The sequence below is a fragment of the Choloepus didactylus genome, chromosome 12 (genome assembly GCF_015220235.1).
Source record: "Choloepus didactylus isolate mChoDid1 chromosome 12, mChoDid1.pri, whole genome shotgun sequence".
NCBI classification, from domain to species: domain Eukaryota; kingdom Metazoa; phylum Chordata; class Mammalia; order Pilosa; family Megalonychidae; genus Choloepus; species Choloepus didactylus.
In genome coordinates, this window is record NC_051318.1 from 24,873,725 (window position 1) to 25,148,470 (window position 274,746).

At 39.5% G+C, this 274,746-nt stretch overlaps 3 protein-coding genes, 1 long non-coding RNA gene and 1 pseudogene across 16 annotated transcripts; 3 read left to right on the plus strand and 2 right to left on the minus strand.

Moving 5' to 3' along the window:
* The first annotated feature begins 47,097 nt into the window (after nt 1–47,097).
* On the plus strand, nt 47,098–49,523 carry LOC119506792 (annotated as a pseudogene).
* Nucleotides 49,524–58,237: 8,714 nt separating this feature from the next.
* ING1 (inhibitor of growth family member 1) lies at nt 58,238–66,528 on the minus strand. Its single transcript, XM_037800657.1, has 2 exons — nt 66,320–66,528; nt 58,238–61,100 (listed from the first exon to the last, which is right to left on the minus strand). Exons 1-2 carry the CDS (start codon nt 66,453–66,455, stop codon nt 60,397–60,399), a joined length of 840 nt encoding a protein of 279 aa, XP_037656585.1. The 5' UTR covers nt 66,456–66,528; the 3' UTR covers nt 58,238–60,396.
* Nucleotides 66,529–67,418: 890 nt separating this feature from the next.
* CARS2 (cysteinyl-tRNA synthetase 2, mitochondrial) lies at nt 67,419–183,678 on the plus strand. Of its 5 annotated transcripts, XM_037800652.1 has the most exons (17): nt 67,432–67,581; nt 67,886–72,282; nt 72,457–72,726; nt 73,119–73,169; nt 76,636–76,753; nt 85,284–85,355; nt 85,482–85,587; nt 89,945–90,028; nt 101,707–101,836; nt 125,593–125,726; nt 136,888–136,955; nt 148,408–148,474; nt 159,252–159,390; nt 173,007–173,130; nt 175,278–175,376; nt 181,927–182,133; nt 182,747–183,678. In XM_037800652.1, the coding sequence occupies exons 2-17, from the start codon at nt 72,131–72,133 to the stop codon at nt 182,816–182,818; spliced, it is 1,893 nt and encodes a 630-aa protein (XP_037656580.1). In that variant the 5' UTR covers nt 67,432–67,581; nt 67,886–72,130; the 3' UTR covers nt 182,819–183,678. The 5 variants fall into 5 exon arrangements, with proteins under 5 accessions (XP_037656579.1, XP_037656581.1, XP_037656582.1 ...); XM_037800651.1 differs by having other exon boundaries at nt 67,419–72,282; XM_037800653.1 differs by having other exon boundaries at nt 67,419–71,842; nt 182,747–183,674.
* Nucleotides 183,679–183,781: 103 nt separating this feature from the next.
* On the plus strand, nt 183,782–196,904 carry LOC119507494. 2 transcript variants are annotated; one of them, XR_005211252.1, is made up of 3 exons: nt 183,782–188,582; nt 192,863–192,907; nt 193,502–196,904. It is a non-coding gene; the product is annotated as an uncharacterized LOC119507494 (long non-coding RNA). The 2 variants fall into 2 exon arrangements; XR_005211253.1 differs by lacking the exon at nt 183,782–188,582 and adding an exon at nt 189,569–190,199.
* Nucleotides 185,275–230,571, minus strand: NAXD (NAD(P)HX dehydratase). 8 transcript variants are annotated; one of them, XM_037800673.1, is made up of 12 exons: nt 230,398–230,571; nt 225,758–226,129; nt 224,602–224,667; nt 222,201–222,351; nt 217,857–217,902; nt 217,061–217,149; nt 201,217–201,325; nt 192,379–192,429; nt 192,185–192,289; nt 191,199–191,319; nt 188,369–188,489; nt 185,275–187,025 (listed from the first exon to the last, which is right to left on the minus strand). In XM_037800673.1, exons 1-12 carry the CDS (start codon nt 230,465–230,467, stop codon nt 186,875–186,877), a joined length of 1,452 nt encoding a protein of 483 aa, XP_037656601.1. In that variant the 5' UTR covers nt 230,468–230,571; the 3' UTR covers nt 185,275–186,874. The 8 variants fall into 8 exon arrangements, with proteins under 8 accessions (XP_037656601.1, XP_037656600.1, XP_037656598.1 ...); XM_037800672.1 differs by having other exon boundaries at nt 230,222–230,524; XM_037800670.1 differs by lacking the exon at nt 230,398–230,571 and adding an exon at nt 228,726–229,687 and having other exon boundaries at nt 185,275–187,002.
* Nucleotides 230,572–274,746: the final 44,175 nt, after the last annotated feature.

Here is a 274,746-nt window from a genome sequence, read left to right on the forward strand (position 1 = left end):
AAATTTGATAACTAGCTTTTCCAAGTCTGCAAAGTAGGTTGTTGGAATTTTGATTGGGATTGCATTGAATCTGTAGATGAGTTTGGGTAGAATTGACATCTTAATGACATTTAGCCTTCCTATCCATGAACATGGAATATTTTTCCATCTTTTAAGGTCCCCTTCTATTTCTTTTAGTAGAGTTATGTAGTTTTCTTTGTATAGGTCTTTTACATCTTTGGTTAAGTTTATTCCTAGGTACTTGATTTTTTAGTTGCTATTGAAAATGGTATCTTTTTCTTGAGTGTCTCTTCAGTTTGTTCATTTCTAGCATATAGAAACATTACTGACTTATGTGCATTAATCTTGTATCCCGCTACTTTGCTAAATTTGTTTATTAGCTCTAGTAGGTGTATCGTTGATTTCTCAGGGTTTTCTAGATATAAGATCATATCATCTGCAAACAATGACAGTTTTACTTCTTCTTTTCCAATTTGGATGCCTTTTATTTCTTTGTCTTGCCGGATTGCCCTGGCTAGCACTTCCAGCACAATGTTGAATAACAGTGGTGACAGCGGGCATCCTTGTCTTGTTCCTGATCTTAGAGGGAAGGCTTTCAGTCTCTCACCATTGAGTACTATGCTGGCTGTGGGTTTTTCATATATGCTCTTTATCATGTTGAGGAAGTTTCCTTCAATTCCTACCTTTTGAAGTGTTTTTATCAGAAAAGGATGTTGGATTTTGTCAAATGCTTTTTCAGCATCTATTGAGATGATCAATTGATTTTTCCCTTTCGAGTTTTTAATGTGTTGTAATACATTGATTGTTTTTCTTATGTTGAACCATCCTTGCATGCCTGGAATGAACCCCACTTGGTCATGGTGTATGATTTTTTTAATGTGTCTTTGGATTCGATTTGCAAGTATTTTGTTGAGGATTTTTGCATCTATATTCATTAGGGAGATTGGCCGGTAGTTTTCCTTTTTTGTAGCATCTTTGCCTGGTTTTGGTATTAGATTGATGTTAGCTTCATAAAATGAGTTAGGTAGTGTTCCATTTTTTTCAATGTTTTGAAAGAGTTTGAGTAAGATTGGTGTCAGTTCTTTCTGGAAAGTTTGGTAGAATTCCCCTGTGAAGCCATCTGGCCCTGGGCATTTATTTGTGGGAAGATTTTGATGACTGATTGGATCTCTTTGCTTGTGATGGGTTGGTTGAGGTCTTCTATTTCTTCTCTGGTCAGTCTAGGTTGTTCATATGTTTCCAGGAAATTGTCCATTTCTTCTACATTATCCAGTTTGTTGCCATACAGTTGTTCATAATATCCTCTTATAATTTTTTTAATTTCTTCAGGATCTGCAGTTATGTCACCTTTTTCATTCATTATTTTGTTTATATGGGTCTTCTCTCTTTTTGATTTTGTCAGTCTAGCTAGGGGCTATTTCTGATTTTTATTTAAAATAATACTGTAAATCACAAAAAGCACTGTAATGTACATCTTTACATTTAAATCTTTCCAGACCTCTCTGATTATTTCTTAAGAAAAATTTCTGGAAGTCTGGTGGTTGGGACAAGCAGTAAACACATCTTAAAGGTGTGAAACATAATGTCAAATTGCCTTCTGTGTTGACTGTATCAATTTACAGCTCCCACCATCAGAGAAAGGGGTGCTCTCCAGAAGTTTCTCTGAGCTTGTTGAAATAGAATTCCACCCAAGGACTTGGCTAAGGATGAAGCCAGCTGACCCTGAGCTGCTTGAAATCCAAAGGCTGAAGGTGCCCATGGAGGGTCATTTGAACATCAATGAAAGGTCATAACTTCTCTCGCATAGTCTAAGATATCTCTTCCCTGACCTAGAAATCCATTGCATTTAAAGTTACTGCTTTGGGTGAAAACTTTGAAAGTAAGACCAGTAGGAGAGGATGCTAAGAATAGGCTATTCAGGGCGGTGGGGGTGGGAAGAGGAAGAGGGTCCTGGAGGGATTGGTGCTGCCCAGAGAGGGCAAGTTTGGGTGGGTGCCCCCAAGGTTCTGAACCTAGAACTTCCTGTATCAGTGCCCAGAACTGGTAAGGGGCTTGCCAGCTTCATAAAATTCCCTAAGGCCGGGTCCCACCCAGGCGCCAAGCATGAGAATTTAACACACTTAATTATCTGGGGAGAGGAGTCTAACTTGAAGTATAACAACAACTTGAGATGATAAACTTTATAACTTACAAACTGCATTCATTCACAATTTTTGTGTTTAGTTCTCACAATAACCCTACTAGATTAAGCATGGTAGGTGTTATTCATTCTCCTGCACGTGAGGGCAAGAGGATGTGTTTACAGTTGGCAACACTTTAAACTGGACATTTTGGTTGCGTTTTCTCTCCTACGAAATTATGTCACATGTCCTAAGTAGAGACCATGGCAAGCTGAATTTGCATTTATTTAAAATGTTTAATTTCAATTTAGTTCTCATAAGAAGAGGGCTATAGCAAGGAACAGGTTAAAATTCTATGGAATATGAAGAAAGAAAGGGAGGGAAGGTGAGATGGAGGGAAGGAATGAGGATGGGAGGGAAGGGGAAGAAGCAGGAAGGAAGGACAGAAGGTATAGAAGCTGGACGGCCATGAAAAATCCATGAGTTATCCAGGAAGAGAGAGAACTGGAGGCATGTTCATCTGGCAATGTAACTATCACCTCAGAAGGGCCAGTGAACAAGGTGACACTGACTGGGGACTAGGCCAGATACTGTTTCACGTCTCCTGGTCCCACACCCTTGTCTGATAAAAGTTACTCTTTATTCCACTCCCAACACTGGCATCTTTTCTCCAGTGAAATCTTCCTGGTTGTTCCTAAACACAGAGGCACACTCCTTTGTGCCACTGTGTCCAGTGAAGTTCTCTGTTTTTGATATTTTATACCACATGGCAATTAATATCATTAGTCTCTCTGATGTGAGCACACTGAGGGCAGGGAATATGCTTTTTCTCTGATACCCCAGTGTTTAGCACAGTGCACTTAACACACACTCAATAAAGACACTGAAGACATGAATGCTGAATTATGAAGAATGAATCGAGATAATCCAACAATAACAGAAAATAACAATACCAAAGATGGAATGTGAAATACCATTGGAGAGTAGCAAGGAACATGGCAATATTTTCATGCTGTGAATTTGTTCCTAATCCTTTGCAATCATCATTTATAGAGTTTGAAATTCACCTACACATAAACTTACCTAGTCCTACTGGATTGAATCCATAAGATTCAAACTGAAGTAAATCGGGGAAACTTCTAGTTAATTTGACTGAAACAGATACACAGTATTGATTAAAACAGGGAACCTAAGTGGAGACCAACTTCCCAAGGAATTCTCTAAACCACATGGTGGTGTCTAGTTGCAGCCTTAAGAATTTTCAGAAAGGAAATTGCTTTGATTGTACTTAGAATTTCAAACCAATTACTTGAATTTGTAATGACTGTTTTTGGCATTAGTTCAATCATTCGTTTAAATAATGTTTCCTGTGCATACACTAATGTGTGCCAGGTCCTAGGATAAAAAGATGAATCAGTCATGGTTCTTGGTCTCTAGGAACTCAACATTTAATGAATAAGAAGAGTTAAATTAAAATTTCTATTTCCAGCAATATGGAAGGCTAGATATTCTAAACAACCCTCCAGATTGAAATGATTAACATGTTAAAAATAGTTTTAAAATGCATTGCTGAAACAGCATGAGATAAAAAGGAAAATACAGAGGCCCAAAACAGTAAGAGCAGAAATCCTTGCGAGTGCAAAAAGTGGATTTCACCTTAGACCACACCCTGGAGGCCTTGGGCTTCTGCCTAGAGGACTGTGTGGCCTGAGGTGAAAAGTGGGGTGGGGGGATCTAGCTCAGGCCAGAGCTTCCCAACGTTTCTCCTGGCAGGGCTTACAAAAGCTGGGGAACATTGCTTTGAGGGTTCTGACCCAGAGTCTGCACCAGTTGGGAAGTCTAACAATAGTCCATTCTCATAAAGCTAGAACTTCACTTCAGTATAAAGGTAAATGAGAAATAAATCTGCCATGCAGGAAAGGACAGCAAGGAAACTTGTCTTTCTCAACCCTGTTACTGTGTGCAAGGGAGAAATACTTCTCCCTCAAGAATTTGAAAACAGAAGCCAGCTCTCATGTAGTTTTGTCATCTGAATTTATACTATTTATAATATGACTTGAAAAACTCCAAGCAGAAATTTTAATTTAACTTAACCTTAAGCAGTTGGTAGAAGAAAAAGCAAATTCCCTTTGGAAGAAATCACCTTCAACTCAGACCTACAAGTAAAATTCCAAAGATATTGGCAGCTCAGAGTATATATAAACAAACAAAATATATGAGGAAATTAGGTATTACAACTGAGAACAAAGAAATAGCAAAATAAAATTCTCAAAGACTTCAGATATTTGAACTATTAGGCATAGATCACAGCATATTTAATATGACTAAAAAATAGGACACTCAGCAATAAGATCAAAGAACAAACAAATTAAAAAAATAACTAGTTCTAAAAATGAAAAATATAACTGAAATTTTAGAAAAATCAATGGACTGAAGAAACAATAGATTAGATATTACTGAAAAGAGAATTAATGATCTGGAAGACAGCTGAAGAAGTGAGCTAGAATGGAATGTGGAGAGACAAAATATATTTGAAAGTGAGATAAAGAAAATGAAGAATAGAAGGAGAAGTATAATGTATATGTAATTGGAGTACCAAATGGTGATAAAGAAAATGTGGAAGAGGTAAAATTAGAAGGTAAGAGACAGGTATTTTCTAAAACTGTTAATAGCTACCAATTTTTGGATCAATGAAGCCCAGTGACTATTAGGAAAGATTAAAAAAAAAAAAAAAAAAAAAATTAAGCAGATCAGTGTGGAGTTACAGAATTTTGAAGAAAAAGAAATCTTAAATGCTACCAGAAAGAAAATATAGATTACCACAAAGGAAGGGAGATTAGACTTATTATTCACTTCTGTATAGTAATAATAGAAGCCAAAGTCTATGGAAGACCCTCTCAAGGTGTTAAGAGAAGAAAAACTGTCACTTTACAATTCTTTGCCCAGAGCAACTGGCCTATGAGAATGAGAGTGAAATGTAGATGTATTTAGACCATTCTGAAAGAGTAAATCATCATCAGATTTTCATTAAAGGAAATCCTAAAGAAGGTACTTAAGGCAAAAACAAACAAACAAAACAAAACAAACAAAAAACAAACAGCAACAAAAAAGAACTTCTGAGATGCAAGAAAGAATGTGAGAAAAAAAATACTAAAATGTAGGACAACAATGCATATAAATTGGTCTTTATATGTTAGGGAGGAAGGTAAAGATATTGACTAACTTCAGGCCTTGCTAGGTATGCAAGTTAAATGATAGGGTAAATAATAAAAGAAATTATAGAGTGTATAACTTCCAAACAATAAAAATTGAATAATAATTTTTTTAAAATTTTTGAAACAATAGGACTGTTGGGTATTACAGGTTTAGTTCTACACTCATTCTTCTATACCCACCTCTCTACTATCATAGTAGGAAGCCAGACTCCCTTGCTATCTGGCTTTCTGTTAAATGGAGGGTAGCAATGGGGACTGGAAAGTAGCAGAGAAAATCCATTTTTCCCCCAACTTCTGTGGCAGCTCCGGTGGCAAGTATCAGATGTAGGCTCCTGAAGTTTTGTTAAGAGAGCATAGCCTCAACTTAATTTTCTCTTTGGTTTCATCAGTCCTAGGGCCATTAACAATTTTCCTGCTATTAATCTTTGGGTAATCTTACATTCTTCTTTTTGCTCCTCTAGCCTTTCCAATGCTTTTATAATCATTTCACACCATATGAAATACATAGGGTAGTTTCTGCTTTTCTTATTGGACATTGATGAAAGAGAAAGAAAGAAAGAAAGAAAGAAAGAAAGAAAGAAAGAGAGAGAGAGAGAGAGGGAGGAAGGAAGGAAGGAAGGAAGGAAGAAAGAGGGAAAGAAAGGAAGAAAGAGGGAAAGAAAGAAAGGAGGAAAGAAAGAAGGAAAGAGGGAAAGAAAGAAGGAAAGAGGGAAAGAAAGGAGAGAAAGAAGGAAAGGAGAGAAAGAAAGAAAGAGAAAAAGAAAGAAAGAAAGAGAAAAAAAGAAAGAAAGAAAGAGAAAAAGAGAAAGAAAGAAAGAGAAACAGAGAAACAAAATAAATAGTTCATAATCACATGGTAGAAATAAATACAAATCAGAAATAGTAACAAATGTAAATGGATTAAATCCTCAACTTAAAACATGAAAATTATCAGACTGGATTTTTTAAAAAAGAAAGAAAATCTATATGTTATTAACTAGAAACATGCAAAACATGAAGGCACAAAAATATTAATAAGTAAAGGATGTTAAAGTCTATAATGGAAAAAAAGAAATAAAAAGAAAGTCTATTGGCTATAGTAATGTCAGACAAAATACACATTAAGGCAAAAAAAATACTGAAGATAAACAGACTCACTACATAATGACCAAAGGTTCAATTCAGTGTGGAAAATCTAACAATTCCATACTTGTGTGCACCTAATAACATACTCTTAGTATACAAAGCAGCGATTGAAAAGATAACAGAGAGAAAGAAAAAAGTGAGGAATTTTCACACCCCTCCCTCAGTAAATGACAAACCAAGTTAAAAACTTAGTAAAAATGTAATAGATTCAAACAGCTCAATCCAAATTTCAATCCAATGGACATCTGAGAAACTTGTACACTTTCTGCTTATTCTCTGTTCCCCACTCTCAGATCCATTTTCTGCCCTCCCTTGTCATGTGTGATGTTCTGGGGAGCTGATCCCACAGAAGGAATCAACCCGGCTTCCTTAATCTCTGGTTCCAAATTGAAATCAGCCAAGGGGCAGCACTCTGAAAGATCAGAAGGAGGGATATATAAGTCAGGATATTTTCCTCTGCTTCTCCTGCTTTAGAAATGCAGTTTTGGCAATGATGTGTTTCTCTTTAACTTCACTTCCTGACAAATGGATCCTACCCCACAGCTTCAGTTTTACCGGAACCTAGTAACATTATTTACTCCGCTGCCCACTTCAGGCCTAGAGTTGGAACTAGTTTCTTACAGTTGGTAGTGACTCAGTGCCTCCACATCCCTTATACATTAACTCTTGCCATGCCTGTTAATAATCATTCATTAAATTCTCTTCAGTTAAACCGTTAAAGTTGCTTTCCAGGACCCTGATGGATGCAGTATTTGATGACTGTAAAATATATTCTTTTAAAGTAGAGATAAAATATTTTTTCAAAATGTACACTCACTAGGCCAAAAGCTAATCGTAAAACTTTCCAAAGATTGAAATCTCTAACCATACATAAATATGTTTAAAAAATCAATACTAAAATGTAACAAACATCTCCCATATATTTAGACATTAAAATACACTTTTAAATACCTTATATATCAAAGAATAAATTTTAAAATATTTAGATGTGAGCAATAATGAAAAAATATATATGTAAACATGTGGAATGCGGATAAAGTATTGCACAGGGTTCTGCCAAAGAGCAGATCGCGAACAAATAGGAATAAGGCATGGAATCCCATTATCCTAGTTCTGCTAAGCTTTGTATAAAAGTTCCTAGCCAGAGTGATAAGATACTATTAAGAAATAAGAGCTAGTAGAATTGTAAAAGAAAAAACAAAATTGGTATTTATTTCCAGTTAATGTAAATGAAAATCTAGAGATAATTATTAAAATAATAAACATTTTGGGCACGTTTAATGGAGTTTAAGTAGATGCACAGAAGTCAATTGTGTTCCTATTAACCAGCAACAAAGAGAGAAAAAAATTTAAAGGACCACTGGCTTTAAATTGGACTAGATAATGCAGCTCAATCCTCCAACACACAAGAACTAGAAAAGCTGGATGAAAAATAAAACAACATCTCCTTGAAGGCATTAAGGAGGCAACAAGGCAGTAAAGAAAGATGGGCCCAATCCAGAAGAAGAAAGAATCCCAGAGAAGAGAGCTTGGTATTTGGGGCTGCTTTCCCTAGGCATTTTCCACCCCAGGAGAGTGGCGAAGAAGCTTAGCAGAGCTTCTGAATGTTTCTCAAAGCTAGTGATACAAAATTTGAGTTCAGAACCACCAAAGGAGTAGAAATCCCTGTAAGCCCCCAACATTTTTGATTGGGACTCTAAAGGCTAAACTCTAGGAGTAAAGATAAAGCAAAAGTATTCCAGCTCTCAGAAACTGAAGCCTATCTTTGAATCATATCAATACTTATAAGTGTGGTAATGGAATACAGAATTGCTGTTGCCCTAAGTCATCTTCCAAAAAAACAAGTTATTGCTGGAAGAAGATGACATCATCACAGGTCTCAAATTATTTCTATAGCTTTCAGCATGAAGTGAAAATAACCAAGCATAAGAGGAGGTAAGACATTAATATCAAGAATCAAGAGCAGATAAAAAAATTTTTTTTCTTGTAGTAATCAATATGTTCAAGTGCTGATTGTGGTGATAAATGTACAACTGTATGATGATACCATGAACAACTGATTGTACACTGTGGATAAATGTATGGTATGTGAATACAACTCTATAAAGTTGTAGGAAAATATACATATAGGAGTAAAAGTGTTGGAGAAAATGTGGTGAGATGGATGTACCTATCTACTGTTGATGAGAAGGTAGAATGGGGTAGCCTTTCTGAAGGTCAGTGTGGTTGTTCCACAAAAAGTTAAGTATGTGGGGACCAAAAGGTCCTGCAACCTCATTATGGGGTATGTCATTTGAAGATCTGAGAGCAGAGACATGAATGGACATTTGCAAATGTCATGATTTGCAAAGGATGCAGATGACCTAAGGGTACATTGACTGAAGAATGGAATGGTGTACTGTGGTGTATGCATACAGTGGAAAATTGAGCAACTACAAGAAGGGGTGAAGCTGTGAGACACACAACGAGGTGAATGGATCCTGTACCCAGTATTTGAGTGAAGTACACCAGAAATAAAGGCAAACACTTTAATGCCTTACCAATATGGACTAACTACATTGTGTAAACTCAGAATTGAATCTCAGAACATAGCCTAATGTGGACATAATTATTGTAATAGTCCCTAGATTGTAAGCTCTTACAGCAGTTAACTCTATCCCTGAATTGTACTGCCTCTCTCTAAACTTTGAGATGCTGATCCCTTAGCGTATAACCTGATTGGTCTCTGGAACAATGTGTATCTCTGAGACACCTGAAACTCAGAGCTAGAGCTCGGCAGATATGAATGTCAGTATTAGTGCATACAGCCACTGTTAAAAAAAAAAAGCTGAAAAAGAGCCCAGACTTCAATTAGTGATATGAATGAAGCAGGTCTGGTTAAGACCAGGGCAAGCCAGGCCAAAGGGTAAAGGTTGAAACTGATTGTGTTTTAAAACTTCAACTTCCATATGAGACCAAGGGAAGAGATATCTATTTGGTACAGGATCTAAATTTTCTAAACAGTACAACTCTACTATCGCTTTGTTCAAATACCACAATTGCATGGAACTTTGAATAGGAAGTGAGATACGGTAGGTTAGTATAGGTTGGAGTGAAATAGTGACACATCCCAGAGTAATTTGGGCAGATAATAAAAAATATATTTACAGCCTCCCCCTCCCCAGCCCCAAGGATCCGGGGGAAGGTGCGAAAGCATTGGACTTCCTCGCCTGGACTGGTGTTGATGTTGTCACAGACATTGGGACTGGCGGTTTGATGTGCTGGGCCCTCGATCATGGGACTTGCCCTTATGAAGCTTGTTACTGCAAAGGAGAGTGTGTAATTGTGCCTAAGAGTCTCCCCCTGAGTACCTCTTTGTTGCTCAGATGTGGCCCTCTCTGTCTCTAACTGAGCGACCTCGACAGGTGAACTCGCTGCCCTCCCCCCTACGTGGGACTCTACTCCCAGTGTTGTAAATCTCCCTGGCAACACAGAATATGACTCCCGGGGATGAATCTGGACCCGGCATCGTGGGACTGAGAGTATCTTCTTGACCAAAAGGGGGATGCAAAATGAGACAAAATGGTTGCAGTGGCTGAGAGATTTCGAATGGAGTCGAGAGGTCACTCTGGTGGACATTCTTATGCACTATATAGATAACACATCTTAGGTTTTAATGTATTGGAATAGCTAGAAGTAAATATCTGAAACTACCAAACTCCAACCCAGCAGTCTGGACTCCTGAAGGCAATTATGTAATAATATAGATTACAAAGGGTGACAGTGTGATTGTGAAGACCTTGTGGATCACACCCCCTTTATCTAGTGCATGGATGAGTAGAAAAATGGGGATAAAAACTAAAGGACAAATGGGGGGGGTGGGGGGATGATTTGGGTGTTCTTTTTTCACTTTTATTTTTTTTCATTGTTCTGGTTCTTTCTGATGTAAGGAAAATGTTCAGAGATAGATTGTGGTAATGAACGCATAACTATGTTGTCATACTGTGGACAGTGGATTGTATACCATGGATGATTGTATGGTGTGTGAATGTATCTCAATAAAACTGAATTAAATAATAAAAAAAAAAAGAATCAAGAGCAGAGTAATGTCATCAAGATGGCAGTATAAGACATCCTCGTGAACATAACCCTTAGAGATGGTTAAATAAAAGAGCAGATTCAACTCTCTTGGAACCCTGGAGGATGATTGAGACTGGAGAACTATACAACAAATGTTGACTCTTAAAAAAAAAAAAACACCTAAAAATGCTAGGAAAGCAACAGGACAAATTTACTGATCCAGACTTCTCCCCCACACTTAGATCTGTGCAGCACTTTGTATGACTCCTGGTGGCAGCTGACTGACCTGGGCTTTTTCTAGCATGGTCTTTGGCTACCAATCCACCTGTGGTGGCAGTTTAGTGGCCCACATGTGGGGCCTTAGGCCCCATACTCATAGCAGTGTTTTAGCAGTCTCCATGTATGAATTCAGAACAGGTCTTCTGAAGACAGATTTACCCACGGTGGCACTTTAGCAAACCATATACATTCCCAGCCTGGGTCCTTAGTATCTAAATGCTGGTGAACCTAAAGGAAAATATTGGGTATCTTTGTACATTGACCCTATGGAAGAGAGACTCGAGGCATGGTCCAGGCTCCCTAACCTGGAAGTTATAGAGGCAGAAAAGCTGCCTGGAATAGGGAGAGCAGAAATGCTGACTGGCATCTTGGACCCAGATCTGAAGTTGGAGTAAAAAGGCAGACCAGAGTACAGGAGAGGAGTTGAGCTGACCATGGCTGCCAGGGAGGAAAAGCCATATAAAAAGAAAGAGAATAGCCCAGGACTCCAGGAGGAGAAACTTTGGAAAGGAAATCCTCTCCTGTAGGGGAAACAATTGCATGTATTAGGGAACGCTTAAAAGTTATTGCACATATCTAGGGCAGATGCAGTCTCAGGGAGACATGAGAAAAGCCTAATGTTAACCATGGGCTGTTCTAAAAGTTCAGTATAAATTGGGCCAACCATTGAAGAAGAGCCCTAACATACAATCTATGCTAAAACCTTAGGTAAGAGGAAGAAACTGACTTGCAGACTTAGGATATCAAAATAATTAATTGCCCAGATAGCAACAAAATGTTATGTCATACAAAGAAACAGGAAGAGATGGCTCATTCAAGGGAACAAACTGAAACAACAAAGGAGAGATAAACTTTTGAATAAGTAATCAAACACACCCAGAGAAATCTCTAATAACGTCAATGAGCTAAAGGAAAACATAGATATAAAACTAAAGGTAATAAAGTAGATGAGGCATGAACAAAAGGAAAAATTAGAAATTTGAAAAAGGAATCAAACAGAACTTTTGGGGATGAAAAGCACAATAACTGAGATTAAACATACCTACAGGTGTTAAACAGTAGATCTGAACTCTTTATTTACTATGATTTAGAATACAATTGAATAAGAAATATTCATATTTTCATGTTATGGATAAGCAAAATACAAAGAGTTAATATGGGATTGTTTTAGTCTCCTAGGTGGCTAAAAGAAGATACAACGAGATGGGTTGGCTTTAAACAGTGGGAATTTATTAGCTTACAGTTTTATGCTGTGAAAATGTCCAAATCAAGGCATCATCAAGGTGATGCTTTCTTCCCAAAGACCAGCTGTGGCGGTCCTTGGCTCCTCTGTCACATGGCAAGGCACGTGGTGGTGTTTACTGGTCTCTTCTCATCTGGGTTTTATTGCTTTCAGCTTTCTGCTTCAAGGCTCCTCCCTCTCCACCTGAATTTCACTCTCTTATAAAGGACTTCAGTATTAGGATTAAGACCCATCCGGAATGAAGTGGGTTACAACTTGACTGAAGCAGCCTCATAAAAGATCCTGCTTACAATGGGTCTGTACTCACAGGAATGAGCATTAAGAACATGATTTTATGGGTACATACAAGTCCAAACTACCATAGTGACAAAACAACATAAAGTGAAGAAATGGGGGCATATAGAAACACAGACTGTGAATGCTATTGAAGTTAAGTTGGTATCTTTTCAAACTAGTAGGTTATAGACATAGGTTGTTTAATACAAAAACCAGGGTTACCACAAAGGAAGTGTGTAAAATATATACAGAAACAGAAATGAGAATGGGATCAATCTGTTGCAATTCAGTACAAAAAAGAAGGTTGCAATGAAGGAAAAGAGGGACAGGAAAGATATAAGGTGTATAAAAAAAACAAGAAAAAAATGGCTGAAGTAAGTCCTGCCTTATCGGTAATTACACTGAATGTAAAAGGATCAAACTCCCCAATCAGAATACACATTGGCAGAATGTATATTTAAAAAAGCACAATCCAACTAGAGTTTACAGTTAACTCATCTTAGACCCAGCAACACAAATAGGTTGAAAGTGAAATGATGGGAAAAGATAATCCATGTAAATAGTAAACAAAATGGAACTGGGGTAGCTATACCAATATCAGACAAAATAGACTTTAAATCAAAAGCTGTTATAAGAAACAAAGTAGGACACTATATATTAATTTTAAAAGGGTCAATACACCAAGAAGAAGTAACAGTCATAAATATTTATGCACCTAGCAACAATACCCTAAAATACATGAGGTAAACACTAGAAAAACTGAAGGGAAAAATAGACATTTCTACAGTAATAGTTGGAGACTCCAATACACCACCTTCATCAATGGATAGAACATCTAGACAGAAGATCAATAAGGAAACAGAGGACTTTAATAATATAAATGAACTAGACCCAAAAGACATATATAGAACACTGCACCCCAAACAGTAGGATGCGCATTTTTCTCAAGTGCACATGGGTTGTTCTCCAGGATAGACCAAATGTTAGGTCAGAAAACAAGTCTAAATAAATTTAAATGATTGGAATTATACAAAACATCTTTTCTGACAACAATGGAATGAAACTGGAAATCAACAGCAGGTGGAGAACTTGAAAAGCCACAAATATATGGAAGTTAAACAACCCATTTTTAAACAATTAATGGATCAAAGAAGAAATCACAAGGGAAATCAGGAAATATCTTGAGATCAATGAAAATGAGAATACAACATATCAAAACTTATGGGATGCAGAGAAGGCAATGCTAGGAGGGAAACGTATAGTCCTAAATGCTTACATTATAAAAGAAGAAAGAGATGAAACCAAAGACCTTATTACACACCCGGAGGAACTAGAAAAAGAACAGCAAACTAAACTCAAAGTGAGCAGAAGGAAGGAAATAAAGATTTGAGAAGAAATAAATGAAATAGACAATTAAAACAATAGAAAGAATTAAAATAAAAGTTCTGTGAAAAGATCAATAAAATTGACAAACCTTTATCTAGACTGACAAAGAAAAAGAGAGAGAAGACACAAACAATGAAAATCAGAAATGAAAGGGGGTCATTACTGCTGACCCCACAGAAATAAAAAGGATCATAAGAGGATATTATGGCAAACTGTATTCCAACAAATTAGACAACCTAGATGAAATGGACACATTTCTAGAAACATACAAACAATCTACACTGATAACTAGAAGAAACAGAAGATCTTAACAGACCAATTACAAGTGAACACTGAATCAGTAATAAAAAATTTCCCAATGAAGAAAATCACAGGACCAGATGGCTTCACAGATGAATTCAACCAAACATTCCAAGAAGAATTAATACCAATCTTGCTCAAACTCTTTCAAAAAATTGAAGATGAGGGAACACTACCTAACTCATTCTATGAAGCCAACATCACCATAATACCAAAGAGAGATAAAGATACTAAAAGAAAATTACAGACCAATATCCCTTGTGAATATAGATGCAAAAATCCTCAACAAAGTACCAGAAAACTAAATCCAACAGCATACTAAAGGAATTATACACCATGATCAAATGGGATTTATCCCTGGTATGTAAGGATGGCTCAACATAAGAAAATCAATTAATGTAATACACAACATTAACAGAACAAAGGGAAAAAACCACAGGATCATCTCAATTGATGCAGAAAAGACATTTGAAAAAATCTAGCCCCCTTTCTTGATAAAAAAAAAAAAACACCTAGAAAATTATGAATGAAAGGAAATTTCCTCAACATGATTAAGGACATATATGAAAACCCCACAACTAACATCATGCTCAATGGTGAAAAACTGAAAACTTTCCCTCTCAGTTCAGGAAAAAGACAAGGAGGCTCACTGTCACCATTGTTATTCCACATCGTGCTAAAAGTTCTAGCTAGAGCAGTTAGGCAACAAAAAGAAATAAAAGGCATCCAAATTGGAAAGGAAGAAGTAAAATTTTCATTACTTGAAGATGACGTGATCCTATGTGTAGAAAGTCCCAAAAAATCTACAACAAAGCTACAGGACCTAATAAACAAATTCAGCAAACTGGCAGGGTACAAGATCAACACATAAAAATCAGTAGTGTTTCTATACAGTAGTAATGGACAATCTGAGAGGGAATTAAGAAAAAAGTTTCATTTAAAATTGAAACTAAAATTAAATATGTAGGAATAAAGTTATCCAAGGATATAAAGGATGTATAGATGGAAAACTACAAAACATTGCTAAAAGAAATCAAAGAAAATCTAAATAAATGGAAGGACATTCCATGCTTATGGATTGGAAGATTAAATATTGTCAGGATGTAAATTCTACTCAAAATGATTAACAAATTCAATGCAATCCCAATCAAAATTCCAATAGCCACCTTTGTAGAAATGGAAAAGCCAATCATCACATTTATTTGGAAGGGTAAATGGCCCCAAATAGCTAAAGCCATTTTGAAAAGAAAGACAGAAAGAATTTGGAGGACTACACTTCCTGATTTTAAAACTTATTACAGAGAGCAGTTGAGAGAGAAAGCCACTGAAGCCAGAAGCTGGAAGCAACAAGTCCCAGGAGAGAAGGGAGAGACCAGCAGATGTTGCCATGTGCCTTGAGGATCACTGGTAGCTGGTCTTCAGGGAGAAAGCATTGCCTATTAATGCCTGGATTTGGACATTTTCATGGCTTCAGAACTGTAAGCTTTTACTCCTCCAGGGCAGTAGGTAGAAAGCCAGGAACTGTGTGGACTGGACACTGCAGAGCAATTTGACTTTGGGCATACTTCATACAGCACTCATGACTGTGTGAAACAGCTGAGATCAGCAAAATCTGGGAACTAGGAGGGCATGGCTTGGAAGAGGGACCCACTCACAAGTCCCAGGCACCATACGCCAATACTAGGGACGATACACCAATACCAAGGACTTGTGGGTCAGTGGCAGAGACAAACTGTGGCGAGACTGAACTGAAGGATTAGACTATTGCAACAGCTTTAAATATCCAGGAACATCTGGGAGATATGATTACTAACACCGCCCACCCTCCCCAACCACTCAGACACATGCCCCACATTCAGGGCGGGAAGCACCAATTACACACGCAAACTTGGTGCACCAATTGGACCCCACAAGACTCAGACCCCCACTCACCACAAAGACAAAGTTGGGGAGAACTGGCTTCAGGGGAATAGGTGGCTCGCAGACACCACCTGCTGGTTAGTTAGAAAAAGTGTACTCCACGAAGCTGTAGATCTGACAAATTGGAGATAAGTGTTTGAATCAGCCAACATATCCTAAAAGAACCCTGTCAAGTTAAGCAAATGCCAAGAGGCCAAAAACAACAAAAATTTTACAGCATATGAAAAAACCAGGTGATATGGATAACCCAAATCCAAACACCCAAATCAAAAGATCAGAAGAGACACAGTACTTGGAGCAATTAATAAAAGAACTAAAGACAAACAACAAGAGCATGGCACAGGATATAAAGGACATAAAGAAGACCCTAGAAGAGCATAAAGAAGAAATTGCAAGAGTAAATAAAAAAATAGACAAAAGAAGAAATTGCAAGAGTAAATTAAAAAAATAGACGATCTTATGGAAATAAATGAAACTGTTGACCAAATTAAAAAGATTCTGGATACTCATAGTACAAGACTAGACGAAGCTGAACAGTGAATCAGTGATCTCAAGGAGGACAGAATGGAAAAAATGAAAGAACAAAAGAAAGAAGGGGCACACAATTGAAAAAATCGAGAGAGACCTCAGGAATATAGATAATGTTAAAGCCCCAAAATAAGACTCATTGGTGTCTCAGAAGGGGAAGAGAAGGGTAAAGGTCTAGGAAGAGTATTCAAAGAAATTGTTGGGGAAAACTTCCCAAATCTTCTAAATACCACAAATACACAAATCATAAATGCCCAGCAAACTCCAAATAGAATAAATCCAAATAAACTCACTCTAAGACATTCTGATCAGATTTTCAAACACTGAAGAGAAGGAGCAAGTTCTGAAAGCAGCAAGAGAAAAGCAATTCACCACTTACAAAGGAAACATCATAAGACTAAGTAGTGACTACTCAACAGCCACCATGGAGGCAAGAAGGCAGTGGCATGACATATTTAAAATTCTGAGACAGAAAAATTTCCAACCAAGAATACTTTATCCAGCAAACCTCTCCTTCAAATTTGAGGGAGAGCTTAAATTTTTCACAGACAAACAAATGCTGGCAGAATTTGCTAACAGGAGACCTGCCCTATTTGAGATACAAAAGGGAGCCCTAATGACAGAAAAACAAAGAAAGGAGAGAGCAATATGGAGAAAGGTTCAGTACTAAAGAGAGATTCAGTATGGCTACATTAAAGGACATTAAGAGAGAGAGGGAAAAATATATCTAGAAACATAAACCAAAGGATAAGATGGCAGATTCAAGAAATGCCTTCACAGTAATATTGAAGGTAAATGGATTAAACTCCCCAATTAAAAGATATAGATTGGCAGAATGAGTCAAAAAAAAAAAAAATGAACCATCAATATGTTGCATACAAGAGACTCATCAATATGTTGCATACAAGGGAAACAAAGAAATTGAAAGTGAAAGGATGGAAAAAAAATATTTCATGCAAGCTACAGCCAAAAAGAAAGCAGGAGTAGCCATATTAATCTCAGATAAAATAGACTTTAAACACAAGGATGTTATGAGAGACAAAGAAGGCCACTACATACTAATAAAAGGGGCAATTCAACAAGAAGAAATAACAATCATAAATGTCTATGCAACCAATCAAGGTGCCACACAAAATACATGAGACAAACACTGGCAAAACTAAAGGAAGCAATTCATATTTTCACAATAATTGAGGGAGACATCAACACATCACTCTCTCCTATAAATAGATCAACCAGACAGAAGACCAATAAGGAAATTGAAAACCTAAACAATCTGATAAATGAATTGGATTTAACAGACATATATAGAACATTACACCCCAAATCACCAGGATACACATTCTTCTCTAGTGCTCATGGAACTTTCTCCAGAATAGACCATATGCTGGGACATAAAACAAGCCTCAATAAATTTTAAAAAATTGAAATTATTCAAAGCACATTTTCTGACCACAGTGGAATACAATTAGAAGTTAATAATCATCAGAGACTTAGAAAATTCACAAATACCTGGAAGTTAAAAAACATGCTCCTAAACAATCACCGGGTTTAAGAAGAAATAGCAAGAGAAATTGCTAAATATACAGAGATGAATGAAAATGAGAACACAATATATCAAAACCTATGGGATGCAGCAAAAGCGGTACTGAGGGAGAAATTTATAGCACTAAACACATACATCAAAAAGGAAGAAAGCTAAAATCAAAGAACTAATAGAGCAACTGAAGAAGCTAGAAAATGAACAGCAAACCAATCCTAAACCAAGTAGAAGAAAAGAAATAACAAGGATTAAAGCAAAAATAAATGACATAGAGAACAAAAAAACAATAGAGAAAATAAATAACACCAAGAGTTGGTTCTTTGAGAAGATCACCAAGACTGACAAGCCCCAGGCTAGACTGACAAAATCAAAAAGAGAGAAGACACAAATAAACAAAATAATGAATGAGAAAGGTGACATTGCTGAGGATCCTGAAGAAATTAAAAAAATTATAAGAGGATACTATGAACAACCGTATGCCAACAAACTGGATAATTTAAGGAAATAGACAATTTCCTGGAAACATATGAACAACCTAGACTGACCAGAGAAGAAATAGAAGACCTCAACCAATCCATCACAAGCAAAGAGATCCAATCAGTCATCAAAAAACTTCCCACAAATAAATACCCAGGGCCAGATGGCTTCACAGGAGAATTCTACCAAACTTTCCAAAAAAAAACTGACACCAATCTTACTTAAACTCTTTCAAAACATCGACAAAAATGGAACACTACCTAACGCATTTTATGAAGCTCAAATCAATCTAATACCAAAACCAGGCAAAGATGCTACAAAAAAGGAAAACTACGGGCCAATTTCCCTAGTGAATATAGATGCAAAAAGTCTCAACAAAATACTTGCAAATTGAATCCAAAGACATATTTTAAAAAAATCATACACCATGACCAAGTGGGGTTCATTCCAGGCATGCCAGGATGGTTCAACATAAGAAAATCAATCAATGTATTGCAACACATTAACAAATCAAAAGGGAAAAATCAAATGATCATCTCAATAGATGCTGAAAAAGCATTTGACAAAATCCAACATCGCTTTTTGATAAAAACACTTCAAAAGGTAGGAATTGAAGGAAACTTCCTCGATATGATAAAGAGCATGTATGAAAAACCCATAGCCAGCATAGTACTCAATGGTGAGAGACTGAAAGCCTTCCCTCTAAGATCAGGAACGAGACAAGGATGCCCACTGTCACCACTGTTATTCAATGTTCTGCCAGAAGTGCTAGCCAGGGCAATCTGGCCATACAAAGAAATAAAAGGCATCCAAATTGGAAAGGAAGAATAAAACTGTCATTATTTGCAGATGGTATGATCTTATATCTGGAAAACCCTGAGAAATCGACGATACACCTACTAGAGCTAATAAACTAATTTAGCAAAGTAGCAGAATACAAGATTAATGACATAAGTCAGTAATGTTTCTATATGCTAGAAATGAACAAAGTGAAGAGACACTCAAGAAAAAGATACCATTTTCAATAGCAACAAGAAAAAAAATCAAGTACCTAGGAATAAACTTAACCAAAAATGTAAAAGGCCTATACAAAGAAAACTACATGACTCTACTAAAAGAAATAGAAGGGGACCTTAAAAGATGGAAAACTAGTCCATGTTCATGGATGGGAAGGCTGAATGTCATTAAGATGTCAATTCTACCCAAACTCATCTACAGATTCAATGCCATCCCAATCAAAATTCCAACAACCTACTTTGCAGACTTGGAAAAACTAGTCATCAAATTTATTTGGAAAGGGAAGTTGCCTCGAATTGCTAAAAACACTCTAAAAAAGAAAAACAAAGTGGGAGGACTTACACTCCCTGACTCTGAAGCTTATTATAAAGCCAGAGTAGTCAAAACAGCATGGTACTGGCACAAAGATAGACATATTGATCAATGGAATCGAACTGAGAATTCGGAGATAGACCCTCAGATCTACGGCCAACTGATCTTTGATAAGGCCCCCAAAGCCACTGAACTGGGACATAACAGTCTTTTCAACAAATGGGGCTGGGAGAGTTGGATATTCATATCCAAAAGAATGAAAGAGGACTCCTACCTCACACCCTACACAAAAATTTACTCAAAGTGGATCAAAGATCTCAATATAAAAGACAGTACTATAAAACTCCTAGAAGATAATGTAGGGAAACATCTTCAAGACCTTGTATTAGGTGGCCACTTCCTAGACTTTATACCCAAAGCACAAGCCACAAAAGAAAAAATAGATACATGGGAACTCCTCAAGCTTATAAGTTTCTGTACCTCAAAGGAATTTGTCAAAAAGGTGAAGAGGCAGCCAACTCAATGGGAAAAAATTTTTGGAAACCATGTTTCTGACAAAAAACTGATATCTTGCATATATAAAGAAATCTTACAACTCAATGACAATAGTACAGACAGCCCAATTATTAAATGGGCAAAAGATATGAAAAGATAGTTCTTTGAAAAGGAAATGCAAATGGCCAAGAAACACATGAAAAAATGTTCAGCTTCACTAGCTATTAGAGAGATGGAAATTAAGACCACAATGAGATACCATCTCACACCAATTAGAATGGCTGCCATTAAACAAACAGGAACTGACAAATGCTGGAGAGGATGTGCAGAAATTGGAGCTCTTATTCATTGTTCAGACTGTATAATGGTTCAGCCACTGTGGAATTCAGTCTGGCAGTTCCTTAGAAAACTAGGTATAGAGTTACCCTTCGATCCACCAATTGCACTTTTCGCTATATACCCGGAAGATCTGAAAGCAGTGACACAAACAGATATCTGCACGCCAATGTTCATAACAGTAATGTTCACAATTGCCAAGAGGTGGAAACAACCCAAATGTCCTTCAACAGATGAGTGGATAAATAAAATGTGGTATATACACACAACGGAATACTATGCAGTGGTTAAGCAGGAACGATGTAGTGAAACATATGACAACATGGATGAACCTTGAAGACATAATGCTGAGTGAAATAAGCCACGCACAAAAAGAGAAATATTATATGCTACCACTAATGTGAACGTTGAAAAACGTAAAATAAATGGTTTATAATGTAGAATGTAGGGGAACTAGTGATAGAGAGCAATTAATGGAGGGGGAATGATAACCCAATAAGAACAGATAAGCTATTGTGGGTAAATTTAACATACTGGGAATGCCCCAAAATTACTACGGTTTGTTAATTTCTGATGGGTATGGTAGGAACAAGTTCACAGAAATGTTGCTATATTAGATTATTTTCTTGGGGTAGAGTAGGAACATGTTGGAAGTAAAGTAATTATTTTAGGTTAGTTGTCTTTTTCTTACTCCCATGTTATGTTATGGTTTGTTTGAAAAAAAATTTTTTTACTGTATATTTTTTTAATTTTTTTATATAGTTAATTTTTTAAAAATATTTGATAAAAAAATGAAAAAAATATGCAGAGCTCCCTTGAGGAGCTGGTGGAGAATTCAGGGGTGTTGGGCTTCCCCACCTCGATGGTTGCTGAAGTGCTTACAGACTTAGGGAACTGGTGGCTTGATGAGCTGAGCCCTCTACCACAGGACTTGCTTTTTGCAAGACTGTTGTTGCAAAGGAGAGGCTAGGCCTGCCTATCCTATAATTGTGCCTAAGAGCCTCCTCCCGAATGCCTCTTTGTTGCTCAGATGTGGCCCTCTCTCTCTAGCAAAGCCAACTTAGCAGATGAAATCACTGCCCTCCCCACTACGTAGGATCTGACACACAGGAGAGTGAATCTCCCTGGCAACGTGGAATATGACTCCCGGAGAGGAATCTAGACCTGGCATCGTGGGACAGAGAACATCTTCTTGACCAAAAGAGGGATGTGAAAGGAAATGAAATAAGTTTCAGTGGCTGAGAGGTTTCAAAAAGAGCTGAGAGGTCACTGTGGTGGGACTCCTCTTATGCACAATATAGACAACCCTTTCTAGGTTCTAATGAATTGGAATAGCTAGCAGTAAATACCTGAAACTATCAAACTACAACCCAGAACCCAGAATCTTGAAGATGAGTGTATAAAAATGTAGCTTATGAGGGGTGACAATGTGATTGGGAAAGCCATATGGACCACAGTCCCCTTTGTCCAGTGTATAGATGAACAAGTAGAAAAATGGGGGCAAAAAAAAAGAGGCACCCAGTGTTCCTTTTTACTTGAATTGTTCTTTTTCACTTTGATTTTTATTCTTATTATTTTTGTGTGTGTGGTAATGAAAATGTTCAAAAAATTAATTTTGCTGATGAACGCACAACTATTTAATGGTACTGTGAAAAACTGAATGTACACTCTGTATGACTGCATGTATTTATCTCAATAAAAATGAATTAAAAATAAAATAAAATAAAATAAAACTTATTACAAAGCTACAATGGTCAAACAGCCTGGTACTAGCACAAGAATAGAAATATAGACAATGGAATCAAATTGAGAGTTCAGAAATAGAGACTCACATCAATAGCCAATTGATTTTTGACAAGGGTGCCAAGTTCACTAATCTGGGAAAGACTGGTCTCTTCAACAAATGGTGCTGGAAAAACTGGATATCCATAAGCAAAAGAATGAAGGGGACTCCTATCTCACACCATATACAAAAATTAAATTAATCAAAGCCTAAATATAAGAACCAGGACTGTAAAATTCCTAGATGAAAACTCTGGGAAACATCCTCAGGACTTTGCATTAGGCAATGGTTTCTTAGACCTTACACCAAAAGCATAAACAACAAAATAAAAAGTTGATAAATTAGACCTCATCAAGCTAAAAACCTTTTGTGCATCAAAGGACTTCATCAAGAAAGTAAAAAGTCAACCTACAGAATGGGAGAAAGTATTTGGAAACCACATATCTGATAAGGATTTAATTTCCAGAATCTATAAAGGAATCCTACAATTCAACCACAAAAAAAGAGAAACAACTCAATAAAAAAAAAAAAAGGTCAAAGGACTTGAATAGACATTTCTTCAAAGAAGAGATACAAATGCCTGAAAAGCACATGAAAAGATGTTCAACATCACTAGACATTAGGGAAATGCAAATCAAAACCACAATGAGATAAATGAGATACCACTTCACACCCACCAGAATGGCTACTATTAAACAACAACAACAACAACAACAAAACCAGAAAACTACAAGTGTTAGAGAGGAAGCGGAGAAAGAGGAACATTCATTCACTGCTGGTGGAAGTGTAGGATGGTGCCGCCACTGCAGAAGACAGTTTGGTGGTTCCTCAGGAAGGTAAGTATAGAATTGCCATATGATCCAGTAATAGTGTTACTAGCTATATGCCCAGAAGAATGGAAAGCTGGGACTCAGACATTTACACATCGCTGTTCATAGTGGCATTATTCACAATTGTGTAAAGATGGAAGCAACCCAAGTGTCCATCAACAGAAGAATGGATAAGCCAAATGTGGTACATACATTCAATGGAATATTATGTAGCCGGGAAAAGTAATGAGGTTCTCATACATGGGATAACATGGATGAACCTTGCAGAAATCTTAAGAGAAATAAACCAGACACAGATAAATATTGTATGATCTCACTGATATGAAATAATTATAATAAGCAAATTCATAGTCAGAAACTAGAATACAGTTTACCAGGAGCTGAGGAAGCCTAGGGAATGGTGAGTTAAAGCTTAATTGATATAGAATTTCTGTTGTGGGTGATGGAAAAATGTGGTAATGGATGATGGTAGCACAACATTGTGAATGTTATTAACACCACCGAATTATTGCTGTTATAGGGGGAAATTTGAGGTTGCATATATATTACTAAAATAAAAATCATAATAATGGTGATATAAAGACATTTTCAGACAAGGAAAACTTAACAGACATCATTTCCAGCAGTCTTGTGCTAAAGTAAAATATTACCCAGATGGAAGTTTGAGTGGCAGGAATGAAAGAAGAGCAAGGAAAAGAGTAAATAAAATAATGACTAAGAAAGTTAAAATAAACCTATAGATATATCAAATCAGATAAAATAGATTTGAATGCCTTCTGTGGGTCTTGTAATGTGCCATTTTTTTGACCTGAGGGTGATACTTAGGGAATTACTTTGTGATAATTCAACAAACTGTATATTAATGTTTTATGCAGTTTTCTATGTGTATTTTATACTTATATTTTTTAAAATGCCATTTATGATGCCAACTCAAAACCTAATATCTTATATACAGGAGTTAGTATAGAAACATGTCTTTCCTTGCTCTTAGCCAAGAAGCCCTAAAAGTACTGATACCCTGGTTCCATGGGCACACCCAGCACCCCAAGCTTGTTTTTTTAATATCATTCTCCATAAAAGAAATCAGGGCTCCTTAGAGAAACGGCTTATTCTATATCTGGGGCAGGAAATGTAAAGAATAGCTTGGAGCTTCTTGTAGCTACAGAATGCAAGCATGTGCTCAAAACACTCACATATACATACCCATGATGGGGGTATGTCAAAGGGCACACAGGAGCCAGCTAAAGAGCTGCCAATGGTCAAAGTTGGAATAACTTGAGCAACAAAAAAAAGTAGTATCGGATTATAACCCAAAACATGAAATAAATATCCATGGGTCCATAATAATATAAGTAAATGATTGAATAAATGAATAAATAGGGGAGAAGAGACAAAGTTCCTGTCCAGAAGAATTCCAAATAAATTATGTAGATATACCACTCTAAAAAGGGAGCATAACTCCCCACTCCTTAAGTATGGGCTGCAAATAGTGACTTCGTTTCATAGGGTATGGAAAAGGGGAAAGAAAAAGTAACTTTACAGTAGAAAAACCTAATAAACACTACTTCAGCCAGGTGATCAAGGTCAACATCAACAGTTCAAATCACATTAATATCATGTGCGCTTGATGTGATATGATGCAAATAGCATCTTACCTCTGTGATATTCCTCCTAAATCATCCATAACCCCAGTATAATCATGAGAAAAATATCAAATTCCAGTGGGGCATCTGACAAAATACCTGACCAGAGCTCCACAATACTGTCAAGGTGGTCAAAATCAAGAAAACTTTGAGAAACTGTCACAGCCAAAAGAGCCTAGAGAGACATGATGACTAAATGCAGTGTGATGTTCTAGATGTGATCCTGGAAAAGAAGATGGACATTAGGGAAAAAGTGAGGAAATCTGAATAAAGTATTGTTAATGATTATTAGGGGTTGAATTGCATCCCCAAAAAGATAAATTGAAGTCCTAATGCTCAGTACCTCACAATGTGCCCTTACTTGGAAATAGGGTAGTTGAAGATGGAGATGGTTAAATTAAGATGAGGTCATACTGGAATATGGAGGACCCCTAATCCAATATGACTGGGGTCCCTATAAGAAGGGGAGATGAGACAAATAGACACTGAGAGAAGATGGCCATGTGACACCAGAGGCAGAGGTTGCCATGCTGCAAGCCAAGGTATGCCAAGGATTGCCAGGAAACTACCAGAAGCTTAAGGAAAAGGCAAGGAACAATTCTCCCCTACAGATCTCAGAAAGAGCATGGCCCTGCTGACACCTTGATTTCAGACTTCTTCCTGAACTGAGAGACAATAAATTTCTGTTGCTTTAAGCCACCTCATTTGTAGCACTTTGTTATGGCCCAGGAAACTTGGTTTGCATTAATATTGGTTACTTAAATGTAACAAATGTACTACACTAATGTAAGATGCTAATAATAGTGGAAACTGTGTAGGTGATCCCTGAAGATCAAGAAAGTGATTAAACTAGAGGAAGGGGTACCAACAGACCATTTGGGATTTAACAAAGGATTACAAATACTGTATTTTTATATAAATGTTTTTATTTTATTAAAAAATTTTTTTTTAGTTGCTAGGGTATTAGAATAGCCAGAAGAAAATAACTGAAATGGTAGAACTGAAACACATAACATTCTTTGAAATTTGCTCTGCAGCTACTAAACTCTACTTTGAAAGTTATCACCTTTCTGTATGTATCTTGTAACTCACAATAAGGAAATAACTGAAAGTGTGGATCTGTAACCCATAACATTCTTTGAAATTATCTATGTAACTACTTGTTAAATCGTACTTTGAAAGTTATCATCTTTCTGTATGTATGTTATATTCCACAATAAGAAATGTAAAACAAAAGTCAATGGAGAGCAAATAAATAAATAAACAAACAAAGGGAAGTAAATAGTTTCAGACCTGCAAGGATGCAAAATTTGAACCATCTAAACAAGCATCCTCTCTGAATTAATAGAATAAAGTCTAAATAAATTGTGATAGATCTTGTCTATTGAGAACAAGTTATAATCTACCCAAAATATAAAACAATAATGAACTTTCCAGCACCTAATAATACTGTTTAAATATATTTATATACAAACATAAAGTAAAAATTGAGGAGAAAATGATAAATTCACAGTAGTAAATTACATGTATATGCTTTTCTCAAAAATTGACAGATCAAATAGATAAGTAAAAATACAGAATGTCTAAATACTAGTTAAGCACACTACCCATGTATAAGACCACTGGAAGAATCTAAACACTTTCTGAAAAGCAGAAATAGACCACATTCCCTGACCACAGCATCATAAAATCATTAACTGATAAGCATTAAAATGATAACTGGGGAGGGTATATTACTCTATTAAAAAATTTTAAAACATGTTTCTAAGTAACCATTCAATCATAGAAGAAATGAAATAGTATAAAATATACAAGCTATCAGAAATCAATGACATCATAAATAATATAAGTGAAAACATGTGGGATGCAGACAAAGGAATATTTGGATGAAATTTAATCACCATAACTAATTTATTGGTAAACCAGAAAGATTGAAAATACATAAACTAATCTCTCACCTAAAGAAGCTGTGGAAAACAACAAAATAAACTCAAAGGAAAAAGAAATTTAAATTGATAAGAAAAATCAAGAAAATAATAACAGATTTGAATAAAACCAGATACTGTTTTCTTGAAAAGACCTATTAAGTAGACTAATATTTGACATGCTAATTTAACAAACAGGGGACAAAATAGAATAATGTTAAAAATGAGAAAGATGGCGTAACTCACAGTCATCAAGGAGACAAAAACACAAAAGAGTGATATTATATATACCAAAATCTAGATGAAATAGATCATTTTCTAGCAAAATATATGGAATATAAAAAACAATAAAATTAACTCAAGAAGGGGTAGAGATTCTGAATAGAAGTAATTAAAAATGTAACTAAAGACTTACTTCTAAAATTATTTCTGTGTGCCTAGCTATTTCTATCAAATTTTCAAGGAACAAATAATTTCTTTATTATATAAATGGTTCCAGAGTATAAGGTTATTATAACTGACATCCAACCAAGATGAGAACAGCTGGAAAAAAAAAAAAAAAAAAGCCCAATCTCACAGGCATAAAAATACAGTACTAAAATAGTATCAAATCAATACAGCAGTGCATTAAAAGAATAATCCATCATGATCAAGAAGAATTTATCTAAAAAAATACAAGGATCATTCCAAATTAGAAATTTTATTAAATTAAATTAAAGAAGAACCACATGTAGCTGCCTCTAATCCCACCCCCACTAAAAAAAAAGTATTTGGCAAAATTCAACACCAATTTCTGGATATACTCTGAAAATACCAGAAATCATAGGAGGAACCTTTCTATACCTGACAAAGAGTATTTAGTAGAAATCTCTGGCAATATCAGAATAGTGGTGAAAATACTCCAAGCAATTCCATTTGAATCAGAACAAGACTGTTACGTGCTATCATCACTCTTATTTAACATTGCACTGAAAGTCCTAGCCCACTCAGTAAGACAGGAGAAAGAAAGAAGGAAGGGAAAAGAAAGATTCTAAGTTTTGTAAAGAAGCAGGAGTTCCTACTATTGGCCATGGAAATGTTCCAGGCACTCGTAGTAACACAGAAATGAGAATAAACTAACAAATTTCTAAAACCAAAGAAAATTTCAGCAAGAGGGCCAGATCTAAGATCAATATACAGAAATTAATTTCTTTTCCTATATGCAAATAATAACCAATAGAACAAAGTAACAGAAAAAAGTATCCATTTATGGTAGCAACTAAAATCAAAATACCAATAAGCAATATGAAGAAAACTATAAAACTTCACAGGATATAAAAGATATCAGGAGTAAATGGAAATATACCATGTGCCTGAATGAGGTTAATATTGCAAATACATAGGTCTTCTTCAAGTTAATCTACCACAGTCAATGGAAAAGAATCATTTATTCTAGTAAATATTTTTTAAAATACTATAAAGTCATTCTAACAAAAATAGTTCAGTGTTTTTTGTAGGAATAAAAAAAAGGATCAGTTTAAACTAATTGAGACACTCATTTATCTATGAAAATTTAACATATGAGCTATCAGATGAGTTAGAAAATAATGGACTATTCAATATTGACTTGGGACAGTTGACCAACCACTTGGGGAAATATTTAGGGGGTTAATGTAAAACATTATTGTAAGTTTCAGGTGCTTTCACATACATTATCTTATTTGAACTTCATATTAACACTCTTAGGGATAGGAATTATTACCCATTTTACAAATAAAAAAACTGAAACTCAGAAAGATGAAGAAACCCCATCAAGGTCACACAGCTAGAAGTGTCAGAGACTGAAGCTCGGGTCTTTTTGGCTTCAAGGCCCATATTCTTTCTCATGGACCTCATGCCACCCCTCATGTTCTTCCATCATAGTCAAAGAATTCAGTAACTCCTTACCCTTAACACCAAAATAGATTCCAGATGAATTAAAGAGATACACAAGACAGAACTGTAAAGTATGACAGAACACATAGGGATATTTTATAATCTTAAGGTGGAAAAGACTTTCTTGAGCAAAATACAAACCCTAAAAAGAAAAAAGTTTGGAGTTGACAATCTCAAAATTTAACATTTCTTTATGATGACTTGCCATAAACAAATATAAGATAACAGTAACAGACTGGGGAAATATTTGTAATACAAGGCAATAAGAAAATGAACAATTTTTAGAATAAATACAAATGGCCAGTACATATCTGAAAAGTTGCACAAAGTCACTAGAAACAAGCAAAGTGCAAATTAAGAATATATTTATACACATCTATTTAAATTCATAGATTTATATATTATATATAATGAATTTTATGTGTTGTATATAATATATTTCATAATTATGTACAATTATATACAATTTTTTTCTCAAGATAGAAACAAGTTTTATTTGGTTAATATCCAGTGATAATGAAGGTAAGGGGAAGTAAGTTTTTCATATACTGTTGCACTGTTAGTGGAAGTTTAAAAGAACACAGCTATAGCTTCTTGGCCTAATGGCTAAGTTCAAGGGTAAAAGAACACCACTTTTTTTTTTTTTTTCCTTTTGGCAATTTGGCAGAAAGACAGTTTGAAAACCTATTTTGCTATTTTGCTCTGTATCTATCTAAAACCTTTTATTCCCATGTATCTATCATAGAGAAACACTCAAACTTGTGCATGAGACCAAGACAAACATATTCATTTCAGAATGTTTTACAATAAAGAAAAATTTGAAACAAACTAAATGCTGACCAACAGAAGAGTGTTTAAACAACTGATTGTATATCAATAGAGCATAACGGTTTGCTGTGATTAATAAGAAAATGTTAATTATATGTATATATTGACATGGAAATATCTCCGTAGGAAAACACTGAGCTAGTTGAAGTTCAGTACATAGAGTAGGATCCCCATTTATATAAAAAGGAAAGCAAAGCAAAACTGTTACCTTTACACAGGTATCTGTCTAGTTATCTATTGTTATGTGACAATTCCCCCAAAATGTATTGGCCTAAAACAATAATATTATTTTGCTCATGACCCTGCAGCTTGGTCGGGCTCAGTGGGGACAGTTCATCTCTGTCCCACGGCGCATCAGCTGGGAGGCTCGAAGGCTGCGCGCGCGCGTCACAGACTGATGGCGCTCAGAGGAACCGGTGAGCGATTGACTCTGGTATTCAGTTGCGACCTCAGCTCAAGACATGGCTAGAATATCTATGTGTGGCCTTTCCGTGTGGCTGCTTGTTTTCTTCAGAGCATGGGGGTTGAGTTCCAAGGGTGAGCATCCTTAGAGAGAAAGAGATCCGGTCAGAAGCTGCCTTTTGTAGCGGAGCCTTGGAAGTCTCCGGGTTTCGTTCCAGCTGCGTTCTGTTTGCTAAGGCAGTCATTAAGGCTCAGCCACATTCAAGGGGAAGGAATTAGACTCCACCTTTTGATGGAAGGTGTGTCTAATTTGTGCACATTTTAAAACCACCATAGTGGCATGTGTGTATAATTTCATAGAAAAAGATGTATAGATAGATACGAAGCAACTGTTCATTGCTGTTATCTTTGGGTGGGTAGTAGGATTGAGAGGTGGAAGCAGTGGTTGATTTGGTTAGTACACAAACCCACCGTGAACTAGTTTACGGGGGAAAAAGGATTTATTGATTCACATAACTGATAATTCCAAGGGTTCATGTGGTTTCAGGGACTTAAATGATGTCATCAGGACGTTATATATATTAAATATATTTTATGCTTCTAAGTAGACATTCTCCATGTGGTGGGAAAGACAGCCGCCAGAAGCCCCAGACCCAAATCCTGACAGCTTAGCAGCTCCAGTGGAAAGAGTAAATGTAGTTTTGCTGTTCCAGCAAAAAATTCCGGGAAGGATGCTTAGGGGTTGGTTTGGGGTGCTTGCTCATCTTTATACTCGTGACTGTGGCTGCAGGATGGGGAATTTTGACCAGTCAGGTCTCCATCACATGCTCATCTCTTTAGTGACTGCTTAGTATTCCCACTTTGATTTTCTTTGATTTGGCCCATGGAGAATTCTGTATTTAACCATTTCCCCATTTTCATCCAGTATTTTTATGTTTTGGGGGAGGTAGCTCAGTCCACCATAATTACCAGAAATTTTTCATGTCTTCTATACATTGAGCATATTGGTTCTTTTAATTTTATCTATTTGATTTTATTTTCCAGATCTTTATTTCTAGCATTGACCCTGCTTTTTCTGCCCTTAATGAATGTTAACCCTGTACCCTCAACTATAAAAAGATTCAAAGTTGCCCCATCACTGACTAGTGGAAAATAATTTCGTTTAGTGGTGAAACCAAAAAATATGATTTGTTAGCTAATTCCTATGCCAGATATTAAATAAGAGTTCGGCATGATAAAATTGCCACAAAAGATCCATATTATAAAGAGACAAAATAGGAATATGAGAAATTAAAATTAATAAATCTTTCCATGTTATTTGCATCCTCAAGGCATTAACCAGAGAAAGTATAGTAATCGTCCCATTGTGAGTTATTTTCTGGTATCATCAAATTTGCTCTTCTTTGGTCTATTTATTTTAACTATCTTATAATTTTAAAAATTTAGGTTGCAAACTCAGTGGTGGTGATTGTCACTCAGAAACCTCATCTAAGAGTTGCACCCTACCAATGTGCTGTCAGAGCTTAATAAATGATAAATATTTGCTTATTCTACATTGACTTTCTAGATCATTTTTAAAATAATAATGTGCAATAAACCCTACAAAGTGTTTCATAATTGTCTACATATATTTTATTCTCTTCCTTCCCTTTTACAGCTCAATCCAGTTTTCACTTTTGTAGACTAGGTTCTCAACTACTCGCTTTTTTTTATTCTCAACATTTGACTTGGCACTTACTGAAGATATTAACTTTCTTGGTTGAATCCAGTAATAAGGTTTCAAAATTTATGGAGTGAAATATGCTCCTGAGCAGCCTTTTACCTTGAATGACGAGCTGTGAAAAATGACGGGGAAGTTCATCTTTGTGTATCATTATCTGCAACTAACTAATATTTCATTGAAGCTCTTTGTGCCATAAAAGTATTTCACTGTTGGTCAACTTATGATTTTTCATATTAATGGAGCAGATCAATGATGCAGAGAATCAATATTTTTGAACTCATGTATATTGACCATGGAATAATTATAATTTTCCCTCCCATCTAATTTTTACTCACCTGAAAATATACAATTAATTCCCATTCCCTAAGCCCATACAATCAGTGGAAAAAGAATGAAGTCGGATCCAATCTGGTTGCCATGGGGGCGGAAGAACTATCCATTTTGAACATGGCATCCATGAGAAGTGTTTTAAAAATGGAAAAGTTTACTCTAAATATAGTACCTGAATGCCCAAGACAGACTCCCAGCAGTTCGGTGTCTAGCATGCCATCTGCCCCCTTGGCCATAGCTTGATGATGCCAGGTGGATCTGTCTGTCTTGACCCGGGCCAAATTCTCCAAGCAATTTGAAGTTTCAACTGAGAGGCAGAAAGGCTGGGAGTTAGTTTATGTAATCAAGTCACTACATCGGTGCTGCCAAGAGAAAGCCTTGTTGCTGAGGTCCTAGTTATGACATGGGTACCTGGATTCTATCAGATGTTTCCTATCTTTCCCATATTTGCTTAAGGCAGAGTCACAGTCAACTACTAATACTAGAAACCAGTGTAAGCTTACATAGAATAATATAGTAGTTTTAAATAGGTAATCATCAAGCTATTTCTCATGTGAAATAAAACAAATTTGGGAGACAGGAAACTACTTCTGAGCATCTTTATAAATGGATACATTGTTACTAAACCAGGAAAACAAGTATTTACATTTGTTCTTATAAAATGCCTTCAAGAAAATATTAAATTCATTGGGCAATCAAAATCCAACCAATTCAATTTCTTAAATATTAATCATTTAGCAATTTTACATTTATCCTAAAAATAATTCCTTCACACAAATTAATTTGAAATTCCCTTTTTGGTATTCATTGGTCAACTTGGCCAGGTGATGGTGCCCAGTTGTCTGGTCAACCAATCACTGGCCTAACCATTACTGCAAGGATATTTCATGACTGGTTAATAAAATATTGATTGCATTTGTGGCTGCTTACATCTTCGATCAACTAAGAGGGTATCTTCCACAATGAGAGAATCCAGTTGGTTGGATTTAATCCAAACAGTTGATGACTTTTACGGGAGAAAAGAGGGAACTTTCATTCCTCCTTCAGCCAGCCAGCCTCTCCTGAGGAGTTCATCAAAGACCTTCATCACAGTTGCCAGCTTGCTGCCTGCCCTTCAGAATTTGGACTCATGCAGCCTACCCTACAGAATTTGGACTTGTGCATCTCCACAGTTGCATGAGACACTTTTATAACATCTCATATTTACAGATACCTCCTGTTGGTTCTGTTTCGCTAGAGAACCCTGACTAATACAGGTATAAATTTAGAATGACCTTTAAGGTTAAAAAGGAAAATATCTCCTTTTAAAATGTCAGTTCTTTGATTCATTATTTACTCAACAAATATTTACTGACGGCCTATGATTTGCCCTGAAAGGGACTACACTAACTAATGTTCTCAGGAATGGGGCCAGGTCCACATGTCAAGCAGTATGTCCTGGTGGCAAGAGCACTGGGCTGGAGTAACAATACTTGAATGTGGTCTAATAGTTCCATCACCAACTTGCTGAATGCCTTTGAGCAAGTTATTTGATAATTCTGTGCCTCAGATTCCTCACCTACAAACATTGAAAGGATTGGACTAGATTTTCTACCTACTCTCAAGTTCAATCAAGAGATGAGTCAACAAGAAGTTTAACAGGCATTGATTGCTCCTGGAAAATGAAAACTCTATTTCTCTATTTAGTTCTGTTTTCTACAAAGAGAAACAGAATCATTTATGGCAAAGCAGCTGCAGACGACTTACTCCTAATATAGGATGAAATAGGAAGTGGCCACTTTATACTAAGACTGGACATGATTGTTTCTCTCCAGTTGTATGGAAACTCAATTCCATTTTTTAGAGTCCATCTGTTAAACTAGAATAATTGACAATGATCCAAAAATAATATTAATTGTATTTATGTGGTACTTTAGTATTTACAAAGTTCTTTTACACATTAGCTTAGCTGATCCTTATAACTGTGGGATATACATTATTACTGAACTTATTTTGCCTATGCGGAAACTCAGACTGAGAAAAGTACTTCCCCTAAAGGTTAGACTTCATGTAATAAATTAGTTTCTTGAATCAAATCTTCTGACTTCAAATCTCTTTTGATTCTAGCATAACATGCTGTCCCATGTAAATTGCTTAAAATCTTGTGGGTAAACTACATTGCCCTGAAATGTATTATAGGGTGCATCAGTTTGGATGTATTATGTCTCCCAAAACGCCATTGTCTTTGATACAGTCTTGTGTGGACAGGAAACGTATTGGTGTTGATTGGGTTGGAGACTTTTGATTGGATGTTTCCATGGAGATGTGACCCACCAAACTGTAGGTGATAACTTTCATTGGATAACTTCCATGGAGGTGTGGCCCCGCCCATTCAGCATGGGCCTTGACTAGTTTACTGGGGCACTATACAACTTCAGACAGAAGGAGCAAGCTTGCTACAGCCAAGAGGGATACTTGGAAGAATGTACAGGAGCTGAGAGAGGAACTGCAGTTTGTAGAGACATTTTGGAGATGGCCTTTGAAAGCAGACTTTTGCTCCGGAGAAGCTACGAGAGGACAAATGCCCCAAGAGCAACTGAGAGTGACATTTTGGAGAGAAGCTGTAGCCTAGAGAGGAATGTCCTGGGAGAAAGCCATTTTGAAACCAGAACCCTGGAGCAGTCGCCAGCTACATGCGTTCCCACCTAACAGAGGTTTTCCGGACACCATTGGCCATCCTCCAGTGAAGTTTCCTAATTGTTGATGACTTACCTTGGACACTTTATGGCCTTAAGTAACTTTGTAACCAAATAAACCCCCTTTATAAAAGCCAATCCATTTCTGGTATTTTGCATAACAGGCAGCATTACCAAACTAGAACATAGGGCAAAACAAGAAACTTGTTGTTTACCTAAGAGGAGAATCAGATGCATATGCTAGTCTTGGTAGAACAGGGATTTGTGGCTACTGTAGATGCATTTATTTAGGAAAAAAAAAAACAGAAATTAAGACTTCAGGCTCTGACTGCCCCAAGTTACTAACCAGCTCTACTGATGGGAGTTTCTTAAACCTTCTGCAGCTTTCTCAGTCACAAAATGGGGATAAATCCCTACCACATAATGCTGTTAGAAGGGCAGAGATAGATGATCAATATAAGAAACTGCACAGCTCCTGGCATATGATAAATGTTCAACTAATATTAGCAAACAATGCCAGGTTCTCATCATTAGGTGGGTATCCTGGTGTACAGCATGGTGGTAGGAGGATGCAGGTTTTGGAGCCAAATGCAGTGTGTGATCTTGTGCAACAGGCCCCTTTGTGTCTCTGAGTTTGAGCATCTTCACCAGGAATAATACTTCCACCTTGCAGGGTATTAAAAAGATTCAACCTGAAGTATACAAAGTACCTAGCACAGTGCCTGACACATATAGAAAATAAATGGTGGCTATAATTTTTATCTGCCAGTTATGCTGAATAATGTACAATTTTGACTGAATTTTCCTGCCGTGAGTTTCACTAAACATCTTTTTAATAGAAAAATACTGGTTTAATGAAGCATTGAAGTACAAAGTTGAGAATTATACTGTTACAAAATTTACAGTTTATATTTTATATTTTTACAAAAAATATTTTAAAAGTTTTTATTTTTTGAGTTTATATTTTTATTTTTAAAAAAGTTTATATTTTTGAGGCAAGGAAATAAGGGACCTCATGCTTTTCTTCATTCCAATTAAAACTATGTATTTGCCTTCATCCTTTTTTTTTTTTTTTGAGGAAGGTTGCATTATGTGGTACAGTTGTGTTTAGTTGGTGAGGAAAACCTGATAGATTAAATAAATATTCAGAAACAAAATCCCTAATTCAAAACCTCAGGCAAGACTTCCAGAAGATGGCAGTTAGGAGAGACAGGGCAAAAAAACACCTCCATGAAAAATACTAGATAAAAGCCAGAAAGTGATGCACCAGCTGGACAAGGTCTGCTAACTCCACAGGGACAGTGCACTTGGTGAAACCTGGAGTCTGCGTTCTGAAACGAGTGAGTAAGCCACTCAATATCCAGCAGCCACGCTGCAGTGTGGGAAAACCATGGGTTGGCATTTGGAGTTGGACTAGTTCTTTCTTAAAAACCCAAAAGCACATGCCACAATATCGGGTGTGGACAACAGAAGGCAGTGGCATGACATATTTAAAATTCTGAGAGAGAAAAATTGCCAACCAAGAATTCTTTATCCAGCAAAGCTCTCCTTCAAATCTGAGGGAGGGCTTAAATTTTTCATAGACAGACAAATGCTGAGAGATTTTGCTAACAAGAGACCTGCCCTACTTGAGATATTAAAGGGAGCCCTACCAATACAGAAACAAAGAAAGGTGAGAGAGAGATGGAGAAAGGTTCAGTACTGAAGAGATTCAATAAGAGAGAACTGCACAGTGAAGTGCAGCAGGAATGGCATCTCCACAGCCTGTGGGTAATGCCTCAGTATCTGGCATGGATGATAGCCTTTTGCACACCCATTGCTAATTGTCTTGGAGTGAGGAAGACAGAGGTTAGCCAAAAGGGGAAAAAATTCACACCCCTTACAGCCATCTTCCCAGCGGGCTGGGAACTCTCCTGCCCAGTGCCAGCGCCACAGCCCAGAGCCGCGCCAAAAAACCCAGTGCAACAGAAAGTGTTTCCAGCAACATGCGCACATGCCACAATATCAGGTGTGGACAATAGCCTTTCACGTACCCAAAGCTAATTGTCTTGGAGCTAGGAAGGTGGAGCTGTGGGAAAAGGGGGTATTTAACATGTCCCATACACCCATCCTTTCAGCAGGCTGGGAACGCCCCTACACAGCCCAGCAGCCCAGAACTTCCCTTGAGGGACAGAGCGCACTTGTGACATAGCACCGCCTTCCCTCAGCAGAGGCCCTAGGAGGGCATGGCTTCAAAGAAGGACCCACTCGGAAATCCCAGGGGCCATACTCCATAAAAGGACTTGTGGCTCAGCGGCAGAGACAATCTGTGGCGAGACTGAACTGAAGGTTTAGACTCTTGCAACAGCCTTAAATATCCAGGAACACCTGGGAGGTTGATCATTAAAGCCGCCCTACCTCCCTAACCACTCAGACACACACCCCACATTCAGGGTGGACAGCACCAACTACTCATGCAAACCTGATGCACCAATTGGACCCCCACAAGAATCAGACCCCCACACACCACAAAGACAAAGTTGGGGAGAACTGACTTGAGGACAATAGGTGGCTCACAGACATCACCTGCTGGTTAGTTAAAGTGTACACCACTAAGCTGTAGATTTGACAAATTACAGATAGGTCTTTGAATTAGCGTACATATCCTAAAAGAACCCTATTAAGTTAAGCAAATGCCAAGAGGCCAAAAACAACAGAAAAATTTAAAGCATATGAAAAAACCAGATGATATGGATAACCCAAACCCAAACCCAAACCCCCAGAGGAGACGCAGTACTTGGAGCAATTACTCAAAGAACTAAGACAACCAATGAGAGCATGTCACAGGACATAAAGGACATGAAGAGGACCCTACAAGAGCATAAAGAAGAAATTGCAAGAGTAAATAAAAATAGATGATCTTATGGAAATAAAAGAAACTGCTGACCAAATTAAAAAGCTTCTGTATACTCATGGTACAAGACTACAGGAAGCTGAACAATGAATCAGTGACCCAGAGGATGACAAAATGGAAAATGAAAGAACAAAAGAAAGAATGGGGGGAAAATAAAAAAAATTGAAATAGACCTCAGGGATATGATAGATAAAATAAAACATCCAAATACAACACTCGTTGCTGTCCCAGAAGGGGAAGAGAAGGGTAAAGGTCTAGAAAGAGTATTCAAAGAAATTGTTGGCGAAAACTTCCCAAACCTTATACACAACATAAATACACAAAGCATAAATGCCCAGTGAACTCCAAATAGAATAAATCCAAATAAACCTACTCCAAGACATATTCTGATCAGACTAAAGAGAAGGAGCAAGTTCTGAGAGCAACAAGAGAAAAGCAATTCACCACTTACAAAGGAAACAACATAAGATTAAGTAGTGACTACTCAATGGCCACCATGGAGGTGAGAAGGCAGTGGCATGACATTTAAAATTCTGAGAGAAAAATAGTCAACCAAGAATTCTTTATCCAGCAAAGGTCTCCTTCAAATTTGAAGGAGAGCTTAAATTTTTCATAGACAAACAAATGCTGAGAGATTTTGCTAACAAGAGACCTGCCCTACTTGAGATATTAAAGGGAGCCCTACCGACAGAGAAACAAAGAGACAAGAGAGAGAGATGGAGAAAGGCTCAGTACTAAGGAGATTCAGTATTGGTTCATTAAAGGACAATAGAGAGAGAGGGAAAAAATATATCTGAGAAACATAAACCAAAAGATAGGATGGCTGATTCAAGAAATGCCTTCACAGTAATAACACTGAATGTAAATGGATTAAACTCCCCAATTAAAAGATATAGATTGGCAGAATGGATCAAAAAATATAAACCATCAATTTGTTGCATACAAGGGCTCATCTTAGACACAGGGACACAAAGAAATTGAAAGTGAAAGGATGGAAAAAAATATTTCATGCAATTATAGCCAAAAGAAAGCAGGAGTAGCAACATTGATCTCAGATAAAATAGACTTTAAATGCAAGGAGGTTATGAGAGACAAAGAAGGCCATTACATACTACTAATAAAAGGGGCAATTCAACAAGAAGAAATAAAAATCGTAAATGTTTATGCACCCAATCAAGGTGCCACAAAATACATGAGACAAACACTGGCAAAACTAAAGGAAGCAATTCATATTTTCACAATAATTGAGGGAGACATCAACACATCACTCTCTCCTATAAATAGATCAACCAGACAGAAGACCAATAAGGAAATTGAAAACCTAAACAATCTGATAAATGAATTGGATTTCACAGACATATAGAGAACATTACATCCCAAATCACCAGGATACACATTCTTCTCTAGTGCTCATGGAACTCTCTCCAGAATAGACCATATGCTGGGACATAAAACAAGCCTCAATAAATTTTAAAAAATTGAAATTATTCAAAGCACATTCTCTGACCACAATGGAATACAATTAGAAGTCAATAACCATAAGAGACTTAGAAAATTCACAAATACCTGGAGGTTAAACAACACACACCTAAACAATCAGTGGGTTAACGAAGAAATAGAAAGAGAAATTGCTAAATATATAGAAACAAATGAAAGTGAGAACACAACATATCAAAACCTATGGGATGCAGCAAAAGCGGTACTGAGGGGGAGGTTTATAGAACTAAATGCATACATCGAAAAGGAAGAAAGAGCTAAAGTCAAAGAACTAATAGAACAACTGAAGAAGCTAGAAAATGAACAGGAAACTAATCCTAAACCAAGCAGAAGAAAAGAAATAACAAGGATTAAAGCAGAAAACAAAAAAACAATAGAATAAATAACACCAAGAGTTGGTTCTTTGAGAAGATCAACAAGATTGACAAGCCCCAAGCTAGACTGACAAAATCAAAAAGAGAGAAGACCCATATAAACAAAATAATGAATGAAAAAGGTGACATTGCTGAGGATCCTGAAGAAATTTAAAAAATTATAAGAGGATACTATGAACAACTGTATGGCAACAAACTGGATAATGCAGAGGAAATGGACAATTTCCTGGAAACATATGAACAACCTAGACTGACCAGAGAAGAAATAAAAGACCTCAAACAACCTATCACTAGCAAAGAGATCCAATCAGTCATCAAAAAACTTCCCACAAATAAATGCCCAGGACCAGATGGCTTCACAGGAGAATTCTACCAGACTTTCCAAAAAGAACTGATACCAATCTTACTTAAACTCTTTCAAACATTGAAGAAAATGATACACTACCTAATACATTTTATGAAGCTAACGTTAATCTAATACCAAAACCAGGCAAAGATGCCACAAAAAATGAAAACTACAAGCCAATCTCCCTAATGAATATAGATGCAAAAATTCTCAGCAAAATACGTGGAAATTGAATCGAAAGACACATTAAAAAAATCATACACCATGACCAAGTGGGCTTCATTCCAGGCATGCAAGGATGGTAAAACATAAGAAAATGAATCAATGTATTACAACACATTAACAAATCAAAAGAGAAAAATCAAATGATCATCCTAATAAATGCTGAAAAAGCATTTGACAAAATCCAACAACCCTTTTTGATAAAAACACTTCAAAAGGTAGGTATTGAAGGAAACTTCCTCAATATGATAAAGAGAATATATGAAAAACCCACAGCCAGCATAGTACTCAATGGTGAGAGACTGAAAGCCTTCCCTCTAAGATCAGGAATGAGACAAAGATGTCCGCTGTCTCCACTGTTATTCAACATTCTGCTAGAAGTGCTAGCCAGGGTAATCCAGCAAGACAAAGAAATAAAAGGCATCCATATTGGAAAGGAAGAAGTAAAACTGTCATTATTTGCAGATGATATGACCTTATATCTGGAAAACCCTGAGAAATTGACAATACAGCTACTGGAGGTAATAAAACAATTTAGCAAAGTAACGGGATACAACATTAATGCACAAAAGTCAGTAATGTTTCTGTATGCTAGAAATGAACAAAGTGAAGAGACACTCAAGAAAAAGATACCATTTTCAATAGCAGCTAAAAAAAACGAAGTACCTAGGAATAAACTTAACCAAAGATGTAAAAGACCTATACAAAGAAAACTACATAACTGTACTAAAAGATAGAAAGGGGCTTTAAAAGATGGAAAAATATTCCACGTTCATGGATAGGAAGGCTAAATGTCATTAAGATGTCAATTCTACCCAAACTCTTCTAAAGATTCAATGCAATCCCAATCAAAATTCCAACAACCCACTTTGCAAAATTGGAAAAGCTAGTTATCAAATTTATTTGGAGGAGAACCTAAGACGGTGGCTAGGTGAGACAGAGCAAAAAAACACCTCTGTGAAAAATACTAGATAAAAGCCAGAAAGTGACCCAGAACACCAGTTCCAGCGATGCACCAGCCAGACAAGGTCTGCTAAATACAGGGATCGTGCATTTGGTGAAAGCAGAAGTCTGCATTCTGAAATGATGGCTGGGAACACCCCTGCATGGCCCGGCAGCCCAGGGCTTCCCTGCAGGGCTGGCGCACACTTGTGACAATGCATAACCTTCCCTCAGCAGAGGTCCTGGAAGAGCACGGCTGAGAAGGGGGACCCATTCGGAAATCCCAGGGACCCTACGCCAACACCAAGGACTTGTGGGTCAGCGGCAGAGACAATCTGTGGCAAGACTGAAATGAAGGCTTAGACTCTTGCAACAGCCTTAAGTCTCTGGGAACACCTGGGAGGTTTGATATTTAAAGCTTCCCTGCCACCCCAACCACCCAGACACATGCCCCACATTCAGGGTGGACCGCACCAACAACACACCCAAACTTAGTGCACCAATTGAACCCCAAAGGAATCAGATCCCCACACACCACAAAGACAAAGTTGGGGAGAACTGACTTGAGGGGAATAGTGACTCTCGGAGGCCATCTGCTGGTTAGAGAAAGTGTACGCCACCAAGCTGTATATCTGACAAATTAGAGATTGGTATTTTTCATATCCTCAAAGAACCCACTCAAGTAAAGCAAATGCCAAGAGGCCAAAAACAACAGAAAATCTTAAAGCATATGATAAAACCAGATGATATGGAGAACCCAAATCCAACAACCCAAATCAAAAGATCAGAAGAGACACAGTATTTGGCGCAATTAATCAAAGAACTAAAGACAAACAATGACAGCATGGCACAGGATATAAAGGACATAAAGAAGACCCTAGAAGAGCATAAAGAAGAAATTGCAAGAGTAAATAAAAAAATAGAAGATCTTATGGAAATAAAAGAAACTGTTGGCGAAATTAAAAAGACTCTGGATGCTCATAGTACAAGACTAGAGGAAGCTGAACAACGACTCAGCATCCTTGAGGACCACAGAATGGAAAATGAAAGAACAAAAGAAAGAATGGGGAAAAAAATAAAAAAAATCAAAATGCATCTCAGGGATATGATAAACAAAATAAAACATCCAAATATAAGACTTGTTGCTGTCCCAGAAGGGGAAGAGAAAGGTAAAGGTCTAGAAAGAGTATTCAAAGAAATTGTTGGGGAAAACTTCCCAAACCTTCTACGCAATATAAATACACAAAGCATAAATGCCCAGCAAACTCCAAATAGAATAAATCCAAATAAACACACTCCAAGACACATTCTGATCAGACTGTCAAATACTGAAGAGAAGGAGCAAGTTCTGAAAGCAGCAAGAGAAAAGCAATTCACCACATACAAAGGAAACAACATAAGACTAAGTAGTGACCACTCAGCGGCCACCATGGAGGCAAGAAAGCAGTGGCATGACATATTTAAAATTCTGAGAGAGAAAAACTTCCAACCAAGAATACTTTATCCAGCAAAGCTCTCTTTCAAATTTGAGAGAGCGCTTAAATGTTTCACAGACAAACAAATGTTGAGAGATTTTGCTACTAAAAGACCTGCCCTACTTCAGATACTAAAGGGAGCCCTACCAACAGAGAAACAAGGAAAGGAAAGAGAGATAGAGAGAAATTTAGCAGACATATATAGAACATTACATTCCAAATCACCAGGACACACATTCTTCTCTAGTGATTACGGATCTTTCTCCAGAATAGACCATATGCTGGGACACAAAACAAGCCTCAATAAATTAAAAAAAAAAATTTGAATTTCTTCAAAGCACATTCTCTGACCACAATGGAATACAAATAGAAGTCAATAATCATCAGAGACTTAGAAACTCAGAAACAACGGAGGGTAAAAATGAGGGGGAGATAAAAACATCTCCGGATAATCAAAAGCTGAGGGACTTCATCACCAGTAGATCAGTCCTATAAGAAATGCTAAAGGGAATTGTGCAGGCTGAAAGGACACTAAACAATTGACTGAAACCACATGAAGAAATAAAGATTTCCAGTAAAGATCACCTGGTAAATATAAATACCAATAGTACAGTATTTTTGATTTGTAACTCCACTATTTACTTTGTACAGGATCTAAAATACATAAACTGTAATGAAAAATCAGTGGTTTTGGACTCAGTGTAAAATATGTAATTTTTGACAAGAACTACATAAAGGTGGGGGAATGGAGAAGTATAGGAACATAGTTTACAGGTCCTACTGAAGTTAAGTTGGTATCAAAGAAAAACAAGATTGTTATAGATTTAAAAGGTTAAATTTAAGCCCCATGGTAAACACAAAGAAAGTATCAGAGAATATGACCATAGAGATGAAAAGTAGAGTATGGGTTACGAGAAGTGGGGGAAGGGGCAATGGGGAGTTAGGAAATGAGTGTAGGGTTTCTGTTTGGGGTGAAGGGAAATTTCTAGTAATGGATAGTGGGAAGGTGATAGCATTGCAACATTCTAAATGTGATTAATCCCACTAATGGAATGCAAGGGAGGGGTTGGAATGGGAAGATTTAGGCTGTATGTATGTTTCCACAATTGAAAAAAAAAAAAAAGACAGTCTAAATAGATAATGACAATTAAATGCCAAGGATGATTGTGGATGGGATCTGAGGATGGAAGAGAGGAGGCTCAAAGGGACACAGTTGTGACATAAGAAAAAAAAAAGGAAATATAGAATGTAAGCTTTGTATCAATGTTGACTTTCTTGAACTTCTTAGCTGCGCTTAATGGGATTGCATAAAAGAATGTTCTTATTCATGGGAAATGTATATGTGAATTATTTTGTTTGTTGAAGGATGTGTGCAGCTTCTTCTCATATGTTCAGAAGACAGAGCAATAGATGATGAATGACAGGGAGGGAGTGAGGGAGGGAGGGAAAGAAAGAAATGGTGGTGTGACAGGATGTTAAAGTTGTTGGATCGGGGTATCGGGGGAGGGGGATCGGTGTATCCTGGAGTTTGTGTATGAGGTTTGTATTGTTTTTGCAACTGTTCCTGTAAGTTTGAATTTATTTAAAAACAAAATTAAAAAAAAAATTTATTTGGAAAGGGAAGATGCCTCAAATTGCTAAAAACACTCTGAAAAGAAAAAAAAAGTGGGAGGACTTACACTCCCTGACTTTGAAGCTTATTATAAAGCCACAGTAGTCAAAACAGCATGATACTGGCACAAAGATAGATATATTGATCGATGGAATTGAATTGAGAATTTGGAGATAGACCCCCAGATCTATGGCCAACTGATCTTTGCTAAGGCCCCCAAAGCCACTGAACTGAGACATAACAGTCTTTTCAACAAATGGGGCTGGGGGAGTTGGATATCCATATCCAAAAGAATGAAGGAGGACCCCTACCTCGCACCCTACACAAAAATTAACTCAAAGTGGATCAAAGACCTCAATATAAAAGACAGTACCATCAAACTCCTAGAAGATAATGTAGGGAAACATCTTTAAGACCTTGTATTAGGAGGTCACTTCCTAGACCTTACACCCAAAGCACAAGCCACAAAGGAAAAAATAGATACATGGGAACTCCTCAGGCTTAGAAGTTTCTGTACCTCAAAGGAATTTGTCAAAAAGGTGAAGAGGCAACCAACTCAATGGGAAAAATTTTTGGAAACAATATATCTGACAATAGACTGATACCTTGCATATATAAAGAAATTCTACAACTCAATGACAATAGTACAAACAGCCCAGTTATAAAACGGGCAAAAGATTTGAAAAGACTGTTCTTTGAAGAGGAAATACAAATGGCTAAGAAACACATGAAAAAAATGTTCAGCTTCACTAGCTATTAGAGACATGCAAATTAAGACCACAATGAGATACAATCTCACACCAATTAGAATGGCTGCCATTAAACAAACAGGAAACTACAAATGCTGGAGAGGATATGCAGAAATTGGAACTCTTATTCATTGTTGGTGGGACTGTATAATGGTGCAGCCACTCTGGAAGACAGTCTGGCAGTTACTTAGAAAACTAAATATAGAGTTACCCTTCAATCCAGCAATTGCACTTCTCGGTATATACCCGGAAGATCTGAAAGCAGTGACATGAACAGATATCTGCATGCCAACATTCAAGCAGCATTATTCACAATTGCCAAGAGATGGAAGCAACCCAAATGTCCTTCAACAGATGAGTGAATAAATAAAATGTAGTACACACACACAATGGAATTCTATGCAGCAGGAAGAAGGAACAATGTCATGAAACATACGACAACTTGGATGAACCTTGTGATATAATACTGAGCAAAATAAGCCAGGCACAAAAAGAGAAATATTATATGATACCACTAATGTGAACATTGCTGGGGGAGAAAGCAGGGGTGTTGAGCTTCCCCACCTCGATGGTTGCTGATGTGCTAACAGACATTGGGGACTGGTGGTTTGATGGGCTGAGCCCTCAATCATGGGACTTGCCCTTTGGAAGACTGTTACTGCAAAGGAAGGGAGAGGCTAGGCCTGCTTATAATTGTGCCTAAGTGTCTCCTCATGAATACCTCTTTGTTCCTCAGATGTGGCCCTCTTTCTCTAGCTAGGGCAACTGGGCAGATGAAATCACTGCCATCCCCCCATGTGGGATCTGACACCCAGGGATGTAAATCTCCCTGGCAGTGTGGAATATGACTCCCAGGGAGGAATCTGGACCTGGCATCGTGGGATAGAGAACATCTTCTTGACCAAAAGAGGGTTGCAAAATGAAATGAAATAAGTTTCAGTGGCTGAGAGATTCCAAAAGGAGCCAAGAGGTCACTCTGGTGGGCACTCTTACGCACAATGTAGATAACCCTTTTTAGGTTCTAATGACTTGGAATAGGTAGCAGTATATACCTGAAACTATCAAATTACGACCCAGAACCCTTGAATCTTGAAGACAATTATATAACAATGTAGCTTATGAGGGGTGACAATGTGATTGGGAAAGCCATGTGGATCACACTCCCCTTTGTCCAGTGTATGGATGGATGAGTAGAAAAATGGGGGCAAAACAACAACAACAAAAAAAAACCCCAGTGTTCTTTTTTACTCTAATTGTTCTTTTTCACCTTAATTTTTATTCTTATTTCTTTTGTATGTGTGGTAATGAAAATGTTCAAAAATTAATTTTGGTGATGGATGCACAATTATATGGTGGTACTGTGAATAATTGAATGTACAGTTTGTATGACTGCATGGTATGTGAATATATCTCAATAAAATTGAATTATTAAAAAAAAACCTCAGGAGGCTATTCTGACTTAGCTACACAAGTATATTCTGATTTAATTACATGACAATCTATTTGCCCTTCCACTTCTTTCTCATTAATGATTATATTCCTGAACTCTCCATGTTTAGAATGAGAAAGGGTAATGAGATATCATGGTTGTCACAAGAAAAGAAGTGATTGATGAACAATTTTTCTAGGTTAAACAAATCCACAAATCTATCTTCCAAACTGCCTAAAACTACCTGGGTCCCAAGATTAAAGAGGAACAGATTACATACCAAAACAGAGAGGGAAACAGAGAAAAAATAAGTGTAATCATAAAATCTTGTTCTAGAGTATGCTAGTGATTCCAAAGAATTAAAAATTACTTTAGAGAGAACAATGGAGAAAAGCTAAACATCCTGCAGAATACATTATATCTTTTCAAGTACAAATATAAAAAGATTTTAAATAATTTTGCCTAATAAAAAGGTTTAATCTGTTAATAAATTTTAGCTGAAGCCCTACATGATCTTAAGATACAAAAGACTATCTCAAGTAAAATATCTGCTCTTTCTAAAATATATAGTAGTAATAAAATGGATTTTATTTTGATAAATATTTTATTACTTCAGCATTTGCAAACATTAATAGTCTCAAGTATCAAGATGACTTACATATAACTCCAATCATACAGCGAAAGAATCCTGGGGGCCCTCATCAAGATGGCAGAGATGGCTTCGGGGCTCTGTCCCCCCATAAGAGCTTTGATCAACTAGTAAGAACTAGCAAAAGCATTTTTCTCAATGTTCCAGAAAACTGTCAAAGGACTGCAGTAACAGAAAGAGCACCACCAAAAAAAGAAAAAACCCACTCCAAAGTGGTTGGATCTCATGGTACCCTGGCTGACCACCCCCCAACCCACCTCATCATCAGCTCTGCAAGGAGCTGAAGCAGATCCTTGGTCCCACTTCCAGAGGAAGCAGAATGCCCTTATGCACATACTGGGAGCATGTATGTCTAGCTCAATGTGTCTGGTGGGGGCCTAAGGGATTCACTGTCCCAGAACTTGTCATGCACGTTACATGTTGAAGGCAGCACACAGGGCTCCTGCAGATACTGTGGGAAAGCAGGCAAGTGGCTGTCAGGGGAAGGGACTGCTGGCTGTAGGACATTAGAGGGGACATTCGCATCCACCATAAACAGGGAAATTCCTAGGGTCAAATGCATATGCCCAAGACAAGACACATGCACAGAAAGGAACAGGGAGGTGCCTAAGCTTTGACCTGAAGCTATTCTCTAAACTCATTGAACGGACGAGCTCTGAAGGAGAGCACTTGAACAGGTCAATCTGCAGACTGGGAAAGGTATTTTTTCCTTTTTTTTTTTTTTTTTTTTTTGTTTGCTCCTGGCAAAGAAAGCTCTGTTACAATACTAGCTGGATACAATAAGGAGAGACACCTCAGGGCCCAGATTCCAGGAATAACACATTAAAATATCAAAATGTCAAAGTTTCAACAAAAGATTACAAAACAAACAAACAGGAAGTATTGGCTCAGGTAAAGGAGATTAAAGCATTAGAAACCATCAATGCAGATGATCAGACCTGGGATAGTCCAGACAGAAACTTTTAAAAAATGGCCCTAAATAAGCTCAGAAGAGCTAAAGGAAAACATGGACAAAGCACAAAAGAAAATCAGGAAAATAGTAGATGAAAACAAGGAGCATAGCAACAGAGAGATGGAAATTATGAAAGGGAATGAAACAGAGCTGAAGACTACAGTAACAGAAATTTAAACATTCCCTTGAAGGATTAAACAGGTTGTAGCTGGCAGAAGAAAGAATCAGTGAATTTGAAGATAAGATATTGGAAGCATCCAGTAGAAGGAGGAAAGAATGAAGAAAAGTGAACAGTGGTCTAGCACTGACTCTGTACCTTTTAGACTCAGAAGAGGCCCAGGGGCTGTACATGTGGGTCCAGTGGTGCTGGCTATGCAACACCACTCACTGGAGGCTGACTTGTGCAAAATGTGTCCAGAACAGTGATTTTTTCTAATTCAGTCATGGCGACTGTTAAGAGGTTTAGTGACAAGATGGCAAGGTTAAATGGACTTATGGTCAAGCAAGAAGAATTCAAAAAACAAGTGTTAAAAGCTATGGAAGGAAAATGGATTAACAGAAGAGTTGAGAAGGAAAATAATGTCCTGCAAGATGAGGATTGAACAACTGAAACAAACAATATGCAAAGGAAATGAAGAAATGAAGAAAAATTCTGAAGGCCCTCTCACAACTAAGGAAAAAAATCAGAAGCTCTACAGTCAAGCACAAACAGCACCAAGAGACAAAAGGAGAAGAATCAGAGACACAATCACAAACTTGGTGACCTTGTGGAAAAACATACAAACATGGACTTAAAAAGTCATTATGAGTCTGGCATATCTTCAGCGATCTCATGTATTAGAGCTCACGTCTGTCATTTTTCCAGTTGAGACCTTTGTGAGAGATCCCGCTGATCTGTCTTCAGAAAGTGACCATGCCCTGACCTCCAATACCCTGAGCAAGCTTGCCAAGCCCAGGAGGACAACTTACCTATGGGCAAAGTAGAAGGGAGACACCAGCATTAGCATCACTGGGCCTTGGACTAGCCTCCCTCACAATAGGGACTAACTACTCTGCCTACTAGAATTGAGTGGAAGAGAAGAAAACAATGCAGGGGCCTGACATGCAGCATAATAATCCCGCTTACACAATCAGTGCTGCATTGTGCAATGCAACTCAACTGGTCAACATTTTTATACATGTACTCAATGTAAATCTTCCCCCAAAACTGTGCAACAGTGATTTTGTGGGGGAAAATCTCAGCAGTCAGAAATTTACTCGAGTAGCAAAGAAATGGAATACAAATATCCTTTACCTTTGCTTTTCTTGGCATGTAAATTTGGATCAATTACAGCCACTGCATACCCTCAGAAACGTAATGTAACTGGTCTGGACCCAACTCTGAACCCCTAGGTAGTCACATCCTTCCAAGTGCCAGCAGACCTTGAGGAGCCCATGGAACTTATGGATCCTGGAGTTGCTGGAGAATCCAATCAGAGTGGAGATGAGCACATCAGTGAGGAGGAAAAGGACCTGGGCAGGGAGTGGGAGAATCTGCCAAGCCCCCAGTTTACAATATCCCTTCCCAGCCCGTGGAAGACTTCCAGAGCCAAAGTGCCCAGGCATCCCCATCCATCATGAGCGGTAGCATGGGTGGGATGATCTTCTCCTGGCTGCCTCCATGACCTCCTGGTTTAAAGCCTATGCTGGACATCATTAGTGAGCATGAACAAACACATGCCAAATTTGCATCCAGAAAGTTCTCCCACTACGCAGTAGTAAACCTCACCTGCTTAGCTAAGACAGTGCCTGGAACAAAATGGGTTGAACTGTTTGTTTTCTTTAAAACAGGGAGACAAACATTGCCTGTGATGTTGACTGATGTATTATAAACAGGTAGATCTATGTTTGTGATAATTAATAGAACAGAGGGGTCAAACGTCCCTGTCCCCAGTCCAATGTTGGTGGAAGAAGGACCTGTGCATGTGGCCAGTTCCTGATTTTGTTGAACAGGAAATTCATGTGGGCTCTTTCTGATCACAGGCCATAGGACCCACAGAATCCACAGGGATGGGTTTATGTGTTGGTCTTTGTGATGCTGAGACTGTTCCTGAACATTTTAATTAAATGTTAGAGGTTGAAGCAGAAGGAAGTGATGCTGAAAGGAAAATTTGTTGCCCTAAGCACCTATATTAAAGGAGAAGAAAGGGCAAAAATTGAGGAATTAACTGTTCACCCAGAGGAGCTAAAGAACAGCAAACTAACCCCAAAGCAAACAGAAGGAAAGAAATAACAAAGTTAGGAGCAGAAATAAATGAAATTGAGAAGAGGAACACAACAGAGAGAATCAACAAAAGCAGAAGTTGGTTCTTTGAGAAAATAAATTTGATGGACCCTTAGCTAGGCTAAAAACAACAAAAAATAGTAGATGTAAATAAATAGAATCAGATTCATTCTATGACTGTAGTATCAGACAAAGATACTAAAAAAAAAAAAAGAAAGAAAGAAAATTTAGACCAATCTCTTCAATGAATAGAGATGCAAAAGTCCTCAACAAAATACTTAAATCCAGCAGCACATTAAAAGAATTACATACCATGACCAAGTGGCATTTATTCCAGGGATGAAAGCCTGGTTCAACACAAGAAAATCAATTAATGTAATACACAACATCAATAAATCAAAATGGAAGAACCACATGATCATCTTGATCAATGTAGAAAAGGCACTTGACAAAATTCAACATCCTTTCTTGATGAAAACACTAAAATGGAAAGAAATAGAAGGGAACATTCTCAGTATGATAAAGGCAACATATGAAAACCCCACAGCTAACATCATACTCAATGGTGAGAGACTGAAAGCCTTCCCTCTAAGATCAGGAACAAGAGAAGGATGCCCACTGTCACCACTGTTATTCAACATTGTGCTGGAAGTTCTAGCTAGAGCAATTAGACATGAAAAGAAACAAAAGGCATCCAGATTGGAGAGGAAGAAGTAAAACTTTCACCGTTTGCAGATGATATGATAGTATTTGTAGAAAATCTAGAAAAATCTACAGCAAATCTACCAGAGCTAATAAATGAATACAGCAAAGTGGTAGGCTACAAGATTAACATGCAAAGATCAGTAGTGTTCCTATAAACAAGCAATGAGCAACAGGAGGAGGAAATCAAGAAAAAAATTCCATTTACAATAGCAACCAAAAGAGTCAAGTATTTAGGAATACTTGGCCTCAAAAGACCTATACACAGAAAACTACAATAAACTACTAAAAGAAATCAAACAAGAACTTAAAAAAATGGGAGACCATATCATGTTCATAGGTTAGAAGACTAAATATAGTTAAGATGTCAATTCTACTTAATCTTATTTATAGATTTAATGCAATACCAATTAAAATCCCAACAAGTTACTTTGCGGAAATAGAAAAACCAATAATCAAAATTATCGGGAAGGCAACAACTTACTTTGCAGAAATAGAAAAACCAATAACCAAATTTATTTGGAAAGGCAAGGTGCCCTGAAAAGCCAAAAATATCTTGAGAAAGAGGAACAAAGTGGGAGGTCTCACACTACCTGACTTTGAAGCATATTACAAAGCTACAGTGTTCAAAACAGTATGGTACTGGCATAAGGACAGAGATACCGACCAATGGAATCGAATTGAGTGTTCAGAAATAGACTTTTGTATCTACAGACAATTGATCTTCGATAAGGAAGTCAAGCCAAAGCAACTGGGACAGAGCAGCCTCTTAAATAGTGTTTGGAGAACGGGATATCCATTTCCAAAGGAATGAAAGAGGACCCTTATCTCACACACAAAAATTAACTCAAAATGGATCAAAGACCTAAAAATTAGCGCTAAGACCATGAAACTTTTAGAAGAAAACGTAGAGAAGTATCTTAAATCTCTTGTGATAGGAGATGGTTTCCTAAACCTTACACCTAAAGCATGAGCAATGAAAGAAGAAATAGACACCAATTAGAATGATTGCCATTAAACAAACAGGAAACTACAAATGCTGGAGAGGATGTGGAGAAATTGGGACTCTTATTTATTGCTGGTGGGACTGTATAATGGCACAGTCACTCTGGAGGATAGTCTGGTGGTTCCTTAGAAAACTAGATATCAAGTTACGCTATGATCCAGCAGTTTCACTTCTCTGTATATACCCAGAAGATCTGAAAGCAGTGGCACAAACAGATATTTGCACACTGATGTTCATAGCGGCATTATTCACAATTGCCAAGAGATGAAACAATCCAAATGTCCTTGAACAGATGAGTGGATAAACAAAATGTGGTATATACACACAATGGAATACTACATGGCAGTAAGAAGGAATGAGGTCATGAAACATATGACAACATGGATGAACCCTGAAGACACAATGCTGAGTGAAATAAGCCAGACACAAAAAAGAGAGAGATTGTATGTTACCACTAATGTGAACTCTGTAAAAAATGTTGCTATCTATTGCTAGGTCCCCCTATATTGTAGAATGTAGGGGACCTAGCGATAGACAGTAACTAGTGAAAGGGGAACGGTAATCTAATAAGAACAGATAAGATATTGAGGGTAATCTTAATGATATGGGAATGCTCAGGAATGACTATGGTTTGTTAATTTTCTTGGAGTATGGTAGGAACATGTTGGAAGCAATGTAGTTATTTTAGGGTATTTGTTTTTCTTATTCCTTTGTTTTGTTTGAAATGTTTTTTTTTTATTTTTTGATAAAGTTCTAAAAAACAAACAAAAAACAAAACAAAAAGAAGAAATAGATAAATGGGATCTCTTCAGAATTAAACACTTTGTACACTAAAGGACTTTGTCAGAAAAGTAAAAAGGCAGCCAATGCAATGGGAGACAATATTTGGAAACCACATATCAGATAAGAGTTTACTATCCAGAATATACAGAGATTCTACAACTCAACAACAAAAAGATAAGCACCCCAATTTAAAAATGGGCAAAAGACATGGACAGACACTTCTGTGAAGAGGAAATACAAATGTCTCAAAAACATGAAAAGATGCTCAACTTCACTGGCTATTAGGGACATGCAATTCAAAACCACAAGGAGATACCATCTCACACCTACTAGAGTGGCCATTATGAAAAAACAAAACAAAACAAAACAAAAAACAGAAAATTACAAGTGCTGAAGAGGATGTGGAGAAAGAGGCACATTTATTCACTGTTGGTGGGAATGTAGAATGGTGAAGCCACTCTGGAAGGCAGTGCAGCAGTTCCTCAGGAAGCTAAGTAGAAATTTGCTAAATGATACAGCAATTCCATTACTAGGTATATATTCAGAGGAACTGAAAGCTAAGACACAAATGGACATTTGTAAACTAACGTTTATAGCAGCATTATTCACGATTGCCAAGAGACGGAAACAGCCCAAATCATCAGAGGAATGGATAAACACTGTTTTATGTACACAATAGAATATTACACAGCTGTAAGACAGAATGAAGTCAGGAACATATAACAACATGGAGGATGTTATGTTGAGAGAAATTAGCCAGAAACAAAAGGACAAATACTGTATGGTTCACTAATATGAACTAACATTAATGAGCAAACTGTGAGAGTTAAAGCTGAGAGAGAACACAGGTTATCAGGAAATAGAGAGAGGGTAGAGATTGGGTATTTGATGCTGAAGGAATATAGAATGTTCAACAGGATTGACTTTATAGATCCAGAAATGGATAGCAGAATACTATGTGGTGGTAGCACAATATTGTAAGTAAACTGAACAAAGATGTCTGTGAGTAAAGTTGAAAGAGGAAGGATAGGGTTGTGTATGATATGAGAAGGAAAGATAGATGATAAAGACTGGGACTGTATAACTTAATGAAACCTAGGGTGGTCAGTGATGGTGATTAAATCTACAAACACAAAAATGTTTTTACATGTGAGAGAACAAATGAATGTCAACCTTGTAAGGTGCCGAAAAAGGAATGGTATTGGGGAAAGAAATATAATCAATGCACACTGGAATCTATAGTTAACAATAACATTGTATTATGCTTCCATTAAATGTAACAAAGGCAATATACCAAAGCTAAATGTCTGTAAAAGAGGGATATAAGGGAGGGGTATGGGATTCTTGGTGGTGGTGGTGGTGTCTGACCTTATTATTGTATTTCATTTTTATTTTTTCTTTTATCTTTTTTATTCTTTTTAAAAATTTTATTTTTGAGCAATGAATATGTTCAAGTGCTGATTGTGGTGATGAATGCACAACTACATGATAATACTATGAACAATTGGTTGTAAAACTGTGGATGATTGTATGGTATGTGAATATATCTATAAAATTGCAGGGGGAAAAAACAGAGGAATACAAGTGCTGGAGAAAATGTGGAGAGAGGGATGTACCTTTTCACTGTTGGTGGGGAAGTAGAACATTGCAGCCCATCTAGAGGACAGTGTGGTGGTTTCACAAGAATCTAAGTCTGTGGGTGCCATAAGGTCCTGAATATACTCTCATTAGTGGGTATATACTGGGAAGAACTGAGAGCAGGGTCATAAACACTGGTGTTTATGGCGGCAGTATTCACAATTTGCAATGTACAGAGGTGGCCTAAGGGTACATTGACTGACGAACAGGATGGTGAACTGTGGGGTATGCATTCAATAGATTATTGAGCAGCTGCAAGAAGGAATGATGTTGTAAGACATGCAACTAGGTGAATGGATCTTGAGGACAGCATTTTGAGTGAAATACGCCAGAAACGAAAAGACAAACTTTATAACACGTCACTAATATGGACTAACTATAATTTGTAAACTTTGAGAACTGAATCTTAGAGCACAGGTTATCAGGGGAACGCTTATTGTAAAGGTCCCTAAATTGTAAGCTCTTACAGCAGTCACATCTATTCCTGAGTTGTAATGGCTATCTCTAAATTCTGAGATGCTGAGCTCTTGTATATAACCTGGTTGGTTCCTGGAACTTCATGTATTAGTGTGACACCTGAGACTCAGAGCTAGAGTTTGGCAGCTATGACTGTTGGTATTACCTCATATGACAACTGTTAAAAAAGCTGAAAAAGAGTTCAGACTTCAATTAAAGGTAATGAATGAAGTTGATGTGGTTGGGACTAAGGCAAATCAGGCCAAAGCGTGAAGGACAATATTGATTGTGTTTTAAAACTTCAACTTCTGTGGGAGACCAAGAGAAGGGATGTTCATTTGGTGCAAGATCTAATTTTCTGCAGCACACTAAATAACTTGTACGGTCAGTTTATGCAAACACAATAATTACATGGAACTTTGAATAGGAAGTGAGATATGGTAGGTTTGTACAGGTTAATGTGAAATCCTGATACATCCCAACATAATTGGGCAGAGTAAAAATTTATATGCAGGGCTCTCCTGAGGAACTGAGGGAAAATGTGGAAATACTAAACTTCCCCACCTGGGGAATTACTGATATTCTCACAAGCATTGAGGTTTGTAGGCTGATTCAGTAGGCCAAGCCCTTGATCTTGGGGCTTGCCCTTATGAAGCTCGTTACTGCAAAGGAGAGGCTAAACCTGCTTATAATTGTGCCTAAGAGTTTCCCCGAGTACCTTTTTGTTGCTCAGATGTGCCCGTCTCTCTAGCTAAACCAACTAGGCAGGTGAACTCACTGTCCTCCCCGCTACATGGGCCCCGACTCCCAGGGGTGGAAATTTCCCTGGCAATGCAGGATATGACTCCCAGGGATGAATCTGGACCCAGCATCCTGGGATTGAGAACATATTCTTGACCAAAAGGGGGGTGTAAAATGAAACAAAGTTTCAGTGCCTGAGAGATTTCAAATGGAGTTGAGAGGTTACTCTTGTGGGCATTCTCATGTACTATATAGATATCCCTTTTTAGGTTTTAGTGTATTGGAATAGCTACAAGGAAATACCTGAAACTATCAAATTGCAACCTAGTAGCCTTGACTCTTGAAGACGATTGTTTAATTATGTAGGTTACAAGTGGTGACAGTGTGATTGTGAACACCTTGTGGATCAAAGTTCCTTTATCCAATGTATGGATGGATGAGTAGAAAACTGGGGACAAAAACTAAATGAAGAATAGGGTGGCATGGGGGGCATGACTTGGGTGTTCTTTTTTACTTTTATTGTTTATTCTTATTCTTTCTGGCATAAGGAAAATGTTCAAAAAAATAGATTGGGGTGATGAGTGCACAACTATGTTATGGTACTGTGAAGAGTTGATTGTACACCGTGGATAATTATATGGTATGTGAATATATCTCAATAAAACAATTTTAAAAAAGTCTCCCCCAGAGAACCTCTTTTCTTGCTCAGATGTGGCCTCTCTCTAAGCCCACTCAGCAAGCAAACTCACTGCCCTCCCCACTATGTGAGGCATGACTCCTAGGAGTGTAAATCTCCCTGGCAACATGGGACAGGACTCCCAGGGATGAGCCTGGATTGGACATTGTGGGATTGAGAAAGTCTTCCTGATGGAAAGGGGGAAGTCAAATGAAACAAAGTTTCAGTGTTTGAGAGATTTCAAATGGAGTCAAGAGGTCATTCTGGAGGATATTCTTATATGCTACATAGCTACCCCTTTTTAGTTTTTAGTGGATTGGAATAGCTAGAAGGAAATACCTGAAACTGTTGAACTGCAACCCAGTAGCCTTGATTCTTGAAGGCAATTATGTAACTATGTAACTTACATGGTGTGACTGTGACTGTGAAAACCTTGTGGCTCACACTCCCTTTATCCAGTGTATGCACAGATGAGTAGAAAAATGGGGACAAAAATTAAATGAAAAATGGGGGGTGCTGGGATGTTTTAGGTGTTCTTTTTTACTTTTATTTTTCTTATTTTTTTGGAGTTATGAAAATGTTCAAAAATTGACTGTGGTGATGAATGCACAACTGTTTGATGGTACTGTGAACAACTGTACACTGTGAATGATTGTATGGTATGTGAATACATTTCAATAAAACTGAATTAAAAATAATTTTAAAAAATGAGGTTATTATTGATTTAGGATGTTGAATTTGAGCCTTATGGTAATGACAAAGAAAATACCACAGAATGTGCAAGCTCATAGAGACAGAAACCAGAGTACAGGTTTCTAGGGGTTGGGGGTAGGGGTAACGGGGAGTTAATGCAAACTGAGTGTAGTGTTTCTGTTTTGGGTGAAGGGAAAGTTCCAATAAAGGATGGTGGTGAGGGTACAGCAACACTGTGGATTTAATTAATTCCACTGAATGGTATGCTTGGGAGGAGTTGGGATGGGAAGATTTATGTTGTATATGTTTCCACAGTGAATAAAAAAAGAAACTAAAGAGATAATGACCATTAAATTCAATACAAGATAGTGATTGGTATCGAAGACTGGAGGAGAAAAGGCATAAAAGGTCATTACTGGGAAATAAGAAAAAAAATCAAATATAGAATGAAAGTTTTATATCAAAGTTAAGTTTCATGAACTTAAGGTGGTTATGTGAGTATCTTTGTTCTTAGGAAATGTACATGGAAATATTAACATGTTCAAGGAGTATGATGTGCGTTAACTTGCAAATGCTCAGGAAACAGACACACAGGTAAGAAATAGATGACAGAATGATATGGCAAAGCTGGAAAGATGCTAAAATTAATAGATCTGCATATATAAGGGTGCAGTAGGGGTCAGTTGGAGTTCTCTGTATGGGGTTTGTATTATTTTTGCTGTACCGTAAGTTTTAAATTATTTCAAAGTAAAAAGTTAAAAAAAAAAATCATTGGACAGTGTCCAAGTCATTGGAATTTAAGTCCATATGGCTAGGACCCTGTCTGTCCTGCCACTGCTGTATTCCTTCCTTGTACCTGGAATATACTCTAGTCCCTCCCCCAGGAACCCATGGCTACTTAATAAACACTTGTTAACTGAATGAATTGACTTTGCTAAGTCCAGTTTAAAATACAAAGTCATATTCTAATGGAAACACTTTATACCTTTTATCTGAACTGTATGCAATAACTTGACTATTATTTAGCAAATACTGAACATCTAAATATACGCAATTAATTACATTTGATTGCTTCCCGCCCGTCTATTAAAAAAAAGAAAAATCCAATCTTATTTTCAGTAAACTCGCCTGAGATTACCTATTATATCAAATTATTATGTAAATACTAAAACCTGATGCTTCCTAGTACATATGTATTTTTTTTTTTTAGCTGCCCACTAGAAATAATGAAAACGTTTAAAACTGCCAAATCCAACACAATTTTGCCTCTGCAATGTTCCACATTTCTTAAGAAAACATGGGTGATCATTGCTCCTTATTATAGATTTTGTTCAAGTTAGGGAAAAAATATCCAACATTTGAATACCTACACCCCAGTCCCCTATTCATTTAATTTCATTTACTTCTCACCACAGCCTATATGAAACAGATATTTAAAAAGTGATGAACTGGATCAAAAGTTAAGCAGTTTATTCAAGATCGAACACCTAAGGGACAAAGATAGGATTCAAACAGACCAAGACCATGGACTGTTTGTGTTTCTCCACTACAGAGTTGTTTACAGCAAAACCAAATAAATATGACAATGTCTAGCATTAGCAACTGAGTTCCACTGGGTCTTCACTCCTCTAACGTAATCTTCATTATTAGCCCCAATTATAACAAAAATGAGAAACTAGTACAAAATATAATTTTATATTAAGCAATGGTTCTCTGAACTATTTTTGCCACTGGATTTTGATCAAGTATTATTTTCTGTTCAGTTAACTTTTTTTTTCTTCTTCATTATTTATCTGGGTAAATCTCTATTTTAAAATTAATGTTCATTCAAATTTCTTAAATTCAAATGTTCTGAATTTTGCTGGAAAGTAAATGTCTGTCTGTAAATACTGATATGCAAAAAGTTCACATTTTTATGCATGATCAACTATAACTTGCATTTCTCTGATCAAATACCCTCTATAATGGACATTCACTATGAACCAGGGAATTTATGTCTGGCACAAATGAAATTTCCAGTAACTATCAAATGAAGTAAATGATCAGAAGACAACTTACTATTTTACTTATTATAAAAACACACCATAGAAATTCTATAGTGAGGTTACTCAATTATTGTCTATAGTCAATTATTCTATAGTCTATTGGTAGAAATTAATTTTATCACGTGCAGAGTTAGTGAATCATACATTGCTTAGAATGGGAAACTGCACTGACCCTTTCAATATGTGGGCAGTTTAAAACTAAAGGACACAAATACCACACTAGATACTATCCTCTATCGGGGAGCAGCAAATATTTCTGTAAGGGGTCAGCACATAAATAATTTAGGCTTTGCAGGTCATTTGGTCGCTGTTATATGTATTCAACTCTGTCACTGTAAAAAAGCTGTCAATACACAATACAGAAGCGAATGAACATGGCTGTGTTCCATGAAAAATTTATGGGCACTAAAATTTAAATTTCATATAATTTTCATGTGTTACAAAATATCCTTTTGATTTTTTTTTTAACCATTTAAAAATGTAAAGACCATTCTTAACTCACAGGCCATATAAAAACAGGTGGTGGGCAAATGTGACCTATGGGCTATAATTTTCAGACCCCTGGTCTAATTATATATTCAATTAGGTAACTTCTACTTCAATATTAAGGGATAACAATAATAGAGACTTTGCTTAAGGCTTGTAAACTGCTGGTATACACATTTAAGACAAAATTTTTAAAATTACTTAAGTCAAAATTAAATATACTGCTAGAGGAACAAACTGACCAAGTTTCATTTATTTCTTAACATCACATCTGTACAGCTTTCATACATACAAGAGGAAACGCACCTTTGTTTCACAATGGCACCTGGCTGCATTTCCAATTATAATACAGCAAGTGCAAGTTAACTTGGAAATGTACATTTATACAGCTTATATAAATTAAAGACTGCGATATTATGATCTGTGATGGTAAAAGCATGATATGAATGACTAGACCACTTCTGTTTGGCATAATATAAAATGTACTCAAATTATTTAAAAATGGCCATTTGGGGAACGGGCCAGTATATAAAATATTTGCCGGTAAAATTTAACCATTTATCCTTTTAAAAAATAATTTTCTAACTTTAAACCTTTGTTACTGAATTATTATACGGATATACATTATGGTAGCAAGAAACAAATTTGCTATGGGTTTTATCTTTAGCAACATGGCTAATTTTTTAAAAATTTGTTCATGAAGTGATAACATTATTTTTATTAAATGAAATATTTTTCATTATTTTTATCAAATGAAATCTTTTTCTTTCCACATTTCAATGCATTAGGTTGCTTCCAGCCACCAAAAAAAAAAAAATCAGTCTGAGACTCACTTGATTGTTTAATTCAAACCTGTATTTGTAGTTTCTAAAATGTTGATCCACAGGCCACTCTTGTTACACATGGGTACCAATGAAAACAAAAGAAAAAAAAATCACTGCCATCCCTATAAAAGGAATGGTTCCTTTTCTAACATTCTTTAAAAATATACATCTTACAATCCTTACACCTCAACAAAGGTGACAATGTAATAAATACACTGGTTTATTTTGTTTTCCTCACTATTAAATGAATGTCCACAAACTACCTGTTATAAGCTCTCTCTTTTTTGGATTTCTCCAGTGCTTTGTCCATTGTTTTTTCATTTTCTCCTCTACATTTGGGACAGTACCACTTGCCCTTTGGTTTATGATTAAGTCCCACGCAAGAGAAATGAAACCACTCAATGGGGCACTCATCATTGTCACAGCCTATCATTTCTCCATAGGAGACCTGATTGCACAGACAGTACGTTGGTTCATTCGGGTCAATGGGAAGATCTGCAGGGGATGCTTCCCTCTCTGCTTTGGCCTTAGAGCGTTTCTTTTTCTTTGATGTTTTTGCTTTCTTCTCCTTCGGTGTTCCTGAGGTGATGTCATCGTGATCATGATTATTAGATGCATTCTCTCGATTCTCATTGTTGCGTTGTCGCCGAGATCTCTTATTATTGGGCTTTTCTGCTTGAGTGATTGTCTCATTCTTCGACTTATCTTGGCTCATTTTGCCACTGATGCCAGTAGTGTCACTGATCTCTTGATGTGCCTCAAAAAGTTCTACATGACTGTCCACTTGTCTGGTTCGGTTCTCAACTAGCTCTACCATCTGACTCACAATCTGAATCTTTTCATCGCCCAGTTCCTGGCTCCGAATCAGAGCTCTCTGAATGCAATGTAAAACTCTCCTCTTCTGTGTACCATCAGTCTCACGCTTAAATTTCTCATAATATTCATCCAATTCCTTTAGAATTTCTGCAAAGGAAAAAAATGTATTACATCTATGCTACAACCACTAAAGAGGAAATCCATCCTAATTAAATAAGCCTTTTATTAATTCTCTCTTCTATACAAAAGTAATTGCAAAGGGTAGAAATGTTCTTAGGTTGGTCCAGTATAAAAATGTTGCTCTAGGCCTTTTTAGCAGTTTTTTTGGTTGTTGAGAAATATCTCTGGGACTAAATACAAAGGCAACACAGTTTCCATTTAGCAAAGTGCCACTCAAAGTATCCCAAATACTGTGACAGGTAAATATAGGGAAAGTTCAAAATTAGGTAAGTTGTTTAGGCCAAACTTTTATTTTCTGTTAAGTTAACGATTATGTCTCATCTTTCCATCACTTTTACTCAATTATTTAAAAAATAATTTAAAGGCATTTAATCTCTTTCTTTACAGTACCAACTTCTAGAATACTCTGTTACTCTAAAGAATTTATATAAATTTATATAACAGTTCAATGTGGTTTAAAGACTGGGTCCAGACTACTAAATGACAGCAGGGCATCAGTCACTTCTTTATTCTGGCACATTATTTCTCTGTATTACTGAAAACAAGAAACGTTTGGCCACAATAAAAAAAACAATTTAGCCTTGCTTTAAAACAAAGGTGCCAGATTTTACTTTACTTTTACATTTATTGTTTAAAACAATAACATCTACAAAAGTCAACAGATTTTATAACCTTAGATAGCAGATCCAACTTTGAGGGATGGGGCAGGGAAGGTGGCAGCAGCATTCATCCCATGTCCTTTGCTCTCTGTATTTGTCTCTTTGAGAAGTTTCTAGACCCAAACTATTCTCTGGAAAATTTGCACTACCATTAAACCTAACTGAGAGTAAAAACTAAACAAAAAACAAGCTGATAAGAGTAATAATTTGTCCTAAGCTCAGAAGTAAATGTTCAAATGGACAATTTGTGGGTCCACAACCACCCTTCCAAACCCAAGCTTTTTAATTTCCTTCAAGAAACAAATAACCTCAGTACTAAATTTAAACCTTCTTGGACAGGGTAGAAGACAGTGTATATGATTTTAAAATGTAATTAGGCAAATATAGTTAATTTCTTAAGAAATAAATGCTGTGAAATGATCTAACTGAAATAAGGAAAGCCTATTTAGATATGCAAATAATTTCCAGTTATTTTTCCCAAACAGTAACCATTACATGGTATCAGAGTTTTCTCCCAAATCTCTTAAAATAAGGAAAGTAACTATACCCTTCAAGAAGAAAGTGTGTGTGTTTGGGGAGAAGGAATGTATAAAAAGTTCCCATGAGCCTTTGCAAATCTTACCTCCAGGTAGATAAAAGGCATAAACCTAACACCAGAGTAAACATTTGAAGTAGGCCAACATTCAAGCTTACCTAAATGGTAAGAATTATTTTCTAGCCTACATTCTCAAAATGAAGATACCTCTGAAGATACTTCCTAAAAGAACAATGTAGACTGTCTGCCAGAGAGGAAGAATGCCATAGTCTCTTAGAGTAATTAATTCTGAAAATAAATAGCTGTGCTCAATATGCTTTAGTTCCCTTTCAAGTTTGTGCTGTTTATTGTTAAATGAATTTCAAGTTACAAAATGATAGTTTGGTTTAATGAGTAAATCAAATTTCTCAAGACAATGTTGACGTTTCATAGAAAGAGACCAATTCTATCATGTTAATTTAAAAATATACAGCATCTTTTATAACACAAGTAGACTTACTTTCATGTGAAGCCTCACTTTTGAGAAAGAAGCAAACATCCCATCAAAAATTACTAAATAATCCTGTACCCTCACAATGGCATGTAATTCTTAGATGCCCCAAGCAAAGTACTGTTATCAACAAAACTAGTGAAGTACAGACATATATAAACAAGAACAAAAGCATCAACGCTAAATAGGAAAGACATCTTTCCAGTGACACTGCTTCTTTAGGTCCATCAGCTCATCTGAAACTGCTGCTGACCCTTTTCTAAAAATGTTGGACACCAACATTACTTTAGGAAAGCAACAGTATTATGGAAAGAAACTACAAAGTGTTATCCAATGGATTAAATGAGATTTCAGCAAAATCTAATTTAAACTGCCAAATTTTTACAAGCATATTTTAATTTTACATAGGGGTTGCACTGAAATTCTTCATGAAGCAGAATTCCCTGGGGCAGGTGAATATTTTATTATAATGCTTGAAAAATAATTCAAGCAACTTCAAACACCATTTACAATTGGTAAACTATTAAAATCCATTTTTATGGCTTAATTTCCAACTGCTATGTACTAAGCAAGTGGCTATGGAAGCTTGACTTGCAACATAATGCTTCTTTAAAAATAGAAGTTTAACATTTTAGAACTATATTAAATACCTCAGCATTATACTAAGTCCAAACAAATGAGTTATTATTATTACGATGGACAAATTATCTATGCTCCCTGGATGTTTACACTTGAGAGTTTACTCTCAATAGCACTGATTTTAAATATATAAGGGGTGGGAGATGACTGGCGGGACTGTGATTTTCAGCGCCTAAGCCAAATAAGTACATCATATATTAACTTAATAGAAAATACCTTTTGTTCTGAAGCAGCAAGTCTGATTTCCTCATAGTAACGAATGGATTAATCAAGTAGCCGTATGGGATATATTGACAAGAATGTTAGAGAAAAAGATAAACTTTTCTGTCATCTTCAAAGTATCCTAAGAGTGGTAATGAAGAGTGCCAGACATATGTGCGTAAAGATTGTGAAAATCCTTAATTTTCTTTTTCCTTGTCAAATAGTAAAGCTGTTAGAATCTTCCCTGATCCTCACTTCCTTTTATTTCAAGAATTCTACAGACCTCGTGAGAGAGGTTCGGGGATTGACAAGATCAACATCAGGAGATGGCCCTGTTCCAGGTTCCCTTCATCCCAAGGTGGGGGGGGGGGGATGGGGAGGGGACATGCACTAACCATCTAGAAATACTCGAAGGCTCACAGAGCCACCTGAGGTGGGGCAGAAAGAAGTGCTACGGAAAGGAGCTCAGATCGTGATCCACACACCACCGCGCTCCCTCCCCCGAAAGTCGCCGCGCGAGTCACTCACATTTCCCCGAAGCGACAGACGCCGGAGCATCGCAGACCCCGCGGCCACCAGGAGGAGCCCCATTCCGCCGGCGTCCGCGCAGCCAAGGGCAGCGTCCACCTCGAGCGGCCGAACCCTTGGGTCAGGAGAGAAGTGGAACCCGGCAATTTGTAGGCACGCCCTCGCGGGCCACTGAGGCTCAGGCAGCACAGGCCCGCTGTCTCTCGGAGGGTGGCCGCAGCTGCGCCCACCATCGACAGCTCCAGGAGCGCGGCTCGCCGGCCTCGCCGCTACCGACCTAATCCGACCCACCGCCATTGTTCTGCGGCCGGAAGTGGACGGACTCTCGAGCGTTGGAAAGAACCAGGCGGCACCGGACCTGGAGCTACCCTGCCAATGGGGAGAGGGCCAGGCGGGCGGCGCGCCCCGCCCCGGGAGGTATTGGCCTATGAGAATCTCCAGCCGGGAGGGCGGAGGCTTCGGTACCGGCCCCGGTCCAGCCGAGACACCAATCACAGGGCGAGCTCCAAGATCACCGTCCTCCCCAGGAACGCCAAGTGCCAATCCGAAGCTGGAGGCCGGGCGACCAGGAGATATTCAAATCAACATGACCTCCTCCCTTCTCCCCGCTTCCTCCTAGCCCCTCTACGAAAGAGAAAAAGGAAAGCAGCGGAAACAGAGACCCGTGCTAGTCACTGCGCACAGCTCAACCCCTCGGGCTCGGAGACCAATCACTCCGCAGTGAAGTGATAAGAACATTCCATGGGGAACGCCATGGCCAATCATAAGGAGGTCGAGGCGGGGATGTTCCGCAATATGCTAATGAACCACCTATAAAAAATGCTGCGAAACCGACTCTGGCAGAGCGCGCAGGGGCGCCTTCCAAAGAAGCGTTTTTTGTGTATTTGGGGGCGAGCGGTCGCTTTCTACACTCTCCCCCCTTTCCGTTCACTGCTGCGCAGTCCCGTAAACATTAGTAAACTCAGAATGATGACCCACGTTCAAAACAGAATTCCCAGTGCTTTGCCTGACCTCGAAGAAAAGTTTCCCCAACAGCCAACAATTCCCAGCGGACATTAACCCTCAACCTCCTCCCTGACACTGTCTTCGCGGTCGGATCTGCAGGGAAAGACCCACAGGTTCTCTCACCTGCCATATCCCTCTTCATTCTAACCATCTATTTTCCCCGCTTCCCCCCGGAGCATAAAACAGATCGGCGATTTCCTCGCCTTCACTCCACCCCCTGCCCTCCCCCACTGCACACACATACTGAATAAAACCCTCATCCTCGGCAAACTACACCCAGCAGCGTCTTCCCCTTGCACATCGGTCTCTACTAAGTGTCCAGCACTAAAGAAGGGCCAGTAGCGGGGTAGGGAGAGAGGAGGAGAGAACGGAGACTACACGGAGCAGAGTATCTACCCCCCTGTACTTTATGTAACACTTAGATTTAAAGACTGAGGGTGGGTCGGTGGTTTTGGAGGGTGGCGAGGAGAGGGCTAGGGGAAAGGCATTTCTCTGGACCGACGTAGCCCGGGTTTAAATGAAACAACCTTGCTAACAGCCACCTCTCCTCTAACAGCCTCTACTATCAGCCACGGTCTCTGCTGCTCCTACAGCCATAATGAACAGTGTACATTCCTCAATGTTGTGCTGTAATCTGTGTCCACCCTGCATTTCCCCCTTTGCCACCCCTTTCTGAAAGACACAGATTAACCCCCCTGCCTCCCCCTCCCCCCGCCCTCTGCAACACACCACCACCTCATCACTTCACTACAAAGAGCTGCTTTTGTAGCACAGCTTTAAATTAAGACCTTTCTTTCCTCCTTCTTCCCTCTTGTCCCATGTTTTGCACAGAAGGACCTTAGTGAATAAAAGAAGCTGAAGACCTTTTGTTCCACCCCATGACAAGAGCTACCGCTGCAGATCCCCCCTGTGCTGCTTTCTCCAGTTCAATAACATTACTTGCTCTCTGCCTCCGCCAGCTCCCAATGAAAATAAAACTACCCTTCCTGACGAGTGAGAGGAGGGTAAGAGAGCAGAAAGGGGACACGAGCTTTACACATTTACACACACAGACACACACCACAGATTAGCTAGGAATAAAAGACAGGGAATCCAACCAATCGCCCCATCCATCATCTCCGGCCCTTACCTTGATATTTCGCGTCTATTTCCCTCATCAACGAGACGTTTCTCTGCAGATCGAAAGGCAAAGACTCGATGGAGTCCAGATAATCCTCCACATAGTTCACCAGGTGAATTTGCTCCCCGTTTGCAGGACTCAACATGGTTCACCCGAAAGGTCCCCGGCGACTCTGCACGGCTTTCCGCTTCCTCCACCCCCCGCCCCCCTCAAATAAAAAAATAGCACTGCAAAATGCAAAGCTCTTTTTCTCGCCCTCCTCTGGTTCCCCCCTCCTCCGGCTCCGGCTTTCGAGCTCCCAGGAAAGCTACATCTGCCGTGGCTGCTCCGCTCGCCCCTTCCTTCAGCGAAGCAGAAACCGAAGGAGACACCTCCCCCTGACCGCCTGCTCGGCGGCGGTGATCGCCGGTCGCTCCGGTAACTCGCGCCGAAGGGCTGTACGAACCAGCGGAGAGTCGGCTGGGTAGGAAGAGAAGCCGAGAGGCGGAGAGGAATTAAAACGACCGCACAGGTCCCCCCTCCCAGACGGCGGGGAGGGGGGGAGGAGGGGAGCGGGGAGAGCAGAGCGTACGAAGCGCGCACACACACACCCAGAAGGGAGGAGAAAGGGAGCCTGAGTAGCAGCCGCAGCCGAGTTGCCTTCCTTGGGGCTCTACCTGTGCCTGCCTCTCTCCTGCGGCCAGTGTCGGCCCGGGTTCCGAGTCAGTGAGGAGAAGGAGGAAGGAGAGGAGAAGGAGGAAGGAGAGGAGAAGGGGCGCGAGCTCCCCGCCGCTCTATGCGCCGCACTTATCCAACGTGGAAAACCCAAATACCAGTTTCAAACACTTGGGAAACATTCAGCCCCGCCACGCTACGCATGCGCCTCTGGCTCCCTCCCTCCCCCCTCACATCCCCGCCCCCTCCCCCTCCCCCTCGCGGGAATCCGGCGGTGGCTCCGCCCTCTCTCGGCCGCATTCACGCCCCTCACCATTCTAGGGGTGGGAAGGCGGTGGGGGTCACCCAGGAGGCCTGGCCCCTGCCAGCGACCGCGTCGGCAGTTTGATTTAGTCATTTTTTGCTGGGTGGCTGAAGGGTCGTAGGGAGGACAGCGGCTAGGACGCCTGGGGCAAGAGGGCGGGCGGGGTGAGAAGCAAACTTTACTAGGAGTTTCGCACTTCGTGGCAGAGCTTTTTCGGCTGAACCCCAGCCGGGAAACGCCGGAGTAACGGCCTCTTCCACTGAAGATCCAACCGCAACTGGACGACCGCGGAAGCGCCACCTCCGAGATGACTGTATGTATAAGCCGCTACTTCCTTCTACAAAGCCCCCTCATTCTCGTGTCCCGCCCCCGCAATGGTGTATAAGTATAGCAGCGGACACAACTGGCAACTTCAAGAGCCAATCCACTTGCCGTCTTTACTTCCGTTGCCCAATCAAAGCGACGAGGAGACGGGATGAGCATTGATAATTCCTCTCCGGCTCTTACTACCAGAAAACCACGTCCCCCGAAGGGCGGTGGTTTGGGGATTGCGAGAGGGAGAGGGCGGATCGAAAGAAGAGCGGAAGTGCTGGCGCATGCGCATTTCTACCTCATAGGTTGAATCAAAAGGGGGAGGCCGCTGGCCCGCGCGGGAGTAGACCTACCATTCCACGGCTGGACCACTACTCCCGGCAGCCTCGACAGCTTTTGCGCCTGCGCCGTTAATCACCGCCCTCCCTTTGTGTCTCCTCATGGAGTTCAGTTTCGAACGGCTTGGAGACAAAGGGGCCCAAGAGTGAAGCTGCTCTCCAGTGCCCACAGTCGCTGCAGAGAGCGAGCGAGCCAGCCAAGCGAGATTCCTTCCCCTTTTCTCCCTAGATCATCCATTTGCTTCCGAGCTCTTAGCCCTTTATCCCGTTTCCCGTTCTAGGTCATGAAATCCGCTCTTAAAAGTCTGCCCCACGCAGTTCAAAAGACCACCGAAAACAAGGCGGGGCAAACATCCAGTCCGTCAGGATTCTGGGGCCCTTTGGCTTTCCGGTCTCTTCTCCCTATCCTTCCTCTGTTTCTCTCCCCTCCCCCCATATCTTCTCTCCCCACCCTAACCTCCCGGATTTAGGGCTTTCCGAAAAGCTCCAGCACAGCGCAAACCCGTCGCCTAGACAACAGGGACAGGAGCGCGCGGCTGGCCCCGCCCCTTCCGGTCGTGAGACCCCGCCCGCCTGACCTCCTGCGGAGGGCAGTAGCCGGCGGCGGCCGGGAACCCGCTGCGGCCTGCTTTTGTTTCCGTTACTCTTCAACTGCTTCAATATGGGTTTGAACGTCCGCATAGCCCCCGGAGTTGCGATTAAGGAAGGGGACCCCGCGGGGCGAACCTCTCCGCATCTACTGGGTTCCTCCGTGATTGCTCCAAGAGCTGCACTTGCCCCGCGTGGCTGTCTGTGTTCCACTGGTTTGATTGTATTTTAAACCCACTTCTATTTTGATATTTGTATCGCCTTTGATTTGCTAAGGTGGAGAGGGATACTTTGTCAGTTTTAGCTCTCCCACCAGGGTTTTCTGTTTTGTTGGGAGCTCCGTCAGTGGAACTGTATATTGTGTTCTGTAAATTAACCTCAACTCCCAACTCTTGTAATGTTTCTGTTTCAATTCAGTGATGTCAGGACGATTGTCCATTTTCCTTAGCTTTAATTTGGATAGTGTCGGAAGTCATCTTGTAACTGCCGGGCTTATTCTCTTGTATTACAACATACACCACTTTAGGCCTTTAAAAAAAAGTTGCATTGCAGCTTAAATGTATACACATCCTGGTGCTAAGATTTTGAATGTTCGATGAAACAATATGGTGACATCTAAAACCATTTGGGATTTTTTTAAAAGTACTATATGTAATTCAGTTAAATTTCAGGCTAATCCAAAATTTATAAAATAGATGAACCTCAGTAGTCTTATTTCAACGACCTCTGAGGGTATTTTGTGATATGGATGTCAATACAGCAAATGAAACTAAATTGAGCTGTTTTGCTTTTCGAAATGATTTGTCCACAGTGGAACATCGCTGTGGTGATAACAGTCTGAATAATTACTCTGAAGTAATGGATTTGATCTTTATTCTTAAACCCTCTCACCCTATCCCTACATCAAGAGAATGTTCGCTTTGATTGATATTCAGGAAAATGGCTAATCTCCTTATGCTCCCACTTTTTTTCAGCCTTGACCCAGTTAAAAGCAAAAGAGTAAAGTTTACTTCATTTCATACAGCACACATTTATTGGCCACTACTCTGCACAAAGGACTATAATGCTATGACATTGTATGGAAGCAGAATAGAGGATAGAGAATGGTGTAAGTTTGTATAAGAAAAATTATGCCCTCTCCTCAAAGACCATACAAGTAATTTTAAAGTACAATAGCAAGAAAGGGACAGATTCTTTTAATACTGTATTCAGTGGTTCTACAATGAGTGGTGTTAAATTGAACACAGGAATAAAGTTTTTAAGTAACAATTTATTTCTTCCAAAGATAATCAAGCTGCAATTTGACCTGGGTTATCATTTTTAAAAATCATGGATTCTATCTGAATAATTATTTCATCCATCTTATTTTTTCATGGACTTCACAGACATAAATTAAAAAGGTAGCTTATTAATTTAATAAGAAATATTTAATGAGTGCCTACCATATGCCAACTTCTGTTCTATGAACCGGGGATACAATGGTGCATAAGGAACTTACATTCTAGCCTTGAGGCTAAAATATTAGAAAATAACTTATTTATTTATTTATTTATTGGCTTTACAGAGTTCTTAATATACCAATGGCTTCACAGTTTTCTGACCAAGTTTTAAAAACCAGTAAATAAAATAAAAATATGCATTTAAAAATATGTCAGGAAAAGTGCCTAATTTTGAAGTTACTTTAAAGAATCTTGGTTGTTTATGTTTTGCTCTTTGGGTTGTGTTGCAAAAATAGATGTTAAAACTTTTTCTAAAATTTATGAATAACTGGAGATGCTTTCAAACCTATGGCAGATAAGATATGAACATATAATTCTTTATCTTTTGAGGTACTTGAAAACTAAATGCTAACACATTCACCTCAAATTACAAAATTTTGCCTTGCAAAGAACGCATAACACTTAAAACTACATTTTTGTTATTGTAGTAAAGGACAAAGAAATGGTATTTGTGATATTTTAGAGCCATTAATTTTTCATACGCTTCCTTGGTCTGACCTAGACTTGGGAGGGGTCACTTCAAATTAACAGAATTCTCTTTTAAGGTCATATATGCTCATACATCTTCCTAGTCACTTTTACTTTGCTTTAATCTCAATCTCTACAAAAGGAATCGTGTTTTTAACTGTCCTTCAATAATGTGTTATTCTTAGCATTGTTTTGATGATTCCTAAAAGCCTGTAAGAAAGGGTAGAATTGCTGCCAGTCAAGGGCTGAACTGTTTCCTGAAGCCAAAAGATACCATTGTTAATTTAAAAGTCATGATTTTCTACAGCCAGTTCAAATATGCCAGCTCTTACAGATTTATGTACAGGATTTAGTGTTCAGTGTTACTAAATCTGCTTCCAAAACATCTATTCTAACCCCTTTCTTGCATTCTGTTCTCACAGATTGCAATTAAACTTTTTGTGCATTTTCTTATTTTAGAGGCACATCTGATTTCTGCCCTTACATTTTACACTGACGAAATGGCCTTCCACCTGCACAACAGGTGTATTCCATGAGACATTAATTCAGCAACATTTAACAAGCCCTTTTCTGGACTCAGTGTTGCATACAGTGAAAGAATTAAGAAGAATTAAGTCTAAAATATTCTTTTAGAGAGAAAAACATACACATTGTATTACGTAGAAACAAGAGACAATTACAAAAAACATGAACATAGTACTGTGCAGTCAGTTAAGAATGATAATATTCGAGTAGAATTTAGTCAGGGAGCACGTGCAGTTAGCATTAATGGAAGGGTCTCCTAATTCTGAAAAACAGGTTTTCTAACATATTAAGAGTTTTACATTAAAACGATAGTTTACCTTAGACTATTGTGCAGCTTGAAAGAGAATTGCAAAGGTGGACTCCAGGGATCTTGAAAAAAGTTTTTCGTTGGTGAGTACTCTAGGGACATACTTGTATGTCTGAGCGTTTGCCTTTCAATAGCACGACCAAAACAAACCTAAAAACAGAATTGAGGAACCTCTGTGCGGTTTTGAGGACTGCATAAGCAAAGGGGATTTTTTTTTTTTTTTTTTTGACACTGTTTTGCAAGATACTAAAAGAGAGAGGAAGTTACGGGCTTATTTATCGAGATAGTTCGAAAGTAACTTCAGGAGAATCCGCGTATTTAAAAAGCACGGTATAAGCCGCAATTCAGAATGTTTTTGTTCTTAAGAGATGGGATGGTAGAACTTTTAACCTAACAATGAATCCCAAGCGGACATTTCCTACTACACGTGCATAATGAATGGATAGCCGAGACACCGGAAGGGAGTGTGTATGTTTATGAGTGTGGGACTGCAAATGCGCTTTACAAGCCGGCGTCACAGGCTGCCGCGGTGAGGCGGTAAGTGCCCCGCACTGTAAAATCTCTTCCAGGCTGGGACAGCACCAACTTGGTAGCGGCCTCTGGGTAACCCATCCAGCCACGGGGAGACCGGATTTTAAGTGGCACCATGCCCAGTACCGACATGCACTTATTAGAAAAAGTCCCCCATCTCTGTGGAGCGAAGCGCGGAGCCCGCCGCGAATCCCGCCTCTTCCTACGACCTAGGGGCGGATGGCAGCCTTACGCTTGTGGCAGTTTGAAGACACTGAATAACTACTGTGTTCCAGGCATTGTGGGAAGCACTTAATGCTAGTCTCCAGTGCCGCCTCCGGCCGCGGCCTGCTCTTTTCTCCAAAGGACGCTGGCACCCGCCCGCCCAGCGTGGCGAAAGCAAACCCGAACCCAAACCCAAACCCAAGCCCAGGAGAGCGAGGGGCCTGCAAGGCGCCGGCAGCAAGGTTTCCCGCCCGCCCCTTCCGGAAGTGGGCGGGGTTGGGCCGGGACCTCCGTGGGGGTGTGGCCTCAGGGGCGGGGCCTCCGCGGGGCGTGCTGGCTGTGCGTCTGCCGCCCCGGGCGGGGCCTGTGACTTTGGCGTCCGCCTCCTTCCGTGGCCTCATCTCTGCACTTCGCAGGGGTCCGCGGACTATGCTGTGGACAAGCGGGGCCCACCTGCCTTCCGCCGCTCGCCCGCTGCGATTCAGCTGCTTCTGCCTCCCGCTCTTCCGGGCTCCGCCGGGTCTCAGGCTCGGGGAGCGGCGGCAGCATGACGGCCAGGCTGTGTCTGGGGGACGCCGGCAGGACTGGCTGCAACCTTCAGGCCATGACACCGGCGTCAAGGTCTACAACAGTCTCACCCGAAGAAAAGACCCTTTAATAGTGGCCAATGCGGAAGCCGCCTCCTGGTAGCGTTTTAACACCTTGGCGGGGTTAGGGACAACTGTTGGGGACGTGGGGTTTGGTCAGGGCGGCGGAGCCGGGAAAGAAGCTGTAAATGTAACATTTTCGGGTGTTGTGGACTTTTTGGTGTTGAAAAGCAGGGTTGGATTTTTACAGGGCAGGCATTTATAAAATACATTGGAGGGCTCCATTAAAGACAATTGGATGTGTTCACAATGAATTTACAGGTTTTGGTTATGAATTTAGGAATTCAACTAATAGAGCCCCAATTAGGCATTCCCAAAACCTGATCGCTTAAAAAAAAAAAAAAAAGACATGATTATATGATAATCATAACTAGGAATCTAGTGTTTTGGTGCTAATACGTTTCACCTGATGGTTCTTAACTTTGTTCCAGGTATAGCTGTGGACCAACTGTGTATGATCATGCACACCTTGGCCATGCTTGGTGAGTTTCTTGGGTTTGAATTTTCACACTTCTAGGACCAATTTGATTTTGAAAGAATTGGCCTTTTGCAGGTTTCTTCATCTCTCAAGTGGCAGTTTGAGGACACTGAATAATACTGTGTTCCAGGCATTGTGGGAAGCACTTAGTGCTAGTCTCATTTGGTTCTTGTACCAATTGTAACCCATTTAACAAATGAGGAAACTCAGGGAGGCAGTGTGGAGCAGTGAAAAATGACCCGTTTTGGAAGCAGATGATTCTTGGTGGGTTGGGTGAGATGAGGCCTTTCTAGGTGTTCTGGAGTCTGCTCAGGAGTCATTTCCAGCCCCTACCATTTGTTAGCCTTTCAACCTTAGACAAGTCACTTTATTGCTTTGAGTTCTGGTTTCTTCATCTTTGAAATGGGTACTATAACAGTATCCATCCTTCTGAATCTTCACAACAATCTTATGAAATAAAGCCTGTGAAGTGAGCCCTAACCCTGTACCTGACATGTAACGTGTATAAGGGCTCAACAGTTATTGATGATGAGTAACTTCTCCAAGGTCACACATTTAGGAAATAGTGGATCTGGGATGGAGCCTGGGTTTATCTGACTGCCAAGTGCTTGGTGTCTTGACCTCTTAACCATGAGCTTGCTACATTTGTCAGGATTACCATCTTTCCTAATACTTTGTGTGTACTCTTGTGCATTTTTTTCCTTGTTACTGTTTTAGACCTAGACTAAAAGTAAAAAGTTACATATACTTATTTGATACTTACTTATCACAGGCAAATCTGAAAGTTTTTGTGTGTGTGTTTTGTTGTAGCAAAGTAAATGGTCCAGGCGTCATTCTTCCCCTTCACTTTGGGCTAAGTTACTGTTAATTTTTAAAAGCATATTTTTAACCTATTTATTTGAAGTGTAAAATACAGAAAAGAGTGCAGATCTTAAGTGTACAGCTGAATGAATTGTGAAAGCCCTTAGATCAAGATCCTTCAGTTCCTCTTTCATCACTGTCTTCCCCCAAACCTCAGTTAAGGATAACCACTATTGAATAAGCGGGTTTACGTGATTCAGTCTTGATGGTGAGATAGAACAGGTTCATCAAGAAGAGTCATTCAATTCAAGATGGCTCTAAGAGGCATAAATAACTAAGATTTCTGAAGAAGGGGCGGTGCCTCAGGAGGACACATGGCTCCACTGCTCTTAAGTAAAGTTCAAAATTCTTAAGTCTGTGGTTTGAATGGTCTCTCATTCAGCATTCCAGGTTCATCTCTTACCATTTTCCTCCCCATTTGGCCACGCTGGCCTTTATTTAATAAAGATATATGTGTAACACACACGCTTACTGTGTGCCAGGTATTATTCTAAATGCTTGACAAACACAACCAACTTAATCCTCCTAATAACACCAGGTGGTACGTATCTTTATTACCCCCAAATTACAAATGGGGAAGCCATGGTGCTGAGGGCTTAAGGAACTCATCCAAGGTTCAACACCTGGTCAGTGAGTAATGAGGCACTGGGCTTTGACTCCCCGATCTTACCCGCAGAGCTTTCCCAGAGAGATATTCAGGTGCTAGGACTCGTCCCCTTTGACTTTCTCTTCCTGTCAGCTCAGCTGACACCGATTCAGACTTTGTTGGACTGGGGTAACTTAAAGAAGCTTCCTGTCCTTTATTCTCTCATATTATCGCCCAATCACCATCCTTTACACAGTTGTAGTTCTGTAACTACTTTGGTGGTTATTTATTTAATTATTTAAGCTACAAGAGGGCAAGGATCAACACACTACCTGTTACAGAAGGGCAGAACTTGAGGTAAAACTTGAAGGATGGGTAGGAGTCTGTTAAATAGAAAGAGACAGACAAATCCTGACAAATGGCCTACAGAATTTTTCCAGGAAGAGACTAGGCAGAGGAGTGAAAATCCTGTTCAGAAGAAAACAAGGAGCCAGTCTGGTTGAAATAGGGGAGTATTGGAGGGGAAATGTAGGAGGGGTGATTGGAGTCAGATTGGGGAGGGTGTGGCATTATCTGGCCTAAAGAGTTTGGGTTTTATCTCATAGTAGAGGGGGTAACATGGAAGATTCTTGAGTAAAAAGCCTTTAGTGCTGGGAGTGGTCTTAGCAGTCATCTACATTAGCCTAAAGCAAAGGTCTAGAACAGTGAAGTGACCTGGCCAGTGGTCACATAGTTTACCGTAGACCACAGGAGACTGAGGATTCCGATGCTGAGTTCTTTAAGTTCGTGTCTCTGGCTGTTTTGTACCTGAAGGTGTGTGTGTGGGTGTCCTGGTAGCAGCACAGCTGCAGGCTCCCCAGGGGCTCAGGTCACCCAGGACCTTGCAGAGCCCCTGAAAGCTCTGCCAGAGCTGTGCTGTAACTCTCAACCTGAGCTCCTCTTGGCCAAGGAGGTGATTTTTCTCGTCACTAAGTCTTAGTTCTTGTGGCATCTTTGCCAACTCAAGGCTAATGAAGGGCATAGTGATGATAATGTAATGGTGCTAATAGCTTCTGTTAGTTGGAATCAGTGCTTCTCGGGCAGTGAGTATTATCGTATTCAACCCGTGGACTCATAGAATTTTGCCCGATTTATAAATCAGCAGACTGAGGCTTCAAGAGGTTATATATCTTGTCAAGGAGTTTTGGAGATAGTTTTGTCACAAAGAATCAAGATTTGATCTCAACTCTTTTGGTTGGGCACAGGGGAGCTGGGTGACTGTGGAATTTTAAAGTGATATAACACTATGGCTAGGATTTTTTTCCAAGGGAAAATGATTTTCTGAACTCAAATTTACAGAGGCCTTGTAGGTGATCGAGCTGAGCATGAGATTAGGTGATCTTGAATTTTAAGGTAGTTTTTATAAGAAACTAGATTTTTGAGATTTTTAATGGAATACAAACACTCCCCCGTTTAGTTTTAGAAGTCTGAGTTAACCAATGTAGTATGTAAATAAGCTGGTATTTTAACATTCCACAATAGTGTAAACATTTCTTAGGAATAACCTTATACAGCTTTAATAGGATTATACTTGTCTTGATTCATTATTATAATTATTTGCTTCTATCTCTTTTGTCATAGTGAAAAATTAGAATTATTCTAGAACATGAATTAGAATGGTAAAAGCCTTTAGTGCTTTAACTACCAAATGAGAATACATTATGGGCAAATTTTTATGCAATTAAGTAGATGTAAACTCATTTAAATAAGAGCTCTAGAATAAAAATGCTGAAATTTTATCCTGTACTTGAAGCAACACCTTTCTCAGTTGCTTGTGAGGAACTGTGTGGACCAGAAGATGGTGGGCCAGTCAGAAAAAGGCTTTTCATTTATTTTTTTAGCACCATCTGACTATCAATTATATTGCACAGTTGTCATTACTCAGCAGACTCTTAAAATATGGTGCACTTTAAAAAAAATAGCACAATGATGACTTTCGGTTTTAAAGATATCCTAACCTTTTTTCTTTTTCAATTTCTTTCAGCTCATATGTTAGATTCGATATAGTTCGAAGGATCCTAACCAAGGTTTTTGGATGCAACATAGTGATGGTGATGGGAATTACAGATGTGGATGATAAAATAATCAAAAGAGCCAATGAGGTAAATGTGGAAGATTTACATTTATTGATAACCTGATTGATTAGTATTCTGACCCCATATGACAGTTTTTCTTATTTGCATTTTATAAGTAGTTTTTGTATCTTATTCATACATAGCCCAGTGAGCACAATTTAATAAATGAAACAGTGACAGGCAGTCAGAGTAATCTTCATTGTCTTAGTAAAGGAAAATAAGGTCTATTTAACTTTGGTCACTGAAGCAGTTTAATAAATTGCCTCACTCTGTGGTGGTATCTTGCCTTGAATCTGTAATCCTTCCCCCTCCCCCTTCAGCCTCTAAGATAAACAACTGACTTCCTCTTTATGGAGGTATCAGGCCCACTAATATGTGACATTGGATGTAGTCATTTTTCTGCTAATGATGTCTTTCATCTCTGTGTTTTGTGGCAGCTTAAAAAGTGCTTTTGTATATATATTACCATTTGAGTCTCAGAGTGATCCTTTGTGCTAGGCAGCGCAGACCTTAACCGTGCCTTTTTTAACTTCTGTTTTATTTAGGATATTTTTAAATTTTGAAATAAATTTTAAGCCTACGGAAAAATTGCAAGAGCAGAACAAAGATCTCCTGAATCCCCTTTACCAGGATTTCCCAGTGATCACTTTACTGTGTTTGCACCATCATTTCTCTTTGTAGTCTTTTTCCAACATAATGCCCCATCCTCCCTAAATACTCTGCTGCATGCCCTTCTAAAACAAGAACACTCTTGCGTTGCCACCATGTACCCCTCCCAGTCAGAAAATCAGCATTAATGCAACCATCCAGTCCACAGGCCTAATGCAAATTTTGCCAACTGTACCAAAGTGTCTCTTTTTCTTTTCTGATTCAGAACCCCTTCCTGGGGTCTTTAGTTGTTCTGTCTCATCAACCTCCTTCGGTCTGTAACAGTTTTTCATTCCTCACTCTTTCCCTTTCTTTCGTGTCTTTGTTAGTCTCGGAGATTAGAGGACTTTTATTTTGTAGGATGACCCTCAACCTGGGTCCATTGGCTGTTCCCCCATTTAGAGAAGAGTACCCAGAGGTTAAAGTAGGTCCCCAGGTTCTCTAAACCTCAAGTGGCAGGGCTGAAAACCCAGGTCTTCTGACTTCAGCCTTTTCCAGTAACCCCACTGCCAGATATGAATGACTTTGGTACTTTGTGGCAGGGAGTAAAGACTACCTCTTTCTCTCACTGAAAGGCCCAAGCAGAGACAGGCCCCCACACATGGAGCATAGTACCTGGCAGAGCCCAGCTCCCTGGAGGGAGGGCAGTGGGTGAGAGGTGGACAGGGAAGTCAGAAGGAGTCTTCCCCTGACCCTCTCAGATGGCTGGGGGGTGGGGGAGAGTGATGAAGCCCAGAGTGAGCTGGAGACCACTGCCCTCCTGGCAGAGGTAGTTTGTAGGGTTCTTGACCTTTGCCTTTTTTTATTGGGGAAGTCTTCTAAAAGTTACTCTGGTCAAATGCTATTGCTCTTTACCTGACCTCTTTTCTTGTAATGACTTTCTCCAGGTTTTGACATTGTTAGGAAGCTTTTTCTAGTTGCCTTCCTTTCCGAACATTTTGCCCATTTTCACAATTCAGGTATATTAGTTAGGGTGATTGGCTATTGGTTTCCTTTTCCTGGATCAGATGGAGGAATTTTGAAGTGAACAGTTTTCCTAAATGTGGTCTTTTAGTATTGTTATTTTGCACTGCTTTCTTTGAATGTTTTTTTGTTATGTATGTTTTTTAACATACATGAAGTAGAGAGAATCTGGTAATGAAGGCGTGTTTGTGTTGCCAGCTTCAACAATTAGTAACATTTTGCCCATATTATCATTGCCTTTTGGAGATCATTATGCAAGGTATTCAGGTAATGCAGCTGCTGTCTGGCAGCTATAACACTTTAAGAGCAAATTTTTCCCCTTTGATTTCTAATGTGGCATTTTTCTAGAGTCTGGTTAATTAGAAGGTGTTCCTAGTGAATTTTTTTCTTTACTGGGTATCTTAAAATTTTTTATTAAGTTACTGATGTTTGCATCATTGTATTATGTCTGTCCTTATCTCTTTCCTCTTTAACATTCTCCCAATTCACATCCTACCCAGCTACTTTCTTGTGAATGCTTGAATATCCTCAGGCTCTCCCTAAAATAATCACTTTGGCAAGGAGGTTTGTGGTGATCCAATCAAGTAATGGAACAAACTGGTGAATAAAGCATTGAATCAGAAGTCAAAAAGCCATTTTCTTGTTGGGGAAATTTAGACCATATGTGGTTTCATTTTCTCATTTGTTAAATGAATAGGGTAATTCTCTCATATTTCACATGGGGGGTTAGAGGAATAGTGCGAGAAAGTCCTTGAGAAAATTCCTGAGGAATTAAATAGTTTATAGTTACATTTTTAAAACTTCTGCTTTCAAAGATTCACTTCTTTTGCTTTTTATAATTAGTAACTTTAATAATTATCTATAAATATCTAAAAGCCGTTATCCAGTTTACACAAAACTTAAACTGAATGCTTTCGATTGTGAATTTTAAAAACATGTGTCCACAGAGGTGAGAAGTTAGTAAAATGACATATTTAAAGTGCTGAAAGCAAATAATTGCCAACCAAGAATTCTGTATCTGACAAAACTGACTTTCAAAAATGAGGGAGGGAGATGCACCCCCGAGGACTTTGGGCAGAAAATAATAAAGTATTTGCAAAGTCTCCTTGCGGTACGGGGGAAAAATGTGGAAATATTAAACTTTCTCACCTGGGGAATGCCTGGTATTCCCACAAGCTTTAGGGAATCCCAATTTAATAAGTCAAGCCCCTGATCTTGGGGCTTGTCCTTAGGAAACTTATTCCTGCAAAAAAGAAGCTAACCCTACTAATAATTATGCCTAAGAGTCACCCCCAGAGAACCTCTTTTGTTGCTCAGATATGGCCTCTTCCAGCCAACCCTGAAAATAAATTCACTGCCCTCCCCTTTATGTGGGACATGACTTCCAGGGGTGTACATCTCCCTGGCAACAAGGGACAGGACCCCCAGTGATGAGCCTGGCCCTGGCATTGTGGAATGGAGAATGCTTTCTTGACCCAAAGAGAGAAAAGAAATGAAACAAAAATAAAGCTTCAGTGGCTGAGAGATCTCAAATAGTTAAGGGGTCAGTCTGGAGGTTATTCTTATGCATTATATAGATATTCCTTTTTAGTTTCTAGTATATTAGAATAGCTAGAAGGAAACACCTGAATCTGTTGAATGGTAATCCAGAAGACATGATTCTTGATGATAATTATATAACTATATAGCCTTTATAGTGTGACTATGATAGTGAAAACCTGGTGACTGATACTCCCTTTAACCAGTGTATGGGCAGATAAGTAATAAAATAATGACAAAAATATATAAATAATAGAGAGGGATAAAGGGTATGGGATGGTTTGAGTGTTCTTTTTTTATTTTTTTATATATATTTTTTCTTTATTTTGGATTAATGAAAATGTTTGAAAATTGATTGTGGCGATGAGTGCACAACTATATGATGATACTGTGAGCCATTCATTGTATACTTTGGATGGCTTATATGGTATATGAGCGTATCTCAATAATATTGCATTAAAAAAAAAAAAAAACCTTCACAGGAAAACAAAGAGGGAAGGATTAAAACATTCCCAGATAAACAAAAGCTGAGGGACTTCATCATTACTAGATCTGCCCTATAAGACTAAGAGATACTTAAGAGAGTTTTGCAGGTTGCAGGTTGAAAGGAATTTCCTAAACTAGACAATTTACTAAAACTACATGAAGAAATAAAGTTCTCTGCTGAGGGTAACAATGTGGGTAAATATAAATGTCAATGCTATTGTCTTTTTATATGTAACTCCACTTTTTACTTCCTACAGGATCTAAAAGGCAAATGCATAAAATGAAATGATAAATCATGGTTTCGGACCCATAAGGTATAAATATGTGATTTGTGACAATTTGCATAAAAGTGAGGGGATGGAGGGGTATAGGAACGTCCTTCATTTATGATATTGAAGTTGTTGAGTTGGTATCAAAACAAACGAGTTTGTTATAGATTTAGGATGTTAATTTGAGCTTCATGGTAACCACAAAGAAAAAAAAAACAGAATATGTAAGCTCATAGAGACAGAAAGTAGAGAACAGGTGACCAGGGCAGGGACAATAGGGAGTTATTGCAAACTGAGTGTAGGGTTCGGGGTGAAGGGAGAGTTCTAATAATGGATGGCGGTGAGGGTACTGCAGCATTGTGAATGCAATTAATCCCACTGAATGGTATGCTTGGGACAGATTGGGATGGGAAGACTTATGTTGTATATTGGTTTCCACAATTAAAGAAAGAAAGAGAAACTAAAGAGATAATGACAATTAAATGCAATACGTGATACTGGATGGATACGTCTAAGAATGGAGGAGAAAAAGGCTCAAAAGGGCATTATTGAGCAAAATGAGGCAGGATAGAGTTTCAGTGGCCAAGAGATTCCAAATGGAGTCGAGAGGTCACTCTGGTGGGCATTCTTCTGCACTATATAGATAACACTTTTTAGGTTTTAAGGTATTGGAATAGCTAGAAGTAAATACCTGAAACTATCAAACTGCAACCCAGTAACCTTGACTCTTGAAGACGATTGTATAACAATGTAGATTATAAGGGGTGACAGTGTGATTGTGAAACCTTGTAGATCACACTCCCTTTATCCAGTGTATGGGTGGATGGGTAGAAAAATGGGGACAAAAAACTAAATAATAAATGGAGGGGGGATGATTTGGGTGTTCTTTTTTACTTTTATTTTTTATTCTTATTTTGATTCTTTCTGGTGTAAGGAAAATGTTCAAAAAATAGATTGGGGTAATGAATGCACAATTATACAATGGTACTGTGAACAGTTGATTGTACACCACTGATGATTGTATGATATGTGAATATATATCAATAAAACTGATTTTTTTTTAAAAAGGGGCACTATTGGGACATAAAAAAATTGAAATAAGAATGTAAGCTGTATATCAACATTAACATTCTTGAACTTGATATCTGTACTTAAGTTGATTACATAAGTGAATATCCTTGTTTGTGGGAAATAAATGTAAATGGAAGTATGTGTTCAAGGAATATGTGTGCTGCTTGCTCTCAAATGTTCAGAAAATAGATGATAGAATGCTACAGGCAAGGTGGCAAAATGTTAAAATTGGTGGATCTGGGTATCTGGGGAAGGAGGTGAGAGTTTTTCTGCTGTTTTCTGTATGGGGTTTGTATTATTTGTGCAACTGTCCTGTAAGTTTGAAACTATTTCAAAGTAAAAAGTTAAGAAAAAAAAGCTGGTAAGGACATTCTATGCAGATTGATGAACATAAAGAGCAGTAAAGATACAAGCAGAAAGTGCATGTTCTGTGTGGGGAACTAACAGTCCAATATTGTTATTTTCCAGTAGAAAATTTGAGGTGGGGATTGGCAGATGGAGCTGCTGTCCTGGGCCTGGGATGAGTTACATGACTCTACTCTGTAGGTTAGTGGAGCATTATAAGCACAGATTAGCTTGGTCAAATGTAAATAGTTCACTCTGGCTTCGGTGTGAACTGGTATAAGGTTTTGGGTGTCGGGGGGTATAAGTAGAGGCAGAGAGACGACTTGGGGGCAATGGTAATAGAATGGCTGTGCCATTAATTGAGACGAGATATTGGCAGAGGGAGTAGGTTTTTAAAGTGGAGAGAGATTGAGGCAATTTTTAATTTGGGAAAGGTTGAGTTTGAGTTACCTAAAGAAACCAAAAACAATTCCTCCATGCACTTGGATATACAAATTTGAAGATCAGTGAGATCAGGGCTGAAAATAAAGATTTTGCAGTTATAGCATATGGTGTCATCACCCCATCTCTAATTCTAACATTTTAGTTAGACATCGCTAAAGTTGACATTTTAGTTCAAGTACTCCTCAGCTTCTGATTCTTCCTCTCCCGTTTCTAAATCCCTAGTGATTTGGTTTCCCTAAGGTCAAGTGTCCACCCTGGTCCAGTCAGCTGAGGCTGTGGTGGCCAGGTTATGTGATACTAACATGGGCTCCTATTCCATCCCTTTACCCTTTATCAGGAGCTGCGAGTGAGGGGCAGGGGCAGACATCATGAAGAGATCTGTTAATTTCTAAAGAGAGGCTGAGATGGGAGTAGTGAAATGATTGATATACAGCTATGGCATAACATTACACACTGTTTTCTGAGTATTGCTGTGTGGCAAATACTGTGCTTGATGCATTGCATATATTTGTAATCCTTATAGAATCCCTACAAGGTAAAACTTATTCTCTGCATTTTACAGATGAGAAGAGTTCTGATATTGAAGTAACTTGTCCAGAACTACATAATTAGTGAATAACTGTGCTGGAAATTGCCCCCAGGGCTTTCTGAATTCAAAGATTATGCTTAACCACTTGTTGGGGTGATAGGTCTTGGATTCTAGGATGATAAGTGACAGGTAGCCACTCTTAAGTTTTTGAGTAAACATGAACAAAGCATTTTTCAGAGTGACTATCCTATAATCTACATATAGGACAGACTAAGAGGAGAGAGAAGGGAGGAAAAGGAGTCATTATATCAGTTTAAAATCTATTGGGATAATCCAGGCATGAGTTGAAGATGGGATGAACAGAGGTGGTTGCTAAGTAAAGTTAATCCAAGAAATGTTGACCAGAAAGACCTGATAAGACTTGGACCTGATTGACTGGAGTTAGAAGGCAAATGAAAGAAAGAAATTAGTGATCTCTCAACTTTGTAAGTGAATGAATAGTTACAAAGTAACACCACAACATAGATGGCATTTGAAAATGCAGGTTGGTTAAGAAGGAAGATAAATAGTTCAGTTTTTGACCTGTAAAATACTCAACCAGGACCTGAAACTTATGTAGATATATCTTTGCAGTTGGCAAAATGGGGTCTTTTGTGAATCTTCAAAATCAGAGCTAGAAATGTAAATCTGAAAGTCATTGAGTCATGGAAGTGTTGGTTGAGCCCAAGAGACTGGACAAGCTCTTGAAGGAGCTGAATATAAAAGGAGTTCTCAGTAGGGGGAGTGGAAGAGGAGAGTCAAGAATTAGGTGGGTGTAGAATGAACTTGGAGGAGATGGGGCAAGAATGTTGGCAGTTAAAGGAGTAAACAGAGTTGGGAATCAGGAGGAGAGAATTTAAGGAAAGCGGAGGTGGTCAAAGTCTAAGATCGAGGAGTTATGTAGAGAATTTTTACAAACACCATGAGGAGCTATTGATTTTTTTTCTTTTAAATCATGAATGGTTCTTAAACAAGGGAAAAGATGTTCAAACTCACTCAAAGTTAGAGAAATGAAAATGACAATGAGAAAGCATTTTTCAGCTGTCATGTTGACAGAGTCTAAACATTTGATAACACTGTGTTGGTAAGGGTTTGGGCAAACAGGTTCTCTCTGCATTGCTGGTCAGGTTTAAACTAGTACAACTTCTGTGGAAGGCATTTTGATAGCAAAGGTATGAATGCATGTAGCGTTTGACCCAGCAGTTTCACTTTGAGGTATAATAGCTTCGAAATATACTTGAACCTGTGTGAGGTGATGTGTATATAGTAGTGTTTATAATAGCAAACAATTAGCACCTACATCAACAGAGGACTGGGTAAATGGTTAACGATGCATCTGTAAAAAGGATTATATGCAGCCAATGAAAACAATGAGGCAGCTCAGTGTGTACAACCACAGAAAGATCTCCTGAATTACCGTAATTTATTAAGTGAGAGAAGCCAGGTGCAGTCCACTGTGTGTAGGGTACTACATTTGGGGATTTAAAGGAAGGGATTCAAACATGTATTTAAAAATATTCGTGCCTGTGAAAAAAGCTGATAACGGTGCTTGCCTTCTGGGAGGGAAACTGGGTTCTGGACAGACCCCTTTCTGTCATTTGAATTCTCATGGGAATGTTATTACCCATTTGGAAAACTGAAATTAACATAAATAAAAACAATTTGCTGATTTTGGATCTAAAATTGCATAGTATTTGAAACTTCTAATGTGGCAAGGTAAATCAATAAGAGCAATTTGGTGATTTTAGGCTTTTTTTGGGGGGGAGGGTCGTCTTGTTTTCTTTTGCCTCCTGAGAGTTAATGGATAAGATAAGGAACTCAGGTTTCTTGTTATTATACAGAATATTGATTTTGTCCTTGTCGTAGAAAAGCAGAGGGTTTTGTTTGGTTTTTTGTTTGCTTTTTATTACGTACTGGAAATCATGACATTATTTATTCCTTTTTTTCATTTAACCAAAAAACAGAGTCAGTGAACCTTTTTGTATAGCTATGCTATGGTATACACTTAATAACTAAAGTAAATTTCCTCTTTCATAAGTGAGCAGTGCCAAACTGAGGCTAAGCCACAGTGGGACCACATGGCACAGCCCCTTCTGTCTGCAAAGATGGGGCCCCTGGAAGAAATCAGCTTGCTTTCAGCATGATGCAAAGGGATCATCATGCTTCTGTATGGTTCTGTTGTAAATACTCCAGACCTATTAATGTTTACCTCATTCTTTTACAGATGAATGTATCACCCACTTCTCTTGCCAGACTCTATGAAGAAGATTTTAAACAAGATATGGTAGCCTTGAAGGTAAAATTTGTTGTTGATTTTTCCTGCCATGAGTATAAAAAGCTTGAACAATGAAAATCATCTGTGGGTGACCTACGATTTTAACTATGGAAACATTGTCATTTCTGCTTTCTTTTATAATTTCAGGTTCTTCCACCTACAGTGTACTTGAGGGTAACTGAAAATATACCTCAGATAATTTCTTTCATTGAAGGAATAATTGCTAATGGGCATGCTTATTCAACAGTGAAAGGTAGGGTTTATATTATTAAAACTGATCCTTGGGTAATACTGATAGGATTTTGAGAAACTAGACACGTATTTATGAATTATTGGAACACATGTCAAACATTTTATTGTCTTTCTTGATGTGATTCCAAACTGAACATGTTAATGGGCTTTTCTACAGTTACTGTACCTCTTTACAAAACTGTTGACTCAGTTCTTTTTAAGACTATTTCCCAAAGACACAGGATGAGATAAATGTCTGGAGAACTAGTCTAGAGAAAGCAAATACCGCAAAATGTTATCAGTTGTTGACTCTCAGTGGTAGGTATACAGGTGTTCATTGTGTACCTTAAACTTTGTTTAAAAATGTTCATGCCAAGAAGCTGGGGACAAAAGCAGCACTTATTAAGATCCACTCCCTTGTTATAGATTAGCGCTTGAGACATTCATCTCTGTGTATGGATGTATCATTCTTTAATGGACCATTTGGAAGTAAGTTTTAGACATCACAACATTTCAGCGCCTTGATACTTCAGCATACATTTCTGACTAATAAAAACATTCTTCTACTTAACTGCAATGTCATTATCAGACCTAAGGCAATTAACAATTTACAGAATTCCCTAGTATCATCAAATATCCTCTCCATTACCCAGTTGTTCCCAAAATTTCTTTCATGGCTGTTCCCCCTACCATCCCAAATCAGAATCTAATCAAGGTCATGCATTGCATTTGGTTGCTATGCCTGTTTGATCTCTGTAACAGTCTCCCTACTTCCTGCACCCCTCCTCCCCCCATTATGGACTTTTTGAAGAGACTAATTGGTCAGTTGTCATATAGAAGGTCTCACATTCTGGAAATGTGTGATCATTTCCTTCTGGTAGGGTTTAATTTGTTTTAAGTGGTTACCCTGAAAGCTACTGGACAGAAAGAAGCATTTTGCTATTTTATATGACCAAGCATTATTTTCAGCTGTACCATCTCCTTTCCAGGCATTTTTCCTAAATCCAAATCCTACCCTCTCTCAAACCCCAACCGAAGACTTATCTCTTCTATGAAGTTTTCTTTTTTAACTATAGCTGAAAGTGAACTTTCTTTCTCACCTTTTATGGCTGTATTGTATCATTTGGTAGCCAATTATATGTTGCCTTAGTTTGTTGTTTCATGTTTGGTCTCCATTAACTTGTAAATTCTTAGGCCATAAATACCTGTGCTTTTATTGAATAATGCTTTACAGTATCCAGCCCAGGACAGGGGCTCTGCTGGTATTGAAATACTTATTGCATTATCATAGCATTATCATAGACACTGTTTATAGGGATTACTGGGCTATAAGCATCTTTCTTTTAGGGGTTCTACCTGAGAGCCTAAGATAAATATTAGGGATCTTCCAGACTCCTGTAATCATGTACTGAATTTGCTCAGTAGCCTATGCATATGGAATTACTTGCTGTTTTTTATTTTATCTAATTTGCCATGTTGTTTCCAAGACAAATCTTCTTTTAAATGGCTTAGGTAAAAGGATAGCTAGGCCTCCCTATAACTGTGCCTAAGAGCCTCCTCCTGAATGTCTCTTTGTTGCTCAGATGTGGCCCTCTCTCTCTAGCTAAGCCAACTTGGCAGGTGAAATCACCGCCCTCCCCACTACGTGGGATCACACACCCAAGGGGGTGAATCTCCCTTGCAACGTGGAATATGACTCCCGGGGAGGAATGTAGACCCGGCATCATGGGATGGAGAACATCTTCTTGACCAAAAGGGGGAAATGAAAGGAAGTGAAATAAGCTTCAGTGGCAGAGAGATTCCAAAAGGAGCCAAGAGGTCACTCTGGTGGGCACTCTTACGTACAATATAGACAACCCTTTTTAGGTTCTAATGAATTGGGGTAGCTGCCGGTAGATACCTGAAACTATCAAACTACAACCCAGAACCCATGAATCTTGAAGACAATTGTATAAAAATGTAGCTGATGAGGGGGTGACAATGGGATTGAGAAAGCCATAAGGACCACACTTCCCTTTGTCTAGTTTATGGATGGATGAGTAGAAAAATGCGGGGGTGGGGGGTGGGCTTAGGTAAATAAACTGGAGTTTGCTCCAGAAAATAAAGGAATTATTTGCCTTCTCTTGTGTAAATTGAAATAAGATATAGCTATGTGGTTCCATTTTTAAAAATGAACTGATTAATGTTCATGAGTTGTATTGAGTTTCTCATCCTAACATACTTTAGGACTAAATGTTGTTTTATCATGGGTTTTAGTTTCCTCATCCCTAAAGTAGATACCATGCAATGGGTTGGCTTAAACAATGGAAATTTATTGGCTCACCGTTTTGAGGCTAGAAGTCCAAAATCGAGGCATCATCAAGGTGATACTTTCTTCCTGAAGACTGGCATTCTGGGACTGGTTGCTGGCAACCCTTGGTCCTTGGCTTTTCTGTCACATGGCAATGCATATGGCAGTGTCTCACGGCTCTTCCCTTCTCTTCCAGGTTCTGTTCACTTTCCATTTCTGGCTACTTCCTTTGGCTCTCTATCTTTCTTTCTCTGTGACCTTCCCTGTAAGGCTGTCAGTAACAGGATTAAGACCCATCCTGATTCACCTGGACCACACCTTAACTGAAATAACTTCATCAAAAGGTCCTGTTTACAAGGGTTCACACTCACAGGAATAGATTAAGTTTAAGAACATGTTTTTCTGGGATACACAGCTCCAAACCACAACATTGTTTTACTGTAAATTCTTAATAATGGTAACACAAAGATAATTAAAATGAGTTTACCTTAACTCAAACTCCATTAATTCAGACTTTGTGACAATATCACAAAGGCTTGGCTGTAATTTGATCTTTGAACTCTTTGTGAAGAAACAATTTGTTGAGCGTGTTGATGATATAAACAAAGATAAGGGAAAATGTTTCCTCTATTTAAGGGAACAGTTTCTTTATTCTTTTAAAGGGTTTTCAGAGTACTGTTTACATATAATACACCTGATCTAATATAAAGTAGTGCTCCTCAGTTCATCAGTAGCTCTTCTACTTTTTACTAGTTTAGTCCTAGCACATAGTTACTGAGTTGAGTAAAAATTCTGAATGAAAAGGAAGGACACTTGACAAGGACAGGGGTAGTCCTGAATCAGCTGGGGTCTTTTCCACTTCCTTGAGAATCACTGACTTGCTGTGGCTGAGGGAATCTGTAATGGTCCTCATGTGTGCTGGGTTGGAAAATGATGGAGAGCAATTCCACAAGCCTTTGGGGACTGTTGGTTGGTGTTTGCTAATATTGGAGCTTCCTTAGTCTTGACATACACTATCTTCAAGACCAAGCCCCCCAGTAAGGATTGTACCGATAAGAATTAGTAACTGTATCAATAAAAATAATGTGGCAATTCTTTGAAGGACTGTATGTTATGTGAATATATCTCAATAAAACTGCATTTAAATGAAAAATAAAAAATAAAACTACAAAAAAAATATAGTGTGACAGTTAAAAGTTTGGAAACTAAAAATTTGTGAAGATTCAAAAATTGTACCCATCGTTGGGCCCTAATGATGAGCATGTGAATTATATGTGGTTTATGAGTACATTGGTTTGGCAATGCAGGTCTGTGATGTTTCCTTCCTTAATTAGCACCGTTTCCTTCCTTGGGAGAAGGAACACACCACAGCCTTTGCCGCTGCATTAGCATGGGTTATTCTGTCTTCTTGACAGAGGTCCTAGCTCTGAGCATTTCACTTCTCAGCTCCTTTCTACTTTATATTTGGAAATAGCAAAAGGTTAAAAGGTTAAAAATTGGTTCTGCAGTGCTCTTGGTGACTAAGGTTATCTTTTAGACTCAGTCCAAAAAAATGGACCATGTGTATCTCAGAAAAAGAACAGTCACATAGATACTTCGAGTGTAGAGATGTTTTCCTCTTTCTTTTTAATTTTTAGTATAGTAACATATATACAACTCAAAATTTCCCATTTGAGCTATTCTTTTTATTCTAAATAAAAAGTAGCCTTGAAAGATACTTGGATACCGAAATAGTTTCCTTATTAATTGGTGTGTAACATAAAACCCCAAAAACTTGAATATCAATGATCACACTTACCTTTCTTTTTTGTTGTTGTTCAAAAAGCATTATCTTAACATTTTACAAAGATTTTACACTTCTGTTTTCACTTTCATATCCATATGCTCATGATTTGTACAAATGCATGCCTTTATAATATAGTATTGTTTATTTAATTCTGGTTTTCAACTATAATAAAAGGGACCAAATTAAGGCCAAATGCCATATCCTAGCTTCAGAATTTAATAACTTGTTAGATATTAAGCTTATATGGGTACTGATTTTTAAAATAAAGAAATAATGAATTTCCTAATTATCTTTAAAAAACAGGCAATGTCTACTTTGATCTGAAGTCAAGAGGAGACAAGTATGGTAAACTAGTCGGTGTGGCCCCTGATCCAGTTGGAGAGCCAGGTGAGTTGACTGTCCCTAAGTGAGCCCTTTGGATCCATCGAACCTCTGCCTCACATCTTAAGTTCTGGGGAGGCTGAAGCGTAGACTCAGCTTCTGCTTTCCCACATGCTTGGTCCAGGCAATGGAATCCCACTTTACTGAGGACTTAATGACATCAGTTATACAGGTGATCACAATAATGCTTGAAATTTAATTCATTTTCTAGAATGCTTAAAGCATGTACAGTATAAATTCAAAGATCAGGTAAAACACTTTCTTCCCACTCCTGCCACGAGTCCCCCCAGCTCTTCACCACTTTTCATCCGTTTCTCATAATTTCTTTCTGTGATTTTCTGTGCATATGAAAACATGTATATACATGGTGGCAGATTAGAATGCTCTTCTACATCTTTTATCATGTATTAAATTCCCATATATATTTGGATCTATTTTTATACCCTATTCTATTCTAACAATTTGTTGGATCAAAATCATTTTTATGGAGGAAAAAGTAAGAATATAGAACTAAATTAAAAATAATTTTTAAAGGGTACTATTTAAGGAAACTGAACAAGAACAGCAGCAAAAAAGCCCTATAAGACAAATTGTCCAAATATGTATGTCTTTAAGCATCAACCTCCTGCTCCATAAACTATACCATTTAAATCTAATTATTAGTAAATTGTTTATTGGTCTTCTCAGATATGTTACTTTTACCCATCCATAGTTTACTACTCGCCTCCCTACTAGGGCCAGAACAGAATATTCCTTGATCATACATGCACACGAAGTGTAGCTACCAGGTGGATGGTTGTCTTGTGCCTTATGAAAGTAGAGGAAGAGTTTCTAACAGTTACACATTCTAGTATCAGCAATACTTTTTACAATTAAAATTATTTTCTTATACAAAAACAATATACAAATAGCAGTAGAAAATCAGGAAATTAATTATGCAAAGCAAAGGTAATAAAACCATCTCCTCACACACAGTAAAAAAATGTTAATACATTGATATGTATCATTTTAGAAGTGGTATTTTTTTAAAAAATGTTTTTGTTTTTACAATAACATAACAACATAAAACAAACACCCAGCTCAGTGAATTATGGCGACTAAGCCACGTGGGCACCCCAGGCCCTCCATATCCACTGCCCTTGCCCAGCCCTTCCTGCCCACCTCTTACAGGAACCGCCATCCGAACTGTTGGGGTAACCACCTCCTTACCTGTTTAAAGTGGTTTTATTACACAAGCATGTATCCATGCTTAGCCTTACATGTTTTATATTCTTTAGAATGTTTTTTAATCTGTGGATTCCTTCTCCATACTCGTTCCCCTTGCACTTTATGGTGAAGAAACATTTGTTTTACAAAGTTCTCTCAGTTGAGATTTTTCTAATTCTGTTCTCATGGTGGTGTATAACATTTTCCTCTGTCCTGTGTGGTTTTTGCAAATTGGTAGTTTAATCTGGAGGCTTAATCAGACTCTGAATTTCTCGTGAAGACTACTTTATAGATGGTGTTGTATTCTTCATCAAAAGACACGTAAGGTTTGATTGTCTCTTTTTGTATTATCAGCCCTTGATGTTATAGGCTTAGATCCTTAATCGCAAGAAGGTGCACAATTGTGATATCCCAATCCTATAATTTCTTCATTTATTTGCCAGAATGCTTTTATGTAGACAGATTGCTATTTGGGTACCCACAGGAGCAGTTTGAATAGAAAAGGGGAGGATAAATGCTTGAGTCTTTTCCTTTATTTGCCAGTTTTAAAAATAGGCTTGGTTTCCTTATCATCCTTGAAGGTAACCAATTAGTTTTTTTTTTTTTAAATCGTAAGGACACATGGACGTAAGCATACTTGCTATATTTCAGTTCATTGCCATTATTTTTATCCTTACTGATCCTCAGATTTTCCCTTCTTTTGCCAATGGAAGGTTCTTTAGGTTGGCTCCCAAGTCCTTTAAACACAATCTATTAGTATTCAATAGTTTTGTTGTCATCTATCTGATATGGCAGGGTTTTCCTGGCCCATGTTATACATTTTCCACCTCAAATTTGGAATAAATAGTTTTTCCTGGAAGCCCTGTTTGCTCCTTATGGAAATGGTATTTTGAGAGTACAATTTGGGCACCAAGGATGCTCATTGTTGCAATCAGTCATTGTTCTAGGCCTTCTCAATGGGCAGAGATAATAAATAAACATACATATGTCTACAAAATAAGATAACACACAAGGTCATGTGAATAATCAAATTCAGGACTACAGGAATTTACTTAACTCTTCTGTTTTACATTTGTTTCTCCTTTTTCCCTATAAGAAATTCTGGTCTGTAAGAATACCACGGGTGATTGAATATCCAATAATATTTCATTTGCTTTATCCACATTACAATCCAGCAGGCTCTGATTAACACTGCACTGCCACCAACATGATTGTTGAAAACAGTTTAAAAGGTTTTTTTGTATATATATACTCTCCTTGTTTTCTCCCCATTAAAAAAAGTAAATGAACATGTTTACTATGTCTACATTGTCAGAGTGTATAGACGTTACATACTAGCATATTACTCCCTTATGTCACTTAATTAGTCTTGGTTCTACACATAAATATGTTAATGCCCACCACCGGTCTATATGTTGATTTATCTCTGGTTATTTGTTCCTGAAGCTCATTCCCTTCCTTTGGAACAGTACTCCGAATTTTTACCTGTTAATGACAATTTGCTGCCTTTTTACTTGAAAGTCGGTTTGGCTGGATACAAAATCCTTGGCTTAAATTTTCTGTCCATAAGTATCTTAAATATATTATTCCATTTTCTTTTGTCATAATATGTTTTTTTTTTCTTTTGAGCAGAATTTTTTTAAAATTCAGCTTTATTGAGATATATTCACTTACCATACATACCATGCAGTCATGCAAAGCATACAATCTGTTGTTCACAGTACTATTATATAGCTGTGCGTTCATCACCAAAATTAATTTTTGAACATTTTCATTACCACACACATAAAAATAATAAGAATAAAAATTAAAGTGAAAAAGAACAATTAAAGTAAAAAAGAACACTGGGTGCCTTTTCTTTTTTTTTTTTTTTGCCCCCATTTTTCTGCATCCATCCATACACTGGACAAAGGGGAGTGTGATCCCCATGGCTTTCCCAATCACATTGTCATCCCTCATAAGCTACATTTTAATACAGTCGTCTTCAAGATTCATGGGTTCTGGGTTGTAGTTTGATAGTTTCAGGTATTTACTGCTACCTATTCCAAGTCATTAGAACCTAAAAAGGGTTATCTATATTGTGCGTAAGAGTGCCCACCAGAGTGACCTCTTGGCTCCTTTTGGAATCTCTCAGCCACTGAAACTTATTTCATTTCCTTTCACGTCCCCCTTTTGGTCAAGAAGATGTTCTCCGTCCCGCGATGCTGGGTCCAGATTCCTCCCCGGGAGTCATATTCCACGTTCCCAGGGGTATTTACACCCCTAGGTGTCAGATTCCACGTAGAGGGGAAAGCAGTGATTTCATCTGCCAAGTTGGCTTAGCTAGAAAGAGAGGGCCACATCTGAGCAACAAAGAGGCATTCATGAGGAGACACTTAGGCACAATTATAAGCAGGCCTAGCCTCTCCTTTGCAGTAACAGGTTTCCAAAGGGCAAGTCCCGTGATTGAGGGCTCAGCCCGTCAAACCACCAGTCCCTAATGTCTGTGAGCACTTCAGCAGCCATTGAGGTGGGGAAGCTCAACACCCCTGCATTCTCTCACAGCAATGTTCACGTTAGTGGTATCATGTAATATTTCTCTTTTTGTGCCTGGCTTATTTTGCTCAGCATTATATCTTCAAGGTTCATCCAAGTTGTCATATGTTTCACGACATAGTTCCTTCTTACTGCTACATAGTATTCCATTGTGTGTATATACCACACTTTATTTATCCACTCATCTGTTGAAGGACATTTGGGTTGTTTCCATCTCTTGACAATTGTGAATAATGCTGCTATGAACATTGGCGTGCAGATATCTGTTCGTGTCACTGCTTTCCGATCTTCCGGGTATATACTGAGAAGTGCAATCGCTGGATCGAAGGGTAACTCTATATCTAGTTTTCTAAGGAAATGCCAGACTGTCTTCCAGCATTTGTAGTTCCCTGTTTGTTTTAATGGCAGCCATTCTAATTGGTGTGAGATGCTATCTTGTTGTGGTCTTAATTTGCATCTCTCTAATAGCTAATGAAGCTGAACATTTTCTCATGTGTTTCTTGGCCATTTCTATTTCCCCTTCAGAGAACTGTCTCTTCATATCTTTTGCCCATTTTATAATTGGGCTGTCTGTACTATTGTCATTGAGTTGTAGAATTTCTTTATATATGCAAGATATCAGTCAGATACATGGTTTCCAAAAATTTTTTGCCATTGTGTTGGCTGCCTCTTCACCTTTTTGACAAATTCCTTTGAGGTACAGAAACTTCTAAGCCTGAGGAGTTCCCATTTATCTATTTTTTCCTTTGTTGCTTGTGCTTTGGGTGTAAGGTCTAGGGACTGACCTCCTAATACAAGGTCTTGAAGATGTTTCCCTACATTATCTTCTAGGAGTTTTATAGTACTGTCTTTTATATTGAGATCTTTGATCCACTTTGAGTTAATTTTTGTGTAGGGTGTGAGATAGGGGTCCTTTTCCATTCTTTTGAATATGGATATCCAACTCTCCCAGCCCCATTTGTTGAAAAGACTGTTATGTCCCAGTTTAGTGGCTTTGGGGGCCTTATCAAAGATCAGTCGGCCGTAGTTCTGGGGGTCTGTCTCTGAATTCTCAGTTCGATTCCATTGATTGATACATCTATCTTTGTGCCAGTACCATGCTGTTTTGACTACTGTGGCTTTATAGTAAGCTTCAAAGTCAGGGAGTGTAAGTCCTCCACTTCATTTTTCTTTTTTAGAGTGTTTTTAGCAATTCGAGGCATCTTCCCTTTCCAAATAAATTTGATAACTAGCTTTTCCAAGTCTGCAAAGTAGGTTGTTGGAATTTTGATTGGGATGGCATTGAATCTGTAGATGAGTTTGGGTAGAATTGACATCTTAATGACATTCAGCCTTCCTATCCATGAATATGGAATATTTTTCCATCTTTTAAGGTCCCTTTCTATTTCTTTTAGTAGAGTTATGTAGTTTCCTTTGTATAGGTCTTTTACATCTTTGGTTAAGTTTATTCCTAGGTACTTGATTTTTTTACTTGCTATTGAAAATGGTAACATTTTCTTGAGTGTCTCTTCACTTCTTTCATTTCTAACTTAGAGAAACATTACTGACTTATATGCGTTAATCTTGTATCCCGCTACTTTGCTAAATTTGTTTAGGAGCTCTAGTAGCTGTATCGTCGATTTCTCAGGGTTTTCCAGATATAAGATCACATCATCTGCAAACGATGACAGTTTTACTTCTTCTTTCCCAATTTGGATGCCTTTTATTTCTTTGTCTTGCCGGATTGCCCTGGCTAGCACTTCTAGCACAATGTTGAATAACAGTGGTGATGGGGCATCCTTGTCTTGTTCCTGATCTTAGAGGGAAGGCTTTCAGTCTCTCACTATTGAGTACTATGCTGGCTGTGGGTTTTTCATATATGCTTTTTATCATATTGAGGAAGTTTCCTTCTATTCCTACCTTTTGAAGTGTTTTTATCAAAAAGCGATGTTGGATTTTGTTGAATGCTTTTTTAGCATCTATTGAGATGATCATTTGCTTTATCTCTTTTGATTTGTTAATGTGTTGTATTACATTGTTTGATTTTCTTATGTTGAACCATCCTTGTATGCCTGGAATGAACCCCACTTGGTCATGGTGTATGATTTTTGAATGTGTCTTTGGATTCGGTTTGCAAGTATTTTGTTGAGAATTTTTGCATCTGTATTCATTATGGAGATTGGCCTGTAGTTTTCCTTTTTTGTGGCATCTTTGCCTGGTTTTGCTATTAGATTGATGTTAGCTTCATAAAATGAGTTAGGTAGTGTTCCATTTTCTTCAATGTTTTGAAAGAGTTTAAGTGAGATTGGTGTCAGTTCTTTTTGGAAAGTTTGGTAGAATTCCCCTGTGAAGCCATTTGGCCCTGAGCATTTATTTGTGGGAAGTTTTTTGATGACTGATTGGATCTCTGTGCTTGTGAGTGGTTGGTTGAGGTCTTCTATTTCTTCTCTGGTCAGTCTAGGTTGTTCATATGTTTCCAGGAAATTGTACATTTCTTCTACGTTATCCAGTTTGTTGGCATACGGTTGTTCATAGTATCCTCTTATAATTTTTTTAATTTCTTCAGGATCCACAGTAATGTCACCTTTCTCATACATTGTTTTGTTTATATGGGTCTTCTCTCTTTTTGATTTTGTCAGTTTAGCTAGGGGCTTGTCAGTCTTGTTGATTTTCTCACAGAACCAACTCTTGGTGTTATTTATTTTCTCTATTGTTTTTTTGTTCTCTGTCATTTATTTCTGCTTTAATCCTTGTTATTTCTTTTCTTGTACTTGGTTTAGGATTAGCTTGCTATTCATTTTCTAGCTTCTTCAGTTGCTCCATTAGTTCTGTGATTTTAGCTCTTTCTTCCTTTTTAATGTATGCATTTAGTGCTATAAACTTCCCCCTCAGTACCGCTTTTGCTGCATCCCATAGGTTTTGATATGTTGTGTTCTCATTTTCATTTGTCTCTATATATTTAGCAATTCTCTTGCTATTTCTTCTTTAACCCACTGATTGTTTAGGACCGTGTTGTTTAACCTCCAGGTATTTATGAATTTTCTAAGTCTCTGATGGTTATTGACTTCTAAGTGTATTCCACTGTGGTCAGAGGATGTGCTGTGAATAATTTCAATTTTTTAAAATTTATTGAAGCTTGTTTTATGTCCCACTTATGGTCTATTCTGGAGAAAGTTCCATGAGCACTAGAGAAGAATGTGTATCCTGGTGATTTGGGATGTAATGTTCTATACATGTCTGTTAAATCCAATTCATTTATCAGATTGTTTAGGTTTTCAGTTTTCTTATTGGTCTTCTGTCTGATTGATCTCTCTATAGGGTTGATCTATATATAGGAGAGAGTGATGTGTTGAAGTCTCCTACGATTATTGTGGAAACATCCATTGCATCCTTCACTTTTGCCAGTGTTTGTCTCATGTATTTTGTGGCACCATGACTGGGCGCATAAACATTTATGATTTTATTTCTTCTTCTTGAATTGCCCCTTTTATTAGTATGTAGTGGCCTTCTTTGTCTCTCATAACCTCCTGGCACTGAAAGTCTATTTTATCTGAGATTAATATTGCTACTCCTGCTTTCTTTTGCCTGTAGCTTGCATGAAATATGTTTTTGTATCCTTTCACTTTCAATTTCTTTGTGTCTGTGTGTCTAAGATGAGTCTCTTGCATGCAACATATTGATGGTTCATATTTTTTTATCCATTCTGCAAATCTATATCTTTTAATTGGGGAGTTTAATCCATTTCTATTCAACATTATCACTGTGAACACATTTCTTGAATCAGCCATCTTATCCTTTGGTTTATGTTTGTCAGATATATTTTTTCCCTCTCTCTCTTATTGTCCTTTAATGAGCCAGTATTGAATCTCTTTAGTACTGAACCTTTCTCCATCTCTCTCTCTCTCCTTTCTTTGTTTCTCTATCTGTAGGGCTCCCTTTGGTATCTGAAGTAGGGCAGGTCATTTATTAGCAAAATCTCTCAGCATTTGTTTGTCTGTGAGAAATTTAAGCTCTCCCTCAAATTTGAAGGAGAGTTTTGCTGGATAAAGAATTCTTGGTTGGCAGTTTTTCTCTCAGATTTTTAAATGTGTCATGCCACTGCCTTTCGCCTCCATGGTGGCCACTGAATGGTCACTACTTAGTCTTATGTTGTTTCCTCTGTATGTGGTGAATTACTTTTCTCTTGCTGCTTTCAGAACTTGCTCCTTCTCTTCAGTATTTGAGAGCCTGTCAGAATATGTCTTGGAGGGTGTTTATTTGGATTTATTTTGTTTGGAGTTCGCTGGGCATTTGTGCTTTGTGTATTTATGTTGTGTAGAAGGTTTGGGAAGTTTTCCCCAACAATTTCTTTGAATACTCTTTCTAGACCTTTACCCTTCTCTTCTCCTTCTGGGGCACCAATGAGTCTTATATTTGGACGTTTTATTTTATCTATCATATCCCTGAGGTCCATTTCGATTTTTTCAATTTTTTTCCCATTCCTTGTTTGTTCTTTCATTTTCCGTTCTGTCGTCCTCCAGGTTGCTGGTTTGTTGTTCACCTTCCTCTAGTCTTGTACTGTGAGTATCCAGTATCTTTTCAATTTGGTTGACAGTTTCTTTTATTCCCATAAGATCATCTATTTTTTTATTTACTCTTGCAATTTCTTCTTTATGCTCTTCTAGGGTCTTCTTCATGTCCTTTATATCCTGTGCCATGCTCTCATTGTTTGTCTTTAGTTCTTTGAGGGCAGCTTTAAGAATCAAACCTCCCAGGTGTTACTTGAGATTTAAGGCTCCAAGTACTGCGTCTCCTCTGAACTTTTGATTTGGGTGTTTGGATTTGGGTTATCCATATTGTCTGGTTTTTTCATATGCTGTAAAATTTTCTGTTGTTTTTGGCCTCTTGGCATTTGCTTAACTTGATAGGGTTCTTTTAGGATATGTAGGCTAACTCAAAGACTAATTTCTAATTTGTCAGATCTACAGCTTGTTGGTGTACACTTTCTCTAACCAGCAGGTGGCATCCACGAGCCACCTATTCCCCTCAAGCTAGTTCTCCCCAACTTTGTTTTTGGTGTGTGGGGGTCTGATTCTTGTGGGGTCCAGTTGGTGCACCAAGTTTCAGTGTGTTGTTGGTGCTGTCCTCCCTGAATGTGGGGCGTGTGTCTGAGTGGTTAGGGATGGAGGGCAGCTTTAAGAATCAAGCCTTCCAGGTGTTCCTGGAGATTTAAGGCTGTTCCAAGAGTCTAAACTTTCAGTTCAGTCTCGCCACAGATTGTCCCTGCCGCTAACCTCCAAGTCCTTGGTATTGGCGTATGGTCCCTGGGATTTCTGAATGGGTCCCTCTTCCAAGCTGTGCCCTCCCAGGGCCTCTGCTGAGGGAAGGCTGTGCTACATCACAAGTGCGTGCCATCCCTCAAGGGAAGTTCTGGGCTGCCAGGCTGTGTAGGGGCGTTCCCAGCCTGCTGAAAGGATGGCTGTATGGGGTGTGTTAATTTTCCCCTTTTTGCACAGCTCCGCCTTCCTAGTTCTGGGACAATTAACTGTGGGTGCACTAAAGGCTATTGTCCACGCCTGATACTGTGGCGTGTGTGCGTGATGCTGGAAACACTTCCCTTCACACTGGGTTTTTTGGCGCTTTTCTGGGCTGTGGCACTGGCGCGGAACAGGAGCTTTCCCAGCCTGCCGGGAAGATGGCTGCAAGGGGTGTGGTTATTTTCCCCTTTTGGCTGACCTCTGCCTTCCTTGTTCTGAGACAATTAGCAGCAGGTGCGCGAAAGGCTATCGTCCACGCCAGATATGGAGGCATACCTATAGCCCGTTCCTGCCGCGCATCACTGTGTGGTTCTCGCTGCTGTATCCACAGCCACTTTTGGGTTTTTTAAAAAAGAACTAGTCTGACTCCAAACGCCAACCCATGGTTTCCCCACACTGCAGCATGGCTGCTGGATATTCAGTGGCTTACTCATTTCAGAACGCAAACTCCCAGTTTCACCAAGTGTGCGGTCTCTGTGGATTTAGCAGACCTTGTCCAGCTGCTGCATTACTGGAACTGGTGTTCTGGGTCACTTTCTGGCTTTTATCTAGTATTTTTCATGGAGGTGTTTTTTTGCTGTGTCTCTTCTAACTGCTGTCTTGTCATAATATGTTATTGAAGTCCAACGATTATCTAGTTTTCCTTCCATTATGAATGAGTTGTTCTTTTTGCTTGGGTGCTCGAAGGATTTTTTATTTTCTTATTCTTTAAATTCTAGTCACTTTACTAGTAATGAAACAAGGTACGTCCAGTCTGTCCCAGAAAAAGTTTCAGTGTCTGCACACTCACAAAAGTTCAATATCTTTAAATTCATCAATGTTTAAGAAATGCCTGTACCAGTATGCACAGGTGAGCAAGTTATTCCGGAAGGCATGGAGGAGATAGAGTTTATCCCTCCCTGTCGTATGGTGAAGTAGATTTTAGTAAACACAAGGCGACCTGGCCCAGGAATGGACAGCTTCAGAGTAATAGGGACTGGTATTCTAGCTCAGAGTGTCTTTCTTTTTGGTCACAAACAGTGTCACCTGGCTTGATCTTGCACTTTAGTCATTCCTGTTCTTCCCTTTAACCTGGATCTAAAAAACATCTCTTCCTTCAGGGGTGTTTTACTTCCATCGAGACTATTTAAAGACAGTCCCTACAGAGGAGTTCCAGAAATGCTTTGAGTATTACTAGAAAAAGTAAATCACCTTACATGAACACTGCTTCAAAGGGCTACTGTTGTACTGCATGCATACATTCTAATCCTGCAAGTAGAAAAGGGAAGTCATGTTCCACACACAGAAATGTGGAAAGAAAAGTGTATTTTAGGAAATGTGATTCTGCTTTAAAGTCATATTCATATTGGTGGTGCATTTCTTATCACACCAAGCACCTTCACTTCTCTTTGTCCCCGTCCATGCTGTCCCTTCCACCTGGAATGCTTGTTTTCCTCTTTTCTGTTTGCCAGGTGAACTCCTATTCCCTACTTCATAAATTTGCTCTGGTATCTGCCTCTGTGAAGCCTTGCCTCAGGGAGTCACTTCTTCAGTATAACTTATGTTCTTTGTTTATGCTTTGGGACTATTGGTTTATGTGTTTATCTTGTTCACTAACCTGTGAGCCCTGGAGGGCAGGGCCTCGGCCTTACTCATCACTCTGTGTTTCATGCTTGGCACATGGCATGTGCTCCCTAAGGGCTAAAGGTCCTGAACTGATCTGAGCTTCCTCATTCCCGTTATTGCATTTCCAGCACTATGTACGTGATATGGAAGACAGGGATAATCAGCATATTGACAGTTGAGTGGCATTGGCTTGAATATGAACAACCAACATTAAAACTGGTATACTATTTGTCTTAAATGAGATGGGAAATCCCTTTAAAGACCAGGTATAATACATTCTAAAAGCTATACAAGTTCTCTAAAGTTTCTTTGATTTTGACTTTGATATTGAATCCAATAACTTTAAACACCTCATTTAACCTTCCTCTTCTGAATTTTTTTTTTTTTTTAATGTGATTAATGCTTTTTGGTAGTTTCCTTTCACTACATATGACTATTATCTTGTTTGCAAAAATCACTCTGCAACTCACAGTTACAGATCAATATAGCTCTCTCACAAAACAGAATAAGGAAAAATGAGAATACTCATTGCAGTATATTCCTCAGAGGCAAGCATCACTTTTGTGCATTTGAAATCTTTAGTCCTTTATTTAATTCACTGAAAGCGGCCCTCACTGTTGATACACCTTATGCTTCTGGCACATTTCAGATAAAAGTACTTGGTAATAATTCCATCTGCCTTGTGGGGACAGAGAAAAATATGTGAATGAGAAAATGTGAAGATACTTAAAAGGATGAACAGAATTTTTGGAATGTGCTTCTTGTCATCTCAGTTTCAAGGGAATATTTGTTTGTTTCCTTCTTGTAAATTTTATCATGCTAATTAATCCTTTTTATTGGCAGCTGATTCTGACAAACGGCATGCCACTGACTTTGCCCTGTGGAAGGCAGCTAAACCCCAGGAGATTTTTTGGGCATCTCCTTGGGGAAATGGAAGACCTGGCTGGCATATTGAATGTTCTACCATAGCAAGGTAAGATTTTCGGAAACCTTTATGTGTTTTATATTTGTGTTAAATTTCGAGGAGTGCGTGATTTCGTCAGCAGAGGGTATAGATGTAAGCAAGGTTATTCTAAGAACCAATGCAACAATGTAGGTTGTTTGAGAAGAAAAATGAGCACTAGAGTATGACTAGCTGTAATAAGTAAAACAAAACAAAAACCATGACACATTCATATTTCAGCACTTCCTCTTTTCAGTAGAAATGGCTGCTTAGTAGCTCAATTCTTGATTTCCTAACACATAAAAGCAAATACCAGGTTTACTTTGATTTCTGTTCTGTGGTGGATTTAGGAAAGTGTTTGTTGAGGAACACAGAGCATCACCAGAAAGGAGTCCACCCTCACGTGAGACCCAGCTCTTAAGTCCTCTCCAGGAGAGCAGAACCTCCCTTTGACAAACAGGATTCTCGGGCACTTTCCATGGACAAATGACTATTTGAAGACTTTATTTTTATCTAGTCTGTCAGTCAACACACCAACTCCCTGTGCTTCCCCTATATCCTTACCACCAGCCCCCTCCCCAAAGCTCGTTGTTGATCAAATCCCATCTAGCATCCTCCATCAGTTTTCACTTTCCTGACTTGTGGATCTTCAAACTATCCCTTTCTACCACCTCTTTCATCTCAGGCAACAAGTATGCATGAGACCTTTCTGTATTAGAAAATCTCCAGTCAAACAAAGATCCTGTTTTATGATCCTGATTTCCCCTCTAGCTACCATCTTATTTGCCTTCTTTTCTCAGTAAAGCTTCTTGGAAAAGTACTCTCTTCTCACCATCTGTACTTCCTTCTCACCACTTAACACTGTCATCTGCTTTCATTCCCAGTCATCACCACTGAACCTGCTCTCCATGAGGTCACCAGTGACCTCATAGTCAGTGGCCAGCAAAGGATGCTGCTCAGTCCTGTGCAGTTTCTGTGCTAGACCTAATACACACTGCTTCTGGAAGGTCTTCTCTCCTTGGCTTCTGTGGAACAATTTTCTTCTGCTTTTCTGCATCTTACATGAACCTTCTCCATCTCCTTTGTCATCTTCTCTTTAGAGTGTTCCTTAAATATTGTCACTCCCTGTGGTTCTGTCCCTGGCCAAATTCCCCCTTTCAATTATGTGCTTCTTCTGTGTTATCCCTCTTTTCCTGGTTTTAAATGCCATGTTTATACCTGGCCGATCCTCTGACATGTGAGTCCAGCTGCATGGTAGGCAGAGACAACTGGATGCTGCAAAGGCACCTCAAAATCAGTATCGCTAAGCTAATTATCAATTTTATTTGGAAGGGTAAGGGGACTCAAATAGCTAAAAACATCTTGAAAATGAATGAAGTGGGAAGTATCACACTTTTTGACTTTAAAGCATATTACAAAGCTGCAATGGTCAAAATAGCATGGTACTGGCATAAAGATAGACCTTTTCATCAATGGAATCAAATTAAGAGTTCAGAAATAGACCCTTAGATTTATGGTCAATTGATTTTTGGTAAGGTTCCTGATCTAGTTTACTAATGCTGCTCTTAGGCAAAACGCCAGAAATGGATTGGCTTTTATAAAGGGGGTTTATTTGGTTACAAAGTTACAGTCTTAAGGCCATAAAGTGTCCAAGGTAAGGCATCAATGATAGGGTGCCCTCACTGGAGAAATGCCTTTGGCATCTGGAAAACCTCTGTTAGCTGAGAAGGCACATGGCTGGCATCTGCTTGCTCCCAGGTTATGTTTCAAAATGGCGTTCTCCAAAGCATCAGCTTTCAGTGGGCATCATCAAAATGTCTGTCTCAGCTGCAGCAGCAAGCTCCTTCTGTCTGAGCTCTTATATAGGGATTTAGTAAACTAATCAAGTCTCATGCTGAATGGGCAGGGCCACACCTCCTTGGAAATTCTTTAATCAGAGTTATCACCTACAATTGGGCGGGTCACATCTCCAAAGAAACAACCTAATCCACAGGTTCCAACTTAATAAATGCTAATACATCTGCCCCCACAAGATTGCATCAAAGAACGTGGCTTTTTCTGGAGACATAATATATACAAACCAGTAGAACTCCCAAGCCCGCTCCACTGGGACAGAGCAGTCTCTTCAATAAATGGTGTCGGGAGAACTGGATATCCGTAACCAAAAGAATGGATGAGGACACTTATCTCACGCCCTATTCAAAAATTATCTCAAAATGGATCAAAGACCTAAATACAAGAACCAGGGCCATAAAACTCCTAGAAGAAAATGTAGGGAAACATCTTCAAGATCTAGTTATAGGTGGTAGTTTCTTAGCTTTTACACCTTAAGTGCAAGCAGCGAAAGAAAAAATAGATAAATAGGCCCTCCTTAAAATTGAATATTTCAGTGCTTCATAAGATTTGTTAAAAGGGTGAAAAGGCAACTGACTTAGTGGGAGAAAATAGTTGGAAACCACATATCTGATAAGGGTTTGATATCCAGTATATATAAAGAAATCCTACAACTTAAGAATAAAAAGACAAACAACCCAATTAATAAATGGGCAAAGGACACAAATAGATGTTTCTCCGAAGAGGAAATACAGATGGCTAAGAGGCACATGAAAAGATGCTTAGCTTCACTAGCTGTTAGGGAAATGTCAATCAAAACCACAATGAGATACCATCTCGCACCTACGAGAATGGCCGCTATTAAACAAATAGGCAAATGCAAGTGTTGGAGAGGACATGGAGAAATTAGTACACTTATTCACTGCTAGTGAGAATATAAAATGGGGTAGCTGCTGTGGGGGACGGTTTGGCAGTTCCTCAGGAAGCTAAGTATAGAGTTGCATTGCAACTGGGAAATCCTGCTACTTGGGATGTACCCAGAAGATCTGAAAGCAGGGATGCAAACAGACATTTTCACACTGATATTCATAGCGGCATTATTACAATTGCCAAATGATGGAAAGAGCCCAAGTATCCATCAACAGATGAGTGGATAAACAAAATGTGGTATGTACATCAGATAGAATATTATTCAGCAGTAAGAAGGAATGAAGTCCTGAAACATGTGACAACATGGATGAACCTTGAGGACATTATTTTGAGTGAAATAAGTCAGATACAAAAGGGCAAATATTATATGAGCTCACTGATATGAACTAATTACGTGTAAACTCCTAGACATAAAATCTAGAATATAGGTTACCAGGATATAGAATGAGGCGACAGAATGGGGAGCAGTTGCTTGACGTGCAGAATGCTTAACTAGGGTGAACTTAAATGTTTGGAAATGGACAGTGGTGACAGTAGCATGTTATTGTGAGAATAATTAACAGTGTCAAATGGTGTGTGAGTGTGGTGGAAAGGGGAAGTTTAGAGTCATGTATGTCACCAGAAGAATAGTTGGAGGTTAAAACATGGGAATGTATAACATAGTGAATCTTCTGGTGGACAGTGTCTGAGATCAATTGTACAAATATAAAGAAGTTTTTTCATGAAATAGAGAAGATGTACGACACTATTATAAGGATTTAATAATAGGCGGGTGTATGGGGAAAATATACCTGTTGCAAACTATGAATTATAGTTAATAGTAATATTTTAATACTCTTTCATCAACAATAACATATGTACCACACCAACACTATGGGTCAATAATATGGGGGGATAAGGAGTATGGGATATTTTGGGTGTTTTTAATTTTTATTTCTTTTCCAGGGTAATGAAAATGTTCTAAAATTGATCATGGGGCTATATGCACAACCACATGATGATACTGTGAACCAGTGATTGTATACTTTGGATTGTTTCTATGTTGCGTGAATATATCTCAATAAAATTGCATTTGAAAGAATCTAACAGAGAAAAGAAAAAAAGAAAATTATAGGCAAAACACACTCATTAACGTGAACATCGATTTAAAAAAAAAATCTCTAAAGTTGAATTCACCTTTATCTTCTCCCATACTTGCTCCTTTTCTTGTATTCCCTATCTTAGCTAGTATCTGCCCAGTCATTCAAGATAGAATTTGAAAGACATTCTACAGATATGCTGTCCACTGTAGTCACCTCTACTCACACATGGCTATTTATTTTTTGTTTATTTTTTGCCTTTTTTTGTATTTTTTTAATACAGTTTTACTGAGATATATTCACATACCATACAGTCATCTGTGGAGTACAATCAGCTGTTCACAGTACCATCATATAGTTGTGCATTTGTCACCCAATCTATTTTTTTGAACATTTTCCTTATACCAGAAAAAGTAAAAATAAGAATAAAAAATAAAAGTAAAAAGATCACCCAAACCACCCCCCCATCCTATTTTTCATTTAGTTTTTGCCCCCATTTTTCTAATCATCCATCCATACACTGGATATAGGGAGTGTGACCCACAAGGTTTTCACAATCACGCTGTCACCCCTTATAAGCTGCATTGCTATACAGTCGTCTTCGAGAGTCAAGGCTACTGTGTTGCAGTTTGATAGTTTCAGGTTATTTATTTCTAGCTGTTCCAATACCTTAAAAACTAAAAAGGGTTATCTATATAGTGTGTAAGAGTGCCCACCAGAGTGACCTCTCAACTCCATCTGTAATCTATCAGCCACTGAAACTTTATTTTGTTTCATTTTGGCCAAGAAGAAGACCTCAATCCCATGATGTCAGGTCCAGATTCATCCTCAGGAGTCATATCCTGCATTGCCAGGGAGATTTACACACCTGGGAGTCAGGTTCCACATAGGGAGGAGGACAGTGAGTTCACCTGCTGAGTTGGGTTAGCTGGAGAGAGAGGGCCACATCTGAGCAACAGAGAGGTACTCAGGGGGAGACTCTTAGGCATAATTATATGCAGGTTTAGCCTTTCCTTTGCAGTAATGAGCTCCATAAGGACAAGTGCCAAGAGAGAGGGATCGGCATACCAAAATGTCAGTCCTCAATGCTTGTGAGATCATCAGCAACAATCCAGATGAGGAAGTCCAACACTTCTGCATTTCCCTCCGGCTCCTCGGGGGCCCTGCATATATATTTTTATTCTCTGCCCAAATTACTTTGGGATATGTCGCTATTTCACACTAACCTGTACAAACCTACCAGGTCTCACTTCCTATTCAAAGGTCCAAGTAATTATGATATTTGAACAAACTGTATGAGTTAAATTGTTTAGGAAATATAGATTCTGTGTCAACTAAACGTCTCTTCCCTTGGTCTCACATGGAAGTTGAAGTTTTAAAACACAGGGGAGAACCTAAGATGGCGGCTAGGTGAGACAGGGCAAAAAAACACCTCCATGAAAAATACTAGATAAAAGCTAGAAAGTGACCCAGAACACCAGTTCCAGCAATACACCAGCTGGACATGGTCTGCTAAATCCACAGGGACTGTGCACTTGGTGAAACCGGGAGTCTGCATTCAGAAACGAGTGAGTGAGCCGGCTGAATGTCTGGCAGCCGCGCTGCAGTGTGGGGAAACAGTATGTTGGCAGTTGGAGGCGGACTAGTTCTTTTTTAAAAAAACCCAAAAGCAGCTGCAGATACGGCAGCAAGAACCACACAGTGAAGCACAGCAGGAACGGGCTGGGCAAACGCCTCAATATCTGGCGTGGAAGATAGACTTTTGTACACCTGCTGCTAATTGTCTTGGAGCGAGGAAGATAGAGGTTAGCCAAAAGGGGAAAAAAACCATTCCCCTTGCAGCCATCTTCACAGTGGGCTGGGAACGCTCCTGCCCGGCACAGGCACCACAGCCCAGAATGCACCAAGGGACCCAGTGTGACAGAAAGTGTTTCCAGCAACACGAGCACATGCCACAATATTGGGCGTGGACAATAGCCTTTAGTGCACCCACAGCTAATTGTCCCAGAGCTGGGAAGACAGAGCTGTACGAAAAGGGGGAAATTAACATGCCCCATTCAGCCATCGTTACAGCAGGCTGGGAACCCCCCTGCACGGCCTGGTGGCCTAGAACTTACCTTGAGGAATGGCATGCACTTGTGACGTAGCACAGCCTTCCCTCAGCAGAGGCCCTAAGAAGGGCATGGCTGGGAAGAGGGACCCACTCAGAAATCCCAGGAACCATAGGCCAATACCAAGGACTTGTGGGTCAGCGGCAGAGACAATCTGTGGCGAGACTGAACTGAAAGTTTAGACTCTTGGAACAGCCTTAAATCTCCAGGAACACCAAGGAGGTTTGATTATTAAAGCTGCCCTGCCTCCCTAACCGCTCAGACACATGCCCCACATTCAGTGCGGCCAGCACCAACAACACACCCGAACTTGGTGCACCAATTGAGCCCCACAAGAATCAGACCCCCCACACACCATAAAGACAAAGTTGGGGAGAACTGACTTGAGGAGAATAGGTGACTCATGGATGCCATCTGCTGGTTAATTAGAGAAAGTATATGCCACCAAGCTGTAGATCTGACAAATTAGAGACTGGTGTTTCAATAATGCTTCATATCCTAAAAGAACCCTGTCAAGTAAAGCAAATGCCAAGAGGCCAAAAACAACAGAAAATCTTAAAGCATATTATACAACCAGATGATATGGAGAACCCAAACCCAAATACCCAAATCAAAAGATCAGGGGAGACACAGTACTTGGAGCAATTAATCAAAGAACTAAAGACAAACAACGAAAGCATGGCACAGGATATAAAGGACATGAAAAAGAGCATGGCACAGGATATGAAGGACATGAAGAAGACCCTAGAAGAGCATAAAGAGAAAACTGCAAGAGTAAATAAAAAAATAGATGATCTTATGGAAGTAAAAGAAACTGTCGACCAAATTGAAAAGATTCTGGATACTCATAGTACAAGACTAGAGGAAGCTGGAAAACAAATCAGCAACCTTGAGAAACATAGAACGGAAAATGAAAGAACAAAAGAAAGAATGGAGAAAAAAATCAGAAAAATCGAAATAGATCTCAGGAATACGATAGATAAAATAAAACGTCCAAACTTAAGACTCATTGGTGTCCCAGAAGGGGAAGAGAAGGGTAAAGGTTAGAAAGAGTATTCAAAGGAATTGTTGGGGAAAACTTCCCAAACCTTCTACACAATATAAACACACAAAGCATAAATGCCCAGCGAACTCAATCCAAATAAACCCACTCCAACACATATTGTGATCAGACTGTCAAATACTGAAGAGAAGGAGCAAGTTCTGAAAGCAGCAAGAGAAAAGCAGTTTACCACATACAAAGGAAACAACAGTAAGACTCAGTAGTGACTACTCAGCAGCCACCATGGAGGTGAGAAGGCAGTGGCATGACATATTTAAAATTCTGAGAGAGAAAAATTTCCAACCAAGAATACTTTATCCAGCAAAACTCTCCTTCAAATTTGAGGGAGAGCTTAAATTTTTCACAGACAAACAAATGTTGAGAGATTCTGCTCATAAAAGACCTGCCCTACTTCAGATACTAAAGGGAGCCCTACCAACAGAGAAACAAAGAAAAGAGAGAGAGGTATAGAGAAATTTAACAGACGTATATAGAACATTACATCCTAAATCACCAGAATACACATTCTTCTCTAGTGATCACGGAACTTTCTCCAGAATAGACCATATGCTGGGACATAAAACAAGCCTTAATAAAGTATAAAAAATTGAATTTATTCAAACCACATTCTCTGACCACAATGGAATACAAATAGAAGTCAATAACCATCAGAGACTTAGAAAATTCACAGACAACTGGAGGTTAAAAATGAGGGGGAGATGAAAATATTCCTGGATAATCAAAAGCTGAGGGAGGGACTTCATCACCAGTAGATCAGCCATATAAGAAATGCTAAAGGGAATTGTGTAGGCTGAAAGGAAGGGACACTAAACAACTGACTGAAACCACATGAAGAAATAAGGATTTCCGGTAAATATCACATGGTAAATATAAATACCAATACTACTGTATTTTTATTTGTAACTCCACTATTTACTTCCTACAGGATCTAAAAGACATAAACTGTAATGATAAATCAGTGGTTTTGGACTCAGTATAAAATATGTAATTTTTGACAAGAACTACATAACAGTGGGGGAATGGAAGAGTATAGGAACATAGTTTATGTGTCCTATTGAAGTTAAGTTGGTATCAAAGAAAGCAAAATTGTTATAGATTTAAGATGTTAAATTTAAGCCCCATGGTAAACACAAAGAAAGTATCAGAGAATATGATCATAGAGATGAAAAGTAGAGTATGGGTTACGAGAAGTGGGGGAAGGGGCATTGGGGAGTTAATAAGAAATGAGTGTAGGGTTTCTGTTTGGGGTGAGGGGAAATTTCTAGTAATGGATGGTGGGAAGGTGATGGCATTGCAACAATGTGAACTGATTAATACCATCTGAGGATGGAGGAGAGGAGGCTCAAAGGGACACAGTTGGGACATAAAAAAATGAAATATCGAGTGTAAGCTTTGTATCAATGTTGAGTTTCTTGAACTTCTTAGCTGTGCTTAACATGATTGCATAAATGAATGTTCTTGTTCTATGGGAATTGTATATGTGAATTATAGTGTTTGTTCAAGGATGTGTGCAGCTAGCTCTCATATGTTCAGAAGACAGAGCAATAGATGATGGATAATAGATAGGGAGGGAGGGAGGGAAAGAAAGAAACGGTGGTGTGACAGGATTTTAAAATTGGTAGATCTGGGGTATCAGTGGAGGGGGGTTGGGGTATGCTGGAGTTCTGTGTATGGGGTTTGTATTGTTTTTGCAACTGTTTTTGTAAGTTTGAATTTATTTCAAAATAAAATTCAACAAAAAATGAAAGAAAAAAAAAACACAGTATCGTCCTTTACCCTTTGGCCCGATTTTCCCTAGTCATCACTAGATCTGCTTCAGTCATATCTCTAACTGAAGTCTGGACTCTTTTTCAGCTTTTTCAGCAGTTGCTGTATGCGCTAATACTGACATTCAGATCTGCCAAACTCTAGCTCTGAGTTTCAGGTGTCACACAGATACCCAAAGTTCCAGGGATCGATAAGATTATACACAAAGGGATCAGCATCTCAGAATCTGGAGATAGCCATTACAGTTCAGGAATAGATGTGACTGCTGTAAGAGCTTACAATTTAGGGACCATTACAGTAAGCATTCCCCTAATAAGCTGTGCTCTAAGATTCAATTATAAGTTTACACATTGTAGTTAGTCCATATTGGTGAGGCATTATAGTGTTTGCCTTTGTTTCTGGCGTAGTTCACTCAAAATGCTGTCTACAGGATCCGTTCACCTCGTGTTGCGTGTCTCACAGCTTCACTCCTCGCGGTTGCTCAATATTCCATTGTATGCACACACCATATAGTTCACCATTCTGTTCCTCAGTCAGTGTACCCTTAGGCCACCTCCACCCATTGCAAATCATGAATACTGCCTCCGTAAAAACCAGTGTGCAAATGTCCATTCATGTCCCTGCTCTCAGATCCTCCAAGTGTGTGCCCCCTAATGAGGTTGCAGGACATTATGGCTCCCACATACTTAGCTTCTTGTGGAACCACTAGACTGTCCTCCAGAAAGGCTACACCATTCTGCCTCCTAACCAACAGTAAATATGTACATCCCTCTCTCCATGTTTTCTCCTGCATTTTTATCCCTATTTATATTTCTCTCTACCATTTTATAGAGCTATATTCACATACCATACAATTATCCACAGTGTACAATCAGTTCACGTTATCATCATATAGTTGTGCATTTATTACTACAGTTAGCACTTGAACATATTACTATGAAAAAAAATTTTTAAGCAAATAATAAGATAAAAATAAAATGTCATACAATACAATGTAATAATAGGGTCAGACAACAACCGCATTATCAAGAATCCCATAACCCTCCCTTATGTCCCCCTCTCATACACATTTAGCTTTGGTATATTGCCTTTGTTACATTTAATGGAAGCATATTACAATGTTACTGTTGACCATAGATTCCAGTTTGCTTTGATTATATTTCTCCCACATACGTTCCCCTTTTCAACACTGCATGGTTGGCATTCATTTGTTCTCCCACATGCAAGAACATTTGTATATTTGTATGTTTAGTCACAATCCTTGACCACTCCAGTTTTTGCTGAGTTAAACAGTCCCAGTCTTTTTCTTCTGTCTAACTCAGGTGTCATACATGCCCCTAGCCCACCTCTTTCAGCTTTATTCCAGGCATCTTTGTTCAGTGTACTTACAATATTGTGCTACCATCACACAGTATTATGCTATCTATTTCTGGATCTATACAATCAGTCCTGCTGAACATTCTGTAGTCTTTCAGCATCAAATGCCCGATCTCTACCCTCTTTCTGTCTCCTGATAGCCTGTATTATCAGCTTTTAACTCTCAAAGTTTGCTCGTTAATGTTAGTTCATATTAGCGAGACAATACAGTATTTTTCCTTTTGTTTCTGGCTAACTTTGCACAACATAATGTCCTCAGGGTTCATCCACATTATTATATGTTCTCTTCTGTCTTACAGCTGCATAATATTCCATCGTGTGTATGTACCACAGTTTGTTTATCCACTCGTCTGTTGGACATTTGGGCTGTTTCCCTCCCTTGGCTATTGTGAATAATCCTGCAGTAAACATTGGTTTACAAATGTCCATTCATGTCTTAACTTTCAGTTCCTCTGAGTATATACCTAGTAAAGGAATTGCTGGGTCATATGGCAGATCTGTACGTAGCTTCCTGAGGAACCTCCACACTGTCTTCCACAGTGGTTGCACCCACTCTACATTCCCATCAACAGTGAATAAGTGTGCCTCTTTCTCCACATCCTCTCCAGCACTTGTAATTTTCTGTTTTTTGGATAATTGCCATTCTGGTAGGTGTGAGATGGTATCTCATTGTGGTTTTGATTTGCATTTCCCTAATAGCCAGGGAAGTTGAGCATTTTTTCATATGTTTTTGAGCCATTTGTATTTCCTGTTCAGAAAAGTATCCATGTCTTTTGCCCATTTATTAATTGGGTTGTTTGTCTTTCTGTTGGTAAGTTGTAGGATCACTTTATATATTCGGGATATCAAACCCTTATCTGATATGTGGTTTCCAATATTGTCTCCCATTGCGTAGGCTGCCTTTTTACCTTTCTGACAAAGTCCTTTGATGTACAAAAGTGTTTTATTTTGAGGAGATCCCACTTGTCTATTTGTTCTTTGGTTGCTTGTGCTTTGGGTGTAAGGTCTAGGAAACTACCTCCTATCACAATATTTTTAAGATATTTCCCTACATTTTCTTCTAAGAGTCTTATGGTCTTAGTACTAATGGTTAGGTCTTTGATCCATTTCGAGTTAATTTGTGTATAAGGTGTGAGATGAGAGTCCTCTTTCATTCTTTTGGTAATGGATATCCAGTTCTTCAAACATCTTTTATTGAAGAGGCTGCTCTGTCCCAGTTGCTTTTGCTTGACTGCCTTATCAAAGATCAATTGTCCGTAGATGCAAGAGTCTATTTCTGAACACTCAATTCTTTTCCATTGGTCGGTATCTCTATCCTTATGCCAGTACCATACTGTTATGAGCACTGTAGCTTTGTAATATGTTTCAAAGTCAGGTAGTGTGAGACCTCCCACTTCACTCCTCTTTCTCAAGATATTTTTGGGTATTTGGGGCAATTTGCCCTTCCAAATAAATTTGGTTATTGGTTTTTCTATGTCTGCAAAGTAAGTTGTTGGGATTTTGATTGGTATTGCATTGAATCTGTAAATCAGTTTAGGTAGAGTTGACATCTTAATTGTATTTAGTCTTTCAATCCATGAACTTGGTATGTTCTTTCATTTTTTAAGGTCCTGTTCGATTTCTTTTGGCAGTTTCTTGTAGTTTTCTCTGTATAGGTCTTTTGTGTTCTTCATTAAGTTTATTCCTATGTACTTGATTCTTTTGGTTACTGTTGTAAATGGAATTCTTTTCTTGATTTCTTCCTCTTGTTGCACATTACTTTTGTGTAAGAACACTACAGATTTTTGCATGTTGATCTTGTAGCCTGCTACTTTGCTGTATTCATTGATTAGCTCTCGTAGCTTTGCTGTAGATTTTTCTGGATTTTCTACATATAAAATCATGTCATCTGTAAACAGTGAAAGTTTCATTTCTTCCTCTCCAATTTGGTTGCCTTTTATTCTTTTTCTTCCCTAAGTGCTCTAGCTAGAACTTCCAGCACAATGTTGAACAACAATGGTGACAGTGGGCATCCGTGTCTTGTTCCTGATCTTAGAGGGAAGGCTTTCAGTCTTTCCGCATTGAGTATGATGTTAGCAGTGGGTTTTTCATATATTGCCTTTATCGTATCGAGAAAGTTCCCTTCTATTCCTATCCTTTGAATTGTTTTCATCAAGAAAGGAAGTTGCATTTTGTTAAATGCCTTTTCTGCATTGATCCAGATGATCTTGTGGTTCTTCCACTTTGATTTATTGATGTGGTGTATTACTTTAATTGATTTTCTTGTGTTGAACCAGCCTTGCATACCTGGGATAAACCCTGCCTGGTCATGGTATATAATTCTTTTAATGTGTTGCTAGATTTGATTTGCAAATATTTTCTTGAGGATTTTTGCATCTGTATTCATTAAAGAGACTGTTCTATTATTTTCTTTTTTTGTAGTATCTTTGTCAGATTTTGGTATTAGAGTGATGTCAGCTTTATAGATGAGTTGGGTAGCTTTACTTCCTCCTCAATTTTTTTGAAGAATTTGAACAGGATTGGTACTAATTCTTTCTTGAATACTTGGTAGAATTCACATGTGAAGCCATCTGGTCCTGGGCTTTTTTTTGGGGGGGGGGGGTTGTGTTTTTTTTTTGCCCCCATTTTTCTATTCATCCATCCGTACACTGGACAAAGGGGAGTGTGGTCCATATGGCTTTCACACTGTCACCCCCCATAAGCTACATTTTTATACAATCATCTTCAAGATTCATGGGTTCTGGGTTGTAGTTTGATAGTTTCAGGTATTTACTGCTAGCTATTCCAAGTCATTAGAACTTAAAAAGGGTTGTCTATATTGTGCGTAAGAGTATCCACCAGAGTGACCTCTCCTTTGGAATCTCTCTGCCACTGAAGCTTATTTCATTTCCTTTCACATCCTCCTTTTGGTCAAGAAGATGTTCTCCATTCCATGATGCCAGGTCCAGATTCATCCCTGGGAATCATAGTCCACGTTGCCAGGGAGATTTACTCCCCTGGGTATCAGATCCCACGTAGGGAGTAGGGCAGTGATTTCACCTGCCAAGTTGGCTTAGCTAGAGAGAGCGGGCCACATCTGAGCAACAAAGAGGCATTCAGGAGGAGACTGTTAGGCACAAGTATGGGCAAGCCTAGCCTCTCCTTTGCAGCAACAGTCTTCCCAAGGGCAAGTCCCATGGTAGAGGGCTCAGGGCATCAAACCACCAGTTGGGGGAGCTTTTTGATGACTGACTCAATCTCTTTACTCATGAATGGTTTGTTGAGGTCATCTGTTTCTTCTCGAGTCAATGTTGGTTGTTTATGCTTTTCTAGGAAGTTGTTTGTTTCATCTAAGTTGTCTAGTTTATTAGCATATAGTTGCTCATAGCATCTTCTCATTATCTCCTTTATTTCTGCAGGGTCAGTACTTATGTCTCCTTTCCCATTTCTGATTCATTTATTTGCATCTACTTTCTTTCTTTTTTTGTTACCCTAGCTAGAATTTCAGCAATTTTATTGATTTTCTGAAAAAACTAACTTCTGGTTTTACATGTGACTATTTAAATTTAAATAAATTAAAATTGAACAACATTTAAAATTTAGTTCCTCAGATACTCTAGCTACATTTCAAGTGCTCTGGAGCCACTCACATGCAATGGTTACCAAATAGGACAGTGTGGCTATAGAACATTTACATCATCATGGAAAGTTATTGGACAGCACCACCTAGAACCTCTCATCACCTCTTTTTTCTTTATCAAAAAATTAAAAAGCAAACAAACATTAAAAAAATTTTCAAAAAAAATCAACACAAAGGAATAAGAAAAACAAAGAACCTGAAATAACTGCATTGCTTCCAACATGTTCCTACCTACCCCAAGAAAACAAACTGTAACACAACAAAGGAATAAGAAAAACAAATAACCTAAAATAACTACGTTTCTGCGAACTTGTTCCTACCATACCCCCCAGAAATTAACAAACCATAGTCGTTCCTGAGCATTTCCATAACATTAAGATTACCCCCCATAACTTATCTTTTCTTATTAGATTATCGTTCTCCTTTCACTAGTTGCTGTCTATTGCTAGGTCCCCTATGTTCTGCAATATAAAATATTTATTTTACATTTTTTGCAGACTGGTAACATACAATATCTCTCTTTTTGTGTCTGGCCTATTTCTCTCAGCATTATGTTTTCAAGGTTCATCCATGTTGTCGTATGTCTCACAACCTTGTTCTTTCTTACTGCTGCATAGTATTCCATAGTGTGTATATACCATATTTTTTTATCCACTCATCTATTGAAGGACATTTGGATTGTTTCCGTCTCTTGGCAGTTGTGAATAATGCTGCTGTGAACATCGGTGTGCAAATATTTGTTTGTGTCACTGCTTTCAGATCTTCTGGGTATATACCAAGAAGTGAAATTGCTGGATCGAAGGGTAACTCAATATCTAGTTTTCTAAGGAAACTCCAGACTGTCTTCCAGAGTGGCTACACCATTATACAGTCCCACCAACAATTAATAAAAGTTCCAATTTCTCCACATCCTCTCCAGCATTTGTAGTTTTCTGTTTGTTTAATGGCAGCCATTCTAATTGGTGTAAAATGATATCTCATTGTTGTCTTAATTTGCATCTCCCTAATAGCTAGTGAAGATGAACATTTTTTCTTGTGTTTTTTTGGCATTTGTATCACCTCTTCAGAGAAATGTCTTTTCATATATTTTGCCCATTTTATAATTGGGCTGTTTGTACTATTGTTGTTGAGTTGTAGGATTTCTTTATATATGTAAGATATCAGATACATGGTTTCTAAAAATTTTTTCCCATTGAGTTGGCTGCCTCTTCACCATTTTGGCAAATTCCTTTGAGGTACAGAAGCTTTTAAGTTTGAGGCATCCCATTTATATATTTTTCTTTTGTTGCTTGTGCTTTGGGTTTAAGGTCTAAGAAGTGACCTCCTAATACAAGGTCTTGAAGATGTTTCCTTGCTCATCACCTCTTAATATCCAACCAGTCAATAAGACTAGCTGATAGTTTTTTGTTCTTTTTTTCCCCCAGGCAAACTTACTCACATCTCTCCTCCTGCTTGTCTTTACTCAGTTCTGCTGGTCTGGGTTCCCTTCAGCATTCACCAGGACTTTTATAATACCCTCTTAAAGGACCTCTCTCCTGTGCAGACTTCACACTGCCTTCAGGGCAACAACAAAATACAAATCTGAGCATGTAACTCTCCTGCTTCAACTATCACAGAGCTTCTTGTCACCTATAGCATGAAGTCCTCACTCCTTAGTATATCCTTTGTGATGTGGCCCCTAAATGAATCTTCCAGCTTCCTTTCTCACTATTTCTGCTTGAACCTTATACTCTGGCAATTCTGAACTCCTGTAGTCTCCTCCACTCCCACCAGCTGCCTTTGCTCCTGCTGTTTTCTCCTCTGGGAATGTCTTCTCTTTGCTAAATGGCTCCTATCTATCTCTCAGGGCTCAGCAGAGGTGTCACTGGGCTGGGCTGAGGCCTCTTCTCCCTGTTCTCCTCACTCTCTTGAACATCCTTTTCTCTGAGCCTTTCCCTTATTACTTTGAAGTCATTAAATTGTAAACTCCTGGAGGATGGGGAATGTGCTGTTCTCAGCTTCTTTATCCAACTCTTTCCCCTCTCTCTCTATACCCCTGCTCCGCCTCCCACCTAGAGCTTAGCACAGTGCTTAGTACACAAGCACCGAAATCTTGGTTGAACTGAAGGCTGTTTTATTCAGTTTATCAAATGTTTTAATGTGCTTTCCTTCTAGAGTGCTAGGTGTTGAATATGACATTAATTCCTTACCAAAGAGCTTATAGTCTGAAGGGGAATTTGACACTAGTACAGGTGATTCTTTTTTTTTTTTTTCCTTTAAAACGGTTTTATTGAGATAAATTCACAAACCATATAGTTCATCCAAAGTGTACAAACAGTGCTTTTAGTATAATCAGAGAATTGTGCATTCATCACCACAATCAATTTTGGAACATTTGCATTACTCCAAAAAGAAAAATCCCATACATACCCCTTAGCAGTGACCTCACAATCCCTCTATCCTTCCCCAGCCCTACATAACCACTAATCCAATTCTGTCTTTATAAATTTATATTTACATTTTATATAAATGGAATCATCCAATATGTAGTACTTCATGTCTGGTTTCTTTCACTTAGCATAATGTTTGTTTTTTTAATTATTGTGATTTTTTTTTGAAACTAGGGAAGTTGTATGTTTATAAAAAAAAAAAAGCCTCATAAAAAAATACAACGATCCCATATATCCCCATTTTGTTGACACTTTGCATTAGGGTGGTACCTTTGTTACAATTAATGAAATAATATTAAAATATTACTGTTAACTATAATCCGTAGTTTACACATTAGCTGTATTTTTCCCCCTAAACCACCCTATAATTAACACTTTGAAATAGTTATGTACATTTGGGAATTCATGAAAGAACACTCTTACATTTGTACTGTTAACTACAGTCCATCATCCACAACAGGGTTTACTGTGTTATACAGTCCTCGTGTTTTGTCTTCTAACTTTCTCATTGTGGTTCTGATTTACATTTTTCCCAGTAACTAGTGATGTTGATCATCTTTTCATGTGCTTTTTAGCCGTTTGTATTTCGTCTTTGGAAAAGTGTCTGTTTAAGTCGTTGGCCCATTATTTAATTGGGGTGTTTGGGTTTTTTTGAGTTGTAGGATTTCTTTATACATTCTAGATAGCATACCTTTATTGTATATAGGGTTTCCAAATATTTTCATTGAGTAGGCTTTTCATTTCCTTGACAAAGTCCTTTGAAGCACAAAAGTATTTAATTTTGAGGAGGTCCCATTTATCTAGTTTTTATTTCATTGCTTGTGCTTTGGGTGTAAGAAATCGCTGCCTACCACAAGATCTTGCAGATGCTTCCCTACATTTTCTTCTAGGAGTTCTGTGGTCCTGGCTCTTATATTTAGGTCTTTGTTTCATTTTGAGTTAATTTTTGTATAAGGTAGAGATAAGGATCCTCTTTCATTCTTTTGGATACAGATAATCCAGTTCTCCGAGCACCTTTTGTTGAAGATACTATTCTGTCTCAGTTAAGTGCATTTGGCAGCCTTGTCAAATATCAATTGACCATAGATGTGAGGGTCTATTTCTGAAGTCTCAATTTTATTCCTTTGGTTGGTATATCTTTCTTTATGGCAGTACCATGCTATGTGACCACTGTAGCTTTATAAAGTGCTTTCAAGTCTGGAAGTGTGAGTCCTCCAACTTCATTTCTCTTTTTCAAAGATGTCTTTGGCTATTCGGGGGCCCTTACCCTTCCAAATAAATTTGATAATTGGCTTTTCCATTTCTGCAATGTAGCGTGTTGGAATTTTGATTGGGATTGAATTGAATCTGTAAATCAGTTTGTGTAGAATTGACATCTTAACAATATTTAGTCTTCCAATCCATGCACATGGGATATCCTTCCATTTATTTAGATCTTTGATTTTTCTTAGCAATGTTTGGAGCATGCTGCATTCACTTGTCTCTTTACTTTCCTTTAACTTGAAATAGTTCCAAAGCCTTTTTTTTTAAACAGCTTTATTCATGTATAATTCACATACCATACAATATACTCTTTTAAAGTGTACAATTCAGTGGTTTTTAGTATATTCACAGAGTCGTGCAGCCATTACCACAATCAATTTAGGAACATTTTTATTGCCCCTAAAAGAAACCTCATGCCCATTAGCAGTCACTTCCCATTTCCCTTCAACTTCCTAGCCCTTAGCAACCACTCAGTCTACTTTCTGTCTCTCTAGAGTTGCCTATTCTGAACATTTCATATAAGGGAATCATACAATATGTGGTTCTTTCACATAGCATAATGTTTTCAGTGTTCATCTGTTGTAGCATATATCAGTACTTCATTCCCTTTTTATAGCCAAATAATATTCCACAGTATAAATATACTGTATTTTGTTTATTCATTCATTGGTTGATGGACATTTGGGCTGTTTCCGCTTTTGGTTATTGCTATGAATAATGCTTCTGTGAACATTGGTGTACAAGTTTTTGTGTAGAGGTATGTTTTCGATTCTCTTGGTGTTTCCTTACCCATACCTAGGAGTGGAATTGCTGGGGCCTGTGGCATCTCTATGTTTAACCTTTTGAGGAACTGCCAGATTGTTTTCCAAACTTGCTGCACCATTTCATATTCCACCAGCAGTGTATGAGGGTTTCAGTTTCTCTACATCCTCCCAAATTTGTTATTTTCTGTCTTTTTGATTATATCCATCCTAGTGAGTTTGAAGTGGTATCTCATCATGGTTTTGATTTGCATTTCCCTGAGGACTAATGATGCTGAGCATCTTTTCTTGTGCTTATTGATCACTTGTATATCTTCTTTGGAGAAATGTCTGTTCAGATCCTTTGCCTAGTCTTTAATTGGGTTATTTATCTTTTTATTATTGAGTTGTAAGAGTTCTTTATGTGTTCTAGATACAAGTCTTTTTTCTGAGCTATGATTTGCAAATATTTTCTCCCATCTGTGGGTTGTCATTTCATTTTCTCTATGATATCCTCTGAAGCACAAAAGTTTTTAATTTTGATGAAATCCATTTTTTCTTTTTCTTTTGTCACTTGTGTTTTTATTGTCATATCTATGGTCGTGATGATTTGCTACTATATTTTCTTCCAAGAATTTTATAGTTTTAGCTCTTACATTTAGGTCTAAAAAATATTTTGAGTTAATTTTTGTATATAATATGAAGAAGTTAACCAACTTCATTCTTTTGCATGTGGATATCCAGTTTTTCTCAGCACCATTTGTTGAAAAGACTTTTTTTTCCCCTTTGGACTATGTTGGCACCCTGGTTATAAATCGACTGACTGTGAGTGTAAGGGTTTCCTTCTGGACTCAGCTCTATTCCATTGTTCTGTATGCCTGGCCTTATGCCATAACTACAGTAGCTTGATTACTCTAGCTTCGTAATAAGCTTAGAAATCGAAAATGTGAGTCCTTCAGTTTTGTTCTTTTTTAATGTTTGTTGTTATTCTGGATTGCTTGTATTTGTATTTGAATTTTAGCATCAGCTTGTCAACTTCTATTAGAAAAAAAGGCAGCTGGGATTTTGATAGGGATTGTTTGAATCTGTAAATTAGTTTGGGGAGTATTGCCATCTTAACAATGTTAAGTCTTCCAGACATGAATATTGGATGTCTTTCCATTTATTTAGGTCCTCTTTAATTTCTTCCAAGAATGTTTTGTAGTTTTCAGAGTATAAGTTTTGTACATCTTTTGTTAAATTTATACCTAAGTATTTGATACGTAATGTATAACTTATCAGGGTGATTATAAATGGAATTGTTTTGCTAATTTCATTTTCAGATTGTTTATTGCTAGAGTAAAAGATAAAAATGATTTTTTTTATATTGCTGTTGTACCCTGAACCTTGCTGAACTTGTTTATTAGTTCTAATGTTTTTTTGGTGTATAGCTTAAGATTTTCTAAATATAACAACATGTTATCTACAAATATGGATTTACTTTTTCCATTCTGATCTGGATGCCTCTTATTACCCTGGCTAGAACCTCCATTAAACTAGAGTAGAAGTTCCCTACTATTTCTTGTTTGTTGAGTTGTTCTTATCATGAAATGGTGTTGGATTTTGTCAAATACTTTTTCCGCATTTATGGAGATGATCATTGGGTATTTGTCCTTTATTCTATTAATACAGTATGTTATATTTGGTAATTTTTTGGACATTAAACCAATCTTGTATTCCTGGGATAAATCCCACTTGGTCATTGTGAATAACCCTTTTTATATGTTGCTATGTTTGGATTTCTACTATTTCGTTGCTAATATTTTGTATTTAAACTCATTTGGGATTTTATTCTGTAATTGTCTTTTCTTTTGTTGGTTTTGTCTGATTTTGGTTTCAGGGTAATACGGGCTTCATAGAGTTGAGAAGTGTTCCCTCTTTTTCTATTTTTTTTTTTGGGGGGGGAAGAATATGTGAAGAATTGTTATTAATTTTTCTTCAGATGTTTGGTAGAATTCACTAATGTAGACATCTTTGCCTAGGCTTTTCTTTGTGAGTAGTTTTTAAATTATTAATTCAATCTCTTTAATTGTTACAGCTCTGTATTAGTTAGGGTTCTCTAGGGAAACAGAATCAACAGAGATATCTGTAAATATAAGATTTTATAAAAGTGTCTTACGCAACTGTGGGGATGCACGAGTCCAAATTCCATAGGGCAGGATGCACGAGTCCAGATTCCGTAGGGCAGGCAGTGAACTGGCAACTCCAGTGAAGGTGTTCATTCGTTGAACTCCTCAGGAGACACTGGCTAGCTGAAGAAGAAGTGAAGGTTCTTTCTCTTCTCCCTTAAAAGTCTTCAACTGATTGGATCAAATCCAGCTGATTGGATTCTCTCATTGCAGAAGATACATCCTTCATTGATGTAATCAGCCACAGGCACAGTCAGTTGACTGATGATTAATAAACCAGCCTTCTGGTTTATTAACCAGCCACAAATATCCTTGCAGTAATGGTTAGGCCATTGCTTGCTTGGCCAGACACCTGGGCACCATCACCTGGCCAAGATGACACATGAACCTACACAAGCTCTATTCAGATTTTCTATTTCTCCTTAAGTTAGTTTTCGTAGTTTGTGTCTTTCTTGGAATTTGTCCATTTCATCTGTTACCTTATTTGTGGGCATATGGTTCATAGTATTACCTTATAATCCTTTTTATTTCTGTAATATAGATAGTGATATCCCCTTTTTTGTTCTGATTTTAGTATTTGAATCATCTTTTTTTTTCTTGGCCACTGTAGCCAAATGTGTCAATTTTTCAATTTTATTGATTTTTTCAAAGAGCTAACTTTGAGTTGGTTGATTTTTCTAGTGTCTATTTCATTACCTTCTACTCTAATCTTTGTTAGAGAGGTTGTGGGTTTACAAAACAATCATGCATGAAATACAAGATTCCCATACACCACACTACACCCAACACCTTTGATTGGCATGGGACATTTGTTACAATTGATGATAGCATTTTAAAAATAAGTGTACTAATTTTTAAACAGTAGTTTCCTTTGCAAGATTATTAAAATCGTACTATTATCTGTCATCTGTAATTTACGTTAGGGGTATTTTTCCCCATATACTACCCTATCAACACTTGTATTAATCTCATACCTTTGTTGTAACTCATGAAAGAACATTCTTACACTTGTACTATTAATTGTAGTTCATTGTCTACAATGGGGTTCACTATGTTGAACATTCCTATGCTTTATCTTTTAATTTTTTTCTAGTAATATATACATCCTATATATTATATTGACCAGTTCACCCCTACAGTTCAGTGCTGTTGATTACACTCACAATAATGTGCTACCGTCGCCACCACCCATTTCCACACCTTTACCATCAACCTAAATAGAAATTCTGTACAAGGTAAGCATCAGCTCCCCATTCTCTAACCCATATCTACTTCCTGGTAACCTAAATTCTAGATTCTGACTCTTTGAGTTTGCTTATTATAATTAGTTCATAACAGTGAGATCATACAATATTTGTCCTTTTGTGTCTGACTTATTTCACTCAACATAATGTCCTCAAAGTTCATCCATATTGTTGCATGCCTTTTTTGGCTGAGTAATATTCTGTTGTAGGAATATACCACATTTTGTTTATCCTTTCATCAGTTGATGGACACTTGGGTTGCTTCCATCTTTATGCAATTGTGAACAATGCCATTATGAACATCAGTGGCAAATATCTGTTCAAGTCCCTGCTTTCAATTCTTCTGGGTATATATCTAGTAGTGGAATTGCCCGATCATATGGCGGTTCTATACTTAGCTTCCTGAGGAACTGCAAAACTGTCTTCTACAGTGGCTGCAACATTTTACATTTCCGCCAGCAGTGAATGAGTATTCCTATTTCTCCACATCCTTTCCAACACTTGTAGTTTTCTGTTTTTTGAATAGTGGCCATTCTAGTAGGTATGAAATGATATTTTATTGTTGTTTTGATTCGCATTTCCACAACAGCTAGTGATGTTGAGCATCTTTTCATGTGCTATTTAGCCATTTGTATTTTGTCTTTGGAAAAGTGTCTATTCAAGTGTTTTGCCTGTTTTTAAAATTGGTTATTTGTCTTTTTATTGTTGAATTGTAGGATTTCTTTATATATTCTGGATATTAAACTGTTACCAGATATGTGGTTTCCACATATTTTCTCCCAGTGCATAGGCTGCGTTTTCACTTTCTTGACAAAGTCCTTTGAAACACAAGTTTTTAATTTTGAGGAAGTCCTATTTATCTATTTTTTTTTTCATTGCTTATGCTTTGGGTGCAATGTTAAGAAACTATTGCCTATCACAAGATCTTGAAGATGCTTCCCTTCATTTTCTTCCAGGAGTTTCATGGTCCTGGTTCGTATATGTAGGTCTTTGTTTCTTTTTGAGTTAATTTTTGTGTAAGGTGTGAGATAGGGACCCTGTTTCATTCTTTTGGATATAATATCCAGTTTTCCAAACACCACTTGTTGAAGAGATTGTTCTGTCTCGGTTGAGTGGATTGGCAGCCTTGGCAAAAATAAGTTGACCATAAATGTGAGGGTCTGTTTCTGAACTCTCAATTTGATTCCATTGATCAATATATCTGTATTTTCCTTCATCGGATTCTGAATTTCAAGTAATCTTAGGGATACTCTAAAACCCATCACTAAAGAGTAGCCTATGAGCTGTTGTGCTACAACATATTTCTGTGATATCGCTTTCAAACGTGATTGGTGGGTCCTACTGTTAAGTAGGAAATGAGCTCAGTTTGACAGTGGCACCCTTTCAGTGCCTTTTTTTTTTTTTTTTTTTTTAACTTTTTAAAGAAAATTCATGAGTGTCTGCATCCTAACTTTGCCGAGCTCTCTGCTGGTGGAGGTCATGCTTCCTCCTGCAGTGCCAGCATTTCGACCTTGTTGTTTTTGCATTTTTAATATCCTCTGAACCAGACAACCCCCACCCCCCAACCCCTTGCCCCATCAACCTGGACTATTCAAATTTTGCTTTTGTTAGTAGACTGGTGAGAAAATTGCATAGGGTTTACTGGTCTAGCCCAGCCTCATTTTCCCCACCTGTCCTGTTAATTTTAATGAGCAGATGAGGTTTTTCAAGAATGCATAACATAGAGTTATAGCAGAAATGCTGACAACCAAAATGTGTTGCTTTGAATCCTGCTAAATAGTTAAATTTTCAAAAGGCAAATGAAAAGTCTTATGATTTTATAATTCTGTCTCTTTTGTTAAAATGGGAAACCTGCTAGACTCTACTTAGTGAAAGTGAGAAAAGATAATTTTGTAGATTTTTAAAAACCATGTGTTGTATCCAGAACAAAGAGAATTAAGTCTTTCCATGGAGGAAAAGTTCTAAATTAGGGATTTTATGATGAAGTAAAAATAGACCATCAGTTTTCATTTGCGTTAAATTATCATGCAAATTGATTTAAAATTGAGATCCATTTATTTTATTCATTGCATGAAAAAGCGTGGAAGGATTAAATATAAGATACATTTGGAAAAATATGTTGTTCAATTGGATTAATCTACTGTACTGCACTGTGTCTTGCAGTTTCGTGTTTGGAAGTCAATTGGATATCCATTCAGGTGGGGTAGATTTAGCTTTTCCACATCATGAAAATGAAATTGCGCAGTGTGAAGTCTTTCATCAGTGCAAGCAATGGGGAAATTATTTTCTACATTCTGGTAAGTAATGACTTAAAATTAATTTATTCTGGTGGGGCAAGATGGCGGACTGGTGAGCTGTATGTTTTAGTTACTCCTCCAGGAAAGTAGGTAGAAAGCCAGGAACTGCATGGACTGGACACCACAGAGCAATCTGACTTTGGGCATACTTCATACAACACTCATGAAAACGTGGAACTGCTGAGATCAGCGAAATCTGTAAGTCTTTGTGGCCAGGGGACCCGCACCCCTCCCTGCCAGGCTCAGTCCCATGGGAGGAGGGGCCGTCAGCTCCGGGAAGGAGAAGGGAGAACTGCAGTGGCAGCCCTTATCGGAAACTCATTCTACTGATCCAAACTCCAACCATAGATAGACTGAGACCAGACACCAGAGAATCTGAGAGCAGCCAGCCCAGCAGAGAGGAGACAGGCATAGAAAAAAACAGCACGAAAAACTCCAAAATTAAAAGCGGAGGATTTTTGGAGTTCTGGTGAACATAGAAAGGGGAAGGGCAGAGCTCAGGCCCTGAGGCTTATATGCAAATCCCAAAGAAAAGCTGATCTCTCTGCCCTGTGGACCTTTCCTTAATGGCCCTAATTGCTTTGTCTCTTAGCATTTCAATAACCCATTAGATCTGTGAGGAGGGCCCTTTTTTTTTTTTTTTTAATCCTTTTTTTGTTTTTGTAAAACAATTACTCTAAGAAGCCCAATACAGAAAGCTTCAAAGACTTTCAATTTCAGCAGGTCAAGACAAGAGCAGAACTAAGAGAGTTCTGAGACAAAAGGCAATAATCCAGTGGCTGAGAAAATTCACTAAACACCACAACTTCCCAAGAAAAGGGGGGTGTCCGCTCACAGCCATCATCCTGGTGGACAGGAAACACTCCTGCCCATCGCCAGCCCCATAGCCCAGAGCTGCCCCAGACAACCCAGTGTGACGGAAGTGCTTCAAATAACAGGCACACACCACAAAACTGGGCGTGGACATTAGCCTTCCCTGCAGCCTCACCTGATATTCCCAGAGTTGGGAAGGTGGAGCAGTGTGAATTAACAAAGCCCCATTCAGCCATCATTTCAGCAGACTGGGAGCCTCCCTACAGAGCCCAGCAGCCCAGAACCGCCCTGGGGGGACGGCACTCACCTGTGACATAGCACAGTCACCCCTCAACAGAGGACCAGGGGGTACACGGCCTGGAAGAGGGACCCACTTGCAAGTCTCAGGAGCCATACGCCAATACCAAGGACTTGTGGGTCAGTGGCAGAGACAAACTGTGGCAGGACTGAACTGAAGGATTAGACTATTGCAGCAGCTTTAAAACTCTAGGATCACCAGGAAGATTTGATTGTTAGAGCCACCCCCCTTCCCTGACTGCCCAGAAACACACCCCATATACAGGGCGGGCAACACCAACTACACACGCAAGCTTAGTACACCAATTGGACCTCACAAGACTCACTCCCCCACTCACCACAAAGGCAAAGCAGGGGAGAACTGGCTTGTGGAGAACAGGTGGCTCGTGGACGCCACCTGCTGGTTAGTTAGAGAACGTGTACTCCACGAAGCTGTAGATCTGATAAATTAGAGATAAGGACTTTAATTGTTCTACAAATCCTAAAAGAACCCTATCAAGTTCAGCAAATGTCAAGAGGCCAAAAACAACAGAAAATTATAAACTATATGAGAAAACCAGACGATATGGATAATCCAAGCCCAAGCACCCAAAACAAAAGATCAGAAGAGACACAGCACCTAGAGCAGCTACTCAAAGAACTAAAGATGAACAATGAGACCATAGTACGGGATACAAAGGATATCAAGAAGACCCTAGAAGAGCATAAAGAAGACATTGCAAGACTAAATAAAAAAATAGATGATCTTAATGGAAATTAAAGAAACTGTTGACCAAATTAAAAAGATTGTGGACACTCATAGTACAAGGCTTAGAGGAAGTTGAACAACGAATCAGTGACCTGGAAGATGACAGAATGGAAAATGAAAGCATAAAAGAAAGAATGGGGAAAAAATTGAAAAAATCAAAATGGACCTCAGGGATATGATAGATAATATAAAACGTCCGAATATAAGACTTATTGGTGTTCCAGAAGGGGAAGAAAAGGGTAAAGGTCTATGAAGAGTATTCAAAGAAATTGTTGGGGAAAACTTCCCAAATCTTCTAAACAACATAAATACACAAATCATAAATGCTCAGCGAACTCCAAATAGAATAAATCCAAATAAACCCACTCTGAGACATATTCTGATCACACTGTCAAACACAGAAGAGAAGGAGCAAGTTCTGAAAGCAGCAAGAGAAAAGCAATTCACCACATACAAAGGTAACAGCATAAGACTAAGTAGTGACTACTCAGAAGCCACCACGAAGGCGAGAAGGCAGTGGCACGATATATTTAAAATTCTGAGTGAGAAAAATTTCCAACCAAGAATACTTTATCCAGCAAAGCTCTCCTTCAAATTTGAGGGAGAGCTTAAATTTTTCACAGACAAACAAATGCTGAGAGAATTTGCTAACAAGAGACCTGCCCTACTGGAGATACTAAAGGGAGCCCTACAGACAGAGAAACAAAGAAAGGACAGAGAGACTTGGAGAAAGGTTCAGTACTGAAGAGATTCGGTATGGGTGCAATAAAGGATATTAATAGAGAGAGGGGAAAAATATATATGACAAACATAAACCAAAGGATAAGATGGCTGATTCAAGAACTGCCTTCACGGTTATAACGTTGAATGTAAATGGATTAAACTCCCCAATTAAAAGATATAGATTCGCATAATGGATCAAAAAAAATGAACCATCAATATGTTGCATACAAGAGACTCATCTTAGACACAGGGACACAAAGAAATTGAAAGTGAAAGGATGGAAAAAAATATTGCACGCAAGCTACAGCCAAAAGAAAGCAGGTGTAGCAATATTAATCTCAGATAAAATACACTTTAAATGCATGGATGTTTTGAGAGACAAAAAAGGCCACTACATACTAATAAAAGGGGCAATTCAACAAGAAGAAATAACAATCATAAATGTCTGTGCACCCAGTCAAGGTGCCGTAAAATACATGAGAGAAACACTGGCAAAACTAAAGGAAGCAATTGATGTTTCCACAATAATTGTGGGAGACTTCAACACATCACTCTCTCCTATAGATAGATCAACCAGACAGAAGACCAATAAAAAAAATTGAAAACCTAAACAATCTGATAAATGAATTAGATTTAACAGACATATACAGAACATTACATCCCAAATCACCAGGATACACATACTTTTCTAGTGCTCACGGAACTTTCTCCAGAATAGATCATATGCTGGGACATAAAACAAGCCTCAATAAATTTAAAAAGATTGAAATTATTCAAAGCACATTCTCTGACCACAATAGAATACAATTAGAAGTCAATAACCATCAGAGACTTAGAAAATTCACAAATACCTGGAGGTTAAACAACACACTCCTTAACAATCAGTGGGTTAAAGAAGAAATAGAAGAGAAATTGCTAAATATATAGAGACGAATGAAAATGAGAACACAACATACCAAAACCTATGGGATGCAGCAAAAGCAGTGCTGAGGGGGAAATTTATAGCACTAAACGCATATATTAAAAAGGAAGAAAGAGCCAAAATCAAAGAACTAATGGATCAACTGAAGAAGCTAGAAAATGAACAGCAAACCAATCCTAAACCAAGTAGAAGAAAAGAAATAACAAGGATTAAAGCAGAAATAAATGACATAGAGAACAAAAAGACAACAGAGAGGATAAATATCACCAAAAGTTGGTTCTTTGAGAAGATCAACAAGATTGACAAGCCCCTAGCTAGACTGACAAAAAAAAGACAGAAGACCCATATAAACAAAATAATGAATGAAAAAGGTGACATAACTGCAGATCCTGAAGAAATTGAAAAAATTATAAGAGGATACTATGAACAATTGTATGGCAACAAACTGGATAATGTAGAGGGAATGGACAATTTCCTGGAAACATATGAACAACCTAGACTGACCAGAGAAGAAATAGAAGACCTCAATCAACCCATCACAAGCAAAGAGATCCAATCAGTCATCAAAAATCTTCCCACAAATAAATGCCCAGGGCCAGATGGCTTCACAGGGGAATTCTACCAAACTTTCCAGAAAGAACTGACACCAATCTTACTCAAACTCCTTCAAAACATTGAAGAAAATGGAATACTACCTAACTCATTTTATGAAGCTAACATCAGTCTGATACCAAAACCAGGCAAAGATGCTACAAAAAAGGAAAACTACCGGCCAATCTCCCTAATGAATATAGATGCAAAAATCCTCAACAAAATACTTGCAAATCGAATCCAAAGACACATTAAAAAAATCATACACCATGACCAAGTGGGGTTCATTCCAGGCATGCAAGGATGATTCAACATAAGAAAATCAATCAATGTATTACAACACATTAACAATTTGAAAGGGAAAAATCAAATGATCATCTCAATAGATGCTGAAAAAGCATTTGACAAAATCCAACATCCGTTTTTGATAAAAACACTTCAAAAGGTAGGAATTGAAGGAAACTTCCTCAACATGATAAAGAGCATATATGAAAAACCCACAGCCAGCATAGTACTCAATGGTGAGAGACTGAAAGCCTTCCCTCTAAGATCAGGAACAAGACAAGGATGCCCTCTGTCACCACTGTTATTCAACGTTGTGCTGGAAGTGCTAGCCAGGGCAATCCGGCAAGACAAAGAAATAAAAGGCATCCAAATTGGGAAAGAAGAAGTAAAACTGTCATCGTTTGCAGATGATGTGATCTTATATCTGGAAAACCCTGAGAAATCGACGATACAGCTACTAGAGCTCCTAAACAAATTTAGCAAAGTAGCGGGATACAAGATTAATGCACATAAGTCAGTAATGTTTCTATATGCTAGAAATGAACAAAGTGAAAAGACACTGAAGAAAAAGATACCATTTTCAATAGCAACTAAAAAAATCAAGTACCTAGGAATAAACTTAACCAAAGATATAAAAGACCTATACAAAGAAAACTACATAACTCTACTAAAAGAAATAGAAGGGGACCTTAAAAGATGGAAAAATATTCCATGTTCATGGATAGGAAAGCTAAATATCATTAAGATGTCAATTCTACCCAAACTCATCTACAGATTCAATGCAATCCCAATCAAAATTCCAACAACCTACTTTGCAGACTTGGAAAAGCTAGTTATGAAATTTATTTGGAAAGGGAAGATGCCTCGAATTGCTAAAGACACTCTACAAAAGAAAAACGAAGTGGGAGGACTTACACTCCCTGACTTTGAAGCTTATTATAAAGCCACAGTTGCCGAACAGCATGGTACTGGCACAAAGATAGACATATAGATCAATGGAATTGAATTGAGAATTCAGAGATAGACCCTCAGATCTATGGCCGACTGATCTTTTATAAGGTCCCCAAAGTCACTGAACTGAGTCAAAATGGTCTTTTCAACAAATGGGGCTGGGAGAGTTGGATATCCATATCCAAAAGAATGAAAGAGGACCCTTACCTCACACCCTACACAAAAATTAACTCAAAATGGACCAAAGATCTCAATATAAAAGAAAGTACCATAAAACTCCTAGAAGATAATGTAGGAAAACATCTTCAAGACCTTGTATTAGGCGGCCACTTCCTAGACTTTACTCCCAAAGCACAAGCAACAAAAGAAAAAATAGATAAATGGGAACTCCTCAAGCTTAGAAGTTTCTGCACCTCAAAGGAATTTCTCAAAAAGGTAAAGAGGCAGCCAACTCAATGGGAAAAAATTTTTGGAAACCATGTGTCTGACAAAAGACTGATATCTTGCATATGTAAAGAAATCCTACAACTCAATGACAATAGTACAGACAGCCCAATTATAAAATGGGCAAAAGATATGAAAAGACAGTTCTCTGAAGAGGAAATACAAATGGCCAAGAAACACATGAAAAAATGTTCAGCTTCACTAGCTATTAGAGAGATGCAAATTAAGAGCACAATGAGATACCATCTAGCACTGATTGGAGTGGCTGCCATTAAACAAACAGGAAACTACAAATGCTGGAGGGGATGTGGAGAAATTGGAACTCTTATTCATTGTTGGTGGGACTGTATAATGGTTCAGCCACTCTGGAAGTCAGTCTGGCAGTTCCTTAGAAAACTAGATATAGAGTTACCATTCGATCCAGCGATTGCACTTCTCGGTATATACCCAGAAGATTGGAAAGCAGTGACACGAACAGATATCTGCACGCCAATGTTCATAGCAGCATTATTCACAATTGCCAAGAGATGGAAACAACCCAAATGTCCTTCAGCAGATGAGTGGATAAATAAAATGTGGTATATACACACAATGGAATACTACACGGCAGTAAGAAGGAACGATCTCGTGAAACATATGACAACATGGATGAACCTTGAAGACATAATGCTGAGCGAAATAAGCCAGGCACAAAAAGAGAAGTATTATATGCTACCACTAATGTGAACTTTGAAAAATGTAAAACAAATGGTTTATAATGTAGAATGTAGGGGAACTAGCAATAGAGAGCAATTAAGGAAGGGGGAACAATAATCCAAGAAGAACAGATAAGCTATTTAATGTTCTGGGGATGCCCAGGAATGACTATGGTCTGTTAATTTCTAATGGATATAGTAGGAACAAGTTCACAGAAATGTTGCTATATTAGGTACCTTTCTTGGGGTGAAGTAGGAACAGGTTGGAAGTAAAGCAGTTATCTTAGGTTAGTTGTCTTTTTCTTACTCCCTTGTTATGGTCTCTTTGAAATGTTCTTTTATTGTATGTTTGTTTTTTTTTTTTTTCCCCATACAGTTTATTTAAAAAAGAAAAAAAAGTTAAAAAAAAAAAACAAGGAAAAAAAGATGTAGTGCCCCCTTGAGGAGCCTGTGGAGAATGCAGGGGTATTGGCCTACCCCACCTCGATGGTTGCTAACATGACCACAGACATAGGGGACTGGTGGTTTGATGGGTTGAGCCCTCTACCATAGGTTTTATCCTTGGGAAGACGGTTGATGCAAAGGAGAGGCTAGGCCTCCCTATAATTGTGCCTAAGAGCCTCCTCCCGAATGCCTCTTTGTTGCTCAGATGTGGCCCTCTCTCTAGCTAAGCCAACTTGAAAGGTGAAATCACTGCCCTCCCCACTACATGGGATCAGACACCTAGGGGAGTGAATCTCCCTGGCAACGTGGAATATGACTCCCGGGGAGGAATGTAGACCTGGCATCGTGGGACAGAGAACATCTTCTTGACCAAAAGGGGGATGTGAAAGGAAATGAAATAAGCTTCAGTGGCAGAGAGATTCCAAAAGGAGCCGAGAGGTCACTCTGGTGGGCACTCTTACGCACAATTTAGACAGCCCTTTTTAGGTTCTAAAGAATTGGGGTAGCTGGTGGTGGATACCTGAAACTATCAAACTACAACCCAGAACCCATGAATCTCGAAGACAATTGTATAAAAATGTAGCTTATGAGGGGGTGACAATGGGATTGGGAAAGCCGTAAGGACCACACTCCACTTTGTTTAGTTTATGGATGGATGAGTAGAAAAATAGGGGAAGGAAACAAACAAACAAACAGACAAAGGTACCCAGTGTTCTTTTTTACTTCAATTGCTCTTTTTCACTTTAATTATTATTCTTGTTATTTTTGTGTGTGTGCTAATGAAGGTGTCAGGGATTGATTTAGGTGATGAATGTACAACTATGTAATGGTACTGTGAACAATCAAATGTACGATTTGTTTTGTATGACTGCGTGGTATGTGAATATATCTCAATAAAATGAAGATAAAAAATTAATTTATTCTATTTGAACTCTTTATTGGTGAAAAGCTACAATTGGAAATACCTAGATAAACCACAGGTTAAGAAACAGATTTGTCACTTAAGTTGTTTTTGAACTTTAATAATGGGACACAAATTTCCATTGGATTGGAATAATCAGAATGTCTTTTTGGAATTGAAATACCAACTGACTAGAATATGAGAAATGTTTTACAGTCCTGTTCTATATAAATTTGAGTAGTATAATATAAATTATGAATTTGTAATTTATAATCGATAATATTGTCAATTTACATATCTATCATCTCTAATAACACTGCCTTCTCTTTCATTATTCCAAAAATATAATTGATTCACACCGAACATCAGTTCTCAGAAGTAGAAACAACATTATGAAATTAATGATACCTTATTTGATAGTAATTTTGCAATTGCTGTAGCAATTTTGGAATTTCCTTTGAGTTACAGGAAGATTCATATATTCAAATTTTGATAAAGGTCATGGGGCCAGAGTTAACCAGTTTTATTACCTTTTTGGAATGGGCAGTTAAGGTATTTTGAGATGAAGAAAGATAAAGAACATTAGGCTGGGGGGTGTAGCAGTCAACATTTAAACCATAGTAAATTATAAATACCATTTCTTTAAGTCCTTGAATGAAAGAAATTAGGTTGTCACCAGTAAGATGACAGAGACATTCTAGTTTTATAACGTGCAGTAGGATGTTTGAATTCTGCAGCAAGGGTTCATTTCAGTTTCTTTGTGAAAATAAAAATATGACGCTGCTGGCCCCATAGTACACTCAATGTAGTATTTCCTCTGTACCCTCAAGCTTACCCTAGGAGTCCAGGATTCCATCTTGACCGTTACCATGTACCTCCCTCATAGTACCCCGAGATTGTGTATCTCAGTTCTCTGAAATTACCAGCTCCTTTCTATAATTCGCTTCAAGTTGACTAAAAATAAAGCAGAAACAGAGCTGGCTGAATAGTTGTGTCTGTGGACTTAGGAGCTATTTTTAGTATTCCACTTCATTTCCCTTGATAGAACTCAAGCCTACCCAAAACCCACTTTCTTTCTGCTAGTGATGTAACTTGCTAGGTTGATTCCCAAAATACAAGAACAAAAGCCTGATAATTTTACTGTTTTGGTTTGCTAAAGCTGCTGGGATGCAATATACAAGAAATGAGTTGGCTTTTACAATGGGAATTTATTAGTTCACATATTTACAGTTCTAAGGCCATGAAAATGTCCCAACTAAGAAAGGCCACTGGCACCCGGGGTTCCTCTGTCAGATAGCAAGGCACGTGGCCGGCATCTGCTGGCCCTTCGCCCCTGGGTCTCGTTGCTTTCAGCTCCTGCTCCTGGTGGCCTCCTCTCTCAGCTTTTGTGGGTCCTTTCTAAGCATCTCCAGGGCTCTTCTCTCTAAACTCTCTTAGCCTATTCTCTCAGCTTCTCTAGGTGTTTCTCTCTGAGCTCTCTGGGTTTTATCTGTCCTTTACGCTCTCATAAAGGACTCCAGTAAGGGAATTAAGACCTAGCGTGAATGGGCTGGGTCACATCTCAATTGAAATAACCTAATCAAAAGGTCCCACCCACAATAGGTCTGTACCACAGGAGTGGATTAAAAGAACATGGCCTTTTCTAGGATACGTGACAGCTCCAAACTTGAACACTTACTTTTAATTTTCAACTGATGTTCATGTGGGAATGGTAGATGGCCACCACCTGTGAGATAGAATGTTTAAAAAAAATCACTCCTCAGAGAACCCCTCGTATTTCAGCCGTCAGGTGCCTACGCTTCATTTTAGAAGTGATATGAAATAAAGTCTGTTCTTCTTTGGCTGGAGGACTTCTGAATTTCAGCCTTAGTAGAGTAAATGTGGACAGAGCCTGTTTGGTGGGGAAATCATCATGGGTCTTTAGCCTGCAGAGCTGCATTTCAGTAATAGAGAGATTTCTATCCCTTGCCTCAGACTCAGTGATGCTTACCTCCATATGAACTGTCTGAAAAGTTACATCATCATTCCTTTGCAGATGCTTTAACTGTCCATTGACTAATCCTATTGAGTGGGTTGTGGTTTGTTAGAAAATGAAATGCAGTATGTCCAATAGCAAAGTGTGAATTCAGGCATCAAAAGGTAACTCTTAGCAGCACTAACACTCAAACTTCTTTAAGCTCTGGGAGTTAATAATGAGGTATTTGATATATGGTGTTCACCTTTGAATTTGGGAATGGGAAGGGTTTTCTTTGTTGTTTTTTGTTATGACTGTTACCACTTAAGATAATAGTCATCATCTTCATACCACTTTAGCTCTGTCTTGAGAAAACGACAGTGTCTCCTGACACAGAGAATCAATACTTTCTTCCTAAAATAAGTGAGGGGGAGATAGGGTTACATGGTTAGATGTGTTCCATTTTCCAGATTTTGCCAAGTTTAAAAGATTTTAAATTGTGTTTTGTGTAGGTTATATAGAATTCTATTTTTAAGGTTTTATATCTTTTTGAAAGCCACATTTTACCCAGTTGTCGGAAAAATTGGCCTTGGAGCAATCTTATTTTTTAAGTGGTGTCAGAAAAAGAGGAAGAATGTTCTGTTAGAAAAGGCCCTCCCTTGGAAATAAATCTTTTAAAAATACAGTCTAGGAGAAATTCCAGCCTCAGATTTAGAAGTTCCTTAAATTGGTCTGGTTTCCCTCCCATCTTTCCTATGCATAGGGGGTGAAATAATACGAAGGCCTTAATAAATATGTGAAAGCAAATTGCAATAGAAAGTCTAATTAGTCATACTCAGAACCTGCAAGCTCAACTCCACAATTCTGGACAACTGTAAACAAGTTTTTTGTGCCTTGTTGCCTTGTTGTAAAATGAGAGATTTGTCAATCATTTCTTCAGCTATTTAGTCAGTTAAATCAGTGTTTCTTAATTATAGGAAAGTGAAAAAATGTCAACTATTTCTGTCAGTGTGGTGGTTGTAAACTGTTGTCTAGGTTCTGATTAAGCCAGTATCACCCACATGCCAAGGGTCATTGCCCCTCACCGTGAGCTGTCAGGCATCGCTGAAACCAGTGAACAAACAAATGTATGCGTTACATCTTCCCAGAGGGTCAAACGTGCATGAACACCGGGGGAGGGGGGGTTACGTCAATATATACATGGGTATTTACCTATTGTAGAATGCAAAGTTAAATATTAAGTATTTTACGGTGAGCATGAGGTTGGTGTGTAGGCTTAGCTCTGTGGCTCAGAGTGAAGTTTGAGAAGCAAACTTAGCACTTCTTATCCTCTTATGAAGGGAAGAGTCTCTTTCCATCCAGTACAGAATTAATGATTTTATTTTTATTTCAGGGCATTTACACGTTAAAGGCAAAGAAGAAAAAATGTCCAAATCATTAAAAAACTACATAACTATTAAGGTAATGCGTATCTTTTCTGAGTTGCCGACAGCCTGTGGTAAAGGCTTATGCATGTATGAGAATGACAAAGTCTCAGATCTCTGGTTTTCCAACCTCTTTTCCCTATAGCCTCAGCCTGTGCTCCTGTCTCCTAACGTAAAGTGTTCTTCTTTAAGCTCTCTAGCTTTTCTACATGCTGGCTGTTCTCTCTTCAAGTATATTTATTCCTCCTGCCCTCTTCTCTGTGCGTCAGCTTTCTTTGTTGTCCTGCTCTTTTTGCATTCTAAGATTTACACTTTCTTCTTCCTCCCCCACCCCTTTTTAAGAACAGTTTTACCTCTTGAATCATATTCACTTAATGCCTTCCCTTTTCTTTGCGTGTCCCTCCACCAGCCCCCTTCTATCAAGTGTGGTTTGGGGATTGTTTTTTTCTGCTTGCCTTTAGTAGGCGAAGAGATGGCTGGCTTCTTAGCTTACCTGAAAAATGTCTTTGTGGTGTGGTAATGAAGAATGGAATTTTTAAAATAGTTTGATTCGTGTCCTCTTTTTCTTTCGCCTATAAAGCCAAATTTAAAATGTTGCAAATTAAATTGGCAGTGATAGTAACCAAACCTTTACAAGCACTTAAATTTCCAACCACTAAAAGCTATTACCATCAAATTTAGTATAAACCAAAAGGAGAATGTGCCTCACAAAATAGCTTTTATACATTTTTCTTAAATAGAATTTTCCAATAGTATGCCAGTTTTCAAATTACAGAAAAGTTGAAAGAAGCATTCATATACTACCACATGGATTCAATAGTTAATATTTTGCTGTATTTTCTTTATATAGGATGTGTGTATGTGTATGTGTGTGTGTGTATGAACATATATTTTGTTGAACCATTTGAAAATATATTGCAGACATAATGAACTTCTCCAAATAATTCAGCTTGCAACTCCTAAGAATATGTTCCTACGTAATCAAAACATCTAAAAAGTTAACTGTAACTTCTTAATTTTATCTAGTCCATATTCTGATTTCTCTATTTGTTCTCAAAATATCTTCTACAGCTTTTTTAAAATCTTTAACCAGGATCCAAGCAAGGTCTGTGCATTGCATTTGTATGTCATGTCCTTTTTGGCTTTTAATCTACCATAGTCTCTCTGATTTATTTTCACTGTGATGTTGACTTTTTGAAGAGAGCAGGCCAGTTGTCTTGTATACATCCCACATTTTGGACTTGTCTATTTCTTTGTGGTATTATTTAACTTGATCTTCTATACCTGTATTTCCTTTAACTGGAAGTGGTCTAAAGGCTTGATTTGATTGAGGTTAAACTTCTTAGGTGATGCTAGGTACTTCATATTGAATTCCTCTTGGAGGCCACGGTGTCAAGTTGTCATACTACTAGTGATGTTAAGTTTGGTCACTTGGTTAAAGGATGACCACAGATCCCTCTATTTAAAAGATTTTTAATTCCTTGTTTGATATTAAGAATATGAGAGGTGATATTTGGCACCACATGGATACCTTGTTTCCCAGCAGCTTTTTCACTTTGTGGTTTTAGCATCCACTGATAGGCCTCATCTTAATCATTTATTTCATTGGTTATTGCAAATTTGTGGGTGTATCGGCATTCCTCTTTAAAGAAAAGGATTTTTGTCTTTCTTAATCTTTTTCTTTTTTTAATATTACCATGGAGTCAAGGATTTGTATTTATTCAGTGTGTTACTAATTCAGACTTTTCTTTTTTGTTATTATATATTTCTCCAGTTTACTAAATAAATAAAACAAGGTTGACATCGCAAATTCCGACATTATTTAAATAAAGAGCTTGACATATAAAGGCTTCTGAAAAATGTATACTTTTTATATAATATATACTATTTCTGGCATGTGAATAAATATGCAGAACAGGAGCCATTTTTTTATACCACAGATCACCTATGTTTAGCATCAGTGATCACACAAATCCATCTGCAAACAATAAAAATCATTTTCTTCAACTTGAGTAAAAAAAAAAAAAAAAAAACTAGAAATGCTTTTGCCATATTTAAGCAATATCCAGAAAGGGGGGAAAGACTTGTGGCCATACCCCAATTCCTTCCTTAAGTTAAAAGGTTTCTTGGTTAAAAAGCCTCAACAATTGCGTTAACTTTTTTGGGAAGTAGAAAAACAAGCACAAGTTAAGATCCTCTTCTATAAGGTACTTAATAAATCTACAAGGAAGAAATGCTATAGTTTTGTCTTAGAAACATACTTAAGTTTTACAGTGAGGTTTGAATTTCTTTTCACCCTGGTATAAAGACATATATAATCTGAATAAATTGACACAATATGTGGCATGACAGTCACTCTTTACATGGCTGTTAAAATGAACTTACGTCTATGGATTTAGAAATTATATATATACTTAAAAAAAAAAGAATTGTTTTCTACATTTAGAAGAAAAAGAGTGGTTCATAAAAAACAATTCCTTAAACTCAAGATAGAACTCAAAAGGAACAGTCCCTCTATTCCAAGTCTTTACTGCATCAATGGAATGTTTTGGTAAGAAAACAAAATCTCCTCTCTCAAAGTGCGGTTCCATTCCAGGAGAGAGGGACCCCCACAGCCATCTAGCAAGGCCAAGGAGAATCTGGATTTTCCACCCTAACACACTACATGCCACCCCACCACCATCCTTCTTCCTTCCTTCTTTTAATATCTTTTGGACATGAAAGTTCTACTTCACAAGATCTTTTTCAAAGGAAACACTACTAAAGAAGGTGAAATAAAAAATAAATTTAAAACAAAGGAAAAAAAGGATAAAAAGAAAGAACAACAAAGAGAATAGCATGATTAATAAAGAAGGTGAGGTGAAACTGAATGCAAGGAAAATTGCCTGACCCCCGAGAGAAACCTGTGTTCCTCTCTTCTGCCTCGGTGGAGGCAGGAACCCAAAAGGCCAGGCAGAGCTGGAATTTGCCTGTAAAGTGGGTTTCCCTGGAGCCCCAGGTGGGATGTGTTTAATGTTATCCTCAAAGGGAAGGATTGAAGATACCCAATTTCATCTGTTCCCCCTCCTGGGCTGTCTTCTACAAGTGTAAAGTTCTTGGGGCTCTCAGGGTCACCTTTAATTTTCAGAACAGAATAAAGACAAGAAAGAGAGATCGCTCCATTGTCTTTAGAAGCAAAGAATAAAAGGGAAATGTCACCTACCTGTTATCAGAAACTAGATAAACAGATTGTAAAGAAGTAGTTTAAAAATTTTCAGTTGAGTATTTTTCATCCAAACTAACTGGAAAGTCCAAGACTGAAAATGTTTAACAAACAGGGCACAAACTAAAGTGAAACCTGATCACTTGGTGCTCAAATGATCTCACGTTGGGCCAGTGAGGGCTCTTCAGCTGTCTCCCTTGTCCCTTTGAAGTGACCCTCTTAGTCTTTGCGTGCCTTCCTGCTTTCTGCCCATGCTTACGCGTTCTTTTCTCTGCCCCAGACTTGCCATTTCTCTAATTTGCTCACTTGCTCCCTTTGAGGGGGAAATGGGTATCTTTTTTGCTACTAGAGTGACCTTGTTTCTAGGCTTTTCAGGGGACAGAGCCAGGGAGAGAAAAACAAATATAGACGTATGAAATAGATACTTTGAGTTCATTTTGAAATAGCCAACATAAATTAATGTTACAGGGATTTTAGATTTTTTCTTTTTTTCCTTTTACTAGAAACCTTCTTATATTAGCATATTAACTTGTTGCTTTATCTTAAAATACGCACAAAATAAGTAAAAAATTTCCATAGCAGAATCACTATTTACAGTAAAACTACAGAATAAAGTTTAAGATTTCTCTGCATTTTTTTAATAACAGCTTTACTTAGATATAATTCATATACCATAAAATTCTTCCTTTTAAAGTACATTATTTAATGGTTTTTAGTGTTTTCACAGAGTTGTATAACCATCTCTGCTGTCTAATTAAAGAATATTTCATCACCCCAAAAAGAAACCCCGTACACCTTGCAGTCATTCCTAATTCCTCCTTCCTCCAGCCCCTGGCCACCACTAATCTACTTTCTATTTCTATAGATTTGCATATCCTGGACCTGTCTTTCTTTTTACTCTTAGAATATATCTCGCTGAAGGTATATGTACAGTAAGAGTACATGGTCAAAATTCTCTTAAAATGATTATTTTCTCTGTGTGGTTTTGTTTCCCGTTTGTTACAGTTAGGTTCAGTGTTCAGTTTGTATTCAGCTTGAGGGTATCTCTTTCCTTTTTTATTGACTTCTGTTTTTCAAATATGTAAAATATTTACAGGGTTCAGTAGTTAAGATTTAGAGATAAAGATACTCTTGCAGAAGTCTCGCTTTGATCCCATCCTTGCACCCTGTTACACCCAATCCCTGTAGTTAACTGTTGTGTTTATTTATTTCTGGATTATCCTTCCAGTGCTTTATTTTACAAAAATAAGCAAATATGTATATAAGTTTTCACTTTCCCTTCTTTATTACACATAAGGTAGAATACTATGTATATTGTTCTGTACTTGCTTTTTTCCCTTAACAATTTAAATAATGTTTTAATCTGATTATAGAAATAATACATTTCATTGCAGAAAGTTTGAAAAATACAGAGACAAGGCAAAGAAGCACATGGTTTAAAAACTAAAGGTACAAAATATGAAGAGCAAATCTCCTCAGCCATGTTTCCCCTGTTGTGCAATTTTTCTCTCCTAGAGCAACTGTTACTGGTCTCTTAGGAATCAAAGTATGTGCGTGTATTTATATATCTCATAAATATATTTCTGATTTTTTTTTTTCTTCCACACAATGGTAGTACAGTTTTGCACTTGCTTTTTCCACTCAACCAATCTTTCGGATTAGTCCGTTTTCTACCATATGGGACTGTTTCATTCTTTTGAATGGCTATATGATAGTCCATTGTATAGGTCAACCTTATTAACTTAAGCTCCTATCAGTGGTCATTTATATCAAATTTTCTATTAGAATATGGACATTTTAAATTTTTGTAGGTATTTCCAAGCTGGCATTATTTTTAATGGTCATTTAGTGGCTTGTTGTTATGATATCCCATGACACACTAGTTCCCTGTTGGCCTTTTATGTGAGTTCCATATTCTGTAGTCCACAGTGCTAAGATGAATATCCTTAGCTAAATATTTATGCACAGCTCATATTCAGTTTCTTAAGATAAATACCTCAAGGTAGAATTATATATCACAAGGCATGTACATTCAAAAAGCTTTGGAGGCAGCCTCAGCTAATTTATAGTCCACTAGCGGTCTGTGAAAATGTCCATTTTTCCAGATCCCTTTCAACATCAAGTTTAGAAGAATCCTAAAGAGTTTAACATTTGTATTGTTAATTTGGTGGAAAAATGGTATCTTGATTTTAAATGTCCATTTCTTTGTTTATTAGTTAGATGGAATTTATATATGTATTTATTGGCTATTTTTATTTTGCACTTTTTGGACAGCCTGCACTTACCCTTCACCAATTTTTCCCTGGACGTATTAAGCTGTTACCCTATATGTTATTTAAAAATGTTTGTCAATTTTGTCTTTTTATTCCCATTTCCTGGTTTCTGGCAGAAGACAGTTTTCTCAGCAGTCATTATTTTGGAGACCATTATTGGCTTTTTTCATTGTTTGCCTGGAAACTCTTAATTCTTTCTACTTAAAGAAGACAAGTTGGTGTGGAAAGAGCTCAAATTTTAGAGTTCAGATATGGTTTCAAAACAGGACTTCGCTCATTTCTGGATTATGATTTAGAACCAGTTACTTAACTTTCAAATACTTAGTGTTTTCCTTCTCTAAAATGAGCTAACACCTTTTTGGGGTTCCAGCACAGGCTAAATTACATAGGGTGCTAGGTGAGCCAGGGCCTAGGCCACGACAGAAGCTCGGAGGTGCCCACCCCCTCGTCCCCCCAGTGGTCCCAGTGACACCATGGATGGCTTCCTGCCAGCATGCGTCTCCCGTTACCTCTACACTCCCAGGGGCTTAGAGGGGCTCTTTGCTGTCGCCACCTAACGTCCATGCAGGGGCAAGCAGCCCAAACTGGCAGCAGTGTCCACCGGTTGGCCCGAGCTCTCAAGAGATCCCTTAGCTCACTCTGCAGTTCTTCCAGCACAGACTTTCATTAAGTGTTGTCGCATTTCCCCCTCTACAGTAGCCTGGAGCCAAGTTGTATAGTGGAACCAGAGTCACATGGAAACTTTGGTGATAATAAGCACAGATCAGGAGCACTTTAAAAAACTAATGTCCATGAAAGCCAACATAACTGAAAACCATATCACAGCATACGATAACTCAAGTATTAGTAGAAACAAGAGACATTTTGATAGTTTTCCCCTCTTTTTATTGTTATTTGGAAACATTCCGTCTACCCTGATTGTTATAGAAAAATTACACTCCATATTTGTATTTGCACTACTAAACTGAATGGGAGTGCCCCAAAGTGGGGAAGGTAAGCATGCTTTAATGTTGCTGAGGTTTCAGAGAAATACTGACTTCTATTTGTGAACACACGTGGCAGTTAATTCTGAATGGGTCCAAATTCTGAATGGGAGGGGTTTTAAAATAAAACTGCTTAAAATCCTTTTTGGAGTGAAGTAGTCAACATAGCTGCCTAGAAAATATAAAATACTATATTTCTCCCAGTTCTGAAAAGGAGAGAGATGTCTTTTAGAAAAACTGGAGAACTTCATCAGACAGAAAATATTCATGCATATTACAGTTTTAAAATTTTGAAACTAAATGCAAAAAAAAAAAAAAAAAACACCCCGAAAACAGGAAATCAGTAGAGTAGAAAAAGGTATCTACTTAAAAGAAACTACAAATATAGAGAGAACCAATGCAACTGTATCAGATTCTGTTTGAATAAATTGCCAGGTGAGTGCAAGAACGTGATGAGGCATTACAGATAGCAAGTCATGTTAAAGAAAAATGAACAGCTTTTGGTTTTGTTGAAAACAACTCTATACTCATACATGTCAAACATCTGGCAACAATTTATAAAAGCGAAACAAACATTAAACACATACACACACGCTGATGGCGTCCGAAAACCTGTTAGTTGGGAAGGCACGTGGCTAGTGTCTGCTTGCTCCCAGGTTGTGTTTCAAAATGCCTTTCTCCAAAATGGCAGTGGCAGCTTCCAATGGCCGTCTTCCAAATGTGTCTCTTAGCTGCAGCTAGCAGTGAACTCCTTCTGTGTGAGCTTCTGTAGGGCTCCAGTGAACTAATCAAGGCCCATGCTGAATGGGCGGGGCCACACCTCCATGGAAATTATCTAATCAGAGTTATCACCTACAGTTTGGTGGGTCCCATCTCCATGGCAGCAACCTAATCCAGAGGTTCCAACTTAACACTAATACGTCTGCCCACATAAGATTGCGTCAAAGAACGTGTTCTGGCACAGATGAGGATCTCAGGTAAGCCTAGTTTGGGGGTGTTAAGAGGCCAAAAAGTAATGTTCTGTTTTTTCGCAATTTGGGAGAGTACGCAGGAGACAGATGGACTTGAAATCCCAGCTTTATTGCTAATAAAAGTTGGGTTAGACTGGGGTTCTTCACTATTTGTGTGTGTCGTGGATCTGTTTGGCAGCCTGGTAAAATCTATGGAGCCTCTCTTAGTAAAACATTTTGAAATACATCAAATGAAATATATAGGATTCCAAGTTAATGATAGCAAAATGTAGTAAACATGTGTTTCCTTATTGGTGAATTTAACAAAATCTAGCAGCGAGTCTAATAGTCCCCACAGGCTCATTAGTAATGAGCATAAGCAGTATTTTGAAAGACCTGCAGCAGCCGTAATGTGATAGGAAAATACCTGTGAGTTCTACAGGTGACAGAGTTATAGATGCCGATAATCCTACTGTGGTTTTTTGCTTGCATTGATGATTGAAGGAAATGTCGTATTTCAGTTACTGGTTAGTATAGATACATATATAACACTTTTCCCACCCAAATTCCTGGAGCCCTGAATTCTATCCATGGACCACTAGGAAGTCCCTGACCAGGTTGAGAAATCCTGGACTGGAGGATTGGCTGTGCAGCTTCTGGATCAACGTCACCCCTGAGTGAGACTGGCCAGCCCCCATTGCTTCCAGCATAGCCAGAAAGGCTCGGGAAGGGAGCTGGAGAGAGGGGAGAAGAGAGTGATGGAGGGGGACAGAACCTGCTCCATAACTCTCCCACCTGGTGGATGCCAGACCAGAATACTCCCTGGGTCCCTCCGAAAAGATAGAGCCCAGGGGAGTCTGAGCCATGCAAGTTCAGTTCCTTCTTTCCAACGCAGCACAGAGCTCTGAGTCCTTCTTCCTCCTGTGGGGAGGAACCAACGAGGCAGCCAGCCCACATTTATTCCAAGGGACGTTCCCGTGGCTGCCTTAAGGCCAGGGGACTGGTGAGTCCATGTTCTGTTTAGTTTATTTTTCAATGAGATTGTTTAGCAGTATGGTATTGAAACAGTATTTTATACCTCATAAAATACTGTATATCCTGATAAAGTATTTTGAGCCACATTATTCGCCCACTTACACCTTTTGGCAGCCATATTAATTCTTTCAAGCCACTGTGTTTTTTATTTCAGTGACAAGTAGCCTAGTTATGATATGTGGCATCCTGCTGAGGAAGAGGAGTTTCCTTTGTCCCAGTGAGAAGGTGCCAAAATGGATGTCTCTCTGGACATCGGACTATGGTCAGCCTCCCTAAGTGTCCGTGTCATTGCCTTACCACCCACTGATGAGAGCAGTTCGGGTGAATCCCGGTGGGTCAGGGCTGGGGTAAGGGATGAGTGTATGACTGTCTCTCACCCCTGCTCTCAGCTCCCACTCCAGCCAGGCTTCCAAAGAAGAGAAGCTGAGGGACAATTGGAGAAGCATTCGGGATAAGTAACCAGTGACATCTTCTGAGACGTTGCCAAGGGACAGAGTCCAAAGAGGATACGGTCCTGTTGGTGTAAACTCCAAGGGGCCTAACCGGAGAGGCTGGAGTGTTCTGTACACAGAGGGTGACAGGGCAGGGACACAGCCTGAGAGAATGCTTGCGTTTGAAGGCATTTTGGTGTGTGCACTTCACTTTTAATGATCTGATTTTTACAGACTAACAGAGAGACCCATGGAGCCTAGAGTGCCTTCCACATCCCAGCAGCCGACTGATAACTTACATAGTTAGAGTACAGTGTTGTGGTTTTTTTTCCTCCCCCAAGTTTTTTCTTTTCCTGCCTTCAGATGATTTTCTGGCTTTCTCTTTTTTTTATGTTTTTGACCCACCAACAGTATCCTCCCTAATCCCTGGAGCCTGAAGTACCTGTGGGGGGAAGGGGTCAGAGCCAAGGGGCAGCTGTCCTCTTGGATTTGAGCAACACTCTTATAACAGGGAAGCCCAGTCACGAGCAGGTATGACCCTGTGCCATGAGGCCTCTGTCCGAGCTGCATGCATGTAGAAGTTGGAAACAATAAATTGCTTACTTACTACGGTTGTAATAAGCCTGAAGTGTATTAAAATCTGCTGTGGTTAATAGACCAACTTTCTGTTAGGCCCTGGGGGATCCCTTCTGTTCCTAGCTGTGCTATTTTATTTAATATGTGCCAAACTAGGATCCAAGCCTGCTATTTGGCCTCATGGTAGCTTTGGCATTGTTCTATGAACTAGCAGGATGGAGGAGGGAAACATTTTTTATAATAATCAGTTTATACTCAGAAGACAGACTGCTTGAGAGTAAGGGCTTGGAGTCTGAACACATGGGTTCCCTCCAAGTCCAAGGGCTGTGAGAACAGCCCTTCTCCCACAGATCTCCTGGCCAGCAAGGGCAGCTCAGGGGCAAAGCTGCCCACTGTTGAAGCATTTGTTATCCGTCAGGTAAGACTGTCTCTGGACACTGACTTGCGGAGCCCAAGCATGCCCTCTTAGTGTAAATCCCCTGCAATCAAAACCAGGAAGCACAGCCCACAGCAGATTCTTCAGGGTTTGTTTCTAAACAGCAATTCTTAAGTTCCCACATTGGAACAAACTAAACCCACTCTTTTCATAGGAACATTTAATAGGTGTTTTATGATCCAGCTGTTGCACATTGTGTTATTTTTGCCAGCTGGAGGACAGAAATAACCACTAGAGAGGAAGAGGGATGGCCAAAATAAGCAGAAGGGTTAAAAAAAACTTTTCCTTTTATTAACCTAGAATCCATGGAAGAAGATTGCAATATTATACTCTTTAACCCAAACTCATTGTGATCAAATGGCAGCGTTGGAGCCCAGTCTGTCCCTTGTAGTAGTGTTGGGCCAGGAAGCAGAAAGTATGCATCTCTTGCTCAGCACTTGTATGTCTGAGATGATGGTGTGGATACTGTGTGCTGTGTGTGTCCTGCATATTGAAGTGAGTTGCTGCCCGGGCTCCCCTTTTGTCTTCTTGGCCAGAGGTGGGCTAAGAGCATTCCTGGCGGTAACTGAAGCATGAGCTCCTGCTTTCTTTACCGTCGCCATATTTGAAGGCCTCCATTAGGCTGAGCCCTTTCGCCTACTTTTTGTTTTCCCCTAACTCCTGTGTCTAATCTCTTTAATTGCCAGGACTTTAACACTGACCACCATACGTACAGAGATCTTCTTGAATATTTGTGCTGTTTTAACAGTTGCCTCTGATTATTTGTGTTAAGTTCTTCAAAGTTACCATAACTTCTCGGTATAGAATTTTCACTTCTTTGTGCACAGAAATTTTAGAAAGAATCCTTAGGGTGATACCAGTTGGGTTAGGTGGAAGAATGAGTTTTGTTTTCTTTTTCTTTTTAAGATTGTTTCTTGTCTTTACTTAGAGTGCATTATGTTTAACTGGAGGCAGAATGATTTATGTTTTGAGAAATATATTTAGGACATACCTTAACCTTAGTGTCAGGCTGTGTCATCAAATATAACGGAATTGGCCTTTTACTCCTCAGTCTGACCCTGAACTTGGATGTTCTGTCACTGCAGAATTTTTCCTGGAGACTTTCCTTCCTGCTCCTGGGACCCTCCTTTCTCACTCAGCCAGGAGATGCTATGGTTTGAGTCTCCTGTCACCTAACCCTTCTCCCCTTCCAGGGTACAGCGTCTCCTCTCAGTCACCAGATGTCTAGCGAGCTCTGTTTGGGTTCCTGTCTTCTTATGCTGAGAGTCATTAAAATTGTGTCATGGACAAAGAGCTCCCAAGATTAACAGAAAAGATTTCTTCTTGAACCTTATCAGAGCAAGTTTTTCAGGGCAAAGGGCTTTCTTCTCTGCCTTTCCCACAAGTATTGAGACTGCACGTTGGCAGTCTAGTCAGGGAAACTGCCAAGGAAAAGAGTGATTGTTGATAATGAGGTTGGAAACAAAACTTCTTAAAAATTTCTGATTTCTTGGTATGTACATATCAACTCATAATGGTAGTAAATTATATACAAGTAATCTCCAAGTGATGCAAAATTTAAAGGAAAAACACTACAAATGTGCTTTACTTCTTATTTTATTAGGATTTTCTAAAGAAGTTTTCGCCTGATGTCTTCCGGCTCTTCTGTATGCGGAGTAGTTACAGGTCAGGTAAGGAAACAGCTGAAAATTGTAGTTCTAGAATCTGACTACCACATTATTTATTCCTTTATAACTCAAAAAACAACCATATTGACAATATTTGGAGATTGCAAAATTCAGACTAAAATAAGTATAATCTTATTAGTGTGATTGCTTTTTATGCCTTAAGATTTAGGTTCTGAAAGTAAACACAGAAAATAATAAGTGTATGAAATTTATTATGAAATCTAAATTTATTATGAAGTATTACCCCAGCACTGTGGACCAGGAATCAGCCACCAGATCCCTAAAGCTGCATTGTTGAGTGGGGATCATCTTGTAGTGTGTGTTTCCAAGTCAGACTGAAATCTATCCCCCTTATTCCTCACTCAGTGGAATCTGGAACAGGTTATTTAACTCCATAGCACTTCAGCTTCCTATTTTGTAAACTGGGAGTGCTCAAACGGGCCTTGCAGAGTTGTGAGGATTGGCCATAATACGTATAAAGTACCTGAAATAGTGCCTGAAACATAGGTACACAAAAGTACCACCGCCACCACCCCACTCAGAGTAAATGCACCACACACCCCGTGGCGGGCAGCAGAATAGGATCTCTCTTCGGAACAGTGACTAATTCCCACCACATTGCATTATTACATGTTGCTCTAGGACTAGACTCTTGGGGCAAGGAATTGTTTAATGGTATGTCTCTGGGTGCCAAAGCCCTCTTCTCCTTCCAGGCCACCCAGGAAGGAGAGGCTTAGGTTTGGAGATACCAGGCATTGCCCTGTTCGGCATCCCTGATCTAACTGGCAGTAAAGGCCTCCAGGAGGCCTCTAGATTCTATTACTAGAGCTGTACAAAGAGTTGGGCCATTGGGTCCTTTGGGGAGAGTCGAGGGCTTCTCTGTTGGTGGCTAGAGCAGGTGAGTAATGTAGGGACTGAGAGATGTCTCCAACCTGTAGCCCTGTGATGCTCCCTCACCACCCACACCTGATCTGTGAAGGCAGGTTAGGTGAGGATGGGATGAGTCAGGATTTTCCAGTGCGCAGTAGGGCCTGACTTGGCATTTGCAAGATGCTGTGTGGCTCAGAGAGGAGCACTTTTTAAGAGCTCTGTTTTTTTTAAATGGTCACCTTCTACTGATGGGAATTACACTGATTTTTCCATTTACACTAGTGATATGCCATTTCCTTTCAAAATTACTTTTACTTAAGTTTAAAAATTGGGTTGCTCATAAAGGAAAAGAGTAGACATTTAAGGGTTAGTACTTGAATTTGGAAAGATTCTTGGTGGTGGCTTGCTAATAGCTGAGCTGTGAAACCCTGGGTGAGAAGGTCTCCCGGGGCTGTCGCTTCCTGACAATTGGGGTTCTCCACCCCATCTAGCTTCTTGAGCAGATGTAGGTGTAGCTGCATCTCTGCCCTGACCTGACCTTTCGTTTGCTATTTCCATTTGTTTGCCCAATGCTTCTTCCTGGTTGTATTGACATTCCTTCCAACCCTACTCTAAAACTGACCTTGGTATTTTCCTCCTATAATGATCTCTCCTTGATCTGTAGAGTAGCCTTTGTAGAACCTTCCTTAGTCTTATCTAATGCCTATATTTCTAGGCCACCACCCCACTGAGGGTGTCTACTGATTCTGGTACCTCTAACCTCTTACTTTGCCATTCTGTAGTGTACTCCGTTGACACCGAAATTTTTCCAAACTGTTATTTTTGTCACATCATCTCCTGCTCTCCCTCTTCCTGAACCTCTCACCCGCTTTCCTGGCCCTAAGTTGATTATTCCTTGTTTTGTATGAAGTTGATGGGGATTGGTGAGGGGCAGGCAACTGAAAAATAATCGAATCTCAGTTTGTTGATTGAGTGAATCTGACCTGATAATGTAATTTATCTCGTGTACCACACTTTTCAAGTCCTTTCTCAGGTGGTCCCCTTTGCCTAGAAGGCCCCCTCCCCTTTTCTGTACTCATGGAGTCTCCTGTAGCCTTCTAGGACAGCACCTGTTCAACAACATGAGCACCTGGATACCTGCTTGCTCAGATGCTCTGAAACTCAGACACCTGCACACTTTGAACACATACAGACTTACTTGGACACACTCACATGCACAGAACACACACACATGCAACTTCTAGCCCCTGACTTTCTTTAGCACTTAGTCATTTGTCATTTGCCATTTTCTGCCTTGTATTATTAGAAGTAGATAGTGATCTCCTCAGCTATATCGCAGGAACTTTCTAGGAGAAAGTTAGAGAAGGGAGAGATTATGCCTTTTGTATCTTTTATAGTCTCACCAAGCAAAGTACCTTGTACAGTGCTGTTCCCTTTAACTATTTGTTGATTAGTTAACATTTCTTTATCAATCAGATTTTTATGAAGTATGTTCTAAATGCAAAGTCTTTTGCCTAGATTCTGTGAGGAGATGCAGATATCCCTGGATTGAGACGCTTATATACCACAATCAATACTGAGTGATAAGATGGGATCAGAAAATGCAATGTCCTCCCAAGTAGCCAGTCCCTCAGCAAGCAGCTGCTGCGTGTTCAAAGACAGCTCTGCTACACAGGATGTGTGTGGAGCACAGATAGCAGCAAGCTGGATGCAGTTGGCTTAAGCACAATGTGCAGAAGAAATACTGAGCACATACTGCAGAATAGCTGGCATACTTGGAAAGAACACCAGTGGCATTCCAAGGCAAAGTTTGTCCTTTGGAACAAAGACAAGGTGAGAGTCTGAAGAGGCACAGCCAGAAACAGCGATGGACTTTGCAAAATAGTGTCCCGTCTTTAAATCAAATCCCACTGCCCAAGGGATGTGCATACGTTTGTTCCTTCTGCCCAAATCTTTATCCTGGCTTTGATGTACACATACCGGTGTCGGCCGTATACTGCTAAATCCAGATTTTCTACATTATGGATTATCTTAGTCTTTCTCCCCATTGGATAGAACTGCAGAGAATCATGCCAGGGGAACTGAGTTCACCGAAGCAGTGAGAAGCACTGTTCTCAAGCATTAGGATATGACTTTTGCTCAGCTACTTGGTTTCAGATTATTTTCAGTTGTCAACCCTGATACAAATAAAGTAACCAGAAAAGCCATTACTGAGTAATGTAACATGTATATAGAACGTGTTTGTTTATATGTGCATAAGAACACAGCCCAGCCATTTTTATGAGAGGAAAATTCAAAAAGATAGATTGATTTGAAGAATTCATTGTTTCCATCTTACTCAAAGTTACAAAAGGGAAGAGAATGTCATTCAGAGAGAAAATGGTGCTGTGAATTTGATACACACAAATGCTCATTGTACATGCACAGTGCAAAATTCTTTCCTCTTAACTTGTGCTTATTCCTCCCTGTTGTGTACTGGTTTCCATAACAGAAGAGGAACAGCTTGCTGAAATGAGTGGCATTTATGTAGAGAGTGGTGGCTTTGCATTCCATTCACAGGTGAAGAAAGGAGAGGTGAGATTGTATGACTTCCTGACTTCCAAGGTCAGATGAGCTGGTCTGTGCTGATGGATTAGAATTTTCAGCATGGCCCATCTGGTGCATCCTGGTTAGTGGTATTGTTCCTTCCAAAAAAAATATTCCATTCTGAGCCCTTCCCAGTGGCTTTTTATCTTAGAGAGGCCCCTGCTCCCACCTCCTTTTCATAGATTGTGGAAAGGAGGTGGGAGTAGGGGCCTGTATTAGTTTTAATTTCTGCTTATGTGTAGTTCCTTTTGAACTTTGAATACCAAGTCAGTCTGAAAAGAAACTTTCTCAAGCAGTGGCAGCTATTTCACAAACTCATTATTAGTGAGAATTTTTTGGTGGGATATAGGGGGCACTTATCTACCAGTGAGAGATTTCTGGAAACACTGATGCATCTTTGAATAGTATGTTAGCAAGATGTGGACTCCTGGGACTAAAGCTTTGAAGCTCTGAATAATCCCCTGGAAATACGATGCCCCTCCAAGATCAGAAAGCAGTGACAATGAGGCCTACAGTCTGGCCAGTTGTTTCTCGACTTCTCTACATGCCACAGGTCCCAGTGGTGTGGAAGTTCAGTTTCTTCTTTTAATCCACTGCTTTTTTCCCCTTCAGAGAGACATTCTCTAAGACATTGTCCAGTAGGTTGAATGCAATCATTGCAGCAAGAGAGCCTAACCTTTATTCAACACAGTGTTGCCTAAAGACATGGGAAAAGCCACTTTTGTTTTCTTGCCTCAGCTTCCCTGTTTATAAAATAGAATATGTGGAATGTATATGGAGAATGCTTTTCTCCTTAACCTTCAGGTAACATGTCTTTTGCAGACAGGCCATCTGTCTCTGCCCTCTCCCAGTCTGGGATGATTGTCCTTCCTGCGTCTTTAGTGCTCTTTTCCATTAACCTCATCAGTTCTGGCTTTATCTTTGTTTTCTTAACTTGGTCAGATTGTGGTTTTCTGGGTTTCCTCTTTCAGTTGAAGTTTTCCAAAAGCACAACTGCAAATGGATTTTGACAAAAGAGATATTGGAGAACCTAGAGGTAAATTTTCATTGCATTGTTCCCCAGCTTGAATCTGTGTCTAATTTTGGAATTCTCATTTTGAAACTGGTATGTTTCGGCCTGTCAGGATGTCATTTCTGGCATATGTGTCTGGAGAGGCTCTTTTCATTCTTGTGGTTTTCAAAGGGATGTTTAAAGCGTGGGCTGTGGACCCATACCAGCCTGTGAACCGTTACTGGGCCAAACCAGAGTTAAGTACAAAACGTAGGTTTAAGTACAGAACGTAGGGGTAAGCATTCAGAAATTTATAACAATTTGACATTGCTAACATCAAGTGTGACCATTTAAAACTAATTCATTCTCACTGTGTTTTACATACTTATCAAATCACAATGGATTGGTAATTCAAAAAAAAAAAAAGCTAGTCCATCATAGATGGTTTGGGAGATACTAGTTTAGTGTTCGTCAAAAATTATTCTGGGGCTTAGAGTATTAAATGCAACCATTTTTATAAGGAGATCAAGGGATCTCTGAGAACAATAAAGCATGTCAGGAAAAGGAATCATTACCTTTTTATTAGCTTATTCCCATGTCATTGAAGATTGAAACAGGATAAACTTAGTGGTTGGGTTGAGCTATTCTTGAAACAATCCCTGGCATTTCCCTTACACATTTTATCTGTGCTTGAGTGAAACCGAGCATAGGGCATTTTCTCCATCTTGCTCCGAAGTGCCAGGTCAGCCAGGCACAAGGGCCTCCAGGTGGAGCCCCGATCCTGCCCAGCTCCGGGCACCCATGTGCCTGCAGGCCCCTGAGGGCCAGATCAGGGCCTCAGAAAGCAGCCCCCCCGCCACCCCTTCCTTGCACAAATGTTTGTTCCTACTAGGCACCCAGCTCCAGTGCATTTCTAACAGGCAGTGAGTTAGCAGCACCCTCTTCTTCTGAGACCATCCGAATATACTGCTCAAATACTTTTGTTCCCCGGGGCCTTGGTATAGCTACATTATAGGGCCTTTTCAGCTGTCCAGCAACAAAAATAAAGAAGTGGGAAATGATACAGAAATTGAGGATGTACTTGTCACTGCAGAGTTGCACTGTATAAATTCAGGGGACACTTCATTTAATTTGCAGATTTTTTTGGGGGGGGCAACTGGGGGAAAAGGGAAGTGTTAGAATTTTTTAAATAATAAGAAACGGACACTAATCTTTGTACTCCTAAAAACACATACTGGTGTTCTGCAAAGATCAGATAACATTTAAAAGAACTTTAGTCTCTTTTTTAAGGATGTCGGTGGATGATATGGGTCATCCCATTTCTTTTTTCTTTTTTGTTTCCAAACTTTCAGACTCTTACAGGAGAAACATTATTTCCAGAGTCCTGTAGATTGTTTGCTTTTATGTAACATTTCTGTGATAATCTCCATTGCAGGCAGCCTGAATTTAGCTCATTAATTTTTTTTAAATTGAGATTGTTCAGATACCATACAACTATCCAAAGATCCGAAGTGCACAATCAGTTGCCCACAGCACCACCATACAGCTGTGCATCCATCAACACAATTATTTTTTTTTTCAATTTTTAGAACATTTTCACTACTCCAGAAAAGAAACAAAGACAAAAAAAGGAAACTCACATCCTCCCATACCCCTAACCACACCCCCCCCCTCCATTATTGATTCATAGTTTTGGTATAGTACATTTGTTACTGTTGATGAAAGAATGTTAAAATACTACTAACTGTAGTATATAGTTTGCAATAGGTATATATATTTTCCCTATATGCCTCTCTATTATTAACCTCTAGTTATAGTGACATGCATTGGTTCTAGTTTGTGAGAGAGATTTCTAATATTTGTATAGTTAATCACGGACATTGTCCACCCCAAGATTCACTGTTTTGTACATTCCCATCTTTTAACCTCCAACTTTCCTTCTGGTGACATGCGTGACTCTGAGCTTACCCTTTCCACCACCTTCACACACCTTTTAGCACTGTTAGTTATTCTCATTACATGCCACCATCACCCCTGTCCATTTCCAAATATTTAAGTTCACCCTAGTTGAACATTCTGCTCATAATAAGCAACCGCTCCCCATTCTTTAGCCTCATTCTATGTCCTGGTAACTTATATTTCATGTCTGTGAGTTTACATATTATAATTAGTTCATATCAGTGAGACCCTGCAATATTTGCTTTTATGTGTCTGTCTGATTTCACTCAATATAGTGCCCTCAAGGTTTCTTCATCAACCTATTTCTTTTAAGATGGTTTTTTTCAGACACTATACATTCCGTCCTAAGTAAACAATCGTTGGTTCCCCGTATAGTCATATATTTATGTATTGAGCACCATTGCCACTCTATATAAGGACATTTCTTCCACAAAGACGGAGGAAGAGTCAAAGAAGGCAGAGAGGCAAAAGAAAAAGGCAAGAGAAAAGATAAAAACAAACAAGCAAACAAACAAAAAAACTTGATAGCTAGAAGGTGACAAAAGGAAGGATAGCATTAACCTAAAGTAGAATAAAGAGTCAGACAACATCACCAATGCCTGGAGTCCCATACCCTTCTCCTATTCCCCACCCCCCCATATGCATTTAGCTTTGGTATATTGCTTTTGTTACATTAAAGGAAGCATAATACAATGTTTCTGTTAATTCTAGCCTCTAGTTTGCATTGATTGTATTTTCCCCCGAATCCCACCCTATTTTTAACACCTTGCAATGTTGGAATTCATTTGTTCTACCTCATGTAAAAACATATTTGTACCTTTTTTTTACAATCGCTGAGCATCCTAGGTTTCCCTGAGTTACACAGTCCCAGTCTCTATCGTTTGTCTTTTGTTCTGGTGTCCCACATGATCCCAGTCTTCCTCTTTCAACCATCTTCACAGTCATCTTTGTTCAGTGTACTTACATTGCTTTGCTACTATCTCCCAAAATTGTTTTCTAAACTTCTCACTTCTGTCTTTTCCTTTCTGTCTGGAGAGCTTCCTGTAGTGTTTCCTATAGAACAGGTATCTTGTTCACAAACTCAGTCTTTGTCTGTTTGTCAGAAAATATTTTAAGCTTTCCCTCCTATCTGAAGGATAGTTTTGCCGGATATAGGATTCTTGGTTGGTGTTTTTTTTCTCTTTCAGTATCTTAAATATATCACCCCACTTCCTTCTTGCCTCCATGGTCTCTATTGAGAAATCCACATATAGTCTTATCAAGCTTCCTTTGTATGTGATAGATCGTTTCTCTCTTGCTGCTTTCAGGATTCTCTCTTTATCTTTGACGCTTGATAATCTGATTATTAAGTGTCTTGGCATAGGCCTGTTCAGATCTATTCTGTTTGGGATACACTGTGCTTCTTGGATCCATAATTTTATGTCTTTCATAAGAGATGGGAAATTTTCATTGATTATTTCCTCTATTATTGCTTCTGCCCCTTTTCCCTTCTCTTCTCCTGCTGGGACACCAGTGACACATAAATTCTTGCTTTTCGTTTTGTCTCTATCTCTTATGTTGTGCCTTTCATTTCCATAGATTCCACCAGTTGGTTTTCTGAACTTTCAATTTCTACCTTATGTACATCCTGTGTTTTCATTATATGGTTCATCTCTTTTGCCATATCTTCCCTAAACTTTTTGAATTCAGTTATTATTAGTTGTTTCAATTCCTGCATCACAGTTGAAGTGCAAGTTTGTTCCCCTGACCGGGCCATAACCTCATTTTTCTTGGCGTAGGTTGTAGCTTTCTGTTGTCTAGGCATGGTTTCCTTGGTTACCCCAATCAGGCCTCCCCAGACCAGAATGGGCTAAGGTCCCAGAAGGAAGAAATATTCAGTATCCAGTTTCCCTGAGGGTGTGCCTTTTATTGGTACATCCTGTGATGCCTCCGGTCACTGTGCTTTTCTGCCCAGCAGGTGGCGCCTGTTAGCCTATAATTCTTGACTGTTGTAAGTTCTGAATGAAAGGCAGGTAGTAGAGCTGGGCCCCAGCCCTTTCCTCTTAGAGAAGATAGATGCCCTAGGGGGAGGTCATTAGCATTTCAATGGTCTCTCTCTGCCTGTGCTATACCTTTGTCTGGGTCATGGAGCTGGGAACTGAAAATGGCTGAGGCTTTCTCCACTGAGTTGAAAAAGGAACAGAGCTAGTTCGAGGCAAACCTCCGGCTCTCCAAGGTCGGTCGTCACCCAAAGCCTCTGTCTGCTTTTTGGGGATTCGTACCTCATAGTGAGCAGTTCACACTCGCTGATTAAAACCCCAGTTGGCGCTCAGCTGAGCTATATTCACTTGCTGGGAGAAAGCTTCTCTCTGGCACTCTCGGGCTGTGGGGGAGGGGTCTCCCAATTTGGATCTGCAAACTTTACTTGCAGATTTTATGCTGTGATCTCGGGCATTCTTCCCAATTCAGGTTGGTGTATGATGAGTGGATGGTCACCTTTGTCCCCCTGCAGTTATTCCGGATTATTTACTAGTTGTTTCTGTTTTTTTTCAGTTGTTCCAGGGGGACTACTTAACTTCCACTCCTCTCGATGCCACCATCTTAGATCCTCTAGCTCATTAATTCTTAAGGCTTTGTTTTGTTATGATTCATTCAGATTCCAGCTAATGCTGAAAGTTAGTTCATCATGGCACATCAATCTCTTGAAGATAATTTCAAACTCACTCTGCTAGTGCCCAGAAAATGACCACTGACTTTTAGTTTTTACTCTTGTGTCCTTATTTGGGAGTGAGTGTCCCTGGTCTTGGAAGAGTTGATAGCAATGTCATGTTTTGGTGGAGTACAATCTTTGGCATGTCTTTCTCTAAAACACTTGGAAAATGTCAGTGTTTAATTGAAACTACGTGAATAAAAGAGATATTACATACTTACTAGTCATTTAGTCATAAATGTAATTTTTTTAAATTGGGGTTAATAATGATTTAGAAATTTCATTTACTGCTTTCTAAAAATAGGTTTTTGGGCATTAATTATTTTTACATTTCTATTTTCCCTGTCTATAACTCTGGGATTTATATTAATATACACATTAATATTCTTTGGGGCCCTATATTGCCATTTTATTTTGTTTTTCCTTTAAACATATATTTATTGCCTCTATCCTTTATAAAATGTCTTTCTTAGTAATAACTAATGTATACTGACTGCTGTTCTAAAAATTTTAATTCATGTATTTACTTATTAGGCTTCACTAATCTATGGAAGTAGATACTATTAATTCTCCTGCTTTACAGATGGGGAAACTGAGGTTCAGGAGGCTTAGTAATTTGGTAAAGGTCATGCTAAGAAAATGGTGGAGCCAATATTCAAACCCAGGCAGTCAGGCCACAGAGCCCACCCCCTAACCCTTACACCCAACGCTGCACTCTCAAGGCCGTTCAAGGCCTTGTTCCTTTCCCTCATTTATAAATTTTCTGTAAGCTAAAACTGCCATCTCTAGCTGGACTGTGGTTGTAGCCATGTTTTCTCTCCTTCCCACAAACAAATAGCTCCTTCTCTTCCTCAAATTCAAGAAATTCTTCTCCCTGCTCCCACCCCCATCATACTCTCGTAAGGGTTCCCGAGCTTCTTGAGCTTCATCACTGTTTCCCACACCCCAGTATATTTGCTCTTATCCATCTAATGGAACAGGTGACCCATAAAAGCAATTCCTTTATGGGAAGATGATCACACAAGTGATTGAAGCTGGGAAATTTAGTTATTTTAGAGATGGCATGGCTGATTTTGAACGGCTGTGAGAACAGGAACCCCTTTTTGCTAGGGGCCTAGCAGAGAGCTGTTCTAGAGACCCACATGGGCTGGTTTTGCTCTGTGGACTAACCGTTCTTAAACCTGTTTTTATATATTATAAAACTTTGGCATTTGAGGACTGTTTCTCTTTATACCTTTTCTGAAACTCAAGTCAAAAATCCTCATTGCAGACAGCAGATATTCTTATAGGAGTTCTGATCTTCCAGCAGACATCCAGGCTGAGATCTCACCCACTTTTCAGAGTTAGCTGTTCTGTATGTCTGTCAGTGAGAATAAGCCTCCTTGGCCAGAAAATATTCTGAAAGATTTTCTGCGGCCCACCTTGTTTCTTCTAAGGTGGTATACCATTTTAATTAGTATACTTTGTGGACTACATAGATGTGACTTGGGGAATTAGAGTTATATGAGAGCTGTCGTTTCTTCTTCTCCTTCTCCATCTCCTCCTTTGAGTATGTGAAGGCAGCCACAGCTTGCAAGTCCCCTTTCGAGAAATGCTGCCAGAAGACTTCAGTGTAATTGATGTTGCTTGTTGTAGGATATGTTAAGTGTAAACCTCACCTCGAGTCACAATCTCTTCTTTCTTAGCGATAGACTATAGTGACGCTGCCATGTGTGAAGCTAAGCATCTCCTCCTTGGGATATCCTCTTTCCTTGAGGATGCACAAGCCTACATGAAAGGACAGCTCGTGTGTGACTCCATCAGGGAAGACCTATTGTGGGAAAGGTAAGATGCACTTGCAAGTGTTCCACTGGTGTTTTAGTTTGTTAGGGTGCCAAAAGCAGATACCATAAAAAGGGTTGGCTTTTTTTTTTAATTCAATTTTATTGAGATATATTAACATACCATATAGTCGTCCATGGTGTACAATTAATTGTTCACAGTACCATTATATAGTTGTACACTTACTACCACAATCAATTTTTGAACATTTTCATTACCACACACAAAAAGAATAATAACTGACTGGAAACTAAGATGGCAGCTAGGTGAGACAGGGCAAAAAAACACCTCTGTGAAAAACACTAGATAAAAACCAGAAAGTGACCCAGAACACCGGTTACAGCGATGCACCAGCTGGGCGAGGTCTGCTAGTTCCACAGGGACCGTATACTTGGTGAAACCGGGAGTCTGCATTCTGAAATGAGTGAGTAAGCTGGCTGGAAGACCCGCAGCTGCACGGCAGTGTGAGGAAGCCAGGGTTTGGCATTTGGAGACCGACAGGCTCTTTTAAAAAAAAAAAAAAGGAAAAACCCAGGAGCGGCTCAGTTGTGATAGTGGGAACCACCCAGTAAAACACAGCAAGAGGGGGCTGGGCCGGCCTCTCGGTGTCTGGCCTGGAAGATAACCCGCTGCTGGGGAAACAGAGGGGAGAGCTGGAAGCAGAAAGAAACCCTGCGGCTAGCAGCTGGCTCCCCGGAGGGCTGGATAAACTCCTGCCCGGGGCCATGCACACAGCCCAGAGCCCCGCCAGTTGTCCCGGAGCTGGGAAGGAGGAACTGTGCGAGGTGGGGGGTGTTGAGACACCCCGTTCAGCCATCTTTGCATCAGGCTGAAAGTGCCCCTGCACGGCCTGGTGGCCCAGGGCTTCCCTTGAGGGACGGCGCGCACTGGTGACATAGCATGGCATTCCCTCGGCAGAGGTCCTGGAGGAACGTGGCTGGGCGGGGGGACCTGCTCAGAGAACCCAGGGACACTACGCCAAGTCTGGTAGTTTGTGGGACAGTGAGAGAGAGGGTCTGGGGCTGAACTGAAATGAAGGCTTAGACTCTTGCAGTGGCCTTGAATCTCCGGGAACCTGGGGGATTTGAATATTAAAGCTGTCCTTCCTCCCTGGCCACCTGTACACATTCCCCACATTCAGGGCGGATGGCTCCAGCAACACACCCAAACAGAGTTCTCCAACTGAACCCCACAAGAATCATTTCCCCACATGGGGACGAGGTGGAGAACTGACTTGAGGGGTATAGGTGACTCATAGACGCCATCTGCTGGTTAGTTAGAGAAAGTGTATGCCACCAAACTGTGTTCCTGAAAAATTAGATTGGTATCTTTTTTTTACAACTTGAAAGAACCCTATCAAGCAAAGCAAATGCCAAGAGGCCAAAAACAACAGAAAATCTTAATGCATATGATAAAACAAGACAATATGGAGAATCCAACTCCAAACACACAAATCAAGATATCGGAAGAGACACACTACCTGGCAAAATTAATCAAAGAACTACAATCGAGGAATGAAAACATGGCAGAGGATTTAAAGGACATCAAGAGGACCATGGCCCAGGATATAGGCGACATAAAGAAGACCCTAGAAGAGCATAAAGAAGACATTGCAAGAGTAAATAAAAAAACAGAAGATCTTATGGAAATAAAAGAAACTGTTGGCCAAATTAAAAAGACTCTGGATATTCACAATACAAGACTAGAGGAAGCTGAACAACGTCTCAGTGTCCTAGAAGTCCACAGAACAGAAAATGAAAGAACAAAAGAAAGAATGGAGAAAAAAATCGAAAAAATCGAAATGGATCTCAGGGATACGATAGATAAAATAAAACGTCCAAACTTAAGACTCATTGGTGTCCCAGAAGAGGAAGAGAAGGGTAAAGGTCTAGAAAGAGTATTCAAAGAAATTGTTGGGGAAAACTTCCCCAACCTTCTACACAATATAAATACACAAAGCATAAATGCCCAATGAACTCCAAATAGAATCAATCCAAATAAACCCACTCTGAGACATATTCTGATCAGACTCTCAAACACTGAAGAGAAGGAGCAAGTTCTGAAAGCAGCAAGAGAAAGGCAGTTCACCACATGCAAAGGAAACAACATAATACTAAGTTGTGACTGCTCAGTGGCCACCATGGAGGCGAGAAGGCAGTGGCATGACATATTTAAAATTCTGAGAGAGAAAAATTTCCAACCAAGAATACTTTATCCAGCAAAACTCTCCTTCAAATTTAAGGGAGAGCTTAAATTTTTCACAAACAAATGCTGAAAGAGTTTGCCAATAAAAGACCTGCCCTACTTCAGATACTGGAGGGAGCCCTACCAACAGAGAAACAAAGAAAGGAGAAAGAAATATAGAGAATTTTAACAGACATATATAGTACCTTACATCCCAAATCACCAGGGCACTCATTTTTCTCTAATTATCACGGATCTTTCTCCAGAAGGGACCATAAGCTGGGACATAAAACAAGCCTCAAGAAATTTAACAACAACAACAAAAAAAATTGAATGTACTCAAAGCACATTCTCCAACCACAATGGAATACAAATAGAAGTCAATAATTTTTGAACTGTAACTCCACTATTTGTTTCCTACAAGATATAAAATACACAAACTCTAATGACAAATCAGTGGTTTTGAACTCAATGTAAAATATGTAATTTTAGACAACTATATAAAGGTGGGGGAATAGAGGAGTATAGGAACATAGTTTATGTGCCCTGTTGAAGTGAAGTTGGTATCAAATAAAAACAAGATTGATATGGATTTAAGAGGTTAATTTTAAGCTCCACAGTAAACACAAAGAAATTATCAGAGAATATAACCATAGAGATGAAAAGTAGAGTATGGGTTAAGAGAAATGGAGGAAGGGGCAATGGGGAGTTAAGGAATGAGTGTAGGCTTGCTGTTTGAGGTGAAGGGAAATTTCTAGTAATGGATGGTGGGAAACAGCATTACAACATTCTAAATGTGATTAATCCCACTAATGGAAGGCTAGGGAGGGGGTGGAATGGGAAGATTTAGACTGTATATATGTTTCCATAACTGGGGGGGGGGGGGGGGGAGACAGTCTAAATAGATGACAATTGAATGCCAAGGATGAACTTGGATGGGATTGGAGGATGGAGGACAGGAGGCTCAAAGGGACACAGTTGAGACATAAGGAAAAGGAAATATAGAATGTAAGCTTCGTATCATTGTTGAATCTCTTGTACTTAGCTGCGCTTAATGGGATTGCATAAAAGAATGTTCTTGTTCATGGGAAGTGTATACGTGAATTATAGTGTATGTTCAAGGATGTGTGCAGCTAGCTCTCATATGTTCAGAAGACAGAGCAATAGATGATGGATGATAGGGAGGGAGGGAAAGAAATAGCGATGTGACAGCATGTTAACGTTGGTGGATTGAGCTATCGGGGGAGGGGGGTCAGGGTATGATGGAATTCTGCGTATGGGGTTAGTATTGTTTTTGCAACTGTTCCTATAACTTTGAATTTATTTCAAAATGAAAAAAAAGAAGAATTAAAGTAAAAAAGAACATCCCATACTCCCCATCCCTCTCTATTATTCATTTACTTTTTGTCCTCATTTTTCTATACATCTGTCCATACACTGGATAAAGGGAGTGGGAGCCACAAAGTTTTCACAGTCACATGGTCACGCAGTGTAAACTATAGAATTATATGATCATCTTCAAGAATAAAGGCTCCTGGGTTGCAGTTCAACAGTTTCAGGTTATTTCCTTCTAGCTATTCCAATACACTAAAAAGAGATATCTATCTAATGCATAGGAATAACCCCCAGAATGACCTGTCGACTCTATTTGAGATCTCTCAACCACCGAAACTTTATTTTGTTTCCTTTCTCTTCCCCCTTTTGGTCTAAGAAGGCTTTCGCAATCCCACTATGCCAGGGCCAAGCTCATCCCTGCGAGTCATGTCCCACATTGCCAGAGAGATTTACACCCCTGGGAGTCATGTCCCACGTAGTGGGGAGGGCAGTGGGTTTACCTGCAGAGTTGGCTTAGAGAGAGAGGCCACATCTAATCAACAAAAGAGGTTCTCTGGGAGTGACTCTTAGGCACAATTTTAAGTAGACTTGCCTCTCCTTTGCAGTAAAAGCTTCATAAGGGCAAGCCCCAAGATTGAGGGCTTGGCCTATTAAATTGGTAGTCCCCAATGCTTGTGAAAATATCGTTAATTCTCCAGGTGGGGAAATTTAATATTAAAGGGGTTGGCTTTTAACAATGGGAATTTATTAGCTTACAGTTTGAGGCTGAGAAAAAGGTCCAAATCAGGACATCATCAAGACAATGCTTTCTTCCCGAAGACTGGCTGCCAGAGATCTGAGGGTCCTCTGCCACATGGCGGCGTCTGTGGGTCCCCCTCTTCTCTTCTGGGTTTCATTGCTTTCAGCTTCTTGCTTCTGTTGCTTTCTCTTTCTCTTTATATTCATGTTGTTTATAAAGGATTCCAGTGAAAAGATTAAGACCCATCCTGAATGAGGTGGGTCACACTTTAGCTGAAGTAGCCTCATTAAAATGTCCACCTTATGATGGGTCCACACCCACAGGAATGGATTAACTTTAAGAACATGCTTTTCTGGGATACATGAAGCTTCAAACCACCACAACTGGTAATGCCCAAATATGTGGCTTTCCCCCAGAAGCCAGATGTGGGCTGCTCCTTAAGAAGAGGGAAGTGTTTGAGCTGCTGTGGGTTTCTGAGGGGGGAATAGGAGGAGAAGAAGAGGGAAGGAAGACTTCCTAGAAATTGAAGACCTTTTATTAGAAAATGTGGTGGTATGGAAGGTACATGGACCTGGGCTTTGACAGGAGCCAGACAGACCTGGCTTTGAATCCTGGCTCCTTACCTCGGATCACTGTGGCCTTGGGCAAGTCCCCCATCTCACTGGGTGAGAACTGAAGAGACTCTTCCTTTGTGGGGTGGTTGTAAAGGTTATAAGTAATGTACATACTAGGACCATGCTTTCCCTGTGCTTGTCAACATTTATTCATTTTATAAAAGATAGTGCTTATCACTATTTCATAATTAAAGGAGGATTTACATTACCAGTCACTGGATGAGTTAGACCTTTGAGGAAGGAGTGCATGTCAAGGATGGGTCGGGGGACAGGAATTAACAAGTCTGCTGGAGGTAAACGCCTGTCAGGTTATCCACCCTTCTCTCAGTTAATAGTAAAGCTGCTGTCACCAAAGGAAGAAACGCAGACTTGTGCAGTGTACAGACTGCTTGGGTCGGGTTGTATAGATTCAGAACTAAAAAGAAGGATGTTGTAAAAGATAAGAGATCAGACATTTGACTTACCAAGACCCCTGTAAAATAAATTAAAAATAAAATAGCAAGTAGGGAAGAAAAAGTGGACTCTTAACATTCCTGATATTAAATATGGGGATATTTTATTAAAGTTTCGGTTCTGTTGCTTCATTAAATGATTAAACATGTTTGTCCTTGTCTAGTACATCGAAAAGTTTGACAGATTCAGGCATGATATCAAACAGAGCTTTTCTAGGATGGTGAGAAACTGAAATGGTTTATAGAACCATGGAACTCTCTCTCTCTCTCTCTCTGGAGACCAGGAATGAAACGTGCGGTGTGTGTATCAGACATTTACTGACTGCTGACCTTGTGTCAGGACCTGTACTTGGAACAGGGGAGCCAGAGAGTAAAAGCCATGTTCCTCCTCTCTTGAGGAATTCATAAGAAGAATAAAGAAGTCTGGACTCGTTTGTGGGCTGAAAAGCTGTTAATTACAGCAGGGGGAGCCTTGGGGAAACACTCAGAGGATTGGGAGGGCCATGATGCGGTCCGGGATCCAAAGTGGTTGCATGTGGCTGGGAACTGTGTCAGCAAGACTTAGCAGTCTCTGGATGGCTGGGTGAGGGAGGGGAAGGGAGCCTGGTCAGTGCTTTTTTCTGTCTTGGGCAGTTAATGGGGTGACTCCCTAAGGTGGAGAAGACAGGAAGAGAAGATGGGGTGAAGGGGAAGATGCATTCCATTTATATCATTCAGGTTAGGCCAGGTTATGCTTTGTAATACATAACCGTGGATCACAGTGGCATAAAATCACAGTTTATCTCTCGTTTGTGCCACTTGTCCACTGTGGGTCAGCAGAGGACCTCTACTTGGGATGGCCACTCGGGGGCCCAGGCTGATGGAGCATGTTGACCGCTGCCATGCCAGGAGGAAGAGAAGAGTTCTGAGGAACCTGGCAGCAGCAAAGAAATGCTCCGGCCCAAGAGGGGCACATCACCTCTGCTCACAGCTTAGTGGCCAGAATTGGCTGGAGGGCCCCACCCAGCCATGAGGTAGCCTGGGAGCGCAATCCCATGTGCCAATAAAGGGGGAGATGAACTGGGGTGAACAGTACTCTGCTGCAGATACCAAATGGGTATTTGTGGCAGGAAGTTAGATATGTGAGTCTACACCCTGAGGAGAAGTTTGGGCCAGAGATAAAGATTTAGGAATGGGCAGGATTGAAGCCATAGGTGTGCAGGAGAAAAACGTAGAGAGAGAGAAAGGAAGGCCAGAACGGATGAAGCCCAGCAGTCAGAGGCTGCTGGGAATTAGGAGTCTGACATGGAAGAGAAGGAAGGGGAAAGCCAGGAGGGAGCAGCACCTGGAGGAGGTCAAGGGAAAAGATTCATTTTCATGCCAGTGGATGCAGAAAGGTTAGTAGAAGAAGGACTGAAAAGCAGGAGGTTGTTGATGACCCTGAGCAGGAGCAGTTTCCGGGCACTGGTTAGAGGGTAATGAGAAGGCGAGGAATTGAGCCCATCACTGGAGACTACTCTTTGAGGGAAGCTTGACAGCAAAGGAAGGGAACTAGAGAGGGCTATAGCCGGAAGGTGACACAGGTGAGAAACGTGCTTGTTTCTATGCTGAGAGGAACGAGACAGTCAAGAAGCAAGAGAAGGGGTGATTGAGGACTGTGGGGCCTGCACAGCCCAGGGGCCAGGCTCAGGCAGGGAGGCACGGAAGGGAAGTTGAGGGGGTTCCCATCAGTTGATCTTTATCCTTTTTCAGTGACTCGTAGAAATGACACAAGTTTACCAAGACCTGGATGCAGACAGGAAGTAGTGGTTCTAGTCCCAGCGAGGACACCTGCAATCCTAGAAACCTGATTCCAGGACTCAGCCCTGCTGCTTAGAGTCTGTGAAATACCGGGCAAATTTACCCACCTACCCTATGTGAAAGATTCTCATGTTTTAGAAGTTATTAATATCTTACGAGTTACTGTGAATATTAAATGAAATAGTCATAATATCTTAGAGTTATTAAGAATATTTAATGAAATAGGCACATAGAAAAGCATCTGACACCAAGTTTGGCACACAGAGTGCCAGTTTCCTCCTCGCACCCCCCTCTCAGGTTCCGACCCTGAGCTGTCTTGAATCCTCAGGCCAGCCCAGTGTGCCCTGTTTTCCCTCACACCTGCAGAATCCTGTGCTGCTTTAAAAACTGTAGCACTTGACATTTTTTACAGTGCCTTGCCCTTCTCCAGATTCCTTGTTACATCATCACAGTAATTCCTCACAACTTAGCACTCGTGGAAGGGAGGGCTGCTGCGTGCTTGGTCCAAGTCAGAAAGCCGAAAGCCAGACGCGAGCGAGACCCGGGACCCGGGGGTCCTGACTTGGTGCCCAGGCATCTGCCCACTCACCTCATCACTGTGCTGGGTCCTGGATGAGTGATGGGGACATGGTGCCAACTTCCCCTCCACCTAAACCTTCACTTGTTACTTTTTTTGCATAATACATTTGAATTACAATTATGGCAGTATTTTCTATGAACTCTGCTTAATTTTTCACAAATCATTTTTTTTCTTTTTTTAATGTAATTTTATTGAGATCTATTCACACACCATACAAACCATCCAAAGTATGCAATAATTGCTCCTAGAATCATCACATAGGTGTGCATTCATCATCATGATCAATTTTAGAACATTTTCATTACTCCTGAAAAATAAATAAAAATAAAAAGGAACACCCAAAATATCCCATACCACTTATGCCCCCCCCCCATTATTGACCCCTAGTATTGGTGTGGCCCATTTGTTACTGTTGGTGAAAGAGTATTAAGATACTACTGTTAACTATAGTCCATAGTGTGCAATAGGTACGTCTGTTCCCATATACCACTCTATTATTAACTCTTCGTAATAGTGTCGTACATTTGTTTTAGTTCATGAAAGAACTTTTTAATATTTGTACAGTTAATTTACAGTCATCGCCCACCACAAGAGAAACTGTGTGATACAGTCCCATGTTTTTACCTCCAGCTTTCCTTTTGGTGACACATTCACCCCTCTACCACATTCACCCACAATTCAGCTCTGTTAATTATACTTCCAAAAACATGCTACCGTCACCTTTATCCATTTCCAAATGTTTAAGTTTGACTTATTTAGAAATTCTGCACTTATTAAGCAACTGCTCCCCATTCTTTGGCCTCCTTTGTATCCTAGTAACCTATATTCTATATGTTATGTCTATGAGTTTACATATTTTAATTAGTTCATGTTAGCGAGAACATACAGTATTTGTCCTTTTGTGTCTGGCTTATTTCACTCAACATAATATTCTCAAGGATCATCCATGTTGTCACATGCTTCAGAACTACACTCTTCCTTATTGCTGCATAATATTCCATTGTATATATATACCACATTTTGTGTATCCATTCTTCGGTTGATGGACACTTGGGGTTTTTTCCATCCTTTGGCAGTTGTGAATAATGCTGCTATGAACATCAGTATGTGAATGCCTGTTCATGTCTCTGCTTTCAGATCTTCTGGGTATATCCCGAGTATCGGGATTGCCAGGTCATAAGGTAACTCTATACTTGCCTTTCTCAGGAACCACCAAACCATCCTCTACCGTGGCTATACCATTTTACATTCCCACTAGCAGAGAATAAGTGTTCTTATTTCTCCACATCCTCTGCTACACCTGTAGCTTCCTGTGTATGCTTAATAGTGGCTGTTCTAGTGTGAAGTTGATATCTCACTGTGGTTATGATTTGCATTGCCCTCATGGCTGGTGAAGTTGAGCATCTTTTCATGTACTTTTTAGCCATTTGTATTTCCTCTTTGAAAAAATGTCTATTTATATCTTTTGCCCATTTTTTAATTGGGTTGCCTGTCTTTTTATTGTTGAGGTGTAAGATTTCTTTATATATACTGGATATCAAACCTTCTCAGATATGTGGTTTCCAAATATTTTCTCCCATTGAGTCGGCTGCCTTTTCACCCTTATGACAAAGTTCTTTGAAGCGCAGAAATACTCAGTTTTGAGGAGGTCCCATTTATCTATTTTTCTTTTGTTGCTTCTGCTTTGGGTGTAAGGTCTAAGAAACTACCACCTATCAGTAGATCCTGAAGGTGTTTCCCTACATTTTCTTCTAGAAGTTTTCTGGTCCTGGTTCTTATATTTAGATCTTTGATCCATTTTGAGTTAATTTTTGTATAAGGTATGCAATAGGGGTCCTCTTTTATTTTTTTGGATATGGATATCCAGTTCTGCCAACACCATTTATTGAAGAGACTGTTCTGTCCCAGTTGAGTGGACTTGAGAGACTTGTGAAAAATCAGTTGGCCAAGATGGCAGCATAGAGAGGAGTGGAAGCTAGTTAGTCCCCCTGGAACAACTATTAAACAATCAGGAACAACTAGTAAATAATCCGGAATAACTGCAGGGGGACAAACGTGACCATTCACTCATCATACATCAGGGAGGAATGCCCGAGATCGCGGCATAAAATCTCTAAGTAAAAACTGTGGATCCAACCCAGGAGCCCCCTCCCCCCACAGCCCGAGCTGCAAAGCCACATGGTGCTAGAGAGAAGCTCTCTCCCAGCAAGCAAATATACCTCAGCTGAGCTCAACTCGGAATTTAATTAACAAGCGTGGACTGCTTGCTATGAGCTACGAATCCCCAACAAGTAGACAGAGGCTTTGGGTGATGACTGGCCTTGGAGAGACAGAGGGTGGCCATGGACTGGCCCTGAAGGAGTCTTTCTGTCTCCATTTCTCAGTGGAGAAAGCCTCAGCCATTTTCTGTTCCCAGCACTCTGACCCAGACAAGGATGGAGAATGCACAGGCAGTCTATTCAAATGCTAATGACCTCTCCCTAGAGGGGGTGTCTGTCTTTCCTAAGAGGAAAGGGGTGGGGCCCACCTCTACTATCCGCCTTCCATTCAGAACCAGACCCCAGAGCCTGGGGGAAAACAGCCATGGGCCATACCTCCTTACACCAGTCTGGAGTTACAGACTGACAGGCACCACCTGCTTGGCAGAAAAACACAGTGACCTGAGGCCTCACACAGTGTACCAATTTTCTAAGACACACCCTCAGGGAAACAGGATACTGAAGATTTCTTCCTTCTGGGACCTGAGCCCGTTCTGGTCTGGGAAAACCTGAGCAGGGAAACCAAGGAAACCATGCCTAGACAACAGAAAACTATAACCCACACTAAGAAAAACGAAGTTATGGCCCATCAAAGGAACAAACTTACATTTCAACTGAAATACAGGAATTGAAACAACTAATAATAAGTCAATTCAAAAAGTTTAGGGAAGATATGGTGAAAGAGATGAGCCAAATAATGAAAACACTGGGCGTACATAAGGTAGAATTGAAAGTTCAAAAAACCAACTGGCAGAATCTATGGAAATGAAAGCCACAACACACGAGATGAAAGACACAGTGGAAACATACAACAGCAGATCTCAAGAGGCAGGAAAAAACACTCAGGAAGTGGAGAACAAGGCACCTGAAAGCCTACACACAAAAAAACAGAGAAAAGAATGGAAAAATATGAGCAACATCTCCAGGAACTTAAGGACAAAACAAAAAGCAAGAATATACGTGTCACTGGTGTCCCAGAAGGAGAAGAGAAGGGAAAAGGGACAGAAACAATAATAGAAGAAATAATCAATGAAAATTTCCCATCTCTTATGAAAGACATAAAATTACAGATCCAAGAAGCACAGCATACCCCAAACAGAATAGATCTGAATAGGCCTATGCCAAGACATTCAGGAACTGGAGAACAAGGCACCTGAAAGCCTACACACAAAAGAACAGATAGAGAAAAGAATGGAAAAATATGAGCAACGTCCCTGGGAACTTAAGGACAAAATGAAAATCAGGAATGTACATGTCACTGGTGTCCCAGAAGGAGAAGTGAAAAGGGGCAGAAGCAACATTAGAGGAGATAATCAATGAAAATTTCCCATCTCTTATGAAAGACATAAAATTACAGATCCAAGAAGCGCAGTGTATCCAAAACAGAATAAATCTTAATAGGCATATGCCAAGACACTTAATAATCAGATTATCAAATGTCAAAGATAGAGAATCCTGAAAGCAGCAAGAGAAAAGCGATCCATCACATACAAAAGAGGCTTGATAAGACTATGTGTGGATTTCTCAATAGAAACCATGGAGGCAAGAAAGAAGTGGGGTGATATATTTAAGATACTGAAAGAGAAAAACCACCAACCAAGAATCCTATATCCAGCAAAACTATCCTTCAAATATGAAGGAGAGCTTAAAATATTCTCTGACAAACAGACAATGACAGAGTTTGTGAACAAGATATCTGCTCTACAGGAAACACTAAAGGAAGCACTGCAGACAGAAGGGAAAAAACAGGAGTGAGAGGTTTGGAAAACAGTTTGTTCAGTTTACACAGCAATGTAAGTACACTGAACAAAGATGACTCTGAGTATGGTTGAAAGAGGAAGGTTGGGACCATGTGGGACACCAGAACAAAAGATGAAGGATAAAGACTGGGACTGTGTAACTCAGGGAAACCTAGGGTGCTCAACAATTGTAAGAAAAGGTACAAATACATTTTTACATGATGTAGAACAAATGAATGTCAACATTGCAAGGTGTTAAAAATAGGGTGGGATTGGGGGGGAAATACAATCCATGCAAACTAGAGACTATAATTTACAGAAACATTGTATTATGCTTCCTTAATATAACAAAGGCAATATACCAAAGCTAAATGTATATGGTGGGGGGGGGGGTGGATAGGGGAAGGGTATGGGACTCCTGGCAACATTTTGTTGCTTTCTAGCTGTCAAATTTTGGTGTTTTCTTTTTGTTGTTATTGTTGTTTGTTTTTCTCTTTCTCTTTTTCTTTTGTATCTCTGCCTTCTTTGATTCTTCTTCCTTCTTTGTGGAAGAAATGGAGATATCCTTATATAGATAGTGGCGATGGTGCTGAATACATAAATATATGACTATACGGGGAACCAGTAATTGTTTACTTAGGACAGAATGTATGGTGGGTGAACAAAACCATCTTAAAAAAAAATGGGTTGATGAAGAAACCTTGAGGGCACTATACTGAGTGAAATAAGACAGACACATAAAGGCAAATATTGCAGGGTCTCACTGATATGAACTAATTATAATATGTAAACTCACAGACATGAAATATAATTTACCAGGATATAGAATGAGCCTAAAGAATGGGGAGCAGTTGCTTATTAGGAGCAGAATGTTCAACTAGAGTGAACTTAAACATTTGGAAATGGACAGAGGTGATGGTAGCATGTTGTGAGAATAACTAACAGTGCCGAAAGGTGTGTGAAGGTGGTGGAAAGGGTAAGCTCAGAGTCACGTATGTCACCAGAAGGAAAGTTGGAGGTTAAAAGATGGGAATGTATAAAACAGTGAATCTTGTGGTGGACAATGTCTGTGATTAACTTCACAAATATTAGAAGTCTCTCTCATGAACTAGAACAAATGTTTGACACTATAACTAGAAGTTAATAATAGGCATATAGGACAAAAATTTATACCTATTGCAAACTATATACTACAGTTAGTAGTATTTTAACATTCTTTCATCAACAGTAACAAATGTACTATACCAAAACTATGAATCAGTAATGGAGGGGGGCGTGGTTAGGGGTATGGGAGGATTTGAGTTTCCTTTTTTTTGTCTTTATTTCTTCTCTGGAGTAATGAAAATGTTCTAAAAATTGAAAAAAAAATTAATTGTGTTGATGGATGCACTGCTCTGATGGTACCATGGGCAACTGATTGTACACTTTGGATCTTTGGATAGTTGTATGGTATATGAACAATCTCAATAAAAATAAAATATATATATATATATAAATCAGTTGGCCATTGGAAGGTCTATTTATGAAGTCACCATTAATTTTTAAAACCATTATGAATATGCCCACATGTACGTTGTGTGCTCAAATGCAGTTTTTAATTTGGTAAAATGACAATTGTGACTTGATCTTACATAGTTGAGATTCTGTTAAACAGAGAACTAGCTTAATACTCCAGGGTCCAGCTTATTAGAAAGAGGAAAGGGTAGGACTCTCACAAGCCTTTGTGAATATGACAGAGTCCCCCAAATTAAAATCAGTGGGCCTTCTCCTTGGGAAATACTTCTGCTGCTGGAAGACTGGACAGGTGCCTTGAGACTGTTGAACTAATAATCATAATGTCTGGTGCCCGTGATTGAGGGATGCTGGTGGATTTTGCTTCTTATTATAAGGTTTCCTCTTTGAATAATTGACTCATTTCTTTCCTTATTTTTCCTCAAAGGCTAACCAACACAAAGGTGGCTGTAAAGGCTGCATTTGCAGATGATTTTGACACACGGAAAGCATTTGATGCCGTTATGGACCTCATTCACCATGGGAACAGACAGCTTAAGGCAGTTACTAAGGTAACTCATTAGGACAGGGCAGCTCCCATAGTCCTGCTATTTAGTGCAGATTAGCTGTGTGTGCGTGTGTGTGTTTTCTAATAAGGAAAGAAAAGAAGAAAAATCTGCTAACTCTCTGGAGTGACTTCATTTTCCACAGCTGGTGGTTTCCAAGCCTCTACTGAATAACGCTTTTCTTCTTTAAGAGTTCCTGGAGCTTCTTTATTTTGGTTTGTCTCTGTTGACACCCGCAGAGGCGACAGCACGCCCTAATGGAATATTAATGGGCCCGAGCTCACTGAGTTGTGAGAATTAAATGTGGATTTCTGTAAAGCACTTGGAACAGTTCTTGGCACACTGGCCAGTAGCATTGCATGTTGCTAACATATGTGCTGCGTAACCCTCCTGTTCATTCGGAGACACGCTGTGGAATCTGAATTTGGTGAAATGGGGGAGGAAGCTGTGAATCAGGGACTCTGACTCCGCTGCTCACCCAACCTGTGTCTTGACCCTTCTCTGTGCCTTTGTGCTCCCTGGAGGATGCTCTGAGAATGTTTTAACTCCAAAATTCTTTGATCCAATAAGAGATTCTAATTGTGTTTTCTCCTCTTAGAAAACATTTTTTACTTATCCACCCCATTTGTGACACTTTCTTATAGAATAGCTTTTGAATAGGATTTTCTTCCCCAAAGATCCATTTACCCAATGCAAGTATTACACAATCTGCAGAATTAGTGTTTTGATTTCACTAAGCAACCAAGGGTTTGAACCTCAAATTACCTAATAACATGGGGACCTTTTGAGTGTTGGACTAAGACAATGAAGAAAAATAGTTTCAGTCAAACGTGCATTTATTGTGTGTTCTCCTTACTAGGTCCTGGGCCTGGTAGATGGACCATCAGGGCATGGTTCTTGCCCTTGGAGGCATTTCCAATCTGGGGAGCCCATTTAATCATTAGCTAATCTGAAAAGCTGAGGCAGTGGGAAAGACCCTATTTAAGGTCGTCTTTAGGCCTTTCACTTCCTTCTAGTAACACATTAAGTTCTGGTTCATATTCTTCAAGTCTGAGTCCTTCATCTCAAGTAGTTCAGCATCTCGATGGATGGCTCTGTCCCTGGCCATATTCAATTTTGGATTCATCGCAGATGGGGCCAGGTAATTGCATTTTTAACGCTTCCCAGGTGATCTTGGGGCAGCTAAAGGTCCAGTGGAAAAACATGTTTGACAGTCAGGCTGTGGTAGTTGGGAGAAATGAAAATTTAAATCAAAACCTGGTGCAGGAGTACTTTGCCCGCTGTTGCAGAGATCAAGCAGACCCAGTGCAAGTACTTGTGGATTACCAGGGAAAAACTGCTCTCTTTAATAAGCATTTCTAGCATGTGAACATTTCCCTTTTTAACCAGCCAGTGATGCCTTTCACTCTTGGCTTTCAATTTGTTTTCTTCCTTCCCTCCATTCAGTTGCCAGCACACTCCCGTGGGTCTCAGCTCTCATTGCACGCAGTGGTTCTTTGTTCAGAGGGAAGTGGGAGGCAGGAAGAGGGTGATTAGAGAGTGAAGCCCAAACCTGTTCTAAGGGAAGGCAGGGAAGAGCCTATGAAATGGAACTGCTTTTGCAACTTTAACTAGCCCAGGTGATTCTCCTCCTATCGCCATCACTCTAATGGTGTAAAAGAACTAAGGCTGAAGTCACCTGCTCTCTGTCCTTGTCAGTTTGGAGACTCGTAAGCCAAGCCTGAAGGGAAATGCAACACGTTTCAGGATTTTCTCAATATTTATTGACTCAGAAATTCAGTCCTTTTCCCACTTGTTCTCTGTTTACTATGTGTCATGTATTATATTACATTGTCACGTTTAATCCTAAAGTGTCTTTTGCACTGTAAGCACTGTCATCCCCATATTACAGATGTTGGTAAACCTAGGTTTAGAGAGGTTAGGTGACTTTAGCCAGTCATCTGATTCGCTAGTGAGTGGCAAATCCGGGATTTAATCCACATTGATGCTAGAGCTTGTATTTTCATGACGTAGGAATTTTAAAGAAAGGCGACGGATGGGTGTAACTTTTTGAAGTCTTTTTTCTTTTATATTTGAGTTAAGAACTAAAACATCCTTTCGTACCCTTATGTCAACTTTGATTTTAAAGTGCCCAATTGGGTAATCTGTTACAGGAACCAGGTGGTCCTAGAAGCCCTGCTGTGTTTGGCTCCATGATTTCCTACATTGAACAGTTTTTAGAGACTGTTGGAATTTCTCTGGCAAATCAACAGGTACATCCTTCTCTTTTAAAAGCTTCATTATGGGAATATCTACATGGTAGTAAAATAATTTCTCCTTTTAAAATTTTAATCTGATAATTATAATGCTAAATTAATTCATTTATATGCTCAAAATTATATTACTTTAAAATTAGACACACTCAGACCTAACATTTTATTGACTGATTGAAATTGAAATGATTCTGTTTCTACAGGGGGCAAACTTTTATTAGCAGAACCAGGAATTAGTCGATTTTAGCTACAAAGAGGAAACTCTTATCAATTCTGTGCGTAATTGACTTCTATGCGTAATTTATTTTGAAAGAATCTTAAAAGTTTACAGAAAAGTTACAACTACAGTAAAATAACATTTTTCCTGTGAACCATGTATAGTACATTGCCAATCTGAAACCCCGTCACCTCTGAAGACCTTACTGTGTTTCCTATAAACTAGGACAATTAGTTTATAACTATAGTACACCAACAAAATTGGTAAATTAACATTGCTTCATCACCACCACCTAATCCTCAGACCCTGTTCAGGCTTCACCAATTGTCTGAATAATGTCTTCATAGCAAAAGGATCCAGTTTAGAGCCACCTGTTCCATTTGCTTGTCCTGTCTCTTTACTCTCCTTCCATCTGGAACAGTCCCTTGGGTCTTGTGCCGGTTTGAGTGTATTGTATCCCCCAAATGCCATTATCTTTGTGGTCTTGTGTGGGGCAGACATTTTTGGTGCTGGTTGGATTTGCTTGGAATGTGCCCCACCCAGCTATGGGAGATGATTCTGATGAGATGTTCTCATGGAGGTGTGGCCCCGCCCATTCAGGGTGGGCCCTTATCAGTGGAGCTATATAAATGAGCTGACTCAGAGAGAGGAGACTAACAGTGCAGCTGGGAGTGATGTTTTGAAGAGAAGCAAGCTTGCTAGAAAGGAACGTCCTGGGAGAAAGCCGTTTTGAGGCCGGAGCTTTGGAGCAGACGCCAGCTGCCTTCCTAGCTAACAGAGGTTTTCCGGACACCACTGGCCGTCCTCCGGTGAAGGTACCCGATTGCTGAGGTGTTACCTTGGATGCTTTGTGGCCTTAAGACTGTAACTGTGTAGTGAAATAAACCCCCGTTTTATAAAAGCCTGTCCATCTCTGGTGTTTTGTATTCTCCAGCATTAGCAAACTAAGACAGATTTTGGTACCAGAGAAGTGGGGTGCTTTTGCTGCTGAGTTTGCAAATACCAAACATGTTGGAATGGCTTTTTAAATGGATAAGGGGGAGTTTCTGGAAGAGTTGTGAAGAGCTTGATAGAAAAGGCCAAAACTGCTTTAAAGAGACTGTTTGTGGAAATATGGACTCTAAAGATACTTCTGATGAGGACTTGAGCAGAAATGATGAATGTGTTGTTGCAAACTGGAAGAAAGGTGATCCTTGTTTTAAAGTGGCAGAGAATTTGGCAAAATTGAGTCCTGGTGTCAGATGGAAGGAAGAATCTGGAAGCAACAACCTGGAATACTTAGCTGAGGAGATCTCCAGACTACGTGTGGAGGACATATCCTGGCTTCTCTTTGCAGCTTATAGTAAAATGTGAGCAGAGAGAGATAAACTTAGAACTGAACTCTTGGGTTCAAAGAAACCAGAAGTTGATGGCTTGGAAAATTACAGGCTTCCAGGGGGTGGAATCCCAGAAGCTACAGCCCAACATGAGGATGCAACCAAACATGGAACCCAGCTGCCATTTCAGTACAAGCCAAGATTGGAAAAGGAGTCAAGCAGAAAGGATTTGTGGAAAGTCCTATTGTCTGATGGCTTTGACCCCTGCATGCTTCATGCAAAGCCAACAGAATTTTTGCGAGATCTTTATAGACAGAGCCATTGCTGGTCTGGACTGGAGGAGACAGACAAGGAAAAAATTAAAGGAAAAATCTCTTCAGAGACAGAGCCATGGAGGTTGAGGTCTGGAGTCAGGAGGTCTCGGGCTGGGAGAGCGGAGCAGCCCACACGCATGGAAAGGGTGAGTTTGCCCTGGAGGTCGAGGGCGGGCCTTCCGCCTCGTTGCTCAGGAAATGTCCTGCCACCCCAAGCCCCAAAGAGGGTGGAGCACATTCCCAGGGAATTGGGGAGAGCCTGGCTGCCACCACGCTGTTCTGAAGGGGTTGAGCGTGTGCCCCGGAGATGGAAGGGAATCCAGGAGCTGCCCCAATGTTTGAGGAGGGTGGGGCCGAGAAGGTGGTCTCCCCAATGTGTGGAAATGTTGGAGCACTCACCCAAGTATTTGGAGAGAAAAGGGCTGCCAAAAAGGCCCTTGGGAAGGGTTAGGCTCCCACTCTCTCAAGCCCCAAGGATGCAACGTTGTTTTGTTAGTGACTCTCAGACTTTGAAATCTAATGGAGTTTGTCCTGCGGATTTTAGGAACTGTTTTGCTCCTGTTAACCCTGTTTTCCTTACTGTTTCTCCTTATGGCAATGGAAATGTTTATCCTATGAATGTCTCTCCTTTGTATATTGGGAGCACATAACTTGTTCTAAGTCCACAGATCCAAGGCTAAGGAGAATTGTGCCTTAGGACCCACCATGCCTAAATTGATTTTGATGGGATTTTGTACTTAACTTTTGTTACTGAAATGATTTGAGTTTTTGTGGTATTGTGATGGAATGAATGTATTTTGTATTTGGAAAGATAATGTCATTTTGGGTTCCAGGGGGTGGAATGTGCCGGTTTGAGTGTATTGTGTCCCCCAAATGCCATTATCTTTGTGGTCTTGTGTGGGGCAGATGTTTTTGGTGCTGGTTGGATTTGCTTGGAATGTGCCCCACCCAGCTGTGGGAGATGATTCTGATGAGATGTTCTCATGAAGGTGTGGCCCCGCCCATTCAGGGTGGGCCCTTATCAGTGGAGCTATATAAATGAGCTGACTCAGAGAGAGGAGACTAACAGTGCAGCTGGGAGTGATGTTTTGAAGAGAAGCAAGCTTGCTAGAAAGGAACGTCCTGGGAGAAAGCCGTTTTGAGGCCGGAGCTTTGGAGCAGACGCCAGCTGCCTTCCTAGCTAACAGAGGTTTTCCGGACACCACTGGCCATCCTCCGGTGAAGGTACCCGATTGCTGAGGTGTTACCTTGGATGCTTTGTGGCCTTAAGACTGTAACTGTGTAGTGAAATAAACCCCCATTTTATAAAAGCCTGTCCATCTCTGGTGTTTTGCATTCTGCAGCATTAGCAAACTAAGACAGGTCTTTCTTTGACTTTCATGACCTTGATACTCAAAGGGCAGGCCAGTTACGTTTCCTGACGTATCATCATCTCAGGCTGTGCACCTTTGGCAGGAACACCACAGGAGTGTGGAGTCCTCAGGGCATCCAGTCAGGGGCGCCTGCTTTTGATCGTCTATTGCATTGCTGACGAGGCTCACCCTGTTGTCTTAGTAATCAAGGTGGAGGCTCCTAGGCTTCTCCACTGTTACTTTTTTTGTCCCTTGAATTAAATGTACTTTGTGGAGAGATGCTTTGAAATTATATAGATATCTCATTCCACATAAAATTTTCCTTTTATTCATTTGCTATATCAATATGGACTCATGGATTCCTGTTTATTCAATGAGTTAAAACCGTTACTATCATTTATTATAAGGCTCCAAACGTCCCAGATTCAGCCAGTGGGAGCCCTTCCTAGGTGGCTCCAGTGTCCTTTGGACATGTCCCCATTGTTCTTTTGGCACTTCCATGCTTTCTGGCCATGACCTTGCAGGCTCATCTTCTACTTTTGCTACTCCAACCCAAGGATCATCCATTTCTCCAAGGTTCCCCGGGTACTTTTAGTAGAGAAAGGTATTTAGAAGTGAAGATCTGAGCGCTAGGTATGCTCATTCCTCTCAGGTTGTAGCTGTTCCCAGGCCCTCTCAGTGTACAGAGCTATGAAATACACACGTGGGTGCAGATGCATATATGTATACTGTACACTCAAATACATTATCCAAATATTTCTGCATCTATCTTTATTGAAATCTAGGAGTTACCACCAATTTCTCAATTCCAGTCAACAACGTGGTTCCTTCAATTTTTTTCCCTTTCCATATGTAACTCCCATCTCCGATAGTGAGAAACCTGGCTTCCGGTGTCCCAAACATATTTACTTATCTTATTCTCCCTGTACATTGCCCGTTTCCCTGTGGGGACACTCTTGTCACCCACCTAGAGCTCTGAGACACTGCTTTGTCACACCTAGGCAGGATTATCACCCTGGGCCGTCCTCCTTGGGCTTCAGCACCCACACCAGGCTGCCCCTCCATTTAGGCGTCCACCTTGCTTGGCTACACCTAATGGCCTTAGGACTGAATCGCTCAGGAAGGAGAAAGGAAACATTTTATACACAACAAATTCTTTTCTCAAGTTAACCTGGAAAAAAGTTTGGAATGTAGTGACTGCAGTGTTTTAGTTTTCCTTGGTTGCTCAAGGAAATAATATGCAGTGGGTCGGCTTCAACAATGGGAACTTACTAGCTCACAGTTTTGAGCCTGGGAAAAAGTGCAAATCAGGGCATCATCAAGGCAGTGCTTTCCCCCTGAAGACTGGCTTCTGGGGCTGGCTGCCAGTGGTCCTTGGTCCTTGGCTCCTCTGTCATGGGGCAAGGACATAGCGGGCTTTCTCCTTTCTGAGGTTCTCCATTGAATTTCAGCTTCTGCCTGCCCTTTGTGGCTTAATTTTTTGTTCTGAATTTTACTCTGCTAATAAAGGACTCCAGGAATAGGATTAAGACTCCTCCTGACTGAGATGAACCACACCTTAACTGAAATAACCTCATCAAAAGGCCTTACGTACCTTGGGTTCACACTCACAAGAATGGATTAAGTTTAAGGACATGTTTTTCTGGGGCATATATGGCTCCAAACCCCTACATGCAGTAACAGTGTTAACAGGTGTTGCAGGTCGTCAGACTTGTTCTTCCCCAGCTGCTCTGCAGGCTCCTGCCTGCCTGCTGCTTCCCACGTGGCCCCTGCTGGGCACTTCTGCCAGCCTCGGGTGCACAGGCACGGCATAGATGACAACTCTTTCATAGATGAAGGGCATAGGCCATTTCAGCTCAGAAACCCAGCACCAGGGGATCCCCTGTTCTGGGACTCAGGCCTGCAGGGGTGTGCTGGCTGGCGGTCGCCCGGCTGTCCCTTTGCCTCTGTGACTCCACAGCACCTGGGAGTGAGGCTCCTGGGTCTCTGAGGACCTTTACTGCTGCGGATTTCTGACAACTCAACACAAAAAGAACTGTAGGATCTTTGTGATAATTTTGAAGGCTGATTTCTTGATATGTATCTATTATGTGGTAGTTTTAATTTCCTTTCTTGGTGAGTCTGTCAGGCAGTTCATATAAAATTCTTTAACTACTGGTCTGAGATGACCAAGCATTCAATGTGTGTATTCATTTTTAGAGGAGACTGTTCAGAACCTGCTATTGACTAAGCAAAGGGATATTTGGCCAAGTTGTGTCTGGCCCTTGGCAAAAATAATTCTTTCCCCTCCCCCTAACTTCAAGTGCTGATGTCTGTATTCACCTGGGCTCACATTTTTGTAATAACAAGAATTATCTTTTATTTTGTAAGCAAGTTGTACAATGTTGTGGGTTCCATTTCTTATTTTACATATTAAACACATTAAGCAACAGCTGTATCCTCCAAACCATTAGGATCCATTCTCCATTTTAGAAGGAAGAAATGAGAGGGAGGGAGGGAGGATTTCTGGCTACCTCAGTTCAAATCTTATTTTATGTGGGATGAACCACTTTTGTCGAAATTTCTGCAGCTGAGCATTGAGATTGCTGGTCTCAGACTATTCAATTAAAACAGAACGTGTATGTGGGTGCATGTGTGCACCTGGTGGACCATATGGGACATGTCCCGTATTACCTTAAATATTTGGTTACAGTGAATATATCTGATAAAAATGATTTCATTAGTTGACAAGGCTTAGACTTCTAGACTCCTTAGTGAACTAGATGGTAGAGACATCTTTTTACCCTGTAGAGTGGATTTCTCAGAATAGTAGCATGAGTCATGAATCACAGAAGAGCTTGTTAATGCAGCTTCCCTGGCCTCACTCCTTAGGTAACTGTGAGGTCTGCAGTGAGGGCCCTGGAATCTGCACTTCCAACAAGCACCTGGTACAGGTAGTCCGGAGCCCACATGGAGAGACTGTGCAGCAGGGGGAGAGCCTTGTTCTGCACATCCCACCAGAGCCCCCCTTCTAACTCCCAAATGGTTTTCAGAAACTGTTACTTGGATGACTGAGATATTCAAAATAGATGTGGTTGTGAGAAGGGCTGCTGCTTAGCAGGATGCAGGTGTCAACAGCCCAGCAACTACAGAGCTTCACTCTCCATCCCTAATGGAAACAGCTAGCCCCTGAGTTCTTTATACAGAGGCCCAGCCCCTGGGGATGAAAGGGAGGACTGTGGTAGAATGGTCTTGGCATAGAGTGCACTCTGACCACACCAGCAGAGCACGGTCTTCAGATTCTGATCATGATGTGGGCCTAACTTCACTGTCCAGAACCTCGCTGTGTAACGCTGCCTTGCCTGTATTAAGTTTATTTCAGGAGACAGCAGCTCAGCTACTCTGCACAGTGTGGTTGACGAGCTGGTCCAGTTCCGTCTGAAGGTACGGCAGTATGCCCTGGCCACCCAGGAGGCCAGCAGGGAGGCCCGGCAGCAGCGGCTCCTGGAGCGGCAGCCCCTGCTTCAGGCTTGCGATGCCCTGCGCAAGGACCTTGCTGTCCATGGCATCAACATCAAGGTAAGCCACTACCCACGAGGCTGTGTGGGCCTCCCTCTGGCCAGTGGGGGGACAGTCACCCTCCCACTACATGAAATGAGAGCTACATGAAGAAAATGTGTACCAAGATGCTTTGTAAGTTCATAAGCATCACGCGTGCATGCAATGACTGTTAAGACTCTTAATCATCATCATCGTGCTGATGTTTGTGAGGAGAGAAAGCCATCTGGAGAGAGACATCATGGGGGCCAGATTTTCAGATTACTATGTCTTGTTTTGTAATGATCTCTTAAACAAAATACTGCCATTAATCCTGGCAGGTCAGAGCTGGAAGGGACGCTGAGGCGCAGTTGTTGTGTGAGCTCAAGGAGCCAGGGGCAGAGAGGACTAGGTTCCTAACGCAGCCCCACACCTGTTCTTCCACACCACCTAACCGTACGCCTCCTCCGCCTTGACCAGGATGCTCTGCACCAGGCCTTTTGCTGGAAGGCAGCACTTGTTTTGTTTTAAAGCATTAAGGATGGGCAACATGTTTAGTCTCATTCTTTGAAATCTGATTGATCTCACCTATTAAACCCCTTGAGCCAGTGTGATATCCAGACACACAGTTTAGATCTAATTTTTCTTTTTACAGGACAGAAGCAGTACAACATCTACATGGGAACTACTGGCTCAAAGAACATCAGACCAGAAAACAGAGAACTAAGGATTAAATAAAGCCATGTGGAACTGGAATCACACTTTCATGACAGGTTCTATGCTTCATTGTTTACGATAAAAACTTTATATTAAAGTTTTTATTGTGGCTGTTAAGTCAATATTAAAATAAACTGATAACTTTCCCACTGGTGCTTAATAACTATGCCTTAAAAATTAATTTTTTATAGTACAAGTGGCCACAGACACAAAGTTCACTTTAGTAAAAATTCATGTCAAATATACAGTGGAAGCCAAGTCAGCAAATGTTGTGTTTAGGAAAACACAGCCGGTTGTTATGTCTGAAGATATGACAATGTAGGACAGTAAAACCAGGAACCCAAAGAAGCGTGATGTGAGACAGCATGTGCTCTGCTGTAAAAGAGGGGGAAACACATGGTGCCTGGGGCAGAAGACTGCGTGGTCCAGGGCTGACCGCCAGAGGTGAGCAGGACTCAAAAAGCAGGTGGGGATTCTAGCAGCACCCTCCATGAGTCCGTCACCCCTTTGTCTTAAGCAGGGGGAAACACACACAGGATATGGCTGCTGCCCCACTTTGTCTTAAGCAGGGGGAAACAGGGAAAGGGAAACATCCCAGTATCTCGGGAATTCCAGGCAGTGCTGAACATGGGAGGCTTTTTCCCCACCAAGGGGATAATATATTTTTACATTTTCCTGATTAGAAAAGAAAATGGGTTCTTCATAGAAAAAACAGAGCAAAGGAGAGCTCCTGCAATCATACAAACACAGTTAATATTTTGAAAGCTATATTTCATCTTTTATTCTGTGTTTAACCTCTTAAAAGTAAATTGGTTGTCACTGTGTGTGGCGAGTTGAATTATGTACCCCAATTTAGACATATTCTTGATCTTGATCTGCATTCCTGTGGGTGTGAACTCACTGTAAATGGGATCTCTTGAAGATGCTATTTTAGTTAAGGTGTGGCTCAAGTGAAAGAGGGTGTGTCTTAATCTGGGTTACTGGAGTCCTTAATAAACAGAAGAAATTCAGATAAAGAGAAAAAAGTCATTTGGAGGGGCCAGAAGTCAACAGAACCCGGAAGAGAAAGGAGAGGACATTGCCATGTGATGGGAAGCCAAGAACCCATGGATTGCTGGAAGGCAAGAATGCTACCAATCCCCGAAGGAAGCAAGCCTGAAAGCCTCTGAAACCGTGAGCCAACATATTCCTATTGTTTAAGTCAAAACCGGTTTGTGGTATTTGTGATTGCAGCTTAGTAAAACTAAGACACATGGTATGTGATACCTGCTCATAAACATCAACACTGAAGACTTTTGAGCAGAGCAGTGATACAGTCAGGGTTGTGCTGTTTAGGGAGGTTAATTCTGTAGGCGTGTGGATTGCAAGGGTGAAAGCAAAACCAGGGAGACCACATGAGGGCCCGAGAAGTACGACAAAGACGGGATTTCTATGTGGGGTCAAGGATGACTGACCTGAACTGGAAGAACAGTCACCACCACCAGACCAAGAGCGACTTTCTGGGTGAGAGGCGGGCGAATGATTTCAGGGTCATGGCAACAAACAGAGTAGAAACTTGGAACTGCAGCTTGCTGGTGGTCTTTACTATAAAGCCACAACCTATTCTTGATTTCCTCACAACCTGTGTGTAATAGGTAGAGTTCAACAGTTGCTCAAGAATAAAGGCATGTCATTTCCTATTGTTCCTCTGCTAGTCACAGTCACTGCTGAGCATTTAATAAACCATGTGGATGAAGCTGTAGGCAAAAGGTAAGCAAATGGCGAGGATAATAGCTTTCATTTATTGACAGGTCAGTGTGGTTCAGTAGCTTTGTACATATTATCAGCCAATCTTCATAACCCTGAAAAGTCATTAGTATTCCTACTCTACAGATAAGGAAACAGGTTCAGAAGTTGACTTGTTAAAAGTTACCCAAATAATAAATGATAAAGTGAGGTTCCCAGCTGGCAGGCAGGCTCCTTACAATGAACCATCCTAAAAAGTAGCAGATTGTCTTACCTCCCTGGCATGGAAGCCTGATTTGATCAGCCAAACAATACACTTCAATGTTGTTATCCATGTCTCAGGGAAACTCCAAGAAAGAGAAAGTACTTCAATTGCTCTAGCTGGAGTTAGTATAGACTGGTTTGTAAAAGAACATTTTTCAAAAATCACAAGACTTGGTTGTACTGTCTATCTCCCTTCTAAGCAAAGGGATTTTGTACTTTTTCAGAGCAAAAACTTGAATAACCATAAACATAAGAATAGTTCCCACGGCTTTGCTACATTTTATTTCCTATGGAAAGAAATGGCTATGTTTCAAGATTATTCTTTAAATTACTTAATTGTAACAATAGTGGTATGCATTGTGAAAAACAAATTTCATGTACATACAGGCTTACGTATTTTTATCCTCCCATTGTCCTCACTTAGAAAAGTTGAAAGGTGGTTTCTGACTATTTACTTCAGAAAAAAATACAAAACTCTACATTTAAATAAAGCAGCTCTTTTTCTTTTAATAGTTACCAGGGTTCAGATGTAATTTCCCAAAGGAAGAAATGTCCATTGCCAATTTTTCCAGAGAAGTTCACATATAGATAGTAAAGCTTCTAAAGTTAAATATGAATTAAGAGTAGCATTTTTTTAGTCTTAAAAAGTTAATTACTAGTTTTAAAGAAAGTACAAATCAGTGTGGGGTGAGGTAGTTTGAATCATCCAAAACATTAATCATCAAGGGCAAAAAGACTTTCAAAAGAACTATACAAGTTTTGTATTTGTTGTAGAAAGGCATTAAAAGTATTCTCAAGTGCACGTGTTGGGTACCACATCCCATTGAAGACTGGCACTAGAAAATAACATCAGACCATTTAAAAAGCAGATGCCATTCTAAGAAAACCATCCATACAAAACAACTGAGCTGAGGTTAACAGTATAGTAACACCTCCCCATTTACTAAAATGCCAGAAATCAATTTCTTCTATGGATTATAAATATTCCTGAGGACAGACCCCCTTTCACACCAGATGGATGCTGCTGTCCTGTTTCGTAAGTAGACATAATAATGCCATTAAGTATTTCCTCCTGCACATCCTTAGTACTATCACTGTGCCACACAGAATAGGCTTCAAGTCTTCCAAACGAGCAGGAAAAGCATGGCCAAATTTAACTTACTCTGCCTTTTTTCCAAGATAATATGCTGATCTGGCCACATGAGAAACACTGGGACTACAGTGATTCCCCCAATATTCTTCCAAGTCATGTTTACTTTGCTGATACTTGTTGGCCATCTCGTGTACTTATGTGCAGGCAGAAATGGAAAATGAAGAGTGTAAGACCTGAGAGGCATTCCACACAGCCTGTCCCCACCCACCCATGTTAAGTCTCAGTGTCAGACTAAGTTTCCTTATCTGATGTTCCCATATTGCCTTTAAAATAATTTTCAAGGTCAAATTTACCACTTTATTCTGAGGTACTTTAATAATAAGTTAACTAAAACAACCAATGCTTAGTATTTCTGCCCAGACATTTTCAACCTAATCACCTCTTAAAAAACAGTGAGCTGAAGAATGAATACCAACGCCCTTGGGAGACTTCACTTTGAAAACACACGCACACAAAAAATCATTATTCAAATAGATATTTGAAAACAACTGATCCCTTTGAGAGGAATATCCAGTTAAGAGTGCTACTTTCATAAATAAAAGAAAAATTGAACATTGGTGGAGAGAATGAAAAGAAAAAAGTACAAGAGAGACTGAAAATAACTGCTTATCTTGGAACAAATTCATTCTCTTATAAATTTCTCTTCATTTTTTTCTCAGTTATTGATGACAAACTAAGAAAAGTTCAGGAATACTTTATTTCCTGGTAACGTCTCCAACTACATGTTATTTTAGCCCAAAATTGTATTCCAAATCCTTTAAAAGCCTCTACATTAACCAGTTTATTCTACTGGTTAAAAAGTCTACCAAGCAACCTGTGCTGCCAGAGTATTCAAATGATTCATCACAATTTATCTATTTTTACCCATTATAAATGCAATTTCCCTCTCCAGTGGTGCCCGTTTCCTTCCTGTTTGCACTTGGCTCAGGTTTCAAAAAGTTTTTTGAACGCGATTCCAACTTCTGCGATCATGTCGGTGGTGGTCATGGCGCGTCCGTACTTCTTAAAGGCTTGGCTGTTGCACTGCCTTGTGAGAGAGCAGGCACCAAACCCTGCCACGAGAAAAGGATTTAAACTGGAAAAAGGGAGAGAGGTATTACCAAGAAGCTACTAAATAAGTGGAAAGTCAAAAACCTCGAAGGCATCAGACATCAGCCTTTTTAAGGTGAGTGGCCCTGCAGTGACCATAGGATTGGATTTTTATTCTAGTTTCAACCTTGGGTCCCCAAACTGGCAATTTAAAGTCTGAGATGCCTCTGAGCTGTGTGCACGTGTGCATGTACACATATGTATGTGCCCAAGTGTGCCTTAGCATTCTTTTTTACCCTGATTTCAGTTACCTAGTCAGCAACATTATAAGTAGTTAACCATTTGATAATTATTAGAAATTAACCCTCTAATATTAATATTCCCTGACAAAAGGCACATCAAAAATATCTATCCATTTAAAGAAAGAGACACAACAGTAGAAGGTAATTTTCTCCCGATGAAAAGCCAGACAAGTACTTATTGGTCATAAATATTTTCAAAGTGCTCTATAGTTTTCCTATGATGTGAAGGAGTATTCAAGATCTGAGAATGCACAATTCTTGTTCCCACTACTAAAAGACTAGTACATCCTAGTACTAGACAATTCCAGCTGCCTCTCTGCTTCCTTCTCCCAGCGGGAGCTGACAGTGCCTCTTCCCTGGTCCCACAGCGCAGGGGGTGATCGCTCTGGGGACATAACAGGTTCAGTGCTGGCTGTCTCACTCCCGCCTCCAGCCCAGTGCTGTGCAGAGGTGGGCGCAGACACAGCAGGCAGTGCACCGTTTCCCAGGTGTCAGGTGAGGTGCTAGAGGACAGGCTTTCAGGAGCCTAAGCATTTCACACACAGCACATGCAGCCACCATTGCCACCCCATCGTTTTACAGAAGGAACTGAGGCTCACAGAGGTTGTATGGCTTGCCCAGGTTCACAAAGCTGCCTGACAACAGAACCTAGCCGACTGCCGCCTGCTGCCTCTTAAAGATGTGAATTTCTTTTTTAAGTTCAAATGTCTAAGATAAGCTATAACTTCAATCTGTATGTTTTCTATTTTAATATTTCATTTTACAGTGACTATTCACTGAAAAAAATTCCTACAACAGTGGCTCTCAAATTTGGTTGCATGCTAGAATGAATTGAAGAGCTTTCTAAAAAGTTCCAGGGCCCCTTCCCTATCCACTGAGAATGGCCGGGAAGGGGCCCAGATATTGGTAACTACAGCCTCCCGGGTGTTCTGACTGTACAGACAGCATTAACTTTGGCCTGGCATCTCTTCAGTGTAGCACTAATATTTCATTTGGAATTTTCAAGCGACTACTTATTAAAGGTATGAGCTGCTGAAATATCTTACAAAATTCCAACCTTTCAAAGAGTTATAAATTAAGACTATACCCGTTTGTTTTTGCAGATCCAGCAAGAAGTGCCCAGTGCACCAGGACGCCAAGGGAGCCCGACAGGAGATCTCCTTGCCCACCACACCTGCGGCTGCTTCCTTCCTGACTACACACGAGCACTGAACAAAAGCAAACCAAGAGCCCACATTAGCTCCAAGGGTTTCTTCTGTACGAGATGCAACACACTCCTACAGGGAATAGCTCCTTTCGAGGTAAAACTTGCTGCGAGAAATTTATCTGTTGCCTCAGGCTCAAAGCTCACTTTATATTATTTCTTCCCTGTTTATTTCTAACAGGGATTGGAGGCAGCCATTATTTCACCAAAGAGGAAACTGAGGCATGTAGAGGTTAGGCTGCCCCCATCACACCAGTAATGAATGTGCTGTATAACACAGGTATGGCAATGGAGACACCTGTAGCTCACAAAACAGTGGTCACAGCACACTGAGGAGGAAATGAGGAACGCTTAAATAGAAACACCAATTTATCTGCAAAAAGGAAAAATCCAATAACCTATTTAAATAAATAAGTTCACCTTTAATGAGAAGTGAAAAGCCATTCAGTGCTACCCTGAACAGACTCCTCCCTTCACCATTATAATTTCATTTATACCTATATATAAATTGGAATTTCCTATTTCTTTGGTAAATATTTTGAAAACAAATTGTTATAATCTCTTAGTATGTTACATTCAAGAGAGGCTTCTGATAATAAAAAAGAATCCAACCTCAAAAGTTTCAGAGTCCCTTAGAGAACATTTACTCTGGCATTTCCTGTGCAGAGCTCTGTGTGTATCCATGCATGTGTATACCTGAGCGTTCTGTTTTTAACCTAGTTTCGGTTACCTAGTGTGGTGGTTTGGAGCTATGTACCCCAGAAAAACTTGTTCTTAAAGTTAATCCATTCCTATGGGTGTGAATCCAGCATATGTAGGACCTTTTGATGAGGTTACTTCAGTTAATGTGTGGCCCACCTCAATCAGGATGGGTCTTAATCCTATTCCTTAAGGCCTTATAGGGAAAGTCACAGAGAGAGAGAGAAAGTGAGAGGGAGCAGCCAGAAGACAAAAGTCAGTGGAACCCAGAAGAGAAGGGAGAGCCCAGGACCAAGGATCACTGGCAGCCAGTGTTCAAGAAGAAAGCAGTGCCTTGATGAAGCCTTGATTTGGACTTCTCCTACCCTTAAAACCATAAGCCAATAAATTTCCATTGTTTAAGCCAACCCATCGCATAGTATGTGCTTTGGCAGCTAGGAAACTAAAACACCTAGTTAGAAACTTTTTACCTAGTTAATAATTCTTTGTATTAAATCATCTCTGTAAAAATAACTCTGTGGTTTCTGTCTCCCCACCACACTTCAATGAAGGGAGAATTTCTATTTTCAGAGAGCTAAATATGTTATAAAATCCCTAGTTGATGCACCTCACTTTATAGACACAAGTGTGGTAACAATTCAGCAGCCCATTCATGCTTTTTATTTTGCTCTCTGCTGAATCAACAGGCTCACATGTAGTGTGACTAAAAGACTTGTCACAGCACCTCATGCTGTCCATCACAATGTCGCCCCTATGATTTCTTCTTTCCTGTCACATATATAAAACAGGAACAAACTGCAGTAAAACATTCAAATAACTGCAGCTATGCTGCAGGCAAGATGACCAAAGAACCACTGCAGGATTACTGAGATGCTCGTCACCTGATGCACCACGGTCATAAAAGGGAGGATTCCAGATTTCAGCCCCTCAGTACCCAGGAAAGGTGAAGATCACTTGCATTTGAATAATCAAACCCCCATACAGGGGCACTATAAGGCTACAATTATATACCCAGGTAACTACATAATTGAAGTATTTACAATGTTATTTAGATTTTCACTTGACATCAAGAAGAGCTTGCGTTTTTCTTGGTGAAATGTTGCATAAAAGATAACTTCTTAACCTTCTGGGGGAGTAATCTCATGTAATAAGCATTAAAAAACCAAAATATTATACTTGGTCTTCAAAATACTCACATTCACTTATGATATTTTTTATCTGGAATATTATTTTTTATCTGGATAATCTAAATTTCTGAAATGCCCAAGATAATTAACAATAGGCTACAAAGGCACAAAAGGTTCTGTCAGCTGTCTCCTGATAAGAGGGCACACGTCCCTGTCAGAATGTCCTTTCCATTTGCCTTAGGAAGAAAAGCTCAAGCAGAAATGGCAAATCCATGCCCTCCTGCCGCAGCTTTCCATCTCACTGAGGCCAGGCAGACTTGGAATCCTTTTCAACATGCTGTTCTAGGTGATGTGCTGGTAAATCGTATGAAGCCTATTTGCCATCCCAGCTTAAAAATGTTAACACACATTTACAGCTCTCTAAGGTATAACTGAAAACATGGGGGGAAATGTCACTCGTGACTGTAATACAAGGAACCATCAGCTCAAACAAACACAGAAACAAATGAAAGTTGTTACAATCATCATATCACTGGGCAGTTTCTTATAAATCATTAGTAGAAATTTAGCTAATGCATAAAACTAAGAGCCTTGTTTAAACTAGGAGTCAGATCTTTAAACATTTCATTCATTGCTGTCATTTCCTACTGCAAAACAGTGAAAAGGAAAAGCAAAATATGGACCTTGAAGAAGCTGTGGTTAATACGTTCACAAGGAAGTCCCTCTTTCTGCTGAACAGATGTGAACATGCTTGATGAACTAAACTGATCTACAGAAACATGACAAAATCAATGCACTGAAGAGTGGTGCTTCCCAGGGTTCATCACCCAACATGGAAAAGTTAACTTACATGGTGCTGGCAATACTGCAGAATAAAACATACTCACCCTTTTCGCCATCTGAAATCACATCTCTCTCTCCTTTCTGAACGACTGTTAGATTCCCTAGGGCTTGGCTGAGTCTCATGACAGATCCAAGATTATCACTGCTGTCCACAGGATCTCTAAGCTATGATACAAGAATACCACAGAAAAATCAACATACTTATTAGAAATTTAAGAAGGAATCTAAAAATATATGAAGCAGAGGAGAGAGCTGTCCTATGCATCAATGACTCTCTAACTCATGTATAAAAATCACTTGGGCTTTCGATTAAATGCAGATTTCTGGGCCCCACACTCCCAGAGCTTAATATTATGTTAGTGTGGAGGGGGGCCTGGAATGTGTATTTTTACCAAGTTCTCCAAGTTGATTCTGAAACAGGTGCTTGTGGCAGAAATACTGCTCAAGTTGCCTTTCTTCTATCTTTGTTAGACCAAAGTTAAAAGAATACTACCTGTGGCTAGTTTTTAAAAGCTTGGCAGAAGTAAAACAAATGTGACAGAGAACATTTATTGGGCACGTAATGTGTAAGGTCTAACTGCTTTTCATTTTTCATTTCCTCACAAAAACCCCATGCAGCAAATACCATCATTATCCACATTTTACTGATAGGTAATGCAGAACAGATATGCCCAAAGAAAACAACAGAAGGGTCAACTCCACAGCTCACGCTCTCCCCAACTTCATCACATCATATTTCATCTAATCGAAGATGTCACAGACTATAAAACGCACCACTATTACATGTACTGTCAAGAAACGATAAATGACTGTCAAATGTACCGGCTGTAAAGCATATCCCGATATGATGTTAGAATGTGAAAAAAATATGCATCTTAGAACCCGTGAAAATGTATTCATTTGCCAGTTACAGGGCTGTATCACTGCAAAGCTGTGCCCAAGGGGCAGAACTGCAGCATGCTTTCCTCTCCCCCCTCCTCCAAGATGAGAAGGGCTTGCGTCTTGACATTTAGTTGGTCAACAGACTCACCACAGCTTCATAGAGTCTGCTGAACTCCATGTAGTTGGGAGTAAGAATGGCCTTCTGGTAACCTTGAATGAGGGAAGGCTGCTGAGCAATCAGCCACAACCCGTCCTGCATAAGACAAGGACAGCAGCCATTTACTCCACGGGATTTAAAAGGGCTCCCTTGCTGTGTGCACGAGAGGACATGGCAGCACTTACCGCATCAATGACGACGGGGATGCCCTTGTCCTTTGATTTTTCTAAAATGCCCTATAAGAAAAGAAAATTTTGTTGACAACCACCTCTGTTAGCTCTCAATGGAATTAAGAGAAAACTGAGCAGTTTCTTTCAAAATGAAGGAACTGGAGAATGAATTTCAACATCAGGTTCCCAACTAATAGAGAAAATAAAAAATAATGAAGGCCCAAATGAACTTAGGTCATTTGGGACTGACTCTGAAAACATGCTCAATGAAAACATTAAAAGTGGTTAGGTCCTAGGCCAGCCCAAAAAGGCCTACTACAAACTGGAATTTCCAAATTTCTAACAGACATTAATCTTCAGGATTTGGATACAAGAAATCTGAATTCTTGGGAATTCCTCAAATCATAAGTTATGCTGTATTTTTCATAATTATTTATTTCTGTATTTTTAAATAATGAGTGACCATAATAATAAACAGTGACTCATTTGTCTCTAACAGGGTTATACTAAAAGTTTCAGAGGTTTCCTGTTAAAATATGCATGGGTAAGTACATTACATATACAAATTTATGTAGTATATAAATCAATTCCTGGTTGCTTAACACTATTATGAACCAATATGACAAGATTATATATTTCAGTAACATGTAAAAATGATCTCTACCTGATAAGACATTTGATAATGGAAAATGTTAAAACACTAACAAAATATATGCTACATTTGAATCATTTAAAATATTGGCAGATAAATCCACATATATTTATCATTCTGAAAATGAAATCTGAAAACCACAAAGCATTAATTGCCATCCCCTGATAGTCTTGATCTTTGTTTCATAACAAATACTCTAGATGTAGGAAAAAATTCTTTTATCTTGCATTGTCATTAGTTGAATTGTTAAGGATGTGTTCAAAAGCAGCTTTATGTTGAGCGTCAGGGCATATGCAGCTTTGTAAAAACTTATTTCCTTTTTCAAGATGAAAATATTTTGTCTGTTTGCCCCGATTTTGTTTTTGCCATTGAAATTGATATGGCTTTTGCCAATTCAGATTTTAGATCAGTTTCTGATTTCATGATGCAGTATTTGACAACAACATTGACATCTTTTTCCTCTCTGCATTTTTTTCCCTCTTGAAGATTTACAAAGAACAATAGCCCACAGAGAATATCCAAACACTGGAAAATTCCAGCCAATGTTACTGGATACTATTTGAATAAGGTAACGTAACATAACATAGCATTTGGGTCTTCCAGCAATATTAACGGCACTACACAGAACAGCTTGTCAAAATCACCAAGTGAAGTACTTATTTTGCTTCCTAAACTTATTGTTTCTTGGAACATCACTCAAAGGATTTGTATGAAGTATACTAGTCATTTAAGCTCGTTAAAGAGTGTTTATTTGCAAGAATGACTCACATTAGCAGCAGGGCCAGCCATGACACAGCTACAAGTAAAACTGATTAGATCCTGAGCACTTCTATAAACTTCTGTCCCAGGTCTAGAAATGCCGACTCAACCTTCAACCCGTGTTCTTGCTTTTGTCTTGACATCAAGTGGATTTCTTCCCCAGTTACAGCTCTCTGTTTATTTTTGAGCTTTAATTTTCACAAGCGAATGATAGTACTTTCCCCTTGTACTCCAAAAATTTCAAACCTTCAGCTTTTCCAGAAAATGCCTGAATGAAGGAATCCCTGCATGGAAAACACTACCCCAAACCACAGCACATTTACAATGTACACACAAAATTAATTCTTCCATAAAAACAGTTAAGCCATTTGTGGATATAATCAATACCACTGAATTTTATGCTTGAAAGTGGTTAAAATTGGAAGATTTGAGTTGTATGTATGTTACAATAAAAAGTTAAAAAAAAAAGCCCAGCAACTGAGTCAACAGGTACTGCTGCAGGTCAAAACAAGCCGCCTGATTCACCATGAACATCAACAATGCTTCCCTAAATATTTAATGCTGTAGCTAAGTTAAAAATATTTTTAAAATCGTACATTCATTGCAGACAATGTAGGAAAAAAACATCCATGATCTCATCACTCCCACAGAACCCTTCCTGACATTTCAGTACTATCCTTCTGGTGTTTCTCCTTTGTACATCTCTTTAGAAAACTGCAAACCTATTGTATGTATTTTATAACCTAGTTTTTCACTCAACAAAACATGAGTGCATGATACTCTACACTTTAAGGAAGTTTGCTTAATTATGCTCCCTGTCTGGGCATGGACAGACACCACCGTATTTAACCTTTTACAAATTCCATTTCCCGCCTTTGGATTATTCTGTTTGAAATACAGTCTCTGAATTGGAATTAACAAAGGACCTAAATAGGTTTAGTAGGAGAGTTCATATTGCCCAAAGTCAGCACCAACTCCCATTCGCCTCTCTGCCCTGGGCTATTTCCCGGATATTTGCCAAGATTGGATTTGTGTCATCCCAGTGCCTACCACAATGCACGGCATATGGTGATAGCATTCAACAAAAAAAAGTATTGCTCTTTATTTACACAGCCCTCCACGGATGCTTTTATACATAAAATCTCATTTGCTCCTCAGAGCTTAGGTACAAAGAGCTTCTGGATATGAACCCTGGCTCAGCTGCTTCCTACCTGGATGACTATGAACATCTGATACCTAATTAGACAGCATCTGTATCATCTCTATCAGTTTCCTCATTTGTAAACTGGAAATAATAACAATACCTACCTCACAGGGTTGTTATGAGAACTAGAGTTTAATAATACATAAAGTACTTAGAAAAGGGCCTGGCACACAAAATGCATAAAATAAATGCCAATATTTAACTCATGTTTTTATTAATTTCAATAATTTAATAAATAATGTGATAATTAAAACAGAGCAGATGAGGAAAACCAAAATCAAAGAAGTGGCATGATGTGTCTTCAGTCATCCAGCCAATCGCTGTTCCAATAGGCCAGTGGTCTGTATGACCTAGCACACATATCTGCCCCAAAAGAAAGATGTTCATGAGGACTTCTGATAAAATCTAAGCATATTTTCCCATTCATGTAAATGGTCATTTCAAAAACATATTCTATATTTTTAATCAACCTTCAGTTATCAATTACTTCTAATGAATGATCTTAAATTGTTCTCTGTGCATTAAATCCTTTGTTGAGGAATGAATCCTCTTTATGGCAAATACTTAGGAATACCAGGTGAGTCTGTGATTAAGGGTGAAGTAACAGATCCCCAGCATGATACGGTCTCCTAAGAGTTTAACAAATGCAGACATTACCCAAAGGCCAGCAGCCCTAGCAAGCAGTACTGACAGGACAGGTGACTCTCTGGGTGGGCTGACCGGGGTCTCCCAGGTAGTCTCTTAACAGGAGGGACAAGTAGGCAAATATCAAACTTGGGGGTCTGGCTTTGACCATCAGATCACATGGTGGACAAGAGGTCTATGGTCAATGTTGTGTTCAGGAAACACCCTAACGAATGGCTTCCAGAAGCAAATCCCAGTCAAACCCTCCTATTCTCCATGCTGTGTTAGCACGGTCAATCCTGACTGAACTGCCTATTGCATAATGGGCTTCTCCTGTCGGAGCACTAGCCTGAATCTTGCAGTTGCTACTATAGCACTCAAACCTATTTACACCAACAGCATGTACAGGTCTCCCAAATATGTAAGAAAATGTTCCAGATTCGAGGATTGAGGACAATAAGGGCATTAATAATAAAGTGAAAAACAGGTCAGAGGATGTGGCCTGTGCTCCATCTCACTGCCAGCAAATGGGGCCAGGGGTTAAATGGCTGATCCTAAAAGGTCAGGAATCCTATCATCTCAAGGCTCATGGGGGAGTGGGGGAGAGGGGGGTCAACTGCTCTGGGCTCTCACCTGGCAGGAAACCCTCATTTGCCCTTATTTCTGAAGATAATCCATCTAGTGAAGTGGCATGATTACCATGGCCATGTCTCCCACGACCTGCAGAAGCTAAGCCCCTACTGTGCAGAGAACAACTAATGCATCCAGCACCCTCGGGACACAAAGTGCTGGACAGAGCAAGGCGGCCGTGCATTTCAGACATGCTATTTACAAATGGGAATTCCTCAGAAATTTCCTCCCCCTCCGATAAAACCAAGGATCTATCACTCCTAAGCTATTATTAACTTCTACTTTTCAGCAAGTGGTTAAAATTTTCAAAGATCTAAATGGTGCCACCTGACAAATGACTTGCACTCACCATGCTAATTCCATGTCCCTTCAAATCCAGTAGAATCCTAAATGCCTCTAATTTGCACAATGTACCATCTAGAGCTACTTTTAAAGTGTATTTGATTGCCTCACAGATTATTTATCCTGAATGCAAAACTGCTGGCTCATTAATCACTCTCTATTCTCACAGCTCTTTTTAAAAGGAATGAATAGCTACCCCTTCTACCACCAGCACTTCTATTATCACAGCTTCTTATTCCAGAATTGAACTGACATCTCCTGAAACACACAGGCATTCTGTTCATAAGAGCTCTAATCTTCCAGCCCTCCCCACAGATTTCAGTCCAAGTGTCTTTTTTTGTCATTGCCTCGTAGTTCTAGACAGTGGGCTCCTTTTCTTTCTTCAGAGAATTTTCATTAAACAAAAAAGATAAACTTTTAAATCCAAAGTAGTATGAGGCATTATCCATTTTCTGCACCAAAAGTAAACTGTTGACAAACAGTTCACTGAATGAACACCCAAATACCCAGGCATAAATCACAATATATATTTTTAAATCAACTCTTTTAAAGGGCAGTAATACTTTTAAAGCCAAAAATAGAAATGTTCAATTTCAATTCATACCGTTCACCCACCGCTTATCATTGTTGCTGTTTCTTAAAAGAGATAAAATTCTGACCCAGGTATGGGTTTGAGGGAAGTGAAATTTCAAAACCCAACTTTCACCATAAAGACTGGAACTGGAAGATCTGTCATGGAAGATACCCTTAAAATGCATTCTTTCACTCACTTCTGGTAAAGCAAACACATTTCTACCTTTATAAAAAAAGTTATTTGCCAAAAAGATTGCCAAGAAAGTTCAACTAACAAAGACAGCTCCCAATACCTTCCTTTAACTGAGCTTTTGTTCAACTAAATTCAAAAGGCAAAAGATGAACAGAAAACAGCCACTCATACAGTTCTCTCTACCCATCACTATGGGTTCTTCCCTCTCCTGCTGTCTTCTCTTTCCATCCTGGCCTCCTTCCTCTCTAGTTTCAGTGCTGAGCTCTGGGGATTCCCAGATGCGAGACACCCCCTGCCTTCAAAACCTCACAGCCTCATAGACAGACCTAAGGTAATTAACTACTGCAAAAGAGTGCCATGATGAAAAGAGTGATGATGACAGTAGTGATATCTAATGTGACTGCTCATCTCCAAGTGAACACGATATGGCCAGAGACCTTCCTGTGCATTCCCTCATTTATTGCCCACCACCCCCACTAGGTCACTCTGTCATTTTACATTTGCGCACAGGGTAGCACAGGAGTGAAGTCACTTAACCTGAGCAGCGGTGTTGCAACCTGACAGCAGGCTGTACTGAATGCATTGCACTGTCTGCTCCTAGGACTAGAGTACCAGCAGGAAAAGGAGTTCCCTGGGGGACTTAGGAAAGATTCTTAGAAAGGAAAGTTTCTGTGCTATATCCACCAAGGGGAACAGACAGCTCAGGCAGAGGGAACTGCATGTGTAAGTCCAGGTAGTGTCAGAAAAGGTAAGCCAACTCAATGGAAGAGGGAATACAGGAGTTAGAAAATATGAAGCCAGAATTCTCTTCCAATTTTTTATTTTTCTTTATCCTGATAGGCAATTTTTATCTGTATTTCATTTTCTAAATCTGTATCTCAATTTATCATAAAAAATTATTTTTACTTTATAAGAAAGGCAAGCATAAAATAAATAATTTCTCTTCAACAAGTGGAAAACTGATATCCATAGGCAAAAGAATGAAAGTGTACCCTTACCTCACACGATATATAAAAATTAACTCAAAATGGATCAAAGACCTAAATATAATTTAGAGCTAAAAACTATAAAAGTCCTAGAAGAAAACACAGGGGATATTTTCAGGACCTTGGGTTAGGCAATGGATTCTTAGACTTCACACCAAAAGCACAAGCAACAAAAGAAAAAATAGAAAAATGGGACCTCAACAAAATTAAAAACTTTTATGCATCAAAAGATATTGTCAAGAAAGTGAAAAGACAACCTACAGAATGAGACAAAATATTTGGAAACCATTTATCAGATAAGGGTTTAATATCCAGAATATACAAGGAACTCCTACAATTCCACAACAAAAAGACAAACCACTCAATTAAAAAGTGGGCAAAGGACTTGAACAGACACTTCTCCAAAAAAAAAAAAAAAAAAAAAAATACACAAATGGCCAATAAGCACATGAAAAGAGACTCAACATCAAATGCAAATCAAAGCCACAATGAGATACCACTTCCCATCTAGTAGAAAGGCTATTTAAAAAAAACAACAGAAAATAAGTGTTGACAAGGATGTGAAAAAACAGGAATTTCCCTGCATTTTTGGTGGGAATGTAAAATATTACAGCTGCTGTTGAAAACACTTTGGTGGTTCCTCACAAAGTTAAGCGTAGAATTACGTGTGACAGGGCAATACCATTTCCATATATATACTCACATGGTAGACAGAATTACATACTCCAATTTAGATACGTTCTTAATCTTAATCCCCATTCCTGTGGGTGTGAACCCACTGTAAATAGGACCTCTTGAAGATGTTATTTAGTTAAGATGTGGCTCAAGTGAATGAGGGTGGGCCTTAATCTGGATTACTGGAGTCCTTTATAAGCAGAAAAAATTCAGACGCAGTCAGAGAAAGCCAAGGGGAGAAGCCGGCATCCAGAAGTCAGCAGGAACTAATGTGACGGGAAAGCCAAGGAACCCAACGATTGTTGGTCAGCCAGACTGCTGCAGACCCTGGTAGGAAACACACCTTCTAGCCAATGCCTTGAATAGGACTTCTGGCCTCTGAAACCATGAGCGAAAAAATTGCTGTTTAAGCCAATCCATTGTGTGGTAGTTGTCATAGCAGCCTGGCAAACTAAGACGACCCAAATGAATTGAAAGCAGGGACTTGATCACATATTTGTACACCAGTGTTCAAAGCAGCATTATTTACAATAGCCAAAAGGTGGAAGCAACCAAAGGTCCATTAATGGATGAATGGATAAACAAAATGTCATACATACATACAAGAAGTACTATTCAGCCATAAAAAGGAATGTCCTGATATATGCTACACGTAGATGAACACTGAAGACATCATGTTGAGTGAAGTTAGCCAGACACCAAAGGACAAATACTGTATGATCTCACTTATATGAAAGGACTAGCTATGCAAATTCATGGAGACAGAAAGTAGATTATAGGTTACCAGGGACAGGGGTGGAGTGGGGTATGGGGATTCAGTGTTTAATGGGTACGAAGTTTCTGTTTGGGATGATGAAGAGTTTTGGTAATGGATAGTGGTGATGATAGCACAATACTGTCAATGTAATTAACACCACTGAATTGTATACTTGAAAGTACTTAAAAATGGGATATTTTCATGTTGTACATATGTTATCTCAATAACATTTTTTTAAAAAAACCCACAGAATTACACAACACAAAGGTGTAAACTAAGTAATACAACAAATGTAAACTTGGACTTTCATTAATAATATAATAATACTGGCTCATTAATTGTAACAAATGTACCACACTAATCAAAATGCTAATAATAGGGAAAACATGAACTCTGTACTGTCTGCATTTTTCAGTAAACCTACAACTGCTCTAAAAAAAATAAAGGTTATCAAAAATAAATATTAATAAACAATAATGAATGAATGAATGGATGGATGTGGCTATGAACTGGGGTCTCATACCCAATCCTAAATGATTCTACAGCCACATCTGTCATCAGCGCACCTGGCTGTGCTGCATGTGCTGCTTCTATCTGAGAAGCATAGCAGGGAATAGCGATGTCATTGATGGTGTCAGCTACAACCAAAAGGCCTCTAGGACCCTGAGCATCCCACCTAAGAAATTAACTGGGTTTTGAGAGAACCCAGTTGACAATGCAAAGCTAGAACCAACAGAGTATCTTTTGGGCTTTTCTCTAAACATATAACCTACCATAAAATAATTTTTTTTAGAATAATTTAGTCTCAGAAATATGCTCTAATTCAGGTCATTTGTGTGAATGACTTCCAGTTTTTTCTGCTGTTACATACTGGGCTTAACTGGGCACTGGGCAAATCATTTTACAAAATTTTACTCCCAGTAATCCTTGGGTGGATGCAATTACCCCCTATATAGGGAGGAAAAGATGGCCTGGAGAGGATGAATAATTTGCCAGGGTCCCACAGCAAGTGCAGGGGTCAAGCTGGGAAGTTAAGTTTGAGCCTTTGGCTCCAAACCTCAACACTGCTCAACTTGGATGCTTGAACTTCTGATCACACCAGACCAAAAACATACAAACCAATGACACCCATAAAAAATCTGAGTGATTCCATATTCACTTTTTATTACTATTTAGTAATGAAAATACCTAGTGCCCCAAAAGTAAAACAAGAGATTCATTCAGTCTGCTATTGTTTCATTTTGTTTGTAAGCATAGTTCATTTCTACCATTATGCCTATCTCCTCCTCTATTCCCCAAACCAATTTTTATCTATTTTAATCATTCCAAGACAACTTGCAGAGAACACTAAACAGAATATAATTTATGCGTGGAAAATGAAAGAAAAATATTTCTGTTTTGACTTCAAGAGATCTAAGTCCATCGTGAGAGGTTACATTTAATAATTATATACATTACCTTGACATTTTCTAGAAGAGCATCATCTCTACCTAAGCCAGGTCCTATGACAAGGGTATGCAATCGGGGTAACCAGTTTTCCACGTCATGAACAGCATTTGGGCTGTCACTAAATAAGGAAAAGAAGGGCAGATTGGTTTACTTAAAATCTTCATTTGTTTACTTTTTTAAACTTTTTATTTTGAAAAAATTTTAGCTTTACAGAAAAGTTGCAAAAATAGTACAGTAAATTCCTGTATATGCTTCACCCAGCTTGCCCTAATGATAACATTTTACATAATCACATTCCAGTTATCAAAACTAAGATGTTAATGTTGGTACAATACTGTTAACTAGGTCACAGACTTTATTTGGAGTTCTCCAGTTTCCCTCTGATGGCCTTTTCCTGTTCTGGGAATAGGGATAAAGAAAATTTTACATTCTTATAAACTGTATTCTACATTAAATGCATTAATTACATTAAATCTCCTATAATATTAATAATGCCTTTATCATCAGACCTCACAGTTGGATAGTATTTTGTTGTTTTTAAGACTCTTAGAACTGAAGGCTATATTAGTGGTAACCTAACTAACCTCCCATCTAATGGAGGAACTCCTTCTAAACATCTCTCAGGCACTCCCTGCCTCTGATTAAATACTGAGTTTGGATAGCTGTCCCACAGTAGACCAAGTTTTCATTTGTTTATGCATTCCTGAGACTTAATGGAAACCTGCCTCCTTGTAGCATGCCTTCGCTCATTCAATAGCTCCTGAGTGCCCACTACATGTGGGGGACTGTGCCAGACATGGGGGTCCAAGGTTAAATAAGGCAGATTTCCTTTTCCTCCCAGGGCTCACAATCTGATGGAGAGACAAAGAGGTAGAAGAATAATTATAAAACCTGTTACTCCACTCATGCTGTATACACAGTAGAGCATGAGAGAGAGGGGAACACCCAAGGGTTACATGTAAACAACCAACTCTGCCAGAGAACATCAAAGGCAGTAACACTTGGATCCGGTCTCATAAAGTCAGTAAGTGATTGCTGAAAGAAAAGCATTGTGGGCAGAAAGCAGCCCTTTTAGCTCTCAACTCCAGATACAGTGTATGGCCCTTCCTCCTTCCACAGGGCAGCCTATCCCACTATCATATCAGGGTGCCTGACAACACCCCAAATGCCCATTCTCTCTTCTCCAGGCTAAGACACCCAGTCCTCAACCCCAGGTTCCCTGTCACAATCTCGTTGACTAATGCCTCACCACCCTGAGCTCACTCTTACTTCTCTATATTTCATGGATGAGGAAACCAATGAACAGAAAAGTAAATCCTTTCAAACAAATCATAGTCTATGGCGAGACTGGATTTGAACTCAAGAATTCCCAGTCCTGCCTTGGGTTCTTTCCATTACCCGATACTGCTTCATTTCTCTGTTGCAAGATGACTTTTATATATGTAGACTTTGGTACAGGGGCATATGCTAAAATAAGGTAAAGAAGCAATTAATAGTAATTCAAATTTCATGTAGCAAAAGTATTGTTTACACTCTGGGAATCTTTGAAAAAAGTGTATGTTAGATTGTCCACATTCTTGGCTATCACATTCGGTTTTGACCACTGAAGCACCCTGAAGGTTCGTTTTCCAGGGGCAGGTATATAACTCTGAGCCCAGGATGGTGGTGTGTGAGAGCCAGCCTCCAGGAAGTCTGACTCCACTCTGTCTGCTCAGCAGCCCCATCTCAGCTCCGTGTGCAAAATACCCAAGAAAAATAGGCAACTTCTAGCTACTAGTGATGGCAGTTAACAGAAATTCAGCAGGTGGCTAAAGAAATAGTGGCTCTCAGGCAGTAAAGGAGAATAACAGAGAGTACAGGTTCCAGAATCAAATAAGCCCAAGTTCAAACTCCCAACTCTGCCACTTACAGGCTGCAAGACTTTTAGCAATTTCTTTAACCTAAGGTTCATTTCTTTAATTTGTAAAATGGGACCAATAATATCTATGTCTTGTAAAAGAGTCCAGGTTGCAAAAGGGGGATGTGAAATGAAACTAAATAAAGCTTCAGTGGCAGAGAGATTTCAAATGGAGTAGAGAGGTCACTCTGGTGGACATTCTTATGCACTAAAGATAACATTTTTTAGGTTTTAATGTATTGGAATAGCTAGAAATAAATACCTGAAACTACCAAACTCCAACCCAGTAGCCTTGACTCTTGAAGATGATTGTATAACAATGAAGCTTACAAGGGGTGACACTGTGACTACAAAAACCTTGTGGATCAAACTCCCTTTATCCAGTGTATGGATGGATGAGTAGAAAAATGGGGACAAAAACTAAATGAAAAATAGGGTGGGATGGGTGTGTGTGTGATTTGGGTGTTCTTTTTTTATTTTTATCTTTTATTCTTATTCTGATTCTTTCTGGTGTAAGGAAAATGTTCAGAAATAGACTGGGGTGATGAATGTACAACTTGAAGATGGTACTGTGAACAGCAGATTGTACACTATGGATGACTGCATGGTATGTGAATATAGCTCAATAAAACTGAATTTAAAAAAAAAGTGTTCAGGTTGTTAAATAATAAAATGCATGTGAAGCACTTAGCATGGTGCCTGGAATTTAGCAAACATTCCCCCAAATTGGCTGCTACAACTACTACTAATTGCTGATTAACTACAGTCAGTAAGGGTAGCCCATCAAATGCAGTGGTGGCTGGAAGGGACAATACAAGCCTATCATGTGAAAGTTACACCAGGGTTCAAAACCTCAACTGCATCAGGCCTGGTATACATACACCACAGAGATGAGTAGAGAAGATTATGGTAGACTCGAGTTCATGAAAATTTACTACTACTCAGCTTCAGGAGATGACTACAATTTGGCACTGTGAGCTCAGCGGCACCAGATCTTCCAAATTTTCAAGAGTTGGTAGAAATCTGGATTTTTAAGTGTGATGTTTCCTAATTTTATGTGTGCTCAGATTTTTTTTTTTTTAATGATATAGAAAATACTTGTATATTTGTAAGTCACTTCTGGTATACAAGCTGCCAGTCTAAGGGTCTGTAACCTCCAATATACAGGGCAACACCAGCAAGTGAGTAGTAAGTTTTAGTAAGTCCGTTAAACTGCAAAAGTGCCTAGGTGATAAGAGTAAAACTTTACAAAAAGTTAAAAAGAAGATGAACTTGTACTTTAAGGCTATGCATAGAAAGCACTGGACTCTTTAAGGGAGAAAGAAACCTGCAGAAAGCTTTCCAAAAAGGAGTTGGAAAACGTCCAAGAGGCACCTCTGATGCATTTTTCTTTGCATATTGTGATGCTGACCCCACTGCCACAGCAGCATCTCCTTCTGAGTGAAGACACAGAGAAGGCTGAGTCGAGCAGGAAAAGAACATGTAGCCAAGGAGGAGAAGCAAGCATCCCAGTTTGAGAAGGTCAAGGACAGACTAATGCTGTAATGCATGCAGCAGAATTTATGAATAAGCAGGACTTGCTCTTCAAGAGTAAGAACCATGAGCCTGCATCCTGCTAATGAAATGAAAGCCAAACAACAACCATCTTTAGCATACTCTTCCTCACTGCTCTAATTTTGGCAATTACAATAAGGTGGTGGGGACTGTTAATGCAGTAACATCATATAGTGTAGGTGAACATATAAAGAATCTGACTCTGTTTTTAACATCTAACATTAGTTCACGTGTACTTAAATATTGTTTGAAAAAATACATGACAAAAAGGGCTGTGAATTCAACAGCATAAACCAGTGTGTATTTTTCCAACATCTACACACATGTGAAAAAGAAAACATTTATACAAGGCATCTATTCAGTCAGTGTTTGGTCTCTGACCCCTTGCAAAACCGCAGAACCTCAAAGGTCACAGAGCGCAGGTTGGGTGCAATGGGGCTGACAAACTTTTTCTGTAAACGGCCATACAGTACGTATTTTGGGCTTTGCAATCCTTACAGTCTCTTACAACTACTCAGCTTTCCTGCTGCAATGTGAAAGCAGCCACAGACAATGTGTAAATGAATAGGCTGTGTTCCAATTAAACATTATTTACAAAATCAGGCACTGGGCCAAATTTGGCCCATAGGCCCTAGTTTGCTCTAGAACAAGGCTGTCCAATAGAAATATTTGAGCTACATATTTAACTTTAAATTTTCTAGTAACCACATTTTGAAAAGGGAAGAAGAAACAGGTAATATTAATTTTAGTATCTTTTATTTAACCCAATACAGCCAAAATATTACCGATAATTCAACATGTAATCAACATTTAAAAAAGTAATGAACTATTGTACATTCTTTTTTTCATAATAAGTCTTTGAAAGCCATGTATGTCTTATACTTTTAGCACATCTCAACTCAGACTAGGTACATTTCAGGCATCCAACAACCATATGGGGTTAGAGGCTACCATATTGGACAGCACAGGCCTAGGGTTAATATCAATGGCCTAATTCTTAATAGCTAATCTCATGAAGACCCTAAGGAGTCACCGAATTTTTTCAGTTACACTTCATTATATTTTATGGGGGAAACTATGCCAAATGGCTAATGCTGATTTGGGAGATACTCAAAAGTCTCTAGAATAGTCTTTTCAAATGCCTTTTTGATGTCATTGTTGAAATCACTCTAATTAAAGAATATGCCGTAATCTTTTGGGCTTTTGAAAAACTGGACATCTGGCAAGGTCCTCAACCCACAATATAGCCACGAACCAGGAGGCTCGGCACTGGAAGAGTTCTGAGCAGCCAAAGTATGAGCCACACAGTGCACACCCCACCTGTGGAAGAGAGCCTCAAGTAACCACTCGCAACCTGCACACTCTTGTTTTGGACATAAAATGACTAGATTCTCTAGAATTTAATAGCTAAGAAAGCATCTTCAAAATTTCACTGGTTATTCATACGGAGCATCTATGTGCCAGACACTGAAGCAAGTCACAATTTTCTGATCTGGAAAAGCTCACAGAGCAGCAAAGAGGAAAGATGACCGAATCGACAGTGAAAACAGTGCAATCTCAGCTGTGGCAGAGCCTCTCCCAGGCAAGACACAGAAGCCCAGAAGACATGTACCCAAGTCAGACTGGGGAGTTCAGAGGCCTCCAGGGGAGGCGGCCCCTTAGAGGGAGATTAAAGGGTCAGGGGGGAACTAGCCAGATAAAGGGGTAGGGAACAACCCCACCAGAGGGACCACACCTCCGTGGGAGGAGAGAGGTGTGCAGCCCCTGAGGAGAGGAAGGGGTGGTCCTGCCCAGGTAGAACCTAAGGTGTGGAGGCCAGGAGATGAGGCTGGGGAGAAAGGCAGGGTGAGGGCAAATCCCCAAAGGCCTCCCTGCTGTTCCACAAGGCGATGGGAAGCCAGGTGAGGATGTAAGGCAGATGATCACCATGACCAGATTTACCTTAAAGGCTGGCAATTTATGAAAACTATCAAGGGCTACACATAACAAATTCCAAAGAAAATCCTTTCTGAAAAAAAAAAAAATTTAAAACATCATTTTTAATGGATTAAAACCAAGAAAAGAAATAGGACTACATTTGTCAAGTTTGCAAGGAAAATAAAGAAAGCTATCAACTGAAATGTATGTTTAATGATTTAATTGTTTTGAACACAGAATTTCTTGGCTATAGAAGAAATGGCTTAGTTTTATCTGACACCAATTAATGTATTTTCAACATGCCTTAACTCAGCATTCTACTTTTTTCTTTCTAGATTTTTCTAGGTATTCATAAGGAAGGCAGGTCAAAGGTTCAAACCTAAAGCAGATCCTTACAGTTAAGCAGGCAACATCACAATGTCAACAAGAAAATGTAAAAAGTCACCTAAGTATGACTCACCTAAACGTCCACATCTAGACACTATCAGAATATTCGTTCTTACACGAGTAGACTCCAATAGGTTCTAAACCAACTTACTCATTTTAAAATAAGCATTGTACTTGAGCAGTTTTAGCTTTGGGAACAAAATACCGCATATCATCTTCACATCTTCACTTGTCCTCAAAGCACAACTTAACCAGAGGATGCATTTCATTTCATTTTAACTAAGAAAAGCTGACAAAAAGTTTAACAAAGAAGGCTATAAAAAAAATACATAATTATACCTGGAAGTCTGGCCCCAATATATCCCTGCAGGTGAGCGATCACAACGCTGACAACACATCATCATCTCTGCTCTTTAAGGAGGGCCAGTTGTTCAAGCAGCTTCAACATCTGCTCTAGAAGCTCTTATACCATGACTGTAAGCTCCTGTGGCAGGAGCCAGGAAACCGCCACCATCTGCCTATCCCTTAAGAAGGGCCTGGGGGAGGGGAGCGTCCTCTAGGAGGCTTTCTCCAGGTGCCCAGTCTGCACTGGGTGGCCCTGCATGTCCTCACAGCCTGTGCACATGCCAATCACAGCCCCCACTGTCCTTACCACACTAGGTTACAGGCATGTGCCTCACTGTCCCTGGAGCCCCAGTGTCTGCACAGGGCTCCTAGACGTTTGTTACACATGTGAATGGATAAGATTTCTGCCTTGACAGGAGCTCAAATACAGGAATAACATGGCTGTCCATATGTTGTCTTTCAAGGAAGCAGCACTTACCTAAACAATCAATCAGCTTTCCAAGTGTAAACGGTACAATTATTCATGAAGCTAATTAATCCTTCCCTGCTGGGATGACATATACAGTCACCTCAACATACACTTTCACAATTCAAAATGCCTGTGCTGATTAACATCTGTAATTATCCACAGCCATTTTTTAAGTCTAATGCTGGCACCTTCATCTTGTCACCCGCACAGAGAATGCAAAACAATTTTAATATAAGACAAAGCAGGTTTTCATTCATTTCGATTACACAAATATTTGGGGGTCTATGATTTTCAAGGTAGTGTGCTTAGAACGGCAAGCCTGGTCAAGTTGGGCAAAACACTTGGCCTCGGGGGCTTACACTGACTACAAAACATTATTAGAGAGGTAATATCTGGCAGGAGAAATAACTAAAATAAAATCAGAAGAACTGCTGTCCTTTTCATGTGGAATTATTCACTGCATTGTTCTCTTCCCATAAAAGATATCTGTACTGAAATCCAGTATTGGGGAACTATGTGCCTCAGAACCTGAATTATCAAAGAATTAGAATTCAATTTAATAGTGAACATAATTTAGTTCCCATCCATAATTTAAGAAATATAGACTATACATTCCTTAAGGAATGTATACAACTACGAAGAAATTCTGGGGGAATTTTCTGCCTGGATTCTGAAGATATTTAATATCGGTCACACCTTAAACATCCTGTTTAGAAGCTCTGGTACTACCTGATTTATCTTTGTATTCCCCATAGCCCCTAGGATAGTGTCTTGTACCTAACACATCATAAATGTTGGTTAAATGAATGAAGATTTTTTTTTTCAGTCCAAGATGAAGATGGAACTAAGTTTTCTATGGGCAGGTATGTGCAGGAGACAACGAAACCATCAGTTTCCTCTGCAAAAAAGCCATTTCCTTCTCTTTGGCTAATTACTGTTGTAGTCATTCATTCACAAACATTTATTCATTCACCATTTACCTGGCTCCTACTAAGTGTCAGGCATGCCTTTAGGTACCAGTTGTTAGTACCTCTCACCCTGAAGAAAAACAATGACCATGTAACAAATTTATTACTCGAACAGCTGTGTATTAGAAATAGTTCTACCCTCATAAGACTAATGATTTGCGCAGTAGGTTGAAGAGTGCCCCCTCAAAATTCAGGTCTGCTTGGAACCTCAGAATATGACCTTATTTGGAACAGGGTCTGCAGATGTCATTCATTAAGCATCTTCTTTAAAAGAAGAGGCAAGATGCAGAGACACAGAAGAAGGCCATGTGAAGACGGAGGCAGAGACGGGAGTGATGCGGCTGTAAGCCAAGGAACACCAAGGATTGCAGGAAACCCCCAGAAGCTGGAAGAGGCAAGGAAGGATTTTTCTCTAGAGTCTTTGGAGAGAGCATGGACCTGCCAATACCTGATTTCAAAATTCTAGCCTCCAGAACTATGAGAGAATAATTTTGCATTATTTAAACCACCAAGTTTGCGGTACTTTGTTAACAGCAGCCATGGGAAACTTAGTTTGTCCATTTACCATGACAGATGATCTCATAAATAAATGTTGCTATTTATAAAAAGGGAAGAGAGAACATGACTGGCCTCGTGCCAGCTCAGAGCCTAGGTCCTAAAGAATGTGGCCTGAGGGATTTAAGGACAGCACCCTCTTCAAAATGATGGGCAGCTGCAAAGTGTCATCAAAACTTCGACCCATGTCTTCTCTGCCACACCAGCAACTGCTTTCCATCAGTTCCTCCGAATAATAAATGCCCAAGAATCCATTTCATGGCCCTCCTATGCGTGGCTTAAAAGCTTGGGGACTAATAATATTCCAGCGACTCATGGCTGTACACTGTCCTCTCAATCTAGGGTGAAATATTCTTTTAGCATATGAATTTACTGAAAATTTAAGTAGTTGCCAATACAATTGCCAGTCCATAGGAGAGTGAGTACTCACTCATCAACCCCTTGCCAAAAGCCTTGTTCTTCTCCTTTTTGGCAGCAGGGCAGTGACGCAGCTTGCCAAAAGCCAGGAGCTGTGTTCCTCAGCCATCACAGGTCCCTGACAGTGGGCAGAATACAGTGACAAAATTCCACTTCGTGTGCCATCCAAAGTAACTGGCTAAGAACCAGATTTATTTCCAGCAGACTTCCGTGACTTAATTTCCCCACAAGTTTACTGACAACCTGGAATTCCACACTAAGGTAAAGACAATCTGCTGTTCACCTGGTATGCTTTCACAAGATTTGCCTCTGGTACTTAGTTTCTGAGTCCACTGGGGTGAAATGTTTTTCTTTGTTCAGATCTATCCACATACAAAGCACCCTTTGAATTATTACAGCACCAGAAATTCATGGCTCAGAAAGACTTGGAGATTTCTGGTCTGATTCCGTTATTGTAAAATAAGGGTGCTGAGGCCCAGAGAAGCCAAGGGATGGACTCCACATCACATAGTTGGTAAGTCTGCCTGTCACCCCCGGATGTGAAACCTCAATCTTCTATGCATGTTCTACCTTTTCTGACTTGGTCAAATTTTACCGAGCACCTTCTATGCAAACGCCTATGCCCTAAACCTCAAACTCTTCTGGCCTGGTTCTCCTCATGCCATTTGTAAGCTCCAGGTTTCCACAACAGCTGAACTCAAATTTCTATTTTAATCCCTCTATCAGGCACCCACACTGGCATGTAGCCAGGATAGGGGCATTCAGGCATAACACACACCTCATCCACACTTTATCTACTATAACCTTTACAACAGTCCTATAAGACAGGCATTAATTTCCATCTATGAGGAAATCTGTAATTCAGAAGAAACCTGCCCACAGTGACATGGCCAGTAGGAGTCCAGAATTTGAGCTATAGTCTAATACAACAAGCTACTTGTTGGTGACTGAATAATGTACCCCATAAAATACATGCTTTGAATTTTAATTCTGTGTCCTTGTGGGTGTAATCTTTTGAGGATGTTACTGTTAGTTAAGGTGCGGCCAAATTCAAACAGGGTGGGTCTTAATCAGTATTAATGAAGGCCTTATACACAGGGGAAATTCCCACTCAGTAAGTCAGTAGAAACCAGAAACTGGGAGAAGCCAGATGTAGAAACCAGAAGTCAGGGAAAGGCTCAGGGGACCAAGGGACAAAATGGCCACGTGGTGGACTGCCAGCACCAACATGCTAGCTGCCAACCCCAAGACAAAGCATGGCCTTGGCAACACCTTCATTTTAGACTTCTAGCCTTTAGAACTGCGAGACAATAAATGCTTAAGCCAACCCATTGTGTGGTATTTGTCATAACAGCTCTGGCAGACTAAGACACTACCTTACAAAATTCTGAATTCATTCATGAGATTTAATGAACCAACCCTACTCTGCAGCTATTAATTTTTCCCAGATATCCCTGCACTGGCCAGAGCACATATTGTGTGGGGCTAACCAACACATACTTGCTCTGAATCCAGGAATATAGCTACAAACTTCTCACCAAAGATTAAAAACTTTTAAACAGTAAAATGTGGAATAACCAACATAATTTCTAACAAAGGTTAAATTACCCTTTGGCTTCTGACTCCTCCACATTTTTGCATCATTCCTTATTTTCCTATCTCATGGTAAATTTTTGATGGTGTTTACTGACCACATTCCCTGCTCTCATTTACACAGTACGTGGCCTAAATTTATTGCAGTCAGGACAAAAATATCAAAAGAAATGCTCCAAGGTAAGTTCAGATAGGCGTATCTTTTCAACAGTGGAATCAATGGTGAACTCAAATAGAAGATATAACAACAACAACAACAAAAAGTCTCAGAAGGGGAACAAATGGTACTTATCTTTAAAGAAAAGGCCTTTTGCCCATAACAACATCTCCTTATCTCACTTGCTGACCTTCAAAGATTCACAGAGTCATCAGCCAGTTAAAACAGACCAAGCTGGTAAAAGTGGGCCACAAAGAACTTGGACGAAATCTAAAAGGAGATGGGCAGAGTGATTTTAATGACAATCTAAAACATAAAACAAATCCATAACAGTTAGAATCACTAAGATGCCTTTGTTCTGTAGAAGTTAAAAGAGTTGTTCAAGGTACAAGCCAGTCAGCCACAAAACTGGAATGAAATTATTGTCCTCACAGCTACCTCATTCAAAATGACAATGTAGTAGCCTGCGTACATGTTGCATAGCTCTATAGCAGGGAGGCAAAGGATTTCTGCAAAAGGCCACAGAGTAAATACTTTAAGCACTGGGGGAGCCATATGAGATCTCAGACTCATTTTCTTCTTTGCTTCTTTTTACAACTTTTAAAAATGTAAAAATTATTCTCAGCACTCACAGGCCATACAAAAAACAGGACAGCTGGGGCCTGTGTGCGGCAGTTTTAAAGCCTGCCTACAATCTCCTTGGCAATCATTAAACCAGAAAGCCATGAATGCCTTGGTGCCATGGAATCTAGGGAAATACAATATTCTAATGCAGAAACTAGAGTCTTGAACCACAGGGCTGAACATTCAAGAGCTGAACTTTCAAGAGTTTTGTGTGGATCTAGAGCCCTGGACACAACGTCGTCACTACATACTGCAGAACAGACTACTGTGAATTTCAGTAAACAAAGACATAACATGATAAACAGTCAGAATAAGGTAATTTTTTTTTAAGATAGAGAGAAGTGTTGAAGATATCTGTAGACCAGAGGGAAGGCATATTGATTTAATAATGTGAGAATCAGATGACAGGGATGCAATCACAGCACAGAAGTCAGCAGTGGAAAGGACGGATACTTCTTCTGAGAGTAAAGAGCAAGAGAGAGGGTAGTTGGAACCACAAGTTCATAGTTTCCTTGTAGAAGAGGACCCCTGCTGAACACAGGAAACACTGGTGGGGGGTGGGGGGCAAGAAAAAAGTGGAAAGGATATTTTAGCATGAGATGAGAGACAAAAAGGCACAGGGCAGGAACACTAGCTCAAATACCACCTCAAATACAACCCAATCAAAAGGAACCATTCCTTTTTCCGTTCCTGCACCATTTTTCTTATGTCTCTAATTTAGCCTGTCTGTCTCTCCCCTGAGATTCTCTGCTTTTGGAAAGCAGAAAGCCTCCTCATATTCACCTTTTTTATCCCCACAGGAAGATCTGGCTCATCTTAGAAATAGCTGAAAAATTATATGGAAAAAAAAAATTTTATTAAAATACAGGATTTTTATCCCAAAGCAAAATAAGAGTTAATACTTATTCAGTATTACTGATAGGTTGAATTATGTACCCCAACATAGACATGTTCTTAATCATAATCCACATTCCTGTGGGTGTGAACCCATTGTAAACAGGACCACTTGAAGATGTTATTTTTGGTTCTGGTGTGGTCCAAATGAATGAGGGTGGGCCTTAATCTGGATTACTGGTGGCCGAATAAAGAGGACCTAGAAGTCACAGAAGTGAGAAAGGAGAGGGCGTCACCATGAGAAGTGAGGCAGAGTTGAAAGCCAAGGAACCCCAAGGATTGCAGCAAGCCAGCTCCATAACACTCAGGACTTCAGGGAGGAGGCACTGCCTTGCCAGCACACCGATTTTGGACTTCCAGCCTCTGAAACCATGAGCCAGTAAATTCTTGTTTAAGCCAATCCATCATGAGGTATTTGTCATAGCAGCATAGCAAACTAAGATCCAGCTACAAAGATTACAAGTAGTTCCTAACTTGTACAGTTTTCAGAAGGGGCCCAAAAGAAAGAAATGTAAACTAGGAAGAAAAAAAATCTTGGGGTTATCATCCCTAATTTTAATATTTAAGTATCAGTTGATGGCAGTTCATTTCATCTATCTTGATAGTGACAATCTGTAAGTCGCATCATTTTACACTCTCCTGGTATTAGCTGACCTAAATTAATAACACTGGATCTAGTTTTATGAGGATTATTAGGGTTTACACTTTAAAAACTACAAGTCGTAGCCCCAATTATACTTGCAATTGCTTTTCCTTATAAGAAGTTCTAAGTCCTGGTTAGCTCAGCCTCTACGCGTTGCATGTGCTGTGCTCAGCCCACCTGACGACTCCTACACATCCTTCAACACACAGTACGTGCTGACGGTTGCCTGTATACACATGGTTCAGAACTCTTATCACAGAGAATTACAGTGTTTACTAGTAGCTCCCTGGGGCAGGGCTGCTGTATTCCCTAAATCTCTAGCTAGGAGTAGGATCAGTTAAATAGTATATGAATAACTATCACCTAAAAATGAAGTTGGAAGTTGCCATCTAATCTCCTCTATTTCTCCCTCAAGTCCATTCCTTACTCTCTCTAAACCAGACAATCCCTTGAAAATCTTACAAAAGCTATGGCTCTACTATCAGAGCATGTGCGCGCGCACACACACACCCCAACACACAGTATGAGGAGGGAGTTCACAGATACCCCTGACATAAATCCAAGGACAGAGCTGTCTATACTCAACTTCTTCAAATCTCCTCCCATTTGCTTTTAAATCCATTCCAATAAAGCTTTTATCCCCTCTAGCTTCCCCCAAGTTGCCCTTGTCAAGACCAAGGACTTCCATATTAAGTCAAATCATCCATCCTTAGTCCTCCTCTCAACTGACCTGTGTCACAGCTGTTCACACCCCTCTTCTCAAATTGTCTAGAAACAATTTCCTCACTTGTCCTCCAAGACACACCTCCACATTTCTTAGACCTCACCCACTACCCTTCTGTCTGTGAGAGAATCCACCTCTTCTTCTGGTTGTCTGAATACCAGACTTCCTCTCTACCTACCCCCTCTCATTGGTGATCCCATCCACTCTCATGGCTACACGTACCATCTACACATTAATGACTCCCAAACACATGCCCTTCCTGACCTCTACACTCCTATCCACTGCCTACTAGCCATCTCCACTTGGATATCTAACAGACGAACTCAACATGTCAAAAACCAAACTCCTAATATTTATCTCTACCCAAAACCTCTCCCCCATAGTTTTCTCCATCTCATTAGGGGACAAATCTCTCTGACCACCTTAGTGCCATCCATAACTCTTCTTTTTTCTCATGCCCCAAACCCAATCTGTCAGCAAATCCTGCTGGCTTTACTTTCCAAATATATCCAGAATCTAATCACTTCTCACCGTTTCTACTGTACCACTTGTCTATTACTACACAATTATATAGCCTCCTAACTAGAAACCTTGCTTTCACTCTTGATCCCACAAACCTATTCCCAACACGGTAGCCAGATTGAGCCTTTTAAAACATGGATCAGGCGATGTCACACTCCTGCTCAAATACTCCAACGGCCTCTCATCTCATTCAGCAAAAAAGCCAAAATCTTACAATGGACTACACAGCCTGTGAGTTTGGAGCTGCATGTACCCCAGAAAAACTTGTTCTTAAAGTTAATCCATTCCTGTGGGCGTGAACCTTTTAATGAGGTTACTTCAGTTAAGGTGTGGCCCACCTCAATGAGAATGGGTCTTAATCCTATTCCTAGAGTCCTTTATAAGCAGAATGAAATTCAGACAGAGTGAGAGAAAGCCACAGAGGGAGCAGCCAGAAGAAGGTGAACATCAACAGAAGGAAGAGAAGGGAGAGACAAGGAGATGCCACCATGTGCCTTGCCACGTGGTAAGCTAAGGACTAAGGATCGCTAGCAGCCAGCTCCAGAATGCCACAGTTTTCAGGAAAAAAGCATTGTCTTGATGTCTTGATTTGGATCTTTCCCCTAACCTCAAAACTGTGAGTAAATAAATTCCCATTGTTTAAGCCAACCCACTGCACTGGTATTTGCTTGAGCAGCTCAGGAAACTAACATACAGCCCAAGAGCTTTTGGTTCCCTGAACCTCTCTGGTCACGCTTCCCTCCATGTCCTGATCCAGTCACAATGGTGTGTTCCTCAAACATACCAGCAACGTCCCACCTCAGTGCTCTTGCACTTTCTCTTCCCCTTGTGTGGAAGGGACTTCGCCCAGGTATTTGCAGGGCTCATTTCCTCACCTTCTCCATGTCTTTACTAGACTGTCACTCTCCATGAAGCTTTCTTTGACCAAACTATTTAAAATTGCAATGCACACACACCAAGCATTTCCTATGCCCTTTCCCTGCTCAATTCTTCTCCATGGTTCTTATCACCCTCTGACACACTGAATCTTTCTTATTTGTCTCTACAGCTCGGTTGCCCAGTATGGTAGCCACTAGCATGTGATTAATTATATTAAACTAAAAGTAAATAAAATTAAAAATTCAGTTCCTGAATCACATTAGTCACACTTCAAGTGCTCAACAGCCACATGTGTCTAGGGGCCACTATACTGCACAGCACAGGAACATTTTCACCATCACAGAAAGGTCTATTGGACAGTGCTGTAGAAGATAAGCTCCACAAGCAGAGATTTTTGTCTGATTGGTCCAAAGCTGTCTCATCAGATCTGGAATAGTGTCTGGCACATTAAAAACTTGTTCAATGAATGAATGATCTTGTTAGTTGCCCCCTAAGTCCCCCATCTTCTGTCATAAACAATACTGTCCACAACACTGGCCCAGAGAACTCTCCTGGACCTGGGAATCTACAGCCATATCCATGTGCACATGAAAAGAGCCACCAGCATTTGGGCTATGAAGGACCAGTTCTTGGCACATCACCTTGGAGCTTCAAACCTATTCCCACATGTATTTTTGTCTTATTCTCACCACAGAAAAACAGATTACAGTTTTCATATTTCTTCTGTTAGCACCACCTACAAACACTGCATATAGCATGTGGTGTATTGAATTGTGTACCCCAGTTTGGACATGTTCTTGGACTTGGTCCACATCCTGGTGGGTGTGGACCCACTGTAAATAAGATCTCTCCAAGATGTTACTTCAGGTAAGGTGTGGCCCAAGTTAATCAGCTTGGGCTTTAATCTGGATTACTGGATCCTTTACAAGCAAAGGCAATTAGACACAGAAAGAGAAGCCACAGGGAGCAGTCAGAAGCTACAGGTCAACAGAACCAGGAAGATATAGAAGATGCTGCCATGACAGAAAAAACAAGGAATCCAAAGACTGCTGTCCAGCCAAAAGATACCCACCCAGGGAGGAAGCAAACTTCTAGCCTCTGAAACAGAAAGCCAATAAATTCCTATTGTTAAACCAACCTGATGTATGGTATTTGTTTAAGCCAGCCCATTATACATTTGTTTCAGCAGCTAGGAAACTAAAATATAGCAGATACTTAATCAATGCTTCTTATTTTGTTAGTGTAAAAATGCTAAGTGACTGAGAAGAGTTGCTGCAAGTAAAGAAAACCCCAGGCAAATGCACTCACAGTACTGGGTGAACAATCAGCTCCGGGCTGTATGACTTAATCACAGGTGCGGCCTCCTTGGTACAGAACACGTGAGATAAATCTGCTCCCTGAGAAATGAGGCATAAGAGGCAGACTTATAACAGAGAACTCACACAAACACCAAAACTGGTTTTTCAGGTACAAGCCACTTACTAATAAGATATATGACATTCAACCATTTGAATTTCTCAGCCATATACGTAAATGAAAAAAATTACACTACAGTAGTTAGGCTCTGTGGCTTAGGAAAAGTAACATAAATGTAATACCTAGAAAGAAGGATTTTTGCTGCCACCCAAGAAGCAGGGTCAAAGTCATGCAGCATCATTGCAGACCAGCTCAGCCTTAAAAGGTTACATTTTTCCTTCTGACTAGTAATCGTCAATGAAGGTTCACAGGAAGCAGGCACTACGGCTAAGGATTCCAACCCACTTCTCATTAACTGTTATGACTGGGCAATTAGAACCTGATCAAAATGCATGGGAAATTACATAGTCTAATAGATTTAAATTGCTTAAGTTAGGATCTGAAAAGGCATCCCAGGATAATTTCCGTAAAGTACATAATAAAACTCTAGTTTAGAAAAAGAAGAAGAATTTAAATTCAAGCTATTTTGTTGCTGGACAAGAAGTGAGGATAGATTTAAGAGGGTACTCCTATTACCTACAATTACCCTAAGATGTTATTTAGATTTCCACAAGAAAACATTTGCTTAAATTGTATTTAAATAATCCAATTCTTTACTAGGAAAATTCCAGTAAAGCAGTAAACATACCACTTTGAGAGCCGAGATTGCTGCAAAATATGGGGCTCCAGTGTACCTAAAAACAAGATGTTTAGAGTCAAAAAAACTTCTGACATTGAGGCAAGCACTTGAGGTTTATCAATAAAAAATAAAGACACGAAGTATGACATGTACAGCACTGACAACACCTAGTAGACACTCAAAAAATGTTCAATGAACAATCAGACCATTAAGTAAATCTCTTACATAAAACCTTTATACAGTTTCAACAGAGTCAAATTCCGGCTTCATGTTACTGCAGTCTCTTTATAATGTGCATGTTTAAACTAAAAGGTCAAGAAGATGGTAAGAATTTACTGAAGGCTTCTTCCAGGATAGACACCACGTGTTCAGAGACATAAGAGGAGCAGACACCGTCCCAGAGGAGACTGGAACCCAACTGTCAGAAGGTAACAGTGAAGAGAGGCAGCAGTCATCTCGTATTAGGGACTAAACTTTGGGCCTCTGCGACAAACAGAAAGAGACGACAAACATCTCCCTCTTGTTTCCATCATACTGTTCCAGAACTCCTGGAACTTTATTTTTAATGTCACCTCAAGTAAAGAAAGGAAAATCTTTGTACCTAGCATCAGATTGTACCTTATATATTAATCTCAAACAGTAAAGTGTTTTACTAACCAAGTTAAATACTGAGCACCAGAAAAAAATGGTATACTTTACCTGCATGAAGCCTCTCACAAAGAAGGAAAAGTGTCACAACAGCCAAAGAAAGGACATAACATGGAATTTGCATATATACAGCTCACAACATGAAGATAAACCTCACTAATAAAGGAAATACATTAAAACTATGAAAAACAGTTTGCTTTCTAGACTAGTAAAGGTTGATGTTACCTACAGTTTGCAATAACTACAGGGTATAAGGGGAATACACTCTTGAACATCACTGATAGGAGTATACACTACAGCAATTTGGGGGAGAGGGTAATTAGGCAATGTTTAAAATGTAAATGTACTTTAATTATGTATATATTAATATATAATACATGCATGTACATAACAGATATGTAATTTAAAATGTGTATGCACTGTGATCCAGTAAAAATTCTTCAAGGAATCGGTTCATCAAAAATAATTAGATAAGAGCACAAAAATATCTATTTACAGGGACATCCACAGCTGTATTATTAATAGAAAAAAATTGAAATAACCTATTGCCTTTCAATAGGGAATTGCTTAAAGAAATTACGGCCCATACTTACAAAGAATACCATGCATCCACTTAAAAAGAATAGATCTGTATGAACTAACATGGAAAGACATCCATGATATAGAGTTAAATGAAAACTGTCAGATAACCAAACAGTATGTAAAACATGGTCCCATTTTTGTAAAAAAAGTTATATGCATAGAAAAGTCTAGAAGGCTAACAACATCAGTAATTTATTATGATGTGGGCTATTGTGAAACTTTCATTTTACACATTACTATATTTGAAATTTTTTTTACAAGCAGATTAATTTTATGATAAAAATAAAAGTATTTCCATATTTAAAGTTTAGTCACTAAAACTGACATATCTTAAGTTAGATAATTATTCCCCAGAATATTACATTACTAAACTTATCTCAAAAGCAAAACTTACGGCCAAGTCTTCCAAGGTAGTCTTCCCAAAATATAAGGCAAGACAAGGAGGGGATTTGAGGAATCAACCCCTGACTCCCTCTCAACCTCTCCCCAAGGGTATACCTGATCACAGTCCAGCATCTCTACAAAAAGGGCTCGTGATGGATCTTGCTTCCCCTCAGCACTGGATGGGAACTGAGGGCCCAACAGCAGTCGGCCTGGGCCTCCTGGGCTCCATGGTTCAGGTTCTGCGAGACGTCTGTTATTCCTCCAGGCAAGGGCTCCCCCTGCCTCCAGGGAAGCAGCCCCCTGTGCCTGAGTGTTAACTGTCTGCTAAGTGAGGGTGTTCACAGCTAACCCACAAAAGTGAAAACTTCTGTCCCCCACCACCCAAGAGTGCACCCATACTGAGAGACCTTAACCGCTAGACCTGACAGAGCCAGGAGCAAGCAAAGAAAAAAGAACAGCACACCTAAGGAGGAGGAGGAGGAGGAGGAATGGAGACACACAAGCAGAGGGAGCAAGACTAAGCTAAGCACCTTAACAGGGAGGACTGATAAACTGACAGGGGAGTTAAAGAAAAACCTTAATGAAAGACCTTAAGAGATTTCAAAGTGAGCCAATACAGGAATAAAAGGACTTTCTGGAACCAAAAAGCATGACTTTCATGTTTAAAAGATCAAGTGGGAGATTAAAAGAGAGCAAAAAATGAGACAGAACTCGTGATGGGAAACATGAGAGACACGGAGGACAGATCCAAGAGTCCAGTGGTAGGAGAAAAAAGAATGGATGAGAAGTTAGTAAACAACCAGTAATAGAGGCAAATTTCCAACATCCAAAGGGACTGATGTCTACAGACTGAAAAAACTCACCATGTCTCAAGCAAGATCAATGGAAAAAGAAAATCAGATGTCTCCTGGAGAAATCTCTAAAATCTAAAGAAAATGAAAATTTTACAAACTTCCAAGCAAGAAGAATGAAGGTGAATTGGATATGCATCAAACTTTTAATGTGCAATGACCAAAAGAAAATGATTTCTACTCAAGAATCCTACACTCAGCCAAGATATAATTCAGTTCACCTGCCTCAGCAGAAGATGCAGTGAGGTATGCAGTGAGCCGTGATTCAGAGAGAAAATCATCCACATACTCTGCCCAAAGAAAATACTCCCAAAGAATTCAAAGTCTTCCTACCCAAACTACAAACCGTAAAAGAAGAAAATAAAATAAACAGCAATATCTCTTACAATATTCAAAGTTAAATTCAATAGTTAACAGTCAGGCTAGGAATTCTTAGTCTAACTGTTAACTAAGGAAGGCTGACATCAAAGAGGAGGTAAGATGGGACTAAGTCATCTACAAGTTTCACCTTTGTGGAGGGGGGTGAAGTGAGCAAACAGTAACACTCTGTCCCCCGAGAGTGCAAAGGATAACTACTAGCTGAATTCAAAAGGAATAACAGGATTTCTAAATTAATGAAAGGAAAACCCTAGCAAAAATAAGGGAAGGAAAAATGGAAACACAACATAAAGAGTAAACTTTAAGAATCTTAGGATGAATACAGGCAAGTATATCTTAGGAAGAATAAAGGTAAGTAGATTCTAAATGTGAATAGGTTTATTTTCCCTGTTAAAAAAGAGCAGATGCTGCCAGATTGGGTCAAGAAACAAAATCCAGCCATATATTGTTTATAATAAATATACTGTGGTAGACTGAATCATGTACCCCAAGGAAAGACACGTCCTTTATCTTAATCCAGGTTCCTGTGGGTGTGAACCCACTTGTAAATAGAACCCTTTGAAGATATTATTATTAGCTAAGGTGTGGCCAGACCAAATCAGGGTGGGTCTTAATCCATATGACTGGAAGCTTATTAAGAGAAGAAATTCTGAGTCAGTCAGAGGAGCCAGAAGTCAGCAGAAACTAGAAGAGCAGAAATGAGAGAGGAGAAAAGAGAAGAGAGGAAGGGAGGGGAAGGGGGAGAGGAACAAGGGAGGGGGGAGGGGAGACGAGAGCTGGCCATCTGATGGAGGACTGACTTGGGGGAGAAAGCATGGCCTTGCCGATGCCTTGAACTTGGGACCACTAGCCTCTGAAACCGCAAGACAATGAATTTCTGTTGTTAAACCAACTGGTGTGTAGTATCTGTCATAGCAGCCCTGGCAAACTAAGACATACACTTAACTAGATGATAAACAGTTGAAAATAAAAGGATAGGCAAAGAGAAATCACATAATTGCAAGCAGAAACAGAAGTAGTAATCAAAGAATTTAAGTCAGAGGCAGTAGATATCATTTACAAAGAGGGACAAATTGTAAATCTTTATAATTTGTGTCAAATAGCACAGCAGCAAAATATATAAAACGAGTAGATAAAGCAGACCCTGAAGAAACTTAAGATCTGATAACTTTCATAAATGGCTTCCAAGAATAGTTTTAAATTGATTTAGCAGACCAAGCAGACAGAATGTTTTTATCCTGATTATAAAAGTAATACATGCTTATAGTATGAAGTCTGGTAGGTACAGAAAGGTATAAAATTAGAAAAAAATGTTTCCACATCTCACCAAAGGCAAAAACTTAACACTGACACACACCAGTGAATAATTCAATCAAGGCTTCTTTAGAGGTTTTTCATGTTTAATCAAAACACTGATCGCTGAAAAATACTGGGTGTGGATGGGTGGAAAGATGGACAGATGGATCGATTTCTCTTAAATACTAACAAACATTTTACATTTGTAACTTACTCTTGACAGCCTCCAACTATGCCTATTCTTCCATCTTGTCCTTTGTGCTTTTTGGTATTTAGAGGAGGTATAATATTTCTCACCAACTGAAAAGTATTTTCCATATCCTTTATAGAATGTGCTTTATGTAGTGAAAATGCTCTTTCTAAAACTGAAAAACAGGAAAATGAAATTCATTCAGAAAGGTAAATATCTACTAGAATACATAAAGAACAGAGACTTAAAATATTCCATTAACCAAAACACTTTCCAAAGTTAGCAAATGGATACTATAGATTTTTATCCAGTGGTTTCACTATTTTATTTCTGTAAGCAAATGATGTTCAGAAATAACAACATAACACTAATACATGCTATGTATATTGTTTATTTTTAAATGCATCAGACATGTTGAAAGACTACATAATCTTTCAGAAAGTTTTATCAACTAAAAAAAGCAATATTCCTTGACAAACTATAAATATTTATATTTCAATCTTCCTTTATGTTTATTAGGTCTCTTCTGTGCTTTCATATTGGAAAAGCAAATTCCCATTTATAACCTACAACTCTCATCTTCAAAAGTTTGACAGATTCATATTATTCCCCAATTAAATTAAAGTTGTATTTCCAAAACTCATGTGGATACTAATTAGACAACCTAGAAATAGCATTCTAAATATAGAACATAAAATATTTTAAATTGGGTTCAAAGTGACATTTTAAAATAAGTTATCATTTTTAACTGTCTCTAAGTAGCTACATTTTACTTGATCTTTCTTTAAAAACTTTCTGCATTGCTAATTTTGCCTTAATATTTAAACAGCTCAGCTGTGAGAGAAATGCTGTCTTCTAAAGAGCTCCAAGTATGAATAGACAAAATATATATTCTCTCTAGAATGACTCTTTGTAAATATAAACCATATTTTCTCAAACAAGGCAACCAATATTTTTATCCTTCTAATTATTTCAGCAGCTAAGAAAATTAAAGATATTAAGAGTTCAACTAAAGACCAAGAGCTGACACAGCTCTACATGGTAAAACAGTTTTATCTTTAACAGAACACTTCAAAATTTACTTTTTACTTCAACATTATACAAGTAATTTTCTTTAATGAGGAGATGTAAATTTCTTAGCTGACACACTACCTGCTTAGACCCCAAGATGAAAATATAATATTAATTACTGTCAAACCAACACCTTTTCACCTCCAAACCAACACAGGATTAAATCTTTGGCCAAGGAAAAGCACGACTAGGCTTGCTCAACAATAAATACAGATGGCTAATCCCCGCTACTCTCGTCTTTCATTATCACTGACATTCCGCTCCCAATGAAATAAGGAAACCGCTGTCTGCAGTACTACCTCCCATCCTTTAATTCAGAGGTAGGCCACAGAGGCAGGGCAGCGCAACACGGAGTTAACAAAGCAACCCTGCTCTAAATCTGTCTTTCCCCCCTCAATTCATTCAACTTCTCATAATCCCATCCTGCACCCCAAATCCAAAGATTACACTTTGTCTTTTCACTATGCACATTTAAAAGCACCAGGCACCACTATTTTTTGAACAGCATAACTGTAAAATCCTTTTTCCCTAGCACTATCTTTGATAAGCTACATGAAAGGAATTAGAGTTGCTATTATTAAATTTAACTATCATATCACTGAATGCTGATGAAGAATCTATGCAGTTATGAAAATGCTTAACATGTATTTGTCTCAAGCCTTAACATATCTAGCATAATAAAAATATGGCTCATCAATAGGAAAAAAAACAAGAATATCAAAGAATATTCACTCATTCAAATTCCCCAGAACAAGAAATACAATTGCTTTTTAAAGGCTAGGAATTGAAACATAGAATTCAAGCTTACCAGTCACTCAAAGGGTGTTGTGGGTTCCTTACACTGTTCTGGGTTTATTATATACCATCACTTAATATTTACTTAGCCACATATAAAATATCCCTACAACCAGTTGATTCCTTTGTACTATAGATACTGATGCTAGAGATGCCTGGTTTCAGGGTTCTACTGTCCCAAACTAGCATTTCAGTAACTCTTCCAGGAAGTGGCTATTGAGATATTATGTCATATTACTTAAGAATTAATTATAACCACTACTACAAATGAATGGATGTCAAGTCCGTCTTTCAAAATATTTACGAACTTAAAACATTAAGCAAGGAAAGACAGTCTGGGGGAAATTTAAATTACTTTTATTGCCACTAAATAAAAAGATACATAAAATAATTTGAAATGTGTATGCCCTAATAGGAATATCCTCTATAAGTTTAATTTTTCCCTGATCTTTATGTCTAAAAATAGACATTTAAAAAGATAGAGAAGCATAAATAAATATATCAAACTTTGATTTAGTATTTTTTCCTAATATGCAGTAATTTAGGCTCTTGGACTTACAATCGAATTCAAGGTGGAATTGTGGACCTTCCATTAGTGATAGAAGTAGGCACTTTACTAAAGCTTCTACAACCAAAAAAATGAATTGTGTTATTAGCAAAAACTCTGCCAAATAAAACTGTTCTTTAGACAGGCATAAAAGATTTGTAAAAATCTTTTTTCCAGTTTTTACAAACGCTTCTTTCTAAATTTAAGGCAGGACAATGTTTGCGAAGTTCACAAGTACTAAAAATTAACCTAATATTTTCCCTGCAGAATTTCTACACAAGGTATAAAATATAACTAGTGACTTTAGAAAGCCTTTGCTATAATGATATCTGATCACCAAGGAACAAAAATAAGGGGAAGACACGAGTAACATGAAGTGTCAAAACAGAATTATTATGAACCACAACATAAGAGACAGGCTAAAGTATGGTTTTAAAAGAATTCACTTGACCCTATTAAAAAATTTATGGGTATGGATCAAAGTTTCTTCTTTGTTGTAGGGGCTGCTCTTTGCATCGAAAGATGTTTAGCAGCATGCCTGGCCACCACCCACATGATGCCAGCAGCACAACTCTCCTCCCCCAATTGTGACAATTAAAAATATCTCTAGACATTGCCAAATGTCCCTTGGTTGAGAACCACTGATACAGGCGTATGAAGCTTTAAATACGTCAGTGTTTCAAATTAAATCATATTTAAGGCCATAAAAATTATAAATTTGACTTACGACATCAGATCAGAGAAAAACAACTTAGGTAGACCTCAATTTATGGCTGTTAAAAATTAACATTTTATACTGATCTAACATACCCGATGAAAACTATTCTTAAATGGCAATGCTTGGGAAACTCTTATCCCCACATTAAGTAAAGAAATTAAACCAGTTCAGCAGATAATCCCATATTTTAGAAGATTTCTTCCCCCAATTACAGGAGATTATATCTTATAAACATCGCACTTATACTTTAACTTTCAGATTTTAAGCCTTAAAAAGAAAACAGCACTATAGACTGGGTATGAAATATTTACTTTTGATATCAAAAAGAAACCAATATTTAACTACCCATTTGTACTTTGCCTTATAGCAGGCAAAAGAAGAAGAGCCCACATATTAACACAAGAGACTTGACACAAAACTAAGCTACAGCCACGTGCTAAAGTGCAATACCTAGGGGAGGAGCAAGAGCTGCCGCCATAGCATTATAACTAATGTCACATCCGTAGGTCTGGTGGTAGGCTCGCTGCGGTGGGCTTGGCGGTCTGGACTGTGCCCTGTGCGAGACGGCTGAGGAAATCCCAGCTAACACTCGTCCCAACATCTGCAACATCTGGAGCTCTCTGGTGCGCTCCGCTTCCCGGTGCTTGTCCTCCATTTTAAGCCTCAGCTCTTCACATCTGAAAAATTTCTGTTCTGCATCCACACTTTGCTGTAAAAGTTTTCCCATCATCTTGTCCAGAGGTATACTGGTAGGGTGCTTTTTTGATCTTTTTGGTTGAGAAAGAGGAGGTGTGCTGGCCTGAGCACCGATACGCTTATAGCCTACAATTTTTAAAGCAAATAATGATTTTGGTTGTTACTCCAATAATGACAAGTACACATATTGTCATTTTTCCTCCACTTCAAGGTATACTTTATTAGAAGGGTCAGATAACAGAGGACTTAACAAACACCATCCATTTAAACTACGCTCTATGACAGATAGATCTCTACAGCAGTTAAGCTTTTTTAAAAAAGCTTAAGTCCAATTTACCATAACCCAAAAATATATGCTCTGACTGTATAAAAACTCATGTTATATTAACATTGTAATCTTTATGGTATCCAGGAAATCTTGTTTTGAGCTATTACTTTATCTCAAATAGAAATGTGGTAGTTGAGCCAAAAGTGCACAAATGCTGTCAGCTTCACAGTAACTTGACCAGCTCACCAATGCAAAATTTATCTCTTCCTCCTCTATTATGCAAAAACATTTTAGACTTTATCAGTATTTCCAGTTTATGGGCTATGATAATACTACAAGGAATGAGTCTAGCAATCCTTGAGGACAACAAAAATCCTCTAAACTATTAGAAGATATGCATGTAAGAAATTATCTTTCAAATGTAGGTCAATTTCTAAATTATTTTAAAAGCATACTAAATTGATTATATCTTTTTGTTATGTACTTAAAAATTAACAGACACTAAAGGGTTAAGTAACTACTATTACCTGTGGGGTTCTGAAACCTTTCAAAGTCACAGAAAATACATGTGATAGGGACTGAAATGGACATAAAAATGGACTTTTCATATCCGAATTGATGGACAATCACGAACCTATTACATTTTGCCTACACAGAATGTGGTGCCTCTCCCATACTGTGGCTTAAGGGCAGGGGCTATGTATTTTCCAAGTTTGGACACCCCACCCTCAATCACCTCTAACAATGCCTCGCACAAAATAAAACAGTAAATGCGTGGTGAATTAAAGGCATCTTAGTTCACGCTCCTCATTAATAGCTAGTTGATCCTTCTTTTACAGATAAAGAAACTGAGGCCCAGAAAGACATACCTGTGAAGATGCCACAGTTAGTAATGGACAAGCCAAGTCAGAAGATACTGTTTTAGCAAAACTGACATTATAAGGCAAAAGAAACAATTTTTCTTTAACCAAATATTCACCTCACCAACCAGAGGAAAAGTCAAATCCTTTACAAATGCCCTCTGGAACGATTTGGGAGGAAAAAACTCATCAAGAAGCAAAGCATTTTCACTTTTTTAATAGGAATTGTATTAACACAAAGTAAAAGCTAAACTGCCCACCATCATTCTGTCCCATTCACCTGAGACAAATACTTTGTTAATGAAAGGGTCAAAGGAAGGTCAGTTAAATTCCCTTACACCTAACAGTAAACCAAAAGTTTCAGCTGGCTTCCTGACATACACCATTTAGACTTATCCACAAAGTTCTGAAGATAAAAAGGCCTTGACAAGAGGCAACTTGAAATTTATCCTATGAAGTAACTTGGTCTTTATGACAATTCTGAGTCTAGAAAAACAGGTCAAGTTTGTCTGGTTTTTGTTTGTTTTAAAGAAGTCTGGCTGAGAAAGACTGGAGAATTAAATCGATTTCTTAGTCTGGGCTGTTTTCCGGAATTACTTACCAACTGCAGCTTTTTGTGATCTCACTACTGTTTCTCTATGCCAAAAGTGCTTTAATGTGAATTTATAACTAATTAAGAGCACATCACAGCAGTCCTTAAATTAACTGAGATACTCTTCTGTAACTCCCTCCCAACCCCTAAAATCTGGGCTAGGAAGTCAGTAATCTAGGTAGATGCTACCTATTTTTTGGCAAAAGCTTAGCAAACCAGTTTTATAATAAAACTTCAAACAAACTCAAAGAAAAATCTTGCTAACCAACTATAAGCGTGTGAATTTAAGACAAGGAGCTAACCCCCAAAATCTCTAAAACAAAGTGGTGCTCAGAAGCCTCTCCGCTATTAGCTGATTACTGTCAGGTGTAGAAACCAGCAGAGAAGCTCCACCCAAGCAGTTTGTAGCAAGCCCTTCAACACATTTGGAACAAGCCTGCCAGAAAACAAAAGGCCCAAATTCCCTAACAACTGATTGTTCTCTGACCATGTCCAACATATATATACATGGTAAAACCTTTCTAACCACTACTAGAGCAAAACTATTCTTTATTGTCACATTAGATTGCATTTAACATTTCAGCTACTAGCTGTAGAATCTTGGATTAGTAACTTATTTTCTCAGATCCTCTACCTTCTATACATAGGAAGGTAACAGCAGTCTTCCCACCTTGGGAAAAATGAGATAATACGATACACATGCTATTTAGCTGAACAAAAGATATTAGCTATACTGATATTCATAGAGTAAACAGAAAGACATTAAAAAAAAAAACCACATGGAGGTATAGGGCTCCAAATAATTAAAATCCACTTGTTCAGACTATGCCTAATTTCTTTCTCCCTAGTTTGTCCTATTTAAAAAAGCTCAGAGTCGACTACAGTCCAGTAGCCAAAGCCAGGGATGCGGGTCCTCAGGGGCGCCAGGTTAACCCTCTGCGTCCTGCGGTTCGCGTAGGTTAACCCTCCCAGATGGGTCACACACACACACACTGCACTCACCGTCGCCGGGAGGCACGGGGATGGCGAAGGGGGCACACTCCACCTTGACACGATGTTCCGCGAAGGAAGAGCCCTCGCCCGTCAAGTCCATCTCCGCCGCGGGGTCCCGGACGGCAGCATCCCCCGAAGCTGGGGCTCCACGGAGGAGCGCGAGGCCGCCCGAAGGGACCCGGGAGCCCAGAATCCGGTCCATCTCGTCGAAGAACTTGCAGGCCTTGCGCACAGGCCCTCCCTTGGGGAGCCCGTTCCTCGCCTGGTAGTACTGGCGCTTCAAGCCCTTGATGCGGATCCGGCACTGCTCCGGGGTCCGATCGAAGCCCACCTCGGCCAGCCTGCACGCCACGTCCCGGTACACATGGCTGTTCCGAAAGTTCCCGTCCAGCGCCGACTGCACGTCCGCCTCGCCCCAGATGCCCAGCAGGGCTCGCGTCTCCAGATCGGACCACAGGAAGCCCCGGGTGTGAGTGATCATCATACCCGGCCCAGGTAGGCGCGAGGAAACGGATCGCGAGCCGGGCGAGGAAAGGGGAAGGAAAAGCCCGAAAAAAAACCACCGACCCTTCGCCGGGCAGCCGGGGAAACTGAGGATAGCTCCCCGCAGCGCTTCACATTTCTTCTGTCGGGCCCGGGGGACGCGGGCCGGGAGGCAGCTTCCCCTCACTCCGCTCCGCCCGCCGCGGAAACAAAGTTTAAAAGGGGGTGTCGAGCCGCGCTTGGCGCCGCCATTCACATGCAAATCCACACCTAGCGAGAGCCCCGTGCAAACGTCGCCGCCAGGCCCGGGGACGGCGCTAAGACGGCCCCGTGACCCGCGGAACCCTGGCGCCTGCCGCCGAGCCCGGCCCCGCGCACCGGCTCTGCCTGCCACTCGGACGACAAGGCTCCGGAGGCCCGCCCTGCGCCCGCCCGGGGCCCGCTCTCCGCGCGGGCGACGACAACTGAAGCCTCCGCTCCGCCGGAGCCCGCCCCAGTTCCCTCTCACCACCACCACCACCACCCTGACCCCGGCCCGGCGCCCGGCTGATACGCCTCCCGGCCCCCCTCCGGGTTCTGCACCCGCGACCCTTCCCCGCGCGCCCGTTCCCTTCCCGGCGCCTCCCTCCGCCCTTCTGGTGCCACTCACGCACGACGTCTCCGCCTCTCCTCCGGTGACAGGCGGAGGCACCGCCCCCCCAGCCTCGCCCGGGCGGCCGCGCTCCAGGAATGCCCCCGGCTGGCTCCCGCCGGCCACCCACGCTGCCTTCGGCACGACGGCACACAGGCCAAGCGGAGCGCGCCTCGGGGAGCTCCTGGCTCTCCTCCACCTGCGCTGCCGGCCCTCCGGCCCCCGTCCGCTTCTCGGGACTAACTCTGGGAACCTCGGCGGCGCGACTCCCGGAGAAGCCCTCGCCCTCGCATGCAGGCAGCTCCATGGCTAGCGCCTCAAGCACGTCAAGAGGGCGCAAGCCTTCCGCCTCCCTCCCGCCTGGGAGAAACGGCTCCGCGGCAGAGTATACCTGCGTCCAGAGGCGGCCAGTAGAGCGCGAGCGCGGCCGCAAGCAGCGCCGCAATGGCGGCGCACGTGACCACAGTCCCGGCTCGAACCCCAGTGATCGTCCCCGGCATGAGAGCGGTGCCTCTCTTCGGTCAGGGTCCGGCTTCCTCACCTGGGTCAGGCCTAAATCAATCTTACCTAGCCTGCAGGCCGGGAACCCGAGGCTGACGCGGGTTGCTAAACTACCCAAGCGTTGAACCACAACCATTGGGCGCTCCTTCCGGGTTCGCGGTCGCCCCCGCGTAGCCCCCGCGTAGCCCCCGCGCGGCCGCCGCAGGAAGCCGACTCGCACCTCGCAGAGGGTCGGGGCTCCGGGGCTCGCCCCACCCTCGGACCGACCCTTCACCAATCACCACCGGATCCGAGATGATTGACAGGCGCGACGGCAAACCCGGCCGGGGGTGGAGGGGCAAGCGCTGAAGACCCCGTGCCAGCTGTGGCTTAGTAGTGTTTTGCTGTGAGGCATGTTACGGAGAAGCAAGGTTATTAATTTGGGGCCTGATTTGTTTTTATCGTTCCTCGTTTGGTATGTGGCGTAATAGAAGATGAGCGAGGTAAAACGCTGCCCAATTTGCGAACAGGTTTTCCCTAAGAACAGCTCAGAGTTGGCATTCGGCATCAGAAAACAAGTGTAGTGCTTTGAGGACAGCTGTTTTGGGGCAGCCCAAATACGTTACAGGACTTTCTCTGTTCGGTCCGAGATTTAGGTCTCCAAGCACGACCTCTCGCCTGAACTCCAGACTGCTATATCCAACTGCCTATCCACCTGCACTTGGATCTCAAATTGAACATGTCCAAAACCACCTTCTGATCCCAACTCCCCACCCTCTTCTCCCCTCATATTGGGTGGCAGCTCCATCATTCCACCTGCTCAGCACAAAAACCTTGAAGGCATCCTGACTTCTCTCTCTCACGCCCATCAACACGTCTTGTTGTCCCTGCCCTGGAAATAGTTGCCTCTCACACCTCCACTGCCACGGTATTTGAAGTATTTGAAGCCGCCATCATAGATAGCCTGGATGATTCCAAGAGTCATCTAAATTCACCTCCCTACTTCTCTACAGCAGCAGAATGATCTTTCTTAAATGGAAGTTAGATGATGTCACTCCTCCAGTGCTTCCCCATGTCACTCAGAATAAAATCCAGAGGCCCTCCAGTGGTCTTCAAGCCCTTACGTGACACCACACACACACACACACACACACACACAATCTTCTACCACTGTCCTCTTTGCTCCCTCTTTCCCAGCCATACCAACCTCTTTGCCCTTAATCTAACTTGCCAAGCATATTCCTGCTGTTCTTTCTCCAGATATCAATATGGCTCATGCACTCATTTCATTTTGGCATCTGCTCAAGTTGTCATCTTATCAATGACAAGCCATCCCTGACCATTTCTATATAAATAATTCATACCCCTTGACCCCTACCCTTAATCCCCTGGCCCTGCTTTATTTTTCTTCTTAGCATTTTCACTACCAGACATACTCATTCATTCATTGTCCCCTGCCTCGGGGCAGCTTGAAAGTTAGCTACAATAGAAAAGCATTGTTTTGTTCCCTATGTACCCTCAGCACTTAGAATCTGTTACATAATGTGCCCTCCTCTCTCTTTCTCTCTGTTTATTAAGGTATAATTTACATACAATAAAATTCACTAATTTTGAGGGTACAAGTCTATGAGTTCTAACAAATGTATATAATAATGAAGCCACCACCACATTCATGATATAGAACATTTCCAGCACCCCCAAAATTTCATGTTCTTGATACTATTGTAAACATATTTTTTATTTTAATTTTCAGTTATTCATTGCTAGTATATCTAAATGAAATTGATTTCTGTGTATTGACATTGTGTCCTATATATGGACATTGTATCCATACTAAATTCACATATTAGTTCTAGTAGATTTTATTGCGATTGCTTGAGATTTTCTATATGTGTTCATGACATCTACAAATAAAGACTGTTTTATTTCATCCTTCACAATCTGTATGCCTTTTCTTTCTTTTTTCTTGCTTTATTGCACTGACTAGGGCTTACAGCTATATTAATGGAAGTGTTGGGAAGTGACATCCTTACCCTGTTCTTGATCTTAGGGAGAAAATATTCAGTCTTTCACCATTACTTATGATGTTAACTGTAAGTTTTTATAAATGCCCTTCCTCAGGTTGAGAAAATTCTGTTCTAATTTGCTTAGAGATTTCTTTAAAAAAAAAAAAAGTAAAATCACTAAAGGATGTGGAATATTATCAAATGTATTTTCCACATCTTTTGAGATGATCCTTTGGTCTTTCTTTTAGTCTGTAATATGGTGCATTGCATTGATCAATTTTCCAATGTTGAACCAATCTTGCATTCCTAGTTATACCCCACTTAGTCATAATATATTGTCCTTTTTACATATATTCAACTTGCTAAACTGTTGTTAAGCATTTTTTATCTGTATTCTTGAGGGTTATTTGTCCATAGTTTTCCTTTTTTTTAAAGCTTTTTTATGGTTTTGATATCATATAATGACTGGCCTCATAAAAAATTTTTTTGAGAAGTGTCATCCTCTGTTATTTGTGTAGAATTGGTATTATTTTTTCCTAAAATGTTTGATAAAATTCACAGTGAAGCCACCTGGGTCTGAAGTTTTCTTTGTGGGCAGGTTTTAAACTATGAATTCAATTTCTTTAATAGTTATAAAGCTATTCAGGTTACCTGTTCTTCTTGAGTATGCTTTGGTAGTTTATGTCTTTTAAGACATTTGTGTGTTTCATTTAAATTGTCAAATTTATTGGCATGACAGTTTTGTTGATCTTTTCAAGGAATCAGCTTTTGGTTTTATTTGTTATCTCTATAAATTTTTTCTCTATTTGATTAGATTTCTGTTCTTTATTACTTCCTTTCTTCTGCTTGCTTTGATATAATTTCCTTTTTTTTTTTTTTTTTTTTTTTTTTTTTGTCTCTTAAAGCAGAAGTTGAGATCATGGTTTTGAGGCCTTTCCCTTCTTATGAAGTAAACATTTCATACTGCCAAGCAGTCCACAGGCAGCAGTGCAGTGGTGGCTGGAGGATGGTTTGCCATACTTCTATAGATTTGGCTGGTAAGGAGACAATCAGCCCAAATGGATTGCTTTAGTTTATCATTTACACAGACAGCTAAAGCCACATCATCCTGGTATCAGCTTCCTGCATTTCTCACAGGATGACCCTGAAGCAAAAGGGGCCAGATGACAGACAACACAAATGGGGAACCCTGCTGCCGAGGGGCCGATTCCATGCAACAGCGAAGTGGTTTCATGGTCTGCAGTTGTACCCTAAGGGGATAGCAAGGCAAAACATCCCATACCTCACCAAAATTCAGGGAACTGTTGTGGGTTGAATTGTGTCCCCCCAAAAGATATATATGTACCTGTGAATGTGACCTTATTTTTAAATAGGGTCTTTGCAGATGTAATTAGGTAAGAAGAAGTCATAGGGCGGGCCCTAATCCATTATGACTGGTGTCCTTATAAGAAGAGGAACATTTGAACATAGACACAGAGAGGAGACCGCCAGGTGAAGACAGAGCAAAGACCAGAGTGATGTGTCTACAAGCCAAGGAATCCCAAGGATCGCCTGCCACCAGCAGAAGGCAGGAGAGAGACAAGGAACAGACTCTTCACTAGAGACTTTGGAGGGAGCGTGGTCCTGGCGACACCTTGACTTCAGACTCCTGGGCTCCAGAACGGCGAGAGAATACACTTCTGCTGATTTAAGCCCCCCAGTCTGTTGTCATTGGTTATGGCAGCTTTAGGAAACTGAGACAGAAGCAGATGAGAAACTGCTTCATGGCAGCTTCCCTCAAGTTAGGGAAACGACTCAGAAATAGCCACGAGGCAAATCCTCACAAGCCCACCTATCTGGGAGGATCACAGGTATTTGATCAAGGAGTGTCCTAGATAGCGACCTGCAAGGTCGTCAGGGCATCATCATGAGCTCTTCCGCTACAAATACTGGAAATTTCCCTCTAATCACTTTAACTGCATTCCACAAATTTTTATATTCTGTTTGTGTTTTCATTTTCATTCAGTTCAAAATATGCCCTTGTTGTCCTTTTTCTTTTTTCTTTTATCCATTGGTTATTTTAGAGATGTGTTGTTTATTTTCAAAATATTTGGTTATTTTCCAGATATCTTCCTGTTATTATTCCTGTTTAGTTTCATTTGTTTTGGGAACATGCTCTGTTTTATTTCATTGCTTTTATATTTATTGAGACCTGTTTTCTTAATAAATTTCTCATATGGCCAGGAATATGATCTACCTGGGTGAATGTTCTGTGTGCAGTCCTCAATATATATTTGGGATGTATGAATGAATTAATGGGAAGGTTATTTTTATCTGATCACTGATGCTTCCAGGAAACTTTTCAGGGAGCCCTAAAACATTGACTACTAACATCGCCATCAGTCATTGTAGACAATGTTAATAGTACAGATTAGGAATGTCTCTTCCAGAAGATTTCTACATCAACTTAATTGTGTGTGTATTTGTATATTTATGTGTATGTGTATGTATATTTCCCAAGTTAATTACAGGAGATATGTTGCTACTGTGGAAAAGTTCCAGCCTTAGAATCAGAAGCTCACCAGGTCAAGCCCTACATCTTCTAGGAACTCTCTGTGTGATGTTAGTGTATTATTTAGCCTCTCTGTGCCTATTCCACCATCTTCAGGAAAAGGATAGTACCCCCACTGGGCTGTTATTGGGTATGAATTAGAAAATGCATGTAAGACACTTAGCTCAGTGCCCTCAACGCTTAGTAAATAAAAGCCAGTGTTAGTAGTTAAAGGAGCAAGAACCAGCAAATGGATGTGCTGCTGCCAATCACCTGGTTCATCTTCCCTGACAGCTCGCCCGCTCTCCAGAGGAATCTGTACGCCCGGGGAGTGAGGGGGCAAACACACCACCCTGCAGACAGCACAACGCCACCCTCCTACTCTCATACTGGAGACATTCCCAGGGGGAATTAATGGCCCCAAGAGTCTCTGGATTAAAAGTTCAGGAGATCATGCTGTGGTGTATACATATATGTCTGCCTGTGCTGGATTATACATGTGTGTTTCAATTTCCTAGGACTGCCATTACAAAGTGCCCACAGACTGGGTGGTGGGTACTTCGGGTGGTTTAAAGCCACAGAAATTTATTGTCTCACAGTTCTGGAGGCTAGACGTCCAAAACAAGACATGAGTAGAGCCGTGCCTCTCCTGAAGTCTAAGAGCATAGGGTTCTGGCGGTGGCTGGAATCTGTGGTGCCCCTTGCCTTGTGGCAAACCTCAATCTCGGCCTCCATCACATGGCCATCTCTCTCTCTCTCCTTCTCTCTCTCTTTCTATCTGTATGCAAACTTCCTCCTTTTAAGAACACGGGACATATTGGATTTGGATTAGCACCAGCTGCCCCTCCTCCGATCCAGTTTGGCCACATCTTTTTTTTATGCAATTTTATTGAGATGTAATCACATAACATACTGTCATTCAAAGTGTATAATCAGTTGTTCACAGTATTGTCATATAGTTATGCTTTCATCACTGCAATCAAACTTTGAACATTTTCATTAATCCAAAAAATAAAATGAAAGTTAAAATAAAAAAAGAACATCCAAAACATCCCATTCCCCTCCTCTCCCCGTTATTCGTTTACTTTTTTTTAGTAGTTTAATTGAGATGTATTCACACACCCTACAGTCATCCACAGTGTACAATCAATTATTCGCAGCACCATCGTATGATTGTGCGTTCATCACCAGAATCAACTCCTGGACCTTTCCCTTACTCCAAAATAAAAATAAAAGCAAAAAAGAACACCTAAATCTTTCCATTCCCTCTATCCCACTTTATTCTTCATCTAATTTTTGTCCCTATTTTTCCATTCATCTGTCTATACACTGGATAAAGGGAGTACAAGCCACAAGTTTTCACAAACAGGCACATACTATGCAATCTACAGAGTTATACAATCGTCTTCAAGAACAAGGTCACTGGGTTGCAGTTTGACAGCTTCAGGTGTTTGCCTCTAGCCATTTCAATACACTAAAAACTAAAAGGTGATATCTATACAGTGCATAAGAATACCCTGCAGAGTGACTGCTGGACTCCATTTGAAATCTCTCAGCCACTGGAACCTTATTTTGTTTCATGCCTTTTCCCTGTTTTGGTCAAGAAGATCCCCTCAAGCCCACAGTGCTAGGTCCAGGCTCATCCCCGGGAGTCATTTCCTGCATTGCCAGGGGGATTCACACCCCTGGGAGTCACATCCCATGTAGTGGGGAGGGCAGTGAGTTCACCTGCAAGTGGGCTTAGAGGGAGAGGCCACATCTGAGCAACAAAGAGGCTCTCTGTGGGGGACTCCTGGGCACAGCTGTAAGTGGGCTTAGCCTCTCCCTTGCAGCAGCTAGGTTTGGCCTCATCTTAACTAATAACATCTTCAAAGATTCTATTCCAAATAGGGTCAAATTCATGGGACTGGAGATTGGGACTGGAATATGTCTTTTGGAGGGGACACAATTCACTGCATAACAATACATATTCAAGTGTATGCAGATTGATCACATGTGAATTTTTTCCACTGCCACCCCCTTCTCCTCTGTACATGCCTGGCCAACACCTCTTTATGCCAACCTGCTCTTAATAAAAAGAAGCCATTTACACCATTGAGTAACTTTTTTTAGATGTATTTTCATTCAGAATCATCCACATGCTGACGAAGTCAAGGAATCAATAGGGGAAATAGTTTAATGGGCAGGGGCTTTAATCATTACTTATTTAGTCCAAGACTCTGCTACACACATACACACACACACACACACACACACACACACATACACACTCACATTTATTTATCAACCAATTATTCTTCCTCCCTGATTTTTTTTAAAAAAACTTTTTTCTATATTTAGATAAATTTCATTCTAATGATTTTTCTCTTCTTTTATTGTTTTTCTTGGTTAATTTACTGCTTGTTTCTGTGTGTCAGGTATCTCTTGTGTGTAAATCTCACAACCTCACAACCTCACCACCTCATGGTGCATCCCTTTCCTCTAGCCATTGCTATGGCAACTAGCACCTCTCAGGTGTAACGTTGCCTCAGCTCTAACTCACATCTCTTGCTTTCTGGTTATTGGACTCCTCTGCCTATGTGGAACACCTGTAGGATTCTGCTCAGCCATCATGATGCATGCACAAACCTGGAGGTACAAGGGGTTATTGCCCCTTGGGGCAGCCCTTAATCAAGAAGACAGGGTGCCAATGAATTAATACCCCTTCATTCATCCCTCCAGCAAGCAATTCTATACAGCTCCTCAGAGGGTCCAGTAAACATTTTTACAGGGTGCATATGTGCCAAATGTATTATACATCCTTTATGTGTATTGACTCATTTAATCCTCATGCCAACTCTGTGAGGCTGGTACTATTATTATCACCACTTTATAGATGGAGAAACTGAAGCATAAGAGGTTATATAATTTGACCAAAGTCACACAATTGGTAAGTAGAGGATTTGAACCTAAGCGTTCCGGCTACAGAGTCTTTGCACTTAACTCCTCTACTGCCTACGAAAAGACTATGGCAAAGAAACATTTTCCGTTGAATCTGTCCATGGTTATTTGCTTCCATAAGTCCATGGGATTTACCTCATCAGAACAGACTTATCACCTGGTTAAATAAGGTTCTTGCCTCCACTCTGATCTATGGTTTTTAAAAACCTGAGAGCCAACCTGCCAGATTATAAAACCAAACTTTCTGCTTGGTCTGTGTTAATAAAGGCATTTAAGGTGTCAGTAAGCAGACACCATTTTTGGCAAGTATGTTACATAAGAAATAAGAAAGTTGAAATGTTTTATGCTGATTCATTCATGAGAGATATCCAATACAGGATAATGTGATATGCAGGGTGAATTTTTACTCAGTACAGTGTTCACCCGAAAGAGTGGAGAATTAAACCTGATGTGAAAAATAAAACTTTTTGGAGGTATCAAACTACCAAATATCCTAAAAATAAGTGGATTCAAGGCTATATATAAATACTCACATATATATCTGTTTGTGTGTATATATATATATTTAAATAAACTTTGTTATACTGGTTTATTTTTAAATAGCAAGATTAAATACTAATATAATTCTTTGTGATAGAGAATTCCTATAAATTTATAGAAAATGGATTAACTTTTAAAGTGATTGAGAAATAGTACATGGCATCTGTTAAACATTTAAAATTTTGGGGGGGACATAGCAAAGAGAGAAGAATGTAGTGAGTAATGAATTCTCACATTAAACCTTCTTAAAGCCATTATTGACAAGATTAAATTATGTTAATACACAGTGGACTAAATTATCATTTTTCTTAGTAAAAGGAGATGCCATCAGTGAGGGAAAAAACTATAACCAATCTCTGTGTGGTAGTTTGGAGGCTGTATATATCCCAGAAATTATCATGTTTTTTTAATCCATTACTGTGGGTGCAGACCTGTTGTAGGTGGGAACTTTTGATTAGGTTATTTCAGTTGAGGCCTGCCCCAGGGTGGGTGTTAATCCTCTACTAGAGTCCTTTTTAAGAGGATAAAAGACAAAAAAAAGCCCCAGACAAGCTAAGAGAGAAAGAAGGTAAGAGAGAGGACACCCAGAGAAGCTGAGAGAGGAAGCCACTGGAGCCAGAAGCTGAAAGCAACACAACCCAGGAGAGAAGGACCAGTGGACACCAGCCATGTGCCTTCCCATGTGGCAGAAGTGTCCCAGATGCTGGCATGCTGTCTTCAGAGAGTTCTGTTGATGTCTTGAGTTGGACGTTTTCACAGCCTAAGAACTGTACATTGTAAGTTAATAAATCCCCATTGTAAAAGCCAACCCATTTCTGGTATATTGCATTCTGGCTGCTTTAGCAAACCAAAACAGATTCTATGACAAAATGTTTATAAATGAAGCCTCAGTTCAAAGGTGATAAACTAACTCTAAATTATACATGGTTATAGAAACAGTTAGCTAAGAATAGTGTAAATCCATAGATCATTTTAAAGTTTATTTTAGATAATGTTTTTAACATCCTCTTAGAAGTTTTTGCACAAGGAAAAACGTATTACAATTGATAGATATGAGGAAATATCGAGGTGTGAAATGGCATGTAAAAAAGGGTAGGAGAGGAGATATACTTCTTATTTACTTATATTTGCATAGAATATCTCTGGATGGATATATAAATAATTGTAAAGAGTGTTGGTCTCTGGAGAGGGAGAAAATTGGTGGAGGAAAGAGGAGAGAAGGTGGAGAGGAGCGAGAGAGAAAATGTATGTCTAGGCATATGTATCTATATGCATATATATAATTTTGTACAAATGATGCCTAGTCAAAACAATAAATATGTGTTGAAAATTAACATCAATATTAACTGGCATAGTTGATCCAAATTGGGCTGGTAGCTCAGCTTATAGCATTCTCCCAGTGGCCACGGCCAAGCCACCAGCCCTATCCCTGGGCCATGGCTAACCAATCCAAAGTTGATATAACTGACCTAAGCTGGATCAATCATATCCTCACTCTTGGAAATTTAGTAATAGAAATGAAGACCTACAATGGTGGAAGGTGGCTAGAGCTGGGACATCTGATGCCATGCCATGTCTTGAGTTCTAGACCCCTAGATCCACAGAGCTGCCCTAACTCCTGTTCTTCTGGAACTTGTCTGCTGAAGTTCCAGAAATGCCTTCCATTTTCTGAGCTCCCCCACTAGCTTTCTAATAAACCCATTTTTTGCTTAAATTAGTTAAGAGTTGTTGTCTGTTGCTTATCACCAAACACTCAGCTGATACAACTGGTTTGATTCATTTTCTTAAGTTCCCATCCCTATCTTTTGGTTGAAGTATTAATGTGCCTGTTCTAGTTTGCTAATGGTGCCCTTTTGCAAAACACCAGAAATGGATTGGCTTTTATAAAAGGGGGTTTATTTGGTTACAAGGTTACAGTCTTAAGGCCATAAAGGGTCCATCGACAAAGGATACCTTCACTGGAGAAAAGGCCTTTGGCATCCGGAAAACCTCTGTTAGCTGGGAAGGCATGTGGCTGGCGTCTGCTTGCTCCCAGGGTGCGTTTCAAAATGGTGCTATCCAAAATGTCTGCATCAGCTTCCAACGGCAGTCTTCAAAATGTCTGTCCCAGTTCCAGCTCACTACAAGCTCCTTCTGTCTGAGCTTATATAGTGCCCCAGTAAACTAAATAAGACCCATGCTGAATGGGCAGGGCCACGCCTCCATGGAAGTTATCCAATCATAGTTATCACCTACAGTTGGGTGGGTCACATCTCCATGGTTCTGAACCAGTAGGTTCCAACCCAATCCACACTAATAAGTCTGCCCCCACAAGAATGCATTAAAGAATATGGCTTTTTCTGGGGGACATAAATATACAAACCAACACAGTGCCCCACTAAATTCACAATATTTTTATTCAAATCTTGAGTAAGCCAGAATAAACAGAAACTTTTTTTTAGCTTATACAATGCCTACAATGTTCCTCTCATATTTATAAAATAGCATTTAAATGAATTCGCCACTGTGAAGTATTCTTATCGTGTCACCTTACACACCAAAAATGGGGGAGACTCATGATAATTTATACCTCAGGACAGGGCACCAGCCTGAGTGATGCTTTGGCTGTATGAGCAGGTAAGCATGCAGGTTTCAGTTCTAGATAGAACATATAACCTGTGGCCCTTTTGCCAAGCTACCACAGATATCACAAATGAATGCTCTTAGAAGTCTAACCAACAGACAGATAATGCTGTATAGGAAATATTATGATAGATTGTTATCTTCAGAGCATCATCTACCTAGCTGTTTTTGGTAGGAAACTGAAGAAATAATCCCTGACAGATACACTGAGGCACTTTTAAAAACATGTCCCCCAAATTGTTTGACATTCCTCCCATTGAAATGTAAAGTCTATGTCCACATCTCTTCAAGCTGAGTTCTGTTACGGTTTGACCAATAGAACATGGTGGAAGGGCTCCTGTGCAGTTGCTGGAGCTGAGCCTTACAAAACTAGTAGCTTCCACTTCTTGTCTGTCATGTTGCTTGCTCTTGGAACTCAGCCACTGTACTGCGAGGAAGCCCAGGCTGCCCCGTGCAGAGACCTGCATGGAGAAATCAACAGCCAGCATCAACTTTCCAGCAAGCAGGTGAGAGAGCTTGGAAGTAGATCCTCCAGCTTCAGTCAAGCTACCCTAGATGACACAGCATAGGGTAGAGACAAACTGCCCCTTTGAGCCCTGCCCAAATTGCAAATTTGTGAGCAAAATAAATGTTATTGTTCTAGGTTGCTCAATATCGGGGTGGTTTTTTATGGAGGAATAATGAGTAGAATAAATACCATTGATTGTTGCATGAATTCAAATAAAAATTGAACTGAATATCCACTTGTAAAGCTCAAACATGACATTCTAATTTTTTCCCCATTTGTTTAGGGCTGGCATTACCCCAGACCAGGATTCTTTCCACTGGGAGTCCCTACCAAACCATGAGCCCACAGAGATGCACCTCCCACGTCCAAAGAGGGGGCTTCCTGAGATCTTATTTTTTGCCTTTTATTTTTCCTCCCCTTTAAGTCACCTACTGCTAAAGGACCCAATAACTTAATTCACAAAGTGCCTAAGAGCTGATACTATCTAAAAGTGTTATCTTTCTTTCTTTTTCTTTCTTTTTTTTTCTCTCTTAACTCTTCCAGCAGATACATTGTAATGAAAGCCATTTGGAGGCTTAATGTCTAAACACAGCATGACCGTATCTGTCTGCCCTGGTGGCTGCTGGCCTCTGTGCTGGCCGTTGGGGAGGTATTTTGCCTGGTAGGCCTTTTCCAAGTGCTCCCACGAATGACCCCACAAAGGGAGGGAACCACGGGTGCCAAAGGTGCTGAAAGCAGCTGTTGTGACAGCAAGTCACATGGGGATATAATCTCTGTGGTTTGTTAAAAGCTAGTGTTCTGCATCCCAAAGTAATTTGGGCAGATAATAAAAAATATATTTACAGCCTCCCCCCACCCCACCCCGAGGAGCCGGGGGAAGGTGCGAAAGTGTTGGACTTCCTCACCCGGACTGGTGTTGATGTTGTCACAAACATTGGAACTGGCGGTTTGATGTGCTGAGCCCTCGATCGTGGGACTTGCCCTAATGAAGCTCATTACTGCAAAGGAGAGGCTAAACTTGCATATAATTGTGCCTAAGAGTCTCCCCCTGAGTACCTCTTTGTTGCTCAGATGTGCCCCCCCCCCCCAACTGAGCCACCTCGGCAGGTGAACTCACTGCCCTCCCCCTGACATGGGACCCGACTCCCAGGGGTGTAAATCTCCCTGGCAACACAGGATATGACTCCCAGGGATGAATCTGGACCTGGCATTGTGGGATTGAGAATATCTTCTTGACCAAAAGGGAGATGCAAAATGAGACGAAATAGTTTCAGTGGCTGAGAGATTTCAAATGGAGTTGAGAGGTCACTCTGGTGGACATTTTTATGCACTATATAGATAACACCTCTTAGGCTTTAATGTATTGGAATAGCTAGAAGTAAATACCTGAAACTAGCAAACTCCAACCCAGCAGTCTGGACTCCTGAAGATGATTACATAATAATGTAGATTACAAGGGGTGACAGTGTGATTGTGAAAACCTTGTGGATCACACTCTTCTTATCTAGCGTATGGATGGATGAGTAGAAAAGTGGGGATAAAAACTAAATGACAAATAGGGTGGGATGGGGGGATGATTTGGGTGTTCTTTTTTCACTTTTATTTTTTATTCTTATTCTGATTCTTTCTGATGTAAGGAAAATGTTCAGAAATAGATTGTGGTGATGAATGCAGAACTATATGATCGTACTGTGAACAGTTGATTGTATACCATGAATGATTGTATGGTATGTGAATATATTTCAATAAAACTGAATTAAAAAAAAACAAACACACACACACAAAAAGCTAGTGTTCTTATTGTGTAGTAAAGAAAAATGGTTGAATTAGGAAAGGACCTCTAGAAAAAGACAAAGTTGAATAGAACTATTTAACAGTATAACAATCAAACAACACTACAGTAAGCTTCCTGTCATCCTTGCCTTTTCAGAGATGAATGTTTTTACTTTATCACAACAGCATGCTTCAGTATCTACAAGTAGCCTTGTTACAAGATTTAGTACTGACTTTAGAATCCATAGTGAGCTCTTAGACATGCTACCCACCCGAGACCTACCATGGGAACTGCTACTGAGCCCAGCCTACTATGCTCAGCTCCTTCTTCATTTTCTGACACTCATTTCCCCTCCTACTAATCTGATGTCTTTTGTGTCCTTGCTCCCAATTCATCAGACATGTCTGTTGTTATTTATCTAAACCTCAAACCTGGACAGGGTTCGAGTTCTGGTTCCCATGACCTCTTTGGCTTCTTGCAAATCAGAGATGTGGCAGATGCTCTCGTTCCAGGTGAGGTGAGTAGGAAGACCAGAGCACAGGCACCAGGTGTAGACTGTTCATTCCTCCTTTGGAATTACGGAAGGCCTCATCCCTAATAAAATTGCTTGATTCGTATTTCCACACAATCAAAAGACCTCATGTAAACAAGAAAACTAACCACAGATGTCAAACACAGGATAAGGTATCAGGCCACAGCCCCAAATCAACTGGGATGTCCTGTTACACTAGTGATAATTAACAAATGTGTTTTGTTGAATTAATGTGAGTTTTAATAGAACTTGTCAAAAATATATGCCCATATGCAAAACTCTTTTAAAATACAATGCCTATGGTCTGTGACAATTTGTTTCTACCATGATAGAATATAAATTTTTGTTATTGTATTCCATTTGTGGTGCCCCATGATGGGAAGATGCACAGAAAGAGCAGAGAGGGAAGTGGAGAAGCCAATTTCAATAAGAATAAGACAATACCAACTCCACCCAGCCTCCCAGAGTCATGGCCAATATTGTTAGGTTTTAGCAAAAATTCCAAAATTAGCTTCAGTTAGTCTCAAGAAAGATGACAAATGTTTTAAACTGATGTTAGGAAAAGTTCTGAAAATAACTCGATTTTTAAAATATCTTATTGATGATATTGGTTTTATTGGGACTTACACTCAATTTGAGAAGACAGATTTCTGAGATAACTTTCTCATTCACCTATGTCAAAGCCAGCCAAAGCCAACAGTAACTAAAATTTGTCACTCATATCCTTGCCAATTACCACTCCCTCATTCACAATATCTGAAACACACAAAATACACACAACTCTGCCTTACTTGTTTGTTTGGGCAATGCATATCTTTCTGAGAACTGATTATGATCTCATGTCAGTTTTCCAGCCTCTTATTTTAAGGTTAAGGTGACATGACCACTATTGTCAAGCACCTGCAGGGTTATGTTGTGGCAGAGGATTTAGGTTTGTCCTTTGTGAACCAGGAACAGCTAGAAGTCACAGGTAAAAGCTCTGGGGGAGAGAGGCTTGGGTCCTTTGCAAGGACTAACTTTCCTACCTGTCTAAAGAGAGAAGAGGCTACTTCCAGAGAAGTAAGGTGCCTGTCGACGTTGTTGGAGCATTTGATGGGAACCATACAGAGCAATTTCACACGTCCCCAGGCAAGCGGGTAACGCAGTCTTTAAGTGCCTTGTGACATCGAGTCGGTGGACTTCATAACCTAGTCCGACTATAAAAACACAACATCAAGAGATAGGTATTCTGATAATGTGTGTTTCCGTCATAATTCTAGGCCAGTTTTTACAATAGCTATTTACCCAAGTTCAAATTTGAAATAAAAACAAAACTAAACAAATAGGCAAAAAAACAACAAAACCATAGAGAAAATACCTTCCCTCACTGTTTTACTTATGCCTGAAATTTCACAAGTACTATTTCCTAAATCATATTTTAAAAATCTTACTCTTCTTTCAAAATGCAATTAGTTCTGGGAAGGGCAATATTTCTTTACTGCCTTTGCAAAAGCAACTGTCGATAGGGTGAAAGACAGATAAAAGATAGCCAGAGAGTCCCCAAAACGAAAAACCAAGAGGTGAGGCATGGGGTACAGAAAAGGGTACTGAACTAGGAGTCCAAGAACTAAAATTTTAATCTAAGGTCAGTTAACATGAAAGATATGTGACCTTAAGCAAGTTATTTAAACTCTGTCCCTCTGTTTTCTCATCTGCAAAATCGGGAGGTAGGATTACAGTTATCTACGGTCTTTCTTGCACTGAATGTGATGATTCTACATTTCATCACTGTGCCTGTGACCAGGCCCGTGTATGCCATTAGTTGCTAGCTTAGGGCTTTCAGGTTGAATCCGATGCTTGGTCAGACCCCTCAGCTTTGCTCTACATGTGAAAAACCCACCATCCCCTTGTTCAGATGCAAAGCCAAACCTAAACAGCTTGCAGAATTTAAATTTACATTGAGATTCAAATTTTACCAATTTGTATCCAAGCAGAACTCAAATAGACTGACACGACATTGCCATTTGATCATAGATATGATACATTCAGAACCAGTTATAACATCAAATTAAAAGCAAAACAAACACGCATCCTCTGATCCCTAGTGGATGGATAACTGATGTGGTGGGTTGAATTGGGTTCCCCCATTTGGACATGTTCTTGGTCTTGGTCTGCATTCTGGTGGGTGTGGACCCATTGGGAAGAAGATCTCTTCAAGATGTTACTTCAGGTAGGGTGTGGCCCCACTGAATCAGGTTGGGCTTCAGTCCAGATTACTGGAGCCCTTTAGAGGGAGAGTGAAAGTCAAGACAGAGGTGGGAAGCTAGGAGAGGCCACCATGTGCATTGCCATGTGACAGAAAAGCCAATGGTATTGGGCAGCCAGCCCCAGAGTGCCAGTCTTGCGGGAGAAAGCATCATGTGTTGACACCTGGGTTTTGGACTTCTCCTAGCCTTAGAACCAGGAGCAAATACATCCCTGTCATATAAGCAAACCCACTGTATCGCATTTGTTTCAGCAGGTGGGAAACCAAAACAGCTAACGATAACATTTATGATGGAAGTACCACTTTATTTCCAGAAGCTTCTCTTGATCACTCCCCGTTATGCTCTCATATACCTAGCACAAGACCACATTCACAAGGTCCTCTGACACACCTCAGTAGTTTCCCTGATACCTCAGCCACTCCTCAGGGCAGCCTGTTTTTTTGTTTGTTTGTTTGTTTTTGTTTTTTGCCTTGGGTGACCAGAAATTTCCCACAATCGGTGGGAAGATACTCTCTCCCAGCAATGGTTCCATGTAAGTTCCTAAAATATATCTCCTTTGGGCCATGTTTGTGACAATATATCCCACACCAAGAGCCTGTTTATGGAGAGGGAACTCTAAACAGACCTCTTTCTGGCCTTGCCTCTGTTATTTTGTCTAAACATTTTGCTTTTCAAATGAATTTCTCTGAATTTCCCCTTCCACAAATTTCCTCCATTTCAACTACCTATTTCACATCTGATGCCACTTATTCAATTATTTGCTCATTTCATTTTTCCAGATTTCTGTTAGTTTTATCAAAGGGCAAACCCTGAAACTGTGCTTGGCTAATAATTTAATTCATCAGAATTTTTGGAACACTTATTTTGGAAGCCATGGTGCTCACCACTGCAGCAAGCTACAAATTGGGTACTTCTATTCTTAAAAACTGGCTATGAAGTAAAGATGACAGACCCAATTTTCTTGGGTGAAACATATGCATTGACTGAGCACATCCATGTACATAACAGGCTCTCAGTCTCTGGTACAGTCTGATTTTACTGTTGACCTCGTGGTACACTTGATGTTTAATTTTTCCCCATGTGTATTATTCCTTTCACCGGTTTTCATTTATTGTCAAGGTATGACAAGTTTGCTTCTCCCACATCCCTTATTTTGGATATGATGTCAACAATCATCTAGTCAACTCAGCTAGAAATCTAGGAGTTATTAACTTCTTCCCACTCCCCACTGTATGCATCTAAGAATAGGCAAGTTTTCTACTAGGTCCTCTGGAACAGATCTGCTTCTTTGATTTTCTAATGCCTCTGAATCAAGGCTCTCATAATCTCTGGTCTCTGCTGTTGCCACGGTATCCTCTGGCCCATCTTTTATGGCAGATATGTAACTCTAGGGACTTTTCTGGGGCCCAAATGCAGCATTGCTACTTCTGAGAGTTCCTGTTCACAGGAAAAAGTTCAAAATATTAGCATAGTTGACAAGTTCTTCTCAGTCTGACTCCAACCATTCTTTCCAAACTCACCTCTTGCCACTTAACACTTGTACCCTTTGGTTTCCTGGCTGCCAAAGCAAACTGCGTAAGTTGCCATTGCAAATCACAAATTGCTGGCACACAGGTTGGCTTAAACACAGGAATTTATTAGCTCATGGTTTTGATGCTAGGAGAAGTTCAAAACCGAGGCATCACCAAGGTGATGCTTTTTCCTAGAGGACTGTGGCATTCTGGGGCTGGCTGCTAGCAATCCTTGGTCCTTGGCTTTTCTATCACATGGCACTGCACATGGTGGCCTCTCCTGGCTTCTCCCTTCTCTTCTGGGTTCCACTGACATTCAACTTCTGGCTGTTTCCTCTGTGACTTTCTCTCTGTGTGTGACCTTCCCTGTAAGGAATCTTCAGTAATAAGATTAAGACCTGTCCTGATTCACCTGGGCCACACCTCAACCTAAGTAACCTCATCAAAAGGTCCTGTTTACAAGAGTTCACACCCACAGGAATAGATTAAGTTTAAGCACATGTTTTTCTAGGGTATATAGCTCCAAACCACTGTAAACCCCTTTGCCTCCAGAGTCCCAAAGGGACATTTACTCAATGACAAGAGGCCAATAGAAGAGAGGTGCCATTTAATTAACCAGTTGTTGACCAATACTTGACATTCCAAAGTTTGGTGAAAATTAGATTGAAAATATAGTTAATTCTCTTATAAGTCTTGTAGGTACAAGACTATAAGTGCAATGTTCTTCTGCAACTGAATCTAGACTTTGGACTTGAGAACTCAGGCATAGCCCTTGGGAGCATTGGGGAGTGGGGAAAAAGGGAGGCCCTGCTCAGTTTACCAATTCTGATTTTGTATGGACACTGACTCTGCCCACTATTCAATAGGCCCAGGGAATGTGAAGTTTCAACCACATTCTGCTCTTCCTATCCAATAGGATGGATGGAATCTCCCTCCCTTGAAGTCCCTAGCATCAGGAGCAAAGGAGCTCCTTACTCTATGGACTGTAGCAGCAAATATTCCAGTCTCATCAACACCATACCAGGCCCAAACAACTTCACTGTTCTCTGAACTCGTGCTTTCAGGCTCCACGTCATTATACTTGCTGTGTTGTTCTGATTGTAAATGCCCTTATCTTTTTCTGCTCATAAACTTCTACTCATCCTTAAAGACCTTCAGCATCACTTCCTCTTTAAAGTCTTCCTCACCTGTAGAACTAAATGCCACTTCTCCCACTTCAGTAGCACTTTCCCATACTTGTAGCTCTTAGAACACTATAATGTAACTATTGTTTATGTGTCTGCCTTTGAAGGTAGCAGCCATGTCATTTATTTTTTGAACTCTCTGGGCTCAACATTTTTCTTGCTATTTGAACTTATTCATTGAATGCATAAATAAATTAAGGAATCATACAAAATAGCTAAAATTCTAGAACATTCTATTTCTGCAATATTTGCATATTTGATTTTATCAAATTGTAGTAATAATCTTAAGAGTTACATTAAAAACTAAAACATTAAAAAAGAGGCAATCTTGAAAACTTCATGCGTGATTTTCAGTGAAGAGTTCCCTTCATTAGCAAGATTCCATCAATAGATCCCAGGGAATCACATCCCAAGAAGGAAGAATCATAAAGGCAGTTAAAGTGAAGGTAAGTAAAATGAAAATGAGTATTTGTACATTTTAGTCTGGGAGAAGTTCACGATTCTTATCCTGACTATATATTTCATTAGGAGATGGAATAAAGAGGCAAATTACAAAGTTTGGTCAGTATTTCTCATATAGGTTGCTGATTACCTAATATGCATATATTAACCAGAGGTTGAGTTTGGCAGTATGTAACAAAAATTAATAAATGCTTTAAACAAATCAGAGTTTGGTTGTTTTTCTCACAAAAAGAGAAACTAAAGGTGGACAGTCCAGAGTTGATACAGCAGCTCTGTCAGATTCCCAAGTCCTTCTAAGTATCCACTCAGTCATCCTTATCATGGACGTGTAACTTACTGGTCACAAGATGGCTGCCTCACCTTCACTACAACATCACATTCCAGGCAGGAAAAAGAGGATGAACACAGGGCAAAAGGCAAAGGACCAAGAAAATCAAGTCTATCCTCTTCTGAAAAGCTTCTATGAAAGCCCCTCCCCAGGACTTCACTCATAAAGCCTCTGTATTAGGGTTCTCTAGGGAAAAAGAAATGAGAGGAAATATCTGTAAATATTATGAGATTTCATAAAATTATCTCATGCAACTGTGGAGATGCATGGGTCCAAATTCTGTAGGGCAGGTTGCAAGCTGGGAACTCTGATGAAGATTTTCAATGAATTCCCCAAGAGAAACAGGCTGGCTGAAGCAGTGATGAAAATTCTCTCTTCTGACTGCTGAAATCATTACTTCTCCTTTTAAAGCCTTTAGCTGATTGGATGAAACGTCCTCATTGCTGAAGGCAACCTCCTCAGTTGATTGTAGAAGTCATTAGCCACAGATGCAATCAACTTACCAATGATTTAAGTCCATGAAATGTCTTCACGGTAACAATTAATCCAGTGTGTTTGCCTGACAAAAGAACTGGGCATCATTACCTGGCCTAGTTGACACATGTACCTAACCATCACAGCCTTTTCCCAGGACTTCCACTCACACCTCCTTGGCCAGATCTGTGTCACATGGCTGCTTCCAGCTGCAAGGGAGGAAGGGAAGTATAGTTTTTTTACCTAAGCACATAAACATTCCCTTGGAAAACAGGATACTGTGAGTAAGGAAGAAAAGAGAAATGGCCAATGAGTAGGTCATACCAGGTAGCAGATTGAATTGAAGCACTAGTGTACTTGGAGTTTACGTATTTGACCACTTTAAATTAGAGCAAAACATCTGGGTAAAAAAATATATATATATCTATTTTTTCACTTGCTTAAGCAATGTCAGAAACCAGTCCAAGTTGCATTCAGTGGGAATGGTGGATTTCTCAGGGAAGAGGATGAGGACCAGCATGTGCTGAGCAGGAGCTATGCAAGTGTTTTCATGTGTCATTTCATTTACACTTACATGATCCTCACAAAGTGTGAGGAGGAATTATCAAGTTGTACCCATTATACAGCTTTCACAGAACTATTGCTACCATGTCAGAAAATGTCTTTCTTATGGCTCCCTCAGCCTAAAGGCTATAATAAAAACAAGGTAATTAAAAAAAAAAAAAAACTTTTAAAACGAAAATATTCAAAGTTTATCAAAATAGAAGAAATAGTGTATTGAACACTCACTTATCTTTTAGCCAGCTTCAACAACCATAACATATTTCCCTTCTTGTTTTACCTATCCTCATAAGCTCCACATCCTCTATCCCAAACTCCCCAGCTAAAGAATTTTAAGGCAATTCCCAGGCAATCCATCATTTCAAAATGTTGTGTACACACACACACACACTCCTAGATGGTAATCTGTAGAAGTGAATTTGTCAAGAAAATGCTCTTATAGGGTATGGCATTTGCCATGACTTCATAGGGCTTGATTTTCAAGGTATGCCTGATAGAAAGGCTGTTTCTTTCTTTCCAGCTCTGCACTGTCCAATGGAGTAGCTGCAAGTCACATGTGGCTATTTAAATTTAAATTTATTAAAATTTAATAAAATTTAAAAATCATTCACACTCGTCACATTTCATGTGCTTAGTGGGCACACGTGGCATGTGGCTATAGTACGGAACAGCACAGATGTGGACAGTGCTGCTCGAGATGCTGTGCCTACAATATCCATTTCCGGTAGTTGTCCCCAGGTGGGTGGTGATGACTTTTTTTTTATAAACTTATTCTTCACCTCTAGCGACAAATAATTTAAAGTGACAACACTTTAAACTTAATTGTACAGCCCTAAACAAATGGAGAGAGTGAATAATGGTGATAATTACAATAACAAGTCACTGTTACCTTCTAAGCCTAGAAAATCAGGAAGACTAAGGCCTAGCTTCTCTCACTTAGGTTTTCTCTTATGAAATAGCAAAAGGAATTGATTAACTGTATTAGTACAATAGATATAAAGACAAATAAAGTAAGAAGCTATATTTACAAAAAGACAATACCTAGAAAGGTGCTATAAATTCCTTTCTTTAAGTCTTAACAGGTCATTTATGTATTTTTTACCAAACTTTTTTTTTAATGTGTTAGAGGACTCAAGAAAGGATAACTGTATCAGTTAGAGTCCTGCAGGAGACATTTGATAGAGTGTCTGATGAAGGGTCTATTTACACAGATGTAGATGGGACTAAGAGACACTCACAAGTCCTGGTGAAGTTCTCACCCCAGGAGCATGCATTGCATTTAATTTTCATGTCTCTTTAGTCTCCTTTGATCTGAAGCAATTCCTTAGACTATTTTTGTCTTTCTTGACCTGGATGTTTTCAAAGAATTCAGTCTAGTAGTTTTCTAGGATGGGTTTGCCTGATGATTAGATTTAGATTATGCAGTTTTGGCAGTAATTCTGCATAGTAGATCTTGTGTCCCTCTCATGACATCACATCAGGAGAAATATAATGTCAGTTAGCCCCAGTTTTGGTGAAGTGAATTTGATCACTTGGTTAAAGTGGTGTTCATCAGGTTTATTTCTTTATGATTTATTTCTTTATTCATTTATTTGTTAGCAGTATGAATTCACGAATTTTTATTTTATTCAGTAGGTTATATATAATACATTACTTTTTTATTTTTTTAGTTAGAGAAGTTGTAGGTTTGCAGAAAAGTCATGTAAAAATTAGTGTTCCCATATAACCCCTACTGTTGACACTTGGTATTAATGTAGTACCTTTGTTACAACTGATGAAACAATATTAAAATTGCATTATTAACTTTAGCCCATGGTTTACATTAGGTGTATTTTTTCCTCATATACCACCCATTATTAACACCTTGTATTAGTGTGGTACATTTGTTATAATTCATGAAAGAACATTTTTATACTTGTAGTGTTAACTATAGTCCATCATTTACAATAGAGGTCACTGATTTATATAGTCCTATGCTTTATCTTTTTATTTTTAATCTAGTAACATATACACAGTCTAAAATTTCCTCTTTTAACCACATTCACATATATAATTCAGTGCTGTTGATTACACTCACTATAATGTGCTACCATCACCATCATCCATATCCAAAACTTTACAATCAACGTAAATAGAATTTTTTGAATGTTTTAAATGCATATGTAATTAAATATTTAAATTACTATGAGTCATCTAGTGGACCAGACTTTGGAATCACTTCTAATCCTTGTGGTATATTAATTCTGCATTCTCAGAGAATGCAGAATATGTGTTCCTTCTCACTACTCCTTCCCCTAGATTTGGGGAAAAAGATCTGTATAAACTTAAAAAAGTTGTTGTGCCAGTTTGGTTGTATTATGCCCCACAAAACATCATGTTCTTTAATGAAATCTTGTGGGGATACATATTAGTGTTGATTAGTTTGGAAACTTTGGATTAAGTTGTTTCCATGGAGATGTGACTCACCCGACTGGGTAATACCTGCAATTAGGTAATTTCCATGGAGATGTGGCCCCACCCATTCAGTGTGGTTCTTGATTAGTTTACCAGAGCCCTATGAAAGCTCAGACAGAAGGAGCTCAGTGCTGCATCCAAGAGAAATATCCAGGAGAAATGAGAGGAGCTGGAACGCAATCTGGGATCAGAGATGCCAGCCATGTGCCTTCCCAGCTAACAGAGGTTTTCCAGACACCACTGGCCATCCTTCAGTGAAGGTGTACTTGTGTTGATGCCTTAATTTGGACATTTTTATGATCTTCAGACTGTAGATTTGTAACCAAATAAACCCCCTTTATAAAAGCCAATCCGCTTCTGGTATTTTGCATGACGGCAACATTAGCAAACCACAACAGTTGTATAAATCAATTAAACTTTGAATCTTCTTTCTCAGCTATGAAGTTGTGAATCAGGAGAGTCAGTCAGGCCCACCTTTTGGAGTTGTTGTGGAAACAAATGAGAGGATGTACATGGAAACTCTGCAGAAACTGCAACATGCTTCACTGATAATGAGATATTATTATGGTTTGTTTTCCAAAGGCAGAATGACGGGCAGTGAAAGATGACCAATCAGAAATGTGGGTGCCCACTTCATTTCCTTTACCATTGCTAACATCACCTCTGGAATATAACAAATTTGACCCATCTCTTTGGCAATGTTAAGTGGGGGTCATCACTGCCTTCAACACTTACCCTCGATGCTCTTGGCCTGCTGGCTGCCAGTCTTCATCAAGCCTGGCTAAAAAATAGATCCAAGAAAGAACAATTGGAGCAAAGATCTTTTACTGTTTTGAAGATAAAATAACACACTGGATAACATTTCAAAAGATCTTAAGTATGTTTCTTAATATTCACCCACAAAATTTGAAAAATATATAAAGCTGGAATGTTCCAGAATATCTTGGCAGCCAAGATTGAGAGAAGTGATTGAACAGAAGAAACTGAACATTGGTTAAGTGTGAGGTTTGGGTCTAGAGTTAACCATCATACTGCCAAAGAATTTGCATTCCTACTCAGTAGCAGTAGCAACTTATCATGCCCATCGGGACCTGGGAGGTGGGACTTTCATTTTGAGAGCTGTCCCTTGTGACTCATTACCTATTATTTTTAGCTTTGCAATAAAGAGGAGTAAGATTAAGGGATACAGCCGGAAGGAAAAATAAATTTATTTCTAGGATCAGCAAATCTGTATTTTCAGACTTACTGCAGAACCAGTCAGGCTCAGGTAGATTTTGTTTCTCTGGGGACTTATTTGAAACAGAGAAGCACAGAGTCACCTATTTGTTATCCATAAAACGTACATCATCTATTTTCTGAATGATTGCTATGATTCAGCACCTTTCACAAAAACACAAACAAATATTCGATTAAAATGTTGATGCTGTTATTGATCTGTTTGATTATGGCCTGGAAGGCTTAGCATCTCAATCTTAAATAGCAGCCTCAGCAGTGGCATTGCGGTGGTGACCCCAGGAGAGGCGTTTGATGAAAGTTGAACTTACCCTTTACTTTCACCACAACCTCTTCTCCATATGTCATTTTGATGGGGCTGGGCAAAAAAATCTTTATCAAAATCTCAAATGTTTAAAGCACTTCTCATGGATTTGCCACAGTTGCATATGGTGCTGTGTTGAGTACTTGTATTCAGTTTCTTCTACATAAAACCCAAGAACACATTTCTCCTTCCTTTCTCCCTGCATTTCCGAAAAGAAGTTGCTCTGAACCGGATCTGAAATCATGGGATTCACCTTATGGAATCCCCTTTACAAGGAATTAGGCTGAGGGGAAGTAAAACATCTGTATGAGTGCATGTGTGCCTACGTGTGTGCACTTCTGTATTAGTTATGTGCCAACCAGCAATAGATGAAGAGACAGGTTCCTCTTGATAGTTCTAATCTCAAACGCTTGAGAAGGTCCACATTTTTTATAAAAGCCCTTTATAAAATCATAATATAAGGAAGAAGTATGAAGGTGAGTAAGGATGTGAGAGGATCTCAGCAAAACCTTTGAGAATTTGAGAGTGACATTTCCAACTTTTGGGTTGTTCTGCTTTCAACATCAAAAAATGAACCATTTGGATTAGACAGGCTCTACTGTTTCTCTTAGCTCTGGAAACATATGTGCTTGCCATGGCAATATGGTGGTTTATATTTAACTTTGAATTGTTTGTGGCTTTTAAAATACTGTTTTAAAGGCCCCTAAGATGAACAGTCATATGCTTGGGCTTTTTCAATAATCTCTAATTTACATAGATCAAGTCTCAAATGAATTAAGATAAGTGCCTTCCCTACTCTTTTTTAAATTGAAGTATTTCTCCAAAATAAAATTAGAGAAACCCACTGGAACAGTGGCCAAGTTATTTCCATCTGACGACTTCATTTCTATGGATACCACCTGTAACTAAGACATGCAGGCTCAATCAACCTCAGGAATTCAGCCTCTCTGCTAGATCAGTCCTTATTGCTCAATTATTCTTTGTAGATTTTAACACATAATAGAAATCGAGACTTCTACAGTGCTGTTCAGCAGAACTTTCAGCCTCTAGTTGTACTAACCACATTTTATGTGCTCAATAGCCACGTGTCGCCAATGACTACCTTTATTATAGAATATTAAGAACCTAAACAAATAGGAAATATTATCGTAGATTTAAGCAGGAGAAATTTCACACTGTGTCGTATCATCCATTACACCCAATATTTCAAATCACCTTTCATTCTAAGATGTTTGCTTCTTAGTTTATTTTAATATTTACCAGGAGTGCCCTCTTCTGTCTCCAAGATGACTGTGCTTTGAAATTTGCTAGGTATCAGGTCCTTCAGATGACAGGCAGCTTTATAGTTCTGCAAATTAGTCCAGAACTAACCATTGTTATTGGGTGGTTCTGTATTTAGGTCCGATCCTTCAAGCTTAATTCAAGCAGAACTTCTGCTGGATATAAGTTGGAATTTAAGTCAGGGAAGATTTATGTAATTATATCTTGGTAATACAGAGGAACATAGATCTTTTTAGATTCTTGGATCATCATTGTTTCTGCTGAATTGTTATGTCTTGGCAGAGTTTATAGTTTGAGGCACTGATAAGAGTTTATGTCTAATATTCACATCCACACTCTTCTGTTAGAGTGAAAATAGCCTGAGAAAACCAGGACTAGATTTGCATGGATCTGAGGCATATGTGGGGCAAAATGACAGGTGGCCTTGAAAATAAGGTCAAGGAATTTAATCCAAGAAGCATGGAAACCTTATGACACACCTTAGGGAAGGATTAGAGGTTTTGTTTGGTTTATGAACATAATGATTTTATGGTTAAGAATCATTTATCATAGTTGATAAAAGGGTAAGTTTAAAAAAAGAGCAAAGTCGTGCTGAATTCTACTTAGGGGTATGGTTCTATTAAATTCAAAACAATATTTGGCATAAATAACAAACCTACTTGGGGAGGAAAAACCGAAGTTAAGTTTTGTGGAGGAAAATAATTTGCTTACTCAGTATGCTGAATGAATTACAAACTAAAAATGTGAGGTTCAAAGCTTTATTATTCTCCCTGTGGGAAACATGGAGAACAATTAGGTAACATGAATAATAAGTGGGCAGCATTTCATTTGGGTTTAGCTCATGAATGAATATTTTAGAGAAAAGCACAAGGAGTGAAACAATAACTTTGTCTTGCCTTCAGCCTAAAATGTCAAATGAATGAATCAAATGTCAGAATGCTCAGTGGAGCAAGAAGAATTTGCAGCTTTGCTTCTGCTGGAAGTCAGAGGCATTCCAGGTTGCTTTCTTGGTGCAAGATTAAGTTTCTAACCTCTACCATCATGATATTGGTCTGGGTGAAGATTTAATTAGATATTTGAGAGGCAGAATAAACATGCTGAAGGCTACTTAATTCATTTCAACAAATATTTATTAACTATTTATATGCCTGGGGTATCGTACAAAGTGCTGGGGATAAGAGCATGAGGAAACAGCTCTTGGCCTTGGACAGCCTTAGATCTGGTAGGTTCACCAAACACAACCCATGGTCTCAAGTGCCTTGTGTGGGAGGCTATGGGAGTCCTGGGAAGGGAGGGAGACTAGATAGTGTTGATTGGCTACCACAGAAACATTTCCTTCTTTCTGGCTGGCACAGTTGTGATTCCATCACTTGACTCAGGAAGAGGATCCTGTCCCCAGATCTGGAGGTTAATCTAGACTGATTTAACCCAAGCATTATGATCCCATTGCTCTTGCTGATTTTTATGAATGGCTGAGTCACATGTAGGATGGTGCAATCCTGGCTACTACACTGCAAGGAAATGTAGCTGGGAGATTTCCAGGAACTGTGTCTTTGTTCTCAGAAAGATACAAGCAAGATATGGACCCCAATGGCATGTACCTTGACTATGAGCCAATATGCTGAGAAGGGCAGGGTAGAAAAATGGAGGGAAACTGGGTCTTCAAGGATGCTGAGTTAATTAGTGCTGGAGCTGCCATGTTGGGTGACGAACTCTCCCGGTTTGCCTGTGACTTTTTCAATTTTAGCCCTTAAGGTCCCTCTAGATGCTGAGGATTTTCCATATATTGTGTTCTTTCACTGTCTCAATGAGTTTTTCTTAATAAAACTTTTTATTTGGAGATAATTGTAGAGCACATGGAGCTGTAAAAAATAATACAGAGAGGTCCAGTGTACCCTTTACCCAGTTTCCCCCAATGGTGTCTCCTTGTAGAACTATAGCACAATATCACAACTGGGATCTTGACATCGATGTAGTCAAGGTATAGTACATTACCATCACAGCAAGGATCCCTCATGTTCTTTTACAGCCACCTCCACTTCCCTCACCCTCTCTTTAATGCCCGACAACCACTAATCTTGTGCCATTTCTAGATTTTGTCATGTTAAGAATGTTATATAAGTGGATGCACACATTATGTAACTTTCTGAAAATGACTTTTTTCATTCAGCATAATTCTCTAGTGATTCATGCAGGTTGTTGCATCTCAATAGTTCATTGCTTTTTATTGTGGAATGGTATTCCATGGTATGAATGTGCCAGTTTGTTTAACCTTTCACTTCTCGAGGGCCAGCCATCTGGGTTGTTTCCTGGTTTGACTATTACAAATATGGCTGCAATGAACATTCATGTACAGGTTATTGTGGGAACACAAGCCAACAGTTCTCTGGAATAAAAACCAGGAGTGCAATTTCTGGTTAGTATGGTAGTTGCATGTTTAATTTTTTAAGAAACTGCCAAACTGTTTTCCAGAGTACCTGTCCTATTTTACATTCCCAGCAGCAATACATGAATGATCTGTTTTCTCTGCATCCTCACCAGCATTTGGTGTTGTCACTATTTTCTATTTTAGCCATTCTGATAGGTGTTTAGTGATACCTCATTGTGCTTTTAATTTGCATTTCTCTAATGGATAATGATATTGAACATCTTTTCATGTGCTTATTTGCCTCTGGTGAAATGCCAGTCCATGTCTTATGCCCATTTTTTAGTTAGATTTTGTTTTATTCTACTGTTGAGTTTTGAGCGTTCTTTATGTATTCTAGATACCAATCATTTGTAAGATATTTGGTTTGCAAATATTTTCTTCCACTCTGTAGTTTCTCTTTTCATCCTCTTAACATCATCTTTCATGCAGCAAAAGTTTTTAATTACAATGAAGTCCAATTTGTCAATTTTTAAAAATTGATCATGTTTTGCTGTCAAGTCTAAGAATTCTTTGCATAGTCTTAGATCTGAAGATTTTCTCCTATTTTTTTCCTAAAAGTTTTATAGTTTTCAGTTTTGCATTTAAGTCCATGATCCATTTTGAGTTTTTTTGTTTGTTTGTTTTTTTGCCTATGGATGTCCAATTTCTCTAGTACCATTTGTTGAAAAGGTTATTTTTCCTCCACTGAATTTCTTTTGAACCTTGTTGATAATCAGTTGGTCATATTTGTGTGTGTCTATTTCTGGGTTCTCTATTCTGTTCGATGGATGTGTCTGTCTGTCCCTTCATTGATAAATACCGTATAGTCTTGATTATTGCAGCAATGTCATAAGTCTTGAAATACAGTAGACTGATTCCTCTCACTTCATTCTTCTTTTTCAAAATGATTTCAGCTGCTCTAGTTCCTTTGCCTTTTCATATACATTTTACAACAATCTTGTCTATATCTACAAGAAATCTTGCTAGAATTTCGATAAATTCTGGATTTATCTGGTAAATGCTGGATACCAGTTTGGAGAGTTTTGTCGTTTTTACTATGTTGAGTCCTACAACCCATAAACACATTATGTCTCTCTATTTATTTAGATATTCTTTGATTTCTTTCATTAGCTTCGTATAGTTTTCAGCATACAAGTCCTGTACACATTCCAAGATTTCTTCTTTCATCATTTCCTTTCTGTTTAGAGAAATTTTTTTTAGCCATTCTTCTAGAGCAGATCTGCTAGCAATGAATTCTCTTGTTTTCCTTCATCTGACAATGTCTTGAATTTCCCTTTCGTTCTTGATGGATATTTTCACTGGTATGGGATTCGGGGCTTATAGTTCTTTTCTTTCTGCCCTTGAAAAATGTTGCACCACCTTCTTCATGTTTTCAATTCCTTGTTTATATACTTGAATGTACTTTATGTATTTTTCCAGCTTCACGCTCTTTCTCCTCTCCTTCAGAATTCTGATGACACTAATGTTAGATCTTTTGATGTAGTGCCACAGGTCCCTGAGGCTCTGTTGATTTTTTTTTTTTTTTCAGTCTATTTTCTCTGTTTTTCAGGTTGGGTAATTTCTGTTGCTCTATCTTCAAGTTCACTGATTCTTTCCTCTGTTCCCATCCCCTCTATTCTGCTGTTGAGGCCATACATCCTCTCTATTCTGTTGATGAATTTTTAATTTTGGTTATTGTATTTTTAAGTTCTAAAGTTCCTAGGTGGGTTTTCCTTAATTCTTCTATTTCTTTACTGAGACTTTCTATTTTTTCATTTGTTTCAAGCATGTTCATAATTCCTCACTGAAGGAAATTTTTTATGATCAATGCTTTAAAATCCTTGGCAGATAGTTTTGACATCTGTATCATCTCAGTGTTGGCCTCTGTTGATTGTCTTTTCTCATTCAAATTGAGATTTTTCTGGTTCTTGTTGTGATGAATGGTTCTCTACGGAATCCTGGACATTTTCATATTATGTCGTGAGACTGCAGATATCAATTAAATCTTCGCTTTAGCTGGCTTCCTCTGACACTGCTCTGGCAGAAAAGTAAGCGGGAGGCACAAAGTGCTGCTGCTGCTCTGTCACTACCTCCTGAGGACAGAAATCCAGGTCCCCCACTTGGGCTCTGGCAAGTGGCGGGTGAGGGGAGGAAGGATCTTCCTTACCGTGGGTGGGGATGAGAGTTTTGCTCACCACACGGTCTCCATGAACACCACAGTGGAGGTGGCCTTTTTATCCCCTGGTAGACATGAAAGTCCTGGCCCCATACTCAGCTTTCTCTGATACCACCCCAGTGGATGAGGGAACGGGTGCTTACAGCCTGGCCAGGTGGAAGCCCAGGCTCCCACTCTGCCTTTACTAGTGTGGGTGGGATGGGGCCATAATTTGTTCTGTGTTCTTTGACCGGAATAGAGAGTTACTGTCTGAACATTTTCTGTCTTGCTAGGCTGCCCTTTTCCTGGTCATTTGGCTAGAGAGAGCTCTCTTTTGTTGGGGCTTTTATTTTTGTCTGGTCCATTAGCATTTCTGAGTTGCCGGCTTCTTCAGCTTCTATGTGGGATACATAAGGGGAAATAAATTAAATCTCAGAGAATTCACCACAATGTCATAGCCTAAGGTCCCTAGCCAGGCTGCATTCTTCTCTCAATCTTTGAGTCTTCATATGTTTATTTTACGTACGTATTGCCCAGGGTTTTCAGTTGTACTTAGCAGGGGGATAGGGACAAGTATGTCTACTCCACCTTCCTGCCAAAATGACTTTTTTGAGATAGGTATTATTATCCTCACATTGCTGATGAAGAAGAGGCTAGACTCTCATGCTAAAAAGTGACAGAGCTAGGATTTGAACTGAGATCTGTCCTACTCCCTCTCAGGTTAATTCATACCCCTTAACCTCTCTTAGCTACAAAGTGAGAGAACTGGACGAAATGATCTTCAGGATCCCTTCTAACTTTAAAATTCTATGTTTTCACCTCAAAGGGAAGGAGGACAATGCTTTTGATAGTTTATTTCCTGATGCAGAGTGAGTTTGGGAATGACTTTTGAGAGCTTGGAGGGCATGGGATGAAAGTTTGAGCTCTTCTAGGAAACAAATAATAATAAAAAAAAATTAATCCCTAAGAAAAAGGAGGTTTTAGAAGATATACTAGTGGATAAGTACTACAAGTTAATTTTTTCTTTCTTTTGGTTGACTTCCTTCTTGTACACAATACCAGTATGTACCCTGTGGGCTCCTAGCAGAGGGATAATAGATGAGATTCACTTGGCAAAGCTTTCAACTTGGCTCTCTAAGCAGTCCTATTCTACAGTGTTCTATGTAGACCTGGAAATTAAGCAGTCAGGCATAGAGATTTGGGTAGATTGCTATCCTTCAACCATTAGGCTAGCTGATCTTAAGGAAAATGTGATAAATACTGCCCTATAAATAAAATTCTTCTAGGTGAGAAAACACCTGTGCAAAGAAGAAAAGTGGTCCACAAGACCACACTCCCTTCTGACAGCAATTGCAAGTTCAGGAGTCACCAAGACCACCCTTAATTTCTATACATCACTAGAAGGACTCACAGAACACACTGAAAACTTATAATTACAGTTATGGTTTATTACAGAGAAAGGATCGAGATGAAAATCAGCCAAAGGAAGAGAGGCATGGGGCAGAGCCCATGAAAATCATGAAGTGTCCAGTTATCCTCTCCCGGTGGAGTCATGGACAGAACTAATTTTTTTCTGGGAATGTGGTGTGACAATACACATTGAGCAACCAGGCTTTACTGTCCAGGGATTTTATCGGACACCGCTGGAGCTTGTGCCCCTCTGGAGGCTGTGTTGGTGCTGCAGGGTCTAAAGCCCCTACTATAAACCACATTGATATACTCTCTGATGTGACGCAAAGCCCCCAGGTAACAAAGACACTCTTGTCAGGCTGGGCTTTCCAAGGGCTTAAAAATTACCTCCCAGGAGCAGAGGCTAAAGGCCAGACCTCCCTTTGGGTAAGGTTAATTCTTTTCTACACACTGGGAATTAGATAGTTGTAAACAGGGAGTTCTGTTCCCATGTCAGAGAGGGAGTGGTAGATACTAGCTACTGCAACCATATAAAGCTGGCTTTGAGCTAATAGTTTCCACCTACACATCAGGCTCATGGATCAGGCACATGTTCTTCCAGCTTTAGCTCAGTATCCCATCTTTAGACTTCCAGAACATAAAATACACATGGAAGTTTTCCTTTGTTGTTCTTTCCATTAAATTCCTAAATCTCTTAGAAGAGCTATATTTAGGCCCAGAAACACATTGTTGGCTTCTTTTCCTTACTGCTGAAGTCTGATCTAGCTTTCCTGTCCATCCTATTTATCTCTGAATTTCCTAAGAAATACTGCTTTCTGAAGTCTGTGAAGTATCTCCTTGCAGTTAAAAGCTCTATTAACTATTGTCTCCATTGGAGCCCTTTGGAAAAGTTCTCTTTATCCAATATTGAGTTTTTCATTTAAATATTACTGTTAATAATATTTAGAAGTAACAATTTGTTTATTTTCGAGTAATAAGTTGCACTTGGCATTTAACCAAATGCATAACTAAACTAATTATATATTTGTAATTTAATACACAGGTAAAAATGAATCAAGCCTCCATAAAAAGTGATGGGAGCCAGATTCTGTGCCGAGTGTTAGAGACAAAATAGTGATGTTTCCTGAGACGAAGTTTCCTCCAAGAACCCTTGTGACTGATCTCAGAACCAATATCCTAAACTATGAAAGGAGATTGTACAGTCTAATGTAGGGCTTAAAAGTGTGTTTTTCTTTAAAATAGTTATATCAATAATCTGGGTCTGGCCATGTTTTAATTTCCTGGCTGCTAAACCAAATGCAGTACAATGGGTTGGCTTAAACAACAGGAACTTGTTGGCTCATGGTTTTGAGGATAGAAGTCCTGAACCAAGACATCACAAGGCTATGCTTTCTTCCAGAAGACTGTGGCGTCCTTGGTCCTTGGCTTTTCTGTCACACGGCAATGCACATGGCAGCCTCTCCTGGCTTCTCAGTTCCATCGACTTCCAGCTCCTGGCTGCTCCCTGTTTCTTTTTCTTTCTCTGCAACCTTCCCTATAAGGCTTTCATTAATAGGATTAAGACCCATCCTGATTCAGCTGGGCCGAGCTGCGCTACAGTCACCCCATCAAAAGGTCCTGTTTACAAGAGTTCACACCCACATGAATGGATTAAGTTTAAGAATATGTTTTTCTGGGGTACATAGCTCCAAGCCACCACAGGCAGGTAGGACCCAAGATGGCCCCCAGTGATGTCTATCATCTTGTATATTCATGCCCTTGTGTAATCTCCTCCCCTTGAGTGTGAATGGGACCTGTGACTTGCTTCCAACAATACAGTATGACAATGGTGATGGATATCACTTCCATGGTTACATTACATAATATGTAACTTACTCTTGCTAGCAGATTCTATGGATTCTATTCCTTACTGGCTTTGATACATAGGTTTGCACAGAGTTCCACACAGCAAGGAAATGAGAGCAGCCTATTGACTTTTTAGCATATTTGCATTTTAAAATGAAATGAGGAAAGAGAGCAATTTTTAACACTTCCTAGATCATAGTCTCCCCACGGTATCCCTGCCAACTCCTAATCTTTTCTTTGCAAACTCCTATTGAACCTCAAATTATACCCCTTCTTAAAAAACCCTCTTGGCTTTTTCAGTATGTACGTGGGCTCTCTGCTCTCACAGCACTTTATCCTCCTCTATCAGAGCCCCAATTTAATAGCCTATCTTCCCTGTCAGACCCTAAGTTCTATAATGTTGGGACAGAACAATGTCATTCTCCACTCCATACCCAACACTTAACACAGTGCCTGTCCCAGAATAGGAATTCAATAAATACTTACTGAATGGACACATGGATGAATAGATGGGTGGCTGAATGAAGGAAGACATGAAACTAATGATAGAATTTGGGGCACTGTGACACCTAGGAAGATAGAGAGAACTCTGGTGATGGCTGCTTGAGGCACCGTGGTTCCTGGACCCTGAGTGCTGCACAGTCTATCTCAGGGGGTCAGTGGCTTGATGTGGGGAAGAGAAGCAGAATGAGCTTTGGAGAAGTAAGTGAGCCCACTCTGCACAGGCCAAGGACTGTGGATGTTGTTGCATAGTAATTCAATAATAATAACAATAAAACTTAATCCATTTGCAGAATTGATATGAGTGAAGAAACCCTGGGGAAGAGGAGGAGGACATCATGAAGATGGAAGAGTGAGATGCTCCAGGAGTCCATCAACCCACAGAAACTTTAAATGAGAAGCAGAATCTGGCAGAATCACCTTTCTCAGAACTCCAGAAAATAGTTTAAGGGTTGTAGTACCTAGGACAGCACTGAATCAAGAAAAAGGCAACTTAAAAATGTTAGGAAAATCATCAGGCACCCTAGCTAGCCCTCCTCCCACTCCCTCTACAGAAGGGAGCTTGCCCACACTCCCAGTGCAAGACCCTGGCTCCAGTTCTGGAAGGAGCAGAGTAACCCTGTGTACATGCTGGGATGATGTATGTCTGTGCAATCTGTTTGTTGGCAGCCCAAAGGACTGAACCAGGCACTTGTTGCAGGCTTGCCATCCCACAACTTGCCCTGCACATAAATGGCTAGAACACAGGGCAGCTAGAATGCTGAAAGAGAACAATCAAACCACAGCTGCCTGGGGCAAAGGATTGCTGGCTGTGGAACATATAGTGTAACACCTAATGGAAGGAAACACTATTTCCTAGGGAAAAAGAGAACATTCAGATCTATGTAAAAGGAGTAATTCTTAGGACCATGTGCACATGTCCAGGACAAGACACAGTCAGAAAAGACTGGAGAAGACCCTAGACTTTCACCCCAGGCTGTTCTTTAAATTCATTGTTAGGCATTTGCATAGGCCAATCTGCAAAGAATGGGGAAGACGTTTTCTTTTTCTTTTATTTTTTTCACTAGCTCCTGGCTTTCAAGGAACTCTCCATCATAACACTGACTACATACAAGCTTAAGGAATGGGTCTAAAGAATGGACTAAATTCCAGAGATAACACATTAAAATATAAAAATGTCCGGTGAACAGCAAAAGATTGTAAGACATGCGAAGAAACAGGAAATGATGACCCATGCAAAGAAGCAAAATAAAGCATTGGAATCCATCAACAAGGAGAACCAGAATGTGGACATTCCAGACAAAGACTAAAAAAAAAAAAAAAAAAGTCATAAATATGCTCAAGGAGTTAAATGAAAACTCAGACAAAAGAACTACATCAGAAAATCAGGAAAGCAATAGATAAACAAAAAGAGAATATCAATAAAGAGAGAATTCAAAAAAAAAAAAGGAACAAAACAGAACTAAAGCCAACAGTAACAGAAACAGCAGATTGGTACTGAAGAAAAAAGAATCAGTGAACATGAAGTAAAGACAATTAAAACTTTTCAGTCTGAGAAGCAGAAATTAAAAAGATTGAAGAAAAGCGAACAGAGTCTGTGAGACATGTGGGACACTATCAAACACAAAACAAAATAAGCATTATGGAAGTACCAAATGAGAAAGAGAGAAAGGGGCAGAAAGAATATTCAAAGAAATAATGGCTGAAAATCTTCCCAATTTAATGACAAACATGAATATGCACATCTAAAAAGCTCCAAAAAACTCCTAATATGATAAACCCAAATGACCCACACCAAGATATATTATATTCAAATTATCAAATGCCAAAGACAAAGACAGAATCCTGGAAGCTGTAAGAGAGAAGCTCTTGTCATATATGAGGGAGCCTCAATAAGACAAAGTGACAATTTCTCATCAGAAGCCAATGTGGGAGGGGATGAAGGGGTAAAGGAACACAGTTTGTGTATGCTATTGAAGTTTAGTTTGCATCAAAGCAAACAAGATTGTTATAGATTTAGGATGTTATATTTAAACCAAAGAAAATATCAGAAAAATATCCAGAGAAGGAAATGAGAAAAGATTCTAATAGATTCTATACAAAAGATTAACTAAAGGCGAAAGTAGGCAGACATGGAAAAAATTGAGGGAGAAGAAAGGGTATAAGGCTATTAAAACCCAAAGAGCAAAATGGAAGAAGTTAGTTCTACATTATTATTTGTTACTTTAAATGAAAATGGGTTCAACTCTCCAATCAAAAGACAGAGAATGGCAGAATGTGGCAAAATGTTAAAGTTTGTTAAATCTAGGTATCTGGGTAGGGGGTTTATTGGAGTTCTCTGTTGTTTGGTTTTGTATTTTTTTTGGTGGGGGGTACCTATCCACTAAGTTTGAAATTATTTTTTAAAAATTTTTAAAAAAGAAACCCTATGGGGGGGGGTTGGGGGGTTCCCACCAGGAGTCACAATGAAATGTGATTTTTAAAGGCAATGGGATTTGATTTTATATCATTAGATGTTATTAATCATTAGGGTCACCAGAAATGTAACTCTCAGACAAGTAAAATGAACCCAGGGCTATCCAACTATATCTGCAATTTTCTTTTTAAAGTTTCTGACTTTTTCATAGCATTATGTATATAGAATTCCTTTCTGCAAAGTACTTTAATCTCTATAAGAGGTTGTTATATAATTATATAATGTGCATTTATAAAAATACCCTCAATTTTACTAAGTGAACCTTAACAAGTTGATGTATTCTCTAAGAAATTCCTGTCCCCCCCCTTCCTTCTGCTGTGTCACAAAATCTAATTTGGATTTACCATAAGGACTTAATTTGGTAAAGAATCAGATACTTTTGGTACGGGAGTTTTCAAACCTGGGGACACTTGTGGACCAGGCTGGTAAGAAAAAACAAAACAACCTTCTCAAGATTCTTTTAATTTCTCCTTTATCTTATTGCCTAGTCCCTTCTAACTGTTGTAAATGAAAAAGTATATATATCACACATTTTTCAGGAATGAAAATGATGCCGTTAACACATTTTTCTGAGGGGATATGCTCTTGAATTATGTGGTTTGCAGTTGCAACTAAAGGTTTCAATTGAGTTATGCATACCCACTTTGGTGGAGATGACAAAGCAAGAATTTGTGAGATGGTTACAGAATCTGTGATGGAAAAAGTTTTTAATTTTCTTTGCAAAAGTAAATAGCTTGGAGAAACTAGGATGGCAGCTAGGTGAGACAGGGCAAAAAATCACCTCTGTGAAAAACACTAGATAAAAGCCAGAAAGTGACCCAGAATACCAGTTACAGTGATGAGCCAGCTGGATGAGTTCTCCTAGATCCATAGGGGCCATACACTTGGTGAAACCGGGAGTCTCCATTCTGAAACGAGTGAGTAAGCTGGCTGGAAGACCTGCAGCTGCATTGCGGTCTGGGGAAGCCAGGGTTTGGCATTTGGAGACCGACTGGCTCTTTTAAAAAAAAAAAAGAGAAACCCCAGGAGCAGCTGTAGCCACACAGTAAAACACAGCAAGAGGGGCCTGGGCCGGCATTTCGGTGTCTGGCCTGGAAGATAGCCCGCTGCAGATACTCTCGAGGCTGGGGGAACAGAGGGGAGAGCCGGAAGCAGAAAGAAACCCCGCGGCTAGCAGCTGGCTCCCTGGAGGGCTGGATAAACTCCTGCCCGGGGCCGTGCCCACAGCCCAGAGCCCCACCAGTTGTCCTGGAGCTGGGAAGGAGGAACTGTGCGGGGAGTGGGGTGTAGAGATGTCCTGTTCGGCCATCTTTGCATCAGGCTGAAAGTGCCCTGGCACGGCACAGTGGCCCAGGGCTTCCCTTGAGGGATGGCGCGCACTGGTGATGTAGCACAGCATTCCCTTGGCAGAGCTCCTGGAGGATCACAGCTGGGCGGAGGGACCTGCTTGGAGAACCCAGGGACACTACGCCAAGTCCAGTGGATTGTGGGACAGCGAGAGAGAGGGTCTGGGGCTGAAATGAAAAGAAAGCTCAGCCTCTTGTGGCGGCCTTGAATCTCCGGGAACCTCGGGGATTTGAATATCAAAGCTGTCCTTCCTCCCTGGCCACCAGTACACACACCCCATATTCAGGGCAGACGGCTCCAGCAACACACCCAAACAGAGTTCTCCAGCTGAACCCCACAAGAATCATTTCCCCACACACCGCAGGGACAAGGTTGAGAACTGACTTGAGGGATATAGGTGACTCACAGATGCCATCTGCTGGTTAGTTAGAGAAAGTGTAGGTCACCAAACTGTGTTTCTGAAAAATTAGATAGGTATTTTTTTTACAACTTGAAAGAACCCTATCAAGCAAAGCAAATGCCAAGAGGCCAAAAACAACAGAAAATCTTAATGCATATGATAAAACAAGACAATATGGAGAATCCAACTCCAAACACACAAATCAAGATATCAGGAGACACAGTACCTTGCACAATTAATCAAAGAGCTACAGTCAAGGAATGAAAACATGGCAAAGGATTTAAAGGACATCATGAAGACCATGGCCCAGGATATAAGTGACATAAAGAAGATCCTAGAAGAGCATAAAGAAGACATTGCAAGAGTAAATAAAAAAATAGAAGATCTTATGGAAATAAAAGAAACTGTTGGCCAAATTAAAAAGACTCTGGATAGTTACAATACAAGACTAGAGGAAGCTGAACAATGTCTCAGTGTCCTAGAAGTCCACAGAACAGAAAATGAAAGAACAAAAGAAAGAATGGAGAAAAAAATCCAAAAAAATAGAAATGGATCTCAGGGATATGATAGATAAAATAAAACATCCAAACTTAAGACTCATTGGTGTCCCAGAAGGGGAAGAGAAGGGTAAAGGTCTAGAAAGAGTATTCAAAGAAATTGTTGGGGAAAACTTCCCCAACCTTCTACACAATATAAATACACAAAGCATAAATGCCCAGCGAACTCCAAATAGAATAAATCCAAATAAATCCACTCCAAGACATATGCTGATCAGACTGTCAAATACTGAAGAGAAGGAGTAAGTTCTGAAAGCAGCAAGAGAAAAGCAATTCACCACATACAAAGGAAACAATGTAAGACTAGGTTCTCTCGCCATGGAGGCAAGAAGGCAGTGGCATGACATATTTAAAATTCTGAGAGAGAAAAATTTCCAACCAAGAATACTTTATCCAGCAAAACTCTCCTTCAAATTTGAGGGAGAGCTTAAATTTTCACAGACAAACAAATGCTGAGAGACTTTGCCAATAAAAGACCTGCCCTACTTCAGATACTAAAGGGAGCCCTACCAACAGAGAAACAAAGAAAGGAGAAAGAGATATAGAGAATTTTAACAGACATAAATAGTACCTTACATCCCAAATCACCAGGACACTCATTTTTCTCTAGTGATCACGGATCTTTCTCCAGAAGGGACCATAAGCTGGGACATAAAACAAGCTTCAAGAAATTAAAAAAAAAAAAAATTGAATATACTCAAAGCACATTCTCCAACCACAATGGAATACAAATAGAAGTCAATAATTTTTAAACTGCAACTCCACTATTTACTTCCTACATGATATAAAACACACAAACTCTAATGACAAATCAGTGGTTTTGAACTCAATATAAAATATGTAATTTTAGACAACTATATAAAGGTGGGGGAATGGAGGAGTATAGGAGCATAGTTTATGTGTCCTATTGAAGTGAAGGTGGTATCAAAGAAAAACAAGATTGATATGGATTGAAGAGGTTAATTTTAAGCTCCACAGTAAACACAAAGAAATTATCAGAGAATATAACCATAGAGATGAAAAGTAGAGTTTGGGTTAAGAGAAATGGGGGAAGGGGCAATGGGGAGTTAAGAAATGAGTGTAGGGTTGCTGTTTGAGGTGAAGGGAAATTTCTAGTTATGGATGGTGAGAAAGAGCATTACAACATTCCAAATGTGATTAATCCCACTAATGGAAGGCTAGGGAGGGGGTGGAATGGGAAGATTCAGGCTGTACATGTTTCCACAATTGGGAAAAAAAAAAAAAAGACTGTCTAAATAGATGACAATTGAATGCCAAGGATGAACTTGGATGGGATTGGAGGACAGAGGACAGGTGGCTCAAAGGGACACAGTTGAGACATAAGGAAAAGGAAATATAGAATGTAAGCTTCGTATCATTGTTGAACCTCTTGTTCTTCTTAGCTGCGCTTAATGGGATTGCATAAAAGAATGTTCTTGTTCATGGGAAGTGTATACGTGAATATAGTGTATGTTCAAGGATGTGTGCAGCTAACTCTCATATGTTCAGAAGACAGAGCAATAGATGAGGGATGATAGGGAGGGAGGGAGGGAAAGAAAGCGATGTGACAGCATGTTAAAGTTGGTGGATTGAGCTATCGGGGGAGGGGTGTCAGGGTATGATGGAATTCTGTGTATGGGGTTAGTATTGTTTTTGCAATTGTTCCTATAACTCTGAATTTATTTAAAAAAAAAAAAAGTAAATAGCTTCCATAGGGGTCACATTCATGATCATGGTATCATTTAGAAAATGTCTGGGAAATCCTTAGCACTATTTAGACAGGTGAGCAGAAATTTAAGTAAGAAATAAGTCTGTGGGGTTGGAGATAAGATGGGTAACTTTGGCAGAAAGAAAGCACTTTGAATTTCTCATCCTGAAAAGCTGACAGAGTACGTGAACCTGGTTGACTAAGTTTCTTCTAAAACAGACTTTGAGGGCAAGGTTGTAAAGCATGGATCAAAAACTATTTAAAAGCTTCACACAAGTTTTGCTGCTGGCTCTTTGCAAGTCTCGCCGAGAGATGAAATTCAGACACAGCAGTTCAATTATTTCGCCACCAATTCTGAAGCTCTTCAGCACGTGAGGGAGAGAAGAACGTGACTGCTGCCCCCTAGTGGGCTTGACCAAAGAAACCCGGGTTTCCAGAACCTGCATCTCACTGTGCCAGGAGTTTCTGAATGCCCTACAAGCCTGTAAGCAAGCAAGTCACTCTACTTACACACAGGTCCAAAAAGGTGCTCCTTTTGATTTGAACTCCAAAGTGACATTGTCCCAGCAACTGACAGCAGACAGATGCAGGCTGATGCTAGAGCATCAACCTCTGTTCATAGATAGGTGAGTTTCCAGATTGAAAGTTTGCACGTGAATTCCTGCATACAGGAACTCTTCAGAGTTGTCAGTTCCTTGAGGTTTTATTATTCATATCCATTCCGGCAGAGGTTTATACTGTTCTGAAAGAACAGATATTTACAAAAGGATTTTTGGCCCTTTCAGCATACGAAGCAACCACAAGACACCAAAGTTTCAAGTCAGCGTTAGTTTGAAATGTTCTGCTCTACGGCTTCCATTCAGTAGGCTCATGTATTCAAAAGATACATTCTGAGTTTCTGTTTGGGAAAGATGGTATGTTATTTTTAGTAAGTATTAGTAAGTATTAGGTGAACAGACACAGTGTTCTGGGCTGGGGAAAGCCCCTGCTCTGTAGGGCATTGGATGGGGGCATTCAGTTGGTTGCTAGTGGTTCACCCCAAGACACTGCTGAGCTCCCAGTTGAACAGGGCCAAACATCTCCCTTTCAAGTATCCTGAACTTGTTACTCTTCCAAGAGTTAAGGTAAAAACTGAGGAAGCAGCCATGCCTGTCTGTTTCTGGAAATTCCATCTGAGAAAGTGAAGAGCTGGCTCTGTTTGTGGAGTCCAAAGTCATGGGCAGGCCTTATTTTATATCAAAGTACCTCCTCTTGCCCCTAAGCACAGTGTCACTGAGAGGGTCAGAAACTTCCACCCTCGGTTCATTCCTTTGGGGGTAAAGTAATGCTGCATCAGGAAGCTCTGGCTCAAATTCAAATAAATTTGCTGGAAAGGTAAACATCACTGTTGAGAAACCATGTTGTGTTTGCTTGGCCTCATTTATCTAGAAACACTGAATGCATTTGCACAGCTGATCCTCAGGAACCTGTCTTCCTGTGGGGTTGACAGACACAGACCACAGCAATCCTGCATGATAAGGGTGATCGTGGAAATATGGGGATATGTCCAGCATCCTCTGGGCCACCAAAGATGGGGCTGCATTCTAGGAAAAAGCCTCCTGGATAGCCTACTGCATGGGAGTCATCAAGTGTCAGAGGAGTCAAGTGAAGGAGGTGGAGCATGGGAGACTAACTGGGGAAAGATGGTCCAAGTTGATGTCAAAAGCAAACCCCTCAAACCAAATCACTGCATAATGGATAAAAGGGTATTATTAGAGCAGCGGTTCTGGTAATTTAGCATGCATCAAAATCTCCTGGAGAGTTTGCTACACAGATTGCCAGGTCTCCCTCGCAGAGTTTCTGATTCAGTAGGGGACCTAGACTTTATACTGTAGCAAGTTTCCAGGTGATGCTGATGTTGCTTCTGTTCATTTGCATCCCCAAGAACTGCGTTTTAAGAAGCACTGCACTTGAACATAAAAGGGAGCTGGGAGTGATGAAAATCAATGCTGAAATGTCTTAGTGCCTGGAATGAGTGTTGGGGCTTGTGCAGCCTCTGAACTGTAGCCTTCCCTGCACTGCCCTAGGGCACTGGCCTCGCCTGCACTCTGAGTTACTGTCCAGGCTGTACTGCCCAGTCTGTAGGTCCCTTCTGAGATCAGGGCCGTGTCCTGACCCCCACCATCCTTGGCTGAGGTCTTGACACCCTACTTAGCCCTCCAGCTCTCCCCTGGGCTCTGGGTCCTGTCCCTTCTATCCAGCTGTCCCTGAACCACAAGGCTACAGTCTGCCTGACTTGGACCATCGCCCCCAAGACTGGCCTCACCCCGAGGTTATGCTGATGGTCGGGTGGGGGCACCTTTGTTCTGTGAGTGCTTTCAGGAGTGAGGTGGCACCCCACCCAAAGGGTCAGATTCCTTTCTGTGTTGATCTCCAGAGACTACTGGTCACTTGGGGAAGAAACTTGCCTTTCAGAACTGAAACCATTGGAGGGGAGGCCGGGGGAAGGAGGACTTCTTTTGTCGCTGGTCATGAAGAGGAAAAAGTAGAGAGAAGAAAAGAAAGAAAACTAAGGAAGCTCACCTATGAAACAAGCAGAATGGTAAGCTCTAGGTCCAAGTCCTTGAGGAGTTAGAAATCAAGTACTCCTCCTATGCCAGTTTGGATATATTATGTTCACCAAGAAAAAGCCATGATCTTTTAATCCAATCTTGTGGGATATTTGGATTAGGTTGTTCCCATGGAGATGTGACTCACCCAACTGTAGGTGATAATTTTGATTAGATTATTTCCAGGGAGGTGTAGCCCCGCCCATTCAGCATGGGTCTTGATTAGTTTACTGGAGTCCTTTGAAAAGAGCCACACAGGCCCAGACACTTGGTGACACTGACGCTTAGAGATACTTGGAGATGCAGACAGAAGGACGTTTAGCTAAGAGATGAAGCCCAGAGTTTGCCCCAGGATATGCTAAGACAGGACCCCCAGGTGCCTAGAGAAAAATGGCCTGGGAGAAAGAACCAAGAACTCACAGGAGCTGAGAGGAGCCGGAACTCAACCGGCATCAGCGGATGCCAGCCACGTGCCTTCCCAGCTAACGTTGGTTTTCTGGACGCCATTGGCCTTCCTTCACTGAAGGCGTACTAATGTTGATGCCTCAGTCTGGACACTTGTATGGCCTTAGAACTGTAAATCTGTAACTTAATAAACCCCCTTTACAAAGGCCAATCCATTTCTGGTATTTTGCTTAACAGCAGCATTAGCAAACTGGAACACCTCCCCTCGAACTCCTCACCCAAGCAGAGACCTGGGGGTCTCAAGGTCAGCTAGCTATGGTAGGATAAAAATTATCACTTTGTAAATCAGGCCAGTTTGCCTTCTTCTTTATTATATTTTAGTTTCCCCCAAACATTTGAGATCACATGCTAAGATGAAGAGTCAGGTTTAAGACAAAACAAAACAAACTAATCCTCTCAATTGAGTCCTTTACACTGTACTTTTTCCAGAATGCTCAAGTATAAATCTTTCTCCAGACCCCAAATGATAAAGGGTTTTTCCAATTTGGATTAGCATTTATTGTATTGACTGTTTAATTCTTATTATAACAGAAGTATAAACAGTGCATCATGTTCTTTCTTTGGAATAAACACCTAAAGATATTGCAAGAAATTTTCATAACTTTTGGGACAATAAGGATACTATATGCCTTTTTCTCTTCTAAGAGTTTTTAGTTGTGGCTAGGAGACAGACACATTTTTCACAGCATGGGGAAAGGCAGCTTTTCATACATAAAAGAAGATAGATCACCTATTTTCACAAATACAGAATGAGGCAATATTTCTAAGTGACATTGTAGAGGGCTATTGTAAGTTTCGAAAATTGAACTATGATACTTTATGGGGTAAAAGTCATTCTAGAGGGAACAAGAAACTAACCGAACCGTGAATTGTATTCAGGAAACCAGACCTCTAGGAGTAGCTGGGGGAGAAGAGCTACAACTAAATGAGTGGGAGCTGAAAACAAAGGTAGCTGTAAAGAGAGGAAGGGATTGAGGGAGGGTGACAGACGAAATGGGAGCAGTGACACGGCCAGGAACAGAATGGGGCAGATGCTGAGTCTGGGGAAAAGAAAACTTACTTCAGAAGGAAGTGAATATGCTAAAGG

Excerpts from the sequence above, each read along its gene's own strand:
- ING1 (XM_037800657.1), bottom strand. The coding sequence starts at position 66,455 with ATGTTGAGTCCTGCAAACGGGGAGCAAATTCACCTGGTGAACTATGTG. Across the intron at positions 61,101-66,319 it reads AATAGACGCGAAATATCAAG|AAATTCTAAAGGAATTGGAT; the intron begins GTAAGGGCCGGA and ends TTTCCTTTGCAG.
- CARS2 (XM_037800651.1), top strand. The coding sequence starts at position 72,131 with ATGCTAGTCTCCAGTGCCGCCTCCGGCCGCGGCCTGCTCTTTTCTCCA. Across the intron at positions 90,029-101,706 it reads TGATCCAGTTGGAGAGCCAG|CTGATTCTGACAAACGGCAT; the intron begins GTGAGTTGACTG and ends TTTTATTGGCAG. Across the intron at positions 148,475-159,251 it reads GCGGAGTAGTTACAGGTCAG|CGATAGACTATAGTGACGCT; the intron begins GTAAGGAAACAG and ends CTTCTTTCTTAG.
- NAXD (XM_037800668.1), bottom strand. The coding sequence starts at position 229,200 with ATGATGATCACTCACACCCGGGGCTTCCTGTGGTCCGATCTGGAGACG. Across the intron at positions 222,352-224,601 it reads ATTCCACCTTGAATTCGATT|TTTTAGAAAGAGCATTTTCA; the intron begins GTAAGTCCAAGA and ends CCTGTTTTTCAG. Across the intron at positions 191,320-192,184 it reads GCAGACTCTATGAAGCTGTG|CTTAGAGATCCTGTGGACAG; the intron begins GTGAGTCTGTTG and ends CTTGTATCATAG.